The sequence below is a fragment of the Patella vulgata genome, chromosome 3 (assembly GCF_932274485.2).
Source record: "Patella vulgata chromosome 3, xgPatVulg1.2, whole genome shotgun sequence".
Classification (NCBI taxonomy): domain Eukaryota; kingdom Metazoa; phylum Mollusca; class Gastropoda; family Patellidae; genus Patella; species Patella vulgata.
The window spans coordinates 24904903-25193260 of NC_065881.2; the positions used below are offsets into that span (position 1 = coordinate 24904903).

The 288358-nt window shown below is 35.2% G+C and overlaps 7 protein-coding genes and 3 long non-coding RNA genes across 11 annotated transcripts; 7 read left to right on the forward strand and 3 right to left on the reverse strand.

Moving 5' to 3' along the window:
• The first annotated feature begins 3901 nt into the window (after positions 1 to 3901).
• LOC126814776 (dual specificity protein phosphatase 4) lies at positions 3902 to 10883 on the forward strand. Its single transcript, XM_050540145.2, has 4 exons — positions 3902 to 4329; positions 6870 to 7048; positions 8006 to 8225; positions 8404 to 10883. Exons 1-4 carry the CDS (start codon positions 3972 to 3974, stop codon positions 9108 to 9110), a joined length of 1464 nt encoding a protein of 487 aa, XP_050396102.2. The 5' UTR covers positions 3902 to 3971; the 3' UTR covers positions 9111 to 10883.
• Positions 10884 to 31069: 20186 nt separating this feature from the next.
• On the forward strand, positions 31070 to 68377 carry LOC126814797 (uncharacterized). Its single transcript, XR_007677760.2, has 4 exons — positions 31070 to 31196; positions 37607 to 37702; positions 45621 to 45774; positions 68209 to 68377. It is a non-coding gene; the product is annotated as an uncharacterized LOC126814797 (long non-coding RNA).
• Positions 68378 to 84988: 16611 nt separating this feature from the next.
• Positions 84989 to 94306, forward strand: LOC126814792 (uncharacterized). Its single transcript, XR_007677755.2, has 5 exons — positions 84989 to 85504; positions 86358 to 86495; positions 86905 to 87048; positions 93444 to 93566; positions 94180 to 94306. It is a non-coding gene; the product is annotated as an uncharacterized LOC126814792 (long non-coding RNA).
• A 213-nt stretch (positions 94307 to 94519) lies between these two features.
• On the reverse strand, positions 94520 to 166318 carry LOC126814765 (dynein axonemal assembly factor 9). The gene is made up of 38 exons (XM_050540128.2): positions 166195 to 166318; positions 165072 to 165157; positions 164314 to 164404; positions 163682 to 163710; positions 163254 to 163378; positions 162533 to 162629; positions 161558 to 161636; positions 161257 to 161284; positions 159553 to 159630; positions 159002 to 159060; positions 158344 to 158386; positions 157598 to 157662; positions 156491 to 156617; positions 154277 to 154358; positions 117138 to 117168; positions 116473 to 116557; positions 115218 to 115303; positions 114489 to 114533; positions 113985 to 114136; positions 110934 to 111001; positions 107392 to 107530; positions 106960 to 107063; positions 106450 to 106596; positions 106049 to 106128; positions 105349 to 105441; positions 104953 to 105085; positions 104173 to 104261; positions 103332 to 103481; positions 102379 to 102455; positions 101737 to 101785; positions 99575 to 99656; positions 99141 to 99229; positions 98739 to 98825; positions 98278 to 98456; positions 96820 to 97019; positions 96382 to 96444; positions 95799 to 95892; positions 94520 to 95455 (listed from the first exon to the last, which is right to left on the reverse strand). The coding sequence occupies exons 1-38, from the start codon at positions 166269 to 166271 to the stop codon at positions 95352 to 95354; spliced, it is 3492 nt and encodes a 1163-aa protein (XP_050396085.2). The 5' UTR covers positions 166272 to 166318; the 3' UTR covers positions 94520 to 95351.
• LOC126814782 (uncharacterized) lies at positions 135143 to 152465 on the forward strand. The gene is made up of 2 exons (XM_050540154.2): positions 135143 to 135694; positions 147386 to 152465. The coding sequence occupies exon 2, from the start codon at positions 147705 to 147707 to the stop codon at positions 148764 to 148766; it is 1062 nt and encodes a 353-aa protein (XP_050396111.1). The 5' UTR covers positions 135143 to 135694; positions 147386 to 147704; the 3' UTR covers positions 148767 to 152465.
• A 68-nt stretch (positions 166319 to 166386) lies between the features above and the next one.
• LOC126814772 (ceramide kinase-like protein) lies at positions 166387 to 171584 on the forward strand. Its single transcript, XM_050540139.2, has one exon. The coding sequence runs from the start codon at positions 166489 to 166491 to the stop codon at positions 168649 to 168651; it is 2163 nt and encodes a 720-aa protein (XP_050396096.2). The 5' UTR covers positions 166387 to 166488; the 3' UTR covers positions 168652 to 171584.
• On the reverse strand, positions 171568 to 187158 carry LOC126814775 (O-phosphoseryl-tRNA(Sec) selenium transferase). The gene is made up of 10 exons (XM_050540144.2): positions 186934 to 187158; positions 180917 to 181071; positions 179666 to 179784; positions 177661 to 177819; positions 177156 to 177309; positions 176200 to 176302; positions 175244 to 175373; positions 174713 to 174898; positions 173527 to 173611; positions 171568 to 173234 (listed from the first exon to the last, which is right to left on the reverse strand). The coding sequence occupies exons 1-10, from the start codon at positions 187045 to 187047 to the stop codon at positions 172934 to 172936; spliced, it is 1506 nt and encodes a 501-aa protein (XP_050396101.2). The 5' UTR covers positions 187048 to 187158; the 3' UTR covers positions 171568 to 172933.
• A 1731-nt stretch (positions 187159 to 188889) lies between these two features.
• LOC126814784 (phospholipid phosphatase 5) lies at positions 188890 to 202263 on the reverse strand. 2 transcript variants are annotated; one of them, XM_050540161.2, is made up of 8 exons: positions 202175 to 202263; positions 200804 to 200885; positions 199590 to 199695; positions 199325 to 199412; positions 197073 to 197136; positions 196623 to 196768; positions 194007 to 194177; positions 188890 to 191785 (listed from the first exon to the last, which is right to left on the reverse strand). In XM_050540161.2, the coding sequence occupies exons 2-8, from the start codon at positions 200842 to 200844 to the stop codon at positions 191607 to 191609; spliced, it is 795 nt and encodes a 264-aa protein (XP_050396118.2). In that variant the 5' UTR covers positions 200845 to 200885; positions 202175 to 202263; the 3' UTR covers positions 188890 to 191606. The 2 variants fall into 2 exon arrangements, with proteins under 2 accessions (XP_050396118.2, XP_050396116.2); XM_050540159.2 differs by having other exon boundaries at positions 202082 to 202242.
• A 12158-nt stretch (positions 202264 to 214421) lies between these two features.
• Positions 214422 to 215898, forward strand: LOC130012324 (uncharacterized). The gene is made up of 3 exons (XR_008787745.1): positions 214422 to 214484; positions 215038 to 215133; positions 215875 to 215898. It is a non-coding gene; the product is annotated as an uncharacterized LOC130012324 (long non-coding RNA).
• A 32740-nt stretch (positions 215899 to 248638) lies between these two features.
• Positions 248639 to 277044, forward strand: LOC126814763 (WD repeat-containing protein 11). The gene is made up of 30 exons (XM_050540126.2): positions 248639 to 248766; positions 249708 to 249777; positions 250255 to 250296; positions 252212 to 252365; positions 253025 to 253198; positions 253798 to 253899; positions 254245 to 254362; positions 254828 to 255011; positions 255752 to 255875; positions 256173 to 256360; positions 256668 to 256864; positions 259140 to 259282; positions 261415 to 261499; positions 262874 to 262980; positions 263077 to 263149; positions 264183 to 264291; positions 266751 to 266893; positions 267204 to 267330; positions 267619 to 267725; positions 268654 to 268777; positions 269361 to 269529; positions 269848 to 270016; positions 270509 to 270659; positions 271339 to 271536; positions 272059 to 272225; positions 272581 to 272675; positions 273143 to 273240; positions 273952 to 274032; positions 274598 to 274742; positions 274969 to 277044. The coding sequence occupies exons 1-30, from the start codon at positions 248699 to 248701 to the stop codon at positions 275109 to 275111; spliced, it is 3855 nt and encodes a 1284-aa protein (XP_050396083.2). The 5' UTR covers positions 248639 to 248698; the 3' UTR covers positions 275112 to 277044.
• Positions 277045 to 288358: the final 11314 nt, after the last annotated feature.

Sequence of the window (288358 nt, forward strand, 5' to 3'; positions counted from 1 at the left end):
TTTTGTCCTTATTTAGTACTCATATGTACAGTCAACGCCAGGCATTGAGTATTGGTGATACGAAGATGTTGTTTTCTATTCGTTACAAATTAAGATAATAAAGTTTACAATATTCGACATTATGCTACCACTATTCGATAACTCTCACTGAAATCTATTAAAATTGAAATTAAAAAAATAATAATAAAATAAACTACCATTAAACAGTTCCTGCATACGACGCGTACTATCATTTTTCGTCATAATATTTTCACGTATTAAAATATAACATTTTCTAGAATGACAACTTATAAGATTTTAATGGAGTAGTGGTAAGGGACATAACTTGATTTTTAGTGGTGGAGGGTATTCCTAAGGTTAGAAATTCGTAGTTTTTGGTGTTTGCCAGCATTCCATAAGTTAAAGGGGCAGTAATGTTTTCCATATCGTCAAGGATATGTAAAATGTAGCCTTTGATAACCGATAACACACATGATTAAGTGGAAAAAATAAGTATTTTCACTTAACCATTAGACATTTTTGGAATACGGACCCTAGTTTATAGCTCCCTGGCTTGCATATCCTACATAACCGACCATTTACTTATATATGTCTAGGTAGTTTGAGGGCTAAATCTATTTGTAAAGACCACCTCCAGATTCTCTTCTATTAGGAGCACCAGAAACAGCATTAAACAGACTACAAATTAATAGCGCAAAACAAAGCTGCACGTCTCATAACTAAAACACGAAAATTTGATCATATATCAGCTAAGTTACAGAAACTCCATTGGCTTCCAGTTCGAGCGAGGGTTTAATTTAAAGCTCTTGTGATTGACTTCCTTTAATGGTCATCTGTCTCTTTGCCCGGCCCCAGACTTCCAGAATAACTGGAGGCAGACCATCATTTATTTCCACACTGACCTCCGTCAATGTTAATTCTGTCTCTTTGTCCGGCTCCAACTTTTCCCAAAATTTTCGTTGGGCTGAACGCCTCTCACTACAGACAGAGCAACAAATGGCCATGCCTTTGCTCCAGATTTTGTATGAGCTTGACCAATGAAATTCTGAGATACATAAAGTGGCATACTAGAAGCATTCAACAATCCGTCGTACATATATCGCCGTAACCGGCCTCTTAACTCTATTATTCTTCCGAGATGTTGATATTTAATGGGGGGGGGGGTCTACCTTCAACTAGTAGCCTATCTTATTGGAGTTGTTCCCCATTGTACTATATATACGCCAACCATTACAGATGCTTTATGTAAGATTTACATAAAGACTGACAGTTAAAAACAAAGATAATGAAAAGGGAATAATATTGAAAATTTCAATCAAATTACTTTATTCTGAGCGAAGTTATCAATGTTGGAAGTTTTGATAAGAATAACGTTGTCTCGATTTTCATTGCTAGCTTTGTTACAATTTACATAAAGACTGACAGTTAAAAAAGGGATAATGACAAGGAAATAATATTGAAAATTTCATCAAATTACTTTATTCTGAACGAAGTTATCAATGTTGGAAGTTTTGATAAGAATAACGTTGTCTCGATTTTCATTGCTAGCATCGTTACAATAATACATTAAATTATTAAATGGAGAACGTGTTTCACCCATTAAAACGCGACCACCTGATGATCTAGAGAGTTGGTTATGGGCTTTTCATGTGAATAAATGCACATGTATAATAAATAATTTAAATAACACTTGAGGCTAAAAGAAAGACCTGCAATAGACAGATTTAGCTCTTACATAAAATATATTTAAGTACACTCTACGTAAACACACACACCAAGCAAAGAAGAACAAAATTTATCATACTTGTCTATCCAATTTATTTTTCAACACAATCAGATCATTATTAGATCTAATAGACACAAGTGTTCGATAAATACGATATGTTTAAATATTTATTTATTTTATCATTCATTAATAATTATAACATACATAATACATTTGATCGAATCAATAAATAAAATAAAATTGACAGGTCGACTCGTCTTTATACAACGCTGCGTATGTTTGCCACACATTAGGGTTTGTACTTTGCAGTAACTTAATTGGCATTTTCGCTGAAGAAATTCCCACCAAGGGTCGCTAGTAAAACTCGGCTCCAAGTGTCCTTTTCCTTGGTAAGAGAACCGTGTCGGGATTAAATTCCATTACGTAAATGTTCGTAAGCGAGATTATGAAATAACTGGTCTGATTCGGATTTCTAACTCGGCGAGAAACAACTTGAAATAAAATAATTGGAATCAAAGTTCACTACTCTAGATTCCGTCAACCAGTAGCAATACACACTAATTTTCGCTGGGTAGTCAATTGACTCTTCGATGATGTTTAAAAATGTACACGTGCACTACCAATTCTGATTTCGGGTTTCTGTTACTCCCGGTTCATTGGCCAATTATTTTTCTCTACACCCGCTAGTCTAAACCGGTGTCTGGTACAGTTATGTTGCAACAATATCTTCTATTTGCGTTAATTGTTACCCTTTTCGATACCAAGTTCATAATCTTTGATATTGGCGTTGGTTGTTTTTTTTTAAACATTATTTTCTTTAAATTAGAATATATCGATTTGAAGTCTGTTCCTCTGTGCTCTGTCGTCAGTCTCACACTGACTATACTGCAGTGGCGTAGGTAGGAATTTGCTATTACGGTGCCCGGGTGTAAATACCAGTTTGCTAGGGGTTCTGTAATATACTTGTATAGATTTTGAAATTTTGGCTCTAATTTGTAGAATTCACATTTGTTGGATCAGTTTATCTAGTTTAGTAACAATTTTGCAGGCTTAGTTTGATAAATCGTCTAATTATCTAATGTATAATGGAATGTCGTGTATGAAGCGGAATAGTAGGCTAACTTGTATAACTTTGCACACAAACGAAACGTTGAAATATAGAACTGACGTTAGGTTTAGTTTGGGGCTGTATTAGCCCTGTGTAGATTATTCTAGTGTGATTGTGAGAGAGATGGGGTATAAAAGTTGAAAGACTTCTCCCCCTCACATCACGAACTTTGCCATAGAAATAAAAATAACATCAGGCTGTTAGTCTTAATATGACATAAATAAAATGTCTACAAGACGTTTGGATTATTCATATCAAGTGTTTCGAAGGATTTATAATCTGATTTCTGCCAACTGTTGAAGCGCCGAAAAGTAGACAGCTGAAATATTTTTGTTCTGACATGCATCTGCTTTAAGCTGTTTTAAAAACACATGTATATATACCAATTCTATATGTATTTATATATAGTTCAGCTACCTATATTAACTTAAGGGGGATTATAATTTGATTTAAATGATTAAATTTAATAGAATTATTTTGACGAAAAAATAATATACAATAGTTTATTTTTACCCAGAAAGAACTTCTTGTCTAATCTTGAATAGAGAATAGAGATTATTACTAAACACCAAACTGTTTGTATTCTTGAAATGTATTTGTATTTACTTCCCATACATGTACCACTGTTACTGAAAGGGTTATACACCGGTTGGTATCGCACATAAAGTAATACACCTATATGCAGTGACGCGCCTCCCTAGGTTCAGAACATGGAATCAAGCAGTAAAAGGGAATTATGAAGGTTCCCGATATCAACTTTATGCTTCTTCAGCATGGGCGAGTCTCTAGCGCATAGCCCGCCCCTGTCCTGTCGCGCTGCTCTAAAAAGTACAGGCACTTCTATGTTTACTGTGGATAAATAATAAAAAGGTAATATATGTCGATATAGTAATTACAAACACAGCAACGCTGTCATTGGTTGAAATAAAAACAACATCAATAAAGCAATAAAAGAGACGGTGTGGTCAAAGTTCAAGGTTGAAAGGTGGCGAGAGAGTTTATGAATGAACGAATTGATTGAGCTCGCGCTACGATCGATCTGTACGTCGTAGAAGTAGGTCGCGTGTTGCTAGCTAGTGGCAGCGTGTGCCATTCATTAATACAGAAGACGACAGGACGGACGAAGGTCGTGATAGAATGGATGTTATATTTATTTCTCCTTCACGTGTCCAGCAATTACTGAATGAAAATTCTCGTTCTGTTCAACTTATAGATACTCGGTCATTTATACACTATAACAAGGGCAGGATTGTAACGGCTGTTAATGTTTATTGTACACCTTTAGTGAAAAAACGATACCCAATTTGTCTTCCGTTAGACCTTATCATGTCCAAAGATACCAAGCGTTGTTTATCCAGACCTAATCTAGATACAGTTATTCTATATGATCAAGATACGGACCAGTTAAACATGTCTAATGAGAAAATAGACTTGCATCTGCTTTTTAAAAGTTTTTCAAGATTTTTAGGAAATAAGAAGATTTTGGTATTAGCAGGTGAGTAAATGCTTTTATATGTCTGATTTTCAAGATATACATTCTTTGAGTTATCGGGTATCGGTTGAAAAATTTAAGTTCTAAAATTAAGCTGCAAAACTGCAATATTGACACTGCAATGCGACCATATGCTATAATAATTTATGGAATTTGGCAGACGTCAGCCTTTCCAGTGCTCGATTGTTTCTAGAGTAAAGGTTTCTACATTTAATTTAAATAATGTGAAGATTGCAATTCAGAAAAAAAAAATCTATACCAGGAAATTAGAATGATTAATTAAAATTGTTTGTATTTTAGCGCATTGAATTTATTATTAAACGGAATACATGTAGATCCTACAATAAATGAAGAACAAAATACCATTTATAATAAATGCTCTCTATAGACTGCCTAAATGAGTATATATAAAAAATGTCAATACCCGCATAAGGAAGTGATATGAGATGTTCTAGAACAAGTGAGCACGCCTTGCCCTGTACTTCATACTGGTTGACTATACCCGACCACGTTTGCTAATGAAAGTATAAATGATAGAATTGATTTTTGAAAAGCTTACCATTAAAAATAAATGCAAAATGTAGTATAATGCATGTAGATTGAGTAAAATAAATAATGTTAGAATAATCATTGTGTACTGTAGCTTGTAATATGTCATAGCTACAATAGATTGTTGTTTCTTGACGAATTTACTACTCTTATATTGCAAGCCATATCCAGATTTAACTATGCACACCTGTTTCTAGTTGGTTCAATCTGTTCATCCTTACATTAGTTAGTTATTGTGCCAACAATATGTCGTCTACTCGTGCATAATGAATGGAACCTATTCACTTAAAGATACATTATGTAAGATTGAGATAAAGAGCTGAACATTCTTGCTATAATAGCTTAAAAATAGATAATGTAAAATTAAAATATTAAAAATGTCATTCAAATTACTTCATTCTGAGCCAAGTTATCACTGTTTGTAGTTTTGACAAGATGTTTGCATAGTGGTAACCAGGGCACTGGTATATTCGAGACTTAGCCTAGCTTTCTCATTTTTAAATTAAATTTTTAAATGGCGAACCGTTATAATCTAGTTAAAATTACGAGTATCCGATGCCATCAAGAGTTGGTTATGGTCTTGTTTAGTTAATAAATGTCGAATTAATAGTTTATATCGTCGGTGAAGTGTCAAAAGGGTGTATCTCGGGAAATTAGTCAAAATACACCTTTTTTGCATTTTCAAAATCTCCAAATTAATATGCACATTTCTATCTAAGCTGTGTATCTCTACGCCAATTAGAACTGTTCTGGGTATTATGTGTCCAAATGTTGTATCTTGATTTGTGGAAATTCTGAAATGCAAAAGGTTTTATTTCTTAATCTTTAGAAATTCTAGATACACCCTTTTAATACTTCACCGACGATATAACATTTCAGACCTGAAGAAAAATCTGTAATAGGCAGATTTAGCTCTTGCATAATGTATGTTTAAAGGGTATAAAATATTGGCGGATTCAAAACAGGAAGCGGAAGAAAAGGATTGATGGGCATACATCGCTAGCTAATCCCAAACAAGACACATCAAAGACCCCGTTCTTTGCTAATACCCTTAGGATAATCTTAACATTGAGGATAATCTCTTGAAATTTACAACCAACAGATTAACACAAATCCATTTAAAGCCACAGGAAGCCAGAAATGTCACTAACCATTATCCATATTACTCTCTGTGAGAGGAGGGGGTAACGGGAGGCTGTGTAGGGGGTGGGGGTGTATTGACGGTTGGTGAAAAGGCGGAATGTCTCAGTTGATTTCTAGAAACCGTACTCACAAAACAGCACATAATACACCAACGACCAAAAAACATACAGACCATACTCGGTCTACAAAACATGGGCAATTATCATAGGGCTATCAAATGTTTATTCGAAATTTATATTTAACGTTTACAATAATATGTTCATCTTTTAAAACTACCATCGATACTGGCAGAGGAATACCAGTAACCCGCGGCACAGTCGGGGTTCAATTAGGATACAATCATCAAATCCATACATGAAAAATCCTTTGGCGATATAAAAGCTACAATATTGTACATAAAATGTATTCCTTTTTATGGAATTCATTCCACAATAGTTAATATTAGTCCATAACTGTAGATTTTTATCGGGTATTAAATAAAATTTCTATGATCATGGGAGTGCAACAAGGTCTACATACATCTTACAATAATGGCAATGTATTTTAGACGGTATCGGAGCGTTTTCTTAGCTTTCCCCAAAACATTTACACTAGAATCGTGTTTAATACATTAAATATGTTTAAACAAAAGGTTAACTCGGTGTTAAAGTATCACGGATGCAATGACTTTCGTTTTTTTTTTCCTGTTCAATTTTATCTTTTCTGGATATATATCCAATTATTAGCTGCCTGTGCTTTGTTTTTGTAACTTTTTTGTGTGTTTGTTTTGCAGTTCTTCGGTGTACTAAATATTAGCCGATATTCGTATATGTCGTGAGAACATTTTTTAATAGATGATTTGTTCGTTTCAGGTGGTTTTTTGCGTTGCAAACAAGTTTATCCACATCTGTGCATGGGTCATAGCTCCCCATTAAACAGTTTATCACACACGTCATCATTAGACGGATTAACATTAAAACTGGCATCACAATGTCGACAACTACCTGATATTGAACCAGACAGACAAGTCAAACGACCAAGGTTATCATCGGTAAGTTCACTTTTAAAATGTAAAACATATTATTGTTAGATAAGGACAGACTTCATAATTTGGTCTCATTCAATTATTTTTGCCGATTTATTCATATTTCCATAAAAGTTTGTCTTTTTGACTACATTGGTATAATTGTAAGTTTGTAAAATGGCGACTGGTGATAATATGATCCATTGTGCTCGAGATCGGATTAGTGATGAAGCAAACTCTGTATAATACTTGTACTTTTGTATGTGTATAATTTACTTATTAGCGTAATCTACGTACTTAAAATTTTGAAATTATATCAGCCTTGTAAATCAAATTAACACAAATGAAAGATGCCGTTTAAGACTGATTCTATGATTATGGGCTCTAGTTTATAAAACTTGGGATTGTTTTGTTTTTGTTGAGAACAGCGCGTGTTGTGTTTGTTCCGGTTGAACCGAGAAACATTGTTTATTTATTTCATCAACAAACACAATAACGCGACCCTAAAGTAAACAAAACCTCGCCAATACCAACAACCAATCTAACGTCAATTTATGTCAAGCGAACAAATATAAACAGACGTGGATTTGTCGACCAGAACTTGTCTAAACTTAAATATTATTATTGATTGAAGACAATCTGGATATAAAACAAGGTCGTGGAAAAAACTAGCTTCAGTTTCCAAACGATTAAATCATAAAACATTCATGGTTTGTTGTGACTCCCATTCAACATCTTATCCCTAAACACAACCCTGGTCGCTCACAATGATATAACTAGACATATCGGATAACTCCAGCGGATTAATCGACCTACATTTACTTTAGTAGATTTTTAAATAATTTTCTCTGCTGTACAGAAGGTATTGCATAAAGTAGCAATAACATTCTAACTCTTTAACAAAAACCTAGCTTACAAATGTTAATTTCATACGTTCTCCCAATAAGGTTATTTATCATTTTTGCTTTTGTTTATTTCTTCTAGACGTCGCCCGTTGAACTGTTACCATATTTATATCTGGGTGATGCCAGCCATTCCTCTATGAAAGAGGAACTTCTAGATCTGGGCATAACCGCCATCTTGAATGTATCCACTTCTTGTGCCAACCATTTCCCCCACGACTTCCGGTACAAGATAATACCAGTAGAAGACACTGCGAGTGCGGATCTATATTTTTGGTTTAAAGATGCCATCCAATTTATTGGTGAGTAGAAGATACGAAATACAAATAAATGACCAGTAAATAAAATTTGTGTCATTAAATTTACGATGTAAGAATATTTTCCAAAAGTACAACAAAAAGTTATTTGCTGCGTGAAATCGTCCGTCAACAACTGAATTTACGTACAAGATTGAATATTCTATATTTTGTTATATTTCAGAACAAGATCGTGAGAAAGGAGGAAAGATCTTGGTTCATTGTAAGGGTGGGGTGAGCCGATCAGCTACAATATGTTTAGCCTATTTAATGTTCACACGATGTGTCGGCTTGGAGGATGCTTTTGATTATATCAAATCTCGACGTGAGAGTATTTCACCCAACGCTAACTTTATGATGCAACTCTACAATTATGAGAAAATAGTGGTTTCACATTCCTCACCCAGGTCCCCGTCCGCCAACTGCCGACCCCTGTATTCCCCTTCCCGCTTCCCCTCCTCTCCTTATCGGTTTCCTTCGTCGCCCTATCGATTCCCGTCGTCTTCCTGTCGTTTTCCCACATCTCCTTGTCGAATCCCTACGTCACCATGTCAGCTCCCCTCTTCTCCGGGTCGCCCCCCTAATTCCCCTCGTCGCCCACCTTATTCGCCTCCTTGTCCACTTATTTCTCCCTGCAGAACCCCCAGTTCCCCTCGCCGGACCCCTATTTCTCCACGTGGAATTACCACACCATACAGTCGATTTTGGAATCAGAGTGCAATAAGCAATAATAACGATCTATGTAGCATTGTCCCCACCGAACAGCAATTCAACAACGATACAAATCAAACCATCGAATTACACCAAACTGCGCAACGTCAGACGGCGCCCCATCAAGCTCCTCATCTTAAAATTGCATCTATGGATAAACATCGTGTTTCTACTTCTTGATAGACTACGGAAATGATCCGAAGAAATTTCTTCTTAAAATTAGCGACTGTTCGAATTCTAAAGAGTTGTGTTCCATAAGCTACTCTCTCAAAATGGTATGACAATAGTGGTCTCAAAACCTCTAAGCACGCCCTGTATCGCACAAACGAATATTAACTCTGAGAGATACCACGAGTGCTAAGTGTGCCTGTTGTGGTTGGATATTTATTAATCGTTACTTTGCAAATGTAATTCACTGGTGTAAAGGAGACTACATTTTATAGAGCCAGTTAGTCTCGATTATATAGGGCTACAGAGCACGATTGAACTTTTGTTGGACCAGGAACTAGGCCCCAAACGCTACTCATCTTCTTGGGGGAGACGCTCTTCGAAAATAGCCAGAGGCTCCGCCAATTCAAGAACTACCACATGAAATTCGACATGCTGTTTACCTAAACATCGATTGCCAAACTTCAATTTTGATAAAACGTTACAATTCCAAGATGGCGGCGATGACGTCATGCTCGGTTCCTGGTCTATATAGTACTAACGTATTTGTTAAATGTGATTTACTGGTGTATGAAAGGTTGACTTATTACAGGACATTATAGGGCTAAAAAATTTGGTTATTATTGTTATAGTGTATATATGTGGAGTAAAAGGAGAAGTATGATGTGATATAAACAATAATTTATTTAGACTTGTGTGTGTATGTGTGTGTTCATACTGCCGACTGGTAGATAAAATGGTGGATAAAAGTGTATAAAAACAATTTGATAGTTTTGTTTAGGTAAGGGATAAAGCACGACTCGTGAAGTTGTACTTAAAAAGATAAAATCCGAGTGAATAAATCCGATGTAAAAGAAAGATCGATGCCTTAGGCCAAGTTCTTTTTTTGCATCGGATTCCTTCACCAGTTTTACCTTTTTGCAACACGCGTGTTTTATCTCGTATATGAACAGTAGCAAAAAAGGAAAATTTTGACACATATCTCGGTTGTAAATATTTTGAAAGTAAAGAATAAATTTAACCGGGTTATTATGCCCAGAAAACAACCGCTAAAATTAACAGGAAATGACCGGCAAATGCGCCATGAGATATTACGGCGCCATGCGTTATACTGTTGGTATATTTTGTGAGATATCTGTTGGTCTAGTTTTTAAAGTTAGCATACTCTTAGTGGGTATTTTTTTTACAGAATACCCCTGGCTGATATTGTAAGATTAATATATAGGTTGGGTTTTAAGATCATTTTTTTTATACAAGAAACTTGACTATATTATAGGATTTATCTCAACACCATAAGCACGGTGTTACGAATTCTCTCGGCACCATTTAGAGTCGTGTAATGGAAGACTAATGCAAACTGTAAATATTGTTAAACACATATAAATATTTATTTACAAATATGGTGCACGTCACCGAGGTCCAATTTCTCAAAAACCGAATCTTTATTAGACGATAAACCACCAATTGATTGGAATCTGTAATTAAATATATTATGGATCCCTGATTTCGGTTGGTTTAGTAATTGATTTTGACCAATGACAACCCAGCATTGTTAAATAGCTTAGTTTTATTTGTCGTTGATAAACGGACATGTTTTTGTTAAATATTTAGGTTTTCTTTTCGAGAAATTGGACCCACGTGTTGATTTACACTGTAATATTTATTGAAACGTTGTTTTCTGTAATTTATTCAGGGAATTGTTGTTCTTATAGCAACCTTTAAATGAGTAAACATGGCAACTAAGACATTTGATATTTTGATAATTCATAGGCTATAATAAAGGTTAGAAAGAATTCTTTTTATACACCCACATTATGCACGTATATTGTCGTCACCTTCGTCCGTCATGTGTTAAAAAGATGTGTGTGAATACTCTACAGACTGGATGTTATTTTTTTTTACAAATCTTAGTGTTGTTGAATAATGGTCAACATATTTCAATCGCAATCGACAAATTTCTTGATTTGTAGACGATTATTTTTTAAATGAAATTTATAGGGCAAACGGAAGAACCCCGTCGCATTTCAAAATGTTCAGATCTAAAATTTAGAACGAGTTTGCTGATTAATATTTCCGGTCATATTTTTGGATATTATTTTTTAAAAACTTGATAGTGTTGTTCATTTTGGAACCATGTCAAAATTCTGAATTTTTCAAACTGAAACATACTTTCAAATTGATGAAACATTATGAACATGAAACATGGGTATGCGTTTTGGAGATTATACACTGGGGTATAAGAAAAAGTTTTAAATATCGGAAAAGCGCAATTAAATTCAAAATGTTAATTCATAAATATTTATTAAATCTATTCTGTGTGATTTTCGAATTTGCATGGACGTCTTGGGTACGTTTATGCGCATTTGAAAACAGAAAAATTCGAATGGCAGTTGAGCTTCTTGAACGTTCTTTTTCGTTTCTACTATATGTAGAACAGGAATATCTGTGATAAAATCCCCCATAAGTCTTAACCACTGAGAGTAAGTGGGTGTCTTGTGGAGGTCATATATCCTGCCGCTTGTGCGAAGAAAAAGGATGTGCTACATCCCGAAGCGTGAAATACAGGACGCTAGAATGCTCGAGTTTTATTTTAAAATCCAAACCTTGTAGGTCTGCTTGAGTGGTCAGTATTCAATCTCAATTCCATTATCTACAGGAACTGATGACCAACCTCATACATTGATGCAGTGAATATTCAGGTATTAGATGTCAAGTTGGGTTGATTTTAAAACTAACCGAGAAGCGTCCGAATTAAACATAACATAAAATATTACGGTATCTTGAGATTGATTATAACCTATACTGCTTTATATAATCTGATAAAATTCCTTACTCAGATCTCCCCACCCCCACCCAACTCTGCTATATATTATGCCATATAATCAAAAAGAAAAAATATATGCTCAACCTAACTACCACCAGCCTTCTATATTCTTTCTAACAAACGTCGCCCACACGATACATGACTCATCACTGATCACCTCCAACATCATTACTACAGACAAACTATATAGATCCGGACTATAGACTAGATTATCACACCACACAATAATCAATATTATCCTTTATTACAACAGCATCTACGACTACACACTCATATTCATAATAGATGATTAAGTAATGTCGAATGGGTGTTAAATAATAAAAAGTTGTAATAAATACATTAGCTACTGGAACCCGATTAGGCCTACTACAAATTCATATCACCAACTCACAAATCAATAGTATATATGTATCATTCTTGGCTTACAGATAAAAACTATTTTTTCTTCTATTATACAGTCGAACTATCATCACATCAGTGTAAGTAAAGAATAATACTATAAGATTTGAGTTTTAAATGAAAAGGTATAACCTGCATCATACACGTTCATAATAATACCACTGCAATACCATAAACTAGATAATAAAGAGTTAAAATATCAATTAGAAGATTTATCTGAATTACTAGTTAAAACATCTGTTGCGCAAAACAGAAAAATAAGAATTAAAGATATTCTGTGAGGATGTCTAAATGAAAAGCTGGCTGTGATCACTGGCCTTTTGTTCCAGTATGCATAGGCCTACTGCTATATTATCAAATCATTTGGTTGACCATATAGAATATCCTTCTTATTTCATCATCACAGTCTCATATAAAAACGCTTCTTCTTAAGGGGATGTTATCAGTGAGAGGAAAATCGTCCATGTAGCTGTTAAATGTCACTACCTCAGTCTGTAACAAATAACTGATTTCCCTTTTTTGCGTCACTTCTGGAATTTTCGAATCGTTATTACAGACCAACATGGGGAAAGATTTTATGATAAAATTATATTTGGAATGTGTTTAACCATTTCTAGTACTTGCCATTGTTCTTTAATATAACATAAACACTGGAAAGACCCAGCAGGTTGTGCTTAAACCTAGTACCAATTTCAATTGCGATATTTTGCTAAAGTGCTGATTCTGCAGAATTCGCTCTTTTGATTGGGTACATTTTCCAATGGTTAAGAAAATTCCCAAAATAAGTAGTAGACGTATAGGATATCCCTAGAAAACTTAGGCATACCCTTCTCCAAGCACAACACGAGTTATTATTTCTGTTTTGAAATTTGTTTAACCAGGCCCAGGCCTGTGAAAACGTGGGCACGTATCGCCAGACATTATTTTATTTTTATTACGTGGGTGTGTAAATTACCTATCTGTGACCCCTTTTTTATTGCGTGGGTGTGTAAATTACCTCTCGGTGACCCCTTTTTATTACGTGGGTGTGTAGATTACCTATATGTGACCCTTTTTATTACGTGGGTGTGTAAATTACCTATATGTGACCCTTATTTTGTTATTTGTACAGCTTTTGCGTGGGCGTATAATTACATATTACTCTGTAACCAGACTGCTTCGGTTTGTTTTGTTTTGTTTTCATTTGATGTAAACAAAGCCGATCACTAGTGTTTTTACGATATCTAATCCGCATGGTAATATTCCACCAATCTTCATTGATCGATGGAAACCCAGAAGCAGACGATCAATATTTCCCGCCAGATTCATGTTAGAACTCTTTACAGATTAGTGATTGTCATGGCAACCATATCGATTTACCGCCCACGCATCTACACTCTGTGATGTTGTAGAAATAAATGGGTTATAGTCGGCCATTGTGCCATATTAACTCAGAGTAATAAATTATTTCCAATACTGATCATATACACAAACAGTCAAAAATGACGCATATTTTTGATTTGATCAACTTTGTGATGTTTACGTGTTGAACCACATAGAAAAATTAAACAATTTACGTCCGAAGAGTAAGCCACTGGTGAAATTAATAATCTTAATATATCTCACATAAACAAAACCCATGGACGAAAATGGAAATGGTCATTTGATTAAACCTTATGTTTACGTTAATTTATTCGGTCACATGGAAATCTCATGACATCAAAATGAAATTACGCTATAACTGTCTAAAGTACAGATAAACAAACTAAATCGAAATTAGTAAAAGGCCGGTTAAAGTTTGCCGTTCGAATTTACTCATAGACCTTGTGCATTGCAGAGCTACACGTACTGTTCGCAGTACGTTTTATCCCTCAGCCGAATACTGCCACCAGTACGTTTTATCCCTCAATCGAATACTGTCACCAGTACATTTTATCCCTCAACCGAATGCTGTCACCAGTACATTTTATCCCTCAACGGAATGCTGTCACCAGTACATTTTATCCCTCAACCGAATGCTGTCACAAGAACGTTTTATCCCTCAACCGAATACTGGAATCAGTAGTGGTATCCATCACACAATGCTGCCATCAGTATATATTTAACACTCAAAAGAATACTCTCATAAGTGCCGGATTTAGCTATAGGGACTCGAGACCTGGGCCCCCCGGAAAAGGTGTATAATATTTTTTACACTGTCATAAGCCTTTCTTGCACGCAGTGTAATCTCAAACATCCGCCATCATCCTCGGTTTTGCTCAATTGTGTTTAAAACACACTGGCATTTCCTTCTAGTCGTGAGAGTGGTGGATTGGCAGGGGCCCCACAAGTGGAATAGCCTTGAGCCTATGTCACCAGTACGTTTGATCCCTCAACAGAATGATGTCAGTAGCATGTATACTGTGTGTTTTCAAAAATAAAATCCATTCCCAGTTTAAGTTTATGTTCAGTTGCTTGCAATATTGCGTTCAGCGGAGAATTTTAAAGTTGCTGTTTCCAGTGTCCATGTTTCCGCCTATCTATTTATTATTTGAAGGCCATAGTACATTTTTTTTTTATGTGCAACCAGTTTAGTCTGATGTTTGATTTAATATCATTCACAATTCCGTCAATATATACTCTTTAAAAAAGTAGGGTATATTGAAATGCAAATACCTATGCAGGTTGCGATATGATAAATAGCCATTGACATTTGACATGCTTTGAGAGTAAGTTCACAAATGAAGAATTAAACGCCCCAACAGAACCACTGAGCTGCACATGCGACACACAATAGCGCCATACACGTGGGAGGGGTTCATTGTCAAATTTGACACTTCAAGGAAGGGTTGATGAAAACTGGCGCGTGTTGGTTTATCTATCCATGTTTACTTTCCTGTCGGTTCTTGTATAAGATTTACTGTTTAGCGTATCTTTGCTTTAGTGTGTTACGTTTAATTTGATCGGGAGACGTGTTCGTTGACGTCAACGTCAACCGACAACACTGCAAGAATTGGCCGCAGCACTACAAGAGGAGTGGGTCAAATTGACCCAGATCGTGATTTGACGGTTGATTAGGAGCATGCCACGACGAATTGCTGAATGTCTGAGGATTGGTGGGAGCAAAAATCAATACGTCCATTTTCACTTTTGACGGTGTATCTCTTTGCGGTTGAAATGGGGCCGTCAGATAACCGCCCATATGAACTGTTTATGTTCATGTGTAAGCAATTGGCCTGTTATTAACATACACTGGTTACCTCTAATAAAAACAGCAGTGCATTTCCGCAGTTTTGTATTGTTTCTGAATATACCTTACTTTTTTGAAGAGTATATAATAAAAACAACAGTAAAGGCCCTAATGCGATACTCTGTGGAACTCCAGCGGGAATGACACCTCAAGCCAACGAGGTATCGTATTATGAAACATTGTTGATACACCGCATCGGGTCACACCAGCTTCCAGTTTCTGGAAGGCCGGATCTTGTTCAATGTCTTGCTGTCGCAAATTTGATTATGTTCGACAGTTTGGCAAAAAGGCGATTTGTATCTATTTGTTTGAAAATAACTAATTGATGTATATGGCTAAAAATAAGATAACAAAAAGCTAAAATGATTGAAATTTAACACGCCCGGGAAGGTAATTAAGAATTATTTCAGACAACCAACATCTTCCATAATTGATAAACCACAGAATATACCCGAGACATGATAGCTCATTAGGCCTACGCGTATTTCAAATTGAATAACTCTTACGAAAACTCATTATACACAGTTTCATGGACGAACATGGAAGATGTAAAGCAGAAATAATTTAATTAATATTTCACCATTTTAACACAAAACACATTTTACTACATATAAAATGTGTAATTGATTTTAGATATTCATATACAAATGTTAACTTCTAAAACAGACTTTTGGTAATAACCTCTCGTATATTACTTCCGTGTAGCAAAGAACACAACTTTTCATTAAAATCATATTGCATTTCTCTTTCTGTTACCGTGGATATCTTAAAATGGGAAATTTTTTATAACCCTCATGAACAGTTACGAAAAGGGAAAAATTAGATCTGTTCGGTTTTTCATTTAACAGTTACATGAGAGATAGCATATGCTTACTCGATTTTTGCGTAATTCTTTCAATGAACGTTTGAATTTTGTCTACTGGTTAGGATCAATTATTGGGTTTATGTGTTGAATAATGGCACCATCCCAGGTGATGTTTATGTAAAGATCCCGTAGAACTTATATGTACTGAGAGAATAGAATTTAGGGAATTTATATATAATAATCGTCCATCTTGGGAGAAGCGGACCATTGTACTGTGGTATTATATTATAAGACGTCATTTTGATACATGTAGAAATATAATAAAGAAAGTCTGGTGATTATTGATTGAAGAGAAGTGTGATTTTACTTTCTTACCAACGCCCACCATGTTCTTATAAAACACAAGACAAGGCAGGGAAGATTCCACCGCCCCCACAGTCAGCCATGTTATACGTCAATAACAGTTTGTCTTAGAGCCTTGAACTCAAACAATTATATACTACGACAAACTGTAGTGGGGAATGATGGTTATATGATAGTATAATAATAGTACATAGATATAGTTAAACTGTTCACCGACATTCTCATACTATACAGTCAGTTGCGAAGAGACATAATTTATTTACACCAGATTTTGTTTTATAACGTAAACGTGACACTTTTCTGTTAACGTGTCTGCAAAATCAGATGTGGTTAATCGCGGATAATCCTTGACTCGAAGCCTCGCCCATTGCTGGCATACAGGCGATGCACAGCGAAAACAAAATGTCCATATTTTACAATATTTAACATTATGTACAAGATATTTATTTTCAGTCAGCTTCAAAACGTGTTTTTGACATCTGACATTTGTAAAACAGTAAAGTATCGTCTATCCAAATGTTATTCAAAATCGAAGGCCATAATTAAAAAACTTAGCGAATGGTGTAATATATAGTACAAGGAAACGACGAGTCAAAGTTAAGAAACGAGATAGCAGTCCTATTGTTCGGGTTACTGGATTGCAAACTCTGAATATTTATTGATCAAGAACCATTTAGTTAATTGACAAGGCCAGCCTTCGTATTATTCAATATACTTTATAATATTAGTTTATGCGAGGCCTTGAGAGAAAACCTACCAGGTTGGCCTGGGGACCTCCTTGTCAAACGCAAGCCGAAGATCGAAACCACGCCACTTGACCCAATGACAGACCATACGATCTAACGCGCACGCGTTAAACATACGACCACCCATTAGTTAGGTAGCAAGTTCATAATTTTCCGAACCCACAGTATTATCATCGGTATTTAATTGTATCTCCGGAAAAAATCGCTTTGACCCGGCCCCCCTGGCTACAGGCCTGAGGTTTACTATAAATGCTAAGTCCATTCGTGGAGAAAAATACCGTGCTCTCTGTGCCCCATTAGTTCGGCTTAATTTGTTTTGAAGGCGAAATAACCAGCACTTGCTACACTTACAAAAACGGCAATCTTCAAAACAATAGACCAACATCATAAATTTGATCTATACTATTCAAAAAAAGTAGGGGATATTTGATTTTGGGGGCATAATACTAAAATATGCAAATGACTACGAAAAAAGTCACTATAGAACCTAACAGAAGAAACATTTCCAGTTACATGTGACGCCCAAACGCACCAATAGCTACCGCATGGAATGCAGGTGATCCTTGGGATCATCATGGGGGTCCAACCCAAGATTTGCACGACTCTGACTTTGAATGTTACAGTCATTGTGGCATTGAATTCCAGGGTGGAAACATCAGTTTAATTGTTTTAGTGACCAGAAAACAAATTTTGATATGCGTCGGCTTACCCAAAATGAAAGGTTACGTGCTCTTGGCATGCTACAGATCGGCACAACACAGGCGGTTGTGGCGCGGACGATGAATGTTTCTCAGTCTGTCATAAGCAGGCTATGGTCCAGATACCGTGATACACAATCTGTACAGGAAAGACCACGCTCAGGTCGACCAAGGGCGACAACTCAAGCCCAGGATCGATTTATCCGTACCTTGGCCTTAAGAAATCGTGTCATCACAGCAAATCAGATCAGCGCTCGTCTTCAAACAGACACTGGTGTGAGAGTGAGTGGCCAGACGATTCGGAATCGACTGCATAGAGGTCACCTTCGCGCCCGACGTCCTCGCGTGATCCCTTGTTTGAGAGATCATCACATTCAGGCAAGACGTCGTTGGTGTAGGGATCGTCAACACTGGGATAATCGACGCTGGAGCAATGTGATGTTTTCAGATGAGTCAAGGTTCACTGTTGATTTTTTGGACAGACGTAGGAGGGTGTGGCGTCGTCGAAACGAGCGCTTCCAAGACGTTAACGTCATCAGGAATGATCGATTTGGGGGTGGTTCTGTTATGGTGTGGGGAGGCATCACTGTTGCTGGAAGAACGGCTTTACATGTTGTTGCAGGGCGTGTTACAGGCCAGTACTACCGGGACAACATCTTGGCAGTCCATGTTGTGCCGTTCGCACGACGTCATGGCCGCCGTTTCATCTTCCAGGATTTCAACGCAAGATGTCACAGGGCCAGGATCGTTACAGGTTATCTCCAACAACAGAACATCACCACATTACCTTGGCCAGCACTGAGTCCCGACCTCTCCCCCATCGAGCATGTCTGGGACATGCTTGGACAGAGGTTACGTCAACGTCAACAACGTCCTGCCAATGTCCAAGAACTTGCTGCTGCGTTGCAACAGGAATGGGACAATCTGGACCAAAATGACCTTAGACGTCTCATTAGGAGTATGCCACGTCGGATCAATGCTTGTTTGGCAAACAGAGGAGGATTTACCCGTTACTGACTTGGTTGTGATGCTGTGGTAACTTTGCTGTTTGACCCCGGGTAGCATTTTACCCTTATAATGGTCAGTCTGTGCCTTACTTAGTCCAACGATCATTTGGAATAAATCGATGAATGTGAACTTCATTTCATTTTGTCATTTGTTTCTTCGTCAGTTTCATTAGGTGACTTTAATAACACTTAAAAATCAAATATCCCCTACTTTTTTTGAATAGTATACATGTATATTCTAAATAGTCGAGCGACAAAATAACCAAAGCTTGACTGCTTCTGGCGGTCACAAATTATCTTTATGGAGAAATGAACATTTGTATATTATCTTGCATCATCTTGTTGTTAATGGTCCATATTTAATTCCCATTTATTAAACAAGGCGACGTTACGACCTTGTGTTTTGTTTAATGGCGCATCTGCATTCGTGTGTGAATAAACTGGTACATGGTATGTAAAAGGTGCAACAGCTGATTATGTCGTTCATTATATTTGCCTGGAAGTATATCCGTGAATAAACTAAAAGTAACATGGGTCAAAATGATAACTGATGAAAAGAGTATTACGAAAACATTTCATCGTTCTACCAGAAAAGGATAGTTCATGATTTTGTGAAATTCTTAGCAGGGAGAAGGTTATTTTACCCTTCGTCCATTTTTAGATATTACACCGTGGCCAAAAAAATCGAAAAAAAAACCCCAATCAATCAAGGCTATTTGTTAAGCACATTTTTCTGATGTAGAAAAAACCCTGAAAACAAATTCTACTGAAATTGGTCAAGGATTCCTAGCATTTTCCTCTACTACGTGTCATATCTTGTCTATAAACTTTTTAAAAGGGGCGTTGCGATAATCTTAATATAACCACAATGAGCCCAGTCTGTCATAACTGCCAGATAAAAATTTGGAGTGTGGTTGAACATCTCGATTTTTCTACGTAAAAGGCTACGGAGTGCTTTTCGTCGACTATAGACCAAAAAGTCAACAAAAATTGCCATCACAAAAGAAATACGTTTGTGTGTAACGAGATAAGTGGACTTTCAGTCCCGCTATACCATGAAGAGTTATCCCCCTTTTTACAATTCATTCCTGTGTAATAGATTAAAACTAGCCCTAAACCTATTTACACCTCGTCATAATTTATTTAATTTCCTGTAGTCAATGTGACAAACAGTACGCAGGAGAAGCCAAAAATGCACTTAAGGAAAGAATTAACGGTCACCGGTCGGACATTGTCACCAAAAAATCTAAACCGGTCTCAAATCACTTCAACCAACCAAATCATTACATTTCTGATCTCATTGTCACACCAACAGAAAAGACTAAAAAAAACTCCAGAAAAAATTAAAACGTTAAGGCTACCAAGAGAAAAATACTGGATTGACAAATTGAAAACAACAGCCCTTCCCTAGGTTTGAATATTCATATGGCTAGCGCAATAGTCCCCTTTGTAGTTTCATTTAGTGCTATAGCAGCAAGTGTATCCAGTAAATAAAATCAACTGGATATAAGAAGCCCTAGCCCTAACCCGAGGATAGTTGAACAAAAATATATTTATAAAATCCAATCCCTTTATTTTTTCTTCTTGAGTAACAAAAATACCAGAAGACCTCCAGCACCAAAATTTAATGTATTTTATTTTAATAAAAACTAAGAGATATCAAAAACTAAATGTTCATCATGCTAGGGCAGTGCTTATCTAAATTGGTAATAATATAGCGACAAGTCGATAGAATAACTACACGCTGTTTTGTTGACCGGGCAAACTTTTCCTCATAGTACGGTGCATTGCGTATACACGTCTTCATTTTCCCGGCTGGAGCACAAAAATAGGACATTAAACCTCAGTTCATTCATTCTAATATTTAAACAAATCGAAAATTGTGTGCGAAATAATATCCTTACCACCAACCACGCAAGGAGCTTAAATATGTCAACATACGTTAAAACATAACGCCACAGACTAAAAAATTAAAACTCAGAGGCCTGGTTCACGAAATTTTAACTAAGATAAAATCCAAATTTTAGTAATTGGATTGGATAATATTAGATTGATTTTAGTGCTACTAAAATTTGGATTTTATCTTTAGTTAAGATTTCGAGAAACAGGCCCCCGTTTCACAAAAACTTAAACTAAAATCACTAAAATAGATTTTAAGTTAATTTTAACTAAAATTTAAATTTTATGCGTTTCGCGAAAATCGGTTGTAACTTAAAATGCAATTTCAATAGATTTTAGTAAATTGCATGCGCCCGCGCAGTGCACAATTCGGAACTGAAAACTGTTGCCAGGTTGAACTAACGGTTACAATACCAATCAATAGAGTCTGCACATGATCAGACAGTCGTATAGAGAGATGAAATAAATAAGTTTATTTATCATTCGTTTTGAAATGTATCGGTAGGTTGGCCTTGAACTTGCAATCGCTTTCGTGACCTTGGCATTTGATTTATTCGCAGGCTTCAATGGAAATAATACGTATCGATATACTAAATCGCTTGAATTACGTAATTTTTTGGTATTTTGGATAACAGAAACAATTGAGAATTGTCACAAACGTAATATTTCGGACTAAAACGACTAATCTAGACTGTAAATTATTGTCCAATTATAAAGGATTTAACAACGTTTAAACTAATACACGAAATGGCCAATGTTCCGATGCCTAGATTTGAAATGTCAGTCCTATTGACCCTTTCAATAATACTTTAAAAATACCAAAGTGCCACACTCCTTATTGGATAATGCCTATCTATCTTACTAAATTAAAATGATTTCCCCCAATATAAAATACCCTTGGCGCCTATATAAAACTTCTCTGAATTACGCTTTGTTATTGACGAACGCCTTTATTAAGAAATAATAATAAATTCCTGATATTAAAATTTAATTTCAAATCGGCCTATAAAATTTTAAAATATTACATTTGAGATTATTAATTTATCTTTTTACAAATCATCATAACCCCCAAACCATATAAGTAAATAATTTGCATGTGGCGTGTCTGGTAGTCTCGATTATCATACAAAGAATTGTCTATTGATAATCTAAATATTTCCAAGTTTATGACTGTATTTTTTATATGTAGTTAATGTCTTCAACTATGATGTTGTATATGTAATTGGTTGAAAGAAACAACCTAATTAATAAACAACGATTATAACTAGAAGTGAATTGACAATTTATTTCCCCTATAACTACAAGTACAACAGTGAACAGACATTTTTAGAATAGCACCCCCCTTCGCCTAAGAAAGCTAATGTAGTTTGGCATCTACATCTTATTAACATAATTAGAGTAGCTTGCGCAGTCATAATGAAAGAAAGAAGGATGGCCGAGAAGCATGCTAAAAGAGCCACCGAAGATACAGTAGCGAAAGATGAAACAACAGCGACGGAAGGTACACGAATGGAAATTAAGAAAGCATCAGAAGGAATTCTACTTGAAGAAACTACTATAGAAGATGAAACTGTTGATGATTTGAGAAACACTGTCGGATCTGTAAGAGAGAAGAAGTTGACAGAGAAAGGACTAACATTAAAAAGGGAACAACAAGAAAAGAAAGTTCATTCACTTTTTCGCAGTTTGAAGAAAAATTCTGATCAAATAAAGACACTTATCGCGAATAAAACTGACACTGAAAAACGAAAACAATATCTCAACTGGATGGCTGTCTACCAAGGTTACATTACATCAGTTTAGAAATTGATGAAAATACACCCTGAAGAGGAGAAGAAGATATCTGTAGATAGTTTTTATCCGACAGAGACGTATACATAAGGTATTTCAAAACTATGGTTGAAAACTGACTTGGAGTCTCATCGCAAGCTAACCATTCAACTCGATCACACTCAAGTAAAGGATCAACACGGTTATCAAGATCTTCGATTACATCCACGAGAATCAAAGAAGAAAAGAAAAGAATAGAACTAGGAGCAAAGGCTAGTTCTTTGAAGAAAAAAATAAGAATTGGAAAAGGAAAGGCAAAGACTAGAATTTAAAAAAGAACTGATAGACTTAGAAACGGAAATACATACAGTTAATGCGAAACGTCAACTTCTGAAAGACTTTAGAAACCGAAAATGAAGTAAAATCAACAGTTCGAGAGCGTGTTCATTACAGTGGACCAGAAACAGATCAGGTTCAAAATACTTTAGACATTCCAGCAGCGGGTAATAACCCAACACAGAATTCAGAAAACTACAATCCAGAAATAGTACAACATGGTGTGATGAGGTCAGGTGTAAATAGCGAGAACATTTCTACTAAGGGCGATGTTTTTGTATCTATGGCAATAATACTAATGAAACCCCAATGCAGCAATTAAAAAGTTTGACGGAAATCCACTTGAATATCAGAAGTTCATAGCCCAATTCAAAACAAGGGTTCTCTCTAACTGCGAAAACTATAATGAAAAACTTTCCTTTTTCGGATCAATTCACTGTAGGAGAAGCAAACAGAATTGTATCAGGTTATACATATTTAGAGTCCAAGAAAGGATACTACGCAGCATTAAAGGATCTTGAAGAAAGATATGGAAAAACTGAAATTATTGCAAATGCCTTCATAAAAAGGGCTTTGTATTGACAACCCGAAGTCAATAGATGAATTCGCAATTTCCCCTACAGAATGTAACAACGCTGTAAAAGATATTGCTGCAGTACGGGTCTTAGAATATCCTGACAACATAAAACGACTAGTGCAAAAATTACCATGCCATTACCACGATAGATCGAGGAATTTCGTACACAGCCTAAAAGATAAGACACAAGATGCAAACTTTGATTGCCTTGTACAGTTCGTAAGAAGTGATTCAAGAATGGTAAACGATCCCATGTATGGGAAGTCTGCAATGTCATTCCAACGACCCTTAAGTAACATCATGGTTCGTTACCCAAAGACAAGATTTTCTACAAATTCTACAAGTGAAAAATTAATACCAACGTCACAGATACTTTGTCTGTATTGTACTAATACAAATCATAAACTGTCACAGTGTGCAATACCTCGTAAAAAAACACCAGCAGAAAGAATTCAGTTCCTACAATCAAAAGGATTGTGTTTTGGATGTCACCAAACTGGGCACAGAAAGAAAATATGCAGAGACCTAATTACCTGTTCACTTTACCTTGGCTTCCATCCATACGTTCTGCATGACGAAAACTATATTCCTCAAAATACCAAATTAAAGATGTCACCCAGATGTGCAGTAGTGGCGATAATGTTGACATGGGAGCCGGTAAGAATAGACCTGTAGAAGAATGTACCATGGCCATTATACCTGTTAAAGTTGGTATCAAAGGTGGTATAAAACGGGTTACAACATTTGCATTCTTGGATCCTGGAAGTAGCATAACCTCTTGCACAAATCAGTTACTGCATGACATTGGTGGTAATGGGAGGAAAACAAAAGTCACACTCGTCACGATGAGCGGCTCACATGATATGGTTACGAATGCGGTACATGGAATAGAAATTTACAATATGGGTGAAACCGTATATATATTGCTGCCTACAGTTTATTCAAAAGATAGAATGCTAGTTTCGAAGATGCACATCCCGACCAACGAAGACATCCGTTAATGGCCCCATCTTCACGATATTAATCTTCCATTTGTCGACACTTCTATCGGATTGTTAATTGGTAATAATGTCCCGGATGCTTATGCCCTTATTGGATTTAGAGTGGGACCAAAAGGAAGTCCACACGCTACAAAATCCATGTTTGGCTGGATAGGCTGGAACGTTACTAGAGAAAAAGAATTATTATTAAATCAATTTCCAGTCAAAGTAGTAGCCGTAGAAGAATTAAACAACCTGGATTGATTGGTTAAGCAATCCATACAGCTAGAGTTTCCAGAAAGATTAATAGATGATCGACGAGAGTATTCTGAAGAAGATGAGAAATTTCTGAAGAAAGTAGTTAAATCAATTGTCCTGAAAGATGGTCATTTCCAAATTGGCTTATCATTTAGAAATAATGGTTTTATTTTCCCAAACAACAAGCACTGAAGCGATTGGAGAGATTGAAACGAAAGATAGAGAAGAAACCAAAGTACTTTGAAGATTATAAAGAGTTTATGAACAATCTCATGGTAAAGGGTTATGCTGAAAGAGTGCCATTCAAAGAAATTGAAAGAAAGGATGGACGCGTTTGGCACATTCCGCACCATGGGGTTTATCACCCTAGAAAGCCAGAGAAGATTTGTGTTGTATTTGAATGTGGAGCACTATACGAAGGCATATCTCTTAATAGCTTATTACTACCTGGACAAAACCTTACAAACAATTTAATAGTTCTCCTTAGGTTTCGACAGAAGCAGATTGTCATAATCGGAGACATGAAGCCATGTTTTACCAAATAGAAGTTCCACCATTCGACAGAGACTGTCTTCGATTCTTCTGGTGGCCTGATGGGCAGATAGATAAGAACCCAGAAAGTACTCAGAATGAAAGTACATCTATTCGGGGCTTCGTCTTCACCCATTCGTTTGAATGCTGCACTCCATTTAACTGCAACTAGCAACACAGGCAGATTTAAACAAGATGTCATCAACACAATATTGAGAAACTTTTATGTAGACGACTGTTTAAATTCTGTCAAGAGTGAAAGTGATGCTGTTAACCCAATATCTGATTTGAAGGCTTTATGTGAAATAAGATGATTTAATATCACCAAATTGTCCAGCAATAGTAGAAACGTTTAAGAATCTGTACCAGTTGAAGAAAGATCAAAGGATGTAAAATCTTTAGATTTAGAAGTTGAAGATTTACCTACAGAAAGAGCCTTGGGTCTTTTCTGGTCTGCAGAGACTAATAGTTTTTGTTTTAAGATTGGTGTTGCATTGAAATCAGCAAATAGAAGAGGAATCCTATCCATTACCAGTTCCATATATGACCCCCTGGGCCTGGTTGCTCCTTACATTATACCAGCAAAGGCCTTGCTTCAAGAATTATGTAAGCAAGGACTTGATTGGGATACTGATGTGACGGGAAATTTATTGAAGACATGGCAGAACTGGTTAATTGGATTACCATTACTTACTAGAAGAAATCCAGATTCCAAGAAGTATAAAAACCATCAGAATATGGTAAGTATGTAATTATCAGTTATATATTTTCTCCGACGCCACTAATATTGGATATGGTATAGTGGCTTACTTACGATTGATCGACAAAAACAATTCCGTACATTGTAGTATGCTCAAAGGCAAGTCAAGAGTAACAAATTTAAAGAAAATCGCAATTCCCAGACTGGAATTAGCTGCTGCAACCAATTCTGTAGGAATTTCTAAAGTGATCATAGATGAGTTAGATATACAGATACACCAAATTCTTTATTGGACTGACAGTCAAACGGTAATTAATTACATAAAGAATGATACAGTTCGATTCCACACATTCTTGGCCAATCGAATTACAGTAATAAGGGAAGCTTCAAGTATCGATCAATGGGGATATTGTCATACGAAAGAAAATCCAGCAGATATATTCTCCCTAGGATTAATGACTAAAGACATAAATAGAAGGAAATGTTATATTGGTGGTCCAGAATTCTTATGGAAAGATGAGTCAGAGTGGCCTAAAGCAACTCCCACAATAAGCCTTGAAGAACATCCAGAGATAAAATATACATCTAATGCTGTTGTGGCATACCCATTTAATTTCCTTGATAGACAGGTTAAAAGAATTTCAAGTTGGAAGAAATTAAGGTCAGTAGTAGCAAGAATACTTACTTCCATCAGGAATATAAAATTCTGGAGCTTAAGAAGGAAGCAGAATATAGATTCTTTAAATGGTTATTCCGAATTAGGAAAGAAAAAAAGAGGGGCAACCGAATTAGAGAAAGAAAGAAAATCTATAAAACAAGATCGAAGTATAGAAGTCGAAATGTATTTAGAAGCAGAAAGGGAGATAATTCGTCATTTCCAAAATAAACACTTTGCTGAAGAATTTAAGTGCCTACAGAATGGTGAAGCATTTAAAAAAAAAAACAGTCCGTTAAGAAAGTTAGATCCTTTCATCGAAGACAACTTACTTCGAGTAGGAGGGCGCCTTAGCAGAGCTAATATTGATCACAATGAAAGACATCCTATTATCTTACCACATTATTTTAGATAGCCACAGGGCAGTTGGACATCTTGGAAGAAAGACAACCCATGTTAACATCCGTCAAAACTATTGGTTAATTGGTGGTTATTCTTTGATGAAACATATTTTGTCCAAATGCGTATTATGTAAAAAGTACAGTGGAAAGGCTTTCGTTCAGAATATGGCCGACCCGCCGAAAGATAGAGTCAGTATCGGTGTAGTTCCTTTCCAGACAGTTGGTTGTGATTTCTTCGGTCCCTAGTTTGAAATCAAGCAAGGTCGATCTACCGTCAAGAGATATGGTGTCATATTATTCACTTGCTTGTCTGCTCGTGTAGTACACCTTGAAATAGCCCATTTCCATCTTTACAAGTTCGTGTATAAACGCAATTCGACGATTTATGGCAAGAAGAGGTCCTGTATCAAAAATCATATCCGATAACGGATATCAGAACAGAAATAGAAAGATGGAATTTAGAACAGATTAAAGATTATTTAGTACAAAGAAATGTAAGATGGAGTTCAGTGGTTCCCAGTTTGGAGGAGTGTGGGAACGGATGGTACGCTCTCTTAGAAAAATTCCGTATTCCTTGTTGAAAGAACAACTGATGAGACCAAACGATGAATCTTTACAAACCCTGTTCTGTGAAGTAGAAAACATCATTAATGGCAGACCTCTCACCGAACTATCTACAGATCACAGAGAGTTTAGAAGTCCTTACCCCAAATCCTCTACTATTATTACGGAAAGGTCCTGATCTGCCACCTGGTTTATTTTCTAAAACCGATAATTGCGTTAGACAAATCCAGTATTGCTAATGTATTCTGAAAGAGATGGTCAAAAGGGTACTTGTCATTACTTCACGCAAGACAGAAATAGTTCAAGATCGAAAGCAATGTCGCTGTGGATGATTTAGTGTTAATTATTGACTCCTCACCGCGTAATTCGTGGTGTTAAGCTCTATGTTAGGTGTGATAAAGGACAAGAAAGGTGTTGTAAGAATTGTTAATGTTAAAACCAAGTCTTCGGCGTTACACAGACCAATAGACAACCTTTGTTTAGTGTTAGAAGCAAATAATAATGCACAATCAGTTAATTAAGATTGTGATATTAACGGACATTTCAGATTTATAAAGTGAATATTTTTGGATAATATTTTTAAAATTAGGATTAGTTTCAGTGCATCTGAGACAATTTAGGCAGCGATTTCATTGACGTTTAGAATTCGTTGACAATTTGAGTATTTTACACAGACTCTTTCTCTTATGATGTTTTCATTTTACTTTATTTTAGTGAAATTATTTTAGGTGACATAAAACATTAAACTCCGATCAGCAATGAATGTCAGTAAATAGTTGTTAGAAGGAAACTTCTAACAAGAAGGCACCATTGCTCCGATTACACTAAAGAATCGTTGTATATTGAGCAAAACCTGGCAGAAATTATAACTTCGAACAGTCAAAAATAAAAGGTCGAGCCTCTCTATAAATACGAGTGGTTTCCCTTAGTACATCAATTCAGATAACATGACAATATGGAATAGTAATAAAGTTAACATTTTTCGAAGAGCTTTAATGAAAGCGGTACACTAGGATGGGATGGTTATTTTAGACTGGCGGCTCCGTGCTGGGGGGGGGGGGCAAATGGGCTCAAAGACAGACCCAACTTTTCTATAGTATTTTTTTTAGCGTAGAATACGATGCCGAGTGGTAACCAGTCCGTCGTTGAGAGTGAATACGCAGCAATTTTTGTATCATGAAAACATGCTGAAAATGATGGAAAGTAATAACTCTTTTAATAAAAAAATGTAAACTTGCTAAATTCACCTTTGTTCTTTGTGATCCCGGAAGTCAAAAGGTCAAATTTTCTGTTTTTGCACTTGGAAGATTTACCGCCATACATTGTGCTATGGTGGAAGTTTTGCCCGGACAGCGGCGCTACGACCAACTCTTGTCTCGAATTCTGTCAATGGTTCTTTTACGTACACCTTAATGTGTACACGGGACCTCGGTTTCTCGTACTATCCGTACGACTAGACACTGTTCCTTGAAAGGTCTTTCGTTCTGTACCACTGACAAGGTAAAACGAGTCAAATTTCAGAAAAGAGATAGCATTTAATTAATTGGCAAAGAACTTTCTCGACAGATACTATAATTGTCACGCAGCTAGGTTCACCATGGAATATAGATATGTAGGATAGAGTATATTTCAGTTGTCATGGTCGGTAGAAAATCCATGTGATGAATTAATAATAAATGCAACCAGGTGTGGTTAAACAATACACGTGGTATTAATTAGAAAGGCGGTAATTACGTGGAGGCAAGGAGCTGCGATAAAACCGATTTCATGACGCACGAAGTTGAGGTCACCTAACAGTACAACGAACCAGTTCCTCTACTTACCAACTTTAATACACATAACGATACCACGAAACAGTCACTTACTAACTTTAAAACCCATAACGATACCACGAACCAACTTACCAACTTTAATACACATAACGATACCACGAACCAGTCACTACTTACCTACTTTAAAATCCATAATATTACCACGAACCGGTGCCTACTTACCAACTTTACTACCCATAACGATTCCACGAACCAGTCCCTACTTACTAACTTGAATACATTAAAAGGATACCACCAGCTTATTTATCAAGTATTAAAGGGGTTTTTTTTCGTATCGAATGCGAAAGATATTACACGTGCAGTACACATTCACCACGACAAGAAACGATGATAATCTTTGATTCACATAATCCTAACACTGACTTACCTGAATCACCGTAAAATATATACATAGGTATCCACGATCAAATTTTAAATATGAATCTATTTTTTTTTTTTTTTTGTTGATTAATCATCAGATTTACGTTAAAATTTGTGCACGTATAATCGTTCGAATGATACGAAAATCCGAGGTCCCGTGCAAATAAAAGAATTCTTGACAGTTGGAATTCGATATAAGAGTAGGCCATAGATCCGCTGTCCGGGCAAAATAGCACAATGTATGACGTATGCCCATCTTCATTAGCTCAGTGGGAGCAAAACAGTAGGACATTCAACCAATTAATTTCATTTCATGTACACAATCTATGCTGAGCATGCTATAGTTAAATCACGGTGAATCAAACCAAATATGTTTTTCAAATTTAATATAAAATTTCTTGTAATTAAATCAATAAATTTATGATCCATGAACCTCATGCGTGTAGATTTAAATAATTAATATAAGATTTGTAGAAGTAAAATCAATGTTCTTTGATATGATTGGAGGATATAGGTAAAGACTATTATTGTATCGATCTATATGTATTGAAGTCAGGGTAATGTATTGATATATAAAGTAGAAGCTTTAGTTGGTGTGAACAAGTGGTGTAGATAAGACACATACTATGGGATATTTTGTTGTCCGGGAGATTTAAACGGTGCTCAATAGTGCAATTAAAAATTGGACACGATAAAACTGATACATCTCTCGAACATTACCAGTAACAATACCCGTCACTACTTATAGTTACTACAGAGTGATTGTTTGGAATTCAGAAGCATAAGCTGCTAGATAGAAGGTTATCCCGACATAATATTGCTTTCAAGTGGTATTTAACAAAGTGAATAAAATATATGGACAGTAACACGAAGACGTCCTATCGTTTTGTGAGACATTAGTGTTATACAATAAGACTCTTTGACACCACATACACCAATAGTCCGATTACAAAATCGGAAAACAAACCAGAAGAACAATTTCTTATAGTTGGACACGCGTATGTATCGTATGTATATCAGTACAGCAATAAGTGTGTTTTACGTAGACTTTATCGTTCAAAAAGGAACTAACTTTTATTTTTGAACCTTTAAAATCGCTCCAGTTTGGAATATGTGATGTAATTAATATACAAGCCCGGAAATAAGAATAACACTGTTGCTGCGATTTCTAAAAGTCTGATGAGCGTAAGTATTACTTATTTTTCTACAAATTGAAGTCATGCTCACATTCTTGTATTTTTTGTAGATTGTTGGGGTGTGTGGGGAATGGATGGAGGGGTATTGTTTAGTCTGGTTAGTAAAATGAAACGGAAATCGGATGCTGTAATCAATCAGAAAGTATACCAGTTACTACCCAGTACTTATCGCGTACCATGTAATGTAATGTAATGCGAAGGGAAGTGTTGCAAAATTAACGTCTTGGTTTTCCATCCGAATCAGAGAAATCTGATCCAAAAAATGATACGCTGTATGGTCATTTTGTGTTGTACTATTTACTACGCAACACAATGTAATTAGTAAGACAACGCGGTGTCCAATCCACAAAACACAACTACGCCTCCAATATTTAAACAATATATTTTGAATACGTAATTTAGAAAATGAAGTCGACTGTACTAATGTATTATTCTATGGTTTTATTGTCACCTTATACTATAAAATCTGGATAATAAAATATATAAGATGAATAAAAACTGGCCAATTATCTTTCAGTTAACAAGTTTTTGATTCTTTTCCAGTCATTACTGGCGATAAATAGTGAGAAACGGAAGTCATTCGCCAGGAGGTAATTAACGTCTTTATTGAAGCAGGGTGTAAAGACGAAGTTAATATGACCGATATTATAACTTGATATATAATAATAAAATGGCGACTAATATCAAATAGTAATTGAAAGTAAAGGATATTGGCAAGTTTTTAAATGAGATCACACTTCACAGTATTAACAATTAAAGCCGTAGATCGTCGTTTGCATTTTTCGAACAATATCTTATCCACGCTAAAATATATTCATATTGATTATTTAACATTTAATTATGAAAACAAAATCAACCGTAGATAATCACCCTGCTTGGGTTAAAAAGGGGTTCATCAAAAGATTTTAGTGAAGATTGTAGGTGACGCTGGCTTGTTTTGATCATAATCTTGTTTATATCGTCTATAGAGGATGCCGAGTATTGATACATTTTCTCTTCATCATATCTATTTAAATACTATTAAATAACGACCATTAATAGGGAAATCGACCAGTTCCCGGGTTTCAACCAAAACAAGACGGTTTCTGAAATTATCAAAATAATTTAGTACAGTTATCAATTGTTCAGGATGGTGACAAGATAGTGTTATAAACTGGACAGTTTTAACTGGTCTGTTAAGGGACGTATTCTTTAAATCCTTAAAGTAGACGAAAATTGTTCTAAAACCACATAATTTATAAGTGCATATAATGTGATCAACATTCAAGTTTTTTTAAAATCGTAATTGCGAATCAATTATGTCCGGTAAATTTCGCGATCTGTCCAAATTGAACAGCAACTACTTAGTCCATTCAACAACTTTTTTTAAATTTTTTTTTATTATTTTGTCGTTTGTGAATCAGCCATTTTCAATTACTTCCACATAGTCTTCTTGGATATATTGTTCTTCCTTTATTACAAACCATTATGTTCATAGAGTTAAAATCCTCATTGGGTCTTAAATACTTGATACCAGGGTCCCATATTTTTACGGCAAGATAACAACATCATTACCGATTGAAATGGACCAATATTGAATTCTAATTTATGTTTTTAATTTCGAATATTATGGATAATATTAAAGCTACAATTTCATATTTTTAAGTTATATTTTTAAAATTTATTAAAATAAAGCCTTAAAATAGATGGTATCCATAAACCGTCCTACCTTGTTAAAGAATAATCCTATTGATCCTATAATTCACTATTGCCAGCTGAGAAATTGGCAAAAATATCATTTTCAACTTCAAATTCCAACGTTTGAAGGTAGCTAATGCATGGAGGCAATAGGAAAACAATGATTTTTAATAGTGGGAAATAATTATGTTTTGACTTTCTTAGAAAATATGAAATTCCCGCTTTAAGTCTTCTATTATTCCAGCGTTTTTGTCTAGAAAACTTCGGTTGACGAACAACAGATTTTATCAATATTATATACATGTATTTGCGATTTCATGATTGATAAGAAGGAAGAAAGAAACACTGTTAATTAGCTTATTTGATGTACTGAAACAGTAAATTTTTTAAATCACGTCAAATCTATAATCAACAAATGCTTTGTCTGGTTGATTATGAAGAGGACAAAATTAGAAATTTAATGGTATCGGCTTGTGAAATCCAAGCTCAACTACAGACAAGTATCGTATATTTACGGTAGAATACTGATACCCTTTAGGCGTAGCCGTGAAATATATATTGGGGGGGGGGGGTCCGCAACCCTAACCCCTAACCCTAACCCATTTTTTAAAACCCCTAAAAAATATAAACAAACACCATGTGGCCATGCTGTCTACCAAGACACCGCGTGCAAAAGCATTATGGTTACGTTGCTGGCTGAGCGGGCGATAAATATTTGGTTTAGGCGGTTATGTTTTTGGGTACCTACATGGGATTCACTCTGATAAGTGGCAGAAAAAAATTAACAAAATATTACTGACAGGCTAACTAGACACAATTTCATGGAACACGGGTACTTTTCACTTTATACATGTTTCCAGGATGATTATCTCTGTTTTATTTTAGCAGTATAAACCATACTGGGATATGTACAGGTTTTATACAGATAGAATCTTAACTAATCCTAATAATTGTTGTAAATAAATAGGAGTTTGGGCCTACTATGTAAATTTTTTGGGGGGTCCAAGTATATTCAGACCCCCCCCCCCCCAAGGAAAACAAGACAAACGGGTGTATACAACCATAGATTCGAACCATGATAAAAGAACAACGGAATTAATTCAAGATCACAAAAACGAACTGACGGACAACGAACAGGGTTATCTCCGTAAATTCGAGTACAAAACAAGTCAGTTTTATGGTCTTCCAAAAATCCATAAATCCAAGATGATCAAGGAGTCTATTAAACATCAAAATGCCGAATTCATCAGTGTTTTCCAGCCAGACGATCTCCCATTCAGACCAATAATTATTTCCTTTAACATACATTATGCAAGAGCTAAATCTATCCATTGCAGGTCTTTCTTTAGGCCTGAAATGTTATTTAAATTATTAATTAGACATTAATTAACCTATCCAGACCATAATCAACCCTAGATGGCATCGCTAGCCTGCGTTTTTTAGTGGATTATGAGCTGATTTACTGCATAACTTTCCGAGACTATGCTGTTTATCGTACTGACTTTAGTAATGATGATCGAGGCTATGCGGGAATTTCAATCGCTTAGTTCTCGGTTCATAGTGGATCAATTTGAATGATCAACTCGTTATCGAATCTCCCATAATGTATCTTTAAATCTATCCCAGGGTTATCTTCCACTCATTGTTTCTAAATTGCACCTATCTACAACAGATTAATACACGTGTGTACATGTTTCTTATTAGTTACAGGTATACTATCTAACCATAGACAATGGTAACTATAGCCATTTAAAACCACAGTGTTACTATGTAAATATGAATAAATACGCTAAACTTTCAATCTGCACACAATGACATTATTTATGAATAGTCCCAAGACGGACGAAAAATACTTTAAAAAATGTTATTAAACCAGTGTTGAAGTCAGTTTGTGTCGGCATACCTATATCTTTTCGTCGTTTACCGTGAAACAAAGTAGTTTACCGTGAAACAAAGTAGTGCAACGTTACGGTTGTGCTAATAAATCTGGATATAATTATATTGAATAAAGTATTGTTTTAAAATATTAGAACAAAGAAATCCTATGGCTGTGTCTATGATGTGCTCTACTTTAATGTTTCTTTTTTTAAAACCCGAATTTATAACTAATAAGTGTCTGTAGTAACGTTTTTATAAAGAAAATTTACCACACTGTCAAGCGTTGACAAGTGAGATCAAGAATAGTTTTGTTGATGATCAAGGGTATTTGTGTTGATGTATCGAATTTTAAAGTTAAGAATGAAATAATCCATTGAATAAAATAAAAATGGATATAAAATGTTTCAGTTTGTTTAATATTAAATCATTGATTGAACTAATCGATATATTATACCAATCACTTCACATATCGATTTCAATATATCGATTCCCTTACCAAATAGTTACTTGATTAATATAGAATGATATTCATTGCTGCACTATATGCTCAAAACATAAACCCACTTTAGGTTGAACAAATGAAACAGATGCCAAAAAATCTTAAAGGTAAGCAAATTATCGAAATAAAGCAATTATTAGTATGCGGTATGCGAGTCTCGAAATGAGTATTTATTCCTGTTGTCAGGAGTGCAGAACGGAGACCTTAGCAAGAAAATGTCGTCTAGTCGCATGGGTGGGATAAACAACTGACGTCCTCCAAGAAACGTAAAAGAACCCTTGCCAATTGGATGTGGAGTATTCTGAAATGCCCTTGCCCGGTCATTAGCCCGATAGGTGCAGAACATAGAACATTATGCCCGCTCTCTCTCTCTCTCTCTCCCTCTTAAACTTTTGCTGCTGTTAATTATTTTTGTATAAATAATAAACATCTTTGAACCTATAAACAACATTTTTATTGACCTCATCTCATGTCTATAATAGCTGTTTTATCACTAGTTATATATACATCACCGGAAGCTTGCCCTCGGGTCACCAACATTAAACTATTTGATCAATTATTATTGGATTGGCTTCTTACAGGTATTATCTGCAAGATCGTTAATATAATGACGACACATTTTCTGGACCAGGATATCAAATAGAGATATATTTTAGCGATATTTGAATGGTAGATACATGTTATCTATATGAAAACAGACGTTCCTCGACCATTCACTCATGCCATGCAATACTACATATTATTTACCACGTCGTTCTTCTTGCAACATGTGTTATTTATATCGTTTTGATAATTGATATTGAAAGGCTATTTATAAATGTTAAGAATAACAAAGATCCTATTATTGAATATTGTGGAACGCCACCGTAAGAATAGAAAACATACCATTTGATTCCCGTTTCTTTCAATAACTAGAACGCTGTGGTATCCCACATATCGCAGTAGAAATGTTATTCTGATTACAGTTATTCAATGTTTAACAATATAGTCTTTTTTTTTCATATTCCGAGAATTTTTTCTGTATGTAAATGAAATAAACCGTGGTTTAACGCCCTACTTTTTTTGAACTAACGGGCCTAATGAATGAAGACAGGCGTATACGTCTTGCAGTGTACTAAGATGGATATTTAGCCTGGACAACGACGCTACGTTCTACTCTTTTTCGATTTCCAACTGTTAGGATATCATTGACATGACTCCCTTTATCTACGCACCAATAATCTCTATCCACTAGTCTATCGCTGACATTTTCAGATACACTAATTTACGTTTTTACCTAATAACATAATACATTGATTTGTATAGAATAATCTGATCAGTTCTAATAAGTTTAAAGGGACACAAGTGATGAAATTGGGCCGGATTTAATGTTTCATAAACACAATACCTCGGTCAATTTAGACATATGATATATTTCATTTCAATGCTAACATGGACAATGCGTGGGGGCGGGATGGCGACGATTTTCTCGCTTGCATCGGCGTTTTCACCTATATTTGTACTCTTCATCAACTGTTGGCCCCCAGATACACATTTCCTATCAGTCCAGCAGATCCCACACCTGACAAATGACAACTGCGTTAGAAAAAAAAATGTCCCCTTCCGGACAACCACATAGCGGAATTTACTGCTGCTGTCAATATAGGGGCTGAATCTAAATCAAAATATTGAGTCGTTTTAAGTTATGCCCATGTCGGTCCTTACTTTAACACGATATTCATATCGATTAGGGTATGTTATATACGTGGAAATAGCTGACGTAACATCAAATGGTAGCCTAAATATCATGTTATCAGGTAATATTGCAGCTATATAGATATCATACATGTGATCTACGACTGTTTTCTTGTTAATGGCTGTTTTTACACAAATATAACGTTTGAAACTTGAGTATAAATTTAAAGACATTGTGTATTTGGGGTTTACGTCATGGGCATCAGAATTGGCATCAGTCGTTCAAGCTGTAATAAGCAGTCTCGTGAAAGTATAGCTAAATGGAACGATATTATATAGTTGGATTTCAACAACCGAGACCGAATTCACCACCAGCAAAATCGGTATATTGGGTTATTTTGGCTGTACTTAAACCACTATACTGGGAACTCTGTTGGTCATCTTCTACCCAGAACCCATCGACTTCTGAAATTCACGTTCCATCCATAACCCAAGTCGGCTTCTGAAATACAGGTTTCCATCATCGCCCTAGTCGGCTTCTAAAATCCCCGTTAGAACTATCGATCAGTTGTGGTCAGTTGTAGTTTACTAAAAAAAAAAAGAAAAATGTACTTTTGTATTCACATAAAATTTATAAATGATTTGAACAAACGGTGTATTATATATTTCAGGGTGTGTTTGTATGAATTACGAGGTTTTTATGTACGTCATCAGAATGTGGAGTAATATTATAACACTGATTCTCATTTATCTTAGCACAGTCAAAGGTGAGTGATTTCGATCATGAGCCGTTTATTAAGCGATATTGAATAACTCTTGATAGGAAGAATATAATTGTTAATATTTTAGCATTGAAACATTTCAGTTATAACCTATTCTAGACTGGAAGCGAAGTAACTATTGCTGGATTGACTTTAAATTGAACCCGTTCCTAGTATAAAATTATGCGATTAACAAAGAGCCAACTTGCATATACAAGGTTATAACTTATTCCATTTTACATACATTTGTAAAGCTGAAATCTGTCATTGATCTAATTACAAATGGCATGTCAAACTATCACGGATTCCTCCTCAAACTATTACGGATACCTCCTAATCTATAACAGATTTAACTTAACTTGACATTTTACATAATTTGTGTACGTTCAACATCAGCGTTTAAATCAAAATATATTCAATACCCAAGTTTCATAAACAGGTATTGATGTTAACCCCCAACTGCTGTTCTACGTGTACAATAGGGAGCATATTATACAATAAATGCATGACCGTTACACAACCTCTGAAGCGACCATTGTTTGTATGAACTTAAGATAACTAAGTGGATTAGGCTACAAGCCATCCCAGTTAAATTGAAATCTGTTATGATATGGCAGACTAGGTGATATTGATTATAAAAAGCATGTGAAACAATAATAGATGTAATCTATAAAACAGGTCCATTTATGTGATTTTAGCATTTCAACATACTGAAAACATTAACCACCTAATCATAACATTTGAATAACCTGCAGAACGTCTAACATTATATGCCATTAAACATCGACCGGGTATTTAAAACTATCTTGTTGGCACACACGGTCTTCTTATTCAGACAGATTGAAATAGTTTTACCATCGATCAAGGAGAGGACACCACAGAACAACTTAAAATATTTGGTATGCATTAAAGTAGTACCAGATGGTCGAAAAGAGTAAAGATACTCTGCATTCGAATCACAGATCAAATCAACATACCATCTATTTGACACGCGTTATATTTCGTGTTCGCCTTTTAACCGTGCAAGAAAAACTTATCGTGTTCTTATTGTATTAACAAATTAATTATGCTTTTAAAACAACTCGCGTTAAACCGATATGTACGGCCGATGTTTATAAACATTTTTGGAAATATGGTCTTCCTTTTAGTAGGTTGGTAACCGAGCCGATATGTCTAAGTGACACACACATCATATACTCTGTCAAAAAAGAAACGCATAGGCGAAATATTCATGAAATTATCTCAATGCAAAGAGATATAATTTCGTTATTTAAGATCGTATCACAGTCAAATTTGGCATGACCGACCACGGTGGAGGCATATTCGTAATCAAACAACGTCGCACGAGGTTCCTTTTGTAGCCATCATGAGCAGCAATCACTGTGCGACATCTCCTTGGCATAGACAGAATTGCGAGAACGCCCAAGGGACCGGGTCACGCTGAAATAGACGTCTGTCCAGTTCCTCCAAAGATATTCAATAGAGTTGGAATCTGGCATGACAATGTTCTTGCTATGGACAGACTCCGGTGGAGGCACGTTCGTAATCAAACAGCGTCGCACGAGGTACCTTTTGTAGCCATCATAAGCAGCAATCACTGCACGGCATCTCCTTGGCATAGAAAGAATGAGTCTCTGAATCCGGGCACTTCGTATCATAGGCAGCCCATTCTTCCTGCAGTGCATGTGACAATTGCGAGAACGCCCAAGGGACCGGGTCACGCTGAAATAGACGTCTGTCCAGTTCCTCCAAAGATATTCAATAGAGTTGGAATCTGGTGATCTTGATGGCCATGACAGCAAATTAATGTTCTCATTCTGCAAGAACACGTGTTCACTTATGTCGGCGATGGCTTGCCACATCATGACACTATCTCTACCGAATCTGTCAACTTGCCCGACGTAGTTGTTGGCAAAACACTCCAGTGTCCCAATTAAGTTTCACCCCTGTACATATAATAATAATAATAATATGTTTATTTCAGTAATAAGGTCATAGACCTAAAGTACAATTTAACAAACACTTGGGAGGTGGGAGATAGCAAGTGTAGATAAATTTTACAATTTATGATAACAGTATAAAAATTAATTTCTTTACATTTCCAATTTCCGATGTGATAAAGCGACATCAATATACTGGGATATAGATTTTAATAATCCGATGTCAGTTGGCGTGCAGATTTTGATTAGTGCCGTTGAAAACAGAGAGTATTTATATAAAGTATCTGGAATGTACAGATATCGTATATTGCTCAAGTTTGGACATATGAACAGAAAGTGATAAAGGGTTTCAACATCTGATTTACACAGAGGACAAGCCGGGTCAATATAAGGATTTCTTCTGCATAAAATTGAGTTCAATGGTAACAAATTTAACCTGAGTCGAGTGACGTTTCGTTTAAAGTGTATATCAAGACTATAATCCAGATATTGTTCTTGACAAATGTTTATCTTAAACAACTTATATCCATTTAATGATTCACTAGAATCTAGATTAGAAGACCATTCCTGCGTATTAATATCGGAAGTCTTTGTTTAATATCACAAATGAATAAATTAATATCACCTATAATTTGTGACCCCCGTGCAAAGGCGAATCCTAGTGACGATAATAGTATTCTTACTTTTGATACCCAGGATATCCTACCAGCACTGTCTATGCTTCTAAGCATTAAATAAACTTGCTTTGGATACCTAGTTGTCGGCATTCTGACGACCTTGCACCAATATTTTATACTGTTTGTCATATACATGACAGATAGATTTTGACGTGTACATTCTCCAAGGACACCAGCATTTGAAGTACTTTTGTATCACCTGTACATTCATGCATCAGTAAACACAACGTCAATGTTGACGTCACTCAATGGAGCCAAAATACGGTCTCGAAGTCGGTTCCCAATGTTAGTGCGGACACCCTTCTCATACCTGGTACTCGTCCAGCACTGTCCGTTGCTGTGGTAGTTCGGTGACGCATGTGGAGAACCCAAATGTAGCGCGATCTTCTACTTCAGGGCTATTATTTAAATTATACTAACTGGAGTTGTCGATGGACGTTGACATGGCGTGTGACTGCTTACTGCGATTAACCTATCCGGTGGCGGCCTATTGCAATGTTTCGATTCGGTGGACTTAGTCTTGGCATGTTCTAAAATGTGACACCATCGTAGCTTTAAATTCCCACCACTACCCAAACCTTTTTCCCGAGTTGCACGTGCTTTCGACAAAATCTGACCCTTTCACGTCGATTTACTTCAATTTTCGTATAACGTTAAATTTGTTTTAGGTGACATTTGGGCATGCTACCCCATTGCAGAAACAGAAAGAAACATGATCATGCGTGAACATTGTACAAAAAAAAACACCCCAAAAAAACGATATGTTGGAAAATCAAACCCTTTTCTTCTTTCCATATCACCTATGTGTTTCTTTTTTGACAGAGTATATATTCATTATATAAGCCAAAGAAATGTCCTTCCGGTGTATTGTTCGCCGTTCCATTAAATTTGTTCACGGTGCTCAGTAAGGCACTGGCTCACTAACTTGGAGATCCGGGGCTTGATCCTGCTGTTGGTCGATTGGGTTCCTTGGGGGTTTCCAGGCTGGCTAAGCCTGTTCCCCAGTCCTATTCATATATCCTGTACAAGCTATTGTTTATTGAAAAAAAACCCATTGATATCACTCTTGGCATTTGGAATAGTTCAAAGTTATTTGCATAGATAGCCACATCCACCAGCGGGGGGGGGGGGGGGGGCGGGGGGGGGGGGGGTTAATGTCCACTCGACACAGACTAGGTCATTTCGGGACCAACATATGGTTTAATTTTATTTCATTAATTCGCTTGCGCGTAGGGGTCTTTAGCAATGGGAGGACCCGGATAAAGCCCACGAGATTGGACAGGCAACCCTACTCCTTGTCACGTACAACCGGGGATTCGAAACCACGCCAGTTGACTCAAATTAGATCATTTCGGGACTAACATATGGTTTAATTTTATTTCATTAATTCGCTTGCGCGTAGGGGTCTATAGCAATAGGAGGACATCGGAGGACCCGGAGAAAACCCACGAGATTGGACAGGCAACCCTACTCCTTGTCACGTACAAACGGGGATTCGAAACCACGCCAGTTGACTCAATGACAGGCCTTATGATACAGCGCGCTCGTGCTAACCATTCGGCCCCACCCCACCCCTCTCAAATTAAATAAAGAAAAACACAGCTATGAACTTACCAGTAGACATCAGTGAATACTCAATTGGGATCACGTGGTTTTTCGCATTTTCTTAGAGTGCCATTAAAAATTTCGCGGCACACTTAGGAAGATATTGCTACACACGTGTGTGCCGTGGCACACTGGTTGAAAATCACTGCCTGCGCTACAGTATGGGAAAATCTGTTGGGTGTGTTATACCACAATTTCTTAATCTAGCCAATCATATTGACTTCAAACTAGACCCAATACTTAGTTACTAAAAGCCGTCGCAGGCCCACTTATTTGGGGAGCCGAAATTATATCGGCATCTGATAAGAGACTCGAACATGACCCTGGCCAAACTTGGTAACACAAATGTAGCCAATCTGTTTTACAGAGTATTACGAAAGTCTTCTAATATCTCTGTAAAAGATGACTGCCTTCAACACATGACGTCATATCACGTGGCGTCAATCATTAGCTCAATGGCGCGTGCATTGTTTACATAAAACGTTACTGATTCGAGCAGAAAGGCGCCTTTTACTCATGTTAATACCCATTTACACTAAAATAGGAAATAATTTTTACCTACAAATACTTCAAACGTCTTTATTTATTTTTCTGATACATAAAAAAATATGTTTTAGAATTTTAATTTGTCGGAGGAAAAACGTTAATATTTGTGGCTCATTAAGTCGCATCGATGTCATCCTTATCAGTGATTGTCGCGACCTAGCGAATATTCACTGCGGATCAGTGTGAAATGTAGCACGGTAGCTTTTTCTATGCTAATATCACGTCACTTGTACAATTAAACTTCTTTACAAGCTGTTAAAAATAGTTGAAGTTGGACAAAAAAGTAGTCGGGGGAGGGGAGGGGGTCTTGTTAATCCTAGGTTATTCTTTAAAATAACTACATGATAAACGTAGTGAATGGAATGGAATGGCACTGTTTCCTTGAAACTTCTGAGACACCGTTGCGTGTACAATGTGAGGATAGATAATTTTGTTGAACAGGAACAAATATAGCACTTTTTTTTCGATCGACAAGTGCTCATTGATTCGATGTAATACGGTAATTTCTAATTAATCTACCTAATATATCTGCGAGCCATGCATCATTAAACTATCAATAAGCTACTTGAATATAGGTCCTTTTCTTCCAGCCATAGTTGAAACAAACAAAAGAACATGATAAACATTTTATAAAAAAAAGAAATAAAAATCCCTGAGAGCTCTAACAACGTTTAAAACGATATGTAAAACGTTACAAAGCTAAAAAAAAAAAAAAAAAAAAAGAAAAAAAAGTTACTTAGAAAAAATAAATCAAAAGCGTAAAGCCATAACATTATCGAAACAATAAAAATGTTTCAAAGTTTGAAAGGTTTCTATAAACAAAATGATTGTAATCAGCAACTATTCTAATTTTAAAGCCGATGTTTTATATATGTCGACATTATGTTTTCTTTGGTTTCGTTACTTTGGTGATCCATACGATTTATATCAACTACGTATTTTTTCTACCTTTTGTTTTCGACTTTTATAACAAGCGGTTGCCATACAAGATACATCCGTGTTTCGCAAGAGATAGACGGAAAACAGGGAAATCAACAGGGCTCATCACCACATCGCCCCAATGCTTCACATAGAATATGAAAATAATTCGTTAGAAACTGTAGCCTCTATCGCGTTTGAACGTTTTGGAAAAAGGGGGTAACTCCAGATCAGAATATCGCGGAACGCTGGATATCCATAGGGTTTGTCCTCTCTTGATCCTGATGCCTCACACCAAATTTGAAAAATAAAACCTGGTGGCCTCTAACATTTTCACAAGGTTTTCGACAAAGGGGGTAACTCCGGAACGGAAGGATGCGGAATGTTGATTATCGACCGATGCGAGTCGATTGAAGTTACGGTCTCATGTTCCCAGTCATCATACTACAAAGCCCACCGCCTTTACTACACATTTTGATCCTTAACTATTTCAGTGAAGAGGAGCGGCTATTTTAACGGGAATTTAAGGTCCAATGTCTGCCAAATTCGAAATTCTCTGCGATTTGTGTGTAAAGAATATGTGTATTAACTTTTATCAAAGTCGAATAAACTTGTAGGTGATTTTCAAATAATCAAGGGCAATAATCCAGGATATTACAATCACTTGTAGGTGATTTTCAAATAATCAAGGGCAATAATCCAGGATATTACAATCCGATATTTTCCAAAATCGAATCCATCCGAGATCATTGGTATAAATATAATGTTAAGTTCATCAAAATCGAGTGTCAACAAATGTGAACGCAGAAATAAAACATATCTACAAATAAATACAAATCCGGTGATATTGTGTGTGAGTACAAAACAACAGTTTTAAAATAAAATACCTAGTTCAACTGAACTGATGCAAGCTCTGTGCATAGAAATACAAGTGCCTTCCAGCTTAAAGGACGGCTAAACATGAATACAAGGAGATATATTAGTATAATAGTAGCATTTGATCATTTTAGTCATTACTGCTGTAACAACACGTAAGTTTGGAATGCAGTGAAATAGATGGTTATATGTATCGATCGGAAATTCCTCATAAAGACAATGTCTTAATTATAAATATTTAAAGATGCCTACGCAAGTACTAACTGTTTGATTTGGAGATATATTTTGACTAAAACATGTTCAAACTAATTTATCTATCAAAGATTTGCTTCAAATCCATCTCAAACATTTTAATAGCAAGAAACTGTCCCACGCCATAAAAATCTACTTGAAGCAGCCTTGCTTGCTTAATTGAGAGAGGGCCCATGGACAGCTTGTATTCGTCGTTACTCGCTGTATATTTAGCATAAATTATATAGAATCCTCGGCAATTTTTTTTTTAATTTTTTTATAAACAATATTTTTTTTACTTTTGGTATTGGGAAACAGGCAAAGCCTATATAATCCCTCTCCCCAAAATTTTAACTTGTAAAGAAACAAGATAAAGGAAATATGTACACTATTTACAGTAAATTCTTGGATTATCCCCTATCAACGTAAGCCTCTCACTGTTCTCACAACCACTAGCCATTCGATCAACAATTACGCTCCATGTAGACAAAAAGCAGACCTGTTGCCAGTTACTGACACATTAGAGACTTGTGGCAAGCGGAATTTTCCCATCCGTATCACGTATCCGTATCGTATACGTGATGCGTTGCGTCAATGTAGTTTTAGAGTTTGGGTAGATTTTCGCGTCGCGTACGTATGCTGAGCTTAGTTCTATTACAGATGATGGCAGACGTGTGCGCGTCCCATGCGTGTTTTTCAGGAAATACGTTATTGTTCTATGTCATATGTCATACTGTTATTGGAAATAACTACCCTATAAATACTCTCGTTGGAATGCAAACAAAATTTAGTACTGTTGTCATTGTAGTAGACAAAAGGCAGATTTCCATTGGGATATAAAACACACGTTGATAGCTGGAATACGAAAAAGATATAATCGGCAACCAAGCCGCAATTTAAACCTAATAAACCATTCTAATGGCAAATGTTTAAACTTGTTATGATAATCGTAGAATCAACAGATTCAAAACTAAACACAGCTCGTCGATCAGTCCTACATAGTTCTAAAGTCAAGTGAGAGAAAACATGTTTCTTCAGACAAATATTCAAATACCCTCGAAGTAATTTAACGAGATCTCAAACCTTGTTCCATTGTCAGTCCTGCTACAATTGCTTATTTCTGTCTTCCAGGTCAGTCAAAAGATGAATTTGCGTTTGGTCGAACCTTTTATTTAAACCCAGTTTTGTTGCCGTGGGACGAAGCTTTACGTGGGTGCCATGAACTAAATGCTACCCTAGCAACAATGTACAGTTTATCTACCATTGGTGATTTAGAGTTTACTGGGTAAGTAAACAAGCTTTCTGAATTTTGAGTATAGGTAGCTCTATAAATCCCCGTTTAAAAAGCAGACTAAAATTTAAAAAATACAGGTACAAATTTGATAATATTCTACTTTTGTGTATAATTGACATTTTAGACCTAAAACGGTATAGGGTATATTCTATGCCCGGAATGATTTAGTATCTGAATAATATATACAGGGGAATTTGGGGTTATTCTTCTGAAAGTTTTTCTTTAAACCTGTAACGGGTTATTCTTTCAGGGCAGGATTTTTTCCATAAGAAAACATGATACAAGGCCTGCTGGCCTTCGTTTTTCTTTTTCTCTGGTCATTTTCTTCAGTCCCCAACATAACCTCAGTCTCGTGCTTTATCCTACACGTAGAAACTTTTGGGTGTAATTGTGCTTCGAAGGTTGAGTTCAAATTTGCATACCAACTCAATCTTCTTCCAAAACGCACAAGAGAAGCGCGAATTGGAGTACCACCCCCTGAGTTCGCGTTGAGAGATTTACGACAAATGCCCTGATTCCTTGCGTTCCTGAAGCCTTACCCCCTCGAGTTGTTGCATTCAGTAGAAACCTGTTGCTGTCATTTTATAATTCCATAGAATTCTTATCTTCTTGTGTGAACGCAAACCTGTATCCGAAACTCATTTGGTTCATAACGACTTTCTTCTTCATGCAATTATATTTCAGACCACCCCGGGCAATAATTTGATCAGTAGATGCTACACAATTGAAATTAACTTGAAATCGATGCATTTCTGTGTCTATTTATGAACGTTTGTATATTATATCTAATAACCCCGCCACCTTAAATTAAAAATAAACAGAGTGATCTATATTTGGTTAAACGTTTAGATATTTTTTTTTATGAAAAACCTCTATAATTACAAATAACAATAGTTACATCGAATTTCTATGACCAACAATGCGTTTAAAGAATATATTTTTCTTAAAACATAATTTTCAATATCCCATTTTAGCAGTATGAATAGTTGATCTCAGTGAGAAATCATTGACACACAAATAGGGCTGCTTTTATACATATTTGGGACTAATCAGTGTAGATAACACTCCCGGCTGCCCACGCCCCACCACCATAGGATCTTTTTGTGACACAATACTTTGTCGCGGCCCTCAAAATAGCTTCCAAATAGAAAATGCGACTCTACGGTGTCACACTATCCTGCGAGACGGCTGCCAAATAGGGATTGGGAGACTATCCTATGTCACAGCAGAACTTCAATATTTTGTACTGCACTTTGGACTTCAATATAACAATTTCACGTTGTGTGAAATTTGTTAAAAATAGGCAAAACAACCCTTGATCACTATATTGTTATAAAACCGTGTTTATATGAAACATACAATACACTACCAGCTAAGTAATATAAGTTTTACAAGTTTGATAAGTAATATTTTAAAGCCCCCACCCCCATCTTGGAAAGGGGAGTTATTATTTGATTGGTCACATGCAAACACATTACTATCGATTCCAACACACCATGTACTGAGGGGGTGGGGTGGGGCTAATGATTGGTGACAACTATAACCGAAGATGGATTGCCAGGCAGGTTACGTTATTCACCGAGTTTATTTCCAGGTCACCCAATTAGCTCAAAATATTATTTACAAGCAAACCAAACCTACTACCCCCCCCCCCCCCCCAGACACACACACAATATGCGTGAAGACACTGTCAGAGGCAAATAGAATATTCTATGTGACCCTGGTACACTAAGTAGTATTAGATATTCACTTGAAAATATTAACAATAATCTATTTGTACGCCTAAAGTTCGGCTTATAAGTGGCTTCCAATATCTGTGTCTCATTGTTGCTGAAGTGTTTGTTTTGTTGGTGTTTTACTTTCATATGGTGCTTGTTGTTGCGTGTAGTGAGACCAACTAGTACACATTGTCACACGCTCAAAACAACGCAGACCGCAAACAATATATGTTTTTAGAAGTGAAGAGCAGCAGGGTTTAAATAGGTATTGAATATACCTATTTGTCTATAGTTATAGGACAGTTGTTGATATATTCGGACACATTCTATGAAATTGTTTTACTTTTTCAGTGGCCGGATATGAAGTTTTATTTTAATTGGGGGGTTGGATGGCTGAATGGTTAGAGTGTGCGCGCTGTATCATAAAGTCTGTCATTGAGTCGACTGGCGTGGTTTCGAATCCCCGGTTGTACGTGGCAAGGAGTAGGGTCGCCTGTCCAACCTCGTGGGTTTTTTCCGGGGTCTCCGGTTTCCCCCACTGCTAAAGACCCCTACGCGCAAGCGAATTATGTAAATAAAATTAAACCGTATGTTAGTCCCGAAATGACCTAGTTTGTGCCGAGTGGACGTTAAACCCCATTTCTCTCTCTCTCTCTTTTTTTAAAATTATTGTAGTATTGAATGGTCAAATGGTTCTTGTAATCTAGTCTAATGTATTATATAGTAGGAAGGCACTCCAGTCTACTATATAAAAAATTATCTACTAAAGTAATGATGATATCTTAATCAAATATGTATAAACAACTATATACTACAGTAAGGATGTCATCTTCATCAAATATATAAACAATTATCTACTATAGTAAGGATGATATCTTCATCAAATATATAAACACCTATCAACTACATTATGGCTAACATCTTGATCAGATGTAACCGACTTGATACAATATAAACAAACACTAGATAAACAGTTCATTTTGGTCGACTTGACGATCATCTTTAGCAAACATGTCAAGTACCAATACTCATATTGAATTATATTGAACTGTTTTCATGAACCGACGAAGTTTAACATGATTCTGACAGACAATAGTTCTCGATTTATTATTAAATTATACTATATCCTGGCATAACTTGTTGATAGGCTTATGGCCTATCACTCATTATGAGTGAAAGAAATGTTGTCCAGTGGTAAATAGAAAAATATCAAACAGATTTGATCAATCTGTCTTGACATTTGGCGCTAACCTGGTTGTTTTAAATTTCCATTGAATTTTAAAATGTATTTGGGGTAAATTTACTGAGAAAAATGACAAATGCGGGGTCCCGTAGCCCCGTGGATATAACGGGTAGGATAAATCAAAACGCATTAAAATTCGCATGTTGTACAATATGGTATGTTTGACAACTACACCTCAACTTGAAGGTATTATAACATAGTACGAGTTTTAAAAAAGGTCAAATCATGTTTTGCCTACTGAGACGTCACATCAAACTCACTCCAGCCCAGGGCCTGCACCCGAAGCTTTCAGTCCGCCAAAACACGATTTGAAATTATTTCTTTTAAAACACGTACTATGTCAACACTATTTGATCGATGGGCCTGTAATTTGGAGTAAATATCAAGCATCCATATTGTACGATATGTGCAAAGCTAATGGTATAGGTACAATACTACTTTTTGAATTATTCCACTTGAAAAAGTGTACTCTGATGGTTTTCTTTTTATCATAAGCCCTGTCTAGTTTTCAAAATAGAAAAAAAGCCAAAATAGTTTCACACATGTATAGAGTTTCTTTGTTCTTTAGTTATTTTATTGTCCTCGCCATTATTATTAGAAACTTGGGGCTTTTTAAATAATACCAATATTGATATATCTATATAAAAGTGAAAAACCCTATATCGGCTGGTGACCTTTGACTATGTGCGCCGCCTTTTTTCTAGTGATTATGCTGGTGGCCTTTGAGACTGGGCACATTTTCTTCTAATGATTCTACTGGTGATCTGTGAGTCTATGTGCAACGTATTTTCAGTGTGCGCCGCCTTTTTTCTAGTGATTATGCTTGTGTCCTTTGAGACTGGGCACAGTTTCTTCTAATGAATTTATTGGTGATCCGTGAGTCTATGTGCGTTTTTACTGTGTGCGCCGCCTTTTTTCTACTGATTATGCTTGTGGGCTTTGAGACTTTGCACAGTTTCTTCAAATGATTCTACTGGTGATCTGTGAGTCTATGTGCAACCTTTTTTTTTAGTGCTTCTGTTGGAAGCCTTTGAGTTTATGTGTACTGTTTTTGCTGGTCATTATGCATCGGTGCGCACCGTTTGATTCTAGTGATACTGTGTAAACTGGATTTTGTTTTTGGTGATTCTGCTTCACCCCTATGTTTGTTTCTCAAATCTAGGCCCAAACCACAGCTCCATGCCAACTTCGAATTCTAGTAGCCTTCCTACTACGAACTATACATACATCCCCACCATTCTAGAAGGTTTACATTCTTTTAGTTGAGCTTTAAAGTTCCCGGCTAGCTATTAATGTCGATGCCATGTAAAGTGCGAAAGTGTCAAAAGCAATTTCGGACTATCAGACCGTAGACGTGTTACAAATCTAATAGCTCAGTGTAGTCGATATTTAAATATGCACATTGAATATTGAAACTGGTGAACACGTGAAGTTAAGTGTGAAATATTGATTGGACTAGAACTAGTAAATAATATCCATAATACCCCGGTGTGATTATATTGATCAGAAAAAGCATGAACAGTTTTCTCTAAAGAATATCGACAAAAGGATAATTTTCAATTTGTCTTCTAAATATACTTATAATTTACTTTTTATTTTTAACTTTGATTTTGATAATTTATCTAAAATCTATTCACACTGGAAATGAATCGTGCTGGATATAGATATCGCCTTAATCGGGGAAATGTCGATACAACTTGACGCCAACTCAAACCATAAGCTTCAATCAAATGATCCGATAATGGCTTGAAAGTAAAGTACAAGAGTTCGGGCACTGCAATTACGTATATGAATCTCCTATTTAACTTAAAAGTGGTATCCACTATTCTAGAAACTTCGATCTGAGTTGAAATGTTCTAATTATGTAATGTTTTACTGATAGAAACAAGAGAGGATCCAGGAATACCCCCCCCCCCACACACACACACACACACACACACCCCCCTACAAACACACCCACACACCCACACAGCCCACAGACCGTGAGAATGCGAACTTTCCAAAGAAGTTGTATGATGTGTATAGCTAAAAGGCGCTATATATACTCTTCAAAAAATAGTAGTGGAAATTCAGATGCAAGTACCTATGCAGGTTGTGATATGATAAATAGTCATGGACACTTGATATGCTTTGAGAGTATGTTCACAGATGAAGAACTTGTCGTCCCAACAGAACCCACTGAGCTGCACATGCGACAAGCAAGCAATAGCGCCATACACGTGGGAGGGGTTCATTGTCAAATTTGACACTTCAAGGAAGGGTTGATGAAAAGTGCCGCGTGCTGGTGTATCCTATCCATGTTTGCTTTCCTATCGGTTCTTGTATAAGATTTACTGTTTAGCGTATCTTTGCTTTAGTGTGTTACGTTTAATTTGCAGTCTTCAACATGATGAACGTCTACGTGCTATTGGCATGCTTCAAATGGGTTCTACACAGCGAGCAGTAGCCAACATGCTTAATGTGTCACAGTCTGTGATCAGCAGACTGTGAAACCGGTACCAACAAACACATAATGCTGATGATAGACCTCGTCCAGGTCGTCCTAGAGCCACTACACAAGCCCAGGATCGATACATTCGTACACAAAATCGACGACAAACGGCCAATCAGCTTTCTGTAAACTTGTACCAAGTTACAGGAATTCGAGTTACACCCCAAACGATTAGAAATCGGATACATACAGCCTATTTGCATGCGTGACGACCGCTTGTTGTGCCTCCATTAACTCGCCAGCACATGGCAAACAGGCGTGAATGGTGTAGGCAGCGTAGAAATTGGTGTAATCGTCAATGGCCGCGTGTAATGTTCTCACCGATAGGCGTGCTCGCGTTTGGAGGCGAGTAAATGAGCGTCATGCTAAAGTTAACGTCAGACAGCATGACAGATTCGGGCGTGGGTCTGTTGAGGTGTGGGGAGGAATCACCATGACTGGCAGAATTTGCATATTGTTCAAGGAATGTACTACCGTGACCACATCCTGGCAGCGATAGTTCTGCCCTTTGCTCAACGTGCAGGTCGACGTTTCACCTTTCAAGATGATAATGCCCGTGCCCACCGCGCTCGTGTCGTGAATGACTACCTCCAGCGTCACCATATTGTCCATATGCCGTTGCCAGCCATGAGTCCTGGCCCCAAGTTCACAAAGCATTCTCAGACTTAAGTTGAGAATTTACTCAACTTTCAATCACTATTTATGAGAATTATCTTTGATCCAGAAACACAAAACTTTTTGCATAATTTCTTATTGATGTATTGGATAGATTAAAACAACAAAAGTTATATAAAGGGCTATATTCTAGTTTAAATATGGCGAACAATTTTGAGTAAATTCTTAACTTATGTCTGAAAATGCTTTGTGAACTCGGGGCCTGACCTTTCCGCTATAGAGCATGTCTGGGATATGATCGGGAGACGTGTTCGTCGACGTCGACGTCAACGTCAACCGACAACACTGCAAGAAATGGCCGTGGCACTGTAAGAGGAGTGGGTCAAATTGCCCCAAATCGTGATTGGGCGGTTGATTAGGAGCATGCCACGACGAATTGCTGAATGTCTGAGGATTGGTGGAGCAATTACTCATTATTAAGACAAAAATCAAAAACGTCCATTTTCACTTTTGACAGTGTATCTCTTAGCCTCCCATATGAACTGTTCATGTTCATGTGTAGGCAATTGGCCTGTTATTAACATACACTAGTTACCTCTAATAAAAACAGCAGTGCATTTTCGCACTTTTGTATTGTTTCTGTATATCCCCTACTTTTTTTGAAGAGTATAGTTTGGATACAGTTATATGATGTAGTGTATAGCTAAAAGGCGTGATATAGTTTGGACACAGACTTCATAGTTCGAAGCTACTGATACCTTAGAAGGGGAACCCGCAGCCATCTTCAAAAGTGGAATAATAGAGTATTGGTCCTTAACATATATCAATTATACCAATATGTAATAAATTACAGACAATAGTATAGACATAACACAAAATGTAGTAAAATAAACCAATGAACACCACGGACATTCAGAGCTGACTGTTTACATACAGTTTGTGGTGTGTTTTGATATTCATCCCCTTGATTGGATAGTAACTTTAATTATTTATTACTTACAGTGCCCGTATGTGATATGTGTTGTGGGTGGGTTTTTATTCGTGTAGTGCTGTTCTACTGGTTTCAAATATTTTATTGCAAATAATTTACAAAGTAATGTAATATACAATATATATCGAGTGGACCAGAAAAACGAGTAAATTATTTGAAGTGTAATAATTTTTAAAAATGTATTGTACCTGTAACATTAACATTAAAATTTGTTTATGTAAACCAAGGTAAGTGTGATGTGGCTTATCAGTCCTGCAAAACATAATTTAACATTCTTTTTTTAAAAGTAGTACTATGTGAATGGAACACTATTTGAGCAATGAACCTACAATTTTGAGTGATGCGTTGTCGAACACCCATATTGTATGGAGCCGAATCGTTCTATTATTAAGAGAAAATATCATGGTTAAAATTGAAAAATTATCATAGTAAAAATCAGTCCGTACATTCACGGGTGTTTATTCATTCTCTACTTATAAAAACATGGTAATGCACGGACTTTTTCTATTTTTCTTTCATGTTCTCTTATCTAGTGACAGTCAATTTTGTTTATGAATTATCAGATATCCTTTCACAGTCCCATACAACAACTTTTGGTCTTCGAAGGAATTATTAGAGAGCAGAAATTCGCCCATGTATCTGTTATCACCCGTCACTTCAGTCAGTTATATAATGGGATAACTCGTTTTTTCCTTTTGCGTTCGTCACTTCCTATTGTTGAAACATTGATTACTCATCTATCGTAGCAATGATCTCTGTGATAAAATAATATTTGGAACGTGTTTAACCAGTTCTATCACATATGTGATAATGACTGGCACCAATATTATCCTTTAAAAATGTAAAATTCAACTTATGTTTTGTCACTTTCTACTTTTCGCCTTTGCAAATTCACTATAACTTTTTTCATCTCTTCATTTTCAAATACCAAACGTGGTTCCGGGATAAGCCGAAGTTGATAGCGTTAGTATTTATTGATTATTGAAAAAAAAATGAAATAAATTCGTTGTCATGTTGGACCACTTTTTGTTTAATGAGTTATATCATCAAAACTTGAGGCAGGCTCATTGTTGATACCGTATTTTAGGATTTGATACCCATGCTGTCTAATGGTTTGAATTGTTCGTACTTGGTTTATTTTGGGGGGGTTGGATGACTGAATGGTTAGCGTGTGCGCGCTGTATCATAAAGTCTGTCATTGAGTCAACTGGCGTGTTTTCGATTTCCCGGTTGTACGTGGCAAGGAGCAGGGTCGCCTGTCCAACCTCGTGGGTTTTCTCCGGGTCCTCCGGTTTCCTCCCACTGCTAAAGACCCCTACGCGCAAGCGAATTATTGAAATAAAATTAAACCATATGTTAGTCCCGAAATGACCTAATTTGTGTCGATTGGACGTCAAGCCCCATTTCTCTCTCTGTGTCTCTGGTTTATTTTATTTTTATTTCTTAATAGACGGGACGAATTTTTGACAGAACATCGGCATGGAAGTGTGCGGATTGCTGGCATTATATCTGAAATAAGTGTAACTACAGAAGAGGTGTCTGGCTACCTGAATCAATCAAGAAAAGCTTTACAGTTATTAAACGATACAATAAATTTGCAAACAAGACAATTAAGACATGGTAGAGAGTATCATGTTTCGTCAGTTGGTCCGGCAAAGTTATTTATTCCACAAGCACAGTTACAATATTTAATTGATAAAGATTTGTTATTTGGGGAAAATTAAAAAATAAAATTTAATATCCCTGAAGAGAGGTGTGCAAGGCCTCTCCATGCGAATATTTGCCTTTCCGACAAGACTCAAAGAGTTAAAAAAAAAACTAACTTATTGACGGCCGATGGCATCATATTACTAATAGTTATTGAATTTTATTCATTAGCAGAGGTTTATTTAAACTTTTGCAATGCGGATTTTTTTTAAAACAAGTATCTGGTAGCCAATATATAGGTCTAATAAGTTTTATGTGGTCTTCAGTCAAAATACAGATGTGACGTCTTCTTTTGATGTTGGCGTATTGGTACTTTAAATAAAGTACACCTCTTTGGTACGTACAATTTATCAATTACCTCCAAGTAACATATTACGTTAAATATTGTTTTATATAGTTAATAATTCAGCTTAGAGGATGCTTACGCTTCACTCGGTTACCGAAAAACTAGCCATTTATGTCAACATAGATTTATGACGTCGGGTGTCCATAATCACATTCAGAGAGCATTAATTGTAGTCCAGATAAAATATGGTCAGTTAGGTTGGACAAATTGTGATAGTCGAAAATGAAATGGAGAAAACCTGATAGTTGAAAATGCAAAGGTGAAAAATTTACAGTGAATTTGCCAAGGCGAAAAGTAGAGAGGGAAAAAAAACATAACCAAATTTTTGCATTGTTAATATTTGTCGAGCAATTTTTGTTTTGATATTAATATAGTGATTTTGATGGTCCTAATATCCCCTTTACATTTACGCATTAACGGTCATCGTCACAATATTAATAAGGGTAGTAACCAGATTCTTTATAGGCATTTTAACAAACCTGACCACTCTGTACTATCTTTGAGGGTGTTTATATTAGAGAAGATTTGCCACCATACCAACAGCCCTACTTTGAGTACTCCCTTTCGCAGAAGCCGGGAGGAATATTGGATACGTACATTAGGTACTGCCACCCCTTACGGATGCAATGACAATGTAGCTAGTATTGGAAATTTGTCTAGCCCTGCGTGTAGCAATGTTAATGTCATGACGTTATTCCCAAAGTTTCTTCGTTGAAAACGCAGTCATGGACATCGTCGCTACACACCACCCAAGCTCAGCACGATTTCACTTGATGCCCTTTTGGAAATTATCCAAGAACCACTAGGGTCACACCATATACGTACTAAATTATATTCGATTCCACTTACTATTTTGAAATTACTTAAATCTGAATGTTTGGATTCAAATTGCACTGATCCTGCATCCACTGAATACAGGGTTGTATCCATTGTTCTTGACATTGCGACCGAGCCTGATGTGTCGAACACCACCAACAGTTCCTTTCTAAAACTGAAATTTGCTAATAAAGGCATTGGTGCTATCGGGTTAAGCCATAAGCAAGTCACAGCACACATCCCTCCTTACTTCAAAACTGTTACTGTTCCTAGGATTTCTTATACGTATACTAAACCCACTGCATCCAAAATATTTAATTACAGAAACGCATTATCTAACATCAATACAAAAGAATTATATGATGACCCTCTACCCTGTTCTTGCTCTACGTCGTCCTTCATTTACCAACCAGCTGGACATGTAGTCACTGGTGATTTAAACATAGTCCAGAATAATAAGTTACGTGAGATTTTGTCCAAAGGACCCAAATACCGGGAACCGCAACCATTTTCATGGGATCATAATTTCAAACTTATTATGGATGCCGTAGAGGACTACGCCAGATCATGAGCCAAGAGGGAAGATGTTAGTTGATACTAGGCCTAAATCTATTTTCAATGATGTTAGCATTGTTGAAAATCTCAACGCCTTACATGACAATTATGTCATTGTACCGGCTGACAAAGCGTCCAATATGTAAACGATATTATTATGACTGCCTGTTCAAAGAACTTAATTTAGGGAAATCAATCGACAGTGCTACGTATAAACGCTCTACGCTTAGTAAGGATGAAATTATATCCAATCACAGATCTGTACTCACTGCATTTGGTACTCCATGTGGAGATACCCATACAGATCTGCCCTTGTTATATTGGATACCTAAACTACATAAAAATCCCTACAAGCAACGTTTTATAGCAGGTTCATCCCGTTGTTCCACAAAACCACTTTCAAAAGTATTGACACCCATACTAACGGCAGTGAAAGAGGGTATTCAAAAATACTGCGACAAAATATACTCTCGTAGTGGTTTTAATCAAATGTGGATATTAAAAAATTACAAAGAATTACTTGATGGTTTACAATCTAGATCACTTGCTTCAATCTCATCTATACAAACGTTTGACTTTTTTACTTTGTACACTAAAATTCCCATAGTAAATTAAAAGCTCGGTTAAAAGACATTATTCACAGTGTCTTTTCATCTAAATCAGGAAATGTTAGATATCAATATTTAGTTTTTAATTCGATTCCACAAATTTTGTCAAGAACCATAGTGATTCCAAAAATAAATTCACCGCCAACAAGATAATTCAGATGTTGGATTTTTTAATTGATAATATCTTTGTTGAATTTGGAGGGGAACTTTATCAGAAAGTTGTAGGTATCCCCATGGGCACCAACTGTGCACCTTTGCTTGCTGATTTGTTTCTCTATTCCTACGAAGCCGATTACATACAGGCACTTGTAAAATCAAATAAACGATTAGTCAGACATTTTAATTTCACTTATCGATATATCGATGATGTTCTATCACTGAATAATCCAAAATTTAGTGATTATTTAGAATTCATATATCCTGATGAGCTCGAAATTAAAAACACTACTGATGGTGACAAATACGCTTCCTACTTGGATTTGCGTCTCGATTTTGACAATTGCCATAAACTAAGTGTTAAATTGTACGATAAACGTGATGACTTTGACTTTCCGATTGTTAACTTAGTAGTAACATTCCAATATCACCAGCTTATGGAGTGTTTGTGTCTCAACTAATTCGTTACGCGAGAGCTTGTTCATTTTATTCTGATTTTTTTAAGTAGATCGAGGCATTTGTCATCTAAGCTTCAACTACAGGGATACTTGCGAACTAAACTTATTAAAACCCTTAAAAAGTTTTATGGCCGTCATATTGACTTGATTGGTAAATATAACATGTCTCTCTCGACTATTATTCTAGATATATTTAATTGACGCGTATACTATCTCCCTGGTAATGTCTGTCTACTACATCGTTAACACTGTTCATCACGTGCATTTTGCATAACGATAGTTCATTGGCCAATCACGCTATTTTACCGAGATTTCGCCTAATAGTTTGGATGCAGCTATGGCGGGTGTGGCGCCAGGCAGGGTAAGCTTACTCTTCCAGACACCTGTTACCACTGTTTGTCGTGTATTTTGTACACGGTGAACAGTCCATATGCTGATTACACTATTTTGCCTTATTACACTATTTTGCCTATACCATTTTTTTAGGACTTCGAATTTTGTCTAATGGTTTGGATTGTTCGTACTTGGTTTTATTTTATTATCTTAATAATGGCCATTTTGATTATGATAATTTTGCAATTTTAACCATGATATTTGCTCTTAATATGACAACGATTCGGCTCCATAATTCTGTACCATATGTAAAATGTGAATGCTATAGGTGTAATATGTTTTGAACTATTTCACTTTAAATAGTGTACTCGATTTTTATGGGCCACCAGATATAATTTCTATTATCTATTTATTGCATATACAAAGTTTTGCATGATACTTGTAGCTTGGTGTAATAAGGGAAAGTTACATCAATATCATTTAATTCGTGTATCTAATATCAATTACTAATAATTTTAAATATGTTAAATATCAGTGCCGTGTATTAATGTGCGGATTTGTATTAATCAATAAAACAAAGTTTACTGCTAAAACGTTTCGCGCTGAAAATAAAACGTTGAACTGCAAGAAATATTTTCTTGTTGAAAATGGTGAATAAAACATTTAGTAAGAGATTTAATATTCGTCAAATGGAACATTATCAAGATATTTAAAATCGGATATTAGCGATTGAAGGGTCCCGTGTAAAAGTTGGCGTTCGCGTAACAGAACCCTTAAACATACATTATGCAAGAGCTAAATCTGCCTATTGTAGATCTTTCTTTAGGCCTGAAATGTTATCTAAATTATTAATTAGACATTAATTAACTTATCCAGACCATAATTAACTCTCGATGTCATCGCTAGCCTGCGATGTTTATTGGGTTAGGTTCGGATTTGCTGTTCTACTTCCATTCATGATTTAATCATGAAATGGATAATCGAGACTATGTTTTTTATCGAACCTACTTTAGTAATGATGATCGAGGCTAGGCGGAAAATTCAAACGCTAAAATCTCTGTTCAGAGTGGATCAATTTGACTGACATTTTTTAGAAAATTCCCTTTGCATTATCTGGTTTTTAACTATTATAGTGAGAACTGTCAGCTCTTTATCTAATCTCCCATAATGTATCTTTAATATAATATCTTTGAACGGTATAATTGGGACATTAAAAAAGTAATGGTATATATTTTCTACTGACGTACTCACAATAAAAGAACAGGTTTAAGAGCAAGACGCCGATATCAGTAATATGGAAGCAGATGTTAAATACCAACCAGCAAGCAAGTAACGCAATTTAAGTGAAATGAATTTCACTTGCACTACGTACAATGTATTGGTTCGAACGCTCAATTTTGATTTCAGTTGAGCTCAGGAAAAAATAATGTTTCCTGTGATCAAACAAATTTTATGAAGACGAATGAATTAAATTTCAGTCGAGCGAAAGACGATATAGTTCGAACGAACAAATGAATGTACTTTGTAAAGCAACGCATTTTTTTTATATATCGTATTGTTTTCAATCAATGGAGAGGTGGCACGCTAATTTGATTGAAGATGAATTTCATAAATAAGATAGCAGTAGCTTTAATTATTTCGTTTGATGTAGGGAAGCAATAGGATGAGTTAATCAGCCGATTGGTGATGAATAAATAAAAAAGAGGAAATATCGTCTATACAAAACATCTTGTATAGATTCATCTTTAATTGCCTCCAGGTGTTTTCGCTGAAGTCCGGTTTCGATGTGTAAACAACATAAATGGAGCATTTCGATTTTTACAGAATGTTTTTCCCCATTTTATCAAAAATCAATATTGATCTTACTGGTTTTAATATTGAAATAAACTTTTTTTTGTTGTTCCACTGGCCAGTAAAATCTATATTCTGGTCATACAATTTCTTGAATACCCTGGACTTGGTTTGACAATTTGCAAGTCTATTTATATTGAACTCTTTTTATGCTCCGTATTTTTATGTATCTTGCTATATATTAACTTTGTAATTATCTTAATTTTATCTTGTTGATATTTACATGTTTTTGTAGACTTTATCAGACGCCCCTGTCTGGTATCGTATTATCACCACCATGCCAATTGCATGTTTTAACATTTCACACGTCGTTTATATTTTCTTAATACCGCGCTTTTTATTTTCTTTATTGATTAAACCGGTCTTTATTAAGATTTATATAAAAACAGAAGTTAAATCTGTATAGACATTTCTATCTCCTGATTTAAAACAACAAAATTTTATTGAATTCTTTTATTTTGAAAATCAACACTTCAGTCAATCCAAGACAGACAGTAATTGAACGCAGCGGATGTTTTTTTAAAGTGGCTTTTGATACACACAACTCTTCATGTGATTTGTTGTCGTGCTTCTTTTGATATACACGACTATTGCGAATTTTCATACGACTATATTACAGTATGGGCGTATTAGGTCGTCACCCTATCGATAGAGGTAACCATTTTCAGCGGATTTATTTTTCAAATTTGGTGGAATATATTGGGGTCATGAGAGGACGTACTTATCGATATTACGGTGCCTTCCAGTGTTATCCCCTTGGCCGAAAACATTGTGATGGAGGCTACAGTTTTTAACAAAAGAATTCAAATTTTGTTCGAATCATTTAGGTCATGAGAGGACAAACCCTATCCAAGTCTTGCGTTTCACAATCTTGCATACCAAAGTTACGTCACCTTTTGTGTAAACCTTGTGTCCGCGATAAGGTCTACATGTGAAGCATTGTGGTCATGAGAGGACGAATCCTGTTGATATTTAGCGTTCCGCGACTTTCCGTTCCCGAATTATGCTCCGTATTGGCGGCTTCGTATTGGGATTTTTCCGTTATATGTATCCTTGACAAAGGTAGAAAGGGAAGACTGCCTTGTTGTTTATTGGGGTGTTTTGAATTGTTTAATTTCTTTTGTAAACATGTTAGATAGACAGATGCTAGTTTATCTTTATTGCATCCACGTTTGATTGCCTGTTAGGGTGGTTGGTAATATCATTTTATTAGGAGATAAACACTCCCTATTTCGAATTTAGAGGGATTTTATTTTTATACGGCCACATTTTCATGTGGAGGTATATTGTCGTCGCCCCTGTCTGTGCGCCCGTCCGTCCACAATTGTTTGTGGACACTCTACAAGTCACAATTATTATCCGATTTCAACGAAACTTGAAATATAGGCGTATCTACCTAAGATCTCGGTTCCTTTCGATTTTGGCATGTATTGGACCGTAACGTCATAGATTATGGCCCCTGATTGTACGAACCGGCGGCTGCCAGGCAGGATACGCCCACATTTTTGAGAGATGGATAGGGAGCAAGCTAAAAAGAAAGTGATTTTTCCTACAATCAAGGGCCATAATTCAGGAAATTACAATTCGATATGCACAAATATCGAAAGGAACCGAGATCTTTGGGTTATAAACTAACATTTCAAGTTTCAACAATATCGGATAAAAATTGTGACCTCTATAGTGTCCACAATCTTGATATACCATATTTTTACGCTATTTGAGAACGAAGGCCGGCTATTTTTGGGCCGATTTTCACGAAATTTGAACTCAGCCGTCCTTAGGGTGTAACGGTGATATACTAAAACGTTTTTTTTTTTAAATCGGATAAAAATTATGACCTCTATAGGGTCCACAAGCCAAAAAAACGAGATTTTTCGTACAATCAGGGGCCATAATTCAGGAAGTTACGGTCCGATATGCGTGAATATCGAAAGGAACCGAGATCGTTGGGTTATAAACTTACATTTCAAGTTTTAACAAAATCGGATAAAAATTGTTACCTATATAGGGTCCACAACCTTGATATACCATATTTTTACGCTATTTGAGAGATGGATAGGGAGCAAGCTAAAAAGAAAGTGATTTTTCCTACAATCAAGGGCCATAATTCAGGAAATTACAATTCGATATGCACAAATATCGAAAGGAACCGAGATCTTTGGGTTATAAACTAACATTTCAAGTTTCAACAATATCGGATAAAAATTGTGACCTCTATAGTGTCCACAATCTTGATATACCATATTTTTACGCTATTTGAGAACGAAGGCCGGCTATTTTTGGGCCGATTTTCACGAAATTTGAACTCAGCCGTCCTTAGGGTGTAACGGTGATATACTAAAACGTTTTTTTTTTTAAATCGGATAAAAATTATGACCTCTATAGGGTCCACAAGCCAAAAAAACGAGATTTTTCGTACAATCAGGGGCCATAATTCAGGAAGTTACGGTCCGATATGCGTGAATATCGAAAGGAACCGAGATCGTTGGGTTATAAACTTACATTTCAAGTTTTAACAAAATCGGATAAAAATTGTTACCTATATAGGGTCCACAACCTTGATATACCATATTTTTACGCTATTTGAGAACGAAGGGCGGCCATTTTGTTTGCCAGTTTTGGGCCGATTTTCACGAATTCCGACTCAGCCGTCCTTAGGGTGTAACGGTGATATAATAATACGTTTTTGTAAATCGGGCAAAAAATTATGACCTCTATAGGGTCCACAAGCTAAAAACGCGATTTTTCGTACAATAAGGGGACATAATTCAGGCAGTTATGGTCCGATATGCACGAATATTGACAGGATGCGAGATCTTTGGGTTATAAACTTACATTTCAAGTTTCAACAAAATCGGATAAAAATTGTGACCTCTATGGGGTCCACAACCTTGATATACCATATTTTTACGCTATTTGAGAACGAAGGGTCACAATTATTATCTGATTTTAAAAAAAAAAACGTTCGAATATGTCACCGTTACACCATATTGTTGGTTGAGTTCGAATTTCATGAAAATCGGAGCAAAACTGCCAGACAAAATGGCCGCCCGTCTACGCAAATAGTGTAAACATCTGTTATATCAAAGTTGTGGACCCTCTAGAGGTCACAATTTTGATCCGATTTTAATGAAACTTGGTTACTGTATCTTCCTGAATTATGGCCCTTGATGTTACGAAAAATCGCTTTTTGTTTAGCTTGTTCTCTATCCATCTCTAGAAAAATGTGGGCGTATCCTGACTGACAGCCGCTTAGATACATGATATATGCGTGTATATTTCTTGTAATGTGTTTCCGTGGGCTCCTCGTTCATGTAAATCTGTATGTTGACCTTTAATTATAAACTCGACACAAACCGGATTGATTGAGTGTATATAGCTAGCGTGAATGAAACTCATTTAACAGACATGACAATAGATGTCTGGACATTAATCGAAATAAACCTGCGAAGAGGCTTGTTTGGGAGGGGGTTGTTGTTGATTAATAATTGGATTTCTATTAAATTTGATATTGAAACAGATAAATCTTACGATTGAATTCTTGTTATTCATGGGATCCGTGGTGTCTCAGTGGGTAAGACGTTGGCTGGAGTCCCGTATTCCAGCCTGGTGTTGGCCGGGATATTTCGACGTGGTTCCCCCTTGTCAGAGGTGCAGGGCCTGGCAAATGACGGTCGTTCGGATTGGACGAAAAACGAGGCCCCATGTATACATTGACGTACACGTAAAAACACCCTTGACAAATGGAATTAGAAAGAGTAGGTACTGGTATCGCTGTCAGGGCAAAATTTCCCACATCGCACACTGTATGGCATATGCCCGTCTTCCTTAGCCCAGTCGGAGAAGCGCAGTATTAAGTTAAACCCACCTTATTTTACTGTTGTCTTATCAATAAGGCTCACAATGGGTCCATGGTGATGAAAGGTTTTACAGACATTTATCACAGAGCCGCGACCCTGGTGCGATTTTTGTGTTAGGTGAATTAAAGTAGCCAAGTCTCTAACTCGGTATCATCAAAGGTCTTCGACATTGAAAACATGAATTATTTGTCAGTTTAAATCAACATTGATGCTGTGATCTTACCGGGGAAAAGATGGGCTTCTGATATCCAATATTTAAGACTGGAAGAGTCTAAAATGTGTAACTTGAACGTCATTACATTCATGTTGTTATTGAAATACAGGAAGAGTCTAAAATGTATAACTTAAACCTCTTGACCAGACATTCATGTTATACCGGAACAGTTTAAAATGTGTACCTCGAACCTCTTGACCAGACATTCATGCTACGCTGGAAGAGTCTAAAATTTGTTGTACCTTAAAGCTCTTAACCAGACATTCATGTTACACTTTGTTTACAAAACTCCCGAGTAATCCCAATGGGAATTATCCCAGACAATTTATTATTCATGACGAAACAGTTGGGATTGACAGACGGAATGGTGAAGGTTAAAACTTATATAGTTCTGAAGGCAGTGCTCTATTTGATTAATATGACGTTGACAATATTCTGTTTCAAAAGAAGTTTACGTGAACATTGTAAGCTACATAAATGTACAAATTAACGGCGAAATCTGGTTTAGTGAATCGCATGACATTATGTCGTGTTATCTTGATTAAGGAATAAATCGGTTATTGACACATAATTATAAGATAGCATCGAGTGGTGATCAGTTATGGATGTAAAATGGTGTACAACAAGCCGGTGATCAAATAAACATAAGAAAATCATTATAGAGCTAAAACGATACTTATCTAAACTAGCCTAGAGACAAAACAAACTACAGCTACCTAGAACTATCACTATAAATGCAACAAACATATTATATTGAACATGAGGGTTCAGAATAATTTAAGGCCGTTGGTTAACAGGTATCGTGTGGAACTTTTGTGATGAAAATACTAAAAATACTATCAAAAGTGGAAAATCTGGTGGGATATGGTACCACACAGGGACACCGTTTATCAACTGGGGTGGTTCTGTGTGTATTTAGGTTTCCTATCTATTTGAAACTTGAATCATGTTTGGGGCCCCCGTGGGAGTAAAAATAAATTAGCAGGAAGGTATGAAATTACAGATGGCGTCCATCACTCTATTATTCATGTTATGAGCCAAAGTTGGTGTATATACCTACGTAAATATTTTTTAAGCCCGATATCTTATGAAAATTTTGTGGTAAAAACACCGGAGACCAAAAAAATTTATCAAAATTAGAAAATGGTGTGGAATGTGGTACCAAACATGTGCTCAGGACTGTACAAACGATGAAATAAATTTAAATTGTTCTTTGAATAGCGATCTAAGGCTTTTCTGGTTAAATGAACCGCTTTACAATTCTCACAAATTGAAAATATTAATAGGTAGATACTATGTGAAAGCTTTCAAAAATTCTTCAATTCCGTTTTTCTCATCCGTTTGGATTTTGGAGTGTTTTGTGAGGGTATGTAGAGATATAGGGGTTAATGGTATTTTTTGAAGGTGGGTATTTTGATTAATAGGGTGTATTTTATGATGGAAGTGTTTTATGATGAAGGGTATGTTCTGATAGAGGGTATTTTGTAATGAAGTTTAATTCGTCATGAAGAGTATTTTGTGATGGATGGCGTTCAACATTTTGAATGGAGAGATTTTGTGATGAAGGATTTCGGAGTGTTTTGTGAGGGTATGTAGAGATATAGGGGTTAATGGTATTTTTTGAAGGTGGGTATTTTGATTAATAGGGTGTATTTTATGATGGAAGTGTTTTATGATGAAGGGTATGTTCTGATAGAGGGTATTTTGTAATGAAGTTTAATTCGTCATGAAGAGTATTTTGTGATGGAGGGCGTTCAACATTTTGAATGGAGAGATTTTGTGATGAAGGATATTTTGTGATGACGGATATTTTGTGATGATAAAGGATGTTTTAAAATTGATTATATTATAAGCTCTCGGAGATAAAATGATATTTTGTAACTGTTTCATTAAGTCAAAAATATCCGAAAGCATTTATAAATCATAATATTGCATTTAGCTCTTAGTTTTATGAGTGTTTATTAAAAAAAATAAGAAAAAGGTTAAAAGGGTTCTAGGAAGACCTACTTACATTTTACTTGAAAGATAGATTAAGGGCAAACTTTACAATGCACCAATATATTTCATAAAAAAAAAATCTTAAAACAATCTTTTGAATTTTTATAATAGTTTGCAGGATTTTGATTATAAATAACGTTTAATTATGAGCCATTAATGCATACTGGAATTCAGATTTTACCGATGGTGACTTCTTAAACATTTTACCCATTGTGACTTCTAATGCATTTAAAAAAGGACCATTAAGACATGAGTTTACTGGTTTGCTAATAGTTGGTAAATCAAATATTAATCTAAAAAAAATGTACCTACTGATTGATCAAGAACAATAGCACCTATCTTCCATAGATAAACATATTCAAAAAATTCGTATTGTTTTAAATTCTTCAAGCATTTTTAATGTTTTTTTTAAAAATAAACCGCTGACTAATTGGTAAGCGTTAAGTAAATTAGGTTGTATGTTAAGTGATGTTTATTGTGTGATGAGAAATTAACGTGAATAGCGTAAAGCTATGTTCTATTTATTATTAATATCTAAAGTCAAATTATTCCTTTGATTTGTCTTTAGTCTAAAGTCATAGTGGTGTAACTGCACCCAAGAAGTTCAGAACTCAGCCTTCTGCTGGCAAGAGCACGGCCACCATTTTTTGGGATTCAAGGGGTGTGACACTAATAGGCTATAAACCACCTAAAACTACAATAACAGGGGTCTACTATGCTGACTTGTTGAACCAATTGAGAACGGCGATCAAGAAGAAGAGGTGCGGCATGTTGACTGCTGGAGTTATGCTTCTTCATGACAACGCTCCAGTGTACAAGAGTCGTATCGCACAGGCTTCACTTTAACAATGTGGCGTTGAACAACTTAACTATCCACCCTACAGTCCAGATCTGGCCCGAAGCGACTTCTATATGTTTCGCAATTTGAAATCACACTTGCGTGGTACAAAATTTGACGATGATGATGAACTCAAGGCAGCTACTGATGCGTGGCTGATGGGCCAGTCAGAAGACTTCTACCGCAAGGGCATAGACAGTCTCGAAGACAAATGGGCAAAGTGCATCGAGGTCCAGGGAGATTATATTGAAAAATAAAATCAATATCACAACCATTGGCTTCTGTTTTATATCCACTTCTATGAACTTATTGACTTCCCCTCGTATATATAAAGCTAGTTACAAATAGAAATCGATTAAATAGCAAGGGGGATAAGGACTGATTTAAACTATTAAAAACGGCGAAAGTGTTGTTCGTCTCCAAACAGTATTGTTTACATTGTATACGTGTTGATAGCCTCGTTTGTCACGCAATTAATTTTTCTTCAACATTCTGCTCTGCTCTGGTTAATTGGGCATAATAAAATCGTGAGTCATGACGTAACGTTATGTAAACATAGTTGAACCAATTTGGAGCTTTGTTTAAATCGTAATGATATTGTTACGCAGTTAGCTATTGGTTGTTGGTCATAATTTGGAACAGAAATTTGCTTCCATTACAGCAGTGTTAAGTGGGATTAGCTCTAATCAAACGAAACGCTGCGAGGAGTATGTAGACGTCATTGCTCGCCGATTACAATCGGCACGGGAAGGGTCTAATCCGCGCGGATATATTCTCTATCATTCAGACAAATATTCTACGAATATTAATCTGGATGGGTTGTTAACATTTGAGAATAACTAGGTGATTGGCTAGATTATGCGGTCTTTTATATTATCATGAACAAAATCAAAGGAAGGTTCGTAACTAGCCCTAAAATAAGATGTCGACGCCATTGAAATTAATGTAAGAATTGCCATTTCGGAAAATGCATTTACATTGCCAGTTCAATATCTTCATTGACCATATCTGTGCTTTTATTTTATTAATCATAATTCGTCGTCACAATTCCAATGTTTATAATAATGCAGGACTTATGGGATTTATTTCGAGAGAGGGCGCAACTTTGACTTGACTTTGCGAAATTTACTGGATAATTAACCACATAAAACCAAACTCCCGGTTACGCATGGGCAATTGAACTTTCTAGCTAATGCGCCCAACATATGCATTAAAAAGTCGATATCATGTTGTTACTGTCGGACAATATTTAGGAAATGCGTGATATTGGACTATTCACCTGTTTTGCGGACTACAGATCCGGCAATCCGAAATGCTGATATCGGTCAATTTCCCGAAGATGAAATACAAGCTCAGCTGTGAGCAAATTCTTACCTTTCTTGGTCCCACGTTTTTCTGACAAAAATCTCACTCCCCACTTCAGTGGAACTTTTGAACAATAAAAACTCAACAGAACTTGATATTACAGCAACGTGGACGAAATAGAACAAAAAGAGAGGAGCAAGTATGCTTGTACCAATATCTGTGAAAGTTTTCATTGCTCAAAAATATAACTTTTTGAGCGCCTAAAAAGTACAGTTACATTAGCAATAGGTTATATGCCGAATAAAAATTGTTTATATTTTAGGGACTGGACATTCTGGACTGGTCTACACCAAGACACAAAAGATAACTGGACCTGGTCGAATGGGAACGAAAAAGACTGGACAAATTGGAATTTTGGACTGGAGACAGTCGACGAACCTGTTCGCTCCTGTGTAGCTACCGTCACCAAGATACGCAACTGGTGGTTGCCTTTAAACTGCAGTGAACCGTTACCCTCCCTGTGTGAAGTAAGAAAAGGTAAAATAATTACACAGTTAATTGTTGGATTGAATGTTAGTTAAATAATCTATGTCTTTTCCCAAAGCTATTTCATATTTTAATCAAATATTGGCTTTCGGTATAGTATATCCATCACTATTTACTTATGAAAGTTTCTAATTATAAATGACGGTCACACAATAACTCTCTTTCTAATTGAGCTAGAATGTTCAAACTTGGTGTAGGTGTTTATTAGGTCATTGCCTTGATGGAGCGGTGAGAGTGGTGAAACTTGGTGTATAGTTTCATTACATCAATAACCTGACTAAGTTCGATAATGAGCATTCTCTGCTCGAGGTAAGCAGCGCGATAAGCAGTTTGATTGGCCGAGACTTTGGAACACATTAACTCTTCTTCTAATTGAGCTAAAATGTTGAAACTTGGTGTAGGTAAAAACCGAGGTCCCGTGTACACATTGGCGTGCACGTAAAAGATCCCTTGACAGTTGGAATTCGATATAAGAGTAGGCCGTAGTGCTGCAGTCCGGGCACAATTTCCCCCATAGCACACTGTATGACATATGCCCGTCTTCATTAGCCCAGTTCGGAGCAGAATAGTAGGACGTTAAACCCGGTTTCATTTGTTTATTAGATCAATGCCTTGATGGAGTTCGAAGATGAGCATTTTCTGCTTAGGGTAAGCAGAGATAAGCAATTTGATTGGTTGATGATTTGGGACGCTATAACTTTAGTTCTAAATAGTGAGTGTGCTGAAACTTGATGTATAGTTTCATTACATCAATACCTTGACTAAGTTCGATAATGAACATTTTCTGCTACAGGTAAACAGAGCGATTAGCAATTTGATTGTTCGAGACTTTGGAACACAATAACTCTCATTCTAATTGAGTTAGAATGTTCACACTTGGCGTAGGTGTCTATAAGTTTAATGCCTTGATGGAGTTCGAAGATGAGAATTTTCTGCTTAGGGTAAGCAGAGATAAGCAATATTCGATTTGTGGATGCTTTGGGACACGATAACTTTAGTTCTAATTAAGTCAGAGTGAGGACACTTGGTGTATAGGTTTTTTACATCAATACCTTGACTAAGTCGATAATCAACATTTCTGCTGAGGGTAAGCAGAGCGATAAGCAATTTGATAGGTCGAAACTTTAGAACACAATAACTCTCCTTCTAATTGAGGTAGAATGTTCAAACTTGGTGTAGGCCTTCATTAGGTGAATACCTTGGCGGAGTTCTTCGATGATGAACATTGTCTGCTTACGGTAAGCAGAGATAAGCAATCTGATTGGTTGATGCTTTGCGGCACGATGACTTTGGTTATGATGAAGTGATAGCAATGAAACTCCAAATATAGATTCATTATATCATTGCCTTGATTAAGTTCGGTGGTGAGAATTTTCTGCTTAGGCTAAGGAGCGATAAGCAATTTGATTGGTCAAGAATTTGGAACATAACAACTCTGCTTTTAGTTGAGGTAAAATGGTTAAACTTGGTGTTCATTAGGTGAATGTCTTGACTGAGTTCAATGATTAACATTTCGAGCTAAACCTAAGGTAATCTTGATTCTATCTGATAGTGAGTGATGAAACTTAGTGTATAGTTTGATTGCTCGATAATTTTGAAAAAATAAATGTGCGATTAATTAATATGTGTCATCTATCTATTTTGGGATTTCGGCGGGGGACATCAGCCTCACTGTTGACTTGTTGAACTACAAATGTGACAAACAGAAGTTCTTTTCATTCAATCTTACAATGATAGAACTCTTACAAAATGTTTCGACATGCCCATGATGTTCAGTTTTATCAGAAAAAGGCATGCTGTTACAAATATGTAATTACTTCCTAGAAATGTCTGAAAAGGTTCAGATATATTGACATGATTTCAGGAAAACCATTAAACAAATCCTATTTCACTAATTTTAAAATATCATCATTATGGTAAACCATTGATAATCACCAATTGTTTTATTATGAATGCCAACCACGGATATTAGCTTTATGGTGTGTTCTTCTGATTTATTTTTTAGGAGACTGTGAGTATATAAAATACCAACAATCGAGTCTGGTAGCTCACAATCGAGGTTTAGTAGATAAAGTTAGTGTTGAAGACTGTAAGAAGATTTGTGATAATTCTACTAAGTTCATCTGTAGATCATTTGAATATAATCCGTCTCGTAAATTCTGTCAACTTAGTAACGCTAACCATATTTTATACCCAGGAGCTCTACTCTCTCATGACGAGGAATGGGATTATTATCATAGATCCTGTAATAACGGTAAATTTTTATCACATATCCTGTAATAACGGTAAATTATTATCACATCATGTAATAACGGTAAATCATTATTTCACGCCCTATTATAACGGTACCGTAAATTAATATTACACATCTTGTAATAACGGTGCATTATTATCGTATGTCCTGTAAAATGAAATGAAATGAAATGGAGTTTAACGTCCTACTGTTCTGCTCCTAACCTGGGCTAGTGAAGACGGGCATACGCCATAAAGTGTGCTATGAGGGAAATTTTGCCCGGACAGCGGCACTACGGCCTACTCTTATATCGAATTCCAACTGCCAAGGGATCTTTTACGTGCACGCCAATGTGTACACGGGACCTCGGTTTTTCGTCCCATCCGAACGACTAGACAGCTTATGACGGTACATTATTATCACGGATCCTGCGCTAACTGTAAATTGTTATCACATAACCTGTAATAATGGTAAATTATTGTCTTACAGCGTATAATAATGGTAAATTATTATCACACATCCTGTCATTATTATCACAGATCTTGTACTAAAGGCAAATTATTATCTCAGCCCCTGTAATATCAGCCAATTATTATCGCAGATCACAAAATTATAGTTAGATAGGATATGCACAGCTTTCTATACATTTCTACTTATCTCCTCCTACAGGTGGTTTGATCAACATAGCTTCTGTCAGTCCTATTGGTATTTTACTAACCACACCCGTTTTACCATCGTCAACACTAGTTACTGCTATATCAACTACATCTTTCTTCATGTCATCATCGTCATCATCATTATCAGATATTACACCGTCTGCTGTAGGTAAGTATACACCAATATACAAATATATGGCAAACGTCTTTTATCTTAACTACATTAGGTGATTTTTTCCACTATACTGAAGAGCCGAGTTAGGTCGATTGCCTTTTTAGCCCTGATAACATAAAGTTTATTAACGCAGACTATATATCGGACGTGTAATATAATAACTCGACAAATTGAAGATGGTTTTCAAAACAGAGTGTGGGGTTACGATTGGCTTTTCTCTGGGGTGACTGTACTCAGGTGGGGTTATGGTTGGCGTTTATCTAGGATGACTGTACTCAGGTATGGTTACGATTGGCTTTACTCTAAGGTGCAAGGTGTACGATTGACTTTTGAGGATATGTTGCAAACATATTTTGACAACACTAGGCGAAGATAACCCAAACTAGTTTGTTGGATATCAAGCAGATATTGTCATTATATATGGATTGGCTTCACTCTAGGGTGACTGTACTCGGTAGGGTTACCGATAACCGTAGGCGGGGGGTGGGGGGAGGGGGTGCGATTGGATTTTTAGAATATGATGCAAACATTCGGCTTGGCAACCGTAATGACAACACCAGGCGAAGATAACCTATACTGGTTTGTTGGCTATCAGATATTGTCATCATATCTTAATAGATTTGAGTCGATTAATTTGAAGTGAAATATTACAAAGCTGTGTCATTTGTAGCTAATTCCCGAATTAGTCGGCAATTCGGGACCGCTGGGAATTTATTTGTCAGGATTTGTCATTTTGTTAGTAATATATTAATCAATTTCGTTTTATTAATTTGTTTATATTCAGTCTCGACCTGGCAGAACAAATTAACTATCTGCACAGAAATTGATCTAACGTCACGACCGCCGAATGATACTGTGCCGGAAGAGGTGATAGCCTTACAAAAAATGCAGACGGTTTTTAAAGATCGTCAGCTGACGTTAAAAAAGACGAGTGTTTCTGATCCGAGAACCTCTTCAACTTATATCGGTTCCACTGCTGTAATTGTCGCCTTCTCTGTAATTGGACTCATCGTTTTAGCCGATATCTTTACTTTTCCCGCTCATTTTAAAAATGTACAGAGACAAGCTTATTTACAGAGTCGACGCAGAAGTAGAAAAGAGAAACAAAAGCTTCGTGGGAAACTAATGGAAGGTCAACTAAATCGACCAATGGTTATCAGTTCAGGCCCAAGCAGTTCGGTAATATCGCCAGAAGCCGAGAGCGTCATAGCATCGAGAAAACGGCTGTTGAGTTCGATTACTCCACCAAAAACTGAAGAAATTGTCGTGGAGAATCACACACGTAACATGGAAGATAGCGGGTTCGGTGGTTGGGACGATATTGAACTTCAAGTCCCGGATGATTCGAGTAGTGGTGCCGTCTCAGAGGATCTGCCTTTAGACAAGGGGGATAATCAACAAAAGGTTGACTTCAGTGGCGATATTAAAGTTGGTAACAACTGGACAATTAGAAAACAGAAAATGTTAAACAAACAAAATTCAGTAGATTTCATTTATGATGGAACAAAATTAGTGTCAACACAGCTGTAGAATACTGGTAACTATTTCATATGACTATATAGAGTTATTTTTATAGTACCGAAATTATTGTTTTGCTTCATATCAGTTTTCATAAGCTTTTTAAACAAAGTGTAAAATTCGTAGACGATAAGTGTTCCGGAGAATATCGGTACATCTATTTTCAGTGCTTTGAAATAAAAGATGTTGTGTTGTGTAAAACTGTAGAATGCTTCGCACGGTTTGTAACGTATAAAAAACACTGCCCGATATTCACCAGCCATCGATATAACTTAGTTTAATTGAAGATAAGATACATCATTGAATGCACTAGTTTCTCCCAGTTCCCTGTCAACCTTGTACAGAACACATGACATCATGTATTTGTAGGCTATTAGATCAAGGTTGTTAGAACTCAACAATGACTACCACGCACCGGTGAAATTCAGCGTAATAAGTGCATCCGTGGTGTGAGTTCATTGCTTAAAATTTAAATATCATTTCGGTGGCGCAGTTAAACGCGGTACCAGGTCAGTCTCATTTTGTTTGTTCAAGGGACTCGAGTTTAGAAAAAAGCATTTTCAAACGGAACCTCTTCTATAATCCGAAGGCCACTGGATAGAAGATAACACTGAGTTATTTGTTATTAATGTGCATATTTCCTTTGTACTGTGAATTTTTCATTGCTTAGACCGCTCTTTGCATTTAAATAAACTATGGTACCTATAAAAACCGGGCCCAGAAAAAAAAACATGTCGGAAAGTAGCTGTGTTGAAGACATCGAAATCAAAATTCAGATTGGTATAATTATTTAATGTTCACTAATACATGTATATTATACATCTGTTTATAACTGTAACCGCGGTTTTTTTAGGGGGTGGGGTTATTTTAAAGAACAAGAAAGATAATTCTGGATATATTATTACAAACAATTCAGTGAAAATATTATATACTCTTAAAAAAAGTAGGGGATATTGAAATGCAAATACCTATGCAGGTTGTGATATGATAAATAGTCATGGACACTACTTGACATGCTTTGAGAGTAATGTTCACAGATGAAGAACTTATCGCCCCAACGGAACCACTGAGCTGCACATGCAACACGCAATAGCGCCATACACTTCAGGGAAGGGTTGATGAAAACTGCCGCGTGCTGGTGTATCTATCCATTTTTGCTTTCCTGTCGGTTCTTGCATGAGATTTACTGTTTAGTGTATCTTTGCTTTAGTGTGTTACGTTTAATTTGATCGGGAGACGTGTTCGTCAACGTCAACCGACAACCGACAACACTGCAAGAAATGGCCGTGGCACTGCAAGAGGAGTGGGTCAGATTGCCCCAAATCGTGATTGGGCGGTTGAATAGGAGCATGCCACGACGAATTGCTGAATGTCTGAGGATTGGTGGAGCAATTACTCATTATTAAGACAAAAATCAAAAACGTCCATTTTCACTTTTGACGGTGTATCTCTTTGCGAGTGAAATGGGGCCGTCAGATAAGCAGCCCATATGAATTGTTTATGTTCATGTGTAGGCAATTGGCCTGTTATTAACATACACTGGTTATCTCTAATAAAAACAGCAGTGCATTTCTGCAGTTTTGTATTGTTTCTGAATATCCCCTACTTTTTTTGAAGGGTATATTATGTTTAAATCAGATAGTTGCCTTCCTCACCTTCTCTGCATATTTTTGTATAATTTGTGATAATTGTTTTAATTAGTTGACAGTAGTAATTGCAAAAGTCGCAAAGCTGTTGCATAATTATAGAAGATAGTTGTGAATATGATCCGATTAATCGATTGAATCAATACACAATTCAATGTTTGTTATTGGGTGTAATTAGATGATTGATACTACGGGTAATATGATATATCTATAATATGTAGCTATATATCATTGTCAATATCTTAGTCCATGTACACAGTAGACCTAAACGCATGTTGTATTTGTCGAACCTTTTACTTTTAAATTGCTATATTAATTAGATGGGTGTGACCAACAAATGCAAATAAAAAGGAGCCTCCAGTATAGAAAGGGAGATGTCCATATATATTCCATCATATTAAAAACGTTAGAACCCGGCAGTGAGGCATGTTAATCTGGCATTGAGTTATGATGGCAATGAATCATCCATTGTCGAAAGCTTTTAAAGAGGATATAACTTCTTGGGGGTCTTTGCCCATTCTCGTTGTTGCCGTAGATTCAGAAATGCTGTTAAATTTTGTTAAAATCTTCGCAAATGTGACATTATCCCTTTAACTTATAATTAATGTATCTCCATATTTAACAAACAGGATAGATAACTCTAACTGTATCCGGTGTGTCGAGTGTATAAATATTAAGCATGTATGTATCCACATTGTTAAATAATGATATACCAATATTTTAAAAATGATTATCGTGTTTATGCAGTCCGTTGAGAGATTGAGCCGAGTCTTCGGGCAGATGGTTTTTTTTTGTTTTTTTTTCTATTTAAGCTTTGTTACCTTCCAGACTACTGTCAGCGATTTTGTTTAGATTGGCTTCCGGCGATTTGTTTTGATCGAATCTCTAGTTGACAGAAGTAAAGGTCTTCTGAGTTTTTCGAGATTTAGAATGACGGTATTGTCACTAAAAAAGTTAAAGAATGCGCTGTATGTATTTGAATAACGCAGATTATTTGATTTGCCAATAAGAATATATGATTAAATGTCTTGTGGAGATTCTACTCGTCACTCCAGACGATCCTTCTCCTCCTCGGTCACATATAATCGTTTGGTTGAGTCAATAAAAGAATTGATAGCAGCACTTTAAACCCCTGGCCATCCATCATAGATTACTTTATAGCCAAAATAATAGAAAAGCTCTAGATCAACCATAAAGCTAAACAATCACATGCTTATGGCACCAATGGAAGGTGTGGGTGGTGCACCACAGGGTTATTATTCCGTTCCCGATTTACTACGGTGAAAAGAGTGCAGCTGAATCAGGATCCACAGAGACGGGTCCCCCAAAACAATGAAATTATCAACAAAAAAATTATTTTAATTTCAGAATACATGTTAAAGTTTGTTCCCTTTCGGTACCTAGTGCCCATAAAGGTCTTAACGTGGACCCGTCTTCAGAAGAGTTCGCACAGCTAATAACGTATTGGTTGATCGTAAAACTTATGCTGTTATTAAGTTTCTTTTCATCAAGCCTAGACATAAATTATTCACAGAGAACTTGTCACAATTGGGTTAATCGTGGATGCTTTTGAACACAGATTCTTGATTTATTATTAGCTTGCACTCGGGATAGCGCTGACAAGTGCACACAAAAATATTGGTTGCGTAGCCGTGCTTCATCCGAATGGTTTTGTAATATACTATTCAAAAAAAGTAGGGGATATTTGATTTTGGGGGCATAATACTAAAATATGCAAATGACTACGAAAAAAGTCACTATAGAACCTAACAGAAGAAACATTTCCAGTTACATGTGACGCCCAAACGCACCAATAGCTACCGCATGGAATGCAGGTGATGCTTGGGATCATCATGGGGGTCCAACCCAAGATTTGCACGACTCTGACTTTGAATGTTACAGTCATTGTGGCATTGAATTCCAGGGTGGAAACATCAGTTTAATTGTTTTAGTGACCAGAAAACAAATTTTGATATGCGTCGGCTTACCCAAAATGAAAGGTTACGTGCCCTTGGCATGCTACAGATCGGCACAACACAGGCGGTTGTGGCGCGGACGATGAATGTTTCTCAGTCTGTCATAAGCAGGCTATGGTCCAGATACCGTGATACACAATCTGTACAGGACAGACCACGCTCAGGTCGACCAAGGGCGACAACTCAAGCCCAGGATCGCTTTATCCGTACCTTGGCCTTGAGAAATCGTGTCATCACAGCAAATCAGATCAGCGCTCGTCTTCAAACAGACACTGGTGTGAGAGTGAGTGGCCAGACGATTCGGAATCGACTGCATAGGGGTCACCTTCGCGCCCGACGTACTCGCGTGATCCCTTGTTTGAGAGATCATCACATTCAGGCAAGACGTCGTTGGTGTAGGGATCGTCAACACTGGGATAATCGACGCTGGAGCAATGTGATGTTTTCAGATGAGTCAAGGTTCACTGTTGATTTTTTTGACAGACGTAGGAGGGTGTGGCGTCGTCGAAACGAGCGCTTCCAAGACGTTAACGTCATCAGACATGATCGATTTGGGGGTGGTTCTGTTATGGTGTGGGGAGGCATCACTGTTGCTGGAAGAACGGCTTTACATGTTGTTGCAGGGCGTGTTACAGGCCAGTACTACCGGGACAACATCTTGCCAGTCCATGTTGTGCCGTTCGCACGACGTCATGGCCGCCGTTTCATCTTCCAGGATGACAACGCAAGATGTCACAGGGCCAGGATCGTTACAGGTTACCTCCAACAACAGAACATCACCACATTACCTTGGCCAGCACTGAGTTCCGACCTCTCCCCCATCGAGCATGTCTGGGACATGCTTGGACAGAGGTTACGTCAACGTCAACAACGTCCTGCCAATGTCCAAGAACTTGCTGCTGCGTTGCAACAGGAATGGGACAATCTGGACCAAAATGACCTTAGATGTCTCATTAGGAGTATGCCACGTCGGATCAATGCTTGTTTGGCAAACAGAGGAGGATTTACCCGTTACTGACTTGGTTGTGATGCTGTGGTAACTTTGCTGTTTGACCCCGGGTATCATTTTACCCTTATAATGGTCAGTCTGTGCCTTACTTAGTCTAACGATCATTTGGAATAAATCGATGAATGTGAACTTCATTTCATTTTGTCATTTGTTTCTTCGTCAGTTTCATTAGGTGACTTTAATAACACTTAAAAATCAAATATCCCCTACTTTTTTTGAATAGTATACTTTCAATACTGTATTTAACCAGCGCCGGATTAACCATGGTGGGGGGGGGGGGGGGGTCTTGAGCATGTGCCCCCCCCCCCCTCAACCTAACACAAGTGACCAGAACTTAGGCAGTATTATTCCACATATATGAATATAACTACAACAAATCTAATTAATTTAAAGTCGGTTAGTGATAAATGGGGAGACCTTGATGATACGAAGAGTCATATTCGCGAAGGTCGTAACGTCATCTGTGGCCGCCATTTCTTCTATGCGATGATCCCCGGCAGGGTACATGCCTAATCAAACACCTAAGTTGCGGCTGATGTATGATACATGGTGAAAACAAACTGCCTCCAGACTTGCATAAAAGGATCATAACGTTTACAACCCCCGCAAAACTCTTTATCCCAGTCCGATCCAGAAACTGTACATATCATACACACCAAATTATCAAAAAATTATAGACTCGGGACTGAACGTCGAAATATAAACGTTCCTCGATTCACCGGCAATAATGGGTACGTTTGTAGATTACCAACGGCATTTTTGAAAGATTCTGGGTTCAAAACTCGAATACAAATGGGTTCAAAGTTACCTTGGTTACACCTCCTAGTAGTAGCACAACAAGTTCTAACCAAATTATTGCACTAAAGAGGCTTTTAATGCGTTTTCTTGATACACTTCTCCGCTAAAAAAATACTTTGCAAATCCGATGGAGGGCCTCGGCCCTATCACTGCCCTTAGCAGATGTAGTCCTCAGATGCGCAACTGATTAATCCGGCGCTGCATTTAACTATGCCTTTTTTGCGTCACACAAAGAATATAAAAGAAACACAAGCTCGGTTTGCCCTTGGCCTCTTCTAATTTTCTGATATAAGATATTAAAGCCTCTTTGTTGTTGTAATCTATACATATTAATTTGGCTCAATTATTATTTGTAATATTTATAAAAAGAAATATAAATCGTTGGAAATGTTAAAATGCCAACGGGTAAATTAATCAATAGAAGTTAGACCTTTAATCAGAAACTAGACGCTGTAAAAACATTACAATTGAACTTCTAATCGAATGGTTCCCAGGGTCGTTTTATGACTAATTACGGTTTTTATACGCCCACATTTTCATGTGGACGTATATTGTCGTCGCGCCTGTCCGCCCGTCCATCCACAATTGTTTGTGGACACTCTACAGGTCACAATTTGTATCCGATTTCAACGAAACTTGAAATATAGATTTATCTCTTTAAAATCTCGGTTCCTTTCGATATTGGCATGTATCGGATCATAATTTACTGAATTATGGCCCCTGATTGTACGAAAATCCTGTGTTTAGCTTGTGGTCCCTCTAGAGGTCACAATTATTATCTGATTTACAAAAACGTTCAAATATTTCACCGTTACACCGTAAGCGTAATGTTGGTTAAGTTCGAATTTCGTGAAAATCGGACTAAAACTGCCAGAAAAAATGGCCACCAATTTTGATCCGATTTTAATGAAACTTGAAATACATGTTTATAACCCAAAGATCTTGGTTCCTGTCGATATTCGCACATATCTGATCGTACCTTCCTGGATTATGGCCCTTGAAGTTACGAAAAATCGCTTCTTGTTTAGCTTGTTCTCTATCCATCTCTTGAAAAATATGGGCGTATCCTGCCTGGCAGCCGCTGGTTTAGTTCTAAAGTAGAGAGATATAATTACAAACCACCAATAAGCTGTTTTGTTTACAGTGTCTTGAACTAAATAGTATTAATATCGAACTAATCGATTATTGATTTAGTTGTTCAGTTATATGATTACACACTTAACGATTTTAATTGATCAATTATATCTAAATACACATCCGCTGCTATGGGAGAAAAAGTCCGTCAAAGACAACAATCCCGTTATCGCCATTGAGCCAGATTGACTGAACTGGCCGTTCATGTATTCGATGAATAAAGAACACCATTTTTGGTGCAATATGTCCCAGTTGGTGCTGACGTGCCAAAACATTGTTTCATTTCATTTTAGTTTGAGTGGTAAAAAGGCAGTTTATTGTGTGTCAATTATCTGATTATTTCTTTTATTAGTCCCATTAGCACAGAAAGTAAGCAGTGACCCAATTTCATCCCATATTTTAAATTACACATTTTATATTACATTACATATTCAAAATTACACATTTTATGCAATATATTACATATTTTATGTAATATAGTACACAATGTATGCAATATATTCCACATTTTATGCAATATATTCCACATTTAGTATTATTCATTTTATGTAATATATTACACATTACAATATATATTCAATATAACACATTACAATATATATTCAATATAACACATCACAATACACATCACAACATATCTTACATATCACAATACATTTTCAACCTTTTACATTACAATACATTTTCAACTTGAGCAGTTTCAGTGCTAGATCGACTAGGCTAATTAACTGTTTACGATAGTTGATGTTAAAGTAGCCAAGTCTCTAGCTCAATATCAACCAAAGTCTTGAACATTGAAAACACAAATTATTTGTCAATTTAAATCAACATTGATGTTGTGATCTTACCGGGAAATGGTGGGCTTCTGATATCCAATATTTAAGACAAAATAAAAATTTTACCATTGGTACACGAATGGTGTACCATAATTGCGTTTTAGCATCATTTGTAACAAGGGACCTGAAGAACGAAGCTAGAAATATTCCAGAAGTCATGTCAAACGGTGACGCCATTTTCTTATCTGGAGAGTATGCGCAATAAATACGATTAAGACTTCTGGCGTATTTCGTCGAACATAACTGATTTGAAATTAGAGTAAAAACGGAAACGATTGAATGTAAATCAGTTTATATACATTCATATTACATTATTATATGCGTTGCGGCCCATTTGTGTCAATTTCTAGGTCCCAAATGTTAGTGATTTAGCTCCTTTAACTTACCAGATATATAATCCAGTACGGGCGGAGAATAAAATAACTGATCAGACCGACGATCAGATAAACAACAGTCTCTGTATGAACAAAACATCCGTATTATTTATCTTATGATGCCATTTTATTATAACAAAAAAAAAATGTACCTGGTAGGTGTATATAAATATTGAACAATCCAGACGAATCTCAACAACAATCATTAGGCTAATAACGTGTTTTATTATAATCTTTCAGCTCTACATAGTGCGAACGGACCTGCCATGGGCGTGGAGGGTGAGGTGGGTGTGTGGGGTCGAACAAGGCGTTGCAAAAATGTATTGCTTAACGACTATATCTGCCATTTTTGGAGGTGTGTGCGCGGGGGGGGGGGGGCTGTCCTTCGACTAGCATATCGTTCGACGTCAAACAGCGATGCGAAAATGTATTGCTTATGACTATGTCCGCCCTATTTGTTATTTGGCGATTGTTTTGGCATATATGAATATGGGGGGGGGGGGGGGCATCCACCGGATCCGCCCTTTTTGTAATATTTGTATCCAGTGTCGAATTTCAAATGAATTTGCTTTTGCCGTGAGAGACAATTAGTAGGTAAATATTATAATATAGCTTTATATAGAAATAAACTGAACCAGGTTAATCGACATTCACTCAATATTTCATTCAGTATGCTATGGTATTTGCACTATATTCATTTCCAAAAGAAACCGACGGTTGGATGGTCGAATGATCTAACTCGTGCCATTTAGATATTAAGGTCTGTCATCGATTCAAATAGCGGTTTTTTTTCATCCCACTCTTGTACGTGACAAGGAGTGAGTTTCGCCTACCTAACCTAATAAGACTGGGGTCAAGTATTCGGCCCAAAATCTAGTTCAAGGTTTACTTTCCTCTTTTCTAAGATCAGTGTCGCTGAAAACAACAACATATATATATATATTTTTCCTGAATTTATTGTTTTGACTTGCATATTTAACCCCTTCATTTACAAAATAGAGAGAGAGAGAGAGAGAGAGGGATGGGGTTTAACATCCACTCGACACAAAGTAGGCAATTTCGGGAATAACATATGGTTCAATTTTATTTCCATAATTCATTTGCGCGTAGGGGTCTTTAGCAGTGGGATGAAACCGGAGGACCCGAAGGAGACCCACGAGGTCTCCTTGTCACAGTTGACTCAATGACAGACTTTATGATACAGCGCGCACGTGCTAACCATTCAGCCATCCATCCCCCAACAAAATAGAGAAGGGGTTAAATTATATAAATAAGCTTAATACAACAAATTCATGAAAAATTTAGGTACTACTAGTAGGTTCTCAGTAATGTACTCAACATGCAATGTATTTGATTTAATCTACGTATTTAGCGTGATATATTTAGTATTTTGTATCGTCAAAACATATCATCTTTTCAGACCAATATAATGGACTGCTTGATCTTAATAATAGTGGACTGCTTGAAATATACATTTGTACTTTTGAACTATCTGTTAATGTGTATAATGTGCAGTACAAGTAAACTATTTGAAAATATCCAACAATTATTTAGAAATTTGAAAAACATAATTAAAACTATATTTACAGTACTTGTAAACTGTAATTACTAAAGAAAACAAACTCGGGAAAATTCTAATTACATCTTTTTGTTTCCACTACCATATTTTTTCAAAATTTAATTTATTCATTTTAAAAATTAAATGATAGAATTGTATTGGTAGGTGGGCCCCCATTAAGTCTCATGGCAACCAATATTTTCAGATCCAGTCCGCCACTGTCAGAGACAATTAGAAACATCTTACCTTTTGGTTAATTAGATAATAAAGGGAAATAACTCCATCAAACGATGTAATGTAACGATTCTTACCAATCAACCGAGGGCCCCGTAGTCCAAAAAAAAAACCTGTTAAAACAACGGCTATCGTATATAATTGAGAAGACATTTCCTAAAAAAAAACTAAAACAGAAATGATAAGATTGAAGCAGATTACAAGATTATAGGGAAAGATACAGACACACACGTGACATAGTGTCACCACACACCTGTATACGATCCCGATGTCTTTTTTACATGACACTATTTTGATTACTAAATTATATTGTTCGGATGGGATAAAAGAACAGAGGTTCCGTGTACAAATTTGCATACACGTATAAAAACCCTTGATAATTGGAATTCGATATAAGAGTAAGCCGCAGCCGCGGCGCAGCGCCTACTGCGACGGGGCAGTGGACTTTTTTTGGGGGGGAGGGGGCTCGCAACGGACGAAGGTGGGTGCCGGGGTGCAAGAGGACATCTTATGGCGGAGGGGGGGAGGGGTATCTCTTCTCGGAGTTTAGGGGGGCTTGGAGTCCTCCACCTCCAGAATTCTTTTGAAATTACGACCTGAAATGGTGGTCTGTGGAGTATATCTTGGACGTGCAGTCATAGCAGAAAAAGCTATCGCAGAGTGCAGGTAAGTGGGAAGGGGGTCCCACTGCCAGTCCGGACCCTATGATATCGGTTTGCGATTCTTGTCAAGCGAGCTGGTTGAGTGAGAAGCGGGGGCCCGACGGAAATATTGGGCAATTTACAAGACCTATCAGCCAGAAATAATATTTCGGGTTTCGGGTTATGGAAATATTTCTGATATCAACTTCCCGCTGCTAACCCACCCAACGTGGAATCGTTGATATCATATTTTTTTCTTCTGACTGATTCCCTTCGGGGTCCCCCTAACAAATAATTTCAGAATTCGTCGAAAAAAGGCCACTATGTTTCACGATTTTGGGGAAATGGGTCTTTCTTATTGTTTCTTTGTCACCAAATAGCCAGGCTCCTTCAGAGCCCGGGCCCAAAGCATTTGCCTCTGTTTCCCTAGCCATGACCCGTCACTGCTCCTCCTCCCCCGGACAATTTTGAAATTAGACGGCTGCAATCGCGTTTTTCAGCCCAGAAAATCGTTCCCTAGCGAACTCTGAACAATGAACATAGTGACAAGACAGGGACCCCACGACAGTGTGTTATTGGGCAAGTCAGTACAAAATATATGGCAGATAGATGTCAGAACATAACCAATAATATGAGACTAGGTGCAAGGTGCCACATTCCCAAATCAATACTCCACGTGGTGATCCCTGACTGCTGTCTATTACAAACAGTAGGTATTTTAGAACTATGGTCGGCTGGCTACGGGGGTGACTTTATGGCGTATCTTCAATAGCTAAGTCGGAGCAGAACAGTAGGGATTAAAACCCTATTTTATTTCATTTCGTTCCATTTAATTTCGTTCCATTTCTTTTAAGTAAACTATATATATATATTATTTCTACACCAATAAGACCCAATGCATTAAATAACATGATACATTTCCAGACAATGCAACATGCCAAAATGTGCATCAAGCAGTTATCAACGTGAACACCCACAAGACGGGTATATGGCACATGGTGCCTGGCCCTTATACTATAGGAAGACTTGGCATACCTTGCCACGTTCATGACATTCGTTACAAACTGTAGCGCTCGGTAACAAAACTGACCTGAGTGACACAGGTCAAAGCATCCAAAACGAAATTCATAATGATAGACGTGTGGTGTCTATCAAAATGACACGGTTAATCTTCCTACAAAACCCGGTCACTATTTGTCATTAACTGGTTTTGGACGTGCACCTGTTCGCGTCTGGTCTACTTCTGAATACATGTACAACGTTTACATCAAGGGCCTGGTGACCTTTGATTTTGCATGAGGAACAAGACCCGTCCTGACCCCCCCAAAACTATTTATATTATGTGTGTGCGGGAGAGGGGGGAGGTGGAAGGCCTTCCCAGTGCCACCGGATAACATAGGGACGTGTGGAATATGCTAGAGTCGATCTGTAGCATCTGACCCACGGTATATGTTTGACTCAAATGGGGGGTGGGGGGGGAGGCGAAACCCAAAACCACGAGACAAAGCTCGTCATTGCGTCCCTCTCACTTAACTCTCCTGGTTTACATGTATTGTTCAACACTTGCTTAAAGTGGGTCAAACAAGAACGTAGACTACTGTTAATTTGGGTAGTCGCTTTAAATTTATACAATGTGACACCAGGTTGATTTATTAATAAACTAAATTCACATGACATCTCACCTTACATTAACACTGTGCATCAGTTTTGTCCTCTCCTTATACTTTAGTATTCGTTTATACACTCGTGCCAGGCTTTCAAACTGTATTTCATTATTTGCTAAAAAAAACTAAATATATACGGTTTAATATGACTGGATTTGTCATCATCAAGATTTATTACCTGGTGCACTCAGTGAATTTACCTAGTGACATTTGTTAAAACTGAAGGATACTGGAGTGACAATTTTATCATTGTGAATTGAATACACGGTAGACTTCTTTTTGGCAGTTCGAATTCGAAGTAGGCGGGCAAGTTGCTGTGCGGATAAACATCTCTATAGCATTGCAGGCGTAAAAATTATAATAATATGTTAGTCTAAAAGTGACTAGAGTATTATGTTGACGAGACTTTAAGCAAATAATATGAACACTGGTTTGTATGGTGTTTTAAGTTTAAGGAATTAACTGTGACTGTGATCAGACTGGGTTTTTAATTCATTTTTGCTGAATACCCAAAACGGTTTAAAAACATTGAGATACGAGTATTTGATTTGAAGGATTATTTGAAAATATGATATTATTCTGGGCTACAATTTTATTATTTCTTGATTTATGTCAAGCAGGTAAATTGAGTCTTTCTTTTCTCCCTTACAGGATATTGCGACGTGGTTAGATCTATTTCACAAGGTTAAAGTTTGGTCAAGAGTCACGAGATGTAAACAGGGCTAGTGCTAATCCCTGGACCTAGCCCTAACGCTTGCCCCAACCCTAACCTACGATCTCGCCAACAATTGCGTGCACTAATAACCTTATTTACATCTCAGCGACCTTGACGAAATCTAAGAAATAGATCTAGCCATTGCAACACTGCTTTATCACCCAATAATACATTCTACAGTAGATATCGTTTGTGTGATATATTTCATAATCTACTGTGATATCTCCTTAGGAGATATCGCTTTACATGAATTTGATTGGTCAGTTGAAAAGGAACTACTTTTTTTTATTTTCAAAGAACAGTTCATTTCTTATTAAAAGTAATTTTTTTTATTAAAAATGAACTACTGTTATTCAAATGACCTTGATGAAAACACTGGGTCAATAAAAAGGACTTTGCAATGGTTGAATTGCTGTCAAAATTGATGTTTCACTACGCCGTAATGTTTAGTAAAAGTGAAATCTACAGCAAAGAATTATATTTATCTATTTGTGCATGTAAGAAGGGGTTGGGTGATAAATAAAATCTACTACTCGTCTTTTTTCATATCAAAAAATATCAACACTCGTTGATAAAGTAACAAAAAACGAGGCTCCTCATAGACAGATTTAGTTCTTGCAAAATTAAAGGAGCTAAGTCTCTAACTCAATATTTTCCATAATATTTGAAATTAAAAACACGAATTAGAATTCAATATTGACCCATGATAGCCATTCTTAACATTTTTGTCTAAACTAAAATAATTGTGTCTGTTATAGTAACGAATGACGCTAGATGTTTGGCACGTAAAGGTGGAGTTTGTCAGTTCAACAATACACCATGTCAAGGTACTTCCATAGCAGGATTATGTGCCAGTTCAGATGTAAGACGTTGCTGCATAGTTTCTGATAATATGGGTAAGAAGTTATGGTTTTACTTTAAAGTCATGTGGGTAGTTCCGGTTTTATTTTAAAGTCATGCGACTACAAGCTAAAACCCAGCGAGTACGCCCAGACAAGGGATCTATCATAAAGGTCTATGGTTCTATAGTTAGATTTCCCGGTCACTAATGTTATTACGGTATTATAGTTATTAATTAAATGCACACTTAATGCAATAACAGAGCATTTAACTTTCAAATCACTAGTATTATTTATCCGTTTCTTGGTGAACTAGGCCAGGTTTAGTTTTCTGAAATGGGGTTTAACGTCCTACTGTTCTGCTCCCATATGGGCTAATGAAGATGAGGATTTAGTTTAGTTTTCTATTAGGTTTACACTGATTTAGCCAACATGATTATAAATATTTCTTTATATCATTTGCCAGAGGGTGACCATGAATGTCATGCCGCTGATGGACGATGTCAGTATGCAGCACAAAGATGTAATAACGGCAGATATATCGGGGCAAAATGTTCTGGTGCAGTTGAAAGGAAGTGTTGCGTCAGTAAATACACTGTAGGCTCAACATGTAAGTTTTCTTAACTTTTTACACCCATTGTAGTTCCGTAGGGAATTCATGTATCCCACTCCTTCACATAAATCGATCAGAGAAATTAGTGCAACTTTTAACCACATAAATAATCCTGTGTGGGTGGTGCTACATTGGAGTAGTTTAGTGTAAATATGTATATACTAGAAGAATGCCCGGCTTCGCTCGGGGGTCATAACCCCGAAACCGGAAGTGGTAGACTAACGCCACCTGGCCTATGTTACTCCCCGGTCGGAGCTACCCCTATACCCCAAATTTCAGACTCGGGAAGACCTAGTGTAGCCGCCAACCCCGAACAGACAAACAGACAGACAAACGACAGTCACAAATATTAGTATAGATAGATTTATACAGTATCTATTGTACTTTTTATACGCCCATATTGAAATGTGGTCGTATATTGTCGTCGGTCCGTCCGTCGGTCCGGCGTCCACAATTGCTTGTGGACGCTCTAGAGGCTAAAGTTAATATCCGATTGACTTTAAATTTATACACAGTGTTTAAGGTCATGAGACGAAGAGGCCTATTGATTTTCAGCGATTTCAGATAATTACTGTCAGAGTTATGGCCCTTGATCACTTTGAAAAATCTTGTGGACGCTCTAGATGCTAAAGTTAATATCCGATTGACTTTAAATTGATACACAGTGTTTAAGGTCGTGAGACGAAGAAGTCTATTTATTTTCAGCGATTTTCGATAATTACTGCCAGAGTTATGGTCCTTGATCACTTTAAAAATCTTGTGGACGCTCTAGAGACCAAAGTTAATATCCGATTGACTTTAAATTTATACACAGTGTTTAAGGTCATGAGACGAAGAGGCCTATTGATTTTCAGCGATTTCAGATATTTACTGTCAGAGTTATGGCCCTTGATCACTTTGAAAAATCTTGTGATGCTCTAGAGGCTAAAGTTATCATCCGATTGACTTCAGATTGATACATAGAGTTTAAGATCTTGAGACGAACAAGTATATTGATTTTCAATGAATTTTTATGACTTGAACAGCTAAATCCATAATATTAAAAGTTTCGTATACCAAATGTTAGCATGGGGCAGAACTTTATAAAAACCAAACAAATTCTAATGGTTTTCAGATAATTACTTCATGAGTTGTTACTCTTAATCAGATTTTAGTGTATTATAAATGTTTCATTACCGAAAAAAGTAAAAATATGCGACAACACTTGTTGACTGCCGGACGATTTAGCTGCTGTGGGCGTGTGTTTCGTTGCCTCGCAACCTATCCTTGAAGTATGTATGACCAGTAAACACAACCGCCAATGTCGTACGGCTTTATCAAAACAACAATACCGTTATGGCAGTCTGGAAGTATACTGACAAATGTATAAGATGTAAATTAATTTATAAAAGGTATCATTGCACGTATAAGACAAATATGATATCTGGAGAATAAGGTAGTAAACAGCTATAAATGCGAAGTTTACCCATTATGACGTCACAATTAAAACGACGGGATTATGAAATGGATGACGTTACATCTATTGTTTTGTCACATTTCAAGTTTTAGAATTAGTATAAGACGTCTTTTTGCTATTTCTGTGCTAAAATTGATATTATTCAAAGATTTTTTACATCTTTACTACAACTATGGATTCAAGGTAAGTGAATAAACCTTTTTCTTTCTTTTTCAAAATGTTAAGTAAACTAAACCAATAAGGATGTTTGTATATATTATATTCATATTTTCTCATTTTATTTTATCTATTTGTGTGTATTTGTTTGATAACGACATGTGAAATCCTGTTGAAATAAACCATAGTAATTGTTATTCCATAAAAAGTATGTTATTTGGTCAAAGAACTTCAGAAATAAATAATATACTAAGAAAGAATTTAATAATTTTAGTTTAAAAATGATTTATTCCTGATATTGCAGGAATTGCTGAAAAAATTCCGAAGGCACCATTTTGGAAAAATTCTTATTCGGAATTACCATGTTAATCTGATTCTGATGTAGAATCTATAAATGAATAGGAATAAAGTCTCCTATCAGAAAAAAAGGGAGAAAACTTCCAGATATACGGTGGCTGATAAGGGACATGAAAAATAATATAATTTGTTTTTTTATAATTTTCACCCAAGTCAATTTTAATTTTCACCCAAGTCAATTTTAATATAATTTGTTTTTTATAATTTTCACCCAAGACAATTTTAATATAATTTGTTTTTTATAATTTTCTCCCAAGTCAATTTTAATTTTCACCCAAGTCAATTTTAATTTCCACCCAAGTCAATTTTAATATAATTTGTTTTTTTATAATTTTCACCCAAGTCAATTTTAATATAATTTGTTTTTTTATTATTTTCACCCAAGTCAATTTTAATATAATTTGATTTTTATAATTTTCATACAAGAATTTCCACCCAGCGCGTGACGTCATCTCAATTAGCCTCGTTTCCAAAACACTAATGACCTAGTTTGTGTCGAGTGGACGTTAAACTCTCTCTCTCTCTCTCTCTCACTCTCTCAAAGTTCGCGTACGAGGGGCGACCATTTTGTCCGGCAGTTTCGATCAGATTTTCAGAAAATTCGAACTCAATCATCAGTAACGGTGATATATTCAAACGTTTTTTTTTAAAATCGGATACAAATTGTGACCTCTAGAGGGACCACAAGCTAAAAACGAGATTTTTCGTACAATCAAGGGTCGTAATTCAGAAAGTTAAGATCCGATAAGCGCGAATATCGAAAGAAACCAGATGATAATTGTGACCTCTAGAGTGTCCACACGCTAAAAAAAAGTGACTTTTCGTACAATCAGGGGCCATAATTCATGAAGTTTCACTCCGATACATGCCAATATCGAAAGGAACCTAGATCTTTTGGGGATAAACCTATATTTCAAGTCTCGCCAAAATCGGATAAGAATTGTGACCTGTATAGTGTCCACAAACAAATTATGGATGGACGTCCGGACGGACAGGGGTGACGACAATATACGTCCATATAAAAATGTGGGCGTATAAAAATATCTATTTGATATAAGGTAAAACATAATACATTGCAATCTGCTAATTACAGTTTGAGAACCATATATACTATTCAAAAAAAGTAGGGGATATTTGATTTTGGGGGCATAATACTAAAATATGCAAATGACTACGAAAAAAGTCACTATAGAACCTAACAGAAGAAACATTTCCAGTTACATGTGACGCCCAAACGCACCAATAGCTACCGCATGGAATGCAGGTGATGCTTGGGATCATCATGGGGGTCCAACCCAAGATTTGCACGACTCTGACTTTGAGTGTTACAGTCATTGTGGCATTGAATTCCAGGGTGGAAACATCAGTTTAATTGTTTTAGTGACCAGAAAACAAATTTTGATATGCGTCGGCTTACCCAAAATGAAAGGTTACGTGGCCTTGGCATGCTACAGATCGGCACAACACAGGCGGTTGTGGCGCGGACGATGAATGTTTCTCAGTCTGTCATAAGCAGGCTATGGTCCAGATACCGTGATACACAATCTGTACAGGACAGGCCACGCTCAGGTCGACCAAGGGCGACAACTCAAGCCCAGGATCGATTTATCCGTACCCTGGCCTTGAGAAATCGTGTCATCACAGCAAATCAGATCAGCGCTCGTCTTCAAACAGACACTGGTGTGAGAGTGAGTGGCCAGACGATTCGGAATCGACTGCATAGGGGTCACCTTCGCGCCCGACGTCCTCGCGTGATCCCTTGTTTGAGAGATCATCACATTCAGGCAAGACGTCGTTGGTGTAGGGATCGTCAACACTGGGATAATCGACGCTGAAACAATGTGATGTTTTCAGATGAGTCAAGGTTCACTGTTGATTTTTTGGACAGACGTAGGAGGGTGTGGCGTCGTCGAAACGAGCGCTTCCAAGACGTTAACGTCATCAGACATGATCGATTTGGGGGTGGTTCTGTTATGGTGTGGGGAGGCATCACTGTTGCTGGAAGAACGGCTTTACATGTTGTTGCAGGGCGTGTTACAGGCCAGTACTACCGGGACAACATCTTGGCAGTCCATGTTGTGCCGTTCGCACGACGTCATGGCCGCCGTTTCATCTTCCAGGATGACAACGCAAGATGTCACAGGGCCAGGATCGTTACAGGTTACCTCCAACAACAGAACATCACCACATTACCTTGGCCAGCACTGAGTCCCGACCTCTCCCCCATCGAGCATGTCTGGGACATGCTTGGACAGAGGTTACGTCAACGTCAACAACGTCCTGCCAATGTCCAAGAACTTGCTGCTGCGTTGCAACAGGAATGGGACAATCTGGACCAAAATGACCTTAGACGTCTCATTAGGAGTATGCCACGTCGGATCAATGCTTGTTTGGCAAACAGAGGAGGATTTACCCGTTACTGACTTGGTTGTGATGCTGTGGTAACTTTGCTGTTTGACCCCGGGTATCATTTTACCCTTATAATGGTCAGTCTGTGCCTTACTTAGTCTAACGATCATTTGGAATAAATCGATGAATGTGAACTTCATTTCATTTTGTCATTTGTTTCTTCGTCAGTTTCATTAGGTGATTTTAATAACACTTAAAAATCAAATATCCCCTACTTTTTACAATGGAAACGAGGCTAATTGAGATGACGTCACGCGCTGGGTGGAAATTCTTGGGTGAAAATTATAAAAAAACAAATTATATTAAAATTGACTTGGGTGAAAATTATAAAAAAAAAAAATTATATTAAAATTGACTTGGGTGAAAATTACAAAAAAACAAATTATATTAAAATTGACTTGGGTGAAAATTACAAAAAACAAATTATATTATTTTTCATGTCCCTTATCAGCCACCGTACAGATAACACTAGAACCAAAGAAGAATAAAAGCTTTAGTAATGATTTTCGAGGCGAGGCCTAAAATTCAATCTCTAAATTCTCGGTTCATAGTGGACCAATTTGACTGAAACTTTTCAGCAAATTCCCTATACATTATCTAGGTTTATACGCCCACATTTTCATGTGGACGTTTATTGTCGTCGGTGTGTGTGTCCGCGTGTCCGTTCACATTTTGTTTGTGGACACTCTACAGGTCACAATTTTTATCCGATTTTGACGAAACTTGAAATATAGGTCTATCTCCCAAAGATCTCGGTTCCTTTCGATATTGGCATGTATCGGACCGTAACTTCATGGATTGTGGCCCTTGATTGACTGGGTTTATTCCACTCAAAGAGAGACGAAATCGACATAAATTAAAACTACTTTACAAAATCATCAATAACCTAACCCCTCCTTATCTTAAGAATCTCGTAAACCTTGAACCTACAAACAAATATTCCCTTCGTAATGAAAACAAATTAAAAGAAATTCGATGCCGTACTGACATTTTTGCTAAATCAGTTATCCCATCCAGCATAAGAGAGTGGAATAAACTCAGTACTCCTGCAAGGAATTCTAGAACTCTGAAAATTTTCTCCGATCATCTATCCAAATATGATATTAAAGTCCCTTCGTTTTATTATAACGGTCAGCGGAAACCTCAAATAATTCATTGCAAATTACGACTTCGATGCTCTGACCTGCAGGGTCACAAATTCCCAAGACATGTTGCCGACAGTCCCGCGTGCCTCTGCGGTCATATATTTGAAGATCCCGACCATTAACTTCTGCTATGTTCCTTACATTCAAATGCACGAACAGAAACCATAGACAAATTACAACATGATTTTAAAAATATAAACTGTCTTTTATTTGGTTACACAAACTAGTCTTGACGTTAACACATATATTTTTAACCAGGTCCATAAGTTTATAGATATGTCAAACAGATTTTAAACTCGATCAATTAATATTTTATCGTCTATTTTATGTATAATTTTGGTTAGTCTCTCTAATGTTGCCTATTATTAAAAATTCTAACTATGGTTGTATATGTATAATTATTAATTACTATATATAGGCCAACTAGATTGGCACACCATTCTAGCTGCAGTAGTCGAGTCTGTATAAGATTAAAGATCAAAACAGTGCTTGTGCTGCATCTTTTGTTATCAAAATGCGGATTTGAAGTAAGGACTTCAAGTGAAAGAAGCAAGTCTTGCATGTTTGATTTACTCGTGTCTCCATGCTGAGTTCTGAATCAACATAAACACCAATATCAACCAATTTGATCGTGGAGTCCGCGATTTTACTGACTTTTGACTTATGTTCTGAATTTGTTGTTGGTGCCAAATAACATGACTTGTCTTATCATCGATCAACTTCAGCATGCTATTTGTTATCCAGGAGTTTACAGCAATTGTACAATTGGTTATTTTATTGAAGGTAACCTGTGTGGACTTGAATCTGTCCAATATTGGTGTGTCATCTGCATATAACCTTATAATGTCGTTGGCTTTCTTTAATTTCAGCTCAGAATTCAGATAGTTGGTGTGAAGCCCGGGGAGGTGTTTGTCAGTACACAAGTAGCGCATGCCCTGGTGGATATGAAAAAAATTTATGTCGGGGTACCATCAATATACAGTGTTGTATAGGTAAGTTTATATGATTTTTAACCAATTATTGTTTTAAAATGATTTATGGATACTCAAGTGTGCGTCTGTATCTGGGTTTCAATGCTGTCATACAACTGGCAATAAGAAAAGTAGTTGTATATAGTAAGTAAACTTCTAAAATTAACAGCCAATTGTATTTAAAAGTATCATAATCAGCTCGATGCCTGACACTAATTATAATTAACTATGGTTTAGCCCTTGAGGCTACTAGGTTTAAGGTAATTACAGGGATAAGACCACAGGAATAGGGGTTGAATACAAATATAAAACGAAAATGTAAAACTTCTAAATAAACAAATACATCAAAAGTAGGTATCTTCCCTCAGTTGTCATGCAAAAACTAATCTTCTCTGTTAGGAATTGCTAAAAGACCCTATATCATCAATAATCATTGAGCGGATCTAGACATTTATTTAACGAATTCAAAAATGGCCGGATTTGAATATAAGCAGATAGCCAATACTATTTCTGGACAATAACCCATCTGAAGATCATGAAATGGACAAAAAACAACACATGAAGATCTACCAGTGTTATTTATAGGAGAAAGTGTCTACTAATGGTTTATATTTCAGTTATGTTTTTTTTACAGGGGGTGTTTACCAAAGTGGATTACCTAAAAATGGAAATAATGCATCCAGTCGACAAGTATCTCTCCTATTACAAATTCTCTCTTTTCTTTTTATTTTTTATAAATAAATTTGCTATAATAAAGTAAACTTTAGTTTGTTTCATAAACGAATCAGTTTTATATTGTGTTAACAGAACCAAAGGTAGCCACACAAAGTTTTTTTCATTGACTGTCATTAATGTTGCCAAGATCCAAGTTATCTGTTGATATGTAAAAACATAGCCCACAAGATAGGCTGGTAATATGGCCCCATGTCAATAACTAAGATACAACAAAGAAGACAATGAACACAAACAAAATATTTAAATAATTTAAATTAATTTTATTGATAATGTATTAAACAACCAAAAAAGATATATTAACAGAAAAATGTAAGCAATTATAAAAAGTAAAGTAATATTAAACAAAAACAAGCAGTTAGCACTATTGGTCAAATAAACTGGTCAGTAATTGTGAAACTTGTAGATAGCATATACCTCATACTGAAGTTAGGAGAAGTCGAAATACTCAATTTAAAGAACATGTAAATAATACTGATAACAGTTTGGATGTCTAGTAATTCCATATAGATTAAAACAGTATGGACATGTAGTAATTCCATATGGATTGTAACAGTATGGACATGTAGTAATTTTATATGGATTATAACAGTATGGATATGTGCAACAGTAATGCCATATGGATTTTAACTGGGCATCCAGTAATTGTACTAAGTAACAATATTGGAATTCTGTAATGTTATATGGACTAAAGATATATCTAGTAATTTCATATTGCAAATGGACATTTAGTAATTGTGTATAGATAGAAAAAATATTGGCAATCATTAATATTATATGGACAGTATAAAAACCTAGTAATTCTTTATTGCTCTCAGCAGTATGGACTTCTAGTAATTCTATATGGACATCTAGTAATTCTGTATTGACTGTAAACGCATTACTATATATTATATTTCTATATGGCTGATGAAAGTATGGACATCTAGTAATTCTATTAGGAATGTAACAGAATGGACACATAATTCATGATATAGAATTATACTGGACGGACATATTTAACATATTTGGTTTCAAACTGATGGACTAAACCAAATTCTGATCCCTTTATTTTACTGAAAATGTAAAACTGAATTATTCAAACAGATCCACAAATTTCTCAGATTCTATTTTTTGGTTGTGCTCTAAAATTTCTTGGTTTTTCATTTTAACATATTCCTCGATAAAATCTTCTAAATCTGATTAGTTGTTAAGGTCAGATAGATTTAAAAACAAGAACACCCAAACCATTAAATTTTATTTCAGCACATTTTAAAGACCAAGAACATATTTGAATAAATGACTAATGGAACAGGTATATCTTAAAAAATGAAAAGGGGGGCTGTCAAATTTTAAAATCATAAGTTTGAATACAGGGAGATAATTCCACGATTTGTACTACCGGTAAATAAATTCTGAATTTCGATATGATTCTTTCTTATGATCCAACAAGAACTCTAATCACATGAAATTAAGGAAAAATGAAAGAACAGGGGTGAAGACAATATAGTCAACATTAAATGTGGCATATATAAAGGATACTAGGATGTTGATATGTTTTTTCACCAGTTAAACTGATAAACTGTGAACCATTGTAAAACCAGCCAGATGGTAACTGTCGAAGATGATTATTCTTCTACAAAACAGTATAAAACAAACAATACACAGATTGGAACAAGACAACATCAATTCTTTTAAAATTAAATATTACTACAGAAATATAATGTACTGAGGGTGTCAAATAAAACCATTTAGTTTCAAACCTTAATACTTGTACCTATCTATTTCTGTAATTGCCCTAACTTTAGTTAAGTTTGTAAATTGTTCTCTCGATTCATCACTTATCAGTTGACATTAGCCCAAAACATGGGATCTTACACCTTATTGACCTATTAAGTTTGACTATTAAGTCTAGAACAACCCATGGTTTCCAGTAAGTATTTTCAAGTTTTGGTCAAGAATTGGCTTATTCCAGTCACAAACTAACTGTCCACACAAGAAAAAAAAAAGAAGTGAAGGGAAAAGAGAACACAAGCAGGGATTAGAGGGTAAAAATAGTTAAACTATGTTTAATATGTTATTAATATAGAACAGGTTTTTCAAAAACAAATTATTTTGAACTTACATGAATCTCATTAATTTCATCTTTGGTAAGATCTTGCCTGGTTAATAAATCTTTCTTTTTTAGCTACATGATAAAGGTTAGATCTACTATATATTCATGGTTTTAAAAACAATATTATATTTACTTACATATTATTGTTAAGAAAATAAAACAACAGACATTTTAAAAAGTGAAATCAGCTAAACTATGTGGCTGTTCTTGTATTTGCGAATGGCTACTAGACAACAGATAATTTTCGAGAGTAATACAAGGTCAGCTTGTATATTCATTTTGAATAGTCACTGGATATCCTGGGCTTCATTTAAAAAAAAAACCAAAAAACAAAATGTTTTAGTCTTTTTTACAAAATCCTTTTTGACTTAAAAAAAAAAAAAAAAATCATTAATTAGAAATTATTTTGAAAGAAGCATGTCAAAGGAGGAATTGCAAATATTATACCTGTATTCTACAGGATCTTAACCAGTTTTTAATGTTTTCCTCCTGAAGATGACATCCAGTGTACACCAGATAGTTAGAAGTATTAGGAGGAGGAGAGGATGGAGATGACAGGTGGTCTTTGATGGGTGGTGTCTCCACCAACTGTAATCTCATATAACCACTCAATGTTACAAACTGTACTTCATATGAACCTTCACTATCTACAACATAAAGTAAAATAAATACATTATTAGGGTGACCCATGCACCTACAGAAATACAGTCAACCGCTGATAGTTCGAGACTACCACTGAAGCGTGCACATTCGCCGTGTCGAGGCCAACTTTCTGACAGTATGATACTATAAATAGCCATGGCACGTGCAATTCTCTACAAATCTATCAACTATTACAGCCGTAAAAAATTTATTGTTGACGATTTTGAATAGCAGTAAAATTAAGATTCTTGGTTATTACAGCAGATTTAGAAATTACATTCGTTTCATTTTTTAAATCGCTTTATCATTAACTGTACCGTTAAGAGCGGCATCTTTTGGTTTAGTACAAATAATATCTCTGAAACACTCGGGTTAGACAGGAACATGATACTAGCAGTAGTTTCATTTTACTTTTACAAGGTTCTTAAAACAATTGTTGAGCTAGCTAACGTGCTCATTTCTAAATTCAATTTCTTGTTCTAGCTTTCTGTTATGTTTCGTAAAAAAGTAGTCTTGATTATCCCGACCTGTCAATCAGACGTAGAATGGTCGATAGACTGGTTAAGCGAGACTAATTTCAAAACAAGGGCACGTAACCTATCTTTTACTCAAAAGTGTCTGGACGTTATGGACGACACATGGAACCAGTTTTCAGTCTATTATTTATAGATGATTAATGGTCATAGCTTATTAAGTACAACATGATCGTTTATTTAGTGACTATAATTGTGTGAAACTGATTTGAGGCTTGGCATATATATAAAGTTTGTGGCGAAATTGTCGAGATATATGGAGATATTTATTTATGGTGGGTCATCCTAACATTATAAGCTCATTCTAAAGTTGTATTATACGCTGCACATCAGTCAAAACACTACATACAGAGAGCGCAGAATAACAAACAATGTCAATTTGGTAAATACAACGATCCTAGGGCATAGTCTAATTTTTAACTCCAACTGTCATGGTTTCTGTCACGAAAGAGAATTATAAGGAACTTTCTTGCCCAACACCGGGAATTTTAACTGTTTTTTTTAGCCACTGGGGCAAAATAAATTCTGTTCATTGCACCCTAGTAGAGAATAGAATTAAATCGTTGATATCATCAGCCATTTTTATTCCTATGGTTAATGATATGACAAGAGATCCTGTACTAGGTATGTGAAATAACAATTTGTACATAGGACTTTGTTTTTTCATCCCATCCAAACAAAGCAAATGATAAAATAATGCAAAAGATTATGGAAATTATGAAATGTTTACCTGTAAATGTGACCTGTCCTTGTACATGGTAGATATTATTATACCATGGATGTGATTCTAGACTAGATTTCATACTTTTCAATTTACTGATAAATCTAGATTTATCTAAAGGCTGTTTAAAGTTCAACAAAATCTGATTCATTTTCGGCTGAAATCCAGATGAAGATTTCAAATTTCTCCTGTAAATATAACATCCAGATATAATTTAATTTAGACAGAAGAAAGCTATAAGATAAATATATTTGGATCAATTTGGGATTATCAAATCTGCATCATTTATGTTGTAGTAATTTGCCTCTTTTTTAATTTCTGACCAATTCAATTTCATTCAAATTAGATCTTTATTTTATTTTAATTTAAAATTCAACACCATTAAATAAAAAAAAACCAAAGTACAGACTAATCTGATATTTTAGTTCAGGTTATTATTTGTAAAATAAAAAAGATAAGAAAATACCTACCAATCAGGACGAGACAGATATCTGGCATGTATCATCAATGGAGAATAAAACTCTTTACTAGATAAAATATTATCTAAATCTGTGGATCTGTTAAAATAAAGACACAATAAATATGATAACAACTTTCGAATCCCAACTTATGTACAAAGCAATGTATACAAAGTACTTCAGTTTTTTGTCCCATCAAAATGACTAGATACTGTTCCTTGCAGGCCCTCATTCATGCCAGAAAATCCAGAGGAAGTTCCCCAGCCAAAGCTGGGATAAGAATCTCTGGATTAAAGTGTGTTGGTGCAAATGGAGAGAGAGAGAGAGAGAGAGAGAGAGAAATGGGGTTTAACTAAGTCATTTCGGGATGCAAATGGAATGTTGTTGATTATCTTTATGAAATAGAATACATACCTATGAACTTCACCTCTTTCCGCAGGTATAAAAGCTACATTAGTATTAACACAACGTAAAATACTCTGAACGTCTTTCATCATATCATTCTATAACATAACATTGTTAAACAGATAATTAATTTTCACTTACATTTTCTGTAATTAGGGTATTATTAATCAAGAAATCTGTAACACATTTTTGTATCAGAATAATGTGAGAATTAGATGTGTAGAATCAATTAGCCTTTGATTTGCCTCAATCCATCAGAAGGCTACCAGTCATTTTCTTTTTTTTAAATTTAACAAAAATAATGGCTGAAATGTTTTCTTAGATAGTAATTTAGACAAAAAAAATAAAAAAATTCCCTGGTTGTATGTTATCTTTACCCTGATGTTTATAGAAACAAGTCATTTATTGCAGTGAACAAGTGTCTGTATAAAAACGTGTTTTACCTGTCCTGTAGTACAAGATGTTAAGATAATATTATTAACCCAACCTTCACCACAATCTGTTAATATACCAGGTAATATCAATCTGTAATCGGAGAAAGTCACAGGTATATATTTATCTCACACATTTTTGTCATTTTAGGACCAAGATACAGTACATGTGTATCTCTTTAGGTTAGAGATAGAGAGAGAGAAATGGGGTTTAAGGTCCACTTGACACAAACTAGGTCATTTCGGGACTAACTTATGGTTTTAATTTTATTTCAATAATTCGCTTGCGTGTAGGGGTCTTTAGCAGTGGAAGGAAACCGGAGGACAGGCGACCCTACGATACAGCATGCACGAGCTAACCATCCGGCCATCCAACCCCGGATCCCTTTAGGTGAAACATCTTTTCTAGTTGCTTGAAATAATCACAAAGATTTACACTCGTTTTTTGTAAGGAATGTTTCTACATTTTTCAAATTGGGGGCATTTTAAGGCCCAATAACATGCCCTTTGAGGGTCAGTGGAATCAAAGGTAATTATTATTTATTAGGGCTTGCCATGTATAACAAATTTCTGAAAAAATAATGACTCACAAACCCTCCGCATTACCATAATAGGGTGTCAAAATCAGCAAAAATGCATTATTTTCAGGTCCTACAATCACTGACTAAAAGCATTTGTTTGTCAATAGCACCCAAAGTATTGCAAAAATTGACCAACAAGGAAAGATATGTTATAGATATGCATATTCTATTCATCATATCCAAAATTTAAATGATTTCATAAAAAATTGAAGGGGCATAAAAATATGGAGGAACTATAGCTTACAAAGTATTACCTATTTGTAAAGCTCATAGACAAGGAGACAAGAATAAACGTGTAATACATGTAACAAATTAAAGGATTAAAGGAGCTAAACCCAGGGCCCGTGAGAGGGGGTGGGGGTGGGTGGAAGCTGGGACACTTGTCCAGGGGCCCAGAGGTATGCTGAGTAATGTTTTATAAAAAAAAATTGTTAGTATAAATTAATAAAAAAAAATACACTGTTACATGGTGGTCAACAAATCGATTGTCGCGGGGTGTTGCAGCTGCATTCACAAATTATAATCGATGCCCGAAAAATGTTGCACATAGTAGCGTGGCTCCAGACAAAATGTTTTAATGCACAGTCAATTCAGTATAGATTTGTGGTATTCAATTAAAAGAAAAGTAAAATTAGATGAAATAATAATTTTTGTTTTCACTTTACCCATCTGCCTGAAAAGTCAGATTGCCCGAAAGTTAGGGGGGCAGCCGCTCCCCCCCACCTGGCCCCCTGGCTTGTACACCTATGAGGCCAGCGTCGTTTTCTCCTACTTTTCAAGGATTCTTTTAAGTGCACAACAAAATGAACACAGGCCCCAGTATTTCATCCCATCTGAATCACTAGACGCTGTCCATTGCCACGCCTGCCTCATTTACAAAGGGAAAGAACTAGAACAACACAATCATGAATTTTAATCGCTGTTTCATTCAACTCCACAATTAATGATCAAACGACGTCGAATGAGAATTTCTTGACTACCTATTGGACAAAACCTAACAAAAACGATTGGTGATTCATTTCAGGAACCCTTCAAATGAAATTCGTCTTGGAAATTGGACCACATTAACCCTTTTGCAGCACATACCAAGGATAATCCAATTGAACGCTAGTCAATTTCATTTCTGCAATCAGTAGTGGGTACTACCCCCTTCATATACCACTATCGGGCATAACACTCATCCCAAAGGGGGTGTTATTGGGCTAAAAACTTGGTGTGTTGGTTTACACTAATACAAGGTAGAGTGTGGTCTCCAGCCATTGCAAAGCGAAGAGAGGGTCCTATAATTATGAACATACCGATATACAGTATATGTAAAAGATAGTGCACAATTTCATATGGATGTAAAGTTTGGATTAGTTGACTTTTCGCATTAAAGAAATATTAAGTTCTAAGGTTGGTGGTAAAAAAAAACAAGTGAAAATACATTTTTTTTTTGCTATATTCAAGACTGGAAAACCCATCTCGGCATTTCTATGACTCTGGGTGGAACAATGAGTCTAATATTTTATATACGAATGTTTGGGCACTAAGTAAGCCATAGACAAAAAAAACAACAAAAAAAATCTTCTCGCGGACACATTCTTAACTTACCTGTGTTCAAGATAAAAGTTAAGAGGATCAATACAGATAGTTACAGCACCTATAATTAAAGTAAAGTCTATTTTATATACACACTATGATTTTTTACAGATATATATAATATATCTATATCTGATGAAAATATCGTAGTAATCACTGCAGGGACTTAAACAATCATAAAGCAACTATAGGAATAAGAATAGTTTGCCTATTCTAAACCATAAAATGAAATAGGATTTGTTACCCTAATTTAAACTATAATTTATAAACAATACAGGGTTCCCGCAGCTTCGTCAAATATTTTTTCAAGGATATTCAAGGAAAAATATACGTCAAATTCAAGGATTTTCAAGGACATTTTTTAGCCTAAAGTTACAATTTTTCATCTTAAAAATAACCAAAACATTACCAACTATCTTTTTAATCTCATATTTAAAAGGAATTGAAGACATTTGAAACAAAATTAAGGATCTCAACTGAAATTCAAGGATATTTTCCTATTTCCGCGAAATTCAAGGATATTCAAGACCTTGAAAATGAAATTTTAAATTTAAGGATATTCAAGGTTTTTCAAGGACCGCGGGAACCCTGCAATAGGAATAAGATTTGTTTACCTATTTTAAACTATGAACAATAGGAATAAGATCTGTTTACCTATTTTAAGATATTTGTTAACATCTTGATCTGGATGTGTTTCTATAGCATTGATAATTTCACCAATATCTGTAAAACTAACAAAAAATACAAAATTATATAATTTACTTTTAAACCAATCAGAAAGTAACACTTGTATAACTGGGCCATACATTAATTACTTTATAGCTGTAATAAATTGCTCCTGTATCATTCCCAATCTTTTTCAAATACATTTCCATTATTTTCCAGCTAAGTTAATTGTTTATGCCAAGTCTCACAGAAAAGATTAAATGACAGCAATATTATAACAATTTAATCAGAGAGTTTCAGAGTTCACAACTTCACAATCTATTTAGGTTAGATGCCCTCGTGCTACGGCACATGACAATCATTGGCAGCCAAACTGTAGTATAAATCAGACAAGCTCTCTAAATTATAAATGGATCGTTTGAGAGATACACTTTAATCTTGTAAATCTCAATGTAACAACATCAGATCACAACGGCAACATGTAACAGTGCCGATACTGAGCACCAGACAGTGTTACGTTGGACTAATTCTGCATCACTAATTTTGACTTAGCGCATGTGTCTCTATGGAGTTCTTTAACCGAAACTAAGTGGCAGAGTTCTTGATCTCTCATTCACCAATCAAGCATCTTGTGGGACAATATTGGCCATCGTCTTGTCCAGTTTCAAGGGCCCCCAACTGTAAAATCTCTGTCAACAAGAGTGGAGAAGGATCCCAAAAGCAAACATTCAGAGACTTATCTCATCCAAGCAGTGACTAGGTATGACCTGTGTGATTTGATTTTACCCTATATGCCAATATTTCATTGTAAAGGAAAGTTGTTATGGTCTCCATGGTTTCCTTGTGTCAATAAATGTCAGGTCTACAATCATGCTTCCAGTCAAATCAGTATATTTTATCCTGGCTATATATACACGTAAATAACAATAAATATACTCTACCTGTTTGTCACAACAATAACTTTAGTTATTCTTCTAATTGCACCAGGTTTACGTCGTTTATGAACTGTTAATGCTCCATTCAATTGTTTATGAAGTCGATTAGCATCAAATTCTCTGATATCATCATTCGGTTGTTTTAATACAATCCATCTAAAATACAACAAAAACTTAAAACACTAATCAACTAAATTAATTTGAGAGTTGATACACTTCTTTATGCGATACTCATTCATACTCATACACCATCTATTTCTAGAACACAAGAAACAGCTACTTACAAATCAGGCAAGTTTGTATGGCTTACAAGTTCTGTTCTAAGTATGAAGAACATAATTTTTTATGAAAGGCGCCTGAAGTATTACAAAACATTGAAGACATAGCCCATCATAACTCACACTATATAAGCTTATAGCTAGTATGATACAGCATTTGGGTAATATTTCCCTTTTCTTGAGTTGCTTCCCTTATTTTCATTTTGAATGAATTCTATCACTACAGGCCTGAGATTGTACAGTGCAGTCAAAGCTTACGGCTAGCCCCCAGATCCGTTCACTTGATCTGATATGTGCATTTGTTATTTGTTGTGTATGTATATTGTGTGTCCTGTGCGTAGGTTTGCCTTGTGTAATGTGGTCTCTTTTTATTTACTACTAATTGTTCTAAATGTTGTGTCCTAAAATTACCTCTATTGAAGTTTTCTAATAAAAGTTGTGTCTCTCCTCGACTAATATTTCTAAATGTTGTGCTTCTCCTTGATTTCTAAATGTTGTGTCTTACCTGTATTATATTTCTAGATGTACTAAACGTGTCTGTATTAATTGTTCTAAATGTTGCATCTTACCTGTATTTTTCTTTGGTATAATTTGTTATTGTTGATACAAGTGTTTGTTTATGAGAACCAGGTACTCCTGCTATAATACTAATAGTAATCTACAATATAAAATGTGCAGCATAATTTCAATGACACTGTCTGTGACAAACATTACAAGATCTCTGTCTTAGAACAAAGTACAAACATAATGTTAGGGTGCCCCACCATAAATAAATACCTCCAAATATCTCGAAAATTACACCACAATATATATATATATATATATATATATATATATATATATATATATATATATATATATATATATATACCAAGCCTTTTATTTGTATATATATATATATACCAAGCCTTAAATCAGTTTCGCACATTTATAGTCACTAAATAAACGGTCATGTTGTACTTAATAAGCTATGACCATTTAACCATCCATAAATAATAGACTGAAAAATGGTTACCAGTGTTGGCCGTAATATCCAGGCACTTTTGAGTAAAAAATAGGTTAGACTCATAGACTCTTGCGCTGAGTGTTATCGCACTGCAGGATTAGTCAAAAATCACTTCGAGACAAGCCACTGAAGCGTGCACATTTGCCGTGACGAGTTCAACTTTCTGTAGGGAAAATTTTCGCTGCACGGGGCACCCTAACAACGTGATTTTCTCCCTTTCGTTTTCCTTTCAGTTTAGATATAATCCCCAGTTGATAGTTGTTAGTCAGTCATACCTAATTTAAAGAATATATTTTTAAGGATGTATACACATAATACTTGTAATCTGTACAATTCTTCCTACCTCATCGGAATCTGTCTCCTCTTCATTTTCATCAGTTGTTGGAATGGTTTGCTGTGATTTGAGTAACAAGGGGAGATGATTCTTGTCCACATCTTTACATCCAGTAGTGCAAACTGATAGATGATTTATAAACCTGATGAATGGTAAGAAAATCACATCAATAAATACAATGGTTATTTGGCGACCAACATATTTTTTTCTTTCTTTGGCTCAATGCAAAGGGGGATAATGATGCACAGACAGTGAGCTGTTTTTAAGTGCATGTACAAGCCATTTGTTTGGTGATCCCAGAGACTATAAACATACATTCGTTTCCAGTCTTACAGGAGTTACTACTGACAAGTGGAACAGGTATGAAAATATTTAGAATATGAAGTGAATATAAATTAAAAATACCTTTGTATGTGATCAATATGATAGGCTGATTTCTCTAAATTTGTGGTTTTTGTACTTGAATTAGGAACAAATTGTTTCTGTAGCTCTGAATGTCTGTAAATTAGTTTATCACAATATATATAATAATAGTAGTACATGTAATTAGAATGCTAAACCTATTTTATTAAAAGTTTTTTTATCAAATTTAGAATCGGTTGAAAAGAAATACATGACTGAAATAATCTTTGACTGTTGAAAACCAACCTGTGAAAAAAAAAAAAGAATTGACCAATCTAGCATGTCCTCAAATAGTGTCGCATATCATGGCACATAGGGTACCAGGTCAAAGAGAAAACTAACTAAAGAGAGATAGAGAGAAAAATGGGGTTTAACATCCACTTGACACAAACTAGGTCATTTCGGGAATAACACATGGTTCAATTTTATTTCAATAATTTGCTTGCATGGACGGGTCTTTAGCAAAGGGACGAAACCGGAGGAAACAGAGAAAACCCACGAGGTTGGACAGGCGACCCTAATCCTTGTCACATACAACCGGAGAAATGGAAACCACGCCAGTTGACTCAATGATGCTAACCATTCGGCTATCCAACCAGCCCAAACTTAAAAGAAATACATTATAAGTATGACTTTCAAAGAAAGGGAAGCCGCTCCCCTTTAATAGCCAGGATCACTTCAATCATCATTAACAATAACTTACAGTGAAATTAAATGTTGTGGTAATTCTTCCAATCTTTCTACAACAGGAAAACTTGATTCCGTCTTCCATTTACGTAAAATCTGAACAAAATGTTAAAATAGAACTTTAAAATTCATAATTGTAGCCAAAGTAGATAATGATCTATTTGAGCCTGGTATGATTTGTAATGATAGAATGCTTTAATAAACATTGACACTGATATATAGGTAGCTAAAATAATGTTAAATTTCCTTGTAAGGAATGCAGAGCCATTTTTCTCTATTTTAGGCCAAAATCTTCGATATTTATGTTTGAAAGGAAATCAATTCCCTTTCAATATTACAAGATTTGAATTTTTTAGAGTTCATAATGTTTGATTGTTTAACTACTATTATAGATATTGTGGTACATTGCATCTATACCTGTGTATACAAGTTTTTATGTAGGGGTGTTTTTGGTAGAAAGACTAATACAAGTTGGTTTTTATCTTCTATCAGATGTACAGGTAGTTTACCATGAGATAACTTGTCTAAACATAATATCAACAGCCATACAGAACTATTAGTATCCTGAAATTATAAACATTATATTATATACATCATCTCTCCTTGCTACATCAAAATAGACAATCTAAAATGACACAAAGAAATATTGAGGCTCTTACATAGATTTTTAAGTTTCATCTAAATCGGATACAAATTGTGACCTCTAGAGTGTCCACAAGCTAAAAACCTATATTTCAAGATTCGTCAAAATCGGATAAGAATGTGATCTGTGGACCAACGGACGGAGGCAACAGATTTATACGTCATCATGAAAATCTGGACGTATAAAAAGACTAATCATTAATACCAAACAGTGAAATACAATCTTTAAAAATGCCAATTTATTTACAAGATAATTTATTGTATATAAAATAATATAGTACATACAGCATCATATAACTGTATATGTTGTATATCTGTGTGTGTCAGTAGGATAGAACCATATTCAACATGATGTAAAATAACAGCATTCTCATATACCATAACCTCACCTATAATATTCAAACATGGCATTAAATATCTTCATATACTACCATCTACACTATATACAAACATATACCTGAACAAACAACAGTTTTGAGACAACCATAATCATTTGTGTACATTATAATCCAATCCTTAAAAAGGCATTTTATCGCACACAGGGTTAGTGAGGAATATCAGGAGGAGTGGTCTGAAAATTTAAAGGTCTTGAGTGCTTCTAGTATATGACCTCTCTTCTATCCTTCCTTGATAGTCCTACTAGCATGATAGTTTCACTTAACTCATGCAAGGATTCGAACCTGGAACAATCCTGTCCAGTTAATGTATAATTCTAACCTGTAAATATTTGACTATATTGTTGTGATCCTGTTGTATAATGAATTATTTCCCTTGTTACGAGTATATCACCATATTTCTCTAGAGTAGCCAGTTGTTCTGGTAATTGTTTACAACTTTTAATATCAGCCTCTTTAACCTTAAACATAAAAGTACAAAATAAGCTATTTGAATTTCTTGAATAAAAACTAAGAAAGCATTCGCTGCCATTTCACAAACCAATTAACATAAAATAAATGATAAATTCAACACAAAAAAGATCAGCTATTTGAAGGAGATGTGTGATCTGGTGCATGAAGAAAGTCTAAGTATACACTGTCGATGCATATAATAGATTTATTGCGAGTAAGGTCAAAAAATGAATTTCTCTAAATTTTTAACTCATGAACCTAATATTTCTGAATCTAAATAGCAATAGCTTTTGGTTCACATAAGATCTATTACATGTAATGGATTTATATTTCTACATGTGTAATAAAAATGGGCCGGTATTCATTTCTGAAATCTTTATAAAAAAATGTGGTTTTTAATGGTATTGGTTTTCATGGCAACTACAACAGTAATTCCAAATCCACATAGCAATAGATTTTGGAGTTGGACCATATTAGGATGATAATATTAAGATGTTTACATTTCTACTTGTGTAATAAAATCAGACCGTTTTACAAATCAATTTCTGAAATATTAATCTTTATAAAAAAAATGGTATTATAATATTGGTTTTCATCGCAACTACAAACAATTCACATGCTTTGATATCATACTTTTGCTCACATAAGTTCCATAAGTTTTAAATTAAACACATTGGCTTTTGGCCTTTAGATCCTGCTAATTCTTCAAGACACAATTTTCTAATAATATTATCTTTAATCAATAACATAATTTAATATAACAATAATCGACTGTCAGATAAAACTCTGGCAATGCGACAATAATTTAACATACAGCACATGTAGTATTAATATCTTACTCTTATTTGTCTTGTTCATCTGTCAATCAAAGTCTCATTAAATAACGCAAGGCAGATTACAATAAAACCCTAATATTCAGAATACAAAAAAATATTCTATAAATCGACAAACATTTCTATTATTGATAAAACTCATCTATGTCTTAAAGTAAAGAATAAACATGTATTTCATCAACAAAATGCTTTTGTACTTGAAATGAATGGAATAGCACAACAGGGAGATCAAACATCATAATTTGATGTGGCCTTTATAATTGAATTAAACTGTCAGCTGTTTAACCACATAATACACCAAGTTGTTACTTTTCCTTAAACTAATTTCATCAAGATTACTAGAATAATTTTGTAATGTATTATTACAGATGACAATAAATAAAAGTAAAACACAATCAATTTGTGACAATCAATACCCATACCCTCCACAGATCGAGTGACTGATCTATTTCAGCTTCCCAATACTTGGCAGATGTGGTTAATGCAATATCAGTTTCTTTGCAGACTACTTATATACTAGAATGTTTCTTTAATTTGGATTTAGTACGAATAGAATGGATACATTAGTGATAATTTATTATCACATAACCATTGACAGGGTTTGGAGAGATTGCCACAAAGTTTATTTTCAATTTCCTGTAATATCAGCATATCAGCATGATATATTTAACCAGGGGTTGCCAGGCAAGATACGCCCACATTTTGCAAGAGATGGATAGAGAACAAGCTAAAAAAAACAACAATTTTTTGTACAATCAAGGGCCTTAATCCAGGAAGTTATGGTCTGAAATGTGTGAACATCGTTAGGGACTGAGATCTTTGGGATATAAAGATATATTTTAATTTTCATCAAAATTGGATAAAAATTGTGACCTCTAGATTGGTAAAACACAGTATTTGTCCAGTTTTCAATTTTTTGATGTTGTTATATACAGTTCGGAAACAACTTCCAGCATATACAGATCATTTTTGATATTCAACATTTGTAATATGACCTCTATAATGACCACCAAATTTCAAGTCAATATGAATCTTCGTTGTTGAGTTATGGCAATAAACATGTCCCAAAAATAGCCATTTTTGGGCATTATGCTGTCTCACTTTAATGAATTGTATTTTGAAACTCAAATTAATATATTTTCTGTGACTTTTTTGGAAAGGATATAAATGCATGCTTATAGTTATAGAACATTTCCTATAATAAATTTTGGTAGTTGAATTATACAAATAGACACTGCATACAGGGGAGTTAATGACTAGATTACAAAAACATGTGATACTGTCAAATTATCAGAATCACAGTGGACATGTTTTGTTATGTGCATGAAAAACACTGAAAGCTTTTCAGTTTACAAATGGCTATTGTTTTTTACTTATTTTTGATCAATGTTTGAAATATTGTAGCTCAAAAGTGCAAGATGACTAATCTGTAGTATCCGAAACCATGGGGTTGTATCTTTACAATAAAATTGTGATCTTCAGTAATATTATACTTTTCAATGTGCAATTTTAAAATCTAAAACATTTTTATTCATTTGAATTTGAAGTTGATTTTTTCACTTTTTAAAGGTTATGAACACTACATTTTGTTGTAGTGTCTGTAAGCATACATTAACTAAAAAGCTACACGAAAGTGTATCTTTAACAACTGCTGAAGCCAAAAAAGTATAAATTTTAATCACCAAAATATTGAACTATTGATACTTAGAATTGCATGGCACTGCAAGAAAATTTATTTTTTCACCCTGAAGTTACAATCTGATATGCACGAATATCAAAAGGAACCAAGGTCTTTGGGTTATAAACACACATTTCAAGTTTCATCAAAATCAGATCAAAATTGTGACCTCTAGAGTGTCCACAAGCTAAAAATGTGATTTTTCGTACAATCAGGGTCCATAATCCATGAAGTTATGGTTCGATACATGCCAATATCGAAAGGAACTAAGATCTTTTGGTTATAAACATACATTTCAAGTTTTATCAAAATCAGATGAAAATTAGGACCTCTAGTGTGTTCACAAGCTAAAAACGTGATTTTTCGTACAATCAGGGGCAATAATTCAGGAAGTTATGGTTCGATACATGCCAATTTAGAAAGCAACCAAGATCTTTGGGAGATAGATCTATATTTAAAGTTTTGTCATAATCGGATAACAATTTTGACCTATAGAGTGTCCACAAACAAATTGGGGTTGGACAAGACAGGAGCGTCTGGATGAACAGGGTTGACAGTATATGTCCACATGAAAATGTGTGGGCTTGTAAAAAAAAGTAGACTGAATACCATTTACTTCAATAGTGTGAAACCGGAAACATTCATTTAGAATAAAGTATCATCAACATTTTCTTGATGACCACAGAATTTTGGAAAAACAATAGGTAAAAATCATTGTTCCAGAAATGTTATCTTATTTTACCAGAAAGAATGAAGCCAATATAAAATGAGCATGTTCTAGCATAGCAATGAATTCCATAAAAATACACTCCATAAACTATCACTTGAACAATCTGTCACAGTGTAAAGGTTATAACAGTCCACAGTAGGTAGGTAATTGAGTAGGTAAGTTTTACTCACTGTGAATAAATTTTGTCGTGAAATGTTTGATGTAAGAATCACATGATCTGATGACATTTGATTCTCTCCTGGAAATAAAAATAAAATACAAACTGAGAAAACACATCAACCAACTTGTTATCAATAGTAAGTGCAGGGGGACTGCACCACACAAAATTTACACAAAAACAAATACACGGACAGGACATCATACTCAGGAAAACACAAACATACAGACAATTCAAAAAAGTGAATGGATCCGGGGGCTAGCCGTAAGCTTCCACTGCGCTGTACAGTCCCGAGTCTGTAGTGACACAGACTTCACTCAAATTTGAAAACAATTAGGAATACAACCCAAAGAACCCATTGTGTAATGCCAGCATGAGTCATGATCTGCTATATGCTACACGAAATACGAATGTAAGCATATGTAGTAAAATTCAACTATACAAGTAACCACATCGGTGAAATGTATAAAAATGTAGTCTTAACTCTAAATTCAATCAAGAAACGCTTCAGTATTCAATACATATAGGGTAAATGTTCCATCGTCACAAAAACAAAAAACAAAACTGAATACAAAGAAGCAAATAGGACTGAGTAAGTTTCATGGGTTTCATCCCACTCTTGTATGTGAAAAGGAGTAGGGTTACTTGTATAAGCACATAAATTTTCTGTTCTGAAGACCCCTGCACAAGAGTGAATTCTTGAAATGTTAGTCCTAAAATGACCTAGTTAGATTTGAGTGGAAGTTAAACCCCATTTCTAGATATCTTTTGTTGAAATAAACTGTTGATGATCAATTTTGCTTATAAATGGGATAAGATTCTCATTTTTGAAGCATTAGCAGAAGTAAATGTCCTTATTATTTTTAGTCAATTTCTGAAGAAACACTGACTAAGCTAAAACAAGAATCATCAACAGAAGGCATACCCGCTGAATGTCAAACAAGCGGTTGCCATGCATGATACACCCACATTAGTCATTTTGCAAGGCATGGACAGAAAACAAGCTAAAAAAGCGATCCAGGATGTTGCCGTCCAACATGGGTCAATATCGAAAGGAACCAAGATCTTTGGGATATAAATATTGTTTAAGTTTCATCAAAATCGGATTAAAATTGTGCCTTCTACTTCTAGAGGGTCCACAAGCTAAAACGTGATTTTCCGTACAATCAGGGGCCATAATCCATGAAGTTACATGCCAATATCGAAAGGAACCGAGATCTTTTGGATATAAACCTATATTTCAAGTTTTGTCAAAACGGATAAAAATTCTGACCTGTAGTGTAGAGGTTCAACAAACAAAATGCGAACGGACGGACAGGGGTGACGAAATATATGTCCACATGAAAATGTGGGCGAATAAAAAGTCTAAATAGAAAAAGGTAACACTTCAGCATGTAACATGGAAACAAATGGGGACAGGCGGATGTATGACAGACAAAATGAGGGTGATAGCTGTACATCCCCTGCACATTATAGTGTTGGTCAATAAAAAAAGTTTTCAATTTTTGTATTCTGATTAATGGTATTTCAGTTCAAGTAGTTTAAATTAGAAGAGTCAGGGGAAACTAGTGTATTCATTTTTTAAGTTGTATTTCTTGAATATTACTTGTCTAAAGGTGAACGCAAAGTCAGTTTTATATATCTCTACTAACTGTGACATAAATCTTACTCTTCTCACGGAACAAATCAACACATTCATTTCAATTATATTGGCACATGCATTTTTCAGCCAATTCAAAAAGATTTTGACATTTTTTTTTGTAAATGAAGAAGCAAAACTTTCTCTAGGGGCGGTACAGCTTTAATGTGAAAATACTTTAAAACTATTCTAACAATAGGTTGCATGTATTATCTCTTCAGACAGGCTCTATACACTCTCATTAATTCTCTGGAGAGTGAAAATTGATTTATAATTTATACCAAATTTAATCATTACCATGATTTATAGGAAAATAAAATGTCTGATTGGTAAATTTACAGGATTTGACAGATGAATAGCATCTATAAATACATATACGTCTGACATTTACATCATTTGTACATGTAATATAATTGGTGGACAGGTCAAAGCGTTTATTTCACTGTAACATGCATGTCAGAAGTCGGCTTCTACTTCAAAATTATGCTGGATAAACTTTGAGACTAAAACGATTATTTATTATTTCTACGGCTATTTGTGTTATGTAATGTTGAGCACTTTTCCTGAACAGAGGCATTTCAGTCAAATTGAATGGTCTGCCAATGTCCAGATATAGTTCTTTCAAATTCTAGCTAGAATAAACCAATATATCTCTAGTCCATCATATGCAAAAAAGTTCAATGTCACTTCATGGAGGCATGGATTTAATTTCATTTTATGTGGGTTTGTCATTCCACCTACTACGCCCATCAGCAAAGTCATATTGTAGCTCAAACATCACTGTCAACAAACACAATCATGTTTTTTAAGAAGTTTGATTTAGCCCTTTTCACAAATCTTTCCTCTGTATGCGTTAAGGAAATGAAATGAAATGGGGTTTAACGTCCTATTGTTCTGCACTGACTGGGCTAATGAAGACGATCATACACTATACAGTGTGCTATGAGGGAAATTTTACCCAGACAGCGGCACTATGGTCTACTCTTATATCGAATTTCAACTGTCAAGGGTTCTTCTACACGCATGAAAATGTGTACATAGGAAATTGGTTTTTCATACCTTCAGAACGACTATACATTGTCCTTGCCAGGCCTTCTGTCCTGCACAACTGACAAGGGGGAACTCCCATGCATAAATGAGCAATCCCATCAAGCTTTAAATAATACTATATTTGTCCTGTACCACGTTCAAAAGATTTAAAAGTAGAAACGTAAACTGGTAGATCACTGCGAAACCTACTATTGCAATAATCTATAGGGTTCCAGAGAAAAATCCTGCCAACAGATATGTGAACTGAATGAACAATCCTACCATGTTTTAATTAATTCCATTCTGAACTAATTGAACTGTGAACGAAAAAATAAAATTGTGTAACTCTGTTCTGCGGAATACTTTTGAAATTAATGATGCACTGTGAATTATTACCTTTTAGGGTAAAACTAGAATCTATGAATGATTCACCAAAAACAAGAGAACCAACAGATTTCCCACTATGCTCTACACTAGGTACGTCAAATAACGAGATACTGGAAGTTTTAATTAATGGCATGTAGACTCCTTCTTCCAGTTTGTGGCATCTGTAAAAAATTACATGCAAGTATAACTAACTTTTTATAAGTAAATACTGGGTTTGGGTGGCAAGAAGTAGGGTTTTCTCCAGGTACTCCAGTTTCCACTTCTTCTAAAGACCCCTAAGTGGAAGTGAATTAAACAAAAATTAAATCATATTAACTTTATGACAAAAAGTTTAATGAGGACCGGAAATAAACAATGATTTCTCACTGTGTTTCAGACATGTTACACACATTAAAATAAAAATCAACATACCAGAATATAAAAGCCATCAACAAATGAATATTAATTTTCTAGGCTTTATCTTTAAAACTTAAATCTAGTTTTCGTTTTATTGTAAAATATTAAATTACTTACTTTCCAAAATTATCAACACCTTCAATATTAAATACAAACTTTGATCTGAAATAAAATTAAATGAAAAGAATTTGATTAATGATTTTTACATTTTAGTATTTTCTGAGATATATTTATTTATTTATTTTATAAAAACAAGCTAAAATAATCCCCCCAAAAATCTCTTACAACATCAAAGTACAGCTTGATATCTACACATGTCTTTATATAGGCCTATGCACATGCATAATTTAAAGAACAACACTGCCACTGAAAAACTAGTCTTCCTTTAAAACAGATAATAATAGTTATAGACTTGGGTAAAACATAATTTAGTCAATTTATATAAATTTGATATGTGTCGATTTGTTTTGCAAAGAGGGTATCTGTCCACACTTAAATTTGGTTCCACAGATTTTATATCCCTGCAGTAGTCGACAATTTAAAGCAAATTACTAAACAGACTGACTTTTACTATCAAACTGAAAGAAGATTAGCCATTGAGAGAGAGAATTAGCTATTTAGAGAGAGAGAGAAACTAGGTCAATTTGGGACTAACACATGGCTCAGTGGGAGGAAACAGGAGGACCCGGAGAAAACCCACGAGGTTGGACAGACGACCCTGCTCCGTGTCACGTACAACCGTGGAATCGAAACCACGCCAGCTGACTCGATGAGACCTTATGAAACAGCGTGCACATGCTAACCATTCGGACATCCAACCCCCCGGGCAGTTTGGAGGACACATACCTATTATTATTGAAATAATTCTGAAATGTAGGGTGGTCTAATTCGCGTAAACTTTCTTCTATCACATAAAACACATTTGAAGTAGCCTGAAATATACCAGAAAAACCAAGTCAAGTTTAATTATCTATATAAACCGTTTTGATAATGAAACACAAATAAAATGGGGGAATTGTAAAACACCCAACCAATGCCAAAAATAGCAGATAAACAGCAGATAGTTGTTTCTGAACTTTTCCATTAATAGGATGTTCCATCTAATCAATAAGTAGTCTCCATTCAAAAATATGTTTAAAACTTGTACATTAAGAATAAGATGGAGGTTTGTTGCATATAACAGATTTCACAGTAAGTTTATCATAGCTGGTCACTGATTTTGATATTCTGAATCTATTTTAGAACCTTTTTAAATCCTTTTGGTAATTTAAAGATGCTCATCAACAAACTGTGATATATATTAACACTATGTTAACACTATCATCAGTTTGTTTTACTAGTTACCTATGATACATTATGCATTTGTTGGTGCCAATATGTACGATAAATGAACAACATCTCTGTTATATACTAATGTTTGATATTAATCTTCAATATACAAAGCGAATACTATCATCCAGATCAGATTGTTTTATCGCCAGTGCTAATACAATATAAGTAAGCTTACAATTGGCTGGCTGTCCAAATAATGAAATGAAATTGGGTTTTTAATGAGTTACTTATTTCTGCACCAAGCATGCTAATGAAGATGGACAGTGTGATATGAGGGAAATTTTGGCCCGACAGCAATGCTGTAACCTAATCTTCTTTCCAACAATCAGAGGAGTTTTAATATGCTGCCAATGGTATACACAGAATTTTGTTGCTCCATTTGAAGAACTATAGACTCTTTCCTGCCAAACCCCAGTCGTGCACCACTACTGACAAGGGGAAACCGAGGTGGAAAATTCTGAACAACTCTCTCGACCAACACTGGGATTGCAACCAGGACCTGGTTAGTGAGGCAGCACTATATAGTCACTGAGCCACCATGGCTTCCTTAGTTCAAACTGAAATTCTTTCAGATGAATTGGACAAAAATTATATGCATTAATCACCATATGAAATAAGTGCAGGTCCAACTGTGCAGGATAAATGTAAAATATTATTTGTTTGTTAGAATTATCTTTTTCTATTATAGATGTTAGGAAATTTCTTCTGGTCTTTACAACTCTAATAAGTTTTAAAATTGCATAAATAAAAGAAATACAGTGTATGCTACCTTTTTCAAACTTAGAGTTTTAGTGTAAGAACAGATTCCACCAATCAATGCTTCTATCATTATTTTATATAAATTGGTCAAATACCTGAAACAAAATTTTTTTTTTCAATAACTACATTTATTTCTAAATTTTCTCTATATTGCTGCCTAATTGACAAATGTGAATTTTCAATGGATATGTTTCATCCTATTTTAAAATTCAAAAAAAGTTTGTATCTACTGGTAGATTGCAAAATAAATGACTTTGTAGATGAAACATAATATTTTATTCTGTCTAATATGGCACTACAAGAAACTTATTTTATCATTTCTGTAATATGAAATTAAATCTAACATTTTAATACTTTCTGATCACCTCCTGTTCACAAAGAGGAAATTAAAGCCTCAAAAAAAGATTAAATGTATATGTTTTCTTTAAGATCACACACAATGAAATTGTACTAATTATTAAAAGGCATTTTAGAAGTTATTCAAATTAACCAATCCTAATATTCCTAATCTAAATTATTGCAATAAAAAGTTTACATTGAATTCTATTGATTTCACACTGCCATCTTTATGTGTCTTATTTGTCTTTAATTGGAAGTTCAAGATAATGTCTGAATGATTTGGCTTGTGCCTTTTAAAGGAAAGAAAAGAAGTTGATGAATAAAACAGAAACTCACCATAAATCACCTTTATCTTCTGTCTTCACATCTGAAATGAATTTTTTTTTTATTTCAACAATGGTTCATTAAATAATTCTTAATATCCTCCATTAACAACTTCCCCAATAAATACAGACATTTGTCATACATTTATTATAGATGTGACTTATCAAATACAACCAGTTCTATATTATTAATATTTAGGTGTTTTTTCCTGGGTAATGGCAACAACAAACCGCCTTCAACCACAATGAGTATTTTTATTTCCAAAAATAAATCTTTTTCATTTGTATAGCCATACTGAAATTTACTAGCAACAAAACTTCTTCTCATACAGGTAATTTTCTTTTTAGAAAATAAAATGAAACGTTTTTCTTAAAGATACATTATGGGAGATTTGATAACGAGTTGGCAGTTCTCACTATAATAGTTAAAAACTAGATAATGTAAAGGCAATTTGCTGAAAATTTCATTCAAATTGATCCACTATGAACCGAGAACTAAGTGGTTGAAATTTCCGGCTAGCCTTGATCATCATTACTAAAGTCAGTACGATAAACAGCATAGTCTTGATTATCCGTTTAATCGTTAAATCGTGAAATCGTGAAGGAAAGTTATGCAGTAAATCGGCTCATAATCCACTACTAAAGTTCGCAGGCTAGAGATGCCATCTAGGGTTGATTATGGTCTGGTTAGGTTAATTAATGTCCAATTAATAATTTAGATAACATTTCAAGCCTAAAGAAAGACCTTCAATAGACAGATTTAGCTCTTGCATAATGTATGTTTAATATACTATAGTTGTGTTCAAAAAGTTCAAACATATTTTGTATGAATAATAAAAGTTGGTAAAATATGTTCAATGCATCTAAAAAATAAGTATTCTGCATTTAAATCCACAACCAAATTTTCTCATACAAATTGTGAAATAAAAATTGATTTCTTAAAAGCTAAAAAAACATGGAACATCATAAATTTTGTTGTTACTTCTACATTTAATTTCCGAAATTACTGTAACATAGGAATTATTTAAAGCCTTCAGTCAACTTTGCAACATCAATTTTGTTTTAAAACATAAATTTCGCATCCAAATTCTAGTTTGAAATTTAATCTTTCGAAAAAATCTACCAGTATATCTTGAATACATGTAGATAAGGGATCGATGGAACTAGATATAAAATTGATCTTGTACGTCTTCAATAATGTAGATAAGATACCAGAAGAATTTAAAATCATGATTTGTGTATCCTTGCCATGGATTAGATGCTTCATGTTTACTTATTTGTTGAAATTATGCAGGATTCAATGGTTTCCTGGCACCACTAGCTTTAAGCCTAAATATAATTTATAGTCTTACATCAAATGAGATTTTGGTGGTACTGGAATTCAGTACAGGAACATTCAAAAAAGGAATGTGCCAGACTGCCCCCACCCCCACTCAACGCAATTATACAATTCAGGAAATGAGGGATTACATTTAATGGAATAATTTAGTACCACCACCATTACAACAATTTGGCTACATCAACATAATGTTTAATTTCCTGAATTTCTCCACAAAATCTAGGAATAATTCCATCTATAACTGTAACTAATAGTATTATAATGTGTGTATAAACATGTGTATTATCTTTCAGTAACATGACAAATACAGTCAAAACTTCTAAACAAATATAACTAGAACCATCATGAATCAAACTTCTCTGATTGAACTGTCAGAAAATACCGTAAGAGTCAACAAAACGCTGCCTCATCAAATACTATAACTGTCTGGACAGAACGCACATAAATCTATGGAATCTTCTGGATAATTGTTTAAAGCATGAAAGTCAATCCTTCCTTTTACAGATCTCCTCCATACACTTTTAGTTAAGAGGAAGACTTAATAGTAAATAGTCAGACCACTTATCTCAAGTTTTATGTGGACAACAATCTTCTCATATTTTGTTTAATGTATTTAAACTTTCTATTAGAATCTTATGATTGTTCAAAGATTCTTCATATGGAAGCTAATATTTATACTTCCTGTTTTAAGACAGAAATTGAACAAGGACTGAAGGAGTCTAAGATTTCACAAGGACGGCTACAAGTGGTTTTAAATATATGCAAATCTAATGTAAAGACATAGTTTGCAATTTCTGAAAGTCAAAAACATAGTCTATAAATTACATGTACTGTTATACTTATGAAATACAGTTTATAACACTGATAAACCTATGAATACAGTCTATAACTACTATTAAACATATGACAAATAGATTGGTACAAATCAACTATCTGTGGATTTTGTACCAAGACTGCTATTTGGTATTAAAAGTTCAATTATAATTTATGTAAAATTAACGCTGACCATTGACATTAAATAGAGCGTGGGATGGAAAGTTCTATCTAGTTCTCACCAACATCCACCACACCAAACTTTAAAACAACATGATTTAAACAGGATGATATGATGATGATTATACACTAGGTGTTGTTTATAACAATCTATTCTAAATATAAATGTCAAGCTGTCACTCATTCTTTACTTGTTATCTAATTTTTTATATGTTTCAGTCATTTCAGTAAAATTCGAAAATATGAACGTTTAACCTAGATAAGATTAATCAAAAGTGTTAGTTACTAAGTTAGTCATGTGACCAGGCACAAGAATTATTAACACATAGATGATAATACAAAGCACAACAACTAAAGCGATGGTTGCCTACATGGTCTTCTCCTTTAAAGCCCTAAATTTCCCTTTATTGTGAGAAATTCTTTTTTATTCCACTAGTAAACAGCGATTAAATGGTGGGGAATTCTACTATATCCCATTTCTGACACCAGTGATTTAAAATGTTGAAAAATTCTATCTGTATTGCACCTAACAGGTGATATGATGTCTTGTCTATTAACGATTTGGAGACATATTATAATGCACTTGAAAAAGTGATTTGGAGTCTATCATAGCCACTGATCATCATTGCATTTTTCAGAAAATATCTAATTCTTCATAGCTTAAATAATCCATGTAAAATGTACTCCAAACATTTCATTAAGGAAATAAAATCAAAATATCAATGAGTCCGTATCAACAAAAAGCCAATCAAAGATTATCCATGATTCTGGCTTTCTTTGACCATAAACCGGTACTGTTTATTACATTGTCTGCAGTGGATGTGTAAAGTTTCCAAATTTTGAAAATACTGAAAGGAATTTCCAGATTTTTGAACTAATATTTGTTTCAGATTAAGAGATCAATGTGGACTACTGGACAACTTCAGCTATATTTCTCCTGATTTCAGTGATTCAATGATTTAATATATTCCACGCGACACCCGTGATTTAATGATATGATGGAATTCTTCTATATTCCACCAGACATCGGTGATTTGATATGATGGAATTCTACTGTATTCGACCGGACACTATGGTGATTTGATGATAAGATTATGAATGATTGAATTCTACACCAGACAATGGTGATTTGATATGATGGAATTCTACTATAGATTCCACCTCACTCCAGTGATTACGGTAGATGATATGATGGAATTCTAATATAGATTCCACCTAACTCTGGTGATTAGATGATATGATGGAATACTACCAAGTTTATGGAGCTGCTTAATAAGCCCAACCTTAAGCAGTGGACACATTAGCCGAATCGTTCGGCCGAATCAATCGGCGCCGAATTTTATTCGGCCGAATGGGTTGACACACTAGCCGAATGCTTCGCCCGATTCAACCTGCCGATTGCATCACCTTTCACGTCACATGATTAAACATGGCGGCGTATATGTCTTCACTGTATCACGTGACTTCTCGATATGAGTGGTGATTGGCTAATGAATTCTATATTCGGCCGAATGCTTCGGTGAAGCGGACACACCAGGCGAATATAATTCGCCCGAATAAATATTCGGCCGAATAAATATTCGGCCGAATATATCAAACCTGTTTGATTCGGGCGAATCATTCGGCCGAATGACAGTGGACACACATTAGGCGAATTTCGACGCCGATTGATTCGGCCGAATCATTCGGCTAGTGTGTCCACCACTTTAGACGATGGGTTGCATGTTCAATCAAGTTGGGGATGCAAGAGTGAACATACAATAATTGAAGAACTCACTTCTTCTTGATATAATTCTATATTCTGGATAACAACACTGATAACAATAATAATATACAATAATGACCAACAGGTAACTTAATAAGGAACAGCATCTTAGAAATAACTTATCAGAGACCTGCCCTTCAGTATATCTTATTGCCTGCCTGTGGTCAACTTAAAACTTCCATAACAACATATAATTTTCAGGTCTTACTTTAGCATTGTTTCCTAGTAACACTAACTTTATAATCCTTAATATCTAAAATGTCTAATTACAACTAAGATTATAATTTATAAAACAATGTCTCTCTAATATAATTACAGATCGAGTTGACATCTATTAGGTTACTGCTTAATCTCAAAATGGCAGCCATTAGTTAATTTAACAATTATCTAATTCTTAATTTAGATTCCAACCTTGTGGGTTTTTTCTGGTTCCTCTTGTTTCCTCCCACTGCTAAAGACCCCTACACACAAGCAAATTATTAAAATAAAATTGAACCATATATTCCGAAATGACCTAGTTTGTGTCGAGTGGATGTTAAACCCCATCTATCTCTCTCTTAATTTAGATATTGTAGAATAAATTCTACCTGGTCATACTACCTCACCCCAGTGATTTGGTATCATACAATAACTCACCAGTGAACTGGCATTAACTACATACATAAAACCAATAAAAACCCTCTCTCTATCTGAAGCACAGACTAACTATAATACACTGCCAATGAAGATGATTTTATGATATTCAATTTATCGCTTATACAATATTCCCCTTTCATAAAAAAATTGATCTGAGTGAGTTAAGTTAATTGATTAGTTTCAAAATGTTGCTAAAATTGCTTCTGGCTGAAATCTCTATAAGTTTGTCAACACTAATAAAGAATGGAACATTTTATCTCATAGAAAATTCTTGAGGGCTTTTTATCTTTATTGACTCATCATTTCATTATATTCTTCTTTTAACAAACAAACATCAAGCTGGTTTAATTCCAACTTTCTTACTCTAAAAGCACGACACAGCCATAAAATTAGGATTGTAACCAAGGAAAGTTAACAGTTGTGAGAAAATAATCATTAAGAAGGAATATGTACTTAATAAAAATCCTGGAGAGAAATTTAAAGTTATGTAGATTAAGAGTAATCAGTGGGTGAAATTAGTTTTGCGTATATAATGTGTTCCATGATAAGACAAGTGTCCTATATATTAACCACATAGTGAAGTTAATCCACCGACCAGAAATCAACCAATAGAATATGTTTATTTCATTCTACTCAAGCCTTTATATTACTCACGATTCCCTGCGGCTAGTTTTAATGAAGGTTTATAAAGACACGACCCTAGTGTGACCCTGATTGCCTCTGGACACATTTTGAAGATATTAGCCATATAAAAGAAGTAGTACTTCTAGTATGATCAAGATGATGAACAATCTGCTTACACTCTACGGGTTCTTTACACTGTTCTTTGGGTTCAATGATTACACCTCCATTATAAATTAGACCCTTATAAAGAGTAAAGAACCAAATACTCCAGAAATTCCAAATTTATCTCCTCCAATAAAGACAAAATTTACATGAGTTATGTCATGACCATTCCGAAAATAACCTAAATATAATAAAAAAAGATATGAACAGAGCCCTCACAAGCCTATGTGGCACCCCACGGCACAAGTTTCAGTGACACCCCCCCCTTGCATACTGTAACTGCTTTGGTCAGTACGTGCCTGCGCTCAGTTGATTAAAGAAATTTTCAAATACAATCTTTTATACTTTCAACAATGACTATTTATTAAATCAATTTATAACTTATATGTAAAATTTTTATGTTGTCTTGGAAAAATCATAATTCGACCCTCTCTATTTGTTGAAATATGAACTGGTTTACAAAGGTTTAGAGGAAGCTTAGTCCGGTGATATGCAATGAGGCTAGTCCATAAATATTCAAAGGGACTCCTTTGTTTGGAATATTTCTGGTATATCATGCATAATAGATAATTTGCCACACTCCAAGAAGTGTCGCCTCCGAGCATATATGCCACCCCCCCATCAGCCTCCCCCTATGTGAGGGCGCTAGGTATGAAAAGTTCCTTCTTGTAAATTGCTGTAGTAGATTGCTATAATATTACGGATAATTACACAGTTTATAGATTTCTGTGTATTGATACTGATGAGAAGAAACTTTAAAGATACATTATGGGAGATAAGATAAAGAGATGGCAGTTCTCGCTATAATAGTTAAAAACTAGATAGTGTAAAGGTAATTTGCTGAAAATTTCAGTCAAATTGATCCACTATGAGCCGAGAAAGAAGCCGGTAAAATTTTTGCATAGTCTCGGTTATCATTACTAAAATCATTAATATAAACAGCATAGTCTCGATTATCCACTTTTTCTGATTTAATTATCTTTGGCCGTTAGCGGCATATAGGAATCTAATCCAGCCTACATCGAAGGCTAGCCTTGACATCGAGAGTTTATTATTGTCTGGATAAGTTAATTAATGTCTAATTGATAATTTAGATAACATTTCAGGCCTAAAGAAAGACTTGTAATAAGCAGATTTTGCTCTTGCATAATGCATGTTTATGTCTATAAGATGTTAACAACAACCATCATGATAATAAGGAAGTTGAGATTATTCTAATGTGTGTTATTTATTGCTAGTTATTGATGTTCCAGAAGACACAGATGTTTCCACTCCAGCACAATTTCTATCAACAACAGAAAGATCATCAATTGTATTATACTGGTTCATGATGGATGATTATAAAATATGTACACAAGTAAAGGTCATCAAAGGTCAAAATACAATCCTAATTTATCTTCCATCTCTGTTCTTTAGATATACTGGACAGAAATAGCAGAAAAAAAAGAAATGTAATTATTATTCCATGATATATATAGTATATTTATGGACATGTATATATATGAACATGGTTTTATTTCTTGCTCGTAATAGTCAGTGAAAGGAGAACAGCTAGCACCATATCATCAACAAGGCAAGTCAATGGATCATGAGCTACAACATTTCTTTCAGTATTTTTTGACCCATCATGTGTCTATATTCATTATTATAAAACAAAAAGGCTTTTCTATTAGCAAAAAATATAAAAGCCAGTGCTTCCTAACATCCCATGAGAGGTAAGGTTGAATGAGGGTTGCAACTTTCCTGAGTATTCATTGTATTTTGTCTAGTCCTATTTGCCAGGAAGGGTCTAAACTGAATCACAGACCTTAGTGATCACAGTTTAATTAATATAATGGAATATAACCAGACTGAGTCCTGTGTTCACAATGATTGACATGTTTCATACATTAAATATTCTATTTGATTTGACAACCGACTTTAATATTAAATATAGATATTCATCTCTTACAAGCACTGTCTCAATTCTAATTTCTGAAATAAAACCCTTCAAGCAACAGTTTACAGTCAGAATTTCAAACTGAATCCATAATTACTGTGCCTAAAATAACCCTTCCAACATCTGTTATGGTCATATTACATCATTCAAGTCTAAGCTAAGGACATTTCACCTTAACTGCCAAATGATCTAGAATAAGTGGCAAATATAGATATTTTAGAACATTTTGAGCTTACACAATAATAAGTAGTTTTACCAAACAGCTTATTGGTCCACATATTATCAAAACGCAAGTTATGATCATCTAAAATTCACGTTACACTTTATTTGATGTTGTCATCTTTATTTTTCTTATATGTAACCCGTGTTGGCAAACTGATCAAGTCGCAATGAGGAAAGTTGGAATATTGAGTCATTGTTACTTTCACATTCTCCATCTCAATGCCTTCAAAATAATGTATGGTTGGTTTATATATATCGGCAAAATTTGACTGAGCTACGTCCTTTTCAAGGAAAGTTAGTTTTGAGAAAAAGCAAGTTAAAAATGTTGGTATTATCCAAAACAAAATCAAAAAGCAACCATGCTATTTTGTCGCTTAATATTTTATCATAGTTAAATTTTGATCTGAGATTTGTTTTATTTAAAAAAATGTTTATATATCTTTTCTCTCGCAAACTAGAAAATAATTATCTCACGCAATGAACTCTTATCGCAACAAAACATCCACAACACATGTGGCACATTCACATTGTTATCATTCAGAACAAATGACAATAATCTATACATTAGTAATCTATGTTTTGTATATTATAACTTTGGTGAGGAGCACTTCAGTTAATTAGCACCTTAGTGCCAGTGGTTGATTGGGTAATCAAGTTTAGTTTCAAAGAAGCCGTCACACAACTGAATTAAAATAAGGTTTTGTGTGTACAAAAACAATAGGTCTGTTGTTATTTTTAGGTACCGTAATTAAAGGTATCAAAATATGAATCCCTGATAAGATAGAAATTTCAATTTCATTTATAAGAAATGCTTACGTTCACTTTCGTGCATTTTGGCGGCGGTGTAATGACACAAATAATAGTGGACATATTGGTTGTTTTTATTTTTCCGAACCATGGTGATTTGAAACAATAATACCAGTTATGCATGCTTGTATACTTTGATGCATGCCGTATGAAGCGATAGTAAAAGTAATTCAGCTATCAGTAAAATTCTCTTCGAAAAGAAAATTATTGGCCATTTGGTTTATTTCCATTTAGGTCTATAACTTTTTATTTTTATTTTAAGATGAAACGAGATATCAAATTATTTGTAATAATGATTTGCCGATGGCCTTATCACTGGTAATTAACAATCAACTAATCATTAATCCGTGACAATTGATTAGTCCACTAGACACAAACTAACATATGGTTCACTTTTATTTCAAAAATTTGCTTACGCTTAGCAGTAGGCGGACTAAATGACAGACCTTCTAATCCAAGACGCACGCCTTAACCATTCTCCCCTCTCCCCCAACCAACACACGCTAATGAAGTATAGTGTACCTGATAAGGGTCAGGGGCACGCTGGCTAAGTCAGTAAGTCATTGGCTCGCTAACCTGGTGATTCCAGCCCTAAGGGATGTAAGACGGAGGGTCTGGCAAGAGGCATGGTATAGTCGTTCGGCGGGGACGAAAAACTGATGTCCCGTGTACACATTAGAATTCGATGTAAGAGTAGACTATAATATGGCCGCTGCTGTTCAGGCAACATTTCCCTCATAGCACACTGCCTGGCGTATGCCTGTCTACAATAGCCGAATGCGAGAAGAAGAGTAGGACGTTAAACCCCTTTGCATTTCCTAACATTGGAAAGGTGCAGCACTTTGGGGGTTCAGCACTTAATGACCTACTGTATTTTGCAAAAAGAATCAAGGACAGAGAATATTGATTTAATAAAAGGATGGCAAATAACGAAAACGGATGGCAAATTACTCCTTGTCATCTGGATGGCGAGTTACTCTGTCAAATGATGATACCCAGTGTTGGCGGAGAATGTTCATTTGGATTGTCCGGCGTGCTTCCTCCTTATCAGTGATGCAAGACGGGGGTCTGGCAGGGGACAATGTATAGTCCTTCGGGTGGAACGAAAACCTGAGGTCCCGTGTACACGTAAAAGAACCCTTGATAGTTAGAATTCGATGTAAGAGTAGGCGTAATAGGGCCGCTGTTCAGGCAAAATTTCCCCGATAGGACATTGCATGGCAAATGGCTGCCTCCATTAGCAGAAAAGTTTGCGACATTCTAATTTCAGTTTCGTATTGTCCGTAGCGAAGTTTTAATTTCTTACTGCCATTTCTTACATCATGGGCTTTCTCCAGGTCCTCCTGTTTCCTTGATTTCTGAAAATCTTGTGAACGCGATAGAAGCTACAGTTTAACATAATTTTGTCAAGTTTGGTGTGAAGCATTGGGGTAATCAATGGACTAATCTTATTTTCAGCCTTCTAGGATCTTTTATTCTGGAGTTACCTTGTGAATGTAATACAAGCTTCAGTTTTTAAAAGATTATTTTCAAATTTATTGTGAATGTGTGTATATAAACCCTATTGATTTGGGGTTATGAAAGGTGCAACCTTCTGTTCCAGAGTAATTGCCCTTGGGATTGGGATCATGAAATGACTAATCCTTTCGATTTCCATCATTATACTGCCTTCTGTTCAGCAATTATGCTCCCTTTACCGAAAACAAAATGGATTTTTTTCAAATTTGGTGTGAAGCATTGAGATGAACAGTGCTGATTTCCAGCATTCTAGGACTTTCTGTTCAATATATTACAATTAATATTGTCTATAAAATGTTATGTTGAACTGCTATGCTTTTTATTACTCTGGCCTTCAGATGCAATATTATTGCTTAGTAGATAGTCAACAAAGTTTCTTAAGTATGAAGCCTGCAGGTTTTCCGGATTTCAGACACTCACAGTTCATTGTGACGGATGGGATAAAAAAATCTGTGCTGGATGGGACAGTGGAGGACTTGTGATGGATGGGACACCATGAAATCTCCAGTTTGCAAAACTAAATCAAGAAAAATACAATCGTATATTTAATTCATAGATTGTATATAGAAGATATTAATATTATAATTTATTTTTATATTTATCAAAAATACTTTTTAAAAGAAAAATTCCTTAAAATTTTGACAGATGGGACAAAACATATTGCTAATTTTGTTGTGAAATTTGTTGAGTACATAGAGTAAAAACCCAAACCACGTGCTTTTGTCTTTAATTTCATCACATTAATTAGCTATTAGTGATAAAATAACAGGTCTTTGAATAATTATATTTATTCTTTTCAAGACAAGAAACAAGGGAAAACATACAAAATTGATATGTTCTTTTTTTTAAATAGGATCGTATAAGAACTATTTTAACACCATCCTATAGAAGTTATAAACTTTCTGTATAATTAAACTAGGATATATGCTTACTAATTAACACCTAAAAGTAAGTTAATCAGAAAAATTTGAAAATTCTACAAATGTGGTAATTTAAGCTGGAATTACCCCTTAATAAATATAAATAAATTGATGATACAAATAATGATCGATGCCAAAAAATGTGGCAAAAAGGATCTCTCGACAAAATGTTTAATTTGTTGTACTCAATTTAAATAAATGGAATATTAGTGTTTTACTATTACGTAAAAGTCATCGGATTTCGGGTACATTATGTACTTCTCCCATAAAATATCATATATTTTTTACTTTACCTTACCCGTTTCCCCGCAAGATTTGATTTCCCGAAAATGAGGGACAGCTCCGCACCTCGCTCCCTCCCTCCTCATCCCTGGCTTGTATGGGGGTAGTATCACTGTAACTCAGCTATCATTTAATCTTGTGTATCTAGCACTAATTTCTTTCACATTCGTTTAATATCCAATCTCTGTTTAAAAATTTGTAAAAACTGTTTAAAATCACCATAAATCGTTTAATTTGTACTTCTGTCCAGTTTAAAGCAGACCATTCAATTTTGATCATGAGTGTCCAATTTACAAGTGTTTAATTTCTTAATCACTGTTAAAAAATAAACAACCCAATTGATTAATGATGTATAATGATTAATTTTCGAACAGTGGAACCACTCCGGAAATCTGGATGAACTTTCTCAGCCAATGCAGGGATCGAAGAGCTGACCTCCAAAAAAGCTAGCTAGCCAGCATCTTACCCACTTAGCCACTGTGACCCCCACGCAGTTGGAAATGAAATGCATTGGTAAAAAATGTAATATACGAGTGCTAAATAAAATATATGGGTGGCAAATAAAAACTATGGGTCAGATAAAACATGTGGTTGGCAATGAAATATATGGGTAGTCCGGACGGCTGGCAGATGGGCGAATCTGATAGAACAATTTCAATAAGAAACTGGTGCTTTCGCTCGACAGAATGAAATTGGTTTAAGTTGGTATTTTATCTACTTTGTGAACAAGGAAAGTACAAATAAATGCGTTTTTCAATGTTTCTGGATTAGGTAAACATACATTATGCAAGAGCTAAATCTGCCTATTGCAGGTATTTCTTTAGGCCTGAAATGTTATCTGAATTATTAATTAGACATTAATTAACTTATCCAGACTATAATCAACTCTCAATGTCATCGCTAGCCTGTGATGTTTACTGGATTAGGATCCGATCTGCTGCTCTAAGCTCATTCATGATTAAATCAAGAAAGGGATAATCGACACTTTATATTTTATAGAGGCTAGGCCCAAAAATCAATCGCTAAATTCCCGGTTCAGAGTGGAGCAATTTGACTCGTGTATGCTGTTGGTTTTTCTGTCTTTGCTTTGCTGTGAACTATAAGGTGACTATTTCCACTGTGAAGCTTCAAATAACAAATGACAATTAAAAAGGGATTCTGGGTCTGCATTTTCAATAAAAGCACAAACAATCTACAAGCATTTTAGTTTTGTTATATAAAAACGAATGGCGAATAATCATCCTTATCGTTCTAGGATATTCACCATTCGAATGGCGAATATCCACTCCGCTTTATTTATTGCACCTGTAACTGTATTCTGTAAGGTAATTTTGTGCAATTAATTCAGGCATTCATTTTAATTTTTTAAATCAAGACCAACCAAATGAAATAAAGATTATTTAGCTATATGTGTGGGGAGTGAGTGGAGTTTAATCTGATCCCTCTCCCATACCACTAATATATATTGATTCAATTATTATATAATAATCTATCAGTCTAAATATTTCTAATACAAAACTTCTAAAAAATATTGAAACCTGTCCATATAATCTATGTATAAAATCTATAGAAGGCTCATTCACACTGGGCTTGTTCCGTTCAAACCCATCAATATTCTTCAAACTCTCTTTGTCTCAAATAAAACACGTTTGATTTAATTTACGTGAAATATTGAAATTAATAAAAGTCCGCCAATGTTGTGATTAACGATGTAAAAATAAATTAATGTTATCCTTGTGCTGAATCATCTAATCTATATTTAGTGTTACGCTGGTCGACCATAGATTAATACAACATAACCCCAAGAAAGTAGTTGGTATAAATAAACCACTTCACGTCCCTGTTTGAAATTCTTTCCACAAATCTAATTTATTTCTGTGAGAATTCTAGTTTATTCTATAATAAGGATTTTACCACATTCAGAGGTTTGTACACCATGTTCAAATTGGAATGAAGTACAAAATGTGATAATAGCTCTCACTAACACTTTCTAGACCAACACCAGGAGCGATCCCGAGACCTACTTGTTAGTGAGTCAGTCCCTTGCTAAGACACACATATCAACATGATGGTCAACAAATTTTCTTTTTTAAATATGTAAAGTTTTTAAATAATACATTAGGGCACACCATGTTAAATACTTAAATATTCCTGTTCTACATTGCATATAGAGTCCACCATGTCAAATATTCAAATTTTCCTGTTGCACATGTATAGTACTTCTAAATATTATTAATAATTTGTTTTGTTTTAAGTTCATACCACGCTAAGGACTGTAAGATTTCAACAGTGGGTAAGACGCTGGCTCGCTAGCCTGGAGGTCGGGTGTTCGATCCCTGCATTGGCCAAGAAAGTTCATCCAGATTTTCTGGCGTGGTTCCCCCTTGTCAGTGATGCAGAATGGAAGGCCTGACAAGGACAGAGCTGTCTAGTCGTTCGGATGGGACGAAAAACCGAGGTCCCGTTTACATATTGGCATGCACGCAAAAGATCCCTTGACAGTTGGAATTCGATATAAGTGTAGGCCATAGTGCCGCTGTACGGGCAAAATTTCCCTCATAGCACACTGTATGGCGTATGCCCGTCTACATTAGCCCAATTTGGAGCAGAACAGTAGAACGTTAAACCCTATTTCATTTCATTTCATTTCTGTTAACAATGCAAACTCTACTGAAAACCTATCAAATTTAACACTGCATATTTGTGCAGACTAATCTTTTTTGTAGTGGAAGCAAAGACAATCTGGGCTGAAGTGATTAAGACTGTACGTTTTAACTATAAAATTCATGTGAAATTTCTCTGCAATGTAATAAGACCTATCAATGTGTGTGAGCTGAGATAAGAATAATTGTAATCATAGTGAAAGGTGTTATATTAAAGAATCCCACCCTGATCAATTATAAAATTTTGATTAACTTCCAGTCACAGCATTATACTTTTAATTAAAATTATTATCTTATATATCCATCCTATTTCTAGTTTATAAAACTGAACTGGAAAAGGTCATAAACTAGATTCAGAAAGTGTGGGGTAGAACATTCACTACTCAAGTACAGCTTGGTTATTTTAAGACATGGTGATAGTTTATGAGCCTGGACAAGCACCCATTTTCCTTGGGAGTAGATATTCGCTATCCGAATGGCAAATGGATAAGGATAGTTATAGTTATTTGACATCCCTTTTATGGATTCTAATAGATTGTTTGTGCTTTTATTCAATATACAGACTCTGAATGCCTTTTTAATTGCCATGTAAAGCTTGAAAGTGTAAACAGACGCAGTCCTTCATAGTGAAGCGAAAGATAGAGAAACCAACATTTTGTATACATGTAGATCCCCTTCCAAATCAGATTTTGTGAACAGAAATGTAAATCATAATTTTTTTAAATTTATTATTAGCTTGGTTGAATTTCTGAACAGTAGGCCATGCAAGAAGTCAAATAAACTTTTACTGACTAATTGAAATAAAAAGTAATGAACAAGGCTTAAAGATATGTTCAATAGGTTATAGTTTTGACATACAAAATTTAATTTGATCTGAAAGTCATATAAATAAGTCAATTATTACTGAATTTAAGTTATAGAGTACCAAAACACGTTTAAAGTTACAGTATACCTACCCTTTGTTTTATAATATATCTATGGCTAGTAATTTATTACTTTTGTCCAGAAATAATATTTTTAATATATTTTTTATAGATGGTTGTATGTTTAGGATCCAGACTGTCGATGAATAATATTTCTATAAATCTGTCAACTCTATATTTCGAAGGACCAATTTGATAATCCATAGACCACATATTTCAGTTAGAGAAATACCTGAAAAAACTCTGGTACCAGATATATAATTATGACTGATATTGATTCATAATAGCTATACGAATATAATAAGATAGAGGGGTAGTCATATTGAATTTTGAATTTACTACTCAAATATTCTAAGACACTACAGTCTAACTAAAATCCTCAACTAGAATGTCCAGAGTTTCAATAATGGTATGGGCTACTAGAAATGTCCTGAGTTCGAATCCTGGCATGGGCCACCTAGAATGTCCTGCGTTTGAATGCTCAGGATTTTTCAAGTCCAGTTCCCACTTGTCAGGGGTAGTGCCTGTGGGACAGAAAAGTAAAGTGTTGCTTAGTCAATTGGATCTCAAGATACACACTGACAGAATTTGATTAAGGAGGAAAAGCCTTCCTAGCATTACATGTTGAGAGAATACTCTTTGAAACATCGCCTAAATATCAGTAATTGTTCTTCCATAAGTATGTTTTATAGTTTATTGCTCTATCCAGTCACTAAATTGTTGGACGTTAATCCCCATTTCATTTCTAGTTACTAAATCAGTAAATGCCTCTAAAGGATAACACTCATGAACATAGAAAAATTAACAGTACATTACTCTCCATCTAATTAAAATTATACCATACTATAGCTTCTTTTTCAATCGCATGGTTTTTTTTTACATTATACTTTTGTAAGGTCTATCTCATGATCAGTCTAACAATATTATGTTTTAACTTGTGTTCAACTGACCTAACCTATGATCTAACCAATGTACAAGCACTTCAATTTGGACAAGAATGATTTTAACCAATCCTAGTGGAATCAGATTTCAAATGGAACAGAAAATTTATAAAGAAATAATTAGAATTTAAAAACTGAAATAAAATAAAAATCAAATTTTAATTAAGCTTAAGTGCTACTTTGCTAATCGAATATTGAATTAAATTTAAATGATCATTTTTTGTGTGATATTTTTAGTGAATTTTTGGATTTCTGGTTATTGTAAAGCTTTCAAATCAATAAAGCTTTGTTTAACTTTTTATTTTTTTAATCAAATGTAGAATAGATCATTAAGTCCATAAATACAAAATGACAAAGTGATATTGAAAAAACGTAATAAAAATATTGTCAACTACCCGTCGAATGTATAAAATCAGATGTGAATATTCAAAATCAGATGTGAATATTCAAAAACATATGTGAATATTCAAAAACAAATGAGACTTGCATATGTTACAGTACAAAGTAGTACAAACATCATCAACATCAACCACCTACTTGTAAATCCATTGTCTCATCCCATTGCGTGATCAACAAAACAACTCACATAATAACCAAATAATAAATTTTGTATTTGAGTACAACAATATGATGAAATACAACAAAAGCAAATCATTTTCTGTCCATTCATTTTTCTGAAACAAAATATTTACAGAAGATAAAAAAGATTTTTTGTCCATTTTAGTTGGTAGCATACAGCTAGCAACAAAGATAAATGTATCCTGCAAGGGCCTTTGTGATCACACAGTGCAATGTGGCAGATGATAAAGAGATGAAAGTATTAATCATACTGGAATCGTGCTACCAAACTCCATATATAGAGTTATTAAAGGTTTAAAAAAAAAATGAATGATTACAGAGATTATCGAGTTCACCAAATCATCATTTATCTTCTATTTAAAGTTACTTGGTTCAAAATTGTTAGATCTGTTGACAAAATTTCAACCAATTTCTCTTTTCAAAGATATGCACCCTTGGCTTTAATTCATATTTGTTTATAAAAAATTTGATTTCACTGGATTTTAATTTGTTGATTTATGGGATATTGTAAATTGGTTCAGAGCAAATTTTTTACAATGGTTCCTCAACCTGTCCTACACCATTATGTCAGATTATTTGTACAATCATTTCATGTATAACCTTAAAAGTTACTATGTCTTGTAGATTTCAAGTTTAAAGTGTGAAACAATTGCCTATTAATTGCACTCTTGATACTTAATTCAGTCAGGTATACAACTATTTTTCTTGACCATTGCGATGTTGTGGTGGTAGCAATAATAAAGTAAACATGTATGACATTCACAAATGACACAAAAGGTAATGTCCCTTAAAAGTTTCAGAATTTGACTTTAAATGAAAAAGAGAGAGAGAGAGATGGGGTTTAACGTCCACTCGACACAAACTAGGTCATTTCGGAACTAACATATGGTTTAATTTTATTTACATAACTCGCTTGCGCGAAGGGGTCTTTAGCAGTGGGAGGAAACCGGAGGCCCGGGAGAAAACCCACGAGGTTGGACAGGCGACCCTACTCCTTGCCACGTACAACCGGGGATTCGAAACCACGCCAGTCGACTCAATGACAGACTTTATGATACAGCGCGCGCACGCTAACCATTCAGCCATCCAACCCCCCGACTTTAAATGAAAACTTATTTTGTGTCTATGGTCCTCTATAGCGATACAACTCCTCTTCTTCAACTCAAATTTCTTAATATTTCCATAATCGTCCCTTAGATGGGAAGAAAAACAGAAAATAAATTTAAGTGGAAAATCATCATTTACTTGGTGAACGAATCTCCATGGAAATATCTAACTTTAATGAGGCAGTGTGAAAAATAAATTTGCTACAATTTACCTCATGAATGGATTTTACTTGAAAACATTTGAAAGTATTACACGTATTAAATGAGGCAGTTAAACACGAAAGCTACTTAAGGAAGGAGGCAGGAAGGCAATTTACGAGAAAAATACAGAACTTTTGACTTGAGAGGAATAACAAACGACTTATTCAGCTAGTGAATAACAAAAGAATTTAATTTTCTGCACGACGTTTAGAATATTTGTTAAGGAATGAGTAATCGTAAAGAAGGGTTTCTGAGAGAGCAGCATTGAATATGAGAATTGTCAAAGGACAGTGGGGAGAGATTATTGATTTTTATTTTGTGCGACGAGATGTTTTAGTAGAAATGAGAGTTACGAGAGTTACGTTGGCAGTGGTAGTGTAAATCAGATTTGAAGTAATCAATACTTATTACAATGTTTGAGTCGAGGATAGTGGGAAGGACTAGCCGAACATTACAATAATACAGACATCATGCTTAAAGCACTCACAAACATGCAACTACTCTAAATAGACATTATTAGCTCTAGTTTCTACACACAGTGTTTCAAGCAGTTTATTTACTTTATTGAACTTGCTGCATTTGCCTGGATGATAATTTACAATTTGCAAAAACATCTTAAACTGTGAGAAAAGAGAAGTTCTAAAGTTTTGTGAATTTGAATTTATGGTGGATGGATCTTTATAAACTCCAGGATTATGCAGCATCGCAAATAAAACTGAATTAAATACATGTAGCAATAGCTGGATTTCTTCCGAAAGAATTACAGGAGACTATACAGTAGTAAATACTGGCATTACTGGCGACAAATTCATTTAAAGTTACAGCTATATTTCTTTGTGAACACTTTGTGTATTATGATCTAATTCACTTTGACCAAGTGAATCTACAAACTGATCATTGAGATAATCCTTGGTGCCCACCAGTCACTGAAAAACTTGCAGAGGCTTGAGGTAAGACTACCACATGGAGATACAATATCTTCTGTGGTTTTAGGAAGTGTGACAAATTTAGATTGATCATACACCATACATTTAATTTTTTAAAAAATTGAATCACTTTATCTTCAAATGCGGTAACAAGAGTTGTGCATAAAGCAGCACATGCTATATATAACTATTTCTTTGTGGCTAAAACATTTTAAACAATGGAAATTGTTTTTTTTTTTTTTGTTTTTTTCTTGCTATATATTTCTAGGGCACTTGGTTCTATTTTCACGCTTCAGGTATTCTTTTAATTAAATGTTTTTTTAATTGAACCTCTGTAAGCCATGGGGACACCCCTCTTATTAATGTTAATACTGATTTGTCTAAAGAGGCCTATCTATCTCAAAAGTCACATCAAAAATAGAGCCCAAGTTTGAAATAAATAATATTTATTATTATCAAAACCATTTATATGAATGTCTTCACCAAAATGCATCGATTTTTTCTGTATATATACAAGTAAATGTTAACAAAATATCTGAATGACAAAGTTATTTAAAACAAAATAAACAATTTTAAAAGATGAATAAAACACAAAACATATAAAATACAAACGTCAATTGAATGCTTATGTAAAAAAAAATTAAACAAGTCTTCAATTTATTTTATTAAACACATCATAGACTGGCTATTCCATAGTTTGTTCACATTTTGGCCTTTTAGTCATCAAGACAGAAAAAGGTCCTTCAAGTCACTCTAACCTAAGAGAAGTCCCTGGAATTGATCGGATGTCAAACTGTTGAACGTTGTGATCAGATAACAAATGATCTTTTTTTTAATACAAGGTTTAAATGACAGAGTAGATTTCTGATTTCCGCATAAAAAATAAAGAGTATTAAATGTTCGACTTGAGCTGACCTACAAGTAGCTAGATAATTAATGGCTTCAGCGTTTATCTATTAAAATAGATTTCTTTTTTTGGAGAGATAAATGCTTAATCAAATTTATGTAAAAAGACAATGACAATTTATCATCAGGTTCTCCTGGTCTTCAAATCGAAATCTATCAAATGTTTCTTGAAAATTGTATCTTAAAGATAAAATTTTTAAAGTGTAGCACTTGTATTTTCTACGACAACTCATAGCGATAAAAGTTTCATCCAGAAACAATCATGAGAAATCATTAGGTTCTGATGGTATTACATTTGAATTCTGTGTGTATTACTGTGTATCCAATTTATATCTTCTATCACAACTCATACATGAAACTATAGATCCTGCTAAACCATGTTCAAAAATACTTTAGTTATAAAGCAATATCAAAACAATTGATAGTACATGGACATCTTGAATGGTATCAGGTGTTCTGGAAGAGTATGCATACTCTGCAAACACCATGAATGAAGAGAATTGCGAAAGAAAACACAGACGCAAGAAAATCCAAATTAAAGATATTTGGGGGAATTCGAAGAATAAACCAATTCTGTCTAAATATTGTTCGAAGAAGTTTATTTAATGTGGAATAGATTAGAGTTTATTCAAATTAATGTCATATTACATCTTTAGACTAACATACAATAACTATTAATTCAATGGTTACATGGGTAATGCGAGGGGGAGAATTTTGCCCTTACAGTGATGATCCATATACTCTTCAAAGTCAAGAGATCTCTTGTGTGTACTACCAATTTGAGGCATGTAAAATGAGAAACATGTTTTCTGAAAGTGTTGGTATGTCTAAAAAGACACAACAAATATGGTTTAATTTTTATATGGAAAAATACACTTAAAATTGATTTTGGAATAAAAAGAATGCTGAAAAATATGCAAATAATTGACAAAAACTCTGATGGTCACAACTAAGGCCACTATCCATACGAGCCATAAAAAATGAACATTTTAAAATTGATTAAAATTTTACATGGTCTATCTTAAAGGTCCTGGGCATGATTTAAGTTATAAACATGTACATAGGAATTGCTTACAAACTACAATATTGTAACACTTGAATAGGAATAGCAATTTAAAAATGTTTCAGTTCCGTTAGGTTTAAAGTAAAATTCCATTGCTCTATGTTGCCCCTTATATGGTATGCACTATGTTGCCCCTTATATGGTATGCTCTATGTTGCCCCTTATATGGTATGCTTTACGTTTTCTAGTTTCTCTCTTCTTTTTCTTGACAGAATCTTTAGACAAAACAGGTCTTCATTTCTTCCAAGTAAAACTTTCCACCATTTTTCAATCCATTAGTAGGCGGATCGCCAATATACAAGTTTGTTTATTGTCATCTTAACGTGTTTGTCAAATCTAGTTGATAAGTCTGTTTTTAATCTGATTGAATCCAAGCCAGGAGATTATCCAGTATTGATATTTTCATTTTGTTTTCTTAAAATAACGATGCATGATTTGAGTTTTGTCGGAAAATGTCAAATTTCTCACAACTTAATCCATGCTAATATCAGATTGATTTTTTAACATTTAATTAAGAAAACAATATCAAGATACCATTGCTAGATAATTTCCAGGCTTGGAATCAATCAGATTAAAAACAGTCCCATCAATTTGGTTCACACCAAATAAAGATGGGGGCAGTCTCGTTACAACTTACATGGGGAGCAGCATAGATCGACGGAATTTTCAATCTGACATATTATTGTAAGTACTTAAAGAAACTGAACCATTTTTGGACTGTTATTCCTATTAGAGATTTAAATTTCACAATACTGTATTATGCGACAAAATGCAAATCACACATGCTTACTTTAATCAAATAAATGCCGGTAATCCTCTAGTTTGGGGGATTTGAATAGTGAGAGTTGAATATCTATATATAAGGAATAGAGGAATTTGAATTCCAGGCAAAATATAGCCCAAAGAGTTGAATCTCTATAAGAAACATGGATCCGAAATTGGTTCAATTTCATTCAGTAATTACAAAGAATAAAGATATGATGAAGGGAAATTTCCCCACATTCGGCATCCTATGCAGGCAATATAGCCCCACATATATAATTAATTACTTTTGAATGATCATTTTAGTTTTGTTATATAATATGTTATATAATCAATCTGAGTAGATTTAAGCAGGGATTTTCTGAGAAAAATTAGATATTGTCCAAAGAATGCAAATGACGATTAGTGCCTTTAAGTTATAATTTGGATGCCATAATACTCTTTAATTACAAAGATAATCAATTTAATTAATCAAATGTCCAAACTAAGACTGAAAATTGGATTAAATGTCCAAGTTAAGACAGACAATTTACTGTTTGCGCAAATGAGCAGACAAATTAAGGTGCTAAAATGGGTGTTATAAAACTTCCAGGTCAAAGTGACACTTCTTTAATCTATGACTTGCCATGTCATCATGACACACTGCCATAAATCTGATTATTAGATGACATCTAATAATAAAAGACTAGTTTTAAAACTAATGAAGCTTTAATCTTGTCTAGAAACAATTAATCATTGGAAAAAAATTATGGTTTGTCAGGCAATGAAACATACATCTGAGTCAATAATTTTGTTTGCACCCTGGGGTCTCACTCCATGGGGGGGAGGGAATCCAAAAATCATATACCCGGTATGTAAGCCGTTTGGCAAGCAAACCTTTGAGCTGTATTAAATATAAAATAAGGTTTTCAGTCATTTATTCAACTTCATCTTGGTCTAAAGACAATAATAATGCACAGACTGTGATTGGTCCACTTCAGATCAACCTACCTATCAACTCTTATATCAAATCTATTGAAAGGTTCTGGTAATTAAGACATAAGATTCATCTAATCAAACTCAAATATATTTGATTTTGTTTAATACGAGTGACTATCCCAATAAAAGGAATGAAATAACATGATTTTAACAAATAGAGAGAGAGAGAGAGAAATGGAGTTTTACGTCCACTTGACACAAACTAGATCATTTTGGGACTAACATATATTTTAATTTTATTTCAATAATTAGTTTGTGCATAGGGTCTTTAGTGTGAGGAAACCGGAGGACTCGGAGAAATCCCACAGGCGACCCTACTCCTTGTCACTTACAAGCGGGGAATCGAAACCACGTCACTTTGAATCGATGACAGACCGTCTGATCTAATGGGCATGCATAAACCATTCGGCCACCCAACCCTCCTTAACTAATAACTAGATTACAAAATATTCTGATACAAAGTTAAGGTATTTATACAAACTTATTTCATATCAATTACATTAAATCTATTTGGTGAAATATCAACTAGATACACTTTTCGTCAACCTTATAGATGTAACTGTTGACAAGTCAAGAAAAAAACAGATATTTGGTATAATAGTTTTTTGATTAAAATATCAGGTATAATAAAGTTATTTAGATGAATAGTGATGTATGGATGAGGAAGACTATAAATCAATAAATATTAATAATAAAATGTAAATATTGTGTCGCACTTCACATGTTTCATTGATTTATTGTTAAACTGACAGATTGACAATGATCATGTTTTTGTAACAAAAGAATATCAATTCACGTGTAAGAGAGAGTATTAATAAAAATCAAATATTCACATTTCTAAACACATTAGAAGATGGGGAAAGTGGGGGTGGTTCAATGGTTTGGACACAGCTTCGATCATAAAGGCTTATATGTAATCCTGCATACAAATCATCTTTGCTCTTCCCCTATACCTTACATTAACTATTAACTTTTAATGGGCAGTTACAAAACGAAAGAGATATTTTTTTTTAACTTCCACAAGCTAGGAAGAACAATATATACTAAGCAGCAAAAGAAACGTCAGGTTGGTATGTTACTCTGAATAGACGCATTGCATAAAACTTGCCAAATGTTTTTATTGTATATTTGTGACCACATCTCCAACTTTACCTGAGCAATAAAGCTCCTTCCCAAACACAAATTTGAACCCAGGAAATGTTCTCAAAAATGCAACCCAACTTCTGAGATGGTAATGTGTTCTCCATGATTTTCATGTAACTCATGCTGCACGTGCTGGAACTTGGAAAACACGACGCTGGCCACATTGCCCAAGCCGTTGCCAATCACTTCCAGGTCAATGTTTGGACCATCTACAGGCTTCAGCACCGCTTTCGGGCCACCAACACCACGGCTGATCGCTCCCGATTTGGTAGACCAAGGGTTACCACAAGGCGACAAGACTGCCATGTTGTGCGACAGCACGTGCCGATCCTCACCCCTTGCCATCGACGTGAATGTCTACAGTTTGCCCAAAACCAGAAGTGGCGACACAGGCAATGGAGAACTGTTCTGTTCACTGATGAGAGTCGGTATTGCGTATCAACTGCAGATGGCAGAACCAGAATATTGTGTCGATGTGGCGAGCGTTATTCTGACCAATGTGTCATGGAACGAGACTGATGGGGAGGTCCAAGCATAATGGTTTGGGGTGGAATTAGCCTGAACCAGAAAGTAGGTCCTGTGGTGTTCCAACGCCCGTGCCCCCACCGCCAGAGTTATTCGGAACTTTCTATAGCAGAACGGTGTCAACATTATGGACTGGCCAGCCCTTAGTCCGGACTTACACCCGACTGAACATCTTTGGGATGAAATTCAGAGGAGACTTAATATCGTCGTACCGAGACCAAACACAGCCGATGGATTGCGACAGGCTTTTCTAAGAGTGTGGTTCTGGTTGCCAATGGCGTTCATCATTCGTCTGGTCCACTCCATGTACAGACACCGGCTTCTCGTAATGTCTTGGAATTGTGATGAATTAATCACTAATATGTTAACATACTGTTCACAAAAAACTGCTTTGATCCAGTTGCTTTCTAGAATGATTTGATTAAAGTGCCTCCCTGATTTTGAAATCGTACTGATGTTTTTTTTTGCTGTTTAGTATATTTCATATTCTTCAAAAAAAGTAGGGGATATTGAAATGCAAAAAATACCTATGCAGGTTGCGATATGATAAATAGTCATGAACATTTGACATGCTTTGAGAGTATGTTCACAGATGAAGAACTTATCGTCCCTGTGACACGCAATAGCGCCATACGTGTGGGAGGGGTTCATTGTCAAATTTTACACTTCAAGGAAGAGTTGATGAAAACTGCCGCGTGCTGGTTTATTTATCAATGTTTGCTTTTCTATAAGTTCTTGCATAAGAATTACTGTTTAGCGTATCTTTGCTTTAGTGTGTTACGTTTAATTTGATCGGGAGACGTGTTCGTCGATGGCAACGTCAACCGTCAACACTGCAAGAATTGGCCGTGGCACTGCAAGAGAAGTGGGTCAGATTGCCCCAAACCGTGATTGGATGGTTGATTAGGAGCATGCCACAACGAATTGGTGAATGTCTGAGGATTGGTGGAGCAATTACTCATTATTAAGACAAAAATCAAAAACTTCCATTTTCACTTTTACTAGTGAAATGGGGCCGTCAGATAAGCTGTCCATCTGCACTGTTCATGTTCATGTGTAGGCAATTGGCCTGTTATTAACATACACTGGTTACCTCTAATAAAAACAGCAGTGCATTTCTGCAGTTTTGTATTGTTTCTGAATATCCCCTACACTTTTTGAACAGTATATATCTTTATGTCATTAATTCACATGCACACATGACTCTTTATTAGCAGTGGGAGGAAACAGCAAAACCCATGAGGCCATGCATGCAAGCAATCCTTCTACTTACTATCAGACTGTGAGATCGAAACCATGAAACTGACAGATCTAATGATCCAAAGGTCAAGCATTACCATCAGCCATCCACCCCCCCATAAAAAAGGATAATGCGGTTTAATTTGCTGACATCATAACAATACAGTGGTTGAGAGCTATCAGAGAGTATATTGTTACCCAGACAAGTAGTGTTTCTGACTATTGTAATCTTCTATAAATTTCAAATACTAAGGAATCTTTTATGTGCACTACCAATTACTAAAATTAGTAAATTAATAGACATTGATTAAAATTTGCCAGACATTTTATAATACCAATATCTGATCAACATCCCAATACATGTTGATTTCACAAGTGAATGTGTAGAAGGTTTTAGGGCTGATGAATATATTATAAATTAAAGCTACAAGGTGCCAAGGGACCAATACAACTAAGAACTGAGAAGTTTCTGTTAAATAGCAATTTACATACACATAAAACAAAAAGCTATGTTATTGACTGATGCTATTTGGAGTTCAATGTACATGGAAAGAAATAAGTTCTCCAATGTGAATTCTAGACGGCCACCATAATTCAGAATTATTTGACTAATAATTTGATTTCTGGTAAGACTACATTAATCAGTGATCAGTAAAAAAAAATTATAATTCTACACAACCATAGTAATGTAAATTAAAACAATGTAAGAGCTAAATTTCTGGCTTCAAATGTTATATAAATTATTATTTAGACATTTATTTACATGACAAGCCCATTAATGGCATTATCAACTATCTAGATCATCTGATGACAAGAGATATTAATGGATTAGATCACCCGAGCCATAAAGTTGGACAATGGAGACTTTGTTTATGGTCGTAGCAATGGTACTTCACGATCAAGACAGTTTAGGCTAATTCTTGTCAAACTTCAAACATTCGTCATTTTGCTCATAATAGAGTAATTTGATTGAAATTTCAAGAACGACCAGCTCTTTATTCAAATTTTACATAATGCATCTTTAAAAGAAATGAAATTGGGGTTTAATGTCTATATTCTGCACTGACTGGGCTAATATAAAGACTGGTATATACCACACATTGTGCTATGAGGGAAATTGTGCCTGGACAGTGGCATTATGGCCTATTCTTATAATGAATTCCAACTGTCAAAGGCTTTTATGTGCACGCCAATGTGTACACAGGACCTAGTTTTTTTCATACCATCCAAATGACTATACATTCTCTCTTACCAGGCCCTCTGTCCTGCATCACTGACAAGGGAGACATCTTTAAAACTTAAAAGACATGCAATTCTATAACAACAAAACAATTTCAACCAACTATACTTTGTTCCTTCCTGCACCACTGACAAAGGGAACATCTCTAAAAGACATGCAATTCTATAATAACAAATTAATTTCAACCCACTAGGGAGGTTGCTGATGAATACGTAAATTAATATTGATTCCTCTTGTGATTAATCAACGATCTGTGGTAAGAGAAACCATGATGAATACAATTAATCAGCACAATCATCATTTACTGTAAATATTGATAATTGGCTTGTAATTAAACTGACCCCTCCCTCAGGATCATTATAGCCATAGACATGATCTTTGTATGCTGCACTTTGTAAACTAATGATGAATATTGCAGCCTAAAACTGTAATGTGATCTATAGCAATATTTTTAATAGTTTTATTGCAATCCCTAAATATTATTATACATTTAACCCGGGTATCATTTAATCTTGAGTATCTAGCACTAATTTCTTTCGCATTCGTTTAATATCAAATCTTCGTTTAAAAACTCGTAAAAATCATTCAAAATCACCCAAAATCATTTAATTTGTACTTGTGTTCAGTTTAAAGCTGACTGATAAATTTTGATAATGAGTGTCCAATTTACAAGTGTTGAATTTCTCAATCACTATTCAAAAATTAATCATTATACATCAATAATCAATTGGGTTGTTTATTGAGAAATTAAACACTTGTAAATTGGACACTCATTATCAAAATTGAAAGATCAGCTTTAAGCTGGACACAGTACAAATTAGATGATTTTAAACGATTTTTACAAATTTTTAAACAAAGATTTGATATTGAATGAATGTGAAAGAAATTAATGCTAAATACACAAGATTAAATGATACCTGGGTTACAGTGTAAATTGTGCAATATTTTGTATCTTAAAAAATGTGCATTTCTTTATGTCTACTCTCTCCATCGGTTTCTGATCCAGCAGTTACACATAATTGGTTTGTCTAATCTTTGTGACTCTTTTTTAAGGAAGGGTTGCCAATGTCCCTGTAAGTGAAGCAATATTTGGCATAACTTTACGACCAGTAAATATAATTTATATAACTAAATTGGATCCATAGTCCAATTAAAAGATATCTATATGGAGCTATTCTACAAGTTTTTACACTGGTTTTGCTACCTGCATAAACTTCTCCAAAGCATCTGAAGTGGTATCAGGTGTCCTGATTGCCAATTACTAGAACCAATGATTGATGAGTGTTCAAATGTTTTTCATTTCTATAGAGTTAAGACCTAATTAACACTCAAGAATAGTGTCTTATTTTGCAATAAAACATTCCCATTTAAAAAAGATCAGGATATTTGGATAATAATAATAATGAATGTTTTTTATTCCATTAGAATTTTAACTGAACATTGGAGATTATGACTCCTAATTGTCTGATGTTTAGGAATTAAAACTCATTACATTTCAAATAAAGATGACAATAGATAGCCATAAAATCGCCTCAATTTAAAATAGTTCATATGCATATCTTTTATAGATCTAGAGTTTCAAGACCATTCTTTAACAACTGTTACATATGCAGATTTATTCAAAGTCATGTTTCCATGAAGATTCTATCATCTTTATCATGCATATGATTACTAAGATTGTTGCTTGTCATCCACTAAATGACACTTACAGAATGTACTAATAGAGTATTAACGGAACAGGGGAGGTAAAATAGACATTATTTAGAATGATGACTGATGTCTAAGAGATTTTACGCAAAGTAACAAAAACTACTAATATTAGTAACAGACAAACTGGACTATGAAAACAGAAACTAAAAGGACCACGCTTTATTTGAATATCTACTTAGGCTGTATTCAACAAATGGAGAGTAATGTATTAGCGATTTAATGTTAAATTAATGGCGATTTATGGTAAAGTAGCGGAAAGTATGAGAGTATTATATGTTTATAAGGGAATGTAATTAGTGTAGTGAATAAAGACAGAATTAGTACTAGAGAGTGGATGATGATAAGATCTTGCAGACACAGAATAATCAATACTTAATTCTACTTCTAATATGGCATTAACACTTCACAGTCTCTTTATATATACAACTATTAACTACCTATGGTAGTTAATTGCATTCCAAACAAATATTTAGCATTTAAAATCATTACATACATTGGCGCTTCAGTATAATGTTGGGGGTTTACCTATCTACTTGAGTTGCCATATTTTAACTTTAATCCTCATAATCATATTAAAGATACATTATGGGAAATTAGATAAAGAGCTGGAAGTTCTCACTATAATAGTTAAAAATAAAAACTAGATAATGTAAAGGGAATTTGCTGAAAATTTCAGTCAAATTGATCCACCCTAAACCGAGTATTTAGCAATTCAATTTTGGGCCTAGCCTCGATCATCATTACTAAAGTCCGTAGGATAAAAAACATTTCTGCCATTTCTCCTTTAAAGTTATAATGAATCTGGATCTGTACTAATAATTTCCCTCTGACGTGGTTTCCCCTTGTCAGTGGTACAGAACGGAGGGCCTGACAAGGACAGCTGTCTAGTCCTTTGGATGAGACGAAAAACCAAGGTCCTGTGTATACATTGGAATGCACATAAAAGATGCCTTGGCAGTTGGAATTCGATATAAGAGTAGGCGATAGTGCCGCTGCCCGGGCAAAATTTCCCTCATCGCACACTGTATGGCGTATGCCCATCTTCATTAGCCCAGTATAGGAGCAGAACAGTAGGACATTAAACCCCATTTCATTTCATTTCATTTCATTTGAATAATTCCCAATGACTGGCAAAAAACAAAAACCTTGATTGCTACAATCTTTGAATTCCTGACAGTGAATAAAATCAAGGTATGAATTAATAAAACCATGAGCATCTAGGGCCTACAATTTCTGACAGAGAATACAGACATGATATAAATTAATGCTGTATTGGTACAAGTGGAGATGAAATCACATCAATGATGGGATCTAAAAATATCAGAACTTGTTGGCCTGAGGATCAGAGAGGATGAAAAATCTATAATAAATTCACTAGAGTATTAACTTTATACCCATGAATGATTCCACAACTGATTCAATTTTACCGGTACTCTCACTTATATCCTATTCCAGCGAACCCGGATATTCATTTTTCCACTATTTACGAAAACTAGTTTTTGATATTCAGATTTGTAAATAAAAAGAATAGAGATTGCATTTCTGACTACTCTTTTTTATAATTGTCAAGTGTAGCCTATTTTTTACTTGCACATCAAAGACAATGTGGGCACAGGAGGAATTCAGCTTTTTGTCCCATTCATCCAGTAAGGATTTAGCCAAGGTAAAAATTGTTACCAAGATGAGAATGAATGTAAAATTACATATATTGGTATTTCTTGTGTCATTTGCTTCATATCATTTATTTTCAGTTTATTTACAGAAAATGTATTGTGTCTGGATTTTGACAATAGCTTCTATCCATGTCAAAATGGACATTTAATGCAATTATATATATCATTTGGTCTTTTGTTCTGATCTAACCATATTTGTAGTGTCTATCTTAGATAAGCAGTATACTGTATTTTATCTTGGGATATTGCCAATACTGTAGTTTCTGTTGATAAATATCTGTGTCGAGATAGATATTCAATTTGAACTGAATAATGAATGCTGTGTGCAGTTATCTCTTTTGCCTGAAGTCACTGATGATACTGAATGTAATCCAAAATCTCAGAAAGGTTGATCTGTACACAGTTATATAATATTGAACTATATACCGAACAATTTAAATTTTCCTGTAATTTTTTATTTCTTTCTTTCTTTTCAGATTCAGATTGTGAATTATTATATCATCCTTTACATGAGAACAAGACAAACCAACTGTCAAGTAAATAAGTAAAAATACTAACTTACATCTGAAAGTCCCAGGTTTTAGCAGATAGAAGACCAGAATACAAACTTTATACTTTTTCGTACACAAGGACCACCAATTCATGTGACAGTATTTTATAGTGTATCGACAAAAAAACCAAATCAACTAAAAATCAACCAGAATCCACTAGGGTTTTCTGAAGACTATTTGTGGATTTACTGACCTTCTTCTCAAACTCTGTATCAAACTGGAGCTTTACGTAAACTCTGCCGAAATGACTCGACAATATTTTGAGTTATATCCCCTGAATTTCTTCCCGTTTCTGGTTCCACCATTAAAAAACTGTTTAACTCCGCATCCAGCATGTGACATCGGACTGGATCATTCAAACACCACTGCTTACTGGATGGAAATAAGTGACTACTTTTGTTTCCTTGCTCTTCCAGTCATCCTGGTTTTCGCTCTTGTAACAGAGATTATTTGTGTGATTGTCTTAGCAAGACAGATTCGGATGTCATTAGATACATATTTATTAGGCTTATCGATATCTATCATTTTATTAATCACAACAACCGTAATACTTGGATTACAGCATTATATTGGGCGTAATGATATCATCGTTTATATGCAGGGTTACGCAATAAGTTGTCGTGATTGGTTCTGGTATACTTCAATTTGGCTGGTTGTTATGATGAGTTTTGAACGCGCTTTAACTGTGTCTTCTTCGACAACAACCGTTCTTTGTACAAGTGCACAAGCTGGCGTTGTCGTGGTGATGGTATTTTGTGTTGGCTTAGTCAGTGCCTTGCCACGATTCTGGGAATATCAGCCATTTGAGGAATTCTATGTGGCTACAAACCAAACTGTTTTATTATCTAAAAAAACAGCATCCACCATGACAGTTGAATATAACACAATGTACTTCTGGTATGTGAAAATAGTCACATTGTTTTTACCTTTTGTAATGTTTCTCGCAATTTCTATCACGCTGAGTTGCAAAACGAGACAATCGACCCTCTCTAAACGTTACGCTACTGTCAAACACACCAACGCCTTAACATTAAATCGGAAAATAAAAGAGGAAGTAACTCTGTCTAAACTGTTGATACTATTAATAGTAACTTATGTAATATTCAGTACACCGCTATGTTTATTAGATCTACTGTCATACATGACACCACATTGGATCAGTCCAACAAGTCGAATGTTTGCTAGTTTATATAATCTGTTCACTGTGTTGTTTTTTCTACAATACGCCTTACAACTGATTATATATTTCTGTTACAACAAACAATTCAGATTAACTTTATTAGGTTTATGTTGCTGCTGTTGTTAGGGTGCTCGCTCAAAAGACAAAGCATAACAAAATACAGACAGAACAAACATACAGACAGATGTAACAAAATTACAAACGAGTGTAAAACGTGTCATCGCGAATTAAAAAAAAGAAGAAAGTGGTCAGAAAACATCCATACCACAGATAATCCCTGTGGAAAGTTGAGTAAGATGTTCGAGAAAGAGCAATAATTTGTACAGGAAATACGAATACATTCCAAGTTGAATCGGACAAATCGGATGAGGAATCTAGACAAGAGAAGCCTGCTTGTAGTGAAAACAGATTGTAATCTTTCACCATATAAAATCTGATGAAACACATAAAATCCAATGAAATCAACTACTTTAATTTTTACCCAAATCAAAGTGGTCTAGCTTGCCATCTTAACAGCATTAATGTACAGTCAAATGGCTTTTTTTACCATAGGTCAAACTATAGAGTTAAAGTTTTCAAATGATCAGAATACAGTGCTCACACATTTCAAGTTCAAGTTCACATAGTTTTTTAAAGTTATTCGAACTGATTTTTTAGTTTGTTATTACTAATGAAATTTTATCAGTCCTTTGGTATCACCTATGAAATATTTAATAATAGTATTAATTTAAACGAAATGAACTAATAATATTGAAAAATAAACAGATAATGGAAAATATATTCATTTGAACGAATTACAATTTTCTAGTTTCGTGAAAATACCCTGTCCACAAATTTATCTGCTGAACTGAATCGATCAATGGAACAATGACTTAATATTTGAACAGTAAAATTAGCAGTCGATGCGACCACGAGAACAGACTGAGGAAATATTCAAAGTGCAGTGATTGTGAATGCACAGAAAAGCAATATGACAATTGAGCGGAAGGGTTAAAAGAGTCTACCAACATTGCATTCCATTGCATTGGTTTAAAGACATTTCTTATAAAGTATGTTCAGTAATGAGCAGATTGTGATTGGGCAACTGGACTCAACCTATCAATGAAAAATGACACTGAAAATTATGTAAAATCTTTTGAAAATCTTTTGATTAACGGAACATTCAATTGGCTTTCGAATTAAAGACATTGCTATGATTTTGTCACATGTCGAGAAGGTGCTTTTCTTAAAAATGTCTTTTGACATTATAATGAAATGACCAACTGAATACATGGGATAAAATTAACATCTAGTCTTAATTAGATGTGGATATAAGCAAGCTACAGTATGTGTTGTTTGTGTATTGTTCTGATGCATTGTACCAATCTGTGTCCATGATGATAGACCAGTATCTCAAGTTTACTAATTCCTAAAAAAATAAGAGAATTTGGGAATTCACAAATGTTTTGTGAGGTTCTAAATAAAATAAAAATAAACTAAAGTAAAAAAGGCATTTTACACTCTGGTTGCCTTGGGTATATGTATATCATATATTTTTTGTGATTTACTTCAATAGAAAAAAAACAACCCAAACACCTATTTTGAATCTAGCATAGACATGCTGGATTGACATTTGGAAACGCCAAGCTGAGTGAGTACATCTTGATAATGTATATGACATGTAGATGATATTAATTTCAAACTTTTGAATTTTCTGTTTTCTGGGATTTTGAAATACACTACAGGTTACATTTACCTGTAAATATTGAATTTTCAACATTCCAGTGATTTAAATTGTAAGCTTGTGCCTGTCTTTCATTTAAAGTAGCAATATTGTTTTAAATTTATAAAAACTAACCATGTCCAGTTTAACCATGTTATATTACGATTATCTACAAACTTGATGAAACTGACAAACATCCACATTTCTCAAATACAATGTTTGAAAAATCTAATAATTCCTAAATTGGTATGTTATCAAAATAACTTATGTTTACAGTAAATGATACTATCGAGTAATACATAATAGATATTATTCAAGAATAAAATATACATAATTGACAATTAGCAGGATTAAAGCCTGATTAATGACAATAAATTATTCTGGCTTGCATAGATGTATTGCTGCCTTAATTAACTAGGTAAAGCCCCAACTATAGATATCAGGTTTAAGACATACACACTCAAAATCTATCAATTCTAACTTTAAGTTATGTCCATCTAAAGCATACATTGATTCGTACTGCTTTCATATTATCATCTTTATCTTTATGTGTCTTAGACTTAGACAAACATAGTAATAATAATGTTTCTTTTTTTGTACACGGTACAAACAGGCTTATTCTTCTTGGATATGTTTAATTACGTAATAATAACCGTTTTAACATTAAAAAAATAGTATATTTTTGACTTTCAATGTGTGAACGATCTGGCTTGATGTATGTTTAAGTGATAGGATTAGAATCATGTGTAAATAGTTATTGTATACTAATCTATTGCCATTATAAGCAGATCTGTAGAAGAAGAAGGATTTATATGATCATATAGCTCTTTACTAAAATGTAATATTACCATATAATAGAATCTTCCCTTCTCAAGTCAGTTTTTTATATTCTTTACACCTTATCTTTGATATGTTAAATCAAATAATTGGACAAGAACCAATGAAATATTGATTAACTAAAGATTATTTTTGTATATCATTTTCATTTTGGCATTTTCAGAAAAAAAACCAGTCTGATTTTCCTAATAATCTGTCCTGATATTCATCACATGTAGGAAAGATGACAACTAAGTAAAGTATTACAGAACCATTGTACTATAAATACCTTTTAGTTGAGATCTAAATACTGGTAGATTGTGTGTTTTAAATAGTTTGGCAGGTGTAATGTATAAGGCACAGTATGCTTACTCTTCTGTAACATCCAATACTACTTTGGTTTTAGGGTAGTTTGGTATAGTTCTATTAGGAATCCCACATATTGTCCAATCTGATTAAAATACAAATACAGATCTATATTTCGTTTCGTTTTTTTTTATACTTTCGATGGCCTACACTACATGGAGATCTGACCAGTTGTACTGGGAGGTCGCGTCAGGGGTCATACAAGCAGCTTTTGCTCAAAGTATGTATGTATTTGATTAGGAGGATCTGTTACCAACTGTAATTGAATTATAAGTTAATTTCAGACAATCTTGGAATATTTATCAAATATTCTTTTTATCCATACATTTATGTCTATCAAATAGATTTTCTGTTTTCGCAAGGAATGGAGCTAAATTCTGTAACTAGAAAATAATCTCTAATCAAATCTGACCTTTCACAATACAAAAGTATCCTAAAGAACTTCATAAGAACGGTCAATTACGTCTGCTCTGCTAGTGTATAAATAGATGATAAGACCACAGAACCAAAATACTGTTATTATAAAAGCTGTCGGCAATTATTGCTAAAAGGGGAAAAACAAAATAATGAAATGGACAGTGAATATTCTATGGAACAAAATAACTTTAGTATTCTATCTATAGTGCTACACAAATGTCTGTCATTTGTTACCAATAATGGTAGAGTGGTAGAGAATGTACGTCTGGAAAGGAGAAAGTCAATTTCTTAATAGAATCCCTGCCCTAATTAAACAGTAGCCTATACCAAGTCGCTTCAATTTAGTATGTTATACCTCTAGGCAGCCATTTTCAGTAATTACATTCCGTTCTTTATCATATTGTTTAATATTTCATAATCTGCATATACATGTAACTGCTTTTTAATTTGTAAGTTTCACATGATTTTTTATATACAATATGTAAATGTTTGGAATGGAATAAATGTAATTCTTCAATTCATTATTAACATTATATTTCACTATGAATTTTACGTGATTAATGACACATCAGTTAGCAAGCTAGATCAGTGATGGAAGAAAACAGCAGAGCAGTTTGCAAGCTAGATCTGTGATGGAAGAAAACAGCAGAGCAGTTTGCAAGCTAGATCTGTGATGGAGAGAAACAGCAGAGCAGTGAGCTAGATAGATATGTAATAAAGGGAAACAGCATAGCAGTTGGCAAGCTAGATCTGTTAAGGGGGGGGGGGGAGAGGGGGAAGTAGCACAACAGTAATCACGCTTTGATCTGTTAGCATTTAGCAAGCTAGATCTGTGATGGATTAAACAGCAAAGCAGTTAGCAAGCTAGACCTGTGAGGTAGGTAAACAATTAATTCAGAGTGATGAAGTGTTTATGAAAACAGTGCCATTTAATTAATCCATTACATTACTAACATTCTACAAACTATTTATATGTAAATATACATATATGTAAATAAAAGTCAACAATATTAAACTAATCACCATCACTACTCTAATCATGTGGGGTTTAAGGTCAATGCAGGGTGATATCTCACACTGGTCAATTATAATTAACATCATGAGTCATGACAGTCTTTGATATATTAACAATATAATTGACGTGACATTTCTACAACAACCAATCATATTGCATTATACAGTAAATCATCTCATTTGGAAACTCATGCTTGCAAAGACAAACACTGCAAGGCAAACTCTCTGTTGAACACTGAGCTGATGTACGTAGATAACAAAGCCAATCAAAGCCACTGTCTGATAATTCAATGTTTTTCTTTTGATTTTTACAACTTGTCTCCTCCCCCCACCACCTGCCTTATTTCTCTTCTGGTTTACATCAATTATCTCCCTTTAATCTTCAAATTCAAAGTCATTATCCAGCTTTGATTTTACCCGTTTAACTTCCAAGATTTACCAAAATAATTATAGAACTTTAATCTTCAAACGAACTTAGTTGTTACCAGTTAGTTTAACTTACATAAATTATTTCCCTTTAGTCTTCAGTAATCCAACTTTGATTTTAACTTCAAGATTTACTAAGAAAATTATAGCCCTTCAATCTTCAAATTAACATAGATTTTACCAGCTTACATAAATTATCTCCCTTTAGTCTTCAGATTCAAGGTAGTAATCTAATTTAGATTTTACATGAACTTCAAGATTTACTAAGATAATTATAGAACTTTAATTCTCATATTTACTTAGATTTTACGAGCTTAACTTACATAAATTATCTCCCTTTAGTCTTCACATTCAAGTAGTAATTCAACATTCAAGTAGTAATTCAACTTAGATTTTACTTGCTTGACGAAGATGACAAAACCCTCGTCGGAATGTTACCGGAAATAAACTTCTAAGTAACTTGTATTCCATTTAATTATGTCATGTGTTATTCTCTTTCAGTTACTAAATGCTGCTTAAACAATAGATTTTACCAGTTTAACTCCCAGATTGACTTAGATTATATCGCTTTAATCTTCAAATTTAAGAAAATTGTCTACTACCCCCCCCCCTCCCTTTAGTCTTCAAACTCTACTTTTTCTTGTTCCCTAATTTACTCATCTATTTCTAGACCTAAAATAGCAAACATACTCACAATAATTCTTTGACAAAGTTTTCTCCAATATTCATTTAAATCTGTGTCAGATATGCATTAAAAATACCAATTAAACACATAGATGAGGAAAATAACAATGACAGTTACCAGAGTAAGTGTGCCTAACAAAGCATAAAATTTGGGAGCAACAATATCAGTGGAGTTGTGTGGACAGATCTATTAGAAGAGGGATCAACTCACCTTTAAATGGATTAACTACAGGTGTAAAGAAATAAGTCCTGGAACAAACTAGTGGACTATTGGGTGAAACCGCCTGACAAATCTATAAAAATAAACACAGACACACATATTTTATATACCGGTATTACTTGATATGACATTATTTTGACTCCATATCAGTATTGTTATTAGACAATACAAACAATGCACCACCATTCTGTTGAAAACTGTATCCTGTATATCATTTCACAAGATTTAATAAATTGTACAAAACCGTGATCTGTGATTGAATTGATTCCTCTTTAGGAATCAAACAACAATCCTATACCGTTTAAATTTGGGAACTTTATTCTGTTATAGGTTTAGTATCTTTTGCAATAGAACTTAAAAAGATTGTTCAAGCACATCAGGTATTACTATGCAATGCACGTTCATTGTACTTAGTTTCCTGTTTATTCTACTACAGCAAACAAAAAATAAAAATCTTTATTTTGCCATAGCTGACCTGATTTACGTCATCTTTTACCATGGCTTTTGCTGTATGTCGTAGTGGGAGTAAGGCGCTGGTTTGCAAGCTAAGAGGTCTAAGGTTCGTTCCCAGTGTAGACTGAGAATTTCTCAGGATTTTCCACTACAGTGATGCAGGATGGAGAGTCTGGCAAGGAACAGTGTCTAGTTGTTTGGATGGGATGAAAAATCAAGTCCCCTTCCACACACACAAATGGAAGAACCCGACAGTCGGAATTCAAAATAAGAAGAGGTTGTAATGCTATTGTCAGACCAATATTTACCTCATTGTACACTTCATGGCAGAAGTTAGTGAATATACATTCATGGCAGATATACTACAGTCAGAAGTGATAATTATTATTATTATGTGTAGTTTAATGGTTGAGTACGAGACATTAAGTAATATATTGATACTGCCCGAGTGCGTTTAGCACGAGGGCTATATCTATTTTACGCAATTTCTTGTACGAGACGATTAAACAACTTAAAATACAGACACTATCCAGCACGTGCATTTGAATGAAATACGTCACAAGGGTCCAAAATTTCAACTAATATTTATAATAATTTATGCCTGGCACATTGCCCGTACCATTATGTGAAATAATGGTACGCCAACATCAAAGGATGACGTCACATCTGTATTTCAAGTACTTATATAACACATCTTTCACCCCAGAAAGTGCCCAGATGCACTTTAAAAACAGTATACAATGAATGTGCATAACATAGCAACATGTATATATAACAATAATGATCAAATAACATAAAATTAGGTAAAAGCTTGAGTGAATAGATACATCTTGAAATTTGACTTAAAAACAGAAACTGACGTCTAATATTAAGAGATAGTTTGTTCCAGAGCTGCAGTGCTCGTACAGCAAATGCACATTCATCATATTTAGACTAAGTCTTTCGTAGATTAGCAGTAGACTATCACTACAGGATTATTCGTAAGTGACGATAAGGAATATATACATCAAATAACTCTGATAGATAAGGTGGAGCAAGATTTTTAAAACATTTAAAAGTTAGTAATAAAATATTACCAGCGGCTGCCAGGCAAGATACATCCACATTTTGCAAGAGATGGATAGAGAACAAGCTAAACAAATAGCCATAATTCAGGAAATTACGATCCGATATGCGCGAATATGGACAGGAACCAAGATCAAGTTTCATCAAAATCGGATCAAAATTGTGACTTCTAGAGGGTCCACAACCTTGATATACCATATATTTACACTATTTGCGTACAAGGGGTGGCCATTTTGTCCGGCAGTTTTGGTCTGATTTTCACGAAATTTGAACTCAGCCATCATTAGGTTGTAACGGTGATATATTTAAAGTTTTTTTTAAATTGGATAAAAATTGTTACCTCTAGAGGGACAATAATTCAGGAAGTTACGATCCGATATGCACAAATATCGAAAGGAACCAAGATCTTTGGGTTATAAACATGTATTTCAAGTTTCATCAAAATGAGATGAAAATTGTGACCTGTAGATTGTCCATAATCCATGAAGTTATGGTCCGATATATGCCAATATAGAAAAGAACCGAGATCTTTGGGAGATAGACCTATATTTTAAGTTTCGTCAAATCGAATAAAAATTGTGACCTGTAAAGTATCCAGAAACAAATTGTGGGCGAACGAACAGACGGACAGCAATAAGCAATGATGACGGTAAGAGTAAGACGTTCGATTATCTACTAAAAGGTTACCATATGATGAGGTAGATTATTTTTGATTCCACTGGTTGATATATCCTCATATCTATCCATCAATTCATGTGATACTCTCTCTATTTCACTTTGACTAGCATGTCTACCATACAGAACATAGGGACATCTACAACAACACAGTATATTATAAACACTTGATCACAATACAATATATAATACTATCATTTCTTGAAAAGACATTAAGACCACTTATGCCAAACTTTATATTTTTGAAAGACAAATTAATTGTAATGAAAAAGTATATATTCAATTGTGAGCAGCTTAACACTTTCACTGCTAAATACGAAGATCTACGTTTCAACTTCATGTTTTTCATGAGGTAAAGTATAAAGATTTGTTTGGCACATATACAATCTTTTAACATATATTATGCAAGAGCAACATCTGCCTATTACAGGTCTTTCTTTAGGTCTGAAAATTAATTAGACATTAATTAACTTATCCAGACCATAAGTGGAGCAATTTGACTAAAATTTTCAGCATGTTCTATTTACATTATCTACTTTTTAACTATTATAGCGAGAACTATCAACTCTTTATCTTATCTCCCATAATGCCCCTTTAAATAAGGAAATTAACATGGGGGATACCCTTGTAACTATGATATTGAGAGTCAGTTGTTATATCTCTCTCCACACATCATGATAGTATAGTATTTTCTAAAATTAGTATTAAAGCAATATAAAAGTATCATTGTTTACATTCGATACCCAAATGGCAGCACCCATGAAGAGAAATATTTACTGGTCAACAAATGGGATTTGAGGCAAATATGTTTTCCCGAGAATGACTCAGAAAAAGATAAATTTAGTAGTAGGTGAAAGGGGTGACGCAAATGGATCTTGTTTGAGCTGTCTGCTACAAGCTGGTCATTTATTATTGTTACAAATGATGAATGAGTACTAAAAATGTAAATATTACCAATAATAGACGAATTCAAGAAGATCATTGATCATAAAATGAAATGTACACATTAAATGATAATAAAATACCAAATAAACATCTTTATCAAATGTTAGTATTTAACCTAAAAATGGCCAGCAGGGTATGTGATCCAGTTTAAGCCCAGCAGTAAAAGTAACATACCTGGTTTTGTTTTTATCTACACCTGGTGAAACAATTCGTCCGTGTTTATAATAACTAAACAATGGCTACAACAAACAAATTACTATGTTTATTACAACACATTTCAAAACACTTTTTGAATATAAAAGGAAGGTAATGGGGGGGGGGGGGGGAGGGAGGGTCAACAAAGCGAGGTCATTTTGTGACTAGAGAGAGAGAGAGAAATGGGGTTTAACATCCACTCGACACAAACTAGGTCATTTCGGGACTAACATATGGTTTAATTTTATTTCAATAATTCGCTTGTGCATAGGGGTCTTTAGCAGTGGGAGAAAACCGGAGGACCCGGAGAAAACACACGAGGTTGGACAGGCGACCATACTCCGTGTCATGTACAACCAGGGATTCGAAACCACGCCAGTCGACTCAATGATTTTGTGACTAACATAAGGTAATTCATTATTTTGCTTATGTACATGGTTACAGGGTTCCTGTGCAGCAACGAGAAAATCAAAGCTATGAGGTAATGGAGGTGTTCCTACTACTTGCCAAAAATACGAAAGTGAAGGAAATATAATTTTGAGATATCTTTTTACTAAATTGTACAATGTACTCTTATTTTAAATCAAACCATTTGAATTGTTTCAGAATCAGTAATAAGCAAATCTATTCCATAGGATATTCATTGAATCTCCTTGTTTGCCAGTTGCTTGTCAAGTGATGTTTATGGTTAATTCTAATAAAATATATTAAAACATCAAACTTACCTCAGCTACATTTTCTTCTGTTAATTTCTCCATTTTATTGGATCTATAAATCAAGTAAACATCGTCAATATTTTAGGCCAAATTAAAAAAAATCAGTATGCTTCTCAGTCACCGTCGACCACTCATAAATAAGGTTGCATTGTCCATTTTATCAATGTTATAGAAAAAAAGTACTGCACATCAATTTTGACATCTCAAAGGAGATAACTCCATTTTTTAAAATTAAAAATTGATTGATACCGAGTACTATTCTAATTTAGCCCTCAATGGAATCTGAATTGTCCTGAACTGTTTTTAATGTGTATTTGAGTCCTATAAATATGTAAAACACTGAATCAACGTACAGTTGTAAAAACAAAATACCATGGTAAAATATTATTTTGCAAGAAAAATAAAAATTCCTCCCTTCCCTAATTTGCCATATTTCAAAAGTCAATTGTCTGAGAAACATATAACTTTATTTAGGTGACCTTATATCTAATACCTTCCCTCTAATAGCCAGTAAGATGAATCATATTATGTACCACTATAACAATGTAACCTTTTAGTAAAGCTGTTTGCTCAGAACACCTTATTCAATAAGGAATTCAATTTCAGTCAATTTCAATTCCAGTCAGTAATACAAGATTGACATTCGAGTCCTTGACAAAATGCTTACAATTCTAGTTTAAATCTGGCCTCCATGTCAGTCCATTGTCTTTCTAGTAATTTCACATTCTATAAAGACAATAAATATCATAAAACTTATCATAATGGAAAAGAGAAGAGAAATGATGGTTAATATACAAAGTGGACTGGAAGAGAATAAATTTACATAGATCAGATAATAAACAAGTTTAGTAACATATGGTAACAAATCTTTTTTCAGTGAATTCCTCTTTTATATATATGAAGGATAGATTCTAGTGAATTCAACATAACATACACTAAATCAGAAGTATCATAATTTTTAAAGTATAATTAATGCATATCAAAGGATAAACCAATTGCAGATTGCAGAAATCTAATTAATTATACGGATAGCTTTTGATATATGGATTCCTCTTTTATGTAATTTTTAAATTATAATTAGTGGACATCAAAAGATGAACCAATTGCAGATTGCAAAAGTCTAATTAATTATACGGATAGCTTTGATGTCCGACACAGGCAAGCGATAAAGATTGAAAATAAAAGAAGGAAAGACCTATGAAAATGTAATATTTATACCTGTGTAAGTAAAATCTCCATGGTAACAGGATCAACATGATTATATAATTCCTCTACTTTACCACTTACATCACAAACCTATTAATACAAACTTATTTACACTCAAACAAATAAATGCAATAAAACACTTAGGTAAAACCAGCGGCTGCCAGGCAGGATACGCCCACATTTTCGAGAGATGGATAGAAAATAAGCTAAAACGAAAGTGATTTTTCCTACAATCAAGGGCCATAATTCAGGAAATTACAATTCGATATGCGCAAATATTGAAAGGAACCAAGATCTTTGGGTTATAAGCTTACATTTCAAGTTTCAACAAAATCGGATAAAAATTGTGACCTATACAGTGTTCACAAGCCAAAAACATGATTTTTCATACAATCAGGGACCATAATCCATGAAGTTACGGTCCGATACATGCCAATATCGAAAGGAACCGAGATCTTAGGGTGATAAACCTATATTTCAAGCTTTATTGAAATCGGATAAAAATTGTGACCTGTAGACTGTTCACAAACAATTGTGGACGGACGGAGGGACGGACGGACAGGGGCGACGACAATATACGTCCACATGAAAATGTGGGCGTATAAAAATGAAATATTTTGTACAGTAATGGTTTAAATAATCACAATTTAAATTTAAATAGCAACAAGCCAACAGTGAGGCTTATGTCCCCCGCCAAAATCTCAAAATAAATAGATTACAAATATTATTTAATTGCACATTTATCTTTTTCAAAAGTATCGAGCAATCAAACTGATTATCTATACTTAGTCTAAGCATAAAATGTTCACGATCAAACTCAGTCAAGGTTTTGAAGTATCTGGTAGTGAAACTATAAACTAAGTTTCATCACTCTCCATCAGTCAGAATCAAAGTTATCTTGTTCCAAAGGATCGACCAATGAAATTGCTCAGCTCTGCTTAGCTTCAGCGGGAAATGTTAATCATTGAACTCAGTCAAGACATTTACCTAATAAACATCTACATCAAGCTTGAACATTCTACCTCAATTAAAAGCAGAGTTGTTATATTCCGAAGTCTTGATCAATCAAATTGTTTATCGCTACATAGCCCAAGCAGAAAATTCTCATCATCGAATTTAGTCAAAATATTGATGTGATGAAACTATACTTAACTAGAGCCTAAGTAATCGTGTCCCAAAGCATCAACCAATCAAGTTGCTTATCTCTGCTTACCCTAAGCAGAATATGCTCATCTTCGAAATCCATCAAGGCATACACCTAATGAATGCCTACACAAAGTTTGCACATTTTACCTCGATTAGAAGAAGAGTTATTGTGTTCCAAAGTCTCGACCAATCAAATTGCTTATCACTCTGCTTATCAAGGTATTGATGTAATGAAACTATGCACCAAGTTTCATTACTCTAACTTAATTAGAACTAAAGTTATCGTTTCCCAAAGCATCAACCAATCAAATTGCAAAACTCTGCTTATCCTAAACAGAAAATGCTCATCTTCGAACTCCATCAAGGCATTCACCTAATAAACACCTACATCAAGTTTGAACATTCTAGCTCAATTAGAAGGAGAGTTATTGTGTCCCTAAAAGTGTGACCGATAGACAGACAGATGGACCGACAGACCCATTTTAAAAGCCCACTGCTTTCCTCGAAAGGCGGGAGACAACAACTTTACATCTTTCATAATTACAGATTTCAAACTTAAATTCAACTTACCTCATAATTCATGGTGAAGAAACCCCCACTACAAAATACAAAAAAATATAATAATCGAAAAATCACCTGTGAGAAATTTCTTCTTTTTTCAATTTGAATTTAATACATTAAATCTAAAACTTTTTGTTTAGATTCAAATCAATCATATCCTGATCATTGGCCCATCCCGAAAAAAAAGAAGTGAGAAGCAGCAAGTGGCTGTACTGTAAATATACTAAATTAATTAAAACAACAACATAGTTGCAATTTCTATTTATAAACACAAAACAATAGAGAAATTTTAACAAAATAAAATACTTGCCCTCCTATTTCATCTAAAGCAAAAGCTTGTACAATAGGCCATTTTTCTATTGCAAATTTATCAAACTTTCCACCATGGCCTATAATATAAACCACAACAACAAATGAAATGAAATGTGGTTAATGTCACAGACTGATGAAGATGGGCATATGCCATGTAGTGTTCTATAAGGTAAATTTTGCCTGGTCAGCGGTGCTACAGTCTAGACTACTCTTATTTTGAATTTTAACGGTCAAGGGTTCTTTTACATGCACACCCACGGTTAGCGAGCCAGCGCCTTAATAACTCAATCAGACACCGGGGCTCAACAACAACAACAAACCAATATCTGAATTAATTCACATTATATTCTAAGGATTACCACTGCCATCTTTATCAGTCGTACAATGTCTAATAAACAAATAACTAATTTCCCTTCGCAAAAATGAAGGCTAAGGTGATATCTAATTGTGTTAATTACTATTTAATGCCGTTGAGTAGTCTAAGATATGCACTAACTTTTCAACACCAATCTTATTAAGATTTTGCACACTTGTTCCATGTGTAAAATAACCATGTTTTTGCCATTTCCATGGATACAAGACAAACCACAGCCTATAGCCAAAAATAGTTCCATGGATACCATGCCAAATTTGATGAAAATCCATGCAGGCATAACTGAGAAAATTCAACTTTTGTTGACATCAGCCCCCTTTATTATCATTCTTTTGGGCCAAGTATGGAACATAGTTGGTAAATAAAATTGGTATTGTTTTGGTGATTAATATCTAGTTTATCACCCCCCAAAAAAACAAAAAAATGTCATATCTTATTAACAAAACTTACAGTGCTAGCTTTAGAATGTACATTTTAGACTGCTCAACGCCCTTAAAGAACACTCTTTAGTCCATAATTAAGAACACAAATCCAAGACAAATTGAAAACAATCGTGAGGGATGATTAAGCATTTAATAAACATGTTATTGTGAAACAGACCTGGTGAGAAAAATGGAATGCCGATACATTTCTTATCTTTCACCATTGCAACAAATGATAACATTTTAAAATCTTCCTCCATTTCTTCATCTTCAGCCTAAAATTAAAACAAAACTTACCACATCCTATTTTCAACTTTTCAGTTCAAGGTTCCCATACGTAACCAGCTTTTATTGTACTTTTGTATACAAATACAAGAAAAGTTTTGATCTGCCATTTGTATATTTTGTGCAAATCTAGCCAAAGATATATAAAAATCATAACATGTCAGACAGAAGTTGTACAGTGATTTTTAGTACAGATACAGTAGTGGTGGGTATAGGCAATTTAAAAGAAAATAATAATAGCATAAACTAGTTTATTAATACCTAAACCATGATGCATGAACTGTCTTACTATTTCAGTCGTTAACAAGGACGGATGTCAATTTGTTTCACCACTAACAGAATCTTCAAATCGTGGTTAAAGATCAACTGTAGCAAATGAAAAACCGGTTGATACTGATAGTAACTTTGTCATTTAATTGTGACTTAGGTTGTAGTTTGTTTGTGATGAAGTTGGTAGTCTTACAGAGAAGCCTAGATAGATATATTTTCAAAAGAATTATTTCACAGTTGATGCATAAAGAGCTGCCTGATGAATGGAAAACAACCAAATCACCCGAAGGTCTGTAATAGGACAATGATGTAAACCAGACTGACTATGATAGGATTTAACTTACCTCTGTATCTGTGAGACAATGATATCTGACATTAAACCAGTGTGATGTATATGGTAGTAAGTAATGATAGTTGATAACATTACAATAAATATCAACACTGTTACTGTTGATCACCAATATTATATCTGTAATAACAATAAGCAAATCATAAAACATCCAGGCTGAAAATAATGATAATAGGTGTACCTGACAAAACATCATGTCACAATTGCTGTTCAGCGAACATGTATTAACCCACAGAAACGAAGATGACATGTATCAGAGGTACTTGTCAAAGTCTGAATTTGAGTCTACGGAATAATGTTAGCAATAAGTGACTTATTTACAGACTTACTTGCTCTTATGTAAAATATATAACTGAAATTTTAAGTTAAAATATTAAAACTATAATTTTAGGGATGGGGTGGGGGACTTAAAACTAAAATTACCATCTAAATCTTCTTCATCAAATCCTGACCTACAAATAAACAAAGACAGTTATTTAACAGAGGTATCTGTTAAACGGGTTCAGAAAATTTTCAAACATTTACAATCTTCCTAAGTCCAAAACATTGATTGGAAAATATATGCACACCAAAAACACCTTTTTTGCTGAAAACATAAAAAGTTTTCTGCCAAGCGTGCAGTCGACGTTTAAGGATTTTTTTTTACTTTAATTCAGTTATTTCAGTGAAAAATTTTATTTTTCTAGCTCTAGGTCTTAAAAATATCAAATTTTTAGTTAAATATTAAGTTTTAGCTGGCATTAGAATGACCTATTTATAGACTAGGTCATTTCGGGACTAACTCGCGGTTCAATTTTATTTCAATAATTTGCTTGCGCGTAGGGGTCTTTAGCAGTGGGAGGAAACCGGAGGACCCAGAGAAAACCCACGAGGTTGGACGGACGATCCTACTCCTTGTTACGTACAACCGGGGAATCGAAACCATGCCAGTTGACTCAATGATAGACCTTAAGATTCATTGCACATGTGATAACCATTTGGCCATCCAACCAACCATAAAAACAGAGAAAGTTATGTATAAAATATTTGAGACTAATTAATAGTATGATTTATACCTCTCTAACTCTGTTTTACGACTTGTGAAAAAATCAAAGAGCAAATAATTTGTCAGATGTTGACACCCTTCATTATATCGACTATCTATACCTGAAAAACAGATAGAAACATCAAATTATACACTGAAGCTTTTCAATGATGAATCTGTTTGTGGATAACAGAAGCCTACATCATAGCTCACCTTTGATGTATAGCCGACACGTCATGTATATCCTACATTTATACCAGCAAATTATACAAATTCGAACATTACTTTATTGATCGCCAGTAACCATTCCCAAGAACATTATAACTATAATCTAAAAGTATTATTTAAGATGTAAATATTTTCATCATGATTTTTCTATGTCAGTGGTGCAGGATGTAGAGCATGGCATGACAAGGTACATAAACTACTAGTTCAAATGGGACGAAAAACTGAGGTCCTGCGTACACATTGCTGTGCACATAAAAGAACCCTCGGAAGTTGGAAATTGAAATAAGCTACTCCGTCCGGGCAGAATTTCCCGCATAGCACTAGCACACTGTATGACATATGCTCATCTTTGTTATCCAAGTCAGTGTAGCCTACTTATTCACTGAATTACCGGTACAGAAATTCTGTTTCCAGAAGCCTCCACAGTGTAAATTAATTTTAATAATTATATTAAGACTGTAACTTGACAATATTGCAGGCTGCAGCATAGATCTCAGATACAATCAAACAGTAAAATACAAACATATATATATATATTATTTTTAATCAGATAAACTTTACCAGTTATTGAGAGAATAGAATCTGGAGAATCAGCTTGGCCATTGTTACCATTTAATAAAGACTGAATTCTTCTCAATCTACAGCCACTGAAAAATAAAACTATCTTATAATCATTTTTAAATGATTTTCTATTTATTAATAATAAGACACAATATTCCAGACTAAAAGGCAAATATAGCATTCCAACAAAAAGTATCATACTAAAAAACATACTGTTCCAAACATTAATCAAGTCGATCATTGTGCCATAATATCTCATATACATCCACAAACATGGATGGAGGACACAAATAGCAGGTAACCATCAGCCAATCTTTCATATCTTAACGCAGAAATACCAATTGAATTAAGAATGGGCCCAAAATTTAAAGCCATTGATGTGTTATTATTTTGTTCTTTGGAGTCTGCATAACTCAACTTGAAGATGGATAGAAGAACAGAAATCCTATCTAATAAATTCTGTTTGGCATAGATCTATCATTTTTATGGCAGGAAAACTAATTCAATTCAATTATTCGATCGGTTCTCTGCAGGTGAAAGAGAAAATATGTTTCTGGTGTATTTACAGTGATTGAATTGAAAGTAGCTGTCTTCTTAGTACCATTATATATTATTATAATTAGTGTTGAGACAAACAAGTTGGTTAAGCTTAATTTGTCTGAGGTTATGCAGGTTATTGCACCACCTAGTTTGGTCTCTAGTAGCCTACATTAGCCAACCGGTCGGCGGTACCCTAGTTGACTAGAGATTTTATCTATGTATATGTCAATATTATATTGAATATTAATTATTATTATTCATGTTGTATTGTGCAACATCTTCTTTATTATAATAGGCCTACCGGTAAGCATGAACTAGCCATGTAGGCCTACACTTAATGTAAATAATTATCAAGTTGTTTATATATATTCCTTCCTAGAGACAAGGTTGATTTTTACGGGACTTTTCGGGGTAGGATTATTGATCAGGTTGTGGACAGGACATTGTCGCCGTGGGAGTGACTTTTTTCACACCCCGACAGTCACAAAATACAGTCTTCCAATTCCAAGTTCCAAAGCGTTCATAGCAACGGTGCTAAAATTCGTTTGTGTTCACAATTTCTTGGCAAGAGAAATGCGCTCACCTAACAAACTGATTGAATGTTTCATAATTAATGTGTCTGCGCGCAGACGATGGTCTTTTTAATTTGTTTGAGGACATTTTCAGTTGAAGTTTTCCAGTGCACAGAAAACGTTGTCTGCCATTGCATTACGTCACTGTCAATTGGAGTTATCCGCCCCAACCTACTTCCTTTTCCTGTTTTCTTGACTACGAATGTAAACAAAAACAAACAAAATTGGCATCCATAATTAGATCATGTTAATTTATGTGGAATAATCGACCTTGCTGACCCCACAAACTAACGACAATTGATGAAATGGATAATTATACGTTTGATGAAAATGGAATACCGACTTTAGTGGATGATCTAACAGATTCATGTCCTAACACACCTCAAAATCATGGCGACAGTCGCCAATATTCACAACGAAAAGCTTCAACGACAACTGAACCTGACAGGCGAATCCAAAGCTTCACATCGAGAGAAGACATAACAGATATATTTGATATCAAAGGCGAGGGCTTTGACTTTAAACTCTCTTATTCCACACAGACTTTAACATGGGCCCCTATGAACCCCGGTGGAAGTCGAAGTCGAAGTCGATCTCGATCAGCAAAGAGTTTCAAATCTTTGTTTAGATCCAACTCTTCATCTTCAATTGCTATAAATAAAAACAGTTTAAACTTTCGCGACATACTTGGTGTAAAGATAAAACGCAGAAAGCGAGGTGGTCAGAAAGATGGAGAAGGATTCTGTCTAGGTATCGGAATTCTTACCTATGAATTTAAAACCCCAAATGTGATGAAAGATCGCATGATTCATCTGGAACACCCTAGTGAAGAGGTTTGTGAAAAATGGGTAACAAAAATTTCTGAAATTTTGGAAACCTTTGATGAAAGGCCACGTTCAGTTAAATTATTTCTGCAGCCATTTGCTGGAGAGAGAGATGGCTTGTCAATGTTCCGACAGAAAATTTTGCCGTTGTTTCGTACAGCAGATTGTAATGTTGATATGGCAGAAATACAGCATAATGAACAGGTTAAACAAGACTTAATCCATATCAATTTACTAGATTTTGATTGCTTAGTTTGTATGGGTGGAGATGGAACTGTAAATAAAGTTGTCAATGGACTATTAAATCAGTCAAATAAAGATTACGGTATTGAAATGAAGCGAACAGTTAATCCTGTTCCAGCCACCATTGCTCTTGGAATTATACCAACTGGTAAAACCAATCATATAGCTCAATCCATCATGGGAACCGATGAACCAGTGACAGCAGTTTTACATGTTCTATTTGGAAATCGAACCAAAGTAGATGTGTGTTCTATTTATCGTGATGAAAAATTTCAACGTTGGGCATTTAACAGTCAGTATGGTTTTGCAGGAAATGTTTTAACTTTTATGAAACGATATAGTGCTCTGGGTACGAAATGTGTGGAAGCAGCATTTCTTAAAGCTTTAACAAAATCTAAATTACGTACGTACGAATGTGACATTGAATATATACCAGGAGGGGAGACAGTCGCGCCTGTGTTTTGTACGAGATGTGTGACTTACTGTAAAGTTTGTAGTGCGGAGAGCAACAGTGTTCACAATGATCTTGTGGAAGAACTTGACCCTATGGCACAGTCTGGATCAACCAGTTCTTTAATTGACTTGGGCAATACTTCAAATCCGTGGAAAACACTTAAAGGTGATTTTCTAAATGTTGGATTATTCACAATATCTGGGGTGTGTGATTTTGCTCCACAAGGTTTGAGTAAGTATACACATTTAAATGATGGTTGTATGGATTTATCTGTTGTTAAAAACGTTGACAGAAAAGATTTTATTAGATTTCTTCGTCGTCATGGAAATTCTAAAAACCAATTTGATTTTCCATTTGTTGAGACATTTCGTGTGAAAGAAGTTCGATTCCGCCCAAGGTTTCCAAGTAGCTGGAATTATAAGGATCACGATTTTAATGAGATTGACTATGAGATGTCAAAGGTCAATAGAAATCAAATTAACAATCGTTCAAAGTCAATGCAGGTTATAACGGATCTGGACAGTGAAGACAGGTCGTCTGTGACTTCAATGAGTTGGGGAGGAAATGGACGTCGAGCCGAGAGTGCAATGACACTGCAAGCTTTATCAATTGATTCCGATATGGAAGAATCCGATCCCCATGAATCTGACGGTCGATCAAATTACAACATGCAATCACAATCCAACCTGGCTGGACCACAATACCGCATGACATTTTATGATAAAGAACGACAGAAGCGGAAGAAACATCAACGCAAGAAGGAAGAAAAACGTAAATTTCGTGAAGAGAGAAAAATGCGATCTGTATGGAGTGTTGATAATGAGATTTGTACTGATTTAGAATTAGATTTTAAAGTGCATCATGGATTGTTAATAGTTTGCGGTTCTGGTCTGAATCCTAGTACGCCAGCACAGGAGGTGAAGTTTGGATGCTTACCAGGATTATAAGTTGATTTGTGATGAAGTGAACATACAACCATAATATTAATATACTGTTGTCAATTTTTTGTTATCCCCCACCGATTGTTTTATCTGGATGTTGCCTTAACCAAAAACAGAGTTTATTGTCTGCGCAATAGATTTGACTGTTCGAAATCCTAACATCCCTTAATCCTATTTCACATATTTCAAATGTTACGGTATATGTACTTATATTAAGAAAAAATGAAATTTCATTTTAAATTCATATATATTTTTTCATTATTTTATTAGAATTTTTCCAAAGAAAAAAACATTTTTTTTACCCATGAAATGGCTGGGCATTTATATTACCTATTGGTAAAGAGCTTTTATTACAGGACAGATTGTTTTTTATACTGAGATTTATTTTGAATAAGTTAAAACTATATTTTTATGCTGTGCCATTAAAGTTTGATGTTATCGGAATGTAGTATCAGTAGAAAAGTATTCAGCCCAATATTTTTTTTACATAAATATAAATTTCTAATTCAAATACTGAAAGCCAATAATAATGGACACATCATATTTTAAATAAACTTATAATATATTATGGCAATTTATTTACATTTTATATGAATTAAACAGTATTTTTAATGATGTTGTGTAGGATGTTTTTCTGTATTGTTAGGCATACAGTATTGAATAGAGAGATGGACATCAAAACAAATTTATTTAAATATATTCTTTTAATTTCATGTTGTTAAGTTTTTATCTGGTTATTATTAAGTTTTTACGGTTTTTTTTATGACCAAAATTTTACTGAGCGTGCTGTAAGAAAAAGGTAACAATTGGTCCGTTTCTTGTTAGCACAATATAGGCTACAATAATTCCTCATATAATGAATAATATATCTTTTTTCAAATTGGTGTGGATCGTCTACCTAATTGAAATGAAGAGACCTATTGATTTTCAACATTTTCGATAATCACCCCAAAATTTGTGCTTTTTTTGTTATGCAATCTTGTTAGCATTTGTCTATTCTGTTGAAAGGAAGAACTCTTTTGATTTTTAACAATAACTTCTAGAGATATTCCCCTTTGATCAGCACCCTAGAGACTTAAAATTAAGGTCCAAACTTTGTGAAATTATTATAAGTTCATTAGCTGATAATATAAACTAATTTAATTATTTTGCTGCTGATATGTGTAACCTATGTGTAATATCATCCAAGATATGATTGTTTAAAGTTTGTATAACATATATAAGGAACCAAGATAAGATTGTTTAAACTTTGTGTAACATAAGTATAAGGAACCAAAATAAGCTTGTTTCAAGTTTGTATAACATAAGAAACCAAGATAAGATTTTTTCAAGTTTGTGTAACATAAGGGAAAGATAAAGTAATTCAAAGTTTTCCTCCTTGTTGGTGTATACAAACTTATGTTGTCATCATACAGTAAAGATTAATTTGTAACGGGTCCTAGAAACTAAAATTATACTAGCCACAAGCATTTAATATTTTAATTTGATTTATACTGCTGATCATCATTTTAGAACTGCTGAATCGTGAATAGCTGAAAAAAACTATTAGCAGTAGCTTACAATTTTTTTATAAATAATATTTATATTAAGTATCTGGTGTGACTAACTTTGTTAGTTGTTATTTTACTCAACTTACCAGTATTTGTTTCAGAAATGATTGAATCTATTTGTGATACCTGCAGTCACTGTTTGTGTTATATTGTTATAGCTCTCCCATCCTCTATCTACTGATATCCTGCTCTGTGTGCTTTGTTTGTGCAATAATACATGCTTGTCTAAAATTGGTTTGTGTATAAAGTGACTAAACTAGTATTAAAAATATTTATCCAAATTTAATTTCACATGTAATTTATTCTTAAAACAACTTCTGGAAAAATTTGGCGTAATAGACAAAGCATTTAAGACCAAAAAGAATTTCTAGAGTGATTTTATGTCTGTCAGTGTCATCAATATTGTGGTCAGTTTGATCATATTGTCAGTGATTAGAAATGAAATGGTGTTTAACGTCCTATTTTTCTGCACACCAATGTGGACACAGGCCTTGGTTTTGCATCCCAACTGAACGACTAGACACCGTTCTGCACCGACAAAGGGAAACCACACCGGAAAATCCTGAAGATCTTTCTTTTCCAACACCAGGAGTGAACCAGAGACCTGGTTATAAACCAGCCACTGTGCCTGTCAAGGATTAGGGTGTCTGTCTAACCTCTTATGATTGTATATTATAATATAATGAAAATGAAAAGTATGGTCTGAAAAACATATTATGATTGTATATGAAAATGAAAAGTATGGTCTATCTAACCTCTTACGATTGTATATGGCAAGGGTATATGCAAGCTTAATAATGAAAAAACAAGAATTAATTATGTCACTGTATTAGAACATACAGTACATGAGCAGACTGTTTTGTATTGGAGCCACGGTGGGTAGGTGGGTAGGATGTTGGCCCCCGAAAGTTCATCGGGATTTTCTGGGGTGGTTCCCCCTTGTCAGTGGTGTAGGATGTAGGGCCGCAATCCATCGGCTATGTTTGGTATTGGTACGACGTTATTAAGTCTCCTCTGAATTTCATCCCCAAAATGTTCAATCGGGTTTAAGTCCCGGACTAAGGGCTGGCCGGTGCATAATGTTGACACCGTTCTGCTGTAGAAAGTCCTGAGTAACTCTGACTGTGTGGGCACGTGCGTTGTCATGCTGGAAAACGTTGTTTCGATGACGTGCGAAATGTGGTATGACGCAGGGTCTGAGAGCTTGGTCGATGTAGCACACTGCTGTGATGCTGCCTCCTCTCCCTGGACCAAGATTTTGGAACACCACAGGACCCACTCTCTGGTTCAGGCCAATTCCAACCCAAACTAGGTTAGTTCAGTAATGATAATATTAATAATGTCAATTTGTAATGTGCTAGAATCCACAAAGTTTGGTAAAAGTAATACATCATCATGACATTGTGAATAAATAAAACTATACATCTTGATTCAAGTTTAATAAATTTTTACAATATCAAATTATTTGTAAATATATAATCAAAAATAAATTATCCTAATGGGACACAATTCCAAATGAATGATGATGTGTTTTCTTTATGTTTATAAATATGACAATAAAATTAACATTATAATAATTGGCAGGAAATAGCTATGTGCCTAAACAATAAATATCAACAAATTAACAAAAGGAAAACATTTGATACACAAACTTAAATCAACTTTTATTTACATTTTCCTGAAAAATCTGGAACTGCCCTTTTAAATGTTGCTAAGGTTTCATTTACATCTGTGCTAAATCAAAATGGAATTTTCTTATTTTAAATTAATTTGATCAGCTTGGCCAAGAAAAGTGCCTATGAATCAAAAAAGGGCCCCTTTGACTTCAGTGCAAGGGCCCCAAGTCAAAGAGAATAAAATTCAAAATTTCTATTAGAGAGAAAATTTGATATGGACCCCCTGTGGCAGGAGTCCTGAGTCCAAGAAACGGGCCCCTGAATCTGAGAAAAGAGTCTCGTTGATATCAGTGCAAGAGACCCTGTACATTTGTCTAATAGTAAGGCAGATCCAACACTCCATCATTCATCAGGTCAAATTTTCATTTGTTTTATTAGCTTTGTTCAATGCCCCACACATGCAGTGAGCTGAATTTGGCGTCTGGACATTCGTTAGCTAAGACTAAGAACAATTAAAATATGAAGATTTGCTTTGCTTAATTCCTTTCAAACAGATCTATTTTATCCAACAATTGAAATAGCTTTTGACTTAATCTCTAGAGGCCCCTGCTGCAGCCCTAAAGCCCATGGATAATATTATCTCGAGACAGTGAACATTTTCGCAAGTCAGAAAGCTTGAAATGTGAAATATATGTTGCATGTCCATTGTCTCAAAATTAGTGGTGCGGTATATTACAGGTCATTTTGTTTTCAAGGTGACTGATTAACAATAGCAAAACCACTTTATGGCGTATATGCCAGTCTTCATTTCTCCAGTTGGTGCAGAAGGAGAGGGCATTAAACCCAATCTCATTTGATTTTGACAGATTTAGACAACAAAATCATCGGTTCCAGTTTGTATCTAAACCCACAGGAAAGTGTTGTAATCTCATCTACAGCAATTTAATTTTTTGGGGACGGCCCTAAAACCCCTGTCCCTTGGACACTTTCAGAACAAGCCACCTTTGTTGGCCGATCCCTTAATCCACCCCTGATCTGACATTTTGTAATTAAAAAAAAAATCATCACAAATATGAGAATTATCACAATACTGTTCAACTGGATTTTCAATTTGTGTCCAACTCAGACATCTTTCCCTGTCCTACTATTATTAATTGCCTCACTTTCAACTTCTCTACTTTTACTTTTTTCTAAACTACTTTCACTTTCACCAATTTTTTGGGTCTTCATTCTATCAGTTCTATCTGTTTTACATTTAGTTAAAACTTTATCTAATCTAGTTATAAATAGGTCAACGTCATTTCTCGTCATTCCAATCGCGGCTGCTGCAGTTAAATATGAAAATGGATATACGTCTGAATGTGAACCAAAATTTTTGAACATATGTCCTCCAATTGTATTATTTTTACCAGGAGCAACAACTCTGAAATAAAGAAAAAGAAATTTTGTATACATGTAGTCTAAGACCGATCATTCATAGCTTCAATCTCCCATTCAATGTATGTTCCAAGAAAAATTTTTAACTTTAATTCTGTCAATTGCATACATTTGAAAGAAAAGTTGTAGAGATCTTAGTTGTTGTAAATCTTGAGAATTCTTGTAGATTACTTTCTGCAGGATCTTCCTCAAATCACAGACTTTTAGGTTCTGTTTTCTCAGATAAAAACATGGAACTATTGACTCATTTTAAATCTAATAAACAGATGATATTTTACCTTGTTCCGGATACAAATCTAGTGAACAACATTGACCCTACTTCTGTTGGAGGAATACTGTCATCCAAATTAGATAAAGTCATACCTAGAAATACAGTAAAATCATATGTATCGTCAAGTTGAGGTAAAAATATGGATAACGTGTTGTGAAGTTGAGGAGAAAACATGGATAATGTGTTGTTGAGTTGAGAAGAAAAGATAGATACTGTGGTTGAGTTCATGAGAAAATGTGCATACATCAGAAAGAAAATTGAAATAAAATTGGCTGGTGTTTCATGCAACCATTATTTCACTTACACATCTACAGCTGGTTGGAATGGAATACAGACATAACATGGTTACAGAACAGAAGTATCTTAAACACAATACAACAGCTCAGAAAAAAAGAAAACTTGGAACAAAATCAAGAGTTTGAGATTATTTTAATTTAAAGATACATTATGGGAGATTCGGTAACGAGTTGGCAGTTCTCACTATAATAGTTAAAAACTAGATAATGTAAAGGTAATTTGCTGAAAATTTCATTCAAATTGATCAACTATGAACCGAGAACTAAGCGACTGAAATTTCCCCCTAGCCTCAGTCATCATTACTAAAGTCAGTACAATAAAAAGCATAGTCTCGATTATCCACTTAATCGTTAAATCGAGAAGGAAAGTTATGCAGTAAATCGGCTCACAATCCACTACAGATTGCAGGCTAGAGCTGCCATCTAGAGTTGATTATGGCCTGGATAGGTTAATTAATGTCTAATTAATAATTTAGATAACATTCCAGGCCTAAGTGGGAGGAAACCGGAGGACCCGGAGAAAACCCATGAGGCTGGACAGGCAACCCTACTCCTTGTCACGTACAACCGGGGATTCGAAACCACGCCAGTTGACTCAATGACGGGCCGTTTTGATACAGCGCGCACGTGCTAACCATTCGGCCATCCAACCCCCCACTACAACTCAGGGTATCATTTAGTTGAACTGTGTTTAATGTGGAGTTCAAACCATTCTTGGTAAATTGTTAAAATTCGTTGAGAATCATCAAAAACTTTTGTGTCTCTATTGTCAAGTAGTTTAATATGGTCCATCTAGATTAGATAATGATTGTTGGGTTAACTTTCACTAGCGGTGTCCAGTAATTAACCAACAAATTAATCATACAATTTCGCTCCCAGTTTTTTAGACTTACTTACCGATAGAAATTGGGTTATGTTTTGTTTGTAATAATCTTTCTCCATGGAGTACGGCACAAGATTGAAGCCTTTCAGTTAAATATTTACACAATTCCTTTCTCTCTGATAGAAGATTTTTATAACCTGTTGTTCCCATAGAAACAAGAGTTATAAATAGATCTATAGATGGTGTGGCTGATGCCCTTCCTGTTAAAAAAGGAACATTTTTTTAAACTTAAATTAAGTTTGAGAATGACTATTTCTGTGTAATTTATCCAACAAATATCCTCACAATATCAGCACAAAGTTCTACAGATAATGACATCATTTGTTGACGTCACTAAATATAACAGTATCATATGTTTATTACGACGAAATCAATGCACATGATCAGAAATTCATTATATATGTGTACAGTACTTTGGCTTTAATTATTTTATATATTTTTAATGTCTATTTCTTATATTTTGATTTAAAATAGGTTACATCCCATTCTATGAAGATAAATTTCAGAATTTCAAACACAATCTGAGAAATAAGTGAAATTCTAACCTGGGTAATTTTTACCAACTTCCTCTACAAGTCCAGCATCGAAACCAGCAATAATAGAGCCTCCAACTGGTACCATGAAATTCTTATCTAAACTTTGGACAAACAAGTCTACACGACCAACTCTAGCTGCCTGGATGACAGAATAGAAATCGGCAAAAATCATTTAATGTTTACAAACTTTTAAGTCTAGTAATTTCATAAAACTCTACAGTGTGTATTGACATTTTTATTAACAGTAAAAATATGTGTGGTTTCCCGGGCGATTCTAATGTACACTTAATTAACAGAAGAAAAGTTGTCAATTACCTAAACAGCTTGCAGAAAACGTTTGAATTCCACAATATAATAAGTAATTCCACCTGGTCTTGAAAACATTTAATTAAAACCCCATCCTGTATTATTTTCACAGGCTTTAAATTCAAACTGTACAAAGGATAGTTACACTTTGTTTTGCTATTGAAAAATGGTTCTTTATTACAACCAAAAGAACCATTTTTCCTGGGTTACTGACATTAAATGATTTTCTTAATAGTTATTAATAGTTATTAAAAGAAGATATGTAAAATGGGTCTGTATCAATAACATCCTAAAACAGAGAGAGAGAGAGCAAGAGAGAGAGAGAGAAAGAGAGAGAGAGAGAGAAATGGGGTTTAACATCCACTCGACACAAACTAGGTCATTTTGGGACTTACATGTTTTAATTTTATTTCAATAATTCACTTGCGCGTACAGATTTTTAGCAGTGGGAGGAAACCGGAGCACCCGGAGAAAACCCATGAGGTTGGACAGGCGACCTTACCCCTTGTCACGTACAACCGGGGAATTGAAACCATGCCAGTTGACTCAATGACAGACTTATGTTACAGCGAGCACGTACTAACCATTCGGCCATCCCCCCCCCCATCCTTAAACAGCAACAACAAATAAGATATTTATGTAGACAGACGACAATATACCTGTTGCAATAGATGTGTACATTTTGAAGCTTGTAAACCATAGGCATTATTAACCAGGTGTGGAATATCATATTCTTTACATAGTAAACCAATTTCCTCTAAACTGGATAATAGAAAATAAAATATACAAAGATATAGTAATAGTACACCAACGTCTCTTGTTAAGTGCATGACTATCAGATACTGTGAAGATATGTTTAAGCAGCTAGACTTACAGATAATATACTGTTAAATGGACATGATTTAAAGAGGATACCGAACTGTGTATGTTAAACTGCAAAATATATTTTAACATACACAAAATCAAAACAAAAAAATTCAGAGAATATTCCCTTTGTTTGTGGATTGTCTCCCTTGTTCTCAGTTTTTTTTTCATTTTGACTGGACAGCGCAGTGTAGGCTTATGGCTGGCCTGGTCCCCAGATCCATTCACTTGATTTGATGTATACGTTTGTTGTTTATTACTTGTATGTCTGTGTATTATGTGTCTTGTCTACAGGGTTGTCATAATGGTGTTTGTTTGTGGGTGGTGCAACCCTTCTCGATCTGATTAAAATACAGGTCTATATTTCGTTTCATTTTTTTATACTTTCGATGGCCTACACTATATGAAGATCTGACCGGTTGTACTGGAAGGTCGTGTCAGGGGTTTTGACCATAATGACATCAGACATTAATTAATCAATCAGCGTTGGCATTTCTAGTAGTTTACTCACAGTGTCGTGCATTGCACTCTAATAACTCGCCGTAACAGCCATTTCATTGGCTAATTCCTCACTTTAACAAGAATGCCGGTAATGTAACAAGTCTTTCAGATCCTAGCGTAGTAAAGACAAGTAAAACAAAATTTTGAACTATAAAAAATGAAACAAAATTATAGAATCTGTGTTTTAATAAGATTGGTCCCTTCTGCACTTACTATTAGATCTCCTCAGGATCACACATAATAAAATTACCTGTCTGGTATTCTTGGTGCAAAACAACTTGTAGTTGTCATTACACATAAAATATTATCTGCTCCGAACAATGCTATTTTTTCTTTAATGGCAGACATATTGGTCTTTAGTTCATCTCCATCCAAACAATTCTCTATGACAACCGGCTCAAAACCTTTAAAACATAATCACAGTTGACTTATTCATCATTTACTAAACATGTGTAAATAATAATAATCCATAACTTTGATTATTCTCGGTAGTTAACTCCTGCCTTAATGGGGTTTTTTTAAAAAAAATAAATTTCACTTATGACTCTAATGAGTTTTTCCTAATAAAATAACTTTTAAAAAGCTATTTTGTAAAACTTTGCTCTAAATTGAAATTGTGCGATGAAACAAGCTAAAAATGTCATCTCTGAAATGCTGTATTGTCTTTCAAGCAGAAGTGGACTTAAAAACTATGTTAACTGGATGAATAAAAAAATGTATTATGTCTCAAGTCCTTCTCTACTTCAGTTACATACCTGCTGTTATGATCGATTTAAAACATGACTTCTGATCTATTCGTGGCCATATTACATATTTAGCCGATCTTCGTTTCTGTCGTAAAGTCAACATACATAATGATAGACTCATTCCTGTTGCCATAGGTACCACAAAACACCCTTCTACAGACTTTATGCCTAAAAAAAAAATGCATATATGATTAGTAGTACGTCGTATTGCAATGTCTAGATCTTGACTATCTGGTTAAAACTGTTAAACCTCATTTCATTCGTTTAAATCAATTCCCCCGTCTTCATTAGCCCAGGTTAGGAGCAGAACAGTAGGACGTTAAACTCCATTTCATTTCATTTCATTTAAATCAATTCCGAATTTTTAAAATATTGTGAATCCTCCAATTAAAATATTTTCCAGTGTATATCTATAGGTCAGTGATGGGATTTTACCCGTATATTCCGGACTTGTCCGAATCTTTTTTCGAAACGCCCAAAATTGTCTGAGCGGGAATATGCCCAATCGGACATCAAGACATGGTGAATAATATTCAAATTCCAAAATTAATATAGTGTACTGAGTTTATAACTACAGTGCAACCCGATTATCGTTGAGAATAGGCTGGATTGATTAGGTAATTAAGTGATCGACTACTTATCCTCTACACACCTACCTTGATTAACTACTTATTCTGCCTTGATTGGCTGACTTAATTATTTATCGGACAATTCATCAAATCAGTCCTGAACAGAAGTCATTGCTTCTCCTTTGTCGGACGATATATCAATCCAATAAGAGTGATTATAAACTTAATCTGATTAACCCGTGATTTATCCATTGTCTCACGTTTTAATCTCCTTTGTGTCGGACAATAACACGTAGAAATTAGTCATATATGTCACATATCCTGATAACATATAACACCTCAAATCAACATACATTGTATCCGATAACTTGTCTGTCATATATTTTCGGTGGCAGCCGAAGTTAAATAAAGATATTTCACACACACGCATATGGCGCTTATAGTTCAGTAATTAAAATGAAAGTACAAATCTCGCGAGACACGTGAAATTAAGAGATGTATACGTGATGAATGCAATACGCCTGATATCCGAGAAAAGATTCTATTTTGATGGCATATTGTCGGATTTATGATCATATTTTGAATGGGGTTTATGTCTTTAAATAAATAAATAAACACGCTAAGGAATGTTGACGAATATTTCCATTGGAATGACGTAAGTAGTTAATTGTTTTAGACGACGTAAGTAGTTAATTGTTTTAGACGATAGCGCGTGTGACAGTCAAATGCAATTATTTAGCAGTTGGTGTCACTCGCTCGTTGTATTAGAGCGCCGTTAACTATGGTTTACGGCCAAATAAATTTCGGGATGTCATTTTTTTTACCTTCCGTATATAAATCGAAACGGAGTATCAGACGAATGTCGGACTTTGCTGAAAAATGTACCGACGTATGACCCGAAAAATACGGTAATTTTGGGGGAGTTTGAAACAGATCGGCAGCAGTCGGCACGCTGCCATTCTATAGTATTACGATGTCATGTAATTTTGTAGGAATATTATTGACATAAATTTGAATACCGTACGGGTTTTAAACATGAAATATAACGAGGTGCACCTATTTTATTTTACATATGAATTTGAATATATTTTGTTGACACGTGATTCTTAATTGTGTTTTGAAAACGTCTGCTTAAATTACGATAAGAGTTATGCCCCTTTATTTTCGGGAAAAAATGTCCGACAAGAAAATTTTTGAAATCCCATCACTGCTATAGCTTGATTTCAATTAACTAATATCATAAACGTCCTTTAGCAGACAATAGTATCGAATAACAAATACAAAAGGTCAGTTCCATTATCCTTGAAAAAGTATTCAAATTTGAATATCTGTGTAGCATTCAATCTAAACTCAATACTCAAATTTGACCTTAGAAAGTAGGAGTTGTATATGACCTTTAGTCTTGTCATGTGAGCAGGGCTTTAGTCCTGTCTAGTACCATATACCTGCTATTTTAATGGCATCCAAAGCCAGTGAGTTTGTTAATTTCATTAATAAACTGGAGCCGGCAGCTTTAGGTTGTACAGCTGTGATATCACCTGATCTGCCAATACCATGTCCTAAACTAAAATACACAAAACATCTATATATTTAGATACATAATTGTGATCAGTGGATATCACCCAATTTTCCTATGACATGCATAATGAATGATCGAAACTAAAATTGACAAAATATACAAAATAAAGATTTATAATCATGATATCATTCAAATATTCTCCACACAGCATGACCTAAATGAACATAGCTTGTCAGACAAGATTACATCATGGCCACCACCAGCTTTGTTATCCATGCATTAATAAGACTCACAATGTTTTGTCCACCACTCTTTTAACGTACCGTACGCAAGAAAATTAATAATGTAGAGTTAGTACTCTTTAATCAACTCATAAGACAAGCGTAATATTTCTGGAATTACTTTTCTGACAACACTAAATTATTTATAGGAATTATCTACAGCCCATACTAACTATTCCATGCTGACAATTTGCTGAAAATAGGGAAAGAACTTAACACAGTAAAGTGATTACGAATCAACAAGTCATTGGCAATTATTCTGCAACTAGATTTAGTTGGTTCAAAAATGTAGGACTTAACCCCTATTTCATTTCATAATTCTAGAACTACTTTTACAAAAAACTCAAAATTGCTAGTTATTATCTTCCAACTTTACTCCATGGACGGCAGGCCATGATAATATGAAAATACATAAAATATAGATTGAGATATATAACTAAAAATCTAAAATACACATTAATTTTGATTTATGCAACAGTTCGCAATAATTTGATGTGTTAAACAGATACCCGTACGTATAAATTGCCCGGGGGGTACAGACACAACAAAGGGGACCTGTGGCAATGGCCCATAACAAGAATTATCCAAATAAATAAAACTGTGTTTTCCCTTTGTGACACATAATATTGTTGATTATTTAAGGTCTTTTTGTCCATGGAAGATTTCACAAAAAAAAGCATGGCTCAATTTTATGCGCACATTTGACATGTCAGCTGATATTATAGGATGTGATCCTGTTCATTAAGCACTACTTGCTCACCGAACAAACTAAATAATTCAATAATAACTGGCAAAACTTCTGACTTGCAAGGTGATTACAAGGTATCTGACTGACAGAGATAACAATTACCAAGCACATTATAAACTACCTTCTGAAATGAAATAACAATATTTACCCGAAATGTCTTTTATAAACTAATGAAGAGTATATTCTGGCCTCTCTTTCACCGACCCCACAATTACCGTTAAAATTATTGCTGTCCATAACGGCCACATCTTGTAAAAACATCTCTACGGTAACATCATCCCAACCACACTCTGGTAATTTTCTCTGAAAATATTCAAATTATTAATAACAATTAAAAAAACACATACCAATTACCAACGATAACAACCTCTAATGATATAATAAGTGGTATCAAATCAACAATAACAGTCCTCTATAATCTCCAAAATTATACACTAGGGTATAGTGCTTTCTACACATCATATCTCACAATATGCATTTCTGCCTCCACTTTTGAAATCCTATTAAACCCACAAGCTCAAAATTAAGAGAAACTTAAATAGCACAATACAGATACTCGCTCAAGACCACTTTGTGTAGTTGATAACAATCGTTTTCCAGGTTGATACTTGAAATAAAAATCCTAAATACAGAGCCAGCAGGTTTTATTTGGAATAACAACCTCGGAAATAGTTTGTTATCTGACTTACAACATCGATCGCCAAGTATGAACCACTGCTTACCTTGTGCATGTGAAATTCAAAACCTATGGTTATTGGAGGTTAATATTAGGGTATAGCAATCTTAAAACATCAATTGTTGCTATACAAGATTTAGTCTGGAGACAGATCATTCTGTACACAGGGATCCATCTACTTCGAGAATAAATCTCTGTCCTGAATGGCTGCCATATCCAAAAATTAGTATATTCTTTAGTAATGTGGTTCTACTCTGTTTCACATCTGGCATGCACGCAAAGACTAAATAAACCTATTCAATTCCCTTAAAGGGAAGCAGAATAAATATTTCTCAAAATTCTCAAAGTATACTTAGTGTTTTCGATTAAATTGTCGATTTAGAACTTAAAATGTGAAAAATATGCCAAGAGTCCAAATTAAATGGCAGTCTTTGGCATCTGGTTATATAATTATATCCTGTGGGATATGTTTAGCCTCGTTCATCGAGTCACTTCATTACAAATGGCGCTCAAATGCATTGTCTTAAATATTGGATACCAGAAACCCATCAATGTACATAACGGTTGGTTATGTACTCGTTTTGCAGCACGACTGACTATCCTGGCAGCAGTATTTTGAATTATTTGCAGTTTTGAAATTAAGTTGTGATTTAGACCACTCAAGATGCTGTTTCAGTAATCCATTCTAGAAAAGAATAGTGATCTTACAAATGTGTGACCAGAGTCGTTTCATATTGCCAGAAATGAAAGTACATGTAACATATCTTGCACAAGTGATTTACATGTTTTTCCATTGTTAGATTGTGCTTGTATATCAGAGTCTGCAATTGTCATCATGGATGAATCAATTTTCTGTAGGCTCTATTTCGTACCAGCAAGCATGACTTAGGTCTTGTTGCCGTTTAATTTCAACATACTTGAGGTCTTCCAAGATATGATTTCCTGAGTACATGATGATGTCACGTGGAATGAGTTAGTATATTGAGTTGGCGTGAAGGCATCAATAATTTGGGTATCATCCGCATATGAATGGTGGGAGAGTTGATGATGTCTAACAATGGATGCAACTTGACTGGTGTATAAGCCGAATAAGACAGGACCTAACACAGAGCCTTGAGGTACACCACAGGCTATTGGGGTTGTTGCTGTGATTGTACATAGTGTGTCCCACTATGTACTGACCTGGGGGTAATCGGGACAATAATTTTTAATTTTTTGTTTCGCATTTCCTGAATTATATTTCAACTGAAGTTTTGAAACTTAGTATATTGGCTATCTACATGTAGCTATTTTTACATTTAGTATATATCAAACCCTGATTTGTCTCATCAATTTGGTTAGAAAACAAAATGTGTCAAACCAATCTCCCAAACAGAGTTGTCTTCCCTTGTAGTCCACACTAATCCCTGCTAATGGCTCATTTGACTATGGTACCAAGATTCTTGGTATCGATACTCAATGATAAACAATACTATGGAAACCAAATAAATGATAATATATATTTCTTTCTATTACTATAATCAAATAGAAATGGGGTCATATTTATCATAAAATAATAAAGTATTTATAAATATATAGGGAACTCTTTCGCGAAAGATAGCTACTAGCTAGGTTCAATGGTCGTAAATACGAACTGCACGTTGTGCTAATTTTAGAATTATATACATGTGAATCTGTTTACCTTTATAATGTAAGGCCTAATACATTTACACATGATACATGCAAATTTAGATTAATTTTTTTTTTTTGAGGGATAGATAAACTAGATTGATGACATTTTCCACTAATATTGACAAAAACTGATTAAGTGTTTATAACGTTAGGAACTTTTCTGATAAATGCCATTTTCATCTGTAGTGCGCGAGCCGACGGCAGAGTCGAATGCTGGATAGCTAGAATTATGTGGAGAATGGTGTTAAACATGCCTCTGTGATCTCCCCTCCCATATATATAATATAGGCCTAGATTGCTTTTCAAATCTGTACATCGGTGTGCAATGATACACCTCTTATAGGCATCTTGGAACTCATGATGTTTGTTTAATTTGCTTTTCAGAATGTTCTAATTTCATTTCCCCATTCCCCGATACAATGATAATGACTAAACAAAAATTGTCATGGTTGCCGTTTCTAAAGGGTTAATTCGGCGCTATTGCACTTTCGTACCTCTACCAGTTCCCGTGGTCGTAAGAACTTGAAATTATTAGAGGATGTTAAGGGGGACTAGCAATGACCACACACCAAATTTCAGCCGAATCGATCAATAACATTTTTATTTTACCGACCTTTTAATTTCTAACGAGAGAGAACTTCATCTGTTTGACGCCATTTGCTTTGTTTACTATTTAGACTCGAATAACAAGACACTAAGACGGAAACCGACACACTGCACTAGCTGCCTATCTCTGCAGTTCATAAAAATTAATATAATTTTCGTATACTTTAATTTTTGCGCGAAGCCACCATGTTCTATAAAATACTATTTGGTGTTGATCAGTGGATTGGCCTTTAGGTGTGAATATTGCCGTGACCTTGATTTTGACCTTGAGTCTTAACTTCCCATCCATATCAGGGCCTTTGCGTTTATGATTGCCGTGGCCTTATTTCTTACTGTATTTTCAAAGTTAATGTTCGAGGTGAAAGCAGAGACGACGTCCTTCGGAAAAGATGATTGGGTCAAAGTCGTAGGTCAAGGTCATGTTACAGAAAACTAAACTCAAACTTTTCAAAGTCATTTTTTGGACATTTGACCTTGACTTACGACCTTGACCCCGTAACCATTTTCGAAGGCTATCACCATGGCTTGAATCATGGACGCTTACCTTGGTTCTGTCACACACTGCTCGGTCAGAAAAGGGTCAAACGGAGAGGGGCCCGTGTCCGAAAGGAAGTCAATGGGCGTGGTCAATGTGAAAGGTCGTGGTGACCTCCACTAGTCACCGTTAACCATCCGTGACCTTGACCCTGACCTAGAGTCCGAACTTCCCATCCATCTCGGACCCTTTGCGTTTATGCGTGCCGTGACCTTATTTCATTTTTGGGACAGGGCCAGGGTAAAAGTCGATGGTTCAAGCCAAGATGATGGGCTTTGAAAATGGTTACGGGTCAAGCTCGTAAGTCAAGGTCAAATGTCCCAAAACTGACCTTGAAAAGTTTGAGTTCAGTTTTCTATAACATGACCTTGACCTACGAATTTGACCCAATTATCTTTTCTGAGGGACATTGTCTTTGATTTCACCTCAAGCATTAACTTTGATAATACAGTTAGAAATAGGGTCACGGCAAGCATAAACGAAAAGGGCCCGAGATTGATGGGAAGTTTGGACTCAAGGTCGAAGTCAAGGTCACGGATGGTTAAAGGTGACTAGTGGAGGTCACCACGAACTTTCACATTGACCACGCCCTTTGACGTTCTTTCGGACACGGGCCCCTCTGCGTTTGACCGTTTTCTGACCGAGCAGTGTGCGACAGGGCCAGGGTAAACGTCGATGGTTCAAGCCAAGATTATGGGCTTTGAAAATGGTTATGGGATCAAGGTCGTAAGTCAAGGTCAAATGTCCCAAAACTGACTTTGAAAAGTTTGAGTTCAGTTTTCTGTAACATGACCTTGACCTACGACTTTGACCCATTTATCTTTTCTGAAGGACGTTGTCTCTGCTTTCACCTCAAGCATTAACTTTGATAATACAGTAAGAAATAGGGTCACGGCAAGCATAAACGAAAAGGGCCCGAGATGGATGGGAAGTTTGGACTCAAGGTCGATGTCGAGGTCACGTATGGTTAAAGGTGACTAGTGGAGGTCACCACGAACTTTCACATTGACCACGCCCTTGACTTCCTTTCGGGCATGGGCCCCTCTGCGTTTGACCGTTTTCTGATCGAGCAGTGTGCGACAGGACCAAGGTAAACGCCCATGATTCAAGCCAAGTTGATAGCCTTCGAAAATGGTTACGAGGTCAAGGTCGTAAGTCAAGGTCAAATGTCCCAAAACTGACTTTGAAAGTTTGAGTTTAGTTTTCTGTAACATGACCTTGACCTACGACTTTGACCTTTTAACTTTTCTGAAGGACGTTGTCTCTGCTTTCACCTCAAGCATTAACTTTGATAATACAGTAAGAAATAGGGTCACGGCAAGCATAAACGAAAAGGGCCCGAGATGGATAGGAAGTTTGGACTCAAGGTCAAAGTCAAGGTCACAGATGGTTAAAGGTGACTAGTGGAGGTCACCACGACCTTTCACATTGACCACGCCCATTGACTTCCTTTCGGACACGGGCCCTTTGCGTTTGACCCTTTTCTGACCGAACAGTGTGCGACAGGACCAAAGTAAACGTCGATGGTTCAAGTCAAGGTGATAGCCTTCGAAAATGGTTACGAGGTCAAGGTCGTAAGTCAAGGTCAAATGTCCCAAAACTGACTTTGAAAAGTCCGAGTTTAGTTTTCTGTAAGATGACCTTGACCTACGACTTTGACCCAATTATCTTTTCTGGAGGACGTCGTCTCTGCTTTCACCTCGAACATTAACTTTGATAATACAGTTAAAAATAAGGCCACGGCAAGCATAAACGCAAAGGGCCCGAGATGGATGGGACGTTTGGACTCAAGGTCAGAGTCAAGGTTACGGATGGTTAACGGTGACTAGTGGAGGTCACCACGACCTTTCACATTGACCACGCCCATTGACTTCCTTTCGGACACGGACCCTCTGCGTTTGACCGTTTTCTGACCGAGCAGTGTGCGATAGGACCAAGGTAAACGTTCATGATTCAAGCCAATGTGATAGCCTTCGAAAATGGTAACGGGGTCAAGGTCGTAAGTCAAGGTCAAATGTCCCAAAAATGACTTTGAAAAGTTTGAGTTTAGTTTTCTGTAACATGACCTTGACCTACGACTTTAACCCAATTATCTTTTCTGAAGGACGTCATCTCTGCTTTCACCTCGAACATTAACTTTGATAATACAGTAGGAAATAAGGCCACGGCAAGCATAAACGCAAAGGCCCCGATATGGATGGGAAGTTTGGCCTCAAGGTCAAAATCAAGGTCACGGCAATATTCACACCTAAAGGCCAATCCACTGATCAACACCAAATAGTATTTTATAGAAAATGGTGGCTTCGCGCAAAAATTAAAGTATACGAAAATTATATTAATTTTTATGAACTGCAGTGTTAGGCAGCTAGTGCAGTGTGTCGGTTTCCGTCTAAGTGTCTTGTTATTCGAGTCGGTTTCCGTCTTAGTGTCTTGTTATTCAAGTCTAATTAGTAAACAAAGCAAATGGCGTCAAACGGATGAAGTTCTCTCTCGTTAGAAATTAAAAGGTCGGTAAAATAAAAAGTTATTTATCGATTCGGCTGAAATTTGGTGTGTGGTCATTGCTAGCCCCCCTTAACATCCTCTGAAAATTTCAAGTGCCTACGACCACGGGAACTGGTAGAGGTACGAAAGTGCAATAGCGCCGTTAATTCCTCGATCTCCCAATTTAACTTACATGCTGTATCAATTGTCGGATGGTGTTTTCTCGAGCTTGCTTTGCCTGAATACCCTGATGTATATAATTGCTAGGCACGAGCTTCTCACTCAATTTCAAGCTTTCTTCATTCATCGTTATTTCGGGCAGTAAAACAGTCAAATTTTTAATATCTTATAGATCTAATACTTTCACTTCCACTCGCTCTATTTTTAGCGGAAGTTACACATGTCATCAACACTTGATCATCAAGTCTCTTAATGGTTCCAAAAAATATATGGGTGCACTGATCTAAATATCCGAGACTATACCCAGATAGGCAATATTCGGGTTTTTGTTTCTAAACAACTGTTATATCGGACAGCGACTTATGGTCACGCACATATTAACCCTTTTACGATCAACATGATAATTTTTATTTGCTACACATGCATAACGATAATTTGCCTTAAAGTTTTGAAGACACTCTCCCATTTTAACAATATATTCATGACTTGGTGCTATATGATGTGTAACACACACAACTCTTTATTCCATTCGTCTGATTTGGAAAATGGCCGATTCAGACCAGATTCTTGGCTGATTCAGACCAAATTCGGACCATGATCCGGCTCATCTGGTATCGTGGCCCGAATAAGCTTTAGATTTTGGTCCGAATCAGCTTGGTTTCTCTCTGTCCAGCCAAGATCATGTCAATGAAATAAAGACAAAGTTTATTTGAACACAGTCTGACTGTTGGGTGACCATTCTTGTTAGATTTTTTTAAAATGACTAGGCGGGTGACTATAGCAGATTCTGTACTCAAATTATATAATTTGTTGAAGCAACCAGATCAACTGTGCATGTAACCTGTCAACAAACTATAATTAACAGCCAATTTGCTCTCTTGAAATTTGTTTGGTCATCCGCTGAATTTTAAATTCTAAAATTCAGTGTATAACAACTTAATAGCCTATGTCAATAATAACAAGAAACTGAAGAGAAGAAAACTTTCCATGGTTCCGACTGGTGAATCATCAACAGAATTCAAATTTATCCACGAGAGAAAAAATAAGCTTATTTTCCCAATATAAGAATTAATAAAAAAATCTACAGAATTCTACAGTACCCATTCCTACAGAAAACCGTAGTGACCCAATTTCCAAACAACAGAATACTAGGCCTACAATATTCCTTCCTATACATAACTAGAATTTCCTACAGAAAGTGCAATAAAAAAAGCTATAGAAATTTTCCGATAAATCTGTAGGAAAAACTATAGGATATGCACTAGAGAAACTGTAGAATATTTGGGGTCGTTATTTCCTACAGCCCCCCAAATTCTGTAGAATACTATAGAATCTTATCCTATAGAAAATGGGACACAGCCCACACAAAACTCTATAGAACTACACTGGTATTCTATGGGACTTTTTGCAAAGAGTTGGACTGAAATAAACTTTAATGGCACCTTCTGAAATTGTCACAGCTATATTGTGTTGTTAGCCTACAAGTTGAACTAGGCCATCTACATACCTTAGTATAGGCATCAACCAATAAATCAATGTCAAGAAGACTTACTTAATCCAAATTTTGTTTCCTTAATTGTGGAGGGCAGAATACAGAAACAAAGATGAAACATTGCCCAGAAATGAACAGTATTTGTATTCCATTGAATCGTGTCCAGTGTATATAGAAAACACTATGTGAACTTCCTAACTAAATCAGAATGGTATAATTTTTTGTCATTAGATTTGTTTATAACTGAATTATTGATACTGGTACACCAGCTATCTTCTTTCTTAATTTTTGGGGCCTATAACATCAGTCATACTGTTGTTTTGTGTGCATTTTATCAGGTATTATTCCTGCATTGCTGCTGGAAGCATGTACGTCCTTGTTTGGTTATATTTTGTGTTATATTGTTTACTTTGATTTTGAAATGTAAATTAAACACATAATTGACCCCCCCTCCAAAAAATAAATAAATCTCATGAGTATAAAAATATAATATTTATTATATTTCCATACATTGACCACACAATGTCATAAATACATTTCAACAATTGTATATCAATATTATTATTACAGCATATTTATAGTGCACCTTTTCATATAACATGTTCAGGAGCACTTTACAAAGTGACAAAGTAGTAATTTCACCAAGGTAAGTTAAATTAGAAACATAATCGATCAAAACATTGTCCTATTTCTTGCTGTACTTCCGTTAAAAAGAAATAAGACTAAATTTGTAATCTAGATAAAGTTGATTAAATATATGTACATAAAAGCTATCTATCCAGTGACTTAAAAACATATTTAAGTCGAAACTACCATATATACATTTCACATACAAAATGATTGTTTTCTTTTGGATTTGAGTGGAGAAGAATTTTTGTGGGATTTTAGGTTCAGAGTCTGAGATAAATTTAATAAATAAGCTTTTCTTACAGTCAGGTTTTATATCAATGACCTCCATCATGTACAGATACAAAGGCACATAACATACAGTACAGCTACTGTCAGATTATAAATCATTGATTACCACTACTCAGATATCAATTTCACAATATCAGTGAGCCTTCAATACTAAACAAACAATTAATCTGGTAATATTTAAAACATCATACATGTACATTGTACTTGGTTTGATACAGGTACTTTAATCATGATGATACTTTATTAAAACAAAATATATAACAAAAGAGTACATTTTCACATTGCATTACCACATATTTTCTGCTTGCAAACTCCGTGGCACTTTTTGAAATGAGAACTTTCTAGCACATTTTATTTAGTTAAACAGGCATTATTCAAGAGCTAAAAAATTTAAATACGATTTGCGGATGATGATTTAACATAAAAATGGATAACCAAGACTTTATTATCAAAACATTGGTAGCAATGGCAATCAAGGCTACACTGTAATTGTATCGAAGTAATTTGACTGAAATTTTCAACACATTCCCTTTTCATTATCAATTTTTTTTAACTATTATAGCAAGAACTTCCAGTTTTTCTTTATCTAATCTTAATAATGCCCCATTAACATTGTGTATTCTCACGAAGGCGCAGTTACAGAGCGTGACCAAAATTAATCCTTCCCGTGAAAGCGCAAATATCGACTTGTCGGCTTTCGTTTGAAGAGAGGCATGTTGCTTTTAGGACCCAATTAACGGTGTTAAAGATTTTATGAATTTATGTTCACTCTGAACCAACAACACTCTGGAAAGATGGCATGCAAGAATCGAGAAGCTCGTTGGAAAAGCCCATCCGAATGGTTTTGAAATGATCACATTTTTACAACAAGAACAAAATATTAACCACCAAGGAAGAGATATAAATATGCTCAAATCCAAAGCCAGCTCAAGGAATTAAAAGGAAGACATGAGGAAGAGGAATTGACTTTAGTCGAGTATTTAGACAAGGTTTCTTATCTGGCGAAATTTTTGTTATAGTGTAGTTATGTTTTCATTTCTTATGCCAAAAATGATGCTAAAATGTTGGTTAATTAGTTACACTGGGGATTATGAAAGTGTAAATTCTTATCATAACGATCTATAACACCATTGTTACGATTTTAATCCATTTTAATTCCTAGGTGCTGGATTCCCACGAAGTCGTCGAAAACGACCTAGTTTAATCCTTTACGGTCAATAACTGCGCCTTCGTTGGAATAAACCCCATTAACATACCAATTTTAAATTGCAGTCTAAAAAAAGTTGGTTATAAATTGGTTTTCAATTGTAAGATAGATACTACATTGTTAAGAAAGCAGGCAATACAGGAAATTATTTGAGACATGTAAATGAAAGGCAGTATATTAAAGGACAACAGAAACCCTTACCATTTGTTTATATTTTTGTATTTATTATCTAATATTAAAACAGTTTCAAAAATGCACACCCCAAAATACAAATGCTTTTCGGCTTTCAAACAGCAAATTAAGATGCCTGTTGTGTTGTTATTATTAGGGTAACTATAACCAAAGGACTGCATGAGCTATTCGACTACTTTCTTATTGTTTTGAACTATACAATAGCACAAGCAATTGTATTATTGATAAATAGTGACTGACAATTAGCCTCAGGATGTCAAAGCCAGAAAACCTAATCTGTATTTTGGTTTGTGCATTTTAGAAGCTATCTTAATATTAGATAGATAATGAATAATGGCTGGAGTTTTCCTTTAAAGAAGATTTTAGTTTGGGAAACTAAATCTCAGATTCTATATTTACAAAATACTTAATTATTATTATTATCATTATTATTACAAAACATTTAAATAGCACTGTCTTCATCAAGTAAATGTTAACAAAATATCTCAAAACAAAATATCTCAATGATAAAATTACTGGTTATTAAAATAAATCATTTTTAAAGATCAACACAAACCAAATAAAAACACAACATAGTAAATACCCCATCACTAATCGAAATGATACACCAGAAAAATGCAATTCAATACATTATTTTTATCTTTAGCTCCTTCTGTACATTAAAATATTAAATATTTCTGCCACTAGAGATGTGAAGAATCTAGAGGACTGCATCTCAGAAATCATCACAAACTATGAGAAACATAGACAAAACCCTGACATTGTTAGACATTGCATTAAACCAAGATGATACATCTTGTGCTGGTCTACTCTCTATGTGCTCTTGGCAGTTTCAATATTTGATTTCAATATTCTTTTACATTTAAAATTGTACCCTTCACACAATTTTTAATGGTAATCGGTGTGAACCTATTTCAATATCGTGATGTTTATCGTGATGTTTATCGCGATGATTAGAATATGGTTGATGAGAATTAATGTGGCTTAATGGAGGGTAAAACTGGAAATATGTGAAATATGCCACAACAAATCCTAGAATCAGACCAACTGATACATCTGAAAAATAAAATAAAATTCAAATCTTATAAAAGTTGAATCTATCAAAATAAAATAAATAATGCTAGTTTATACACAGATTGGACACAAGTAATGTTGGCAAAAAAAATCTTGGGTGTTTCACATTACTATTAATCTTAAAGGGGCTAAATAAAGAGCTCACAGTTCTTGCTATAATAGTTAACAAGCAGTTGCCATGCTAGATACGTCCACATTTTGCAAGAGATGGATAGAGAAAAAGCTAAAAGCAAAAGCGATTTTTTGTACAACGAGGCGCCACAATCCAGAAAGTTATGGTCTGAAATGTGCAAATATCAAAAGGGACTGAGATCTTTGGGATATAAAGATATGTTTTAAGTTTCATCAAAACTGGATAAAAATTGTAACCTCTAGAGGCCTCACAACCTTTGTATTACATACTTTTACACAATTTGCGTACAAAGAGCAACCATTTTGTCAGACAGTTTCATTTTGATTTTCACGAAATTCGAATTCAACCTTCATTATGGTGGAATGGTGATATATTTAAACAGTTTTTAAAATTGGAAAAAAAAATTGTGACCTCTAGAGAATCCACAAGCTAAAAATGCGATTTTTAGAACAATCAGGGGCCATAATCCAGGAAGTTACGTTCGGATATGCGCGATTATCAAAGGACACCAAAATCTTAGTGTGTAACGGTGATATATTCACATGTTGTGACCTCTACAGGGACCACAAGCTAAAAACACAATTTTTCGTACAATCAAGGGCCATAATTCAGGAAGTTACAATCCGATATGCGCAAATATCGAAAGGAACCAAGATCTTTGGGTTATAAACATGTATTTCAAGTTTCATTAAAATCGGATCAAAATTGTGACCTCTTAGAGGTTCCAAAACCTTGATATACCAGATGTTTACACTATTTGCGTACGAGGGGTGGCCTCTTTGTACTCATACTCAACCAACATTATGGTGTAACGGTAATATATTCCAACTGTTTTTCAAATCAGATAATAATATTGTGACCTCTAGAGGGACCACAAGATAAAAATGCGACTTTACGTTCAATCAGGTGCCATAATCCAGGAAGTTACATTCGGATATGCGCCATTATAGAAAGGATCCAAGATCTTTGTGATATAAACATAAATTTTAAGTTTCATCAAAATTAGATAAAAATTGTGGCCTCTAGAGGATCCACAACCTTGATATACCATATATTTTACACTATTTGAGTACGAGGGGCAGTTTTGGTCCGATTTTCACGAAATTCAAACTCAACTGTCATCAGGGTGTAACGGTGATATTTTCACATGTTTTTTTTTTAAATCGAATAAAAATTGTGACCTCCAGAGGGACCACAAGCTAAAAACGTGATTTTTCGTACAATCAAGGGCCATAATTCAGAAAGTTACAATCTGATTTGCGTGAATATCGAAAGAAACCAAGATCTTTGGGTTATAAACATACATTTAAAGTTTCATCAAAATCAGATAAAAATAGTGACCTCTAGAGTGTCCACAAGATAAAACCGTGATTTTTCATACAATCAGGGGCCATAATCCATGAAGTTATGGTCCGATACATTCCAATATCGAAAGGAACCCAGATCTTTAGGAGATAGACCTATATTTCAAGTTTCGTCAAAATCGGATAAAAATTGTGAGCTGTTGTTGATGGGCAGACGGACAGGGGTGATGACAATATATGTCCACATGAAAATGCGCGAATTCGAAAGGAAACAAGATATTGGGTTATAAACATGCATTTCAAGTTTCATCAAAATTATGACCTGTAGAGTGTCCAAAAACAAATTGTGGACGGACGGACAGGGACGACAACAAGATACGTCCACATGAAAATGTGGGCATATAAAAATAGATAATGAAAACGGAATTACTTCACTTTAAGCGGAGTTATCGCTGTTACAAGTGTAGCCTCGATTGTCATTGCTACTGTACGTGCGTTACAGCAATAAACAAAGTCTCAATTATCTATTTTTGCATTAACAGCAAATCGTATTTCAATCTGTTGAAAATTGAGAGTATCTGATGGCATCGAGAATTGATTATGGTCTTGGTAAGTTAATTAAGGTCTAATTAATAATTTATATAACATTTAAGGTATAAAGAATGATCTGTAATAGGCAGATTTAGCTCTTGAATAAATTAAGAGACTTGAGATAGGGTATTCACCATCTAGATTTTGATACAACTGGTGAAAGCCTGATACCCACCTTGCCAGTGATGATGATAATCGGCAGTCCTAGATATTGCAATCATTGTTGGCCATAAAAAAAGGGCCACAACAGCCAACATGTGCCATGCTGAACCTTGGCCTTTGGTACTAAAAACTCGAAGTTTTCCAGCAATATAAAAACCCAAATAACCTAAATTTGACATTGAATCTGAAAGATAAAATAGGTTAACAGGCAATGAAACATTTCAAAACAGCAGCTTTGCCTATACATGTATATGCCATTACGATTTTGTAAGAAAGATCTTGAAATGATCATTTAAATTAAATAGGCTTCTATATTGAACAAATAATAGATGAACAGAAGGACAGGCCAAAATAAAATGTGGGCACATAAAAACTCTTTATAAGGCCTGCTTTATTTGTTACATTTAAAGAAGCTAAATCTTGTCACGTACTACCGGGGAATCGAAACCACACCAGTTGACTCAATGACAGGCCTTAGGACATAATGCACTAACCATTCGGCCATCCACCCCACCCCAGGAAAGTTTGAATAACTACATGTATATATGAATTTAAGGATACATTGGGATTTGTAAAAGATAGCTTGCCAGGCAATGAAACATAGGCCTGTGTATCTAGATTGCCCAAGATGTCCATAAAGAATGTTATTCTGTGAATCGTTAAGTAAATATACAAAGCAAACTTTTTATCATTGACAAGATCCTATGAAGACATAATCAAGGGCAACACCTAAACAAGCAATTATCAGAAATTGCTGTAATCGTTATTCATGTTAATAATCAAAATAAAGAACATGAATCAAACAACAATTTTCTATTTTAAAGTGAAGAATGGCCCAATCTTCTAGAAGTAATTAACATAATTTCAATGAGCTTCTTAATTTCATTATTTTGAGCAATCCAAATTAGAGTGTTCATAACATTTTACACAGTAAACAATAACTCTGAATGTACCGTAGTTGACAAGGAAATTGTTGAAATTCAATAGGCTCATTTCATTGATATCAAGAAGCAGATCTGATGATAACTTTTGTTGTCAGAGCATTCATCACTCTCTAGTTATCTTGTCCCAAAGCATCAACCAATGAAATTTCTTAGTTGTTAATCATAGAACTCAGTCAAGACATTCACCTAATGAACATCTACATCAAGTTTAAACATTCTACCTCAAGTAAAAGCAGAGTTGTTATGATCCAAAGTCTTGACCAATCAAATTGCTTTTCGCTCCTTAGCCAAGGTAATGATATAATGAATCTATACTCGGAGTTTCATCACTCTCACTTAATCAAAACCAAAGTTATCATGCCCCAAAGCATCAACCAATCAGATTGCTTATCTCTGCTTACCGTAAGCAGACAATGTTTATCAACGAATTCCACCAAGGCATTCACCTAATGAACACCTACATCAAGTTTGAACATTCTATCTCAATTAGAAGGAGAGTTATTATGATCCAAAGTCTCAACCAATCAAAATTGCTTATTGCTCCGCTTACCCTGAGCAGAAAATGCTCATTATCGAACTTAGTCAAGGTATTGATGTAATAAAACTATACATCTAATTTCATAACTCTCACTTAATTAGAACTAATGTTATCATGTCCCTAAGCACAAAATTCTCATCTTCAAACTCCATCAAGACATTCACCTAATAAACACCTACCGCCAAGTGTGAACATTCTAGCTCAATTAGAATGAGAGTTAAATATTGTGTTCCAAAGTCTCAACCAATTAAATTGCTTATTGCTCTGCTTACCCTGAGCAGAAAATGCTCATTATCGAACTTAGTCAAGGTATTGATGTAATAAAACTATACATCAAATTTCATTACTCTCACCTAATTAGAACTAAAGTTATTGTGTTCCAAAGCATCAACCAATCAAATTGCATTGACCTAATAAACACCCACACCAAGTTTGAACATTCTAGCTCAATTAGAAGGAGAGTTAAATATCGTTTTCCAAAAAGTGTGATGGACAGACAGACCGACGGAGACAGACAGACAGAATGAACCCATTTTAATAGTCCCCTGCTTTCTTCGAAAGGCGGGGGACTAACAAGATCATACTTTAACTTTTCTCGTTCATAATAAAGTGTTCAAGGACAATAACAGATGGAAACATCAAAATTGTTGAAATTCAATAGGCTTGGTGGTCTCACTAATGTAAATAATCCATACATAAATCATAAAAAGATCTGATGATAAAAATTGTCTGCAATATACACAAGAAATTGTGGAGGGTTGACAGACAGGACAACAGCGATATACAACCACATATACAAAAAGAACAAGAAATGTCAATCACTTCAGGACAGTGCAGTGGCTAGGTTCTCTGGACTGGCTGACTCGTAACAACTAGGGGGTACATATGGATGTCATGTGTAGGGCATTAAGTAGTCCCATAGTCTCAAAATGAACAAAGTTTTGTACTTAACCCCATGTCTGTGGCCTTGCGAAAGGTTTCTATTACATCATAGTTCATTACCCTGACCAATGACTACACAATGGCTGAAGACAGACTTGAACAGAAAAGATAACTGAGATCAACAATAAATTTGAAAGGGAACAAAATAATTATTAAATTGGCTTTAGACTGACAAAGAACAAATTAAACTATACTTGATACGTACGTGAAGAATGACCACTCGGAAAACTTTTTAAACCTCCATTAATAACGTTTTTTTTCCCGGTACAATCAGATATATTTATAAACAGATTACTTAATTTCTTCATTTCTTTATGTGGGAAACATCTCTGTAGAAAATCTGGGCGAGGTCTAAAATATACAATTCAAATATTTGTGAAGTGTCCTAGCTCTGGTGACAACATTTGTAATTTCAGCCAGCAGACGAGGGACTATATCTATGATGTTTTTCCACCAAATAATGAAGGCGAGGCAAATTACGTGTATACAGCCTTAAAGATTGTTGATGATGAAATTTTTGCTACATATGTCTTACTGGATGACAGACCCTTGATCTTTGTATATTAATTTTACCTATTAGGAACTACATGTATACGACAGTTCCCCCAATTGACAAATTGGGCTTAAGATAGAAATAACATAAGTAGTGACTGACCTGCCTACAGCTAATTTAATACAATTTGTTACAACACCACACAACCCAAATGCCAACATGGCACCTGAAAAAACAAACCCTACATATAATATACGCATCCTAAGAATCTAGCCTAAAAGTAAGGTTGCCCAATATTTTCGAGTTCGTCCACTGTTTTAGATGTAATCATTAAATGACAAGATACGTCCACATTTTGTAAGAGAAGGATAGAAAATAAGCTAAAAAAACAACCTGATTTTTCGTAGAATCAGGGGGCATAATCCAGTAAGTAAAGATCTAAAATGTGCGAACATCAAAAGGAACTGAGATGTTTGGGATATAAACATATATTTTAAGTTTCATCAAAATCGGACAAAAATTGTGACCTCTAGAGGATCCACAACCTTCGTATTACATACTTTTACATTATTTGCGTACAAGGACAAAGAGCGGCATTTTGTCAGGCAGTTTCTGTCTGATTTTTATGAAATTCAAACTCAACCTTCTTTACGGTGCAACGGTGATATATTAAAACAGTTTTAAAAATCTGATAGAAATTGTGACCTCTAGAAGGTCCACACGCTAAAATTGTGATTTTTCGTACAATCAGGGGCCATAATCCACAAAGTTATGGTCTATGTGCGCGAATATCGAAAGGAACTGAGATCTTAGGGATATAAACATTTGTTGTAAGGTTCATCAAAATCGGATAAAAATTGTGATCTTTAGAGGGTCCACAACCTTGGTATTACATACTTTTACACTATTTGTGTTCAAGGAGCGACCATTTGGTTGGGCGGTTTCGGTCTGATTTTTACGAAATCATTATAGTGTAACGGTGATATATTCAAACATTTTTTAAATTGTGACCTCTATAGGAACCACTAGCTAAAAACGCGATTTTTTGTACAATCAGGGACCATAATCCAGGAAGTTACGGTCCAATCCCTTCATACAGGCATCTAGGACAGCACAGTGGGAACACACGGAAGACCCATCCATTGCCATAGACCTTACCGTGGACCGATCCTCACCCCTTGCCATCGATGTGAACGTCTACAGTTTGCCCAACAACACCAGAACTGGCGACACAGGCAATGGAGAACTGATCTGTTCACAGATGAGAGTCAGTATTGCGTATCAACTGTAGATGGCAGGACCAGAAAATGGCGTTGACGTCGCCAGCGTTATTCTGACCAATGTGTCATGGAACAAGACTTGTGGGGAGGTCCAAGCATAATAGTTTGGGGTGGAGTTTTCCTGAACCAGAGAGTGGGTCCTGTGGTGTGCCAAAATCCTGGTCCAGGGAGAGAAGGCGGCATCACAGCAGTGCACTACTTTGATCTAGCCCTCAGACCTCACGTCATATCACAGCAGAACAGTGTCAACGTTATGCACTGGCCAGCCCTTTGTCAGGACTTAAACCCAATTGAACATCTTTGGGATGAAATTCAGAGGAGACTTAATAATAACATCATACCGAGACCGAACACAGCCGATGGATTGCACAAGGCTTTTCTGAGAGTGTGGTTCCAGGTGCCAATGGCGTTCATCAATCGTCTGGTCCACTCCACGTACAGACGCTGCACTGCTGTTATTGACACTTGCGGTGGACACACCAGATACTGATGTATAGAATATGTACAGACTCTAAACATTCTCGTAATGTCTTGGAATTGTGATGAATTAATCACTTACTTGTCAACATAATGTTCACAAGAAATTGCTTTGATCCATTAAGTAAGTCGTTTTCTAGAATGATTTGATTAAAGTGCCTCTCTGATTTTAAAATCGTACTGACGTTTTTTTTGCATTATATTTCTGCTTTATTAAAAAAAATTTCAATCAGAAAATCAATGATTCCTTTGGAAAATGAAAATATTGGTATAAAAAATTTGTCAAGATGCATATAAATTCATCACCAAGCAATAAAATATCGTAAATATTTATGCTAAATATCATTCAGAAAATCAAAACTGCGATATATCACAGTATGTTCGTTTTTTCTATATTTTTCTGCAGACAGTATTTTTGACGATTGTTCTTTCATCATGCCTAATAAAAATGTGAGTCAATGTAAATGAATTCCTGTCTTATAATACAATATCTAAAATTAGATGTCAGTTAAGTACTTCAAGTTTTATAATAGGCTAATTATGGAATAATTCTAAAGCCTACCAGTAACCTTTGATTATTTGCATAATAATGTCATGCTGGTATTTCCAGTTGGAACATAGGTTGTGGTGATGACAATATATTCAACAAATTCATACCTAATGCTGCATGAATAAAATCTTCTAAATCTTTTCTTAAAAAATAAAATCCACCAATAACTACCACCGACATTCCAACAACTGTCATCTGTAAAAAAGTAAAAATATATCTCTTGTAAACTCTGAATTCTAAATAATACTTTATGTATTATATAACTACAGCTAGCTGTAGCACTGCTGCTATGAATATATATATATATCTACAGTGCTAAACACTTATTAGAGTTGAGAATATCATGCAGGGAGGATCAACAAAGTTATTTACCCATAAGTATTTAGTAGGATAATAATTGTGACTTTTAGGAAATCGATATAACCATAATTCCTCTGGTTGTAGTTTTCGATGAAATGGCTCCATATCATCAGTCCATCTTAAAAAAAAATTAACAATAATAATAGTTACCAATAAATAAGAATCTGGGTAATAACTTGGAGTTTTAGGAAAATCATATAACCATAATTCTTCTGGTTGTAATTGACGATGAAATGGTTTAAGATTGTCAGTCCATCTTAAAATAATTTTTAAAAAAATGAAATAAATTAACATAAAACACACAATAAAAAACACTTTAGTAGTTATATAGAGATAGACAAAGCAGGAGAACTGTGCAACCATACATAAACAGAACATGCTACCAGTACCATGAAATTCTCTGTTAATTTAATTTTAGGTTTTAATTAATAAGCATATATCCTAGTTTAATGTTACAGAAAGTTTATAACTTCTATTGGATGGTGTTAAAAATAGAAGTCCTTATACGATCCTATTTAAAAAAAAACCATATCAATTTTGTATGTTTTCCCTTTTTTCTTGTCTTAAAAAGAATAAATATAATTATTCAAAGACCTGTTATTTTATCACTAATAGCTACTTTAATGTGATGAAATTAAAGACAAAAGCACATGGTTTTGGTTTTTACTCTGTGTACTCAACAAACGGCACAACAAAATTAGCAATATGTTTTGTCCCATCTGTCAAAATTTGGAGGAATTTTTCTTTTAAAAGGTATTTTTGATAAATATAAAAATAAATTATAATATTAAAATCTTCTATACAAGCTATAAGTAAATATATGGTTGTAACTTTCTTGATTTTGTTTAACAAAATATAAACTGGAGATTTAATGGTGTCCTATCCGTCAAGAGTTTTTGTCCCATCCACCACAATGAAATGAGTGCAGGCTTTATGTAACATTTTATTACAATAGGCCTATTAATTGTATATTAATAGGAAAGTCCTAGAATGCTGAAAATTGGCATGGTTCACCCTCCCTAATCTTAATGCTTCACATCACATCAAATTTGAAAATTAATGTCAGTCATAAAGCTTCACACCAAATTTGATAAAAATCCATTTAAAACTGTAGTCTGTATCACTACAAGGCTGTATAATGCTGGAAATCGAAAAGATTAATCCTTGCATAACCCCAAAAGATTGAAAAAGAAAAATGAATGAAGAAATTCATAAACAATAATTACAGAAATAATGCAATCAAGATGAGTCTTAAAATAACCTCCATCAGCAGACGGCGTGGGTTCTCTGATAATTTCAAATGCTGACCTGAAGAAGAGAAACATAAACATTCTAAATCACGCCAGACATAAATGTAGGTCAATTCCAATAGATGTTACTCTTTTTCTGTAGTTTCATCAAAGGTCTACTCAGTCTTTCACTGGCCAGGATTTTCATGTGTAATTAAATGGGGTTTAACAATCCTACTTTTCTGCACCGACTGGGATAATGAAGCAAGTTTTTTGGAAAATTTTGCCTGGACAACAGCGCTACGGCCTACTCTTATATCGAATTCCAACTGTCAATGGTTCTTTTACGTGAACGCCAAAGTGTAGGCTACATAAAGACTTTGGATCCTTGACCTTGTCCTGAAGACCCTCTGAATTACACCAGCAACAAACGGAAACCATGCTGGAAAATCCCAGAGAACTTTTCTGCCAATATCGGGATCGAACCCCTGAACTCCTGGTTAGCAAGCCAGGACCTTATTAGGCCTACTCACCAACCTACCTCGGCTCCCATTGTAGGCTTTGATATGCCCGACTGTTATAATTTTCATGAAGACCAGTTGGGTTTCATATTGACATATCATTGTGGTAAGGCTTCACCTTCATTTCAATGAGAATTGGTTTATTATATGTTAAGCTATGTGCAGTACAGTTTTGGGTCAGTTTATGTGTAAATTAAGGGAGCTATAGGCCAGTAACCTTTTTGTAGTCATTTGACTAAAAAAACTTGCGCAATTAAAGGAAATACGTAGGATGAGCCACTACTGTGGCTGGAGTAAGGCAGAAGACATCAGTAGTGGAACCATTTCTAGGGAACTGGTGGTAGAGTAGTTCAGCTCTGAACGTAGGTCTCATTAAACATTAATACACTCGGCCGAGTGTAATGAGACCTACGTTCAGAGCTGAACTACTCAGACTACTGGTCTATTTAGGTGCGAAAGTGCTAGCACCTTTATTTTATACCAATTGTCACTGCAGTGCATCCTTTTCTTTTTTATTTGTTGTGCTATACTCTTTTGTAGCGGTATTATACTTTTCATGAAGGGAAGGACGGTAGAAAGGCTTCTGCAGCTTAATCCTTACCCTTTGGCTTTACATTTATTTGCCGGCAATAGAATATTATTATATGATGAGGATTCAATATAGAAATATAAATACGGCTATCAAAATTTAATTGTACAACAAAACACACGTTTTGAACTGAACAAATGGTTTTGCTGTTAAAAAAACACCTACTCATTTTCTTCAACTTTTTAGGCCTACTAGTACTACAGAAAACATGAAACTACTGATCACAATATCATATCACAAAAGTCTTTTTTCAATTACCCCGATGTACCACCAGGATGCACAATACTGGATCTTCAATGACTGAGTCACGTTCTATTTTTCACTCGGCAACCCGGCATATCTCTGCAGATTTCACTCGGCCAACTTCGGTTACTCCTCTACACCAAACCATGTTTCCAAACAGAGTTATCTTTCCGTGACACTAGGATTTCCAGTCAATAAACTCAGTCGATGGTTGGTTAAAATTTGGGAATAGTGATGTGGTGATCTGAAACGCACGTTCATAGCCCGATCCACGTTCTCAGTTTAAAGGACTTAGTTTTTTTTATTGTTTTCCGTTAGTAATTAGTAATTATTTAACTGAATTGTACATTTTTAAGAACTCTGATTTTGTTATAATGTAGCCCATATTTTCATTCATATTTATATTGTAAATGTATTTTCGTATATCCGACTTTACACGCGCTATCGTTGTCTCATCGACTGCAGGATCACAGAGTGAGGAAAAAGAAAAGAACGATACGCTCATGTACGAAATAGCAAACGATACGTCCAAGAAAGAAATGGCTGAGTTTCGTGACCATACCAGAAGGGCTACTAACCTGGTAGTATTCAGACTCGAAGGAGATGCATCCAAGGGGAAGGATCATGGTCAAATGAAAGATGAGGAATCAGTACATATAAGATACTCAGAGAGATGAAGGGGAAACATGAACCAACAGAGATTCGTCGCTTGGGAAAACTCTATTGTAGTAAAGAGAAGGATGGGGCAGAACAAGAGGAGATTGACACTGGTACTACCAAGAAGAACCGGCCCCTTCGACTGACCTTTGCCTCTGAGAACGCTCGTGATGAAATCCAGAGAACATTTCACAAAGCGCGGAAACGGGTACAGTCGGAAGAAGAGGGCCACAGGACCATCAGCAAAATCACGTTGAAAAAAGATCTGACCCCAAAGGAGAGAGAAGAGGAAGATGAACTTTTCCAGGAGCTTAAGCGAAAGAGAGACGCATCAAAAAACTCGGGGGACAAAAATCTCTTTAGGATGGACAAGTGCCGCAGGATTGGAGAAAAGCAATCGTTGCGCCTATCTTCAAAAAGGGAAGTCGACTACAACCATATAACTACAGACCGGTTAGCCTCACATGCATACTCTGTAAGGTGATGGAAAAACTCATCAGAGAAAAGGTCATCGCACATCTGGAAAAACATCGACATATCAGCAAGCAGCAACACGGCTTGAGAAAAGGTCATCGCACATCTGGAAGAACATCGACTTATCAGCAAGCAGCAACACGGCTTCGTGAATGGAAGATCGTGCATCACGCAACTGCTGGATGTCATGGATGTCTGGACCGAAATTCTCGACGCAGGAAGAAGTGTCGACATCATACACATGGACTTCATGAAAGCATTTGATTCTGTGCCTCACCGGCGCCTGATGTCGAATCTTTCAGCGTATGGCATCCAGGGCAAGGTTTTCGATTGGATCCAGGCATTCTTGACGAATAGGCAGCAGAGTGTAGTGGTGAATGGAGCAGAATCACAACCAGCACCAGTGACGAGCGGGATTCCACAATGAAGTGTCGTTGGACCAATGCTATTTGTCATCTAGATCAACGACCTGCCAAACATCTGCGCTAATGAAGTGAAACTGTTTGCAGATGACACAACGTTATTCACCCGCCGTGACGTCCCAGGAGCCACGACTATCTTGCAAGCTGACATCGACAAGCTCCAGCAGTGATCGCAGGATTGGCTACTCCGCTTCCATCCGCATAAGTGCAGCGTCCCGAAACTCGGCAGTAAAAGATCCGACGCAGTATTCACCATGCAAGATGGAACACTGGGCACAATAACGTTGGAGGAACACGAGCATGAAAAAGATCTTGGCATTTATGTTGACAACAAGCTATCCTCCAAAGAACACGTAGCAAAAAGTTCAGCAAAAGTCAATAGAGTTGTTGGCATTATTCGACGCACCTTTGACTTTCTCAGCAACGACCTATTTGTACACCTGTACAAGAGCCTTGTGCGCCCGATCCTAGAATACGGACACTCGGTGTGGCAGCCGCACCACAAAACCCTCTGTAATGATGTGGAAGACGTACAACGACGAGCAACCATGCTGTTGGCAACACTGAGAGACAAACCAGTTCCCCGATAGACTGGCGACTCTAAGACTACCCACTCTGGAGCATCGCAGAAACAGATGCGATATGACCGACCTGTACAAGTATATCCATGGGATCTACGTTTCAGATCGACCTAAATTTGAGATCACTAGTGGCCGCGCAACAAGGGGGAACAGTCTTAAGATCAACAAACATCGCTGTAGGCTAGACGTTCGCAGCGGAACATTCTCTCAGAGAGTGGTCAGCATGTGGAATGACCTCCCGGAGGCCGTGGTGAGAGCACCATCTGTGAACAGCTTCAAAAGCAGACTCGATGGTCATTGGAAAGAACTGGCAAGTGTCTACAACCCAACCTGCCAGTCCTAAATTATGTAAACATGTAGTTTTTAACTATTGTCACACGTATCAGTGCCACACATGCCACACCAACAGAATGCAAGTTTAGTTAACTGGAGTGACGAACAAGCCATTTAAGGCTTCAAACATCTAATACGTCAAGGTCAAGGTCAGGTCATTGTCTTTGGACGTGCTTATGATTGGCATGAACAGTAGGTGTGTCTTATATCACGTGGTTACGTCACGTGATCTTGGGTACATAGAACCTTGTCTTGCCCAGTAGCAGTGGAGTTGAGTCGTGTAAGACAGAGACCATTTCTCCAGTCGACTTCACTGACGAGTTTGATCCCGACTTATAGGGAGCGACACAGTGAGCCATTTTAGGAGGGTTATAGAGAGCCCTTTTAAGAGCGTTATAGAGAGAGCCCTTTTAGGAGCGTTATATGAATGCTCGTTAAGGAGCGTTATAGACAGCCCTTTTGTAGGAGCGTTAAGATTATCGAGCTCTGAGGCGAGAACCATTTTGAGAGCTCCTTTAGGAGCCTTAAATTATAGACAGCCCGATAAGGAGCGTTACAGAGAGCCCTTTTGTATGAGCGTTAAGATTATCGAACTCTGAGGAGAGAGCCATTTTGAGAGCCGCAGCTAGGAGCGCGATTCGAGAGCCCGACAAGCGTACGACGGAGAGAGCCTTTGCATAGGCTACTTAGAGTACAATAAAGAGAGTTGCTGATTAATCTGGTGTTAGTCTTTCTGAGCCAGCTGCTTGGTAGGCTACTCCCACACCTCTACAGTAGTGAACCCTCAACGGAACTAACGGATAGAGCCGGGCCCCACTCTACCACAGTAATCCGCTCACTACAATAGTTTGTTTGACTTAGATAAAAAAAACCAAAAAAAACGCATTTATTCAAATATCATTTATCATCGTTTTGTCTATTTTGTTTATTTTCCCTCAAGTTCAAATCTAACACTTGAAATCAAAACTTTATTACGATTTTCCTTTAATAGCAATCCCTAAAACAACTTGTTGACCTCATGTTCTCATGACCCGGATTCGGAACAAACTTGTTGGGTTTATTAATCAAAGGGTGCGTGCAGGCTGTATCAAAACCACCTAAATATCAATACCAGAAAATAGGGATAGGGCAGACTCACTGTACATACATATTCTTTTAAACTAGCTTTGGTGGCTCGACGATGTTTATATCTTCACATTGAAAGATAACTAAGTATTAACATGCTAAAGTTCATAAACTTTCTATGTTGCATTATCGAGTTATCACACCTCAAAGTGTACAGCATCCGGATTCGAGGCGAAGTTTGTGGTTTCAGTAAACAAAGGTACGTCCAAGCTAAATCAAAAAGAACCTAAAAGGTATTTAACAGTAGGAGGAAACCGGAGGACCCGGAGAAAACCCATGAGGTTGGAAAGGCGACCTACCCCGTCATGTACAAGCGAGGAATTGATACCGCGCCAGTTGACTCAATGACCGACCTTATGATCAAATGCGAACGCATTAACTATTCGGCTACCAAAATCCCTACTGTGCTTTCAAAAACAGAGAAAACTTTGTTTTGTCTGCTTAGAAATTTGATGTACAGTAATGTTGTTACACTATCACTGGACACCTGAAAACTACATGCCGCAATTCTTAACGCATGGTCTTGAAACTTTGCATACTTATTTCTATACCCTAATAATTTTTCCTATTGTCTTTGGTACGTGCCCAACCTTCAGGGTCAGAGCCACTCCCATTTTGTCTTTGGGTGTATGTGTGTTTTGCCTACAGACCGCAATTCTTAATGGATTGTTTTGAAAACTTTTCATATATATATTCCTTATATTCCTTATATTGCAGTCATTTCATAATCTTGACTTCTCGCCGCGGGAGAGCGAGAAGTCGAGGGTGAGAACACGAGGGAGCGAGAAGTCGAGTGCGAAAACGCGAGGAAACAGGGCGAGAATGCGAGGATCTCGCCCCCCCCCCCCCCCCGAGAAAACAGGATTATTTTCACCTTGACTTCTCGATCCCTCGTCCCTCGAGTTCTCGCTCCCTCGCGTTCTCGCCTTTGGAAATCCCTGTGTTCTCGCACTCTCGCTTCGTCACAATCTCGACTTCTCGCGCCCTCGTCTTCTCACCCGGGAAGTGCAATGTATACGCATATCCACCGACTACCGTATCGGCATTTATATCTGGACATGGATTCAAATAGACAGAAACGTTTGGGCTTCTAGAAAGTTTAATAGTCCTAACCAATTTTAATCACTTCTTGCACAGATAGTATTGTATTCTATACTCAATTTTAAGTCTTCAGTCGAATCTTTCTTTGCTCTCTAACTTGATCTACGTTCATCGGGGTTTTTTTCTATGCGTGGTTACCCCTTGTCAGTGGTGTAGGATGGAGAGCCTGGCAAGGTACAACGTATAGTCATTCGAATGGGATAAAAAAAAACGATGTCCTATGTCCGGAATCGAAATGAAGCGAGAGTTACGGTGGCTCAGTGAGTATGACGTTTACTCTCTAAATTCATCAAAGTTCATCGGATTTTTCTGGAGATGTCCACCCTTGTCAGTTGTGAGGCCGCTTGAACGTGACAAGGATTGGGGTCGTCTTTCCAACCGTGTGGGGTTTTCTCCAGGTCCTCTGGGTTTCCCCCACTGATAAAGACCCCTACACGCAAGCAAATTATTGTAATAAAATTGTTAGTCCCGAAATGACCTGGTTTGTGTCGTTAACCCCAGTGCTCTCTCTCTCTCTCACACACACACACACCCACACACACACAGAGCCATAGTTGTATTGCTTCGTATGTGAGAACTATATATTTTTACAAAGAGAGGACAAGTATTTATATTGTAGATAGAGGACTGTCATTAGCTTTACTCGGCACGGTGCCAGGTACGGCACGGTTAAATTTTCGTAGTGTAAATGCTATCCGGTCAGAACGGTTCTCAGTACGGATTACAGCGCATGCGCCAAATTAACCTTGAATTTCTTTCCCGCGAACTTTGACCGTTCTGTCATCGGTTCTGTCAAAGTGGCTGCCCAAACTAAATCAACCGCCATAATTGTTTTCATCCGGGTAATTTGCATATAGGGACTGAAATTAACTTTTCTTTGACGAGCTCCACATTTGGCGTGCCTGGCACGGTTCCGAGACCGGTTATTTTATAATAATGTAATGTAATAGTGGTGAATGGAGCAGAATCACAACCAGCACCAGTGACGAGCGGGATTCCACAATGAAGTGTCGTTGGACCAATGCTATTTGTCATCTAGATCAACGACCTGCCAAACATCTGCGCTAATGAAGTGAAACTGTTTGCAGATGACACAACGTTATTCATCCGCCGTGATGTCCCAGGAGCCACGACTATCTTGCAAGCTGACATCGACAAGCTCCAGCAGTGATCGCAGGATTGGCTACTCCGCTTCCATCCGCATAAGTGCAGCGTCCCGAAACTCGGCAGTAAAAGATCCGACGCAGTATTCACCATGCAAGATGGAACACTGGGCACAATAACGTTGGAGGAACACGAGCATGAAAAAGATCTTGGCATTTATGTTGACAACAAGCTATCCTCCAAAGAACACGTAGCAAAAAGTTCAGCAAAAGTCAATAGAGTTGTTGGCATTATTCGACGCACCTTTGACTTTCTCAGCAACGACCTATTTGTACACCTGTACAAGAGCCTTGTGCGCCCGATCCTAGAATACGGACACTCGGTGTGGCAGCCGCACCACAAAACCCTCTGTAATGATGTGGAAGACGTACAACGACGAGCAACCATGCTGTTGGCAACACTGAGAGACAAACCAGTTCCCCGATAGACTGGCGACTCTAAGACTACCCACTCTGGAGCATCGCAGAAACAGATGCGATATGACCGACCTGTACAAGTATATCCATGGGATCTACGTTTCAGATCGACCTAAATTTGAGATCACTAGTGGCCGCGCAACAAGGGGGAACAGTCTTAAGATCAACAAACATCGCTGTAGGCTAGACGTTCGCAGCGGAACATTCTCTCAGAGAGTGGTCAGCATGTGGAATGACCTCCCGGAGGCCGTGGTGAGAGCACCATCTGTGAACAGCTTCAAAAGCAGACTCGATGGTCATTGGAAAGAACTGGCAAGTGTCTACAACCCAACCTGCCAGTCCTAAATTATGTAAACATGTAGTTTTTAACTATTGTCACACGTATCAGTGCCACACATGCCACACCAACAGAATGCAAGTTTAGTTAACTGGAGTGACGAACAAGCCATTTAAGGCTTCAAACATCTAATACGTCAAGGTCAAGGTCAGGTCATTGTCTTTGGACGTGCTTATGATTGGCATGAACAGTAGGTGTGTCTTATATCACGTGGTTACGTCACGTGATCTTGGGTACATAGAACCTTGTCTTGCCCAGTAGCAGTGGAGTTGAGTCGTGTAAGACAGAGACCATTTCTCCAGTCGACTTCACTGACGAGTTTGATCCCGACTTATAGGGAGCGACACAGTGAGCCATTTTAGGAGGGTTATAGAGAGCCCTTTTAAGAGCGTTATAGAGAGAGCCCTTTTAGGAGCGTTATATGAATGCTCGTTAAGGAGCGTTATAGACAGCCCTTTTGTAGGAGCGTTAAGATTATCGAGCTCTGAGGCGAGAACCATTTTGAGAGCTCCTTTAGGAGCCTTAAATTATAGACAGCCCGATAAGGAGCGTTACAGAGAGCCCTTTTGTATGAGCGTTAAGATTATCGAACTCTGAGGAGAGAGCCATTTTGAGAGCCGCAGCTAGGAGCGCGATTCGAGAGCCCGACAAGCGTACGACGGAGAGAGCCTTTGCATAGGCTACTTAGAGTACAATAAAGAGAGTTGCTGATTAATCTGGTGTTAGTCTTTCTGAGCCAGCTGCTTGGTTGGCTACTCCCACACCTCTACAGTAGTGAACCCTCAACGGAACTAACGGATAGAGCCGGGCCCCACTCTACCACAGTAATCCGCTCACTACAATAGTTTGTTTGACTTAGATAAAAAAAACCCAAAAAAAACGCACTTATTCAAATATCATTTATCATCGTTTTGTCTATTTTGTTTATTTTCCCTCAAGTTCAAATCTAACACTTGAAATCAAAACTTTATTACGATTTTCCTTTAATAGCAATCCCTAAAACAACTTGTTGACCTCATGTTCTCATGACCCGGATTCGGAACAAACTTGTTGGGTTTATTAATCAAAGGGTGCGTGCAGGCTGTATCAAAACCACCTAAATATCAATACCAGAAAATAGGGATAGGGCAGACTCACTGTACATACATATTCTTTTAAACTAGCTTTGGTGGCTCGACGATGTTTATATCTTCACATTGAAAGATAACTAAGTATTAACATGCTAAAGTTCATAAACTTTCTATGTTGCATTATCGAGTTATCACACCTCAAAGTGTACAGCATCCGGATTCGAGGCGAAGTTTGTGGTTTCAGTAAACAAAGGTACGTCCAAGCTAAATCAAAAAGAACCTAAAAGGTATTTAACAGTAGGAGGAAACCGGAGGACCCGGAGAAAACCCATGAGGTTGGAAAGGCGACCTACCCCGTCATGTACAAGCGAGGAATTGATACCGCGCCAGTTGACTCAATGACCGACCTTATGATCAAATGCGAACGCATTAACTATTCGGCTACCAAAATCCCTACTGTGCTTTCAAAAACAGAGAAAACTTTGTTTTGTCTGCTTAGAAATTTGATGTACAGTAATGTTGTTACACTATCACTGGACACCTGAAAACTACATGCCGCAATTCTTAACGCATGGTCTTGAAACTTTGCATACTTATTTCTATACCCTAATAATTTTTCCTATTGTCTTTGGTACGTGCCCAACCTTCAGGGTCAGAGCCACTCCCATTTTGTCTTTGGGTGTATGTGTGTTTTGCCTACAGACCGCAATTCTTAATGGATTGTTTTGAAAACTTTTCATATATATATTCCTTATATTCCTTATATTGCAGTCATTTCATAATCTTGACTTCTCGCCGCGGGAGAGCGAGAAGTCGAGGGTGAGAACACGAGGGAGCGAGAAGTCGAGTGCGAAAACGCGAGGAAACAGGGCGAGAATGCGAGGATCTCGCCCCCCCCCCCCCCCGAGAAAACAGGATTATTTTCACCTTGACTTCTCGATCCCTCGTCCCTCGAGTTCTCGCTCCCTCGCGTTCTCGCCTTTGGAAATCCCTGTGTTCTCGCACTCTCGCTTCGTCACAATCTCGACTTCTCGCGCCCTCGTCTTCTCACCCGGGAAGTGCAATGTATACGCATATCCACCGACTACCGTATCGGCATTTATATCTGGACATGGATTCAAATAGACAGAAACGTTTGGGCTTCTAGAAAGTTTAATAGTCCTAACCAATTTTAATCACTTCTTGCACAGATAGTATTGTATTCTATACTCAATTTTAAGTCTTCAGTCGAATCTTTCTTTGCTCTCTAACTTGATCTACGTTCATCGGGTTTTTTTTCTATGCGTGGTTACCCCTTGTCAGTGGTGTAGGATGGAGAGCCTGGCAAGGTACAACGTATAGTCATTCGAATGGGATAAAAAAAAACGATGTCCTATGTCCGGAATCGAAATGAAGCGAGAGTTACGGTGGCTCAGTGAGTATGACGTTTACTCTCTAAATTCATCAAAGTTCATCGGATTTTTCTGGAGATGTCCACCCTTGTCAGTTGTGAGGCCGCTTGAACGTGACAAGGATTGGGGTCGTCTTTCCAACCGTGTGGGGTTTTCTCCAGGTCCTCTGGGTTTCCCCCACTGATAAAGACCCCTACACGCAAGCAAATTATTGTAATAAAATTGTTAGTCCCGAAATGACCTGGTTTGTGTCGTTAACCCCAGTGCTCTCTCTCTCTCTCTCACACACACACACCCACACACACACAGAGCCATAGTTGTATTGCTTCGTATGTGAGAACTATATATTTTTACAAAGAGAGGACAAGTATTTATATTGTAGATAGAGGACTGTCATTAGCTTTACTCGGCACGGTGCCAGGTACGGCACGGTTAAATTTTCGTAGTGTAAATGCTATCCGGTCAGAACGGTTCTCAGTACGGATTACAGCGCATGCGCCAAATTAACCTTGAATTTCTTTCCCGCGAACTTTGACCGTTCTGTCATCGGTTCTGTCAAAGTGGCTGCCCAAACTAAATCAACCGCCATAATTGTTTTCATCCGGGTAATTTGCATATAGGGACTGAAATTAACTTTTCTTTGACGAGCTCCACATTTGGCGTGCCTGGCACGGTTCCGAGACCGGTTATTTTATAATAATGTAATCGGGTCAATTTCTTGAAATTTATCGCGGCCTGGTACCGTGCCGAGAACGACCAAGTGTAAACGGGGCTTTAGAAGCACATTTGATTTTTGAAAGACAGCACAGGAATGACAGGATGTGGTCAGGCTTACGATTGGATCAATTCCTTTCTTCGAGGAAGAACACAAAGGGTGTCAGTTAGATCGGTGGTGTCGGAGGACCATCCACTAGAATATGGCGTTCCCCAGGGCTCGGTCCTAGGGGCGGTTCTGTTTGCATTATACCTGACTCCAGTCGAGGGCATCATCAGCCGCCATGGTCTAAATGCTGTGATTTACGCTGATGACACCCAGCTCTACATCACTTGTGACTCTCGAACGGACTCGATTTCTGCCGGTCGTATTGAAGCCTGTGTAGATGAGATTGGTCTCTGGATGCGCGCAAACTTACTTGCACTCAATGACGATAAGACTGAAATTGTCCGTTTCTCATCGTGCAGGAAAAATGCGAGTCCGCAGGTTGTCCCGGGTGATGTACGAGTTGGTGAGGTGCTTGTTTCACCATCAGCTGCCGCTAGTGACTTGGTGGTGATGATGGACTCGGCTGGACTGATGGATGATCAGATCAAGAGTGTGTGTAGGGCTTCTCCCTCACTGTGGCGTATAGGGAGAATTTGGCATTTGTTAGACCAGGCCAGTACTGAGAAATTGGTGCATGGCTTTGTGACATCAAAGCTGGATTACTGCAACAGTCTGTTTTATGGTCTCCCGAAATACAAGTTAAAGAAATTACAACATGTTCAGAATTCCGCTGCTCGACTGCAGGGGCGGCTCCAGAGAGGGTGGGGGTGGGCCCTGCCCAGCTACATAAAAAAATTGAATGCCTTACATCAATGGAATTAAATCACAATGTGTTCCTACATCATTACAAAAATGATTTCTCTCTTTAAAAAGCTCAATTTGTATGTATGCCTATGTAATTTAGAGACGATGATGACAGATTTCCTTAACAGGAACCTGGCAAAACCCCCTCCTGCAAAAATTCCTGGATCTGCCCCTGGACTGGTGATCCGAAGGAAGCTGGAGCCTCAGGCAGAGATTACGCCTTACTTCGAGAGCTACACTGGCTCCCAGTTGATTCATTGCAAACTGTCTTGTATAATTTTCAAGTTAATACGCCATAGTGAGTCAGCGCCTTGCTACCTCACTGATATCATTAGTATTCAAGTTCCATCTTATCGGACTAGAAGCAGTCATGAGGTGAAGTTGCGACCCTTTTCCCACAAAACACATGGAAAACAAACCAGTGAGTTGTATGGCGATCGCGCCTTCAGTCGTGCCGCGCCTACTCTCTGGAATGAGCTGCCACTAAGACGTAGATCACTCACCAAATTCAGCCTGTTTAAATCCAACCTCAAAACATATTTATTCAATTAGACAATAATACTACTAGTCAATCTAATGTTTTTATAGGCATACATTTGTATATCTTTAATTGAGATTTTTTTTATGAGTTATTGATAGTTTTTATTCATTTATTATTATGTATATACATGTACTATGTGTAGTACGCCCATGTAAAGACGGTTGAGACAATTTGTGTGTGACGGTCTATAAACAATATATATTATTATTATTATTATTATTATTATACGGGTAACAGTCAGGCAACTTTAATATAACCAGAATACTAAAGAGATAGAAATTTATATATTAAAAATACAAAGAAAACAATTTGAAAATATATATATTACAGATGTACATTTTTGGCACAATAAAAGATTCAACAGCGCTTTATAGAAGCTTTACAGTCAAGGTGGGTAACGATCAGCTGGATCCCTAAACAGGCCGTCTGTGGTTCGATCCCGGTATTTTCCAGCATGGTTATGGATTGGACGAAAAACCCTAGGTCCTGTGTACACGTTGGCGTGCATGTAAAAAAACCCTTGACAGTTGGAATTCAATTGCTGTCCGGGCAAAATTTCCCACAAAGCAGATTCTACACACAACAGTTGAAAACCCCGCTTTTAACAATCTCGGTATATGCCGACACACGCCATTACGTATATATAGGCCTATATTTTGTTCATAATATAATGTGTTATGCCATATTTATCAAAACTATCCAGTTTTGGGATGAGAAAAATGGCCAGAACTAGTCGTTCCTCAGTGGATTTTATTACCTTTACAATCGAAAAGTTTATTATATGTTTTATATTCCTTGTATGAGGAGAGGGGTATTGGTTATACCTGTTCCCCAATCCGTTTTCATCCATTTGAAATAAAATATTGTTTACAAACAAAAGTGTTTAGTGTTGATTGATATAAAGTGAGGTCACAAACCCAAAGCTATCACCAAAAGTGTTCATTGATTTAGCCAACCACAGATTACAGATCACTTTTTGTGAAGTATTATCATGATACTTTTATCCAGACGCACTGTGGAAGAAATATACACTGCAAGCGTCTGGGTAACCCAGAGGCAAAATCACGTTGTGTCACTGGGCAACTCACAAACGGACAATTCAATTTTAAATTAGATGACGAAGAGAAGGGAGCTTGTTCTCTTTAGGTAGGTAGGAATAGGTTTTTCATTTATTATGTATTGTTGTGGCCTATATGTGACTTTTCTAAATTTTTGATTTTCTATTTTCTTGTACCTGTTTTTCAAAGTTGTGTTCGTTTTTTTTTTTAAAAAAAAAATCACTCTGCTGTACAATAATAGACTTTGTAGTAAAACCTCTAGCACAACATAAATTGTGTCGGCGGTAGCTCACGGAGAAAAAAATCAACAATGTTTGATAGTAATCATTACCCGATTTAGCATCAAATAAACAGATAAAAAAGAAAATCACAAATTTTGAAAACCCGGATAACAGAAAATATTTGTTTTTGAAAAATCAAACACCCGCGTTCTTGTCCCCATGCACCAAGAGGAAAGAAAAGTAATAGACTCATGTTTCATGGCTTGGAACAAAATGTGTGATGGCGCCGCAGTTTTTATCCCGTTGTATCGCCCCATCAAATTCTCCACATAGTATACCGACAGTATAATAAGTGACTGTTCGGGTTTGATCTTTTGTTCTTAATAGACCATGTCAAATTCAACCAATTTTTCATTATAGTCTCTAGAATGATCTCATTCAACAAAAAAGGTGGTAATTAAATACCATAAGGTAAAGAGATTGGAAGTAGACAAAATCTAGTATAATAAGTTACAGGTGAGCTTTTCTAGTGTTTGAGTATATATATTTAAACTATGCGCTCACATTTTCATGTGGACGTATTAATATTATGCCGTCGCCCCTGCCCATTCACAATTTGTTTGAACTTGAAATGAAACTGCCCAACAAAATACATTTTGTATGCAAATTGTGTAAAAGTATGTAATACCGTAATTGTGGACCCTCTAGAGGTCACAATTTTTATCCGATTTTGATGAAACTATATATAACCCAAAGATCTCGGTTCCTTTCGATATTCGCGCATATTGGACCATATCTTCCTGGATTATGGCCCCTGATTGTACAAAAAATCACATTATTTTTTTTACCTCATTCTCTGTCCATCTCTTGCAAAATGTGGGCGTATCTTACATGACAACCGCTTGTTTCAAAATTCTCTTCACTGAAGCTGTGTTTTGCTGGGATCGTTCGGCTGATCAGTGGTCATAAAGAGTAATTGGTACCTGTAATGTGGAAAGTCTTTCAAAAATAACATTAATTAAGCTGCGACTAAGTGACGTGTTTGAAGTGCGTCCAGCCTAAGCGAAATTTTCATTATAACTGATCTGATCCCGAATTTCTAATTCAGGGGAAATAACCACGTGTTATATTCATTTCAAGCCGATAAAGTATTTCATATCAAAAAAATATAGTCAAGATCAATAAGATAAACCACAGAAAAACGTGCACATATTTACAAGAGAGTTGCATACAAAATTATTCTGTTCTTAATTTCAGCATGGGCCATGATTTCAAGTTACCTCATTCAGCCATTGCTGAAAGATGTTTTTATTTAAACAAGTTGTTTGATGTGTGAATGATAGAGGTCAATGTACGTTGTATATTTATCTTATTCTGGACTGTCCTTATAAATGAATAAATGATTCTTTTGAAAAATGAATTGATGTCAGGTCAATATATATATTTTTCTTGGATTAGAACCAATATAATAATATATATATGTTTGTAGTAATGAGGTCGGAGTCATAATATCTGGCGCTAAGTTACCCTGCCCTACTTGCATTTTACTATTTTGTTTGTATGTTTACAGTATAAATTTGTTAAATAAAAATATTTCTGAAAAACTTCATGCCATATTTCATATGGGCGAGTTTACAAAAATTTAAATATTTTTGTTCTTTTGTATTAACAGATCAATGACAGAGATATGATTGGGTATATATAGGTCGTAGAGATGATGACCATATTGCTGGGTGAAGATGCTGGGACAGTTTTATATCATGGATCAGGTAATCTTAAAAGGCAAGTCCTGGTTGATTTTATCACCAACGCCAGAAATATCTAAACCAGTCCATGGTTTATAATATTCCTTATTATTTAGTAATTAAAAAGGTGAATATTAATTTTTAAAAAAAGTGCTGCTGTTCTCAACAGGTCTTATGTGTGGTTGGAAACTGTTTGGATGCCATTGTTGCAGGCTGGTTGCTACCCCCACTGTTTGCTATTAATCCTCTAATAAATACTAACATTTCCAAATGTAAATTTCAGCATTATTCTGGTCAAGTACATGTAAGTGGGAATAATAAGATGTTGTAGGTAGAACATTATAATTTTAATATTTTTGTATCTCTTCAGGTGTATGATGGTTCGATATATTTGCAACCTGGGGTGGAAAATGATAGATTGGCAATAACAAGGTTAGTTTTTAAATCTAACTAACCCGCTCCCCTTTTTATTGCAGCAATGTGTTAATTGCGAAATTCTGAATAAATTGTCCTAATTTGTAAATGTACAGCGAGACCTGGCAGGGACCAGGTGTATTGTCTTCAATCAGTATTCTTGGCTATGTGAAAAACTTAACTTTACGCATAATTTATTGAATGCCCATGATTGCCAAAAACCATTAATTTCTAACTTACGGAATACCCAATACTGCCAAATATCATAAATTTCTAATTTCGAAGGCAAGTTCTGTCCCCTTAAGAGCACCACTTCTCTATTAAAATCTAATGTCACTGGTACGGAAATGTTCGATAAAATGTTATATTGTAACATATGAACAAAGGATTACGAAAGTCTTCTAATATCTCTGTAAAAGATGACTCTCTTCAACACTTGACGTCACATCACGCGGCGTCAATCATTGGCTCAATGGCACGTGCGTTGTTTACATAAGACGTTACTGGTTCTGGCAGAATGTGGATTTTAATCATTTTAATACACATTTACACAAAATAGGAAATAATTTTTACCTACAAATACTTAAAACGTCTTCATTTATTTTTTTAATTCATAAAAAAAAATGTTTGAGAATTTAATTTGTCGGAGGAAAAATGGTAATTTTGGGGCTCATTAAGTCGCATCGATGTCATCTTTATCAGTGATTGTAACGGCCTAGCGAATATTCACTGCTGATCAGTGTGATGAACATATATTTGTAAATTTATATACAAATGAAGACAACATGTTGCAAACAACTACTACTGCCAATCCGCAGCTAATTACAAATATGTTAAGGAAATGAGTTGTAAAAGATAGAAATCTGCTGAAATCTACAATGAAATGCCATCACATTGTCAATTTGTTAACAATAATTTAAACATACATTATGCAAGAGCTAAATCTGCCTATTGCAGGTTTTTCTTTAGGCTTGAAATGTTATATAAACTATTAATTAGACATTAATTAACTTATCCAAACCATAATTAACTCTCAATGTCATCTTATGTGTCAGATTTTCACTGGATTGGAATCCAATCTGCTGCTCAATGCGCATTGATGAATAAATCCTAAAAATGGATAATTGAGACTATGTTTTTTATTGTACCAACTTTGATAATGATGATCGGGGCTAGGCTTAAAATTCAAAAGCTGTAATCCTGGTTCGTAGTGGAGCAATTTGACTGAAATATTTTACCATCTATTTACGTTATCTATCTTTTAACTATTATAGCGAGAACAGTCAACACTTTATCTAATCTCCCATAATGTATTTTTAACACATCAAACTTCATTATGTGACAGCCGTGGAAAACATGAATAAGCGATACAATCATGATAAATTATCAGGAAAAAATATATCCTTAAATATCACATTGGTAGTAACCTTATGTACTATTATTATGGCACTACAACATCAAAGCTGGTGATGAAAAAAACAATGAGACCAGCTACGATTGGTGACATTGTCTTTGTTTCAATCCTAGTCGCCATAATTCTACAATCGCCCTTATAGGATCACTGCAACATTGTGTACTGACTACTCCAGTTAAATCAAGTCATTTCAACATCACTTAAACATACATTACGCAAGAGCTAAATCTGCCTATTGTAAGTCTTTATTAAGGCTTCAGATGTTATAGAAATTATTAATTAAACCTTTATTTACACGACTAGCTCAAAATCAACTCTGTAGACCCTCCGATGGCTTGGATACAGATTGGATTTAAACAGTCGTACATTTTTTAAAAAATTATATCAAGAAATGGCAGACCAAGCTAACGTTTACCGTTAGTTACTAGCGTCACCATCGGCAACTGGTTTTGAAAGACCTACCAAACAAGGGTACTATAGCCATTGAGAATGTTACTTGATAACCGAGAATATGTGGGTGGAGTTGTCGTCTGTCAATCGAACGATCGTCAATTCTCGTAGACGGTACAGACACAGTTGATGTCTATTTCTAGTCCAAACTTCCAACAGTGACAACTCCATTCAGAATAAAGTAATTGGACTGAAATTTTCAATATTTTCTTTTTTATCATCTATTTTTTAAATTATAGCAAGAATTGCCAACTCTTTATTAAATTCTTAACTAATGTATCTTTAACTTTAAGATACCTCCCACAGGTTACATTGCTTTTGATTACCACTTACCCTCAACTTACAGGAAGTTACATATATTTAAAGATGCACTATTAAAGAGCTAAATCTGTCCATTGCAGGGTTTTTTTTGGCTTCAAATGTTATATAAATTATTATTTAGACATTTATTTACATGATCATTGGATAGCAGAGATTTAAACCGATTGAAATGCGATCGCCATTTAATGATTTAATTTAGAAATTTAGAAGCAAGGCTGAGTCTCAAGTAACATTGCTACGGTAATAAACAATATTTGCCAAATCTTGTCAAAACTTCAAACAGTAATAAAGTAATTTGAATGAAATTTTTTAATATTTAAATTTTGAATTATCTATTTCGAATCTTTATAGCAAGAACGGTCAGCTCTTAAACTAAATCTTACATAATGTATCTTTAAGTCAAATCTAATAGTTGAGTGACTAACTTAGGCTTAAGATTTCCTTTGATTATGGACCATCCTTGTGAACAAAATATAACCATGTGTTATTCTAAAAATGACTTAAGTAAATATCTACGAGACATTAAACCCCATTCCACTTAAAAGAATAGGTTTGATTTGATTCCGATATACATTGACTTTTAGTGAAGATTTCTATTCCAGTCACAAGATGAAACAGGTGTAAATGTTTTTGTATTTTGTATGCAGGTTACAATTGGTAACCTACTAATTTACTAACAATACTACCATACAACATGTTACATACCAGATGAATTTATTGGCGTTATAAAACGTCATTCTTACAGTCCAGATTACATTATAGAGACCATCCAGACTACAGGTGATCAAACAGAAGTGTTGTGACAATGTTGATCTGTTGAGGTTGTTTGGTTTTATTCCTGAGAGATTTTCTAGAGACATGTTTAGCTTTTTCAATGCAGCCGTTTGACCACACTTAATTTCCGGTACTCAAAAACTGTTCCTAGAGTTTATCTGAAAGCAGAGTATTTGTAGTGTCTGAAGATCAACATTATGAATTATCGTTTGGATAATTAAGATGTCATCGTTTTATAAAATAAAGTTCATCAGTTTAAAGAAACCGATTCTCCATATCTAAATATGTGTCATATTGTTGATCGGTTTGTGTTGTTGGCTTTTATTCTAGGAGATTTTCTAAAGACTTTTGGTCATTCCCCACGCAACCGTTTTAGCGCCCCCTGGTGTGAGCTTTCTAGGTTATATTTATTCTGATATTCTCACAATCTGTGTCTCTAGTTTATCTTAAAGGGTAGTTGTAGGGTGTGAAGATCAACATTTGTCAGTTACAGTTTACAGCCAGATAAACAATATAACAGAAGATGGGGTTTATGACAATGTTGTTTGTAGTCTTGTTGTTTGATTTACTTCTGAGAGATATACTAGTGATTCACACGATGGTTCAGACCTTTCTCATTTTGGTTTAGTTTCTAATGTGTGCACATCATTTCTGATTCCTTTCTTCTGTGATGATTCCTGATGTCGCGTATATCTTAATCTCTGGATCCAGTTATATCTTATGACTGGTAGTTGGCAGTCCATGACTAATCTATGGTTATGGACTTGGATATCTTCCTGATCACTAGTTATCTTAAAGAAGGGGAGTTTTAGAATTCGAGGTATATTGTGTTCCTGTAAGGTGTAACATTTGTCATAACCTCATATTCTAGCTATACAGGATAAAGATGACATAACACAAGATGGAGACCACTCAAGATGGCCGACTACTGATTTACAGCCTTGATGGTTTTTATCAGTTGTTATAAATGGCCTGTTAGAAGCCTGGTGGATTCATACGGTGTAAAGTATAGAAACACAGGCAATGTGTTTTGTTCAACAAAATAAAAAATATTTAGGTCTGTAGTCATGTAATCTGATTAGAAATCTTTACTAAAAGTCAATGTATATCTAAATCAAATCACATCTGTTATATTAAATGGAATGATGTTTAACATCTTGATGATACTTATCTTATGTTATTTTGAGACTAAAACTAGGTTGTTTTTATTTACTATAGTCACATGGACAATACCATGGAGGACTGTAGAATTTCATCTTACCCATCTTCAGTTCACCACAGGTTTTACCTCTGCCAATCGGGACTCGCGCTAGCAGAATCTGTTAGGTTCTTTTCAGCCCACGCCGAGATTCAAACCCGGGTCATTCTAATCAGGAATAAAGTCCAACCTAAATGTTTTCCTCCTGGTCCTCTGGTTTTCCCCCACTGCTATAAGGACCCTGCTTACGCGCAACCAAATTATTAAAATAAAATTGAACCATATGTTAGTCCTGAAATGACCTCTCTCTCATGTCTCCTTACTGTATATATTTATAAATATATAAGCTTACACTTACTGTACATTATTAGAAATACATAATATCCTGTGTCGCCTTACTGAATATAAATAAGATATGTCCCTTAGCTCCTTAAAAATACATTAGTTAATAGTTTAATTTATAAAGAGTTGGCCATTCTTGCTATAATAATTCAAAAATAGATAAGGAAAATATTGAAAATTTCAGTCCAATTACTTTATTCTGAATGGAGTTGTCACTGTTGGAAGTTTGGACTAGAAATAGGCATCAACTGTGTCTGCTCCGTCTACGAGAATTGTCGATCGTTTGATTGACTGGCGACAACACCACCAACATATTCTTGATTATCAAGTAACATTCTCAATGGCTATCGTACCCTCGCTTCTTAGGTCTTTCAAAACAAGTTTCCGGTGGTGACTAACGGTAGCTTGGTCGGCCATTTCTTGATTTAATTTTAAATGTACGACTGTTTAAATCCAATCTGTATCCAAGTCATCCGAGGGTCTACAGAGTTGATTTTGAGCTTGTCATGTAAATAATGGTCTAATTAATAATTTCTATAACATCTTAAGCCTAAAGAAAGACTTGCAATAGGCAGATTTAGTTCTTGCATAATGTATGTTTAATGTACATATTTATAAGTATACAATGCTCCTTGGCTCTTGTCGCTTTACAGTATTTATTTATAAGTATATAATATCCCTTGTCTCATTACTGTATATATTTATAAATTATATTACCTATGTTTAAAATTTCAGTATAAAGCCTTCTAGGTTTGTTTCTCATTATCAAATATTTTCTGCCAATAAGCCTTTCATTACCGAAATATCGTTTATCTGATGAAGTATTAATTTTTAATAAGGGTTTCACACTGCATTTAAATCAACATATAAATAACAAGAATACTTGTTCAGTTGCGGAGAAATAGGCGTTTTTCTACAAGACATTTTGGATGTTTTTGTCTGTAAAAGTGCCATTTATTATTCGATTTTCATAAATGTTTTAACATGTGATGCCTAGTGTCATTTATGATTTCATAAAACTAATTTAACATTTTTATTATCACCGAAGTAATGTCCTTTTGTCAAAAACTGTATTTTTAGCCTCGAAAACAAATATTTTATTTTATTTGTTTAAAACTATGATAATTGTATTTGATTTCATTGGACAAATCAATACGATCATATAGATATCAAAAAATTGTTTCTAACATCTTACCGTGCTGATAAATAGCCAATGTTGTCAGAATCACTTTTTCAAATTTTTCGCATTCAATAAGGCTTTATGAGGGTTAATTCTGTTCAATCTTTAATCCATTTTCTGTTATGCAAAGGACAATCAAAGTGGTTATTTCTGTAATCCAATTTAAATTGTCGCTTGCTGTATTTTTTTCTGACATGTAACAAATGTATGAACTGATTTCTGGATTTATTGACTAATGTAGTTTTGGGGTCCTAGATTATTTTTTTATTGTCAGATTTGTATAAAACAAAGTGTATATATGCTCTGTCGTGCAAACTTTTTTGTTACCGACAATGTTTTTCTTTTCGTTCAGCACATGATGTAAATTTGACAAAAACTGCATTTTTGACAGATAGGAACATCTTTTCGGAAGCAAATATTAATTTTTACAAATTTGATATATCAAGATGGATGACCCTACTACAGGCTCAGTTCTTTTAATTTCAATTTTGTATTTCTGCAATTTCAATTTAATGGTGAAAAAAGTTGTAAATTTTAGTTATTTACAATCTACTCAGCGTATTCATATTTTATACGCCCCAGGGGTGCAGATCGCCAAAAATTAGTGGTGTGGACTATTGGTAAAGAAGCGGGTTGGGGGTCCTCCCCCGAAATTTTTTAAAAACTAGACGCACTAAAACGCACTCTGGGTATTTTCAGCATCATGATACGAAATATAACCGCACGCCGCTGGGGTGAGCTGCTAGAGGTTGGTGTCTAAATATGCATTCTCTGCGATTCTGAGGAGTTTTTACCAATAACAAAATAGTTCAGAGAGCAATTTTTTAATCGAAAAAAAACCTCAATAAAGTGTTTAATATATTTAAAACAGTACACTTATATCCACTCTACCCGTTTCTTTTCCATTTGTCTTCTGTCTGGACGGCCCATGACAGGTTTTAAAAAATGTCTTTTCCGATAAATTTCCTAAATTTCTAAACCATCTTCAAAACAGCAAAAAAAAATCACTTACTTGTGATAATAAGTACACGATTCTTGGCTCAGCTTACTGTACTCAAAAAAATAGAGGGTTCGAATCTTAAATTTTAGATTTAATTGCCTATATTCCACAGAGAGAGATAGAAACCAGTCTTTAAAAATACGTTTATTTAGTATGGCAGCAAATCTAGCAATGAAGAGTTCCCCTGATATACAAACTAAATCCTTTAGTTAGGTGATTTATCATCCAGTATACCAGATAAAAACAAAATTTCAGTTATTCCTTAACCCTTTAATACCCAGCAGATCAGATATGCACATGATATAGACATTTTAATCCCTATGGAATATTTTAATTATTTACTGTTATAAAATGAATTATCACTTATTCCCTGTTAAATAAAAATCGGTCACCGGATGCAGCTGTACAACTTAAGGACCCTGGCCTCAAGTGCCTGGGACCAACTCTACACTTTTTGAAATGTCAATAAAAGCTCTGGAATGATTTCAATTTCAGAAAATAAACAGTAAGCAAAACATCGGAAATAACGGAAATAAATGGTGGGGACACAGTATATCATGTCCCCACCACTAAAAATATTGGTGGGGACGCGTCCCGGTGTCCCCACCGGGATCTGCGCTCATGATACGCCCTCATTGAAATGTTGTTGTATAAGGTCATGAGACAGAGTTTAAGGTCTTAAAACGAACATGTATATCTATCTATACTAATATTTGTGACTGTCGTTTGTCTGTTTGTCTGTCTGTTCGGCGTTGGCGGCTACACTAGGTCTGCCCCGAGTCTGAAATTTGGGGTATAGGGGTAGCTCGGACCGGGGAGTAACATAGGCAAGGTGGCGTTAGTCTACCACTTCCGGTTTCGGGGTTATGACCCCCGAGCGAAGCCCGGTATCCTGCTAGTATGTAATAAACCTGTAGCACTAATGTATATGATCTAAATAAGAATGTATTAAACGTTTATAAATTTCTTTTCATTTCATATCATATAGTTGTTTCATCAATGGTTATTTAGTGTCCCTGTGTGCCATGCTCATGTGGAAATCTGTATAATGGTTTCATTGGTACAGGAAGGGATATCAGTTTAAGGGTAACATGGCACCGGTGAAGCCTGTCATCACTGCATTGCAGTTCTAGTTGTAATTGTATTTTATATTTTAAAGCATACCACGAAACTGTCTATTGTACTAGTTGATTAATTATTATAGTGTTACATGACTTTCCAATTCCAGCACCCTGAGTTGTCGTGATAGCGAAAGGTGGTGAATATTCATTACAATAGCTTTAATATAGCTTGTGATTTTAAAGACAGCTACTTTTTGGGCGTTCGTCCATTGCCATTTCTTTCATCAAGGCTACATTTTGTAACGGATCTGCTCAAATTTGATCTGAGCCATTGTGGTCAAGAGAGTACAAATCCTATAATATCTTTGATAATCAGCTGTACGTTCCCTATTGACATGCCCGCCCATGGCATATACTATAAAAACCTTGTAGAAATGATTGTGATTGTGGATGTGTTTCGAATCTGGTATGCATCCTGTCAATATTAAGCCTTCCGCGACTTTCCGTTCGGTACTTACACCTCTTCCCCCTCCACGTTTTGCTAAAAACTTGTGAACGTGATAGAAGCTACAGTTTTTAACAGATTTTTTTTTTCGAAAACTTCTGTAGTTCTGTCGTAGCCTACACAGCTCTATTGGATTTCATGCAAGGACAACCCCTAACGATTTTCATTGAACCACAACCTTACGTTCATGAGCCATAGAGGCTACAGTTTTTAATAGATTTTCTTTTCAGATTTGATTTAAAGATTTGGGTTTATGAGAGGATGAATCCCATCAATTTTCACCGCTTCCATTCCGGAATTACATCCCCTTGTCCGAAAACTTAAATCCTATCGAGTAATCCCCCCTCCTCCCCCCCACCCCCGCTCCCCGTTTTCCAAATACCTTGATAACTTTTTAGAGGCTACAGATTTTAACCAGTTTCTTTTTCGAATTCCTCCTTTGTCTTTAAACCTTGTTAACGCGATAGAGGCTATAGTTTTTAACAAATATTTTTCAAATTTGTTGTGAAGCATATGGGTCATAGAAGGATGGACCCTATGGTTCCCGAATTAACTCTGCCCTTCCCTTCTCCAAAGGTTAATTCGATTGAGACTAAAGTTTTGAATTATTTTATTTCAAATTTTGTGTGAAGGGTTGGGTTATTGACAAGATGAACTCGATCGATACTCTGATATTTTCATTAAAAGTTGGTCTGCAAAATGAGACTTCGTTTATTATCGTAGCAATGGTACTTGAGAAACGAGAGTATTTAGCACTTTTTCTTGACAAAAATTCAAACATTAATAAAGGAATTTGATTGAAATATTCATTTTTATGCGCCCACATTTTCATGTGGACGTATATTGTCGTTGACCCTGTCCATCTGAATGTCCTTTCGTCCACAATTGTTTGTGGACACGCACAATGATTTCAATGAAAATATAGGTTTATCTCCCTAAGATCTCGGTTCCTGTCAATATTGGCATGTATAGGACCGTAACTTCATGGGTTATGGCAATTGATTGTACGAAAAATCACGTTTTTAGCGTGTGAACCCTATAGAGGTCACAATTTTTATCTGATTTTGTTAAAATTTGAAATGTAAGTTTATAACCCAAAGATCTTGGTTCCTCTCCATATTCGCACATATTGCACCGTAGCTTCCTGAATTATGGCCCCTGATTGTACGAAAAATCACATTTTTATACGCCCACATTTTCATGTGGATGCATGTTTATAACCTAAAGATCTTGGTTCCTTTCGATATTCGCGCATATCGGACCGTAACTTCCTGAATTATGGCCACTGATTGTACGAAAAATCGCGTTTTTAGCTTGTGGTCCCTCTAGAGGTCACAATTATTATTTGATTTAAAAAAAACCCCGTGTGTTTGGTTGTTTGGATGTAACAATGAACCAGGGTCCATCCATGTCACATTGACGAGTACGTAAGTGAACTCTTGACAGTCAGAATTATAGTAAACATAAATGCCACCACTCGGCTAAATTCTCCTCCCTCAAATTTCATGTGGAATCATAGTGAACAAAATATAACCATGTGTTAGTCTCAATGACTTGAGTAAATATCGACGAGACATTAAACCCCATTCCACTTAAAAGAATAGGTTTGATTTGATTCCGATATACATTGACTTTTAGTGAAGGTTTCTATTCCAGTCACAAGATGAAACAGGTGTAAATGTTTTTGTATTTTGTATGCAGGTTACTGTTGGTAACATACTAATTTACTAACTATACTACCATACAACATGTTACATACCAGATGAATTTATTGACGTTATAAAACGCCATTCTTACAGTCCAGATTGCATTATAGAGACCATCCACTTTGTCAGATTTGTATATAATCGACAGACTACAGGAGGTGATCAAACAGAAGAAGTGTTAAGTGACAATGTTGATCTGTTGAGGTTTAGTTTTACTTCTGAGAGATTTTCTAGAGACTTGCCTATCTTTCGGTGTTCAAATGTTAGTTTCTATCCGCAATGTGCGCGCCCCCGCTCATGCGTTTCCAATACTCACAAACTGTTTCTCTAGTTTATCTCTATGAAGAGTAGTTGTAGTGTCTGAAGATCAACATTTATTATGTCATGGATATTTCAGTGAGATTAATGCTGAAAATAACATCCTTCTGCACACAATGTTCAACGATGCGACAAAACAGAAGATGTTGTGACAATGTTGATCTGTTGAGGTTGTTTGGTTTTACTTGAGAGATTTTCTAGAGACATGTTTAGCTTTCTTTATGCAGCGCTGTTTGTTTTGCGATCCCTGGTGTGAGCTATCTAGCTTATATTTATTCTGATATTCTCACAATCTGTGTCTCTAGTTTATCTTAAAGGGTAGTTGTAGGGTGTGATGATCAACATTTGTCAGTTACAGCTTACAGCCAGATAGACAATATAACAGAAGATGAGGTTTATGACAATGTTGTTTGTAGTCTTATTGTTTAATTTACTTCTTAGAGATATACTAGTGATTCACACTATGGTTCAGACCTTTCTTATTTTGGTTTAGTTTGTTTCTAATGTGTGCACATTGTTTCTGATTCCTTTCTACTGTGATTCCTGGTGTCACGTATATCTTAACCTCTGGATCCAGTTATTTATTATGACTGGTAGTTGGCAGTCCATGACTAATGTATGGTTGTGGACTTGGATATCTTTCTGGTCGCTAGTTATCTCAAAGAAAGGGAGTTTTAGAATTTGTGATATATTGTGGTCTTGTAAGGTGTAACATTTGTCATAACCTCATATCTTAGCGATAAAGACGACATAACACAAGCTGGAGACCACTCAAGATGGCCGACTTCTGATATACAGCCTTGATGGTTTTTATTAGTTGTTATAAATGGCCTGTTATAAGCCTGGTGGATTTTATAAGGAGTAAAGTAGATAGAAAGACAGGCAATGTGTTTTGTGTAACAAAATAGAAAATATTTAGGCCTGTTTAGCCCTGTAGTCTAGAAATCTTTACTAAAAGTCAATGTATATCTAAATCATTTCAGCCCAGGGTTCTTCTATATACACACCATGAAACATGGGTGGACGTTGATTTTTCGTCTCATTTGACCGACTCAGACACTTTCCTTGTCAGTTTTACAAGTGTTGGGCTTGACAAGTGGGCCTCGGGCTTCAAGAATCTCAAAGGTTATTCTCAGCCCTTGAAACCAAGACATTCTGATCAGAGTACATGTTTTATATATCTATCTACTTACTGTATATGTTTAGAAGTATATGATATCTGTTTGCACTTTTCCAAAAACCTTATTAATGCGACAGTCCAGTTTTAATGTATTTGTTTCAAATTTGCTATGTAGCACTGACTTCATGAGAGGATGAACCCTATTGACACAATTTTTAATGTTGTTTGGTTTAGGGTTTTCTTTGTTAGATTTAGGCTGAATCATTAGGAACACGAAAGGAAGAACATTCAGACTTCTGCCACACCTTCACCCATTTCTACGACCTTGTTATTGTGATAGTCTAAATTCTGGAGTTACACCCCACTTCCACTTTCTGAAAGTTTTGTTAACGCGATAGAGGCTACAGTATTTGATCTGAGTTATTTCAAATTTGATGTGAAGTAATGAGTGGACAAACCCTATTGATATTCAACGCTCTGCGATTCCCCCAATCCCCCCCACTCCCTCCTCTTATTCCAGACCATGTGGAAGCAACGTTGGCTACAGTTTTTATACGCCCATATTTTCATGTAGATGTATCTTGTTATTGCCAGTGTCCATTACAGGTCACAATTTTTATCCGATTTTTATGTAATTTAAAATATATGTTTATGTCCCAAAAATCTTGGTTACTGTCGATATTAAAGTATGTCGGACCGTAACATCCTGAATTTTAGCTCCTGAATGTACGGAAAATCGTTTTTCAACTTGTTCTTTGTCCATCTCTTGCCAAAAGTGGGCGTATCTTGCATGGCAACCACTTTTTATACACCCACATGAAAATGTGGACGCATATTGCCGTCGCATCCATCGTCCACAATTTCTTGTGAACGCTCTAACGTCAAAAGTTATGATCCGATTGTTTTAAAATTGATATATGTTGTTGACATTCGCGAGATGAAGAAGCCTATTAGGTTCCAATAATTTCCGTTTATTACGTCTAGAATTATGGCCCTTGTTTCACTTTGTTAGACCTTGTGAACGCTCTAACGCCAAAAATTATCATCCAATCTTTGTGAAATTTCCATGCATGATTTTAATTAGTGAAACGACGGAGCCTATTGAATTTCAGCAATTTCCGTTTATTACGTCGAGCGTTATGACCCTTGTTTCACTTTATTGAACCATTTGAACGCTCTAACGCCAAAAGTTATCATCTGATCTGTATGAAATTTATATGCCTCATATAGATTAGTTCAACCTATGTTCAACCTTGGGGGTCTGTCATTGAGTCATCTGGCGGGGTTTCGATTCCCCAGTAGTACGTGACAAGGAGTAGGGTCGCCTGTTCAACCTCGTGGGTTTTCTCCGGGTCCTCCGGTTTCCTCCCACTGCAAAAGACCCCTACGCGCAAGCAAATTTTTGAAATAAAATTGAACCATGTGTCAGTCCCGAAATGACCTAGTTTGTGTCGAGTGGACGTTAAACCCTCTCTCTCTCTCTCTCTCTCTCTCTCTCTCTCTCTCTCTGTTCAACCTTGTTAATGCTCGATTGGTGACAATTATCATCCGATATGTATGACATTTATATGCATCATTTAAATTTGTGAAACGGAGGTTTATTGAATTTCAGCAATTTCCGTCAAATATTTCTCGAGTTATGACCCTTGTTTTATTTTGTGAACCTTGTGAACGTTCGAATGACAAATTAAGTTATCATCCAATCTGTATAAAATTTATATGCATTATTTAAATTAGTCAAATGAAAAAGCCTGTCAAATTTCAAAATTTTCTGTAAATTACTTCCAGAGTTAAGGCCTTTGTTTCAGTTTGTAGAACCTTGTGAACCCTCAAACGACAAAACAATTATAACCTGATCTGTATGAAATTGTCTTGTGTCCCCAATTACCTACAAAAGAATAAATATGCGTCAACCCTTGTCGACCGCCCGGACGATTTAGCTGCTGTGGGCATATGTTTCATTGCGTATGTGAACCCTCAAACGACAAAACAATTATAATCTGATCTGTATGAAATTGTCTTGTAAATGCCCCCAATTACCTACGAAAGAATAATTATGTTTCAACCCTTGGCGACCGCTCGGACGATTTAGCTGCTGTGGGCGTATGTTTGGTGTGAAGCATTATGGCTAAGTGGAGGATTGGGAAAAGTTTGTGAACACAACAGTGATTAGTTTTTTCTTGAGTTCATAAAGGTTCAATATCAAATTTGGTCAACATCAAAGTTTTCCTTTGAGATACTCTGCTGTCTACGGCTGTTGTGTGGGCGTATAATTTCAGCGTTTTGTTTGGCTGTTGTTAATTTTTATTTTAAAGCATACCATGAAACTCACTGATCGTCTCAACCCCCCCCCCCCCCCTACTGAGTTAATGTGTCAGTGAGAGACAGTGAATTTTCATTGTGATAGGGCACTCGAAATTCCCCATATCAAGAGTCCCTCATCACACACATAATAGTTTGTACGGGATTTGTTTTACTTGATAGTTTTCCAATCAAATGTTCTTGCTTTAAAAAAATGTCAGCAATATTTATTACGTCAAATTTGGTTTGTAGCCGAAATAATTAAATTTTAAATAAATCACCAGTACCACAGAACTGAAATATTTTAATACCCCACTGGACTGACATATTTTAATAAATAGGGATTGGTTTTGATTATTTAAAAAGTACTTCTGGAAAACATAATGCCTATTTCATGTGGGCGAGATTGCAAATATTTTACTTACTTTTTTTTAATTTTTTTCATTAACAGATCAATGTAAGGGAGATATGATGAACGTTAGATGGTTGTGATGATGGTCATATTGCTGGCTGAAGATGAGACAGTTTATACTATGACAGATGTTCATATTCAAAAAAGGCGAATCATAACTATGGTTGATTTTATACGAAATGCCTCAAATGTCTACACAAGTGTAGTTTTATAATCTACATTTTATTTGGTGAAACACGGGAAGATTAGAAAGGTGAACCTTTATCTTAAAAAAACCCACTGCCATACAAGATGGCTAGTAATTGTTCGAGTTACTTTGCTGCTGGTTGGTGTGTAAATCTATAATCAATATCTAAACTGCCAAAAATGACTAAAAACGATTCGAATTGCATTATTCTGGGTAGCCAAGGGGCGAGCTAATTTATCCAATACTACCGAATAGCACAAATACTACAAAATACTATAGTCTATTTATGGCATCAGTATCCTGTAACTCAAACATCTGAATAAATAGCCAAATATGACCAAACATCTCCCAATTCTAACCCAATGCTACAAAATTCAACCAAATACTACCTTATTATTATTATCCGAAACTGACAAAATTGTTCGCTATTTTGCAAAAATGGAATGATTTCTGATAGTATAGGTTAATATTTTGTTAGTATTGAGTGATCAAGGGAGGTAATAGGGACATTGAGACATTGGCCATCACTTGTGCCATACATTTTTGCAAGTTTTCCACAAATTAACTCAATTTTTGTTTAATATAATTGAAGTATTCTGTTAGTTTTTCACAATATTGGGGTAGTGTGTGGTTATAGCATTTGGTAGTATTTATTCAGATGCTTGAGCTACAGGGTACTGATGCTATAAATAGACTTTATCACCCAATAATACATTCTACAGTAGATATCGCTTGTGTGATAAATTTCATAATCTACTGCAATATCTCCTTAGTAGATATCCTTTACATGAATTTGATTGGTCAATCAAAAAGGAACTACTTTTTTTTTATTAAAAGTATACTTCTTTCTTATAAAAAAGGAACTATTTTTTTATTAATTGGCCTTGATGGAAACACTGGGTCAATATAAAGGACTTTACAATGGTTGAATTGCTGTCAAAAAATGATGTATCACTACGCCGTAATGTAATCAGGTTCAGTAAAAGTGAAATCTATAGCAAAGAATTATAGTTATTTATTTGTTCATGTAAGAAGTGATTGGGTGATAAATAAAATCTCCATGAGTCTTTTTTGATATCAAAAAAGACTCGTAGGAGATTCTCTATATTCCAGTTTATTGTAAAAATGTAGCTGATTCCATAAATTAACTCAATTCTTTTCTGTATAATTCAACAGACAGTTTCTGACAGTGAGGTAGTATTTGGTGGTATCTGGTAGTATTTAACTAGTATTAGTTAAATCATAGCCAAGTATGAAAAATAAGATGTAGGTAGACTATTATATTTTGCAAATTCTCTTCAGAAGAATTTGCATTCAAACCATTGGGGGGGGGGGGAATTTGAGAGTTTCTGTAATTTGCAATTATTTATATATAGCTACGATCTCAATAGAAAAATGACAGATGGGCAATAAAAGGTTATATTTTTATTTTTGACAATAACAGCCCCCCCCCCCTCCCGCTCGCAAGGTCATTACAGTAATGTGTTAAAGATAATTATGGGAGCTGGCAGTTCTCACTACAATAGTTAAAAACTAGATAATGTAAAGGGAATTTGCTGAAAATTTCAGTCAAATTAATCCACTCTAAACCGAGAATTTAGCGATTGAATTTTCAGCCTAGCCTCGATCATCATTACTGAAGTCGATACAATAAAAAACAGTCTCGATTATCCATTTTATGATTAAATCATGAATGAAAGTTGAGCAGCAAATCGGATCCTAATCCAGTAAATATCGCAGACTAGCAATGACATTGAGAGTTGATTATGGTCTGGATAAGTTAATTAATGTCTAATTAATAATTTAGATAACATTTTAGGCCTAAAGAAAGACCTGCAATAGGCAGATTTAGCTCTTGCATAATGTATGTTTAATAATGCTTTTACATGCCATTAAATTGTCCTAGTTTGTAAATGTACAGTGAGAGACATTCCTTTGTTGTATTCAAAAACAGACCACGGAAGTCAAGCGGTTAGGGAAACCGTACTCGTGATTAGCATGTCTCGGGTTCCAGTCCTGACGAAGGTCGAGAAGAGCCTTTGGGGTTTTTCAAGCCCATTACCCACTTGTCATGGGTAACGCCTGTGTAGCTGACAAGGGAAGTGTGTCTGGTTGTTTGGATGTGACAAAGAATCGGGGTCCATCCATGTCACATTGACGAGTACGTAAGAGAGCTCTTGACAGTCGGAATTAGAAGAAGAGTAAGTGGAAATGCCACCACTCGGCTAAATTATCCTCCCTCAAATTTCATGCGGAATCCTAGTGAACAAAATATAACCATGTGTTAGTCTCAAAATGACTTGAGTAAATATCGACGAGACATGAAACCCCATTCCACTTAAAAGAATGGGTTTGATTTGATTCTGATATACATTGACCTTTAGTGAAGATTTCTATTCCAGTCACAAGATGAAACGGGTGTAAATAGTTTTGTATTTTGTATAGGGGTACTATTTATAACATACTAATCTACTAATTATACTAATTTACTAACTACACTACCATACAACCTGTTACATGCCAGATGAGTATTGGCGTTATGAAACGTCATTCTCCAAGAACCATTATCGACACTATCCACACTGTCTGATTTTGTATATAATCGAAAGACTACAGGAGGTGATCAAACAGAAGAAGTGTTGTGACAATGTTGATCTGTTGAGGTTGTTTGGTTTTACTTGAGATATTTTCTAGAGACATGTTTAGCTTTCTCTATGCAGCGCTGTTTATTTTGCGATCCCTGGTGTGAGCTATCTAGTTTATATTTATTCTGATATTCTCACAATCTGTGTCTCTAGTTTATCTTAAAGGGTAGTTGTAGGGTGTGAAGATCAACATTTGTCAGTTACAGTTTACAGCCAGATAAACAATATAACAGAAGATGGGGTTTATGACAATGTTGTTTGTAGTCTTGTTGTTTGATTTACTTCTTAGAGATTACTAGTGATTCACACTATGGTACTGACCTTTCTTATATTGGTTTAAACTGCTTCTGATGTGCACACATTGTTTCTGATTGCTTTCTCCTGTGGTGATTCTTGGTATCGCATATATCTTAATCTTCGCATACAGTTATTTATTATGACTGGTAGTTGGAAGTCCATGACTATTGTATGGTTGTGGACTTGGATATCTTCCTGATCACTAGTTATCTCAAAGAAGGGGAGTTTTAGAATTTGTGTTTTATGTTGTGGTTTTGTAAGGTGTATATAGAAACGTGTCATAACCTCATCACAGCTATACAAGATGGAGACCACTCAAGATGGCCGACTTCTGATTTACAGCCTTAATGGTTTTTGTCAGTAGTTATAAATGGCCTGTTAGAAGCCCGGTGGATTTCATACAGAGTAAAATAGATGGAAAGGCAGTGTATTCTACTGCTTCTCTTTGTACCCTTTAACAAAATAGAAAATATTTAGGCTTATTCTGTTATTTACTATGATTAGGAATTGTCACTTAAATTCAATGTATATCTGAATCATATCACATCTGTTATTGTACACCCAACGCGTAGTTTTGGCGTATTAGTATTGGCCGCTACCTGTATGCAAATATCAGACCATAAATTCCTGGATTATGGCCCCTGATTGTAAAAGTGTGAGCGTATCTCGCATGGCAACTGCTTGTTTATGATTTGGCGTGAGGCGTGGGGTCATCAGAGGACGAAATCTAGTATCAAATTTCGGATAAGCTATAGGTGAGACATAACTGTGTAGGTGTATTTCCCACATGGTGTTTAACGTCTTGTTATTACTTCACTCATGTTATTTTGGGACTAATATAAAGCTGTATTTATTTGCCATGGTTATGTGTGAAATGCGAGTTTGGGTAATTTCGTCCTGACTGTGGTATCTCAACCCACTCGTCTTTTGTTTCCACTGTACAAGGTTCTTCTACGTGCACGCCAGTGTACATGGGTGGATATCGATTTACCGTCCCATTCCAACGACTAGGTACACTTTCCTTGTCAGTTCTGCAGGCGTTGTCCTTGGCAAGTGGGTCGCGGGCTTGTACAATCCCGAAGGTTTTTTTCAGTCCTCGCCAAGATTAGAATCCGGGACATTATAATTAAAGAGTGCAGTACCCTAACCGCTTGACTTTCATGGCTCCTGTTGATGTATATATTATCGGTTAAAGCCTTCTAGTTTTTTTTCTCATTATCAAATAGTTTCTGAAAATAAGCCTTCCATTGCCGAAATACTGTTTTCCTAATTAAACATATATTATGCAAGAGTTAAATCTGCCTATTGCAGGTCTTTTTGTAGGCCTGAAATGTTATCTAAATTATTAATTAGACATTAATTAATTTATCCAGACCATAATCAACTCTCGATGTCATCGCTAGCCTGCGATGTTTACTGGATAAGGATCCGATTTGTTGCTCAACTTTCATTCATGATTTAATCATGAAATGGATAATCAAGACTGTTTTTTTTATCGTACTGACTTTAAGAAATTCTCGGATCAGAGTGGATCAATTTGACTGAAATTTTCAGCAAATTCCCTTTATTTAGTTTTTACCTATTATAGTGAGAACTGCCAGCTCTTTATCTAATCTCCCATAATGTATCTTTAAGTAGTAGATTTTATGTAGATTTTAAAGCATACCACAAAACTCACCGACTCTCATACTGGTTGATTGAATGTAGAGAGTCGAGCATTTATATGGTACAAGTGACAAATAATTATAAAAATGTTTCAAAGATACTAAAGAAGTACAAATTATTATAGTTTGTAAAATATGTTATTTAATTGGTAGTTTTCCAGTCGTGTCTTGTTTTTTTATACGCCCACATGGGAATGTGGTCGTATATTGCCGTCGCCCCGATCCGTCAATCGTCCACAGATTCTCGTGAACAGACTACATTTATCATCTGATTGTTTTGAAATTGATATATGTTGTTTGCATTAGTGAGATGAAGAAGCCTATTTAATTTCAATAACTTCCGTTAATTTCTTCTGGAGTTATGGCCCTTGTTTTACTCTTTTGCACTGTATGAAATTTATATGTATTATATAAATTTATATGTATATGTATTATATAAATTAGTAAAACAAAGAAGCCTATTGAATTTCATCAATTTCCGTTTATTACATCTAGAGTTGTTTCACTTTGTTGAATGTTGTGAACGCTCTTATGACAACGGTTATCATCCGATCTGTTTGAAATTGATATGCATCTTTTAAATTAGTGAAACAAAGAAGCCTATTGAATTTCAGCAATTTCTGTTAATTGCATTCAGAGTTATGGCCGTTGTTTCACTTTGCTGAATCTTGTGAACGCTCTAATGACAACAGTTATCATCCGATCTGCTTGAAATTGATATGAATCATTTAAATTAGTGACATGAAGAAGCCTATTGAATTTCAGCAATTTCCGTTGATTAGGCCGGGAGTTATGGCCTCTGTTTCACTTTGTTGTACCTTGTGAATGTTCTAGCGACAAAAGTTATTATCCGAGCTGTATGAAATTTATATGCATCATTTAGAAATTGAATTTCAGCAATTTCCGTTAATTACATCTAGAGTTATGGCCCTTGTTTCACATTGTTGAATCGTGTGAACACTCTAATGACAGCAGTTATCATCCGATCTCTAAATTGATATGCATCATTTAAATTAGTACAACGAAGAAGCCAATTGAATTTCAGCAATTTACGTTAATTACGCCGTGAGTTATGACCCTTGTTTCACTTTGTTGTACCTTGTGAATGCTCTAATGACAAAAGTTATTATTTGATCTGTATGAGATTTATATGTATCATTTAAATTAGAAAAACGAACAACACTCTAATGACAACAGTTATCATCCGATCTGTTTGAAATTGATATGCATCATTTAAATTAGTACAACGAACAAGCCTATTGAATTTCAGCAAATTTCCGTTGATTACATCTAGAGTTATGGCCCTTGTTTTGCTTTGTTGAATCTTGTGAACGCTTAAATGACAAAAGTTATCAATTAATCTGTATAAAGTTCATATGCATCATTTAAATTAGTGAAATGAAGAAGCCTGTTGAATGTCAGCAATTTCCGTCAATTACTTCTAGAGTTATGGCCCTTGTTTTACTTTGTTGAACCTTGTGAACGTTCGAACGACGGAAGTTATCATCCGATCTGTATGAAATTTATATGCATTATTTGAATTAGTACAACGAAAAAGCCTGTCGAATTTCAACAATTTCTGTTGATTACTTCCAGAGTTACGGCCCTTGTTTTAGTTTAGTTTTTAGAACCTTGTGAACCCTCAAACGACGCAAATTATAATGTCATCTGTATGAAATTGTCTATTAAATTCCCCTAATTACCTACAAAAGAATAACCTTTGTCGACTGCCCGGACGATTTTGCTGCTGTGGGCGTATGTTTTGTTGCCTGGCATCCTATCTTTGTTTTTTAAAATGGATATCAGCAATATTTATTGTTGGCATTTTATTTAAGCTCAAGTCAGATGTTTACTGTTTGACAAGATAAACAAGCAACATTTAGTATATATATATATTCAAACATTGACTGGGTCTATAAAGTACATAATATGCAATTAGTAAAACTTTACATTTAGTTTTTATATATTATGTTATAACTAATGTTATATTTATATAAACTTTTAATCATTTCATATTTGAGAGTGTATATATTATGTAAGTTATAACATAATATATAAACTCTCAAATATAAAATGTTATATTTATATAAACTTTTAATCATTTTATATTTGAGAGTTTATATATTATGTGTTATTACCTATATAAACTTTTAAATATTTTATATTTGAGAATTTATATATTTTATATTTTTTTTACAATAATGGAGGGGTGTATAATGCATGCACTTAGATCATGAGCTCTGTCATTTAGTCAAGTGACATTCTTTCGATTTTCTACTGGTCTCCTCAACATTGTAGGGTTCCTCCGGGTAATACAATTTCCTTCCACTGCTAAAAGGCCCATGCACGCAAAGGAATAATTAAAATAAAATTGAACCATATGTTAGTCCCTAAATGACCTAGTTTGTGTCGAGTGGACGTTACATCCCTCTAGTTTTGTTTTTTACCAACAACTGTTATGATACCCTTGTGAACTTTCTATAAAGCAGTTTTCTAAAACCTTAATTTTCATCACCATATAGCCCCGCCCAAAGGCATGTTTCCTCAAAAAATGTATTCGGTTTCCCCAAACAGTTTTTTTGTTGAATAACAATATAATATTTCTTTTTTAGAACCAAGTTTGATTTATATATATTATACTTGCATTTTACACAGATATTATCTAAATACCTTTAGTAGAGAAACGACTGAAATATGAAAATAAATATTATTCAAAATATGTTATAGCAGTCTGATAAAATTATTTTCGACAAATATTCAAGTTATATTGTAAGTTTTTATAAAACTATTGCTGCTATACTTACTTACCTTGCCATCAACTATTTGAACGGTTCAAAGAAAAAAAAAACATGTTTTTAAATATTCTGTAATTTGATAGTAGGTTTGTACACTGAACAACCGACCACTGAAATAACAAAAGCACATCCGGTTAATTTAATACATTTTCTGAGAAGACCCCCCCCCCACCATATGTTCGGTTGTGAATATTTAATTTTATTGAAGTATATTGCACTGTCAGTATTTAAACATACATTATGCAAGAGCTAAATCTGCCTATTGCAGGTCTTTCTTTAGGCTTGAAATGTTTTCTAAATTATTAGACATTAATTAACTTATCCAGGCCATAATCAACTCTCGATGGCATCGGATTTCTCTGATATTAAATAGATTAGAACAGTTCACGCATATTTTGATTTAAGCTAAAAATGGAGGAGCTTCGAACAACCAGTACGGTGGTTGAAATTATTGCACATATCTCGCCAAACCTTCAAAGAAATTTTCAAATTATTCATTTTACATTATCTGTTTTTGAACTATTATAGCAAGAATGACTAGCTCTTTACCGAAATCTTACATAATGTATCTTTAATATTGTTATACATATATATTGTTATAGATATAGTAAATAGATAGAACTCAATGACCATTTAATACTGCTCGGGTTATTCAATGGTTCACACTCGGGTGAACCATTGATTAACCCGAGCGGTATTCAATGGTCATTGAGTTCTGTTTTTATTCTATAACTACATGCAAATCTCAAAATACATTGTACTATCTAGATTATCAAAAAAAACCAAACAAACAAATCATCACCAATAACGTAAAAATTCATCATAGGTTCAGCCCCCCCCCCCCTTTTTAAAAAAAAAAAATTGTGATTGCCTAGTAGTGACATTATTACAGTTTATATATATAAAATAGTGTTATAGATATAATAAATATTTATATACATATAATAAATATTTTTATTGTTATGAATATGGTATATTGTTATATGCTTATAGATATATTGTTATAGATATAGTAAATATTTATGAATATGGTATATTGTTATGGTATATATTTATATTATGGATATAGTTAGATGTTATAGTATATATTGTTATAGTAAATATTAATATTGTTATACATAATATATATTTTTATTGTTATATATTATATATTTATATTATGATATATATTTATATTGGTATGGTATATATTTATATTGTTATATGCTTATAGATATATTGATATAGTAACTATTGTTATGGATATAGTTAATTGTTATAGTATATATTTATATTGTTATAGATATAGTAAATATTAATATTGTTATACATATATATTTTTATTGTTATATAGTGTTTTGTTATAGTATATATTTATAGTGTTTTGGTATATATTTATATTGTTACCTTTATAGATATATTGATATAGTAAATATTGTTATATATAAAAAATATTGTTATAGATATAATAAATATTTATATACATATAATAAATATTTTTATTGTTATGAATATGGTATATTGTTATATGCTTATAGATATATTGTTATAGATATAGTAAATATTTATGAATATGGTATATATTTATATTGTTATGGATATAGTTAGTTGTTATAGTATATATTGTTATAGTAAATATTAATATTGTTATACATAATATATATTTTTATTGTTATATAGTATATATTTATATTATGATATATATTTATATTGTTATGGTATATATTTATATTGTTATATGCTTATAGATATATTGATATAGTAACTATTGTTATGGATATAGTTAATTGTTATAGTATATATTTATATTGTTATAGATATAGTAAATATTAATATTGTTATACATATATATTTTTATTGTTATATAGTGTTTTGTTATAGCATATATTTATATTGTTTTGGTATATATTTATATTGTTACCTTTATAGATATATTGATATAGTAAATATTGTTATATATAAAAAATATTGTTATATATAAAAAATATTGTTATAGATATAATAAATATTTATATACATATAATAAATATTTTTATTGTTATGAATATGGTATATTGTTATATGCTTATAGATATATTGTTATAGATATAGTAAATATTTATGAATATGGTATATTGTTATGGTATATATTTATATTGTTATGGATATAGTTAGTTGTTATAGTATATATTGTTATAGTAAATATTAATATTGTTATACATAATATATATTTTTATTGTTATATAGTATATATTTATATTATTATATATATTTAGATTGTTATGGTATATATTTATATTGTTATATGCTTATAGATATATTGATATAGTAACTATTGTTATGGATATAGTTAATTGTTATAGTATATATTTATATTGTTATAGATATAGTAAATATTAATATTGTTATACATATATATTTTTATTGTTATATAGTGTTTTGTTATAGTATATATTTATATTGTTTTGGTATATATTTATATTGTTACCTTTATAGATATAGTAAATATTGTTATGGATATAGTTAATTGTTATAGTATATTTTTATATTGTTATAGATATAGTAAATATTAATATTGTTATACATATATATTTTTATTGTTATATAGTATATTGTTATAGTATATATTTATATTCTGGTATATATTTATATTGTTATGGATATAGTAAATATTTATATTGTTATTAATATAATAAACATTTATAATAATATAGATATAGTAAATTGTTATGAATGTAGTAAATATATAGAAAGTATTGTTATATGTATTTATATTGTTATAGAAATAGTAATTATAAATAGGTTGTACATACAGTAAATATTGTTATAATATATATTTATATTGTTACAAAACAACAAATATTGATAGTTATATAGTAAATTGCATTGTTAGATAAAGTTAATATTTATAATGTTATAGTTGTAGTATATTTATTTGGTTACAGATATAGTAAATATTTATATTGTACCGGTAAATAAATATAATTTTTTTAAAATCTTGTTTTTATGTATGGTGGTTTACAAAAATTGCCCGAAATGATCTTTGCCATTCTCAACAATAGATCTGGGATAACCAATAAAGGATTTATGATGGAGTTATTAAATAAGAGTCGATCTCCCTTTATTCAGAGCACATCACAAACATGGAACTTATAATATGAGGTCTATGATCACAATAACTAAATTCAAGGGCTAGTGTCTAGTCGTTTGGGCGGTAGGCCTACGACAAACCGAGATCCCTGTGCACATAGAAATAGAACCATTGAGTGATTGACAGTTGAAATTTCCCTCATAACTCACTCCATCAGTTAGAATCAAAGTTATCTTATCCCAAAGCATCGACCAAAGAAATTGCTTAGCTCTGCTTAGCTTTAATGGGAAATATTAATCATTGAACTCAGTCAAGACATTCGCATAATGAACATCTATACCCCCATTTAAAGCTGAATTATGTTCCAAAATATTGACCAATCAAACTGCTTATTTCTACCTAGCATAAGCAGAAAATTCTCATCATCACCCAATTAGAACCAAAGTTATCGTGTTCCAAAGTCTCATTCAATCAAATTGCTCATCTCTGCTTAGCCTTAGTGGAAATTGCACATAAACAAACTACACCAAGGCATTCACGTAATAGACACCTACACCGATTTTGAACATTCTACCTCAATTAGGAGAGATATTGTGTTCCAAAGTCTCGACCAATCAGACTGAAGTCTCTACTTTGCCTAAGCAGAAAATGCTCAGCATTGAACCTTGTTAAGATATTGATTTAATAAAACTATACATGAAGTTTCATAACTATCACTCAAAGTTCCCGAGCTCCATTGTCTCGACCAATGAAATTGCTTATTGCTTTGCTTACCCTAAGCCGAAAATGCTCTCATAATCAAACTTAGTCAAGGTATTGATGTGATGAAACTATACACCAAATTTCATCACTCTCACTTAATTAGAACTAAAGTTATCGTGTCCCAAACCATCAACCAATCAAATTGCTTATCTCTGCTTACCCTAAGCAGAAAATGATCATCTTTGAATTCCATGAAGGCATTCACCCAATCAACACCTACACCAAGTCTGAACATGCTACCTCAATTTAAAGGAGAGTTATTGTGTTCAATATTCTCGACCAATCAAATTGCTTATCGCTCTGCTTACCCAAAGCAGAAAATGCTCATCATCGAACTTAGTCAAGGTATTGATGTAATGAAACTATACACCAAATTTCATTACTCTGACTTAATTGGAACTAAAGTTATCGTGTCCCAAGCATCAACCAATCAGATTGAAAATGCTCATCTTTTAACCCCATCATGACATTGACCTAATAAACACCTACTTCTGGCGAACCGACGAATCTGAAAAACCACATAAGATGGCCAAAATTTTTTTTCGCTACGTGTAGCCAATAGTTACTATATCCACTTTACGGCAAGCTAACGCCAATCTGATTAAAATTAATTCGGCTATTAACGTTTGAGTATCCGACACGCAAAAACGCTTTTCAATTTTTCAATTACGACCTTAATCTGGTTGATTGGCTGGTGACGTCACAGGCACTACACATAGTATATACATTATCTATACACAATATATTACTACCTGTACAGTATATCTCTGATATACACATCACGGTCCAATTAACACGTGACAGGCCTAATCATAATCACCGAATTATCGTCTTGTACTTTTATAGATTAGACTTTTTGTGATTTGAGTATTTTCGAGTGAATTTAAAATGCTTTATCATGCCGTATACCAATTTAAGCGTCCTTTGTTTAAAAAGGTCACGGCGAATATTTAATTGTTTAATGACTATGCACAACAATAGATCGCCCTCATTTCTCAGCCAATCAACGTTGGGAATCTTATTACCGTGTACGGTGCCATGCATACTACGGCCGTAGTAACTGACGTTAAAGGACAATATTGGTGCTAGTCATTATCACATATGTGATAGAACTGGTTAAACACGTTCCAAATATTATTTTTTCACAGAGATCATTGCTACGATAGATGAGTAATCAATGTTTTAACAATAGGAAGTGACGAACGCAAAAGGAAAACACGAGTTATCCCTCTATAAAACTGGCTGAAGTGACGCGTGATAACAGATACATCTTTACTTGTAAATTAATTTATTACCCCACGTGTGTGCAACGCTAATCTACATCGAGATGTAAATTAATTTATGGCCCCATGTCTGCAACTTTAGTCGGATTGATTAATGGTAGATATTAACGACAGTACACTTTATCAATACACAAAGATAGTTCGATGACCGTTCTCAGTCTCTTAATTCTAACGTATAATATTGAGATATTTTTCGTATTTCATTTTTACGGTCGATTTCAGAGTAATAAAGTCAAATCCACATGCAGAAAGAAAGACGCCGTACGATGACTACAGGAAATCGAGATACGGATCGTCATTAAAAAATCACGTTTCAGTCATGTTTGACTTTAATGATTCATTTTGCATGACCACATCTTTTACTTCTGTACTGTTTTACTCGGGGAAATTAGAACCACAATATTCTTCTGACGGAAATGTATCTCGAATCGTTTGGACTGCACACGATGGTAGAGTGGCTCTTATCAAAAAGTCACTTTAAAACACAGTTTTAAAATAGCTGTTGTGAGAAGAGAGGGCGGGACATTATAAAACAAATTCTTAATAGAATTAAAATAAATTACAAAAAAAAATATTCCGCAGTCAATTGTTTTATTTAATTAGGGGATTAAGGAGTCAGTCAAGCGTTAATGAATACACACGCCAGCTGTATATAGGTAATTAAGGAATAAACATTCCGAATATGCATTCGGTCACTGTGACGTCACTGGCGTCTGAGGGGATTAAGAGTGTTTTCGATAATTGGCAAAGTCGTTTTTACGTGAGGTCTATTTTTGCGACTTTGAGTGAAGATAGCTGAATTAATTTCAATCAGATTGGTGTGAACTTGCCGTAAAGTGGATATAGTGACCATTGGCTACACGTATCTCAAAGTTTCCTGGTCCATCTTATGTGCACTTCTTCTCCAATATATGTACAATTTGACTTGCAGGGAATGTAGCTCTTCGACGCGTGTTCTCTTAGGATCAGAAATGAATACAGATTCTTGGAATGGATCTTCAACACTTTATTTCAGGAGCAAATACATAACAGCAACAATTAAACACCTTATAACTTCCTATAAATCGGACCCCAACTATATGTAGTATATAGGTTTCCTAAGCTTGTCTCTCCAAGTACTGATTCATCTTACATACATCTGACATTTTAATGTGGCATCGTCCAGACGATAAAATCCCCCACATATCTCAGTCGATAAAATCAGTCAAATAGTTCAGTCGATGAAACCAGTCGGAAAAACAGCCCACCAGTGAACCAAGATAATATAGAGTAGCCCAATGCTCGTAGCCATAGCTGTAGGAGCCGAGGACATGGGTGGGGTTTTGGTCCTCACCCGTCGCAGGCGAAACTAGTTGGGAAGCCCCCCTGCCCCTACCCCATGCCCCCGGATCCTTCAGCTATGGCTACGAGCTTGATTTGCTACTTCATCCCTACACGCCCCTCCCACCCCACCCCATCCAATCGCATCCCCTTTCTACGGTCATGTCATATATAGGGACTGTATTCTTTTTGAGGTGGGGGTGGGGCGAAATATTTTTTTATAAGCAATATTTTATTCAGATTTGTATCTGAATAGGGATTGGGGAACAGGCATAGCCTATATTAAACCCCTCTCCCTGTCAGATATAGATACATGTATTTACATTTTAGAAATTAATAATCAATGTACAGGTGCAAGTATGATTATAGTGAGAATATATTTACAGTGAGTGTTTATAGTTGTCCCTGGAACCGTCTGGTGATTTCGAAAAACGAATGGACAGTTTTAAAAATATTGAGTGAGTCTTCCACGTCTTCAATTCCGTACAATAAAACAGTAGTGTTTCGATGAATAGTCGATAAATTATTTATTGTTTTATTTCGGGCATCTGAATATAAGGAGCATTTCAATAAAAAATGTTCGGTGTCTTCAAATTGATGTCCACAATTACAGGATGGATTGTCAGAAATGTGACGTAAAAATTTATGGCCGTGTAGATTGCTGCAAGAGAGACGCAGTTTAGAATGAATAATTTGGTTTGTGCGGGATCCAAACGAAAAGGTTTTTGGTGGGGTTGAATCTTGAGCCATAAGTTTCGAATTGAAAATATTTAGAGATAATGAATTTTTTGCGTCGGCATCTAATTTGTTCCATTCTCTAATTGACGATGGTATGAAAGAATTATAGAAAATATTTGTTTTACATTTATATTCCGGTAGGCATGTGTTTCGGAGATTATAATGTGCGCTTTTTGTCAAGATTAAATCATGAAGATAAAATGGAGAAAGGCCGTTTATAATTTTATAAATGAGTTTGAGTTTATGTCTTCTGCGTCTGTCTTTTAGCGTAATAAAACCGGTTTCTTTATATAACAGTCTATGGCTGGTACCCCTAACAGCCCCACATATGGACCTAAGTGCATCCAGTTGGAGACTTGAAACTAGTTGGGAAGCCCCCCGGCCCCTACCGCATGCCCCCGGCTCCTTCAGCTATGGCTACGAGCATGATTTGCTACTATATTATCTTAGTCTACTGCCACCGCTGCTTAATATTGAACGACTTGTTTATTCGACTGAATTATACGACTGGTTTATTCGACTGAACTATTTGATTGATGTTGTAAACTGAACTAAATGACTGATTTTATCGACTGGACGAGGCCACATGAAAATGTCAAATACCTCATCCCCACACGCCCCCTCCCCCTCCCCACCCCCATCGCATCCCCTTTCTACGTTCATGTCATATTTAGGGACTCTTTTCTTTTCGAGGTGGACAGCTGTCTAATCGTTCGGATGGTACGAAAAACCGAGGCCCCCGTGTACACATTGGCGTGCATGTAAAAGATTCCTTAACAGTTGGAATTTGATATAAGAGTAGGCCGTAGTGCCGCTGTCCGGGCAAAATTTCCCTCATAGCACACTGTATGGCGTATGCCCGTCTTCGTTAGCCCAGTTCGGGGAAGAATAGTAGTACGTTAAACCCCATTTCATTTCATTTCATTTCTTTTCGAGGTGGGGGGGGGGCGAAAATATTACTATCTACTTTAGTGCATGCATCACTTAAGACTGATGAAGACCTCCCCCATCCCCACCCACCCCTCCCCCTTCCCTACCGAGCCTCTGGCTCCTTCACTTATGGCTTAACTATCGCCTGAATACCTTACATATCAAACTACTTTTGCCCGTAAAATCGAACTTGAAACCAGTTGGGAAGCCCCCCGGCCCCACCCCATGCCCCCGGCTCCTTCAGCTATGGCTAAGAGCATGATTTGCTACTACATTATCTTAGTCCACTGCCACCGCTGCTTAAAGGGCCAATCCCGATAATATTTTGGACAATAAAACTGTTTAATTTTGTGTTAAAATCCCTTAAAATCCTCTACCTAGGGCCGAGCAACTTACTCAACATATGAGATACGTTTTCAAACCACTTAAACCTGTCAGTCTTCATCTGGAAATGGAGACCGGTGTCCCAAGCTGTATTATGCGGTGTCTGGATAAAACCAAAATTTTATTTTATAAAAATAATGTGTAGGTGAAATTACCTATCGTTATCAAGTACAGCACATGGGTCATTCATTGTATAGACCTCTGACGGAATGGGAATCGATTATCAGGTCATCCAACTAAAACACTGACCCGAAATCTTAAAAGGGTACACGTCCGGATAAGCAGGTTTGACGTTCATGCCCAAACGACTCATTATTTTGAGCTTCAATTTCATACATACTCAGACTTTTATTTTTGAAACTCTGTTCAAATCGGGACAGTCCCTTTAATTCGACTGGATTATTCAACTGGTTTATTTGACTGGATTATTCGACTGAACTATTTGACTGATGTTATAGACTGTAGTAGTAGTATCCCGGTGTTTTACGTCTGCTTCCACATAAGTGATATCGCAGACAAGAAATAGGAGAGCCGAAGCTGCTTCCTGTTTTTAGAATATGATTTTGCAATCTTTCCATTTTCGGCCTTAGGCCATGGATTGGGTATTGTGGGATGTTCTTCCCTTTATTTAGTAAAAAACATATCGTTTGGTAGATGTTTTCTTCTGCTTCTGGATTGGTAGATGTCTTCGTTGTGGGGTTAGTGTTTAGGTGCCAGGCCCGTCTTATCGTGACCTCCCCTTACTCCACAATCCCACTCTATGGGTTTGGTATCTGTTTCTTTTGCGGAATAGTGTTTATTCGACTGGATTATTCGACTGGTTCATTCGACTGGATTATTCGACTGAACTATTTTGACTGATGTTATAGACTGAACTAACTGACTGATTTTATCGACTGGACGAGGCCACATGAAAATGTCAAGTACCTCATCCTCACACGCCCCTCCCACGCCACCCCCATCGCGTCACCTTTCTCCAGTCATGTAATATATAGAGACTCTATTCTTTTCGAGGTGGGGGGAGGGGGCGAAAATATTAGTAGCTATATACTTAAGTACATGTATCTCTTAAGACTGGTGAAATTGAACTTGAAACTTGTTTGGAAGCACCCTCGCCGCTACCCCATTCTCAATATGATGACGGAAAAAGTAAAGCATGACTTTATTAAGCAGCGGTGGCAATAACTAAGATAACACCTTAAAGTTTTAATTTGAACATAAGGGAACATAAAAAATAGACAAAAACAATGATAAACGATATTGGAATTAGTGCGTTTTTCTTTAACTTATATTTATTACAAACTATTCCAAAATTTTAATCAGCCACCGACTGGTTTATTCGACTGACTATTTGATTTGGACTTAGGGTTGACTCAAACTTTCCCCACGTTGACAATTTGACGGAAGTAGTTTTAGAAGAACTAACCGATAAATCCGGGTAGACGTCATTGAGAGTAATCACTTACAATCACCGGAATACACCGGATTTCACTTTGAAGATATCAGATCTTCCTATTTACTTATATTTGCCATTAATATTAATATTGAACTAATTTAAAACACATAAAATCATGGGAATTCATATCGAAAACATATAAACATTTTGCTTAAAATTGCTTTTTAAATAATTTAAATCATTCACGCTATATCCAACAGATGATTTTGTGGAGTATTATTTATCGGTTAGTTTAGCCTATTTATGGGAGTAATGGCGGATAAAAAAAGTAAATAGAGAAATTGTGGAGAATACATCGTCTGCATAAAAGATGTTAAAACTTTATCCCAAGACTCTAACGGGGTCCCTGCATGCACAGAATAAAGGAGCATGTGACTGGTAAAATATTGTCATCTTTCGATCATTTATAGAAATAATTTTCTAAGACTATAGAAAAATGAACAAGTTCAACAAGCGAATTACTGTAGCCTACTTTTAGTACATTAGTACATATGATACACTTACACATTTACAATACACAAAAAATACTGCTGGGCAGTAGCATTTTAGTTAGTTTCTATAATATCATCAGTAGCTATGTACGTGTGTGTGAAATAGCTTTATTTAACGTCTGCGTCCACCGAATTGATATCGCAGACATTGAGACAAAGCTATGTAGTTATAGTGTTGGATCACTAACGTAACCAGGAATTACATGGTCTGATCCCAAAGTTCACCACGATTTTCCAGCGTGGGATCAGCGTCTAAGTCTAAGGTCGTTTGGATGGAATGTAAAACTTGAAATGAAAGTTGACTCCGATGAAGAGTAGGCAGAATTCGCTGCTGTCTGGACAAAATATAGGCTACCTCATATCACACTGCCTGCATGTTGTCATTATGCCTGCTTGTGCAGAAAAGTAGGATGTTAAATTAACCACATTTCATTTATAATTTCATCAAAATCAGGAGTTTTGGGGTAGTGCAATGCCTGTATCTCCCATACTGTCATGTCAACTTTGTGCAGTTTTGGTTACTGTTGTCCACTTTCAACAGGTGCTACATTGAAATTGTAGGTGCTAAACCATTCCAGTACATGTACCGGCTCAAGGTTATAACACTCCCTCAATACTTGCTTGCAGTGTGGATTGTAGATGCTCAATTAATTTATGCACTGCGGTAATGTGAAACCTAATGAAAGCTAGCCATGAATAAATATCCCTGCACCCTTTATCAAGTTAGAGTACTTGACATACATGTAGCCTATACATTGTACATCATTCGGTTCAAATTGTAAAATTTCCATTCACATTTTGACTTTTGTTTATTTTCTTGGTTTTCAGGGGCTGGCAAGGTTTACTTGCATTTGGTTGCTATAATTATGTAAATGTCATTGATCCAAAAACGTTACAGGTACATGAACATATAGACTTTCAACTTCAAAGTTTTTTTATGCAAAGTTTCTTTTTAACAAACTTGTCTTGATGTGATCATTCAGTGATGAATAGACTCAGTTTTATCAAAAAATAAAAATTAATCACAATCAATCATATATAACCTGTATCTGTATAGAACCTGTCTAGTCTAATGATAACATTTCCAAAATGGAAAGTGTTGCTATCAGTATAAAACCAGTATTTGTACCTTGCCCCACTCACAACTCCCACCACTGCGACATATAGAGTTTTATTTTCATCACGTTGATGATAAATGGTTGCAGGGACATTTCACACAATTTTGAAAGAAAAATCTTGCAGAAAACTGTTAGGCTTAGGTTAGGCTTCTTTTACAACATACATCTAGTTTTACAATTTGTTCAAGTCATGTTTCTAACCAACATTTTACAGCAATTTATCTGACATAGCCATAATTTATTTTTTTTATTTTTAGGTCATTCAGACATTAGAAAAACATAAAGCTAATGTAGTGAAGGTAAAATAAGTTTAAACTGTAAATCAACTTGTTAATCGGGGGTTGGATGGCCGAATGGTTAGCACCTGCGCGCTGTATCATAAAGCCTGTCTTTGAGTCAACTGGCGTGGTTGTACGTGACAAGGAGTAGGGTCGCCTGTCCAACCTCGTGGGTTTTCACCGGTCCTTCGGTTTCCTTCCACTGCTAAAGACCCTATGCGCAAGCGAATTATTGAAATAAAATTAAACGATATGATAGTCCTGAAATGACCTAGTTTGTGTTGAGTGGACGTTAAACCCCATTTCTCTCTCTCTCTCTCTCTCTCAACTTGTTAATCTAATCTTGCCAAAAAAAATATTGGTGTAAGACTATTGCCGGCGGGAAAACTGCTGGCCAGACAAATGCCTCCAAGGTCAACTGCCTGCAAGGACAACTGCCTGTAAGCTCCGGGCCACATTGTTTAGTTTCGTGTATTTGTTATTTTCTTTAAGTTACCATAATAAATTAAAGATAACCAATACTTAAACATACACTATGCAAGAGCTAAATCTGCCTATTGCAGGTCTTTCTTTAGGCCTGAAATGTTACATAAACTATTAATTAGACATTTATTAACAAAACAAGACCATAATCGACTCTCGATGGCATCGGATACTCAAGATTTTAACTAGATTAAAACGGTTTGCCATTTAATAATTTAGTCCAGATTATACCAGTGCCCTGGTTACCACTGTGCACACATCTTGTCAAAACTACAAACAATGATAACTTAGCTGAGAATAAAGTAATTTGAATGGAATTTTCAATATTTTCTTTTTTTATCATCTATTTTTGAATTATTAATAGCAAGAATGACCAACTCTTTATTAAACTCTTAACTAATGTATCTTTAAACATACATTATGCAAGAGCTAAATCTGATTATTGCAAGTCTTTATTTAGGCTTCAGATGTCCTAGAAATTATAAATTAGATCTTTATTTACACAACAAGCACAAAATCAAATCTGTAGACCCACGGATGGCTTGGATTTAAACAGGATTTCATTGATTGATTAAATTTTTAAATGGCGTCGTAAGCGGAGATTAACCGTTACGTTGATGTCATGCTCCCAGAAATTTTAGATCGAGGCTAAATTATAAGAGTGTACGAAGCGAGGCCCCTGTTGAGCGAGGCCGCATGTCAGTCAATTTGATTGAAAGTTCGATATATACGACCTTGATATTATGTTTAGTTGTGGTTAAAATGAGAGTTTGGATGTCGGTATTATACGCTCTTTTGTCACTTGCGTTTTCAGAAAAATTATGGAAATTGATAAACATCACAGCTAACATCATCCCAGTTGCATTGTAGCCCCATTGGATCACTGTTTCCTATTTCAATTTGTCTGCTTAGGGAGTACACGCAGGCTAACAAGATTGAAGAAGTCGGCTATAATTATGCCTCATTGATTTGGTCTATTCCTTTCAAACTCTCGCTTCTTATCTATATATTAAAAGTCTTATTTTTAATTTGTAGTAAAAATAAATGTGATACGAATTTAACTTCAACTCCGTCTCAAACCGAATAGGCTAACAGTACCACTTGATAATCAAGATTATGTAGGTGGAGTTAACGCCTGTCAATCAAACGATCGGCCTTTCTCGGAGACGGTGAAGAGAGAGTTGACTCCTATTTCTAGTCAAATATTACAATGGTGATAACTTTGTTCAGAATAAAGTAATTTGACTGAAAGTTTCAATATATTCTTCTTTCATCATCTATTTTTGAACTGTTATAGCAAGAATGGCCAACTCTCTATTAAAATATCCCATAATGTATCTTTAAATATTCTAGACCCGATAAATTATATGTTGAATCATTTGTGATATATACAGAAACGGTGAAAGTATGATTTCTTTTAAAATGTTTGAGACGTCTTATTATTTATTTGTAGGTGAAATGGGGAAAAGAAAATTATCATCACGATTTAAACAGTCCATACACGTTACGTCTAGCTACAGCTGATAACAACGGAGTTATCATTATTTGGGACGTAGGCCAAGGCCATGCTAAATTAGAATTCTCTGAGAACAATAAACCAGTTCAAGGTCAGTTTTACTTGTTATTTAATGATTAAAATATCTGGTTTTAACTATTGTGAAAGGAGAGAACAATAAACCAGTTCAAAGTCAGTTTTACTTGTTATTAATAAAAGTAACTGGTTTTAACTATTGTGAAAGGGTAGACCAATACATGTAATTTTGATATCTGAAATCATATGTATATGTGTATGTCAGATGTTATAAATAGTGCCATCTGATAATACTCATCACTTTACCAATAATATTTATTAAACGTCTACCAGGCTTGTCATTTGATGGAACTCTAGTTTCATTTTATTTTCTAAAAGGGAGCCACGGTGGCTAGGTGGGTAAGATGCTGGCTCGCTAGCCTGGAGGTAGCGTGTTCGATCTCTGCATTGGCGCAATTCGGATTGCACGAAAAACCGAGGTCCCGTGTACACATAGGCGTGCACGTAAGGCCATAGTGCTGCTGGCCAGGCAAAATTTCCCTCATAGCACACTTTATGGTGGATGTCCGTCTTCATTAGCCTAGTCGGAGCAGAACAGTATGACGTTAAACCCCATTTCATTTCATTTTCATTTATTCTAAAAATTTAACTTTTCCTAATTTTATCCGTTTCCTATCTATTAAAATAGTTTTATAATATATCATTTAACTTTGAATGTATGTGTATTTATTTCAGATATAAAATGGTTGACCAATCAAGATGCTTCACGAGATTTATTAGTGGCATTACACCCCCCATATTCACTCATTCTGTGGAACGCAGACACCGGGACACGACTCTGGAAAAAATCTTACACAGAAAATCTTGTGTCCTTTTCGTTTGATCCATTTAATCCTAGAAATGTTGTCTGTAAGTTAATTTTTATTAGCATTAATTTTGTATTGATATGAAGAAAAAATAAAGGAAAGGATGATGTCTTAAACCAAATTGGCACGATATCGTTGAATCAGTGTATGACGATTCACCTCACGATATGCATAATGAATCGCACAACGATAAATCAATGTATCATGCTTCTTTTTTTGTCGCTTCAGTAACTAACCTCTCACTCTTAATTATCCATGTCACACATTATCAATAGGTACACAAACACCCTTAAATTGTTTTGTTCCCTTTTTTGATCTGTAGGCCACAAGTAGGCAAACAAACATTTCAAGCCCTGGACAGTAATTGCAATTTGTGACTCCAATAAAATATCAACTATTCATTGACCTGGTTATGAATCGTGATACGAATCATATCGTATCACCTGAATCGCAATACGTATTGTATTGTGACTGCAGTGGCAATACCCAGCACTAATCATCAGGTCCATGATGTTTTATTTTTCAGATTGATCAATTGAAAGTCACCATTCTACTTTTCTCTGGCACTGATTTATGGGTGCAACAACTCTTTCAGAATTTTAATAACATTTTTTGAATGAGAATATATTTTATTTATTTTAGTTTTAGGACAGGAGTGTATTGTGTTTATTGATGATTTTACAATCACTAAAACACCATCAAGTAATGGCAAGAAGTATTATATATCTAGTCCATCAAGTCATGGTAAATATTTAATATACAGTACTAATTGATGTAAAGAGTTGACTGATGAATAAAACAAAAATAAAACATATTATACAGTCTTATCTTTTAGCTAACAAATTGAGAGATTTGAGCTTTTAAAAATATTAAATGACTGTAATGATAAAGACCACAATAGATTATTCACAAACTATGTTAATCTTTAGGCCCTCTGATTTCCTTCCCCTACCAAAGACACTTATGCGCAAGTGAATTTAATAAATATGTACCCTACAGTAGTCACGTTTCTCTCTTTAAAACTAAAAGAAAATGAAATCACTGTAATGCTGTGTTTAAAATGCCTGATTGACTATGTTTTTCTTTTAGGAGGCTCGACTCCTGTCAGTGGAACAAATAGTTTAGATAGAAAGCTATCAACATCATCAAGCTCAAAAAACCTTGCTAAAAGAATGAGTAGGATATTAATTGGTGAAAGTAAACCAAGGTAAGTCAGTGATAACTGATCACATCTGTAACAAAAAGTATTTGGATTTTGGGAAAATTTAGTATTTCTGCCTCATACAGGAATTACAACTTTTAGAAGTTCTGTTTATGTGGATTCCCCCATAAATGCAGGGACTTTTAATTTTTTTGCTTTAGATTACATATTTGTAAATTAAAAAGCTGACTTTTCAAAGTTTACAGTATTTAAACTTTAGTTTTTTTAATAAGATTACATTGACTTGATATTTGTTGATTATGTCTCGCAATGTCTATGTAGTTTGTATTGTCTGCGGGTTTGTCTTGTCGCATTTTTTTTGGCATGTAGTGCCGTCCTCCTGCACTTACTGTTGAGCTCATGAAACCCAAGCTTTGTGTGATTTAAGACTTAATATGATTTAGATGAAATTAATTTCATTCTTTTGAGTTATACCATGAAGTGAATCAATGAATATGTTTTATTTTTCAGTAAATCTGTGCAGGCTGATGAAGAATCAATTCCATTAAATGAATGTTTACAGTTGTCTTACCATCGTTCCTGTCGCCATCACCTCATCTTACTCTACGCTAGAGAGTTACTCATACTTGACTTGGAAATAAATCAAACAGTTGGAATTATAGCCATGGATCGAACTAGTTCTCCTTTTCAACAGGTTAATACTCATTGTTATAGATCTACAAATTTTGTTGATGCATTGTTGACTTCATTTGGTTTGATTTATTTGAAATTCTAGTGTCATAAGGAAGACCACTATCAAAATTCACGTTCAACATTTTTTTATATCTTGTAAACAAAATACAGATCTTTATGAAGTTTTTAAAAACTTGATGGAATTGTTCATCGCAGCATATCAGATTTCATGCATATATATGTATCTTTCTGGTCATATTTTAACTTTAAAAGATTGTGAACAAGATACTTGGCAAAATGCTCAATGGATTGTTTAAAACATGGTTGTTACTGGGATCATTTAAAAATAGATTGATATTCAACATTTTTCAATTACAAATCACAAAGTTGGTTTCTGTTTATCTGTTCAAATTTTGAGTATGCGATAAAAGACAATATTTTTTAGAAGTTGTTAAAGATAATCAATTGGGGCATAATAAAGAAGGCTGTGGAATTTCACAAATTTATGATGATAAATTTCAAACATATTTAACAGAGTCAATTACAAAGGATGGCAACCGGAAAATCTAATACCACTTGTCACTGTTGGGTTTTGTCTTTTTGTGTTGTTCATATGACAGTTTGATTTACTTTTTTGATTAATTTAGTTTTTCTACCTTTATCACTAGCTGTTTAATAAAAATAGTTCATATCTCTGTCGCCCTGTTTGGCATGTACAGTAGCTATTATACACATTGACGTTTATATTTTGATATGTTACAGGTTGTACCATGTTGGCAGAGAGATGCTATTTTATGCCTACATGAAAATGGAGGAATATCAATGAGAGTAAGACGTAAAACTAACGTCATGTTAACACCTGCCATGGAGGGTAGCGGAGCTTTTGGTTAGTATTTTTATAATATTTTCTTATGTCATACTCTATTTAATAAAATATTACTTTCTGCAAAACCTAGTGCTACGTGTTCACTAACTGTTTTGCCATTTCTCTCTCGCCTTAGTATTAAGTTTAGAAACAGATTGAAAATAAATTCCTTATAGATACTTACTGAATGTTTAATAGTTAAAATTGAGAAATAATAAAATTGAATCGAAAATGTTTTAATCGACAAACAAGTACTTTTATAATCTGCATCCCAATACAGGATGAATCTAATAAGAAAAGTGAACTTCTTTGTTTCAGATGATTCTCCACCCAATGTATCTTTAGATGTTTCGTATGAACTACGATGCCAGTCAGATCCACTTCGAATAACTCGACATAATAAAGTTTATGGCATCATGGTTAATCCTGTGTCAGAATCCTCTGTTGCTTTAGTGATGAGTGATAGTCGTGTTATTTTCTGGGATTTAAAAGGCAACTCTGTCAAGGTAATAATAATAACTTAGGTATATTAAAGAATTTAACAGTTGAGCATATTAAATACAGTGTAGGTATAGGTATATAAACACTTCAAAATTGATTTATAAATTGAAATTGATAATCCAAGAGAAACAAGTTGAATCAATGGATCCATTCATCATAGCATCTATGTATACCGTGTCCACAGTAGAATTGTTGAGTTGTTGTCAAATATATAAAATTATTGATACATGAAACTGAATACAAGGTTTTGGACAAATGACCTTTTTCTGCAATGTACACCTGATTTAAATGAAACAATTTTATTATTTACAGATTCCAACATCATCAAGTTTAAATCTGTTTCCTTCCTCTCCACTTCACACTCCAGGATCTAAATTACCTGTTAATACAATTGGTGCTGCTTCAGATATCAATTTTCCTGTTCTTAGTAATGTAGAATATCCTAAATGTTCTTTAGCTGATATGATTGGTCCATCACAATTACCAGGAGGCAATACAAATAGTCCTAGGTATGTTTATTAAATGATATTTTAAATGAAAATTTCAGTCAAATGACTTCACTCTGAGCTTAGATATCGGCGATAAAATAACATATCGTAGCCTTGATAATACATTTTTATACGCCCACAGTGACTTCAGATTGATACACAAAGTTTAAGGTCTTGAGATAAACAAGTATATTGATTTTCAATGAATTTTAATAACTTGAACAGCTAAATCCATGATATTAAATCTTTCGTATACTAAATGTTAGCATGGGGCAGAACTTTATAAAAACCAAACAAATTCTAATGATTTTCTTACAATTACTTAAAGATACATTATGGGAGATAAGATAAAGAGATGGCAGTTCTCGCTATAATAGTTAAAAACTAGATAGTGTAAAGGTAATTTGCTGAAAATTTCAGTCAAATTGATCCACTATGAGCCGAGAAAGAAGCAGGTGAAATGTTTGCATGGTCTCTGTCATCATTAATATAAACAGCATAGTCTCGATTATCCACTTTTGTTGATTTAATTATCAATAGCCGTTAGCGGCATATAGGAATCTAATCCAGCCAACCTCGAAGGCTAGCCTTGACATCGAGAGTTTACTATTGTCTGGATCAGTTAATTAATGTCTAATTGATAATTTAGATAACATTTCAGGCCTAAAGAAAGACTTGTAATAAGCAGATTTTGCTCTTGCATAATGCATGTTTAATAACTTTAGTGTATTACAAATGTTCTGCTCCTACTGGGCTAATGAGGATGGGCATACGCCATACAGTCTGCTATGAGGGAAATTTTGCCTGTACAGTGGCACTATGGCCTACTCTTATGTCAAATTCCAACTGCCAAGGGATCTTTTAAGTGCGTGCCAATGTATGCACAGGTCCTCGGTTTTTCGTCCCATCCGAACAACTAGACAACTGTGCTTGTCAGGCCCTCCGTTCTGCACCACTGACATTAAACCACGCCGAAAAAGATCCTGATGAACTTTCTCAGCCAATTCAGGGATCGAACACGCAACCTCCAGGCTAGTGAGCCATGATCTTACACACAATTAGCCACCGTGGCTCCTTAATTAATATCTAATAATTTATATAACATTTGACTGCTTACATTCTTTTTTAATCTATTATTAAAAATTGAAGAGTAGTTATTAAAGCACACGCCCATGGCCCCTTGTTTTGCAAATCATGGAGAGTCACAGTGGCTCAGTGAGTAAGACTTTGGCACGCCAACCTTGCGGTCCAAGGTTCGATTCCGGTGTTGGCCAAGAAAGTTTCTCAGGATTCTCCATTGTGGTTACCCTTGTGAGGCTGCAGGACGGAACAGCTGGCAACTGTTACACTGTTGGCTCTTCAAAACAACTCTTTTAAACTTTTATTCTTCCAAACATATAATGTACAAGACTCCTTAGTTAATGACTCTTTAGTTAGCTTGGGTTGTGGGAGCCCTGGTCCTAGCTAGGGGCTCTGGCCTTAACTCTGGACCTGGTCCCAACTAACTGATAACTATCGTTTAGATCCCTACTTAATTTAACCGCTTGGACTCATCAGATGTCCAACCCCAAAAGTCAACCCCCACGTCCACACACTGTGACCTGATTGGATAGTCTTCAGTCGAGGATGGACTATGTTCTGATTGGGTAGAGCGCGTTAGCCAATCATCTACGGGCAGATGTAGGTGTCTGGACTGCACCATCAAAGGATGTCAAGATGACTACAAAGCTGGTCTATTGCATAATGCCAGATAAGCTTTCTGTACTTTACAAGTCAACAGACGTTACATAACGAGCCTAATGGGTCGACCATCTGGTCATGAGTGATATTAAATTGATACCCAGCTTTCACACAGCTGACATTATAATGATATTTAACACAACGAACAGCCCTTAAAAGATCCCTTGACTGTTGGAATTCAATTATTGTCCGGGCAAATTTCTGTCGTAGCACAGGAGCCATGTTGGCTAAGTGAGTAAGACACTGGCTCACTAGCCTGGAGGTAGCGGGTTATTCAACAGGATTTTCCGTTGTAGTTTCCCCTTGTCAGTGTTGCAGGACAAATTTTTAAACAAAGATTTGATATTAAACGAATGTGAAAGAAATTAGTGCTAGATACACAAGATGAAATGATACCCGGGTTACAGTGACCTGCTTGTTCTTAGAAGCTATAAAATTCAACTTACTATCTGCGAAACACTGGTATATCTTTTTATTAATGACCATTACAGATAACTGAAATATTTTAGAAAGGTATTGAATAAATGATTTTCATTTCGTTATTTTCCATCTGAAGGTCAACTAGAGGTCACAGTATACAGTTGAAATTTTTAATGACTGGATTATTAAATGGAGTAACTTCTCATGTCACATGTTTGAGGATGTGCCCACCGTTAACCAATAAAAACTACTCAAATTATCGACCCCTTGTTGCACTCGGTGAGTACCACTCTTTGACTGGGTTAAAATTTGGTTGGAGCTCAGTCTGCCAAGAATTGCAGATACTTTTTTGACCTATGTTTTAATCTGTTTCTGTAGTATGATATTTTTATTCTGTCAGAGTTAGTATAAGTAGGAATTGAGGGAATACATACAACCATGGTTCATATTTACCATTCTTGACTGACTTGCAGTAAATTAGACTGAGTTGTAGGAAAATTGAATGTCTTGTAGGAAAGCTGACTCAGTTGTAGTAAAATATATATAAATCCTGGTCAGTTGATATCCTAAATACATAACCATTGATTGGAAAATATTTTTAAGCTACAGAGAAAAATATATTTTTTGCTAAAAACATATTACGGTATATATTTTGTGAACTAGGAGGGGGAGGGGGTATTTCAAATCTAAATATACAGTAATTATTAGCACAGGCAATAAGCAACTTGTACGTCGATGTGTAGCATATAACATGCAATTTACTGATTTTATTTGTTTATAATTGTATTGTTTTAGTCTGTAAGAAATATAATTTTAGTTAAAAATAAGATTTTATGTTGCACTTCCAATAGATGACATAATCAACACTGAAGGAATGTAGCTTTAAAATTTTGGGATTTCAACATTTTTCTTGTCAGACATTTTTACTGAAAATAAAGGGGCATAACTCTTATTATTTAAGCAGGCGGTTTCAGACCACAAAATATTTGTACGTAATAAAAAATAGGTGCACCTCATTTTTTTCCATATTTAATCCCCATGCGGTATTCAAATTTATGTCAGTAATATTCCTACAAAATTACAAGTCGTCGTAATGCGATAGAATGAAAGCATGCCGACTACTGCCGACCCGTACTTGTTTCAAATTCCTCCAAAATTACAGTACACTTTTCAACAAAAGTCTGGCATTCATCTTATACTCTGTTTATATACGAAAGGTTAAAAAAAAAGACATCCCGAAATTTGTTTGGGCAGTAACTGTCGCTCTAAATAATCGCATTCGACTCCAGCATGCGCTATCGTCTACACTATTCAAATCGAAATGTTTGTCAACATTTCTTAGTGTGTCTATTTATTTAAAAACATAAACCGTATTCAAAATACGATCATAAATCCGAGAATATGCCATCAAATATGCCATCTTTTCTTCGACATTAGACATGTGGAATTTGTCACATTTCCATTTCATAATTTTACGCTTCTCGCAAGATTTCTACTTCCATTTCAGTTATTGTACTAAACCGTGTGCAATCGGAAGCAGAGCTTGCATTTTCTAGTATTGGATATGTGTGTGTGTGTGTGTGAAATAGCTTTATTTAACGCTTGCTTCCACTGAAGTGATATCGCAGAGAAGTTATTTGATACAGTGTATATTGATTTCGGGTGATATACACTATTAGGATATGTGAAGTATATGACTAATTTCCACATGTTTTCAACAGACATCAAGAAGATTAAAAACGTTGTATTAAAATTAGATTCACTCTTATTGGATTGATGAATGGTCCGACAAAGGGGAAGCAATAACTTCAGTTTAAGATTAGATTGATGAATTGTCCGACAAAGGATTAAGTCAGTCAATCAAGGTAGATTAAATAGGTAATCAAGGTAGGGGTATAGGCAGTGTAACACGATAAATACAAATCCAGCCTATCATCAACGATAATCGGGTTAAGTGGTAGTTATATACTCAGTACACTATTAATTTTGGAATTTTGAAAATTATTCACCATGGAATGATGTCCGATTTGGCCTATTTGGAAAGTAGCTTCGGACATGTCCGGAATATACGGGCGAAATCCCATCACTTCTTTAAATGCCACATAACATTTGGTATTTTAAAAAGTTTAAAATTAAAAAACAATTGATATAGTTCAAATATAGTTTTTGTATGTAAAAACACTTAATAATAGATTTATTATTTGGGATAATGGGTATATTTGTTATATTATTTTTTGAATATGTCTTGCAAATAGCAAATCTGATATATAAAAAAATGCAAAGAAATGACTGACTGGCTAAATTCTAGTTGATAATTTATTTCCCTGATCTGTTCACTACCACTATATTTAAATGTAGGACTCTCCCAAAATATAACTGACTTCTTAACTTTCTCTTATTTTTTATTTCAGGTTCGTTTAATGGAATGTTACAGATTGTAAATGTCTCTAGCGGTCAGGTTGATAGAGAATATAGTCTTCATTCTTCTACTGTCAGGTATATACATACAATATATTTCACATGTGGACGTATTATGCCGTCGACCCTGTCCATCCGTCCGTCCACAATGTGTTTGTGGACACTCTACAGGTCACAATTTTTATCTGATTTTGACGAAACTTGAATATAGGTCTATCTCCCAGAGATCTCGGTTCTTTTCAATATTAGCATGTATCGGACCATAATTTCATGGATTATGGCCCCTGATTGTTCGGAAAATCATGTTTTTAGCTTGTTGACAAGTTAGAGGTCACAATTTTCATCTGATTTTGATAAAACTTGAAATGCATGGTTATAACCCAAAGATCTTGGATCCTTTTGATAATTGCGCATATCAGATCGAAACTACCTGAAATATGGCCCTTGATTTGCTGATAAATGTTGTTTTTAGCTTGTGGTCCCTCTAGAGGTCACAATTTTTATCCGATTTAAAAAGTGTTTGAATATATCACTGTTACAACGTAATGATGGTTGAGTTCGATTTTCGTGAAAATCGGACCAAAACTGCCGAACAAAATGGCTTCCCCTCGTATGCAAATACTGTAAATATATGGTATATCAATTTTGATGAAATTGATCTGATTTTGATAAAACTTTAAATTTATGTTTATATCACAAAGATCTTGGTCCCTGTCGATACTCACACATATCAGAACTTAACTTCCTGGATTATGGCCCCTGATTGTGGACACGCTAGAAATCACAATTTGTATTCAATTTTAAAAAACGTTTAAAGATATGACCGTTACACATCAATGAAGCTTGAGATCGAATTTCGTAAAAATCTGGCTCAAACTGCCGAACAAAATGGCCGCTCCTTGACCACAAATAGTGTAAAAGTATGTAATACCAAAGTTGGGGACACACTAGAAGTCACATTTTAATCCGATTTTGATGAAACTTTAAATGTATGGTTCCTTTCGATACTTGCGCATAACTTATGAATTATGGCCCCTGATTGTACGAAAAATCACGTTTTTAGCTTGTGAACCTTTTAGAGGTCACAATTTTTTACCGATTTAAAAAAATATTTAAATGTGTCACCATTACACCCTAATGACGGTTGACTTCGAATTTTGTGAAAATCGAACGAAACTGCTTGGCAAAATGGTCGCTCCTTGTACACGAATAGTGTAAAAGCATGTAATACCATATTTGCGCATTTCGGACCATAACTACCTGGATTATGTCCCCTAATTGTACAAAAAATTGCTTTTTTTTTAGCTTGTTCTCTATCCATCTCTTGCAAAATGTAGGCTTAGAATCTACAGTATATCCTTTCCCAATTTTCTAAATAAATAGCTAATTTTGTCTTTTTAACCCAGGAGTTTGTGTGCCCATGTCTTATTACAATGTATTTTTTTTTTGTAGAGGAATTGAGTGGACTGGATTAAAGACGTTTTTGACACATGCACATGCTAACCCTGGACAGAGCGGACTTGTTAAAAATGAGATCTATCTTTTAGATATCTTATCAGGTAAGTTGTGATAATATATGTTTTTAACATCCCTAATAAAATGACAAATGGTATTACTTTACTTAATTATTTATATCTAATTTGTCTCATGAACAGGTAAATCTACATCAGTTAGAAATCATACCGAAGACGAATCACCAATAATCAGTTTACAAGTCTCAAATTTAAAGTAAGTGTGTCTCTCATTTAAAGTAAGTGTCTCTAATTTGAAATAAGTGTCTCTAATTTGAAATAAGTGTCTCTAATTTGAAATAAGTGTCTAATTTATAATAATTAGTAAATATGTCTAATAATTAGTAAATGTGTCTAATAATTAGTAAATGTGTCTCGCATTTAAGTAAATGTGTCTCTAGTCTATGTTCTTTAATACAAAGAGATGAAGCTCTTAGTGTAGTAGCTAGATTGGCTATATCCTCCCACCCAATAAACTTTATGTGTGTACTAGCAGGATACCCAGCTTTGCCCGGGGTCCAAATTCGATGGCAAAACACATTCACAGGGTCATGCTGGTTAATTTGATAGCACATATGTGGGGAGTGGAGCTTGGCGGCTAAGCGTGAATTTGCCCAGGGTCCAGGCCCAATTCGCCAGAGGCCCAAATTCGATGGCCTATCAGATTCACAGGGTCATGCTGGTTAATTAGTTTTTTTTTGTCTGTTATGTTGGGAATGTGTTATGATGCACATTTTTGTAACATTATCGAATATTATGTGGGATCGAAAATGAAATACTCTATTTATCTATTCGAAAAGTTATCATGATAACTATCAAAAAATATTACTGTATCTGTAAAAGTATTTGGTAAACTTATATTGAAGTGTGATTTGATGATTTGTTACTAAGAATACATTATTTAGCAACCACTGACTGATTATCACCATTTGTAAGCAAGCCGGATGCCAAGATGTACTTGTGATATATATTTACTACAAAATGTCAGATTTAAACAATTCGGATAGTTTTGATTTATGGTCAAATTTGTTGTGTTTTCTCATCTGTACAGCACAAAGTAGGTTTAATTTGTGTACTAGCAATAGTGTGACAGTAAGCACCAGTTATTCCAGGGTTTATTGAAGACACCTAAAGATATTCACAGCTAGATTGGCTGTCAGTCACACCTTTGTAATATAATCATTAAACAGTAAAACTGTACTGACCTTTTCTAATTTAGTTTGTAAATATTCTGTTTGTTATTTTTTCAGACAATATTTTGTGATAGCTTTTAAAGATAAACCATTGGAATTATGGGATTTAAAGTCACTGACAGTTATCAGAGAATTACCTAAAAACTTTCCTCGGCCTACTGCCACAGTAAGTTATAATTTATATATTTTCATGGATATTAATGACAAAACCATACATTTTCCACAATCAGTTGGGAATATTTCACTTCATATATTTGTTTTTCAGAACAAGCCAGATCAATCATGTGTATATATATCTCAAAAATAAAAAAAACCATTTACAAGTTTTATGTAAAGACTTGTTATTAAATGTAATTCAACTGTTCAAATACAAAAGAGACTTTGGGAAGAATGGCCTGGCATGTATGGAAAACCTGGTAGAATTATTATTACTATATTTGTCAAATACTGCAATGATAAGCTTATAATCAACTCACTAGACTATCAGATGGCTGAAATTTAAATGGATTAAAACACCGGCGATTTTTAAAAATTTAATGATTAAGTGGATAATCGAGTCTTAGCCTTGATTGTCAAGTTCCATTGCTAATAAAAAACAATCCACGCTACATCTTTAAATAGCCATAACTTCGCTCAGAATATAGTAATTTGAATGAAATTTTCAATATATTCATTTATGTAGCATCAACATGATTTCTAATAATTATTAATTTTATGTACAAAACATTTACATGTCAGTTCTAGTTCTACAATAATCTGTTGCATTCTACATATTTCCATTTATTTAGGGTGTAGATACTTGATTTAAATACTTCTAATTCTGATAAGATTTTACTCATTAAAAACACAATCAATAATTAGACTGATACCTAAACCAGGAAAAGATAAATCTCTGTTATATAACTGGCGACATATAACATTGATTAGCACCAACTTATTCAGTCTTGTAATTGAAACCCTGTGTAATTTTATAAGAAATGATTTTAATATTAGAGGGGTTGACATTGGTCAGGAAACATTAACACTAATTGCTTTTGCTGATGAAGTGACATGTTTTTGGAAAAGATTATAAATCAGCTAGACATTTATATGAAATACTTACAAATTTAGTAAAGTCTCAGGATTAGAAATTAATGTTATAAAAACTGAAGCCATTGATCTAAATAGCGGAATACCTAATCTGTCATCTGAAATACATTCGAATATATAAAAATCTTAGGTATAGTATTCTCCAAAGATACAAAAACGGCTGAGAAATTAAACTATGAAAATAAATTGATTGAGATACATGAAATATTAAATACTTGGAGAAAAAGAAAACTTACATTAATCGGCAAGATTCAAATTTCAAATAAAACTTTCTGTATATCAAAAATAATTTATCCAGCTTCAGCTTTAACACTGCCAGAGTATGTGATTAAAAGATTTAAACATAAATTATACAAGAGCTAAATCTGCCTGTCTTTCTTTAGGCCTGAAATGTTATCTAAATTATTAATTAGACATTAATTAACTTATCCAGACCATATAGTATATATAGCGTACCAATTCTGAAATAATTCTTGATAAAAGGGAGATAAGATTTTAAGTTTAGAGTCATAGTTGCACACTGGTAGTAAATCGCCCCCATACATGTCAAGAATAAAATTATATGTTGTTTTCCAAGTCTGTATTGCATTAGTATAAATTTTCTTAAATTTTCTTTATCCAAAATTATCATATTTAATCCCCCCCCACCATATTCTTCATTTGACTGATTATATTTCATTTAAGTTTATCTGGTCCATTCCATAAAAATGCAAATTTCTTAATATTAAAGATAAATTATGGGAGGTTCGATAAAGAGCTGGCAATTCTCACTATAATAGTTAAAAACTAGATAATGTAAATGGAATTTTCTGAAAATTTCAGTCAAATTGATCCACTCTGAACTGAGAACTTAGCGATTGATTTTTGAGCCTAGTCTTGATCATCATTACTAAAGTCGGTATGATAAAATACATAGTCTCAATTAAAGATAAATTATGGGAGGTTCGATAAAGAGCTGGCAATTCTCACTATAATAGTTAAAAACTAGATAATGTAAATGGAATTTTCTGAAAATTTCAGTCAAATTGATCCACTCTGAACCGAGAACTTAGCGATTGATTTTTGAGCCTAGTCTTGATCATCATTACTAAAGTCGGTATGATAAAATACATAGTCTCAATTATCCATTTCTTGATATAATCATGAATGAGCATAGAGCAGCAGATCGGATCCTAATCCAGTAAATATCGCAGGCTAGCGATGACAACGTTAATTTATTATGGTCTGGATAAGTTAATTAATGTCTAATTAATAATTTAGATAACATTTCAGACCTAAAGAAAGACCTGCAATAGGCAGATTTAGCGCTTGCATAATGTATGTTTAAAAAATGGTTGTGTAGGGTGTGGATGTAGTGTATTGCTGTGATTGTGTAGGGTCTGGATGTAATGTATTGCCGTGTCTGTAGGGTATTTCTGTAGTGTATTGCAGTGATTGTATAGGGTGTGGCTGTAGTAGTGTATTGCAGTGTTTGTGTAGTATATTGCAGTAATTGTATAGTGTATTGTTTGAATTCTTTATTTTATCAATAAATAGATTTGGTCGCCTTCTCATAGTACCAAGACAATTAAGAAAAAATTACTAGATGCTTGTGAAGATGAAAAACCAATGAAATCCCCGATTGACGCCATGTCTTCATCAGGTCAACTCACCAAATCTGATTCTAACACGTCAATCAAGTACGTCAAATATTTTGATACAAAAGTACAATGGAAACAATGAAGATTTTATTTTCATTACTCAATGTACACGGGGGAGGTAATTGTAAGTGGCTTGATGAGGATCTGGGCATCATTAAGAAATGATCAACTAAACGATAGTAATTAGGTTCTTATCATAAGAGAGTTGATAACATAGATCATTTGCTTAATACAGACTGAGAAAATTCTAGTGGAAACATACACAGGAATAAACAGTAATTGTATTTCACAGAATTATGTAGAATGAATGTTCCATTGTTGTATTATGTTTGTTTGTTTATTTTACTAGAGAAAAGAAGACAAGCAGTAAAGGAACAGTTCGTGAACATTTTGTGATGACTGATAAAGATGGAACAGTCTTTCATTTTATTGTAGAGGGTAGTAGTATCAGTGATGTCACAAAAATACCACCAGAGGTAAAATGTTAAAATTTTTTATAGTGCATACCTTTTGAAATAATTAAGCTTGAATTTTGACATTTTTTTTATCCGACTGGTGGGATATTGTTCAATCATACCCTTTACTTACTGTACTTTATTATTGAACATCTAAGAACTTTCGCAATGTATGCTTTGATTTCTTTCTTTTGATATCACTACAAATTCCATACATAGGACTATTATATTCGGTGGATTTAATTCAAAATTTGCACATAATTTAATTTTATTTGAAGTTGATGGTAATCTAAATCTTATATTTTGTAGAATGGTCTGGGTACGATCACATGCCTGGCATGGAAGAATGATTACCTGATGTTTGGAGATGTGGATGGAATTCTCTGTTGTTGGGATTTAAAGGGGAAAATATCCAGGTTTGTTTTTTACTTAAGACCGTGCAAACATGCAAACACGCGAAATGCGTGTTGAATTTGCACGCTGTGTCTTACAGAATATGGCACATGAAGAAAAATGCGTGTAACACATATTTTTGCTTAATGTTACGGAATAATGTGGTTTCTTCTTTTTTTGCAAAATTAGGACAGTAATTATGACTGAAAATGGACAGTGTATTGATTTTTTTCCGTCCTTGCAAAATGTGAATACATCATTGTCTATATCTGGCATTTTGTAACATCGGCTCATGTGTCAGGTATTCAGAATTCTTTGTCAGGTATTCAGAATTTTTCATTTTTTCCTCGAACTGATCGTATTTATTGTGGTAAAAATCTGATATCTGTTTACTGCAGTTTACCCCATTGAATAAAACAATACACATATCATAATTGGCCTCTTTTAAGTATTCAACTATCTGTCCTTTCATCATCATCATTGTTATATTCCATCAAACAAATTCTGACATCATTCAAAAATATACATTATTGGTGAATGGCTTTCATGCAACCTTCAAGTAGGTCTATGTCCTTCATTACTATACGTTGTCAATATCAACAGTTTATTTGTATTATAGTAACATAACACATGCTTTATTATGATAAGCAACTATTTTTACCGAATTGATAACAACAAAGTTGCTGTTGATTCATAACTTGTAATCTAAAGATAATAAAATAATTTTCATTAAAAAAAAGATTGTCCTTGAATTTCGTCAGAATCTAGAATCCAATTTTTGCTTGTTCATTTGAAATTGCGTAGTGTAAAGCTGATCATCATCAACCAATGTCAATTTCTGATGCTTGCTTTCTATTGTGTGTGATCTGAAAGTATCTATATATATCTTTTAATCTGCCATGATGAAACCTTAAAAGCCCTTTTACAGCTTTATTTTCATGTGTATTTTAGGACAGTGCCAACAAATCGAGGTTGGATAAAGAAAATAAAGTTTGCACCGGGAAGGGAAAATTTCAAGTTTTTTACGCTACACAATGATGGTGCTGTCATCTGGGATTTTAATAAAGAGGGGAAAGTAAGTTGAATAGAATCGAATTTAACATGTCATCAGAACATTACTTAGATCTTTATGAGATTAACATACATTAATTTGTATTTCTGTAGTTACATGTGCAATCCAATGGCGGAAATTTTGTCAGTACAGATTTACCTTTCTACAAAATTCGGACTGCTAAGGATCTTTAACCAGAACTTCTTTCTGGAACACCTGCTACAAGTTTCATTATAGATTATCTGTGAATGAGATGTCCTGTGGCAAGTTCAAGCAGCTCACAGTTCTGTATTCATTTTGACATATGGTTTATTCTTCAATTGTTTTTCTGTATGTCCTCATGAAGGGCTTTGCAATGCACTCAGATTTTTTGTGTAAACCTCCTCAACATCAACTGATAGTGCATTCAATTGTTGGTAGTTCAAGGCCATAAAGAAAAGAAAATCAGAAAACACAACCAACTTCCTTTAAATCTTTTAAAACAAAAGTTTAATCTTATTGAGCTTGTACCGTCACTAATCGAAATATAACATCAACATATTATTTTACCAAAATTGAATCTATTTAGATTTAACATATTTAACATACTGGTATTGTACAACTTCAGGTGGAAATTCAGTATTTTATAAAAAGTCCAAAAGAGATTGCGAAGATATCAGATGCAGAGTGGGCGGGATCAGATCGTCCTATGCTGGTTACCACTAATGGAGCATTACATGTTACAGATATAACATTAAGGAACTCAAGTTCACCAACGGATAACTGGGATCTTCCAGGTTTTTTGCTTGTTTATTATTTAACATGTTTAAGTGATTGTGAAAATTATAAATAGGGTAAAAATCTTCAGTATAATTCACACATGAATTAATTTCAAGTCATTTACTGAACCAGTGATCAGGTGTAATTTCTAAAGTCCCTGAAGTTTAGATCATGGACATACAACATTTCTCTCTTTCCCTAAGTTTTTACACCTTTTCAAATCTGTATTGTTTTTTTGTTGGGATTATGTGTGTGATTATTAATGGGGTTTGTTTGTATCAATATTTAACTCATTTTGGATCTTTAATATACAATATATTATTTATTTTTTACAGAGCCATTGTTCTGTCCTCACCTAGTTTCATCCAAATCTTCTCAATTATTAAAATGTATTTTACAACACCAGCCATGGGAGGAGACATACAATCTTATGGCACCCAGCATGCGAGAAGATGACATCGAGACAGAAAATACAATAAATAAACAACTTAATCTAATAGACAGGTAAGATAACACCTCATACCTCTTTTTGGTTGAGGACAGAAGTTTACAAAGCCAATAAATCCTTTTACTTTGATTATAAGGTTTTTTAGCTATGTCAATTCCTCAAATAAAAAGTGGTATCAGGTGTTCTATAAAGAATAAGCCTGTTCCACCACAGTCCTACTTGTAGCTACCAGGAGCCAAAGTCTCCTGGGTAGAAGATAAACACAAGACTACGAAAACCATCAGAGTCATCAAACCAGTGTTTTAAAAAAAAAAATTAAATTAAAAATCTGTTAGCTTTATGTGAATTACTCAATCACTCTGTTTAGCTATATATAGTGACTAATACAAGAAGTAGGGCAACACTTCTTATATATTTGGGAAATCCACATGGCCAACAATTTTATTGGCAATTTTCTGTCCTGTTGGTGTCGGTTGATTGTTTTCACAATGATTGTTTTCTCTGATTTGTTTTATTAGTATTCATATTAATTATTTGATTTTGTTTAGTTCTATGACAAGTTATTTGCCTCGTACACAATTTGGAACAGCTGAGCGATGTCTGCTAATAGCCAGAATATTTGGCGATGAATCTGATCTCCATTTCTGGACAGTAGCTCTTCACTATTTAAGATCAGAAAAATACCAACCAATGAGCAAGGTTTGTTATTTATTTTTAGACTAATATTGTCTGGTTGAAGTTAAAGGGTTGGCTTTCCATACCTCTATAAGTTTGTCAAGAATCAAATTGTTAGGGACTTTGATGATAATAAAACAGTTAAATTACAAATTCAGCTAAAGTGAGTAAATATTAGAGCATGATATTATATTGTAGCTTTTAAAGCCACAATATTCCTAAGATAAGGAAATGAAATGATATGAAATGAAATGGGGTTTAACGTCCTACTGTTTTGCTCTGAACTGGGCTAATGAAGACGGGCATATGCCATACAGTGTGCTATGAGGGAAATTTTGCCCGGACAGCAGCACTACGGCCTACTCTTATATCGAATTCCAACTGTCAAGGGATCTTTTACGTGCACGCCAATGTGTACACGGGACCTCGGTTTTTCGTCCCATTCGAACGACTAGACAGCTTTCCTTGTCAGCCCTTCCGTCCTGCATCACTGACAAGGGAGAACCACGCCGGAAAATCTTGATGAACTTTCTCGGCCAATAACGGGATCGAACACCCGACCTCCAGGCTAGCGAGCCAGCATCTTGGCCACTTAGCCACCGTAAATATGTAGACAATATATAGAAATGAAAAGTAACCATATCAGAAGCATATTACTTGGTAAAAGGGATCATTTCTAATTTAAATTATTATCCATATACAGGCACCAAGTCGAGTGACATCTCAGTCAGATATGGGTGATTTATTTATTCCATCTACACCCAGTTATAAAGAGGCTACAGACCTTGTAGTCTTGGACAATCCAGACCAACAAGAAAGATCGTATTTACTGAATGAATTATATAGAGATCAACCACTAGAAAGATGTTATGATATTTTAATAGATTCTGATAGTTTTAAGGTAAATAGATCATTATATATCTCAATTAGAATATCTCTGATGTCATTTGAGTGATTTGTAATCGCTTTCAAACTAAAATATTGGGAAACAGGGTTCCCGCGGTCCTTGAAAATCCTTGAATATCCTTAAATTTAAAATTTCATTTTCAAGGTCTTGAATATCCTTGAATTTCGCGGAAATAGGAAAATATCCTTGAATTTCAGTTGAGATCCTTAATTTTGTTTCAAATGTCTTCAATTCCTTTTAAATATGAGATTATAACGATAGTTGGTAATGGTTTGGTTATTTTTAAGATGAAAAATTGTAACTTTAGGCTAAAAAATGTCCTTGAAAATCCTTGAATTTGACGTATATTTATCCTTGAATATCCTTGAAAAAAATTTTGACGAAGCCACAGGAACCCTGGGAAAGTTGAAACTCTGATATGGTTCAGTTGCGTTCAATATTTACTTAAAAATTCATGTTGCTGATTAGGTAAGAAAGTGAATTTAGACTCCTGTAATATTATTCTTTTTTTAATAGAAATATCAACTAGATCGAGTGGCTCTCCATGACAACAAACGGGCAACCAATGATCATACGCATAAATGTGTGGAGAATTATATATTATTGGGACAGACAGATCGCGCTGTACAGTTGCTTCTGGAGACAGAGGCAGATAACACAACATATTATGTTGATTCTTTAAGGTTAGAAGTCATCTTCTTTATTTCTGACACAAAATTATGAATACCATAGTTTCATATTTGAAGCATATTTTAGATGTTACCTAATGCAGTAATGAGGATTCATGTTTGAATAAATATGTGGAAATGAATGCAGTCACGCATAGTTAATTTCTTTATAGCTTGCACCGAGTGATACATTTTGTTCATGATTGTCCTTCATATGTTTTGATATAAATATTAATCTCATTTTGATTAATCGTAATTTAACATAAGAAAATCATTCAGTCCAATTGTGTAGAAATAGAAAGAAGAAGTTGGGAGACATCCAAGCTTATACTTCTAGATTATATGTGAACATGTATTTATTCAATTGTAGGGCTTGTCTGGTAGCTAGTATACGGTCATCTGGAGCATCTCAAAGTACAATAAAATTAGTCGCCACAAATCTGATAGCCAATGGAAAACTCTCTGGTAATTATTATACAGCTTTATATAGTATCAACCTATATCAGTGTATATATAGTCCACAACATAATTTAACCAATGGTTTTAAAACATATCTTTATGTTTAATTTTTGAACAGAAAAATGTCTCATTACCCAACATGTATTTATGGGAATAACAGTCTTAAATTTCACTGGAACGACTTAAACACCAAATTAAAGAAAAACAAATTTTTATATTTCTCAAAAACCTATACAACCTAATTATATTGAAAGAATTTGATTTGATGTCACAAAGTCTTAGGGTATTATATGTTTAAATCTTATTTAAAATGGAATTCAAACTTTTTGAAACAGAAATTCATACCCACTAAAGACACTAATAAACTTTATTATTCATTTGGTTATTTCAATGGTGTTCACAAGTGTCTGATTATTTTTGTCCAATATAGCAGTGATTTATTTGTATATTTGCTCAACTATTATGTTTTCTAGAGGGAGTACAGTTGCTGTGTTTGATAGATAAGAGTCTGGATGCCTGTCGCTACCTACAAACATACGGGGATTGGGATAAATCTGTCTGGTTAGCCAAGGTAAAAATACAAACTGTTACAATATGATGTGTTGCAAATTCAAGTTTGTACAGACCGGATCTCCACAACATCATCATCCTTCTTGTGTGTATGAGGGTTACAGACAAATATCTTTGTCTTCTAGGGGGGGGGGGGGGGTTGGATGGCTGAATGGTTAGCGCGCCCGCGCTGTATCATAAAGTCTGTCATTGAGTCGACTGGTGTGGTTTCGAATCCCCGGTTGTACGTGACAAGGAATAGGGTCGCCTGTCCAACCTCATGGGTTTTCTCCGGGTCCTCGGGTTTCCTCCCACTGCTAAAGACCCCTACACGCAAGCGAATTATGTAAATAAAATTAAACCATATGTTAGTCCCGTAATGACCTAGTTTGTGTCGAGTGGACGTTAAACCCTATTTGTCTCTCTCTTTGTCTTCTAGACTTAATACCCAAATTATCTATAAGTAGCATGAGGTAGAGTATGCTTACTTTTTCTAGATCGCCTATTACCATGTCTCATATGAACCAATTCTGTTCTACTTTTGAGTTGAAGTTGTACAATGGAACGTAGGCAGGCATTTAAATCTTCTGATTATGTACATGAAATATTTTCTGATAATCAACCTGATATTCTACCAGATCTTTACTATCACTGCATTGATGAAAAAAAAATATCCCTGGGGGACAGGGTTGGTGTTAAAAGATTCTTAACACACTCCCCTCGTGTATTCCAGGCTACATTAGACCACAATGAGAGAAGTGAGTTAATGAAGAGATATGCTGATCATTTGTGTGGTACACAGATCAATCTAAAGGTAGGAGTTTTACAAATTTGACTGTAGAAAAGTATTCTGGTTCTCCGATACCGCTAACATCATTTATAAAAGGCTGCATGAGAAAGAGTAATTATTTATGTGAATTACTATAAACAACATGTATTAATACTAAAAACAGATGATGAGATCTCTTCTTTGAATGACATTTAGTAACACACTACAATATGTACTGTATATATATATGGAATAACAATCAACTGGTTCATAAACATTCAACATTTCAATGATGTTACTCTCAGCTTTATGAAGCAAATGGTTATATATCAGTAAAACCCTAAGTATTTATAGGCCTACAGTAATAAAAAGACATAAGGTAAATGAATCCATAACAAGAACTTGCTCAAAGCAATGATAATGAACTGACTAGTATGTACATAATTATACATACTGAGGAATTAATTGCTTAATGTCGATATACAATTACTACACCGCATGTAACTGATTTGTAAGAACCCAGTTCTATCGTTGAGTCTGTATTGTATTTTGCTTGTACCTATTATATCTAATTTAAAATTTTAACTTGTTTTATTTTCTCATATTACAGAGTAAAGCACTGTTAGTTTTACTGTCCTTAGGTCAGTTTTATAAAGTTGTAGAGATGTTATATGGAATGAGATGTTTTGATCGGGCTGTGTGTTTTATTGAAGCTTGTAAAGAATTTAATTTGATGGAAAATACAAAAGATAATGGTGAGTTTCACATCAGGTGTTTCGATATAGTGATAATTTGTAATATTCGGACAAAAATGATCTGGAGCACCCAGGCTATATATTACTGTCTTGGAGATGTTACTATTTGGAAAGGGTAGGACTTATTCAGGGGAAGTAACTCCATTATAACGAAAATTGATTTGCAAATCATTTGGTATTGGTGAATTACCCTTTTCTATACTGACCTATATTATTTTATTTACAGCATCTTTATTTGAAGCAGTATATTTAGAATATGCTCGTTTTCTCACAAACCTTGGACATCGGAAAGCTGCTGAATATTACTGTCACAAAGCAGGTGATAAAGGGCAACAACTCTTGAAAGAAGTAGAGATTTTATTTACCTGATAAAACAGTACCAGAAGACATTTGATTTTGTCAGTAAATATTTGATAATTACTATGACTTGACTTTAACACTGGTTGTTACAAACTAATTTACAGTGACTATATCTGTTGTAATCTGAACCAAGCTGTATGTGGAGGATTGTATTGTGTAATTTATTGTAAAGCAAGAAATTGAATGTGAACATAAAATGAATGCATTTAATGCCACCTATCACCAGTTATATTTGTTTCAGTATCTATTTCTGTCCTGTAAACAACCAAAATACTGTTTATCAGAATAACCATAACACCCCTAAAAACAACACAATAATTATTAGATCATAAGTCAAACAATATGGTTGCTAAAAAAAATTAGTGTGTTTTAATACATTCTTTGTTAATATTACAAGAAGCCACACTGTCATAATTTTAGGTAAGAGTAGGATTTGATGGGTCATATTAATGTGTGTTGACAACCATCAGATATTGCATTAATTTCATGATGGGTTAATTTCTTGTCTGATAGATTTAAGCAAATTTATTTATAGTTTATTTCACAGAGTTTTTATTGTACTATAGTGGTGTCATTTATAGAGATTTTTTATACACCAGGAATATTCAACATTCAATTGATATCTATGATACCCCTTTATCACACACATAACAACTCTATTGATTTGATTTCATGTTAGAAACTGCTAAAAATGAGATGGTGTGTAATGTTAGTGCTGCGTTTTTCTCGAGTCTCTCCCAGTATATAATTTACACTTTCTGTTTGGCACATTCTCTTTGAGTCTTCTTGTCAAGAAATTGCCCTTCTTATTCATGCTAAAAGAGAAATGAGGTTTAACATCCACTCAACACAAACTACTACAATTGTACATTTGTACATAACATGGCAGATCTTTATTTCAATAATTTGCTTTGGTGCAGGGGTCTTTAGCTGTAGAGGAAACTGGAGAGAATATAAAGAAGGTTAGGCAAGCTATCATTCCCCTTGTCACATATAGGATCATAACTGTGATACTTGACTCAATGACAGATCTTATAATCTACAGCACATGTGTTGGAGTCTTACACCCCATGGCAAGAAGGATCTCAGTGTAACTCTCAGTGCTAATGTAATCCCGCCTTGTTAATAGGATGCAGACCACAATTTACTTCCGTATTGGGGTCAAGGTTAATTCAGTCGTTTTACCCGGCTCCATCTTTCACCCAAATTTTATTTGGGCTGAAAGCTTTTTCCTACAGACAGAGCAACTTCTGGCCATGTCTTTGCTTCAAAATTTGTATGAGGTGACCACTGAAAATTTGAGATATCTGAACCCGAAGTAGCATACTATAAAAATGTAACTATCCGCCGTACATGTGACAGTAACCAACCTCTTAACTCTGTTACCCTTCCACCCCTAAACCATGAATATCTACCAAAAAATAATGAATCTTCTTAAACATACATTATGCAAGAGCTAAATCTGCCAATTGCAGGTCTTTCTTTAGGCCTGAAATGTTATCTTAATTATTAATTAGACATTAACTAACTTATCCAGACGATAATCGCTAGCCTGTGATATTTACTGAATTAGAATCCGATCTGCAGCTCAACGCTCATTGATGATTAAATCAAAAAATGGATAATCGAGACCTATGTTTTTTTTTATGGTACCGACTTTAGTAATAATGACCAAAGCTAGGCCCAAAATTCAGTCGCTAAATTCTCGGTTCAGAGTGGATCAATTTGACTGAAATTTTCAACAAATTCCCTTTACATTATCCAGTTTTTAACTATTATAGTGAGAACTGCCAGCTCTTTATCTAATCTCCCATAATGTATCTTTAAGAGACCAGTCGAATAAACCCAAATCTATAGTAATTGTATATTATTATATTATTTATATTTGTACATTATGTTGTTATTATGTTACTTCCAGTCTATACACAGAAATAAAATATAAACTAAATGAAACTGTTTTATTCATTGCTGCTGTATTTTGAGGGCAGCCAGTCATGAAGTCAGTAGAATAGCTAGAGAAAGTAAAGGATTCAGATACATTAAACATGAATGAAATGAGTTGTAAGTTCTTCTCAAAACACAGGCCTCGTCGCCAGCGGGGCAGGGGGGGGGGGGGGTGCAGCTGGAACACTTATCCAGAGGCCCGGAGCCTAGAGGGGCCCGGGTGTATGACGAGTAAAGTAGAAGATAATCGGTGACTTTTCTAGATTGAAGAAAAAACATATCTGAGTGAATCGACAGAGGTTTGATTGCCTGACATTACGAATTGATGAAAAAAAACCAACCGAGCCGAAGCGAGAGCAGGTAAAATCGAGGATTCATTCAACAGGCATTGCATTCCTGTTCTTTTTTTTTATTATAAAATATTGTCTAGTTCGGTATGGTGTATGCATATATATACGATTCCTGTGATTCGAGAGACTTTAAATTTATACACAGTGTTTAAGGTCATGAGACGAAGAAGCCTATTGATTTTCAACTATTTCCAATAATTACTGCCAGCGTTTTGTTCCTTGACCTCTTTGAATAATCTTGTAGAATCTATAGAGGCTAAAGTTAATATCCAGTTGACTCAAATCTATACACATTATTTAAGGTCACCAGATGAAGAATCATAGTCATTTTCAACGATTTCCAATAATTACTGCCAGAGCTACGGCCCTTGATTACTTTGAAAAATCCTGTGGACACTCTAGAGTCTAAAGTTAATAGAAATTGTTTAAGGTCATGAGACAAACAATTGAAACAAAATCTAAAGATTTCTGATAATTACATAACGGGTCATGTGTTGTAAATGTTCTCCTTACTGACAAAAGAAAAAAATATGCAACAACCCTTGTTGACTGCCTGGACGACTTAGCTGCTTGGGGCGTAAGTCTTTTTTGCTGTAGTTGTACTTAAATAGACCTTTCATAAAAACCAAGAATCACTTGTTTCGGATTTTTTCCACAGCTCACGTCCAACCGAAGTTCTCATACCAGCCTAATTTCCCTCTGTCCGTGTTGTCAGTGGCATCGTGTCCATTGGGGCCCGCGGGGGGGGGGGGGCTGCCCTCAAATTCTCAGGGAAATAAAAATATTTTTATTGATATTATTAAGACAGAAGACCTGTCCGTCTGTTTTAGTCATCACACGGTCTCCAGGAATTGTATAATCATAACTTTATTGTCTCTAATCCATGCTCATGCCTGTGGCATTCGATGTGGCCAGTAAATTTAATTTACCATGAAAACACTTGCAGAAAATTGCCCCCTACCCCCGAAATTTTTTTTTTGCACGACGCCCCTGCGTGTTGTATAAAGCTAAACGTTAGTCTGACAACAGTAATTCTTTGATGGGCTGGAATGTTTGTGTCTTCTGTGTGTGTCAGTGCCATGTATTCCATTTCTTGAGAGGATCTCTTGAGTGGATTTGGTAATTCTACAAAATTCGGGCAAAACTTCATCTGCTTATTGACCATTCCAGTTCATGAATAATCTTAGGGTCTTCCATTTTTACAATGGCTTCAATTTTTGCTGAGCAGGGGCGGGTTAAGAGATCTACTGCCTCAGGCGGCTCATTCCGAAGTGTCAGAGCGACGGAGGGTACGTGGGCTCTCTCTCTCTCAAAAAAAAAAAAAAAAAAAAAAAAACATTCGAAAATTACATCGCCGTAGATGAGATTTAAAGCACTTTTCTGTTGGCCTAGATGCAAACCGGAACCGATGATTTCGTGCATGGCACAAATCTGACTAATGAAGATGTGTATACGCCATGCAGTGTGTGAGGAAAATATTCCCGGACAGCGTTGTTTCCGCGTGATTTTCAGACATGGTTTCCCATTATCCATGGTGCATACGCTGGCGTACGCGTAAAAGAACTCTTGATTGTTGGAAATTGAAATAGGTTGGTTTCGCTGTTTTTTGGTGTTGGTGGCGCTGATTATCTTCTGGTAGTTTTGTTTCTGAGAGCCACATTAGTGTGTTTCCTATACTAAGGATTGGATTTTCTAAAAAATTGTTTGTTCCACTATCCCCGGGTTACGGCTAGTGATTCTTATATCTAATTGATTTTATTTACTAAGGGTTAGGGCTAGGGTTTGATATATTATTGGCTTTGGGTTAAGGTGAGGATTGGTCTTATTTAGTCTAATTTACTTTGCACTAAGATGTCATTCAGATTTTTATTTTTAGAATATGCAATTATAAGTACCTGTGTGAAAATTTTCGGGTGATTTTCCTGGAGATCAGTATAGTGTTTTCTGGACTACAAAGGGGGCTTTTGCACTATGGCCGTGTGAATATTCAAACCTGGTGGGTGGAGGGCTATTGTTTTTAATTTGTCAATCCAGAATTTTTCTCTTGTTAGCCTAAACGTTTTAATTTCTTCTGGAGTTTCAAAGTCGCTCTTAGTCTTTTCTATCTATAGTTACATACCAGATACCACGCTATATAGTGTTTTCTATTCACAGGCATTACGATTTTTGACAATATGTAACAATAAAGAACTTTTTCCCCTCCCGAATAAAACCTCTTTATTTTAAATGCACTGCCAAAGGCCGTACACAATTACGCATTTTAAAAGAAATTTCAAAACTTCCATTTCTTCAACATACCAAGTTTGACATTTCTTATAAGTATATAACCGACTACATGCTAGATAATGATCCAATTTAAATTTTATTTTAGATTTTCTGTAGTTACCTAACCCTGTCTGAATTACCTCCCTTATTTTTTATGCCTTTATAAATACACTTACATAGTACGATTTCTTCAGCTTACCTGTTTTGCATTTCTTGTGTGGGGTATTATATTAATAATATATTATAAATTGTACAATTAACAATTACATAACCTAATAATTCCAATTAGTCGCTAAAACTTATAGTTTTTAAGCTTTTAACGTTATTTTATCTGGATTATCGCCCTTATTATTGTGATTTTTTTTATCACGGTCGTCTAAGATATGACGTCATTCGCAAAATAACGTCGCCCTCGGTTAGCAGACGGTTGTCTCTCGACGGATGGAACATGTGCCCTATATGCATAGAATACTGAAACGTTTCTTGATTGATTTTAGAGCATTTAGGTTTACACATTTCACCGATGTGGTTACTTGTATAGTTGAATTTTACTACAATATGATATGCTTACATTCATATTTCGTGTAGCATATATAGCAGATCACGACTCTTGCTGGCATTGAACAATGGTTTCTTTGGGTTGTATTCCTGATTGTTTCAAATTTGAGTGAAGTCTGTGTCACTACAGACCCGGGACTGTACAGCCCAGTGGACGCTTACGGCTAGCCCTCGGATCCATTCACTTTTTTTGAATTGTCTGTCTGTTTGTATTTTCCTGAGTATGATGTCTTGTACGTGTATTTGTTTTTGTGTAAATTGTGTGTGGTGCAGTCCCCCCTGCACTTACTATTAGAGTAGAGTTTTTAACCCTTCGTACTAAGGAAAGTTCTCGTTGTCGGGTTTCGCTCCTGTTTACTCAATACACATTAATCTCACCAATAAGAATCTAGCAGGTAATTCTGATGAATTGGCTGTGGGGGGGGGGGGGGCGGGGGATTTCGACTAATGTGACATCAAATCTTACCCCTACAGGGTTACCAACCTAATAATTTAATTGATTCGAATATAAATTGTGAATTTTGTAGTCTTGTATTTTGGTGCTTGTAACTATACACAGTGTAAATTATGTACTGATTACAATGAAGCCCACACATTTGGTAGCTCCGTTACTCGTAGATGCTACCATATTTCTATAGATCAAAACCTTAATTGTAATACGCAAAATATAGTATATTTATTGACTTGCAATTACTGCAGAGTACAGTATGTTGGGGAAACAAGTAGCCTAAATCTTGTAAAACAAGGTTTAATAATCATAGATCAGCAGGAAATTCTGAAAATGGACAAACTAATACATCAACATTTGAAACAAAATCCATGTAAGGATTTTGGATACAGAGTTCAAATAATTGAAAAACTTCCTGGTACAGGACGCCTCAGTAATGGCAAAATTGATCCTGCAGTTACACAAAAAAGAACTCGCGCACAAGAAACTTGGATAATAAATTTACAGACCATTTTTCCTTATGGTCTCAATGACAGATTTAAAAACATCGATTATATTAATCGTCATGAAAACACTTTGATTACAAGAAATTGTTACAAAAAACTTCATCATAAATTTCAAAATAAAAAACTTGTATACTCAACCTAGCCGACAAATTATACACACTTTCAAAAAATCTACAGCTAAGAAACTTGGCGTCCTGATACAGGATATCATCTATTCTAATCAACTTAATGAACGCTTTCTTCCTAAATATTACGATGCTATAACCGATTTGATAAATTGTAAATTTTCACCTAACCATTCAATACAGCCTCATAAAGTGCAAAAGAAAAAAAAAACTGACGTGTTATGTAAAATTATTTTTACAGATAAACATATACAAGACATTAGATTGAATATAATCTTTAGAGACCGATCAGTAATTAAATCTATAACAGATACTATTCCTAAAATTTCACCTACAGTCGTATACAAATTTTTACCTCCAATTCGTAATAAAATATTTAATTACCATCAAACTATTGAAAACCTTAACGTACAAGAATTTATTAACAATTACGATAATACTACATGTCAATGCGCCAACTCTTCCTTTAAAGACAAGTTTCATGACCATATACTGACAGGAAACTTCGATATTGTTAAAAATAATAATCTTAAAACATTTTCGCTTTGGACCACAATTTCGAGAACAACCAAGTAAAATTAATTTCAAAAAGTTACATAATAATCTAAAATCTCAAACGAGGAAATGCATAGTAACTTGGTCTGATAAATTTCGTGCACCTTTAAAATCTTTTGGGGAATGGAAAAACACTGTTTTTGATCTCTTGTGAAAGAGAATCAAATATATAAAACTTAACCCAAGACACCCGCCACCCGAAGTCCTAAATTATACATCCGCAGTTGAATTTCTTGCTTCTCTTCAAGATAGATTTGTTCTAACGCCTGTCGAAAAGGCCAGCAATAATATTGCCTTTATCTGTAAAAAATACTATATTTGAAATATTCTTACTGAAGTTGGACTTTGGCCCAATACCCATAATGAGACTTATAAATGCATTACGGATTTAACTAAACTAGATATTTTACATAACCAATATACATTTAACAGGAGTAATGATATTAAAGACAATGTGAAAAAAGATGCACTACCTTACATTTATTCTATACCTAAATTCCATAAAAACCCAGTAAAATTCAGATACATAATATCCCCCAGTATCTGCCAAACGAAACCATTAGCTAAGACTATCACCAAATGTCTTAAATAATGCCAAATCTAACATGCTATTTGGTGCAGAACACTTCGTAGCTATACTGGAATTATTAGTTTTTTCATAATTGATAAAAAGTAAACCTATAGTAGACACTTTAGAAAAAATCAATAAAAAAGTTAATGCAAAAACAATAGAAACGTTCGATTTTTCTACTTTGTATACTATGCTTCAACATGCAGATCTTAAAGATAATTTGGATTGGTTTGTAGATAAAGCCTTTAATGGAGCTTTCGGGAAAGGCAGAAACTTGATGGCCATTTATGCAGAAGATGCCAAATGGTTTATAAAACGTCGCAATGCCGACACTAGTGTTTGATAAAGAAAAATTTCAAAACATACATTTCCTCATTGACAATGCCATATTTGAGGTTGAGGATCAGATAATACAGCAAACTATTGGTTTACCAATGGGAACTGACCCCGCCCCATTTATGCCTTTTTTCCCCCTGATTGTACGAAAAATCACGTTTTTAGCTTGTAGATTTTGATGAAACTTGACATGCAAAATAATAACCCAAAGAGCTTGGTTCCTTTCGATATTTGCGCCCATCAGAACGTAACTTCCTGAATTATGGCCCGTGATTGTCCGAAAAATCGCCCCTTTTTTAGCTTGTGGTCCCTCTTGAGGTCACAATTATTGTCCGATTTAAAAAACCGTTTGATTATATATATCACCGTTACACCGTAAGGAAGGTTGAGTTCGAATTTCGTGAAAATCGGACCAAAATTGCCGGACATAAATGGCCGCCGTTTGTACGCGAATAGTGTAAAAATATGGTATATCACGGTTGTGGACTCTGTAGAGGTCACAATTTTAATTCGATTTTGATGAAACTTCAAATGCATGTTTATAACCTAAGGATCTTGGTTCCTTTCGATATTTGCGCATATCGGATCGTAACTTCCTGAATTATGGCCCCTGATTGTCCGAAAAATCGCCCTTTTTTTAAGCTTGTGGTCCCTCTGGAGGTCACAATTATTATCAGATTTAAAAAATTGTTTGATTATATCGCAGGTACACCGTAAGGGAGGTCGAGTTCGACTTTCGTGAAAATCGGACCAAAATTGCTGGACAAAATGGCCGCCGCTTGTACGCGAATAGTGTACAAATATGGTATATTAAGGTTGTGGACCCTGTAGAGGTCATAATTTTAATTCGATTTTGATGAAACTTGAAATGCATGTTTATAACCTAAAGATCTTGGTTCCTTTCGATATTGTCGCATATCGGATCGCAACTTCCTGAATTATGGCCCCCGATTATACGAAAAATCACCCTTTTTTAGACTGTGGTCCCTCTGAAGGTCACAGTTATTATCTGATTTTAAAAATCGTTTGAATATATCACCGTAACACCATAATAAAGGTTGAGTTCGAATTTTTGGACCAAAACTGCCGGACAAAATGGCTGCCCTCGTACTCCAATAACGTAAAAATATGGTATATCAAGGTTGTAGACCCTGTAGAGGTCACAATTTTTATCTGATTTTGATGAAACTTGAAATGCATGTTTATAACCCAATGATCTTGGCTCCTTTCGATATTTGCGCATATCAGATCTTAACTACCTGAATTATAGCCCCTGATTGTACGCAAAATCGCCTATTTCAGCTTGTGGTCCCTCCGGAGGTCACAAATAATATCCGATTTAAAAAAAAACGTTTGATTATATCACCGTTACACCGTAATGAAGGTTGAGTTTGAATTTCGTGAAAATCGGACCAAAACTGTCGGACGAAATGGCCGCCGCTTGTACGCGAATAGTGTATCAATATGGTATATCAAGGTTGTGGACCCTGTATAGATCACAATTTTAATCCGATTTTGATGAAACTTGACATGCATGTTTATAACCCAAAGATCTTGGTTCCTGTCGATATTTGCGCATATTGAATCGTAACTTCATGAATTATGGCCCCTGATTTGTACGAAAAATCGCCTTTTTTAGCTTGTGGTTCCTCTGGAGGTCACAATTATTATCCGATTTAAAAAAAAACCGTTTGATTATATCACCGTTACACCGTAATAAAGGTTGAGTTCGACTTTCCTGAAAATCAAACCAAAACTGCATGCGAATGGTGTAAAAATATGGTATATCAAGGTTGTTGACCCTGTAGAGGTCACCATTTTAATGCGATTTTGGTGAAACTTGAAATGCATGTTTATAACCCAAAGATCTTGGTTCCTTTCGATATTTGCGCATATCGAATTGTAACTTCATGAATTATGGCCCTTGATTGTAGGAAAAATCACTTTCTTTTTAGCTTGTTCTATATCCATCTCTTGAAAATGTGGGCGTATCCTGCCTGGCAGACGCTGGTTTCAAATTCTTAAGACAGCTTACGAAGCAGGAAAATTCGAGCCACAATCTATTTTTAATTTAGACGAATCCGGTATAACCACCGTGCAAGCAGTTCAAAAAATCATAGCGCAAAGGGGTGTCAAACAGATTGGACAAATCACTGCCAGTGAACGGGGTGTGTTGGTTACGGGGTGTATTGGGTGTTTGCTGTTCATCTGCAACTGGACGCAACTGGACAATCTTTACCACCAGTGATATTTCCAAGAGTACATTTTAAAGACCACATGGCAAATGAAGCCCCAAATGGGACACTGGGTTTAACAACACAAACAGGATGGATGAATTCAAACCTATTCCCTACAGCTTTGAAACATTTTATAAAACACATGGGTTGTACTGTTGAAAAACCAGCTATTCTACTACTTGATAATCATGAAAATCATGTTAGCCTAGAAGTTATAAACATAGCTAGAGAAAATGGTCTGACAATTGTTACACCCCCCCCCCCCACATTGTTCTTATAAGCTCCAACCTCATGATGTCTCTGTTTATGGTCCATCACAGATCAGTCCAGTCCTGTAACACCACACACTTCTTTGCAACCATATTCATCAACAGTACAAGATACTTTCATTTTTCCATCTACAAGTTCAGTTGAAAGAGTAAGACCTCTACCTGAAATGATACGTCAAAACCACGGTGGTGCCAGAAAAGGAAGAAAATTAGGCTATACAAAGTTGAAAACAATGGCGATATTGAATTTGATGATGGATCGGATGAGTCTTTTAATGAAATTGATGATTATGATATGCAAAAGAATCCTGAAGTAAATGATTTTGTATTGATTAATTTATTATCAGTAAATTCAAATACACCATTTTGCTATGTTGGTAAAATAATAGATAAATATATAGATGAGTTGGAAACAGATGATCCAGAATCATTTACGGTTTCGGTCTATCGTCAAAGTTTAAAGGCTCCAGGAAAGTGTGTTAAACCTGTCGTTGAGGACATTTCATGTATTGACAAAAACAGTATTGTAATGTGCATACCTGAACCCATGAACTCTGGTGGTACAAAAAGAGTATCGCCCCTTGTCCATTTTTCTATTAATTTGGAAAAATTCAAATGCAAGTAATATGAGAAAACATTTTTTGCGCATGTTGTTTATTAATAAACCATTTTGTCACTAATATTTGGCTATATTTTGTTATCTTATACCCTATCATAAAGACGATGAGGTGATTCAATGTACCCCGTGTGCGGGGCAGGTTGAACCAAATTTTGATAAGATTTAAATTTTAAATTGATTTTAATTAAAATATTATCAGCTAGTACGCTATAATAGTGTTTAACATCATCATGTGAAATTAAGCCAATATATGATTTAGGTGAGGAATGAGAGGACTAGATGCAAAAACTGGCTCAATGTGCGCCGGTCTCCTCTATTTATTAGCCTAGATAAAAAGATGGAATTTCTACAGGCCTAGTTTATCTCGAGTAGGCCTAAACTAAAGTAGTCTGTCTACTGTCTACTATCTGAGCCACGATAAATTTATACGTATAGTTAAAACCAAGAATGGCCTTTCCATTCAAACAATTTCAGATATGGTTGTCACGCAGGGTTGGGTGTTAAGCCCCACTCTGTTCATTGTTTATGTGTTCGATTTAGGCTACAAAATCAAGTTTACTAATGCTATTGCCACTTTTGATGAATCTAACGCCAGTTTGGTGGATATTATTAATTTAATTGTATTATTATTATTTACTTCCGGCTTAAAGCCTGCGTCACAAGGGAAACCAGTGGTACGTGTAGCCCTATCCATGATGTATCCAACAATCAAGTAGGCCGTGATCGTTTGTATGTACTTAGGCTATGCATCTAGCGTATTCCTATCCTTTTGTTGTAGCTAATCATTTTGTTTCTAAGACTCGGTCTTTAAATTCAGATGTGATCTATGAATTTATTTGTTTCTTTCTTGAAGGTATTCAGACCAAAGATTAAAAAGAAGAAAGATGAGGCAATCTTTTGGATACGGAATGGAATGGACCGTGATGAGTTTGAAGTTCGACCTGTTAGTAACGGTAAGCTAGATCTGATAATAATCAAATTATTATTCTAAAAATAGCTATCAAATATAATTTGAATCTGTAAATTATTCACGCATTCAAAAGACTTAAAATTCTTTGTCATTCGTTGACTAGGAATATACGGTGTGTACACAAGAACAAAATTTATAGCTTGAGAGTTTTTACTGGAACTTGTTGGTACCAGACTCCAGAATAATTCTAAGCGGGCTGAAACTTCAAGTACCGGTAGTGTTATGTCCTTCAATTTTGGTGGTAAAAAATATGCGTGAGTATAAACATATTACTCTAATACTATTGATTTAAAAAATGTTACTAACTTGGTGATTTAATGGTATATATGGACTAAAAACATATTCAAACTAATTAATTTGTCATAGCTTTGCTTCAAATCCTTCTCAAACATTGTAATAGCGAAGGAATGTCCTGCTATAAAAATTCGATCAAACCAGATCATGTTTACGTCACGTGACTTACCTCCCTTGGAAGTCAGAGAATTCATTGCATACATAAGACGATGTTGTCTTTAATCGCTTACTATTTATTACAAATATCGAGTCCTAATTAAATTCTCGGATTATCCACTTCCCGCGTATTTTTCCGTCATTTTTATCCCAAAAAGTGTTGTACGTCTAACTCTTCATAAAGTTTATCGATTTGTACATCAAGCGCTCAATGTTCGCGTGTGACCTTTGACATCACGCGTGCAGAAATTCCTAATCGTCGGGCTGTTGATTAGAGGAACCCTTACATTTTTGTCCTGTTATCTCGGTTCATAGTGGAGCAATTTGACTGGACTTTTCAACTTCTTCTATTTGCGTTATCTATTTTTATACGCCCACATTTTCACGTGGACGTATATTGTCGTCGCCCCTGTCCGTCCGTCCGTCCACAATTTGTTTGTGGACACTACACTGGCCGCTCCTTGTACGCAAATAGTGTAAAAGTATGTAATACCATGGACCGTAGATAGATGGAGGGGCAACGAGTTCCTTTGGTTGGATTCTCTGCCGCTGGCGCGAGACACGACGAGATCTCAATGTTAACTGCAAGCCAAGCCACATGAGTTTTGTCATTTTGGGATTTTATACATATTAATTTCTCGAACCCTTCCTTAGAATGTACGGTATTCTTATAGTGACACGGTAATTTATTAATCCGATAAATATTTCTCCAGTTTAGAACTTTAAAATTTCCAAATGCAGCAGTTGAAAAGTATGAAATGATCGATTTCAATATTTTCGTAGTTTTTCTAAGCATTTTGGTTTTGCTTAACAGTACAAATTCCCGTATGTATGAAGGATGGGACGAAAAACCGAGGTCCCGTGTACACATTGGCGTGCACGTAAAAGATCCCTTGGCAGTTGGAATTCAATATAAGAGCAGGCTGTAGCGACGCTGCCCGGGCAAAATTTCCCGTATGGCGCATGCCCGTCTTCATTAGCCCGGTTTAGGAGCAGAACAGTAGGACGTTAAACCCCATTTCATTTCTAATGGATAATTCAAGCATGGTTAAA

Excerpts from the sequence above, each read along its gene's own strand:
- LOC126814763 (XM_050540126.2), top strand. The coding sequence starts at position 248,699 with ATGTTAAAACTTTATCCCAAGACTCTAACGGGGTCCCTGCATGCACAG. Across the intron at positions 248,767-249,707 it reads AATAAAGGAGCATGTGACTG|GGGCTGGCAAGGTTTACTTG; the intron begins GTAAAATATTGT and ends CTTGGTTTTCAG. Across the intron at positions 272,226-272,580 it reads TATTATGTTGATTCTTTAAG|GGCTTGTCTGGTAGCTAGTA; the intron begins GTTAGAAGTCAT and ends ATTCAATTGTAG.
- LOC126814765 (XM_050540128.2), bottom strand. The coding sequence starts at position 166,271 with ATGTCCTCAAACAAATTAAAAAGACCATCGTCTGCGCGCAGACACATT. Across the intron at positions 161,285-161,557 it reads GCTTTAGATGAAATAGGAGG|TGGGGGTTTCTTCACCATGA; the intron begins GCAAGTATTTTA and ends TGTATTTTGTAG. Across the intron at positions 95,456-95,798 it reads AAAAACATATCAACATCCTA|ATTTAGAAGATTTTATCGAG; the intron begins GTATCCTTTATA and ends ACAACTAATCAG.
- LOC126814775 (XM_050540144.2), bottom strand. The coding sequence starts at position 187,047 with ATGAATGAAGAAAGCTTGAAATTGAGTGAGAAGCTCGTGCCTAGCAAT. Across the intron at positions 179,785-180,916 it reads GTTTATAAAAGACATTTCGG|TTTAGGACATGGTATTGGCA; the intron begins GTAAATATTGTT and ends TGTGTATTTTAG. Across the intron at positions 177,310-177,660 it reads TAAATCGATCATAACAGCAG|GTTTTGAGCCGGTTGTCATA; the intron begins GTATGTAACTGA and ends TATGTTTTAAAG.
- LOC126814782 (XM_050540154.2), top strand. The coding sequence starts at position 147,705 with ATGACTCGACAATATTTTGAGTTATATCCCCTGAATTTCTTCCCGTTT.
- LOC126814776 (XM_050540145.2), top strand. The coding sequence starts at position 3,972 with ATGGATGTTATATTTATTTCTCCTTCACGTGTCCAGCAATTACTGAAT. Across the intron at positions 4,330-6,869 it reads GAAGATTTTGGTATTAGCAG|GTGGTTTTTTGCGTTGCAAA; the intron begins GTGAGTAAATGC and ends TGTTCGTTTCAG. Across the intron at positions 7,049-8,005 it reads AACGACCAAGGTTATCATCG|ACGTCGCCCGTTGAACTGTT; the intron begins GTAAGTTCACTT and ends TATTTCTTCTAG.
- LOC126814772 (XM_050540139.2), top strand. The coding sequence starts at position 166,489 with ATGGATAATTATACGTTTGATGAAAATGGAATACCGACTTTAGTGGAT.
- LOC126814784 (XM_050540159.2), bottom strand. Across the intron at positions 199,696-200,803 it reads ATCTTGATTGCATTATTTCT|ATGGACTGATGATATGGAGC; the intron begins GTAATTATTGTT and ends TTTTTTTTTAAG. Across the intron at positions 194,178-196,622 it reads TCCGAGTGGTCATTCTTCAC|ATTCAATGTCAAATTTAGGT; the intron begins GTACGTATCAAG and ends TTTATCTTTCAG.